The 275,424-nt window shown below is 36.8% G+C and overlaps 1 protein-coding gene, 2 long non-coding RNA genes, 1 other non-coding gene and 1 pseudogene across 9 annotated transcripts; 3 read left to right on the forward strand and 2 right to left on the reverse strand.

Moving 5' to 3' along the window:
• Positions 1-84,702: 84,702 nt before the first annotated feature.
• On the reverse strand, positions 84,703-107,836 carry LOC123641789. Its single transcript, XR_006736347.1, has 3 exons — positions 107,749-107,836; positions 92,048-92,221; positions 84,703-84,777 (listed from the first exon to the last, which is right to left on the reverse strand). It is a non-coding gene; the product is annotated as an uncharacterized LOC123641789 (long non-coding RNA).
• Positions 107,837-107,841: 5 nt separating this feature from the next.
• LOC123641797 lies at positions 107,842-131,920 on the reverse strand. 2 transcript variants are annotated; one of them, XR_006736348.1, is made up of 3 exons: positions 131,589-131,601; positions 117,959-118,020; positions 107,842-107,889 (listed from the first exon to the last, which is right to left on the reverse strand). It is a non-coding gene; the product is annotated as an uncharacterized LOC123641797 (long non-coding RNA). The 2 variants fall into 2 exon arrangements; XR_006736349.1 differs by lacking the exon at positions 117,959-118,020 and adding an exon at positions 131,881-131,920 and having other exon boundaries at positions 107,853-107,889; positions 131,589-131,713.
• A 288-nt stretch (positions 131,921-132,208) lies between these two features.
• Positions 132,209-243,034, forward strand: ATP11B (ATPase phospholipid transporting 11B (putative)). 5 transcript variants are annotated; one of them, XM_045539755.1, is made up of 30 exons: positions 132,209-132,500; positions 151,720-151,836; positions 155,173-155,262; positions 156,877-156,957; positions 161,545-161,652; positions 161,850-161,978; positions 162,590-162,693; positions 164,192-164,239; positions 167,574-167,638; positions 170,534-170,615; positions 181,804-181,954; positions 183,076-183,273; positions 187,596-187,835; positions 188,384-188,559; positions 189,040-189,108; positions 190,690-190,763; positions 190,838-190,941; positions 193,644-193,825; positions 195,541-195,744; positions 200,885-201,038; positions 202,263-202,365; positions 205,035-205,180; positions 206,388-206,447; positions 208,045-208,172; positions 209,224-209,362; positions 217,340-217,405; positions 217,916-218,019; positions 219,598-219,763; positions 232,557-232,687; positions 242,714-243,034. In XM_045539755.1, the coding sequence occupies exons 1-30, from the start codon at positions 132,474-132,476 to the stop codon at positions 242,739-242,741; spliced, it is 3,474 nt and encodes a 1,157-aa protein (XP_045395711.1). In that variant the 5' UTR covers positions 132,209-132,473; the 3' UTR covers positions 242,742-243,034. The 5 variants fall into 5 exon arrangements, with proteins under 5 accessions (XP_045395711.1, XP_045395710.1, XP_045395712.1 ...); XM_045539754.1 differs by lacking the exon at positions 242,714-243,034 and adding an exon at positions 236,805-237,826; XM_045539757.1 differs by lacking the exons at positions 132,209-132,500; positions 242,714-243,034 and adding exons at positions 132,805-132,866; positions 236,805-237,826.
• LOC123631092 lies at positions 178,459-178,565 on the forward strand. Its single transcript, XR_006732968.1, has one exon. It is a non-coding gene; the product is annotated as a U6 spliceosomal RNA (small nuclear RNA).
• Positions 243,035-252,367: 9,333 nt separating the features above from the next.
• Positions 252,368-252,748, forward strand: LOC123641808 (annotated as a pseudogene).
• Positions 252,749-275,424: the final 22,676 nt, after the last annotated feature.

The raw sequence follows: 275,424 nt of genomic DNA on the forward strand, positions 1-275,424 counted from the left end.
GGGCTTCAATTAGATGACAAAAGAGTTGCATTCATGACAATTCTGTGAAATACTGGAGGACAGATAGTGCTTTTTTGATGACCAGGTGACAAGGGGCAGTATTTGGAGAAAGAGGAGCTTTCTCCTAATTCTACGAGGCAGTGTGGTTCTAGTGGAATGGAAACTAAATGTGATGCCATTTTGTTGTCTCACAGCAAAGGTTTGCAAGCTTGGAATGTACTAGAAAAGAGTTCACATTCTCATGGAGATTGGCAGAGAATGAGGAGCCACTCTGATGTGGTGTCACAATTTGGCTTTGATGTATGGGATCCAAAGGGGACTCTAGAACTGAATTAAACTGGTATGAGCTCATGGGAGCCCCCATCAAGTAACTGAGAAGCAACCGAGTGATACCAGAGGGGACGGAGCGAGGCTTTGAACAGAGGGTCTGAAGACTTGTGTTACACAGGGAAATATAAAATTAGTCACTGAAATGTGAGTTATGGTTCTTAATGTCAACGTAATTTTTGAAAGGTTATTGGTGCAGTGACAGCCTTACTGTCAGTGTCAGTGTTCTTTAGACAAGAGCCCCCACTAAAGCAACAAAGAAAAAATATTGCCAGAAAAAGGGTAAGCCAGGACCATCCCTTTGTGATACTGAGATTCCTTCCTGAGCCTGAGAGAGTGACTGGTTAGCAACAGCGCCTGGGAACGGTGAGAGTGACTCGCAGCAGCGAGGCAGCAATGTTGCAGAAGAGAGCGCTGCGCTGCCTGGGAGCATCCAGACTTCTGGGAAAGGGCAAGGCCTTAGGAGCCTCACAGGGATTTTTGACACCCCAGAGAAGATGAGAAAGGACCTTAACCTTATAAGAAGTGGTCAGCTCCCCACAAAAAGTGATTTAACACCCTCCACAATCTCTAGAACAGGAATAACTTGAGATTTCCAAAGTGATGCTCAAACTGTTCAAACTGTGGGTAGGTCTGAGTCACCTTCTCCCCATAACCCTCAGTGCAGACAGGACCAAAGGGCTCACTTGCTTCTTCTACTAGTTTGTCACAGCGTCTGACAAAATCGTGAGGGCTCCTGACTGCCCAGACAGTCACCTCAGGGACACACCCCTACTGGGTCTCAGAAGACTCAGGGTTGCTTCGTAGTTGCTATTAATTTGTATATGTTTATTGTGCCAGTTGTGGCGATCATCTTAAATTCAACGGTTTTGCTTGAAAGGAAAGTTGCCATTAAGAAGAACACGGTCACTCTAAATTTAATTTTTAATTCTTTTTTTAAAGCCTGTTGTTGTAAAATTAGCTATCACTCAAGGGAAGGGGGAATGGGAAAAGGAATGCAGGGGGAGGGAGAACTAGGAAAGAATTAGTGGGAAAAGCATGTATAATTGTATCTGGAAACTACAGTGAACTTTATCCCAAAGTGTCACAGACTCTGCAAGTTTTGACATTTTGCACACGAGTATGACTACGCTGCCAAAGCAATATTCTTACATTCAAAACATTCTTACATTTTACATGGACTTTTGTCAAACTGAAACTGTTTAATATTTCAAAAATACCTCTGTTCAATTTAGTTAAAAGATTCAGTTGACCATTTCAAACTTCCTCAAAAGGAATTCAATATGCAAAACAGAATATTTGATTCTTAGTATTAACACTGGCTCTAACTGTGTGTACAACTAGGATGAGGAAATGGGAGGAAGCAGGTTTTCCACAGTTGGCTCTTTGCAAGGTTCTGGTGAACCAGCCCAGATTACACACGCAATAGCCTTTGATCACTCTCACCCTAACATTTCCCACATCCAAACAGAACCTTCGGCTAACCAAAGAAATCTTCATATTGTTTGTGCTTTTATAGAATGCAAACACATATATAACCAATCCTTTATTAGTGATTCTCAAAAACCTTTTAGGTCATATCTAGGAATCTAAACAACTAGAGTTATTAGTATTTTAATAATTAATGTGAATAAGTCCACTACATCCTGGTAACTGTCATAATCCAGGAGTACCATACTACATTTATTATCTAGTCTGACCTATTGAATGGTTATTTTGACCATTTTTCCCTTCAGTTATTCAATAACCATTTATCGAGAACCTACTATGTACTCAGCCTTAGGCTCAATGCTTAAGATACAGATACAAGTAACATAAACCTGGTTCCCATTCCTTTTGTGCTTTGAGGCTGGTTGAGAAAAGATGCTAATAGCTAATCTTTATGGAGCGCTTACTCTATGGCAACAACCTTATTATACATTTATGTATTTTATCTCAGTTCATTCTCACAATAACTCCAAGAAGTAAGAACCATTATTTGAGCTGGAGCTTGAAGCATAAGAAGAATTTCCATAGGCAAAGAATAAGGAAAACCAACCTGGAAGTTGAAGAAATAGTATGAGCAAGGACAAGAAGGTGAAGATGGCTAGCAGATTTGGTGTGAGTGTAGCATAAGGTTCATGGAGGGAGAATGAACTAAAAAGTTAATTTGGAGCCTCAAATCCCAGGCTATAGGGGTTCAGAAATTGATTGCAATAAAATAAGCACAGGTAGTATTTGATACTTCTGCTTTTATTTGGGCTACTTGAGATTGTGGACCAAAACCTTACTGTAAGAACATGGCAGAAGTCACAGAGTAGAATTCATCTTGAGAAAAACAACACTGGCTTTCCCAGATGTCTTGATGATGGACACAAGCTACAATTACAGCTCCATCCAACAAGCACCTACTAAGTGCTGAGCAAAAGCTCTGGAGATGAAAAATAAGTGGAACACATCTCCTGTACATGAAAGCTTATGGTCTAGCAGGAAAGATAGACTATTAAATGAGCAGTTACAATTTACTTAAGTCAGTATTTTGGTCTGGAAAGCATGGATTTCTGTGGGCACAATGAGTTAGCATGTTGAAGTCCAGGCCCAAGCCCCTCGGAAGAAATGACTCAGACCTAAAAAACAATCAGAATTTAGCCAAGTAAAGTAGGGAAAAGTAAAGAAAGAAAAGTATGCGCAAAGACACAGAGGCTTGGAGAACTGGGAGAAACCCAGTGTGGTTTGAATGTGAAAGAGAAAGAGCAGGTTTTATTTCTTTTCTATTTCTTTCTGTTTCTTTGTGTTTCTTTCTTTTAACCACATGTCTCTCCCTCAATAGTCTTAGGAAATAAATGCAGGAGGTATAAGAAGGTATGGGATTAGAAAAAGGCAAAAAAAAAAAGGTGGAACTAGAAGGAGGAAGAGGAGGAGAAGATGGCAAGAGGAAGCAGGAAATGAGGAGAGAAGAATGGAGAGGAAAGAAAAGGAACAGGGGGTGAGGGTGGGGTGCGGCAGGACTCGGGGCCGGGAAAGGGGTGTTATAACTGCAGACATTCCTAAACCACAGGGCTCTGGTAGAGATTAAAGTGCTCTGAGAACAGCAAAACCCAAAAACGTTTTTGAGAGAATCCTTGAAATAGGAATCAGAAGAAAGAAAACAATTATTGAGCATCTCCAGGATATACTAGGCATTTTCACATGTGTTATCTTATTTAATCTTCATAAAAGCCCTTCTTGATGAGTATTATTGTTACTTAGGAAAAAACTAAGACCAGTTTACATGGTTGGTAACTGATGAAATTGACGTTCATTCCTGGGTCTACTTGGAAATCTCCACCACTGCAAGACAACGAGAGAGCACAGGCACTGAATGGGTAAAACACCGAAGAACTTTCATCTTTCTCACCATTTTGTTTAAGGCCTCCTTTGACCCTGAGGAAGGAGTCATGTGCCTTGTAACATGAATAAAACCCTTGGAAATTATATATTACTCCCATTTATAAATATCGTTAATCTACTGATCAGTGATTACAAGGAAACAAACAAGCAAAAAAAAACAAATTATTCAGTCCTTTGCATATTAAATATAAAAACATGTCCTGATTTCTTGGATTCTCTTTACTTGGTGAATAATATTCTATGGTTTGGATACATCATAATTTATCTATTTCCCTGTTAATGAACTTATAATGACTTCTGTTTTTTTATAATCACAAATAATGTGGCATTAAGCATCTTTATAATTATGCCCTTGCACACTTATATATTCCTGTAAGTTAAACTTTTAGGACTGAAATTACCAAATCAAAGTTTTACACTTTATTTTTGTAGATACTGACAAGTTGCCTCCGAAACATCTAAACTTTTTACTTCCATAGCCAGGACTTATGAAACCGAAAATTTTGGTAAAACCACCACATGCGTGGAATCTCATGTTGTTACAAAAATCATGTTTCACAAACAATTTTCTAAAAGGATATGTATTTTTTCAGAACAATTTGCAGTTTTATTATAACTAAATGGAAAGCTTAGATATTTTAAAACAGGCTACCTGGCACTGATGCCATCAGAATCTCAGAATAGGCAGCAGAAACAGAAGGCCAGGGCTAGGGGCCAATGCAGGCCACCAAAGGCAGGCAAAATGCTGGGAGTCTACAAGTAGCGACAGGTTCAGAGGTGGAAATTTCAGTGGCAGCCCTCAGGCATGGGCAGCACCTTGAACCTGAAAGCTTGATGCCCAGAGGAAGGGGCTGGTGAAGTTAGTAAAAGGCCACACCAGTTTATTATTATTCTATCAACAAGTATTTGCTGAACAACTACTATATGCCAGGTACGGCACTAACCCTGAGGAACATAAAAAAGAAATAAATGTTCTTCCCTAACGTTAGAGTTGCTCACAATCTGGTGAGAAGCCCTCTGCCTTGTTTTCTGGATCTTCTAAATTCTCTCTGGCTCCAGCACTTGTTCCGAGGCCCCATTCTACCCCAGCTTCCTTTCTTGTCTCCACGATGCACAACACCTTACAGTCTGGTGCAACACCAGTGTGAGGAGGCCTGGTCAGGGTGGGAGGAAATGTGTGGTGAAACAGAGGACGCATTTTAGCCCATCCAAGGGTGCCTAGGCAGGCCGGTGGAAAGTTATCCGCCTCTGCCTCTTCTCCAGCCATGAGTCAGTCTCACTCACCTATTTTTGGTTCATTTAACATGTTGAACATTTAAATGCTTCCTGCTGCTCTGAGTGGATTAGGACAGCCAATTTGGAATGGCCATTCACACTCAGGTTTAGAAAGCTGAAGAGAGTGAGTTCTGTGTTTGTCTCCATGGAGATAGCGCTGCAGCTGAAGGGACGGGCTCACCCATTGTGCGTAACAGGTAACCTAAAGCAGTCTCTCAGGCAGACCTCACAAGGTGACACCTCTAACCTGTCAGAACACTTCCCTGTACCATCACATGGCCAATTTACAGAAGAGGTTCAATAATATTTTTTTTAGATTATTACACTGACCTTGCGGGATGACTAATCCATTCTTTCAAAGCCATCTCTTGCATTCCAAGGGTAACTTCAATCTATGCTCAAGATTAGAGTTCAAGGTAAGCTAGGATCTCAGCCCAGAGTCAAAGTGCTTGATGTACCCCTCCTACAGCCCTCCCTGAAGTGCTTTCTCAGAAAGAGTGTAGAGGTAGGAATTAGAAAGTCTAGATTCTCTTCTTTGCTCTGATGCCAGATGAGTGGTTTCAGAGACTCCTCATCTAAAATGGTGAAATGATCCATACTCTCCTGGACCTTACAGGACTGCCATAGTAACCAAACAAATCAATCCATGAGCAAGTGTTTATAACTGCAAAGTGCAATAGATCTACGAAAGATGGTAATGATGATGATGAAGGAGCACATCCAGGTCCCCCAACTGGATAATGTTGGTCAGCAAATTATTCAATTTTGTCAGTGTAAGTGCATTATCTGTCAATTCAAAAGATTATTTCATTAACTGTCCTAAGGATAACCCAAACACAATGTATTCCTTTCTTGGGTTCAGGGAGCAACATTCTCAGGTGCTAACAGTTACCAATTCGGTCATTGGGCCCAGTATATGTGCCCATAGACACACAAAAATAAAATTATGAAAGCTTCAAGTGGGAGAATCTCAAGGCCACACAGGTTGCTTAATCTTTCTGCTAAATAGCTTCAATCCCCAGGGAGTGGCAAGACGAAAAACAACTGCACACTCTTGCTAGGTACCCAGCTGTCTGGGTGTGTTTCGGTTCATGTGAATGCTTGCTCTATTAGGAAGGGGAATGAGTTGACCTGACAAGACGATAAAAAAAAAATGGCCCTCCTTCATGGAGCTCTCCTTATAGACATCCGCAGTCTTTTTTTTTTAATTGAAAAAGCTAAACTCTTTCTGCCTCAATCCTATGACTTCCACTGTAGGCCCTAAAAAAACTACAGATAAAACCCTGAGGCCTCCTTAAGCTAAGATTTTTAGAATTGGCTTGCTTTTCCAAAACCAGTGGGGGAATAGCAGGGGCATGAGTGAGACCGGGTTGTGAGTAGATGGACCAACAGATACAACCCCTTTGAATAAAATTATTACAGAATTACAATTTCTGCAAGACCAGAGATTGTATAAAACATAAAAGACACAGCTCCAAGTCAAAGCACTTTATTTGTCAAAGTAACTAAAATAGTTGTTTAAAACACACACACACACACACACACACACACACACAGTTTCCTAAAGCGTGGTATTTTCTGCCTGAGCCTTTCTTCTCACTTGGCAGCCCTGTTGTGTACACAATCTCTACAGGAATGCAGAAAAACCACCTGAGGGAGAAAATTACTAATCACTAAAAATTACTAATCACTCTCTCACACTAAACAAATCCCACCGGGAGGTTTTTAGTTACACACCAGGATATGGGTTTTGTTTTTTTTTTCCTTTCCCCTCTCAGGTTTATGATACAAAGGCACACAAAATTGTAAAAAGGAAGCATGTCACATCTTAATATGCATTAGCAAGGATATTTTTACATGATAGCATCTAGGTCTCAGTCCAAAATAAAGGCGAAGTAGACTGAAAGTCTCTAATGCCCACCACTGGGTCTCAGAAAGAAAAGACGTTGGAGGGAATCTGGCTTCCCACAGCACTGGATCCAACACCTCTCCTCCCCTGCCGTCAGCCCTGTCGCTTACTCTCAACTTCAACGACCTCATTTTCACATGATGTTCAATTCACAAAGCCCATCAAGTGCCTGTCATATATTATTCCATCAGATAGATTAGTTTGTTATTTTCGGCGGGCCTCACCAATTTATATCATACCCTCATACCTTTTATCTCATACTTGTTTATCTTTTACTGTTTCTTTAGTCCCCTGTAAATAGCCTAGGCCCGTGTCCCTACTTAGCTGGTCAGAAGTTAAGTGATCCAATTCAATGGTCATATTACAAATGAGAGAAATCAGTAGAAGCAGCAGAATTAAGAGTTTCATTTGAATGCCCCTTGGGTCCTTTTTTCTTCTTCATTATTATTGTTTTGACTGATTATAAAACATAACACCATGCACCATAAAAAAATGTTCACACAAGTCAAAAATGTGTCAAGTACAAAGTGAATTTCCTTCACCAATAACCCCCCTCTTCCAGAGACCATTATATACAAATATATTTTTATGTATATAAATATAAATGTAGATTTAAATATGAACACATCCATGTAAGTGCAATAATACTAAACATCCAGTTCTGTAATTTTCTTTTCACTGAAAAATATATTACAGATGTCATTTCATGTCAATAAACAGAACTTCATCCTCCATTGAACAGCCACTGAGTATTTATTCCATGTGGGGGTATATCATAATAATTTAAATAATTTCTTATTAGTGGAATGTATCTCATTTGCCATTTTTCACTCTTATTAATGAAGCTTAGATGAATAAACTTACAAATACATCTTTGAATATCTTTCTGATTTCATCCTAACAACAAATTTCTGCAAAAGAGATCACTTCATCAAAAGACATGAACATTTTTAATTTTGAAATGTATTAACAATGTGCCTTGTAGTAAAGTTGATCCAACATTCTCATAAACACTACATATGATCAATATTTTTTATCTTTGACAAACTGATAGATAATTATCAGATGTAATACTATTCTTTCAGGGGCATTTCTTTGTTAGTAAAATATTTTCAGATGACTATTTCATTAATATTGTAATGAAATCTAATTTTTAAGGTAAAAATTCTTCACACTATTTTATAGATTGCAACTATCCCTCATTTTATTGGCTTCTATCCACATTTATGACATTTGTCATGACATTAAGAAATAATTCCCATTTTAGAATGGGAAGCTGAGTCCCCAAAAAAGTTAAATAGATAGCTGAAAGAGAGTGAATAGTTGACAAGTATCCTAATGCTGCTTCTTAAAAAAAAATGAATGGAACATACTCTATACTCCAGACAGGATGTAGAAAGCAGAAAAAAAGCTCACATTTATCCCCATTCTAATCCAAGCTAGATAGAGTCCAACTGCAATTGCCGGCACAACAAAAAACTAATAAAGTATTTGAGTTTGTGCTCCAAAACCCCAAAATTAGGCCCCTTTTTTTGCCCGTAGCAATAACATCTAAAATGCCAGTAGTAACTGTAGTCTATGTTCACTTCCTCCTTAAGATGTGCTGTGTAAAAATTGGGACAGGTTGCTTTCCATGTTGAGGAAAAAAAGAATGGGTTAAACCTCACTGAAAAATTACCTACATCTAGTCGCAATTCACCTCTGACCCATGGCTCTATCAGTGCATGGGGTTAACTAAAAGGAGTCTTTCAATCTTCAGTTTTCTATTATGATGTCAAGAAAGAGGAACTACCTGGGAAAGAACATGTAGGAAAGGGTGCACCTCAGAAAGAAAACGTGTGTGTGTGTGTGTGTGTGTGTGTGTCCCTGTGACATTTGGCCTTGTAATTACATTTTGGCATTCAGAGTAATTAAGCAACACCTACTAACAACGCTGTCAAAAGTGTCTTTTTCCCTCATTCTGCCGCTACATCCCCATATACTGACTTTGTCCCCTGCCCCCTTTATTTGGTTGGTTGGGAGCCTGTGTCGCCACCTGTGTGGCAAAACCAGCCTTCCTCAGAATCAGCTGTTCTGCAACAGTGCACAGGTGTGTCCTGGAGAAATCCTGGCATTCTTGTTTTCCACTTAGGCAGAAAGAAAACAAAAAGGCAGAAGATTAAGTTATACACAGGTACAAACAGATGAGAGAGAGAACCCAGGAGAAGCTGTGTAAGCTATAACCATGTTTAGATAAACGCTACTGGAGGGTTCGTGTGATGCAGTTAGGATCAAAATTAACTTTAAAAAAAGAACTACAGAGACCCAGAAATATTTTATGTGACAGCATCAATTAATTTTAGTTGTTATGGCAATAAAAATCTATGGTAAATATGACTGTATTATTAGAGGAGAAGAAGAATAGAACTGACATGTATTGAGTATACCTATTATATGCCATGTAGTATTTATGCCAAGACTTTAGGTGTTTTTCTTGAAAGGTTGCACTTTGTTTCCAAGACACAAAGTACATGAATCTACGAAGTATGGCTCTCTGGTGTTTTCTCTTGCCCCTAACCAGTTTGCTGGCAATTCCTGATGTCTCATATCTGTTATCTTTCAGTGTGAAAATATCTCCCTAATCCTGGTTCTCTCTCTCTCCCTCTCTCTCAATCTCTCTCTCTCTCTCTCTCTCTCACACACACACACACATTGTGATTATAAATAGGAATATGCTGCACTCTTAGAAAGGCACTACACAAACCCAAGGATCACAGTGTCCTGTTGATATTGCACGTAAATCCAAGGGGAGAATAATTACAGTATTGTACCTGTTGTGCTGAAGGAAAGCAAATCAAAATCCTTAAAGAGAGATGGACATTTTTCAGGAGCAGACAGGAGGCTGCTTTATTTATTTATTTTTTCATTCATTCGTTCGTTCGTTCGTTCATTCATTTGTAATGGGCTGACTCCCATGTTGCAATAAGATTTCTATAACCTTGGGCAATCGAAATACCAGTCCTTAGCTACAGAACATTACTCATTCTGTGGGTTAGGTTTTCTCAGGAATTGGCATGCCAGGACATCAGAGAAAAAGCCAGAGCAATTAATTTTTCTTACGTCTACAAGAAGAAAAAGTATTTTAAATAAACAACCTCAGTCAACATGAAAAATTAATAAAAATGTTTTAGAGAGCCATCCCAGTCAAGGGAAACTTATACTTGGCTTTGTTTTTGGGCTTTCATCTCCTGAGTATAGTGATGGTGATACTAAAACTGATATAAACCTATTTCTGGTAGAAATTTTCTCTTGCTACCTGACAGTTTGTAGGCAGCTTCAAACAAGATAGCAGTGTAGGTGGCCTTGGCTCAGAGGTGGAAAAATGAGGAGCATAAACACGCAGGTCTCCAGAATGCTGCCGCCAAGCTAATGGCAAATGGCCTAAATGTGATCCTCCGCAGACCGTAGAGCTACTGTTGACTTATGTCCAGACACAGAACTGAACAGAACTGGGGGCAGGAGGTGCATGGCTTTGTGTTCTAGAGCACAGGTGCTCAGACTACTTGGGTTCAAATCCCACCCAGCTCAGCTACTTACTAACACTGTGATCTCGGGCAAGTTATTTAATCTCTCTAAGTTACTATCTTTTCATCTATCAAATGAGCATATTAATAGGACCTTCCTCGTGAGTTTGCTGCTGTGATAGAATGGGATGATGCCTGTGACACACTTAGCTGCAGAGTGTCAGCACTTGAAAGACAGCAGAAGTTGGCACTACTATTCAGTGCCATCCTTTTGGAGAGGACACATGACTTGCCCAGGTTCTCCCAGCTAGTTAGCCATGACTAGGACTCAATTAAGCCCACTTCCTCTATTGTTCTACCATCATCAAGGTAAACTGATTTAGGGAAACCAGCTGATTTCCCCTACAGCCTGGCCCCACCCGGCTCTACTCACCCCAGTGTTGCCTGGGCCCTGCCCTGCCCTGCCCTGCCCTGCCCTCCCCAGCCACCCTGGGTAAGTTGCAGTAGGAGGTTCTAGACCAGCCAGGCCTGAGCACCAGACTAACAGGATAGTGAGGCTAAGGTCCAAAACCAAAACCTTGACCCACAAACCCAGATTGAAAAGTGCCACCATCACAAGCAAAATGTAGGCAGTAAGTAGTGTCCTGGCCAGCCCTCGCCTAGCAGCTAAATAAGAGGTTTATCACGGTTCTGTTGACAATCATAAGCCCAAAAAACAAACAAAAAAAGACAAACAAACAAACCTCCACTCAAGGGTGGGAAATGAAATACAGGGCCCAGGCCACCAACTCTAGGGTTCCTGAGAAACTGGGGCAGCAGTTCAGAAAGTGAAAAGCAGCAAAGGAAGACTGTGGGGGCACCAGTCTGGGCAGAGGGGAGGGATGTGAGCATGTCATACTTGCACCAGTTCTGCCACACAGAGCCCTGTGCTCAGTGCTGGGCACAGACAAGAGAGGAGAGAGGCAAACACTGGGATGTATCCAGGGAACAGCAAACAGGCCAGTGGTGAGTCTCAACACAATGTGGGAGGAGGAATAGTGAAAAGATTTCTTGGTGTTTTTCCTGGAACAGAGACATGTTGGGTGTAATATGGCAGCTTCCTCTGAATAGCTGAAGTTTTCCCAGGTAGACCCACTTGGTAAAGGTGGCTCCAAAATGGCAGTGCTAGGCTTGGTGTATGGAGCTTATGGGCAGGCAAATTTCAGCATAATATCAAAAAGCTATGCCAGCTGACATCCCAAGTAATGGACTCCAGTGGGAAAGTTGAGCTTTCCTGGTGGTTGTCAAGGGGATGGTGGAAATAGTACTGGCAGGATTCCTGCCTTGGGTAAGGGGTTGAAAGAGACGACCTCTGACTGCTGAGATCCCTTTCGATTCTGACATGGCAGGATGGAGCAAATCAGTGAGCACACATACAGCTACTTTTATTCAGAGTGAATACCAATTTATGTGTCTTCCTCTCCTTCCACCACTTTCCTTTTTTCTAAATAAGTAAACAGGAAATAATTGTTTTCTAACCCTCAAATTCAATAACATTTAGAACCTGATTAACTCCCTGAAAATGCCAGATTACAAAAGTCTCCCTCTCTCTCTCTCTCTCTCACTCTCTCTCTCTCTCTCTCTCTCTCTCTCTCCTTCTCATATTCTAGTGTGTTGGAAACAGGGAAAATAAGTGATAAATATATTTTTCAAGGCTCAAGATTGAAAAATTCTACCACATATATTTTTAATTTTGTGTATGCCAAATAAAGGCACTTGTAAAAGGCAAATACACTGGAAAATTATCATGTTTGAAACAAATGAGACTAAAGAATAGTGTCTTAATACATGAGTAGTTCATATAAATCAATATGATGACAATCACAGCAACATAAAAAATGCAAAGGGCATGAGTAGAAAATATTCAAAGATATATATAAATGTGGCCAATAAATATATGAAAAATGTTCAAAGTAATCAAAGAAATGCCAGTTAAAACAATAACAAGATGTTATATTGTACCTACAATACTGGTCTCTACTTTTTTATCAAATACTTAAGCAGATCTGGATCCCCAGTTTTTTGCAGGACAGACATAAAGGGTTTATGCACAGGAGTGTTTGTGTCAAAGGTGGGGGGCATGGCAACCCCTTTTATGACCTCTCCTCAGACAGAAATGATTGGCAGTGGAGAATTTCAATCACAGCACTATTACTCATGTGAGGTGGGTTCAGTGGGCAGATTCTCTTCTGGTTTTCAGCTGTAGCATTAGAAAAGAAGCTGGCACAATTTTTGCAGAGACTTCTTGCAAGGACCTCATAAGCATTACATGTTTTATCTGCTGAAATATAAAATTTATATTTCTGAGAATAGTGCGGGCAGATCTTGGTGAGATGTACTAGAAACAGTGGATAAGAGTCACAGTTTGCTACTTGCAGCTCTTTGCAAGAGAGAAGTAAATATCATTAAACATATGGTAAGTGTCAGGGCCCTTAAGGCTCATAACAAGAAATGCGACCAAGTGTCTCTGAAACACAATTTTAAATGGCTAATTTCTCTTCTACATTGCTTGAAATATAGTTAGAATTTAAAAAAAAAAAAAAAAAACCACTGAAATTCCATTTTGATGCCTGCAAAAACTTATGTGAAAAGCGTGGTTTAGGAGAAACACTAACTAAAAAGGGATCTCCAGATATCTTAAAATGCCAGTGTTATCTGTTTTCCCTGCCTTCCACTAGGGAGAAAAAGTCAGGGGTGACTGAGTGGAAGATAAGGAAGAAACATTGTGACAAGGATGGTATATGGAAAGGAGGAGGTGGAAAATCTTCCATGAAGGAGAACGTCTAAACTAGGGAGCCTGGGCTTGTGATCAGGAGGGCAGAATGGCCGGTTAGAAAAAGAAGGAAAGAAACAAAAAGTGTGTAAAAAAAAAAAAAAAAAAAAAAAGTAGAAGTAGGGGATAAGACAGCTGGAAGAAAAAGGAAAATTTAAAAAAAGTTCAGTTCAGCCAGCTGAGGGACCATCGTCCTGGAGGCTCTTGCGAGCAGTTAGTCCTCTGGATGTTCATCTCAGAGGCAGGGAACAGTCTACTTCTTTTGAATGTTCCTCCTTTTCAACTTCTTTGGGTAAGGAAGCTTGTTGATTGGAACTAAATTTAGAGAATATTGAAGTTCTCCTTGTTTTCTTTTTAAAATTTTAATAACCTTTTATAATTGTATGTTAATTGTAGAAAATTTAAAGACTGCAGAAGAAGCAGAAAGAGTAAAATAAAATTCATTTTTACCTTCCTTTCACAGATAACACTATTAAGCCGAGGTATAAATATTCGTATTATTTTACCATTGTTTTTATTTTAAAAATGAGGGCTGAAACCAATGAGCAATATCTGAATGTTATGCAATACTATTTCAGATAAATTTTTTAAAAAGAGCAGAAGCCATTTTATGTTTTCTAGATTTCTCAATGGCATAAAACTTTTAACTCATTCTTTCTTTAAAAAAAAAATGGAAGTAGTCAAGACCTGGCACCACGGGGTAGGTAGCCAAAGAAAGAAAGACAAGAAAATAGAAAATCTGTATCATTCAGAAACTGAGTCAACTACTTTGAGTAAGCAAAGAATATAATGTATAAATTACTTTCAGTTGATGTGAAAAAAAGCCTGAAACAAACGTATATATTGGAAAGCAAATGCCATTACACTACTGTTTTCAGAGTAACAACTTTCATTTTGGTCATTATTAGATTCTGTACTGCATCCCAACACTTTTTTTCAAACCATTTGAAGGTCGTCAGGACAAACCTCCGCAAAAAATGACATCTAAACTGAAACCCGAGACAGATGTGAGTGAGCTGACGGGTGGGCCCGGGTCTATGGTAGCAAAGAGCATTCCAAGTAGAAGGGATAGTGTGTGCAAGAGGGAAGAGCACATGTCCCTTTCTCGGACCTAAAAGGGTTCAGCGTGACAGATGTGGAGTTCCAGGATGACATGGCATGAGATGCGGCTAGAGATGCGGCCAAATAGGATGGGGTCTTGCCTGGCCCCTCACCGGGCCTAGCACCAGCACTTGTTCAAGACAGGAAATATTGGTTATCGAAATCACTCCTTTGTGAACCGTAAACAATGCTCTTTGTAGGGCAAGGTGCTGACCTGGAGCATTCTACTCTGTGGCACTCTACCGTGGCGCTTACCATTGCCACCAACATGTGTCTCCTGCAGGTTCTATCAAGGCTGGTCAGAATCAGCTAGCAGGTGTGATCACCGGCACTTCTATAGCACTTACTATGTTCCAGGCATGGTGCTAAGATCTGTGCATGAATTGACTCATTTAATTTTCACCATAATCTTACAAGATAGATACTATTTGTATCCCCGTTTTACTGATTAGAAAACTGAGGCACAGAGAGGTTATGTGCCAGTCACAAAGTTGGCCAGTGGCAGAGGCAGGCAATTAGGCTCCAGCAGCCTTGCTCTTAAGGGTTACCCCACACACCTTCTTTGTGGGCATTAAGTGCCTACCATATGGCCTGCACTTTGCATCAGTGTGGAACAAAAACCAGCGTGGAGAGTATGCCCTGGTGACAAGAGGCCTCACTCAGTGTTCTGCTACAGGAGACAAAACCGCGTGGCAAGTCCTTAGCTAGATATTTCAGTAATTCATCAACAGGTGTGCCTCCTTCAGTGGCAGCAGAAGAATAATGATTCCCTCTGTTATTTGTATAATGCATTGTCGTTTACGAAACACTTCCTCATGTTGTCTCACGGTCATGGTTGTCGCAACAACCCTGTGAAGCCAGAAAGACAGGATTATCCTGAGAGTCAGACTCCGAGGAGGGAACTGATTGCCAAGGACACTAGCAGGAAAGCCCAGCCTGTAACCCTGGGGTCCTGACTCATGATCAGGATCCAAAGGAGGCTCACAGCACCTGACCTGGCCTTGGGATGGCATCCTGGCTTGGCCAATTAAAAGCTAATTAACTTGTTAGTGTTGTGACCTCTCTGCCTCAATTTTCTCACCTCAAAATTTAGAATAATAATATCTACAATATATGGTGGTTATGAGGATTTGATGAGGTGACAGGGGACAAAGGTCACTCAACAAATTCTGTGTTTCCTTTCTCCTATCAACTATATGTATCTGCCCACGGAGAAGGTATATGTCACATTGGATCTTTAAAATAAACCATAGCTTGGATGTTCTATAGAGGAACAGATATAGTATGGTAGCATGAATATTCAACATCCCCTCCTCTCTCTCCCCACTGTCATTTTCACAAATTCCAGTTTTCCCTTTGGAGTTTCTTAGCCTCCAGAAAATGTGCATGTGAGAGGGTGGAGAGCACAGATTCCCCATCACATTTCTGAAGGCGACAAAGTGGTTGTGGCTGGCTCAGATTCAGACGCTCAAGGCCAGAAACAGCCAGAGACAGGAAGGGACTTGCTCCAGGACCCCTCCTCAGAGGCAGCCCCAAACCCTGGCCTTCCTGAAGCCCAGCCCAGCAGGCAGGCGGTTGGATGGCTTCTGTTTTTCCCCAGGCACCAGGGACTCCATTGTCCCCAGAAGCATAAAAGCCTGCACATCGGGTAAGATATTCCACCAGAGCATTTAAACCCCAAGGACAAGCATCACGATCCATCTGCCACTGGCCCTCCAGGCTTCATTCTGGCAGCCATGGCTGCTAAGAGTGTGTTCTGTATTCCCTGCAGAAGTAAACAGCAGAAAATACTGGGAATTTGGGAAATTCACTGTCACCTTAAAAAAGATATAAGAAAAAAAATACGTCACTTTTTTTACGTGAAATAAATTCAAAAGCTGAAATGTCTAAGAGAGAAAATTAGTCTGAAAAGAGAAGTCTGCAGCAGGGAGAAAATGGAGGGAAAAGGCCAAATTTTGAAAATAACTACATTTCTTTTCTTTTTTTTTAAACACTGCTTGTTCAGGGGAGAATAAGCAGTTTCCAACAAGTGTCCTCCCCTCAGCTGTCCCTGGGGCCTCTAAACCCAGGGAGGAGGAAACGGTGTAGTTTGCTTTGCATCTTTCTGCTGTATGTCTGTGGCATTTGATTGCCCTGGTGATGTTTTCCCCACAAATGCTGCCTAGTTCAGGCCAGAGGGGAGGCAAAGCCAATGAGAAGAACTCCATGGGCTAGAAGGTGAGCAGGCTACACATCAGCAGTGGAAGCCTTTTCAGAAGCGATCAATAAGAGGTAGTAGCAGCTTTGGCTGCAGGGGCTTCGGTGCCTGTTTGGAGGATGGTTAGACAGCCAGCCTTTGGTTACAGACAAGGGCTCCATTATCTTAGAGGGTGGACCCAGGAAGAGATGGCCACCCCTTGTCCCCGCCTCAACCAGAGCTCAGCTCGCTGCTTTGAGGCAGTAGGAGGAGAACACTACTTACAAAAGGGAGGTTTGTAATGGGTTAGCACACTCCCTCCTCCACCACCCATATCCCACAGCCAGTGGGATAGCTCTGTACTGCAAATCCCATCCCCCCTGAAGCCTTTGTGGATCCCCCAGGGCAGAGTTAGGGGCCTCTTCTGGGTCTCTCATAGTAAGCTGTTTCACTCTGTTAGGGGCACTTCCCTGTGCTGAATTTAAAGTCTCTTTTCACTTGCCTCTTTCCTTTCCCAACTTCCTTAAGGACAAGAACTGGCTTGTTCACGATGTATCCCTGCACCACATTATAGGTGCTCAATCATTATTAGTTGAAGGCTGAAATTTAGAAAAAGAGAGGGAGATGTTAGACATCTTCTACAAGCTGGGAGAAGCAAAGAGAACAAATTATTAATAGATGCTGGTTTGGAGGCCGAGCTCCTGCCCCCTGAGGCCAAGTCCCAGTAAGGAGAGTCAGTGCCGGAGGAGAAAGATGATAGAACAATTGTAGGTTTGAGGCCCCCTGAAGAGAGGGGACTTGCATCCCACTTGCTCTGAGAGGTCTGCTGGCAGACTTGTAAGGACTATTAGACAGAATTAGGGGGCACTGTGGGAAGGACATAGCATGTGCCATCCCTTGGGGAGCTAATAAGAATACAGTTATTTCTCAGGAGAGTACCAGCGTGAAGGACAGGCCCAAAGCCCAAACCAACCAGCTACATCTCATGGGAAATTGAACGAGAGGTCAACAAATCAAACTCAAGAAGCATATGCCGTCCTCTCCTCCAGACCCTCAGCAGCACATTTACGAATCTCTGCAGTTTTGAGGAGTTATCAGGAAGGGGGAGAGGAAGAAGGAAAGTCCAAATCTGAGAGGGTTTAAACATGAAGTAACTTATGTAATCATCAAAGGGACTGAGCCAACAGATACAACTGTACTAAGTGTTTTACATCGGAAAAAATGAGGGTTTAAGATTAAATTTAAGTCCACTTATAGAAATATTTAAAAAGCTATATTGCTTGTTGTGGGTCTTGAAACTCAAAACAAATACAAATATAACAAATATTTACTCACAACAAATATAAAGCACCTAAAACAGAGCCTAATAAATAGAAAGTTCTGAAGAAATTAGTTCCCTAGGCTAGATTACCTTAATTTTTTATGCTACTAATACTTATCTCTAAAGTCTGAGACATTTCCATCTTAGCTCAAGGAACCAGTTAGGTTTACTTTGAGCATGTAAACAAATCAGTCAACAATCTTCATAACATTCAACAACTCTAGAAGGAGAGTACTGTCCTTCCAGGAAGTGATGTTGTCATTGGTAAAACAAGAGAATGTCCACCATTACCGGTGGTCATTGCCCTCATGACAGTGAAGGCAGAAAGGCAATATAAAACCTGCAGGTTCGATCTCCTAAGCATACACAAATCCCAACCACTTCCCATTGTTTCCACGACTCTCCCCTGAGTCCAAGCTGCCACCTCTCACCGGATGCTGCCCAGTCTCTCAGCTTCTGCTCTTGCCCCTACAATCTGCTCTCTGCATAGAGTGACCCTTGTAAAAACATAAATAGGATTATGTCACTCTTCTGCTAAAAACACCCCAAAAAGCTTAATTCCCACCCCCCTTCCCCTCAGGATGAGCTAGGTTCCAAAGAATAGAGTAAGGAGTCAACAGTAACTTTATGATAGAGAAATCTGGCAAGCCCACCTTAACCAAGCGGTGAAGGTTAACATCATGTGTATATCGGGTACCCACTGATACGATGTGATGGGAGGGCACTCACCTCTGTGGTACTCTTTCCAGGGATTCATTGTGCTAGTCCAATCATGAGAAAGACAAAAGAGAGACCCAGACTGGGAACATTTTATGGGATACCTGACTAATCCTCCTCAACACAGTCAAAGTCATGAAAAACATGAAAAGACTCACAGACCAGAGAAGACTGGGGACATGCGACAACTAAACACAATGTGGTAGCATAGAGTGGATCCTGGAGCAGAAAGAGGGCATGGATGGAAAAACCAGTAAAATCCAAATAAAATCTGGAGTTTAGTTAATAGTAATACAGTATTTCTACTTTTGACAAGCGAACCGTGGTAATGTAAGATGTTAACAATAGGGGAAACTGGCTAAGGGATATGCAGCAACTGTCTGGAATATCTTTGCAACTTTTCTATAAATATAAATTATTCCAAAATAAAAATGTTGTGTTAAAAACTCATGCAGAAATGTAATTGTCTTTGAATTTCTGTAATCAACTTTAGTTTTTGAAACCTCATTTCCACAAATGATGAAAAACTCAGTTTTGTCATTTCAAGACAACTGAGATACTTCCAGAATAATATCTATTTACTCTTGGTTTCAGAAAAAAAGACCCCAAAAGACTCCACACATTTTCCACAATTTCAATTCCAAAGTCCTCTCCATGGGCTAAAACATCCTATATAACCCTGGTGACCTGACTCCCTATTCCTTCTCCGGCACCCTTGCCTCTTCCTCGCCTTGCTGTTCTTGGAAAAGTTGAAGCACATTCTCACCTTGGGCCTTTGTATTTGCTATTCCCAGACACCTACATAGTCCCGTTTTTCTCAGACCTCCACTCAAACGCCAATTTTTCCAAGACACTTTTCGTTACCACACTACAGTAACCCTGTGACTCTCACCCCCAGCCCTGCCTAGTCCTTACCTTGCTTTATTGTTCTTCATACTTCAGATTACCTGATATCATATTATGGACTCATTTAGGCTTGGTTTTTGTTTGTTTTGTTTTCTGCATGAGGAGAGGGATTTAGTCTGTTTTGATCACTGCTGTAACCTCAGTACTTAGCAGTTCCTGGCACACAATAAGAGTTTAATCCATTGAATGAATGAATGAACATAAAATCCATGCAGTTCTTGCTGCAATCCATGTCTCTTCAGGTGGCACTGGTCCATTTCAACAGGAAAACTGAGATTGGCTTCTGGGCCCTAAAGATACCTGATGATGGACATGTTTGATGTAAATGAAACAAAACCTCCTGCCTTGGGCTAATTATAAGAAGTTATTTATAATTATCTCATTGTTAAATTAATCAGCAAGATTTTGCTGCCTCAGGAGTAAATTTCAATTTCCCAAATGATTTTGGCATTGCTGATAAGCCCATGGGCAATGGACACTTTTTAAACTGCCAGCAAATGTTAAAGAAAATGACTTGTTTGGTTAAGGTGCTGGTGAAATGTATTAATGAAACCTATCTTTTTAACTTATTGACATGAATAAGCCATATTTCTGACTATAATTATTTTTATGAGCAGATATAATCTACATGTTTTGAATTATGCCCCCTACACAGGAGAACTTTCTGAATGATGGAAATATTCTATATGTTGATTAGGGTAGTAGTTACACAGGTACATTTGTCAAAATTTATTGAATATTATTCTTAAGACTGGTGCATTTAATTGCATGTATATTTTTACCGCAATATTGGTAATAATCTCATTGTATACAACCCATCTTAAGAAAATCCATTCAGTAGGAAAAATGCATATGTTTATAGATAACTCTATAAGTTATGGAGGGGATGTGTATATCACAGGGACCTTTGAACTGTATTTTTTGTTTGGAAGTTTCTAAGTAGAAACAATATTTTTTAGTTAGAAACCAATATTTCTCATTATCATCATCACCATATTTTTAGTTTAAACATAAATCATCTTGAAAATATGTTTGCTCTCCTCGTGCAAAAAAAATGCAAAACAATAGTAGCAAAATATGGAAACAACCCAAGTGCCCATCAATCCACTAATGGATTAGTAAACTGTGGTATATGTATACCATGGAGTATTACTCAGCTATAAGAAATAACGATGATACGACATTTCTTTGGTTCTCCTGGAGAGAGTTGGAACCCATTATATTAAGTGAAGTATCTAAAGAATGGAAAAACAAGCATCACATGTACTCACCAGAAAATTGGTTTCCCTGATCATCACCTAAATGCACATCGGGGAAGGATACCGACTGGATATCAGACTGAGACGGGGGGTGGGGGGAGGGGATGGATATATGCCTACATGATGAGTGCGTTGCGCACCGTCTGGGGAATGGTCATGCTTGAAGGTGCTGACTCAGGGAGGTGGAGGGGGGAGGGGATGGAGGTATGACTACATGCTGAATGCCAGGCGCACTGTCTGGAGAATGGACACGCTTGAGGCTCTGACTCAGGGGGATGGGCGGGACACGGACAATGTATATAACCTGAGCTTTTGTACCCCCATGAAGAGCTGAAATAAAAAAAAAAAGTAAGAAAGAAAGAAAAAGTTCAAATAAAAAAGTGAAATAGAGCTTTTAACTAAAAAAAAAAAAAAAAAAAAAAAAAAAAACCACAATAGTAGCAAAATATAGCCCCAAACTCTAAATATTAGCAGCAGCATCTCAAATGGAGGCAAAACTTTACTTGAATATTTCCAGTTGCAGGGAGAATTTGCATAGGAAGAAAGGTAAATATCTTAATTGGAATTAAGCCAGGTGAAAACCCTATTCCTTAAAGTGAGAGAAATAAAGACACCTGCAGGTAATTAGCATGATCATTAACACAAAGGGGAACACAGGTAATAAGCTATGACTACAAGCACTCAGCTTGACTCTGGGAGCAATGCTGTGAACTCGGAATTCCAACTGTAAATTAGCTTTTAAAATTATTCCAGAACAATAACTTTACAATATATATTTCTGTGCCTAAATTGCTAGGAACTGACATCAAATTTTCCCAAGAGGTATACTTAAATAAAAGTAGAATAAACATTCACAACACTTCTACCTTCAATTTCACAAAGATGACCTAATCTACTACCAATTGCAATATAAAAATGGTTTTTTTGCTATATTTTTATTAAAGAAAGACTCTCCTTTGAAGCTTAGGAATTTCAAGGCAATTAAAAAAAGGAAAAATTGTAAAAATGCCTCTCCAGGTGAAGATTGGATGTGTGAGGCTGACATCCCTCTCCTCATGAGTATTTGCTTTGACCACCGACCTTCCTAACTTTACCCACGTATTTCACAGCACTTATCACCGCCTGAAATTACATTGTTTACGTTAGTTTACTGACTTGTTTATGGGCAACCTCCTCCATTGCCATGTTAGCTCTGTGAGGACTCGACTTGGATTTTCCTGTCTTTGTTGTGTCCCAGCACCTAGAACGGTGGCCAGCCACATGGTAAGCACTGAACTAATCTGAATCACCTATGCTGATGGCGTATGCATGCCTGGGGGGAAAGGTGGTGCGGGTAGCACTGAATGCGTTGTACTACCTCGGCCCCACACAACTGTGTCTGGCGCCACTGCAAAGAGACTCACCCAGGGAGCGCTGCAATGGCCAGATGAGCCGTGGACCAGAGCAGAAGTGTGGTGGCAAGAAGGGATGGGGAAGCCAGTGGGGAATAGGGCGGTACCCATGGCTACATGCAGGGAGGACAGTGCCACAAGGAGCAGAGTACCTGGGTTAGCAGAGGCCTAAGACTATGGTGCACAGCAGTCCTGGGGTGGGTGGCCTGGGCAAAGCACACAGAAACATGGCTTGTAGGCCAATGAGGTAAGCAGCACAGAGGAGTCATGAGGTGGGAGCCCTAGTAGAGCAGTGACAATGACACAAGAGGCAGTGTGAGACATAGTGGCTAATTCACAGGTGCAGCCAAAGGACATTCAGGTTACATAGGAAAAACTAAAGAAAAGAAAAGATTACCTATAATCCATCTGTACTGTGCAATCACCATTACTGTGTGAGTATTTTCATTCCCAGATCTTTTTTCTAGTCCACAGATGGCACAAATACATTACATTCTAGGGAGACTGCACAGTTACTTCCTCAGGGGTCATGCACTGCTCACACACATGGTCCCCAGACACATTCTTCTATGTCTTGCCTTGTGTCTGTCCTCACTGTTCCTTCTCCTGAAATGTCCTTTCCTTTTCCCATTTCCTAATGACTGTATTCCACCTACTTGTAAAAGGCCAGCTCAAATATTGCATCATTGTGAGTTAAATCACTTCTTATGTCTTAGGAGATGGGTCTCTTTGAAGGTAGACATCTGCTGTACCCCTGGAAAGAGACAATGAAGTATGACAGAGAGTTCTAGGCTTTGCAGTCAGCAACATCTGAGTTAAAACCAGTTAAAAAAATCACACTGAATGCAGTATCATGTGTAATTTATCCATTCAGTTTCCCTTCTGTCCTTAACCATGGATCCAAGGGCTAATCAGATTTGATTGGTGATAAGTTTAAGTTCTTTAAAGGTGGAAGATGAGTTTCAGAGATGGTTCCTTTGGCTTTCCATCTTCCAGTGGACTAGATACAGGAGGCAACTCTGGTATCCTAAGGCCAAGATTTTTATACAATATTCCTCATACCCTGTGCAAGATTACTGGGACAAGTCACCAGGGCACAGGTTGAAATATGGTCTTGCTGGGTCAAATACTGCTCCATTTGAAAGTAATGAAATATGTGGATAACTTCTGGAGGCATTATCTACCTGAAAAGCCCCTAGAAGTCACCTTCCAACATCTTGGTGTGTAAATCCTAGGATGAGGCATTCTTTTGTTCTTGGATGTTTCCAAAGGTCCCAGAGCTAGAGTGCATGCTCCGTGTTTTGGCTTTGGCAGGCCAAAGGTCCATAAAATATATCAAATATGGTCAATTGCCAGAGCTTTGATGACACTGCAGGAATGGTGTAAAGGTGCCCTGAGGTAGCAGAGGTAAATGTCATAATTGCTCCAAATTCAGATGTTCTAATAGAAGTTCAGTTCCTATTTTGTGAAAATTTCCTTGTATGTGACTTGCCCTGTGGTGAGGTAGGTATAAACAGATATATCACAGCAGGTCCTCTTTTAATTCCTCTTGGCAGTTTACTTGACTATCAGTGTAGATTACAGTGGACAGATTTTGAAGGTCCATACCAGTGAGTCATGTCACACATTAGGATTCTGGGTGATCCATGAAGGCAAACTGTTGTGATGGTGATTATGATAATAGCAGCTAATTTTTTTAGGCTCTCCACGTGGCAAGCATTGTTCTATCCCATGTAGTACCTATTATTATTATTGCCATTTAACACCTATAGAAACTGAGGCTCAAGGGTAAAGCGACTTGCATAAGGCCACACAATGAGTAAATAGTGGAAGTGGAACTTAAATCCATGCGTCTGAATCCAGAACCTGTCCTCTGACCTAAGCTGGATGCAGATGGAAACCACGCTTGGGCAGTGCAAGGTGATGAGTAGAGTCTTGGTGAAAACATCCTCCACTCACAGCATCACTCAGTGTGAGAGAGGTTGGCTGGAGATTAGATTAAAAGAAGAAAGGGAGAGACTCATTGTAGTTCATACAAAATCATGCCCCTTAGTCCTCCCTGAAACTAAATCTTAAGGCTTGATCATCCCATTCTAAAACAACATGCTGCAGCTGGCCTCTTTCCCACCTCTAGGCAAACCATCACAACGTTGAGTCCAATTCACACAAAAAACACAGCCCCAGATTTGTGCCTTAATGATATTACAAGTTTCAGGCAGTCCTCTGATGGAGGCTTTCCAATTTGAGAGGTTCTACTTAACTCTGCTTCTTTCACCAAATGCAAGATAAACCACATTACCCTCTGACACCTGAAGTTCCACATGTCCTGATATAATTGCACCTGCAGGACAAAGCACAGCAATGTCTTTGAGTTGCAGATGAATTGCTCCGAGTACAGCTGTCACAGGATTGGGGCGGCAGGAATGCCAGCAGGGCCAGGTGTCCTGCGATATGTACTAGAATATAAACTACCAGCATGGTCTATCCCTCTTTGGCTTTTGAAGGGTTCTGAGGCCTAGAGCTGAAGCACTCGGTCCTGAGAACCTGGGCACTGAGGCCCAGGTTCACCTTCTGAAGCCACCTAAGAAGGGTTCTGTGCCCCCCAAAAAATCTTCTGCAGCTAGAGGACTGAGTGGGCCCATGGGTCAGAGGGCCCAGACCAGAGACCAGAAAGAACCCTCTGGAAACCCCAGGGTCTCTGGAAATACCTGTCTGACCTCATCTTCCTGTGACTTCAGGGCATTGGGATCAGTACCTCAGAGGAATATACATCTGGGATCTAGGCAGATACAAAGAGTCAGGTCCAGACAAGCGGGTAGAGAACAGGACAGAATCCACGTTGCAACATTAGCAACAAATAACAGCAGGTACCAGGGAAAGTTCCAAAGGTGCAGCCCAGATTAATCCGAAGAGTTGATACAGAGGACCAAAGTTGTTGACAGGGTGACTGTGGCCCAGTTAAGGAAACCAAGTCTATCCACACAAACAGTTATAAACGCCAATTCATTTTCACATTCTTTCTGGCAAAACTAGCATTGTCTTTGCACATAAAAGGTAGATAAAGTGATTTATGTGTGCCCATTCAATGACAGATTGAATTGAGTTTCCTTTTTACTTGGGGATTCTAAGTATTTAGGGTAAATATAAGTACAAGATTTGTACACACATCCTACATGTGTTATATACATCAGATAAGCAACCACATCTATAGGTAATGTGCCCACAAAACCTAAGAGATATATACCTAGCACATCTGTAGGCATGAGATGTTGATGGAGAAATAAGGAAAAATGTAGAAACAGAGAGGCAGGGAGTTAGAGATTGAGAGAAAGAGAAAATCAGGGAGACTTACAGAGATAGAGTTCTCTACACAGGAAGAAGCCCCTCTTACTTGTTTTTTGAGGGGGATGGTGCACTTTGGATTCGGAACGCACGTCATGAAAACAACATCCACATCTCTGGATTATGTTTGGGTTATCTGCACCCTCCGATCTTAGTGCAACAGGATTTGCCAGTGGACCATATCCACTTGAACAAAGCCGTAAAAAGGATTCGCATTCCTTCACACACAGCATCACACTGTGACCTCCAGAGTCCAAAGGCCACTTCTGTCTGTGGCATGTCCATCTCCTGTCATTAGGGCTCCACGCCTTCAACCATGAAGAGTTTACTAACAGGGAGAAGTAAAAGGAGCTTGACACATTTAGCAATTTAGTAAAAGCCCCTTTACAGGCATGTTTTCTTTAGTATTGCTGTTTTCCATCTTTATTACCCAAGGCTGCACTGGACTACAGGTGAGGTAAGGGCTACCTCACGGTTGTGGTCATTAGGCTTCAGGATGTCATTGTTTGTTGATGTGTATGAAGTACTGGTCACCCTCTTCCTTTGCTAGATACAATGCATTTTAGTAAAGGGTCCTAACTGCTAGCTGATACCCTCACTGAGTGTCAGAGTGCTGAGGTATGCGTGCTACTCTTCAGTGTGGGTCACTTCAAATGATAAATGCTGGAGGATGTTAGATTAGATTTTCCTGAAATTCTAGCTTTCATTTGTGTAAATAGATGTCATCTAATGCTTAGCAATAGCATTCAGCTGAAAAGAATAAGAATCTTGGGTTTCAGTGGATAAATGTTGCCAGAACTCTTCCATTTTGCTTCTATTAAGAAGTCTAAGCCTTGTCTACATGCCAGTGTAAAAAGGATTAGTGGAAGAAGGGTCAATGCACTATAAGAAAACTGAATTTTCATTTTAATAATGGTAGGAACATTAATTCATAGGGAAGTGAGTTTAAAACACAAATGAGTTGATTTCCACAAGCTGTCCAAAATCATAACCCATCACCTTATAATTCATAAGGCTCTCCAAAAGTGAGCTGATGAAAGTATCTACACTTCATCCAGCCATTCCTTTCCTTACTTGCTCCTCCCTTTAATGTTTTCCAACTCACCAAAGTATATAATTATTCATACAAGGAATTTGTGACACTGACTGTCTTCTGGGAAATCCTATAAGAATGCAGAGTGGCATTGAACATCTTTATTTATTAAGTCTATTTCTGTAACCCAGAGTGAATCTATTCATTCCTTTACTCATTAGGAAATTATTTATTAACTAACTACTATGTGCCAAGCATTGTCTGTGCTGAGAATGCAATGGGGAATAATACAAAGAGCTTCCCTGCCTTCATGAAGCTTGCAGTCTGCTAGAAGAGAAGCCACTAATCATCAAAAAAATCACATAAATAAGTGTAGAGTTGCAATTGTGGTAAGTGCTATGAGTGAGAATTACATGGTCCTATGAGAGTTTATAGTCAATGGATTTGATATAGAGATACTAGAGAGCACTTCCTTAAGGAAATCGTGGTTATGATCTATATAAAGAGAGCAGAAGGAAGAATCAAGTTATAGGGGAAGGGATTGGGGAAAGAAGAACTGCACATGCAAAGACCCTGTGGCAAGAGGAAATATGATGTATTTCAGAAATTAAAAGTAAGCCAGAGACTGCATTACTCACCAGGAACATGCAAATCAAAACCACAATGAGATACTATTCATAACTGTTAATATGCCTATAACCAAAAAGGTAGACAATTACAAGTATTGCCAAAGATGTGGAGACATTGAAGCCCTCACACATTGCTGGTGGAAATGTAAACTGGTGCAGCCACTTTGGAAAAGTTTGGCAGATCCTTTAAAAAGTTAAACTAAAATTACTATATGACCAAGTAATTCTACCCCTAGGTATACACTCAAGAGAATATGTTCACATAATAACTTGTACATGAATGTTCATTGCAGCATTATTCATAATGGCCAAAAAGTAGAAACAAACATCCATTTACTGATGAATGGATAAGCAAAATGTGATGTATCCACACAATGGAATATTATTTGGCAATAAAAAGGAATGAAGTGCATATATGTGCTACATGAATGAACCTTGAAAACAATATGTAAAGTAAAAGCAGCCAGACAAAAAAGGCCGCATATTTTATGCTTCCATTTACCTGAAATTTCCAGAATAGGCAAATCTATAGAGGTAGAAAGTAGATTAGTAGTTGTCAACGGCTATAGGAGAGGGAAATGGAGAGTGACTACTAATGGGTTTATTTAGGGAGATGAAAATGTTCTGTAATTGGATAGTGGTGACGGTTGCACAACCTTGAAAACATACTGAAAACAACTGAACTGTATACTTCAAAAGAATGAATTTTATGATATGTGAATGATGTCTCAATTTTTTTAATAAGTAAAAAAAAAATTAATTTTTACTCTCAGGACGAGATCAGTAAAGAGGGTTATGGACAGTGAAATATAAAATGAGCTGAAACCTAAGAGATAGAAGCCTGATCACACAGGGCCTTTGAGACTTAAGAATTTGGTCTTTGTTCTAAGAGTAATGAATTCTTTTAAGGGGAAGGGAGATATAACTAGATTTGTGATAAGAACCATCACTTGGGCTACATTATGGATAATGGATTAAAGAGGGCAAGAATGGATGCTAAAAGGCCAGATGAGTCTTTGTAGGAGCCCAAGTGTGAAAAGTCAGTAACATGGACCAAGTAAGGAGAGGCAGAGATGGAGAGAAATGGATTTAAGATTATTAGGAAGGAAAATCTCTATTATTTGATGATTGTGATGGGGGGTGGTGTCAGGGATAACACCCATGCTTCTTATTTGCACAACAGAATAAAGTGTAGTGCCACTCGCTGAGAAAAGGAACATTGCAAGAAGACTGGACAAACGCAAGAAGATAATGATCTTGACTTGACATTGAGCTGGAAGTGCCTTTGGGACATCCAAGTAGAATGTCAAGTAAGCTGGCATATATACAAGGCTGAGGATCATAGAAGATGTCCAAACTGAAGCTAGACATCAGTGTGACATCTGCATGAGGCAGTCATGGGAGCCACAGGCATGGATGAAAAGAGGACAATAATGACTGGAAACAGGAGAGGGCCTAGGGCCAAGCCTTGAGGATATCTAACATCCAGTGACAAAGGAGAAGACAATGGGCCTGCAAAGGGGGCAGAAGGAGCTCCTGGAGAGGTAAGAGGAAAACTGGGAGTATGACATCATAAAAGTAGAGAAAGACATTTTAAGAAAGAAGATGTGATACTGTTCTCCATATGTCAATTTTCTTTCATGAAAAACATGTCCTATGAATAAAAAGAGGCTATGGTCAAAACCATTGGGAAATATTGAATTAAGCAAAGTTAAATAGTTCTCTTTACTGATGTATTCCTCAGATATTTTAGCCTGTTAATGAGTATTGTTACTCTGTCATGGAATGTGGTATATCCCAAACTTATTTGGCCATAGAGCCCTTTCTTGGGATAGAACACTTATTAATATGGTTAGAGACATTGTTTGGGGAGCACTGTAGGCCACATGAAGCTGAAGCTCAGTTGTCAGCCCACCCTCCACAGTCCTCTATAACTAATAGATTTGGTGGGGGCGAGGGCATAACATGTCCTTTTGCTTTACCTTTGTTTGACACCAGCACACAAGGCTGTTCAGATACATCAGCCTTGAATAAATGGCTGGGGTAACTAGAAATAATAAAGCATAGGAGATGCAGTGAGCAGAGAATGTGTTGATGGACACAAAATTACATGTGACTTTTCTCACATCCAATGGTAGAGCACTGTCTTAGTCTATTTGGGCTGCTATAACAAAATACCTAAGAGTGGGTGGCTTATACATATAAGAAATTCATTACTCACAGTTCTGGAGGCTGGGCAGTCTAAGATCAAGGTGCCAGCAGATTTGGTGTCTGGTGAGGGCTCTCTGCTTTATAGATGGCACCTTGTTACCGTGTCTTCATGTGGTGGAAGGGATAGATTCCCTCAAGCCTCTTTTATAAGGACACTAATCCCATTCATGAGGGTAGAGCCCTCATGACCTAATAACCTCCTAAAGGCCCCACCTCTTAATACGTCTTAATACAACCACAATGGTGATTAGATTCCAACATGAATTTTGGAGGGATGCAAACATTCAGACCACATCAAGCATCCAAGAAAATACTTAATGGTGGGAGGAGGATCCTTCTAGTAACATGCATTCTAGCCCCTAACTTTGCTTCTCTGTACTTATAACCATGCCTCTACAATGGGGCATCTCTGCAAGGCACATCTCCTCCTGCCCTCAACAAATCTTACTTCTTACCTTCTAAGAAGTAGAAGTATCTTACCTCTTTCCCCAGTAATATCTTTTCCTGAGCCCAAGGTATTCAGTTTAGAGAAGAACATTCCCAGGGAATTCCTGAAACAGACTGGATAGCATTTAACACATCAGATTTGGGGAATGGAGATGGGTGGAAATGGGATGGGGGTGCTGATAATAGCTTTAAGTCTCTAAGACCACAAAGCAGTCCAGTATTGGCCTAAGAATTCCAAGTGTGTCTCCTTTGGTATTACATGTCCACTATGCAATGTATTCAGTAGATAGCCATTGGAACACACACACACACACACACACACACACACACTTCCCAAGAACCAACATTAATTCTCAAAAACAGTATAACTAATTAGGAGAAAAAAATACTTTCCTAACTTTCTCCACTTGCAAGATCAACCATCTCACAATGGAATTGATACTTTACACTTTTATGAAGAATACTTCTTTTTATCTGGTTTCTTTTGTTCTTTGCACCCCAGCCTGTTTTAAATTGTGCCCCTTCAGGTCTACCAAAAACAAGAAACAGTCCCACTGTTGAGCCATACATCTTTTGATAATTACCAAAAGACTCAGCTTATAAGGTGCCCCATCTAATTTTTCTTACAATGGGAAAGAGAGTTTGTTTGATTCTGCCAGGAAAATATGGCTTGGTTCTTCATATTCTTAGAAAAGCATTTGAAACAAGTAGTTGCAATAAAAGCTTCTTCAACTCTTAAATGCATCAAACACAGCTAAATTCACATGTATAATTTTATGCATCATCGAGTTTCCTTGTAAGAAATCCCTGAAGCTCAAAACTTCCTAAAGGTAGCAACGAGTTTCATGTGCCATTTTCAAAATTTTTGTCTAAAGAAAATCATATACTTGATCACCATAAGGAAGTCTATGATACCCACAAGTTTCTTTGGTCTAGAGGGGAATTATAGCAATTCAGTGTTGAATATTTTTGTTGTACTTTCATCACAGTGGTTAACTGGTAGCTATAATTCTTTGCTTATTAAAATGGAAAAACTCATAATTATCTAATAAATATAATTTGATGGGGAAAACTCTTTCAAAATTTACAGATCATGGAGCAAGTGGACTTTCGGTATTAACAATGTTAGAAACCACTACTTCCATGTCCCCTGAAAAAATACATTAAATAAAGCAGCTGCTTTCTGGCTTAGTAGTCATATAAGCAGGCGGTCTATGCTGACAAATTTTTGCTTTGTTTTCTGTGTTTGTGTTTACAGTTGAAAACATTTATTCCCTTGCATCTACAAGGTTATAATTATTAGGTGTTCCAATTAAAGCCATGTAAGGCTCATCTATTGTTGCATGATTCTGAAAACATGCTATCTCTTTTGATGACTATGATATTATTAATCAGTTAATTATCATCATTGGAAAAATATGCATCCAAGTAATTTTAAAAACACCTTCTCAAAACGAAGTAATTTAAACTCTTAAAATGTGTATGCTATTTGCAGATAAGATGTATTTTTTCGTGTAATTATACAGCTCTAAGCAATGGCAAAAAATAAGTATAGGACCCCACAGGAATTGTGTGTCACCTTGTGACTTCTGATGTTTTTGTGACTCCCTCCAAGCTCAGCATAAGGTATTTGTCTGTCAGCAATGGTCAGCTAAATGATCGGCTGACACAGCTCTTCACTCTATGGGTCACTGGCAGAACAGACAGGTTCAAATATACAAGATGTTGGCTCTCGCTCTTCCTGAATGCCTTTCCTACTTCATTAAGCTTTAAACATAGCTGTTTGTGTAGGAAAATAACACACGTTGGCACTCAAAAATGTAAACCCACTGCTAAAATGCAATATAGCAATCTATGTAGGAAAAATCTACCGATTCCCAAGGAAGGTTTTTTATAAGGCTACGATGAGGAGAGATTTCAACTATCTTTTATTTTGAGGACAGTTTATCCATACAATCATATAATTATGATACAGCAGTAAGACCCAAATATGGTCAATTATCTGTTTTCCCTTCCTAGATCTCAGCTGTGAATGCAGGAGCTATCAACTACAATTCATCAAAACAGATATTGACCAATAAAATATATTCAGCCTTTTCTCAATGCATCTTATAAGACAAGTATTTGACTTAGTGCCATGGCATTGTATTTCTCTGGGAACAGTTGAGGAAGGCCAGTAAGTAGGGAAAGGAAAAGAAGCATGACTTGGATAAGACAGGGACAATCCAAAGGCTAATATCAAACTACAATTTTTATTAAATGTAATTGGCGATCTTTCTTCCATAGAGAGATTGTTAAATATGATACTACACCCTGAGTTGTGGGACACAGGAGATCCCATCTCCCTGGTTTATCACCTCATACCAAGTGCCTGGTACTTAGTAGGTGTTCATGAATATTTGTTGATGAATGAGTGGAGTTTGAAAGAACCTTAGATAGTCTGTCAACAGAATACTTCTTTTCACAGAGTGGAGAAATGAAACAAAGGAGTGAAATGATTTTCCAAAGCCACAGGTATCTGGCAACCTAACCATGGTGCTTTCATTACATCTTGCCGTCATTTCTTGGAGGAGGGCTTCATCCTCTACTCTCAAAGAAAGGTCCATATCCTTTTACTATTTCCTATGGAAGTAGGTATACTATTTCCTATGGAAGTGACAGAGTTAAAAGCGGCCACCCCTAATCTGAGCTGTGTTTTCATCTTATTCCACATCCTGTGGCACCAGAATGGTTTCTCAGAGACTCCTTTGCATTCAGATTGTTCCAACTATGTTTCTTGTGAAATGATAATAATTGCTGATGAAGGCTGAGGGATGAGCCCAAGGTGACCCTGCCAGCCAAAAATAAAGGGAAACGTTGTGAAGTTGGAGGAATTTTAAAAGCCATTTTAGTGAAATAGAAAGTATAATTGAAAGCTAAGGATATATTTAGACAGAAAGATCCTATCCCAGTGCCTAGTTTCCATGGTGTTGAAATGTAAGCTAAAATCCTTCTTATATAAAGGGAGGCATTTCCTTTCTCATTTTGAATATGCTTGAGGGCAATGGTATTAGAAGATTCTGTCATCGGACAAAACAGAATATTATCCTTTGTACATGGTTTTGTGGTGGAAGGATACTACTCTACATACCCAAATTTGAAGGTTAAAGACATAAACTAATGTATAAATTCTATAGATTGAAGGAAAGAGTTTAACAACCTGCTTTGTGTTAAAGCCAAAATATACATGTCCACAAATCTAAGGGGCTGCACTTCAGCCTTTCAGGACAATGTAAGTCAGACCCAAAAGTAGAATTTTTGCCTTCTCATTGTTATGAAGCACCCAGCTAGCTACACGTGGCCTTAGATGATCACCATTCAAACATGGTGGAACACACATCCTGAACTCCAGACCCTTACAATCAAAGACAGCTCTAGCACAACTACATCAAGTGGCATAAGGATAATTTGACACACATAAACCAAAGAAATTAATACATATGTCCCCACTAATTCTAATTACACACAGCATAAGTCTGTTTTTCACAAGGAAGAGGTGGAAGGAGGGAGAAAAGTCATGGGTTTTATTTATGCAGACAGCTTTGAGCCTGAAAGAACTTGTGCCATGTTGCAAATACATTTGGCATGATACCATGACGGTATTGAGCATTTCAGAAGATCCTGACTGCAGGTAGATTTGATGACTGAGTGAGGTGATGGTATTGTAAACAGGAAACAACAGCCCGGGAGAATGTTCAAGGGTGAGAATGAGATGATTTGACAGGTTAGTGGGTAGATTTGCTTGAGAGGCCTGACAGCCTGAGGCTATAGGAAAGCAGGGGAAGATGAGAGAGAAACAGAGCAGGCTACACACAGACAGGACTGACGCCTCTGATGTGAAGAGGCTGGTCCCGACTCTACAGGGAACATCTACTGGTCTCCTAGTTTTCTCTGCATAAGCATTTGAAAACACAGGAGTATTTTTCACTTAGATATGCTTAGTTATAAGCACTTTGAAGGTAAAAACAATAATCTCCTGGTTTGATTGCACTTATACAATATGGGAAAAAAAGGAAAACAGGTTACTCAGACACATGTCCAGGGCCCCTGGAATCAAGAAAAATCAAACCACCAGGCTCAAGGGAGTTACGAGGTCTGAACTGGAAAGACACTCCACATCCAAGGAAGCTCCAGAGGAGAGGTTATTTGTCCCCCACAGAAATCCCTAGTCCCTTAATCTGGTGTTTAGTTACAGAGTTGTAATCAAATATATCTCTAAAGAAAATTTTACTTTTCCCAATAACGTTTACAAAACACTACCCACAAAACACTTACTGTCCCAGAAATGGCCAGTGTGGTTGTTTAGATGGTTCTCTCAATGCCTGCTCTGCTTGGAGGACCCTGTGATCTCAGTGTGTGCTCGGACGTGCCATTGCACTGGCGGATGCCATTTGTGTCTCCTCCCCATCTCCCTCCTCCCACCACTGTGACTCTAGACCCCACGATGCCTCCTGCACATGGCCTTCAGTCCCACTGCCAACAACCTCCGTGGTCTTATTAGGGCTCATCAGTCTATAAATATACAATTTCAGTTATTTTTCCTTAAGTGTAATAATATGCTATTGTATATATAAAACTAGATTTTGGTGAAAAAAAATTGAGTGGCTGAATTATCTTCTTTTTCCTAGGATTACAGCTAATGGAAAATTACATTTCCATTAAAAGCTATCTGGAGAGCTAAAGGGTACTCTACTTTAAGCAAAGGAAAATGAGTTCAGAAGCTATTATAGTAAACATGACACAAGTGAACTTTTTTAAAATCAATTCAGAGCTAAAACAAGTGTATGATGTTTAAGACTCTAGATATCAAACTTAATTTTTTCCAGCCCCAAATTTACTTTTTTCTGGAAAGAGAACCAAATTTTACAAAGGGATGTCTTTGTTGTACACATTCACTTCACTGGGGCCTAGTTATGTCCCAGCACTCTGTGTACTGTCATATACTAAGTGTGTGCCTAATGAGCATAATCTAAGGAGAACCAACAGAGTTTTGTTATTCCTGTTTTGAAAATCACAGTTGGTAGAGGCATAAACAAAAGAATTTGACTCCATATTACATTTTAGAAAGTCACAATAATTGTTTTTGTGCAGGAGGGTTGGATGTGAATACTTTGCAACAAATCCATGTTCCACTTAGATGATTTGCTCACAATGCTTGCCTTGACCTCCCACTTGACTTCACTTATGAACTAACATTCAGTTTCAAGAGAAGTAGACTAAAAGGAAGATTAGTTTGAGTACTGGAGTAAATTAAAATTTAAATATCAACTTACAAAATACAGTACTCCATACCAAATAGTTGATTACACCACTCTTCATTTCATCAACTAGCCAGTTGCCACTGCAAAGAGAATTTTCCGATCTTCTTTATTAAATTGAACATCAAAAACCTTTTGGATTAGAGCAGTGGGTCTGAAACTTGACTGAGCATCAGCTGGAAGATCTGTTAAAACACAGATCACTGAGCCCTACTTCCCAATATTTCTGATTTAATAAGTTTCAGGAAGCACCCTAGAATTTGCATTTCTGACAAGTTCTTGGCTAATACTGGTGTTACTGGTTCAGGGATGACATTTTGAGAACTACCAGATTAGAGGACATTATTGTTGACTATTAGCTTTAACAGATACAAGAAACCCTACCTCCCAAAGCTACCAAGATCTATATTTTTCCAATGAATATTTCAATAATGTTCTTATTGGCATCTTCAGTGACAAATTAGTAGACCAGAGCCAGGCAAATGGTGAACCTGCTGAGCGATTAGAGGATGTTTCAGTGGAGTAGAAAAAGAATCTAATATTAGCCCACAGGATCAAGTCAAAGCTCTAACTTGACCTTTCCCCAGTTCTGAACCCTATTAAAAGATCTGATAGGCAAAAGACCTCTGACCTATACTTGATTCTGAGTACCTGAAATACCTGACTTTGTTAAGGTACCGGCTGAATGTGGAGGTCCAGGGAGCCGTGAGGCAGCAGGAGATGGGAATCAGTCAGGGCGACATCTCCTAGAGAACATGGTGCAAATGGTGCGGATACCAATTCCAGGCCAGATTGTTCCAAGGATTTTACTAGAATGAATAAAGAAAGGCAGCTTATCTAGGTATTATAGATGGCTATGGTGTGACATTGGAAAGAGATGGAAAAGTACCCATAATGTATCACCTGGGTAACTTTTCAAAAATAATAATGTCCAGGCCCCAGTTCAGACCTTAAATAGAATCCCTAGTGTTAAAGTCTAGATAGTAATAGTTTTTAAAATCTCCCAGGTGATTCTGATTGATAGCAGATTAAAAAACGCTGGGAGAGAATAATAATCTTGATATCCTTGGCATGTTTATGGTAGTATTATGGGCCAAAGTGGGAAAGTAGAAGCAAAAGCAAGCCAAAATATATCAATACTTTTTAAAGAAAACTTAAGTGGACTACACTTATCAGTTTAAGGACAGGTGTTGATATATTGGACAAATATACAAAGATTCAGATGTGTTTACAAGAGCCATACTAAAAAACAAAACGATTAAAAACATTAAAAATAAGTAGATGGAAAAATATATTCCTGCAAAATACTAACCAAAAGAAAGTTGCAGTTGCTGTGTTGTCAGCCAAAATGGAATTTAAGACAAGCATAATTAGAGATCAGAGGTTAATATACAATGATAAAATGTTCAATTGTTCTGAATGATAAATCAGTTTTAAATTTGTATGTACCCAATAAAATGCCCTCAAAATATATAAAGCAAATATTAATAGAACTGCATGGAGAAATTGACAAATTCTTGTTATATTCAGAGGTAACTGCCAATTTAAGAGACTTTTGTAATTTTTCTAAATGCCCTAATTCTTTCACAGTTATGCAAATAGTCAATATAATTAGTTGTTCTCAGAATGGTTAAACTTATACTGGCTCACAATATAGAGAAGTGGCATACATTTTCCCAAGAGAAATACAGAGTGCCAAAATATATCCAAAATTGGGGTGAAATTAAAATATAAATAATCCACTCCATTTTGTACACAAATATCTTGGATGACAGGTAATTTTCAATAGCAGTTTGGATTACTAACCTGTAATGTTGCCATAGCATTCTAATTGACTTTCCTATGTGCTCCACTCTTGATCTGGCTATCTTTTAAGGATTCAGATAGCATCCTGTTTTACTTTCATTACACTTTTTATAATTGTGTTCATAATTTATAACTGTGTTCATGACACTATCATAGTATGTTGACATCTATGCTCATTTTTTTACTTTCTTATAAACTATAAAGCTCCATAAGGATCAAGACCAAGTCTATTTCTTTTCAGTGCCACATACCCAGCACTGAACAGAGTGTCTGGCACGTGGAAGTCATCCAGTGTTTCTGAATGAATACATTCATAGCATTTAGAGCAAGTAAGAGATAAAGAAGTTCAGCCCCTGTTGTCTAACTAAAAGTATACATTATAGCAGAAAACAATCATCAACTCAGACAAGTTTTATTTCCAAACCATGAAGCAAAATGACCACACACTAATATAATAGTGGACAAAGGGAAAAGCATTTCTCACTTTTTTATTCTCTGCCAGATTAAAATATACCTTTGAAGCACATTAGAATGAAAACACTGAGCCACCTTCAACTGCCACAGCAGGAGAAAGCACTGGAGAAGATAGTAGCCTTGTATTTTAGCAAAGCTATAAATTAACTCTGACTCAAACTTTAGTCCTTCAAAAAGGAACAGGTCTTAGTGAGTAGGCAAACTCTGTTGTGGCAACCAAACCACCATAGTGACAACACAACTATGATTTGATAAGGTGACTCTGTATTCTCCAAGATACTACTGAGAAATTTTAAAATTTTTACTCTTCCTCTCTTCTGGAGGAACTATTTACTTTTTATAAAAACTATGGGGAGGGGGGAAGAGAAAGGGAAGAAAAGTCAAGATAGCCTTGAACAAGATGACCCATCTGAGTTACATGAAGACAGAGTAAACTGAATTTTGTACCAGCTCACTTGAGAAACTTTGGAACAGATAGATCAGTTTCATATAACGTTTTCGGTTGGGCAGTCTTCCTCACTGGACACTTTATATAGAAAAAACTAGTTCTTCCATTCACCAACAAAAAGGATCACAATGATGTATGCTAATGTTCCTATTAAGTAATGATTATATAAAAGATGGGCTGAAGGATAAGAGGAGCAGAAAATTTATTTATTTTTTGTTTGTTTGTTTTGGGGACAGAGTCTCACTCTGTTGCCTGGGCTAGAGTGCCATGGCATCAGCCTAACTCACAGCAACCTCAAACTCCTGGGCTCAAGTGATCCTCTTGCCTCAGCCCTCGGAGTAGCTGGGACTACAGGAACATGCCACCATGCCCAGCTAATTTTTTTCTATTTTTTAGTGGAGACAGGGTCTCACTCTTGCTCAGGCTTGTCTCAAACTCCTGTGTTCAAGCAATCCTCCTGCCTCAGCCTCCCAGAGTGCTAGGATTATAGGCATGAGCCACCGTGCCCAGCTGAGCATAAAATTTAAAGGAGGATGAAATCTTAAGTATTTTTCTTTAATTTTTCTGCTGGGAGCTATTTACAGAAATAATATGTTTCAGTGTGGGACATATAAAATAGTGCCCTAGATCTTTTCATATGGTTTTTATAATTTTGATTGGTATCCTATAATATGATACAAAACATCAATAATGGAAGTACAATTTACTGGCTATATGAACTCTACTGTTTGAAATAACTTCTATCCTCATTTTTACTTTCACCTATGTTTATCTGTTCAGTTTATGATCAAAACTGAACTCATCAATGTTTCTCCAAAATCAATTCTTACTTGGAATTTCTATGTTGTGGTTCAGTCTTCAAGTTTAGAAATATAGAGACCATTTTTTATTTGTCCTAGTTGTAGCGTGTGTGTGTGTATGTGTGGTGTATGAGATGAATCCTGTTACTGATTCTTTGAAAATACTTCTTAAACCCAAAATCAATCTATTATAGTTATTCAGTCATTCTTTTCTGCTATAGGAAAAATCAGAAATAAAGATGATATGGATACAAAAATATTTATAGCAGCATTATATATAATAGTAAAAAAATCATAGCAAATCTCTGTTTCATATATCCATTAATAGGAAATGGATAGTCTCATTCCATGAAATGAAATGCTTTCATTTTTGTAGTGAATATTTAATGTGAAAATGCTTATAAAATATATTGACTGATACATTGAAAAACATTGAAAAGATAGATAATAAAATGTTAAATTTTTACATTTCTATATTTTACAAATTTTCTGCAATGATATGTATTTTTTTAATAAAGGGGAAAAGCAAGTTATTAGAAGGAACGTAAAGAGTAAGAGAAGGAAGGAAAGAGAAAGACTGGAAAGGAGGGAGAATTTCTCAGACATATTCCTTCCTCTTTATTTGTAATTGGACCACTGAAGTTCAGTACCTGGTCATGGACCTCTGTCTGGATCACTTCCTGGCTCCAGCATCTCTTCCTCACATCCCTCCTCTGATCAAGAATTCCACTAGTCCAAATTCCTCTGCCAGGAGTGGAATGAAATGCATATACTCATATTCTGCTAGTGGAATATAAATTGGCACATTTCAGTAAAGCAATTTGACACAATATATCAATAACCTTTAAAATATTCATATATTTCAGACCAAGACATGTCATTCTAGTAATTCCTCCTGTGGGGAAAAAAACAATCAGATTATTTTTAAAATCATTCCCATGGTAATGTTATATGTTAGCAGGGGAAAAAATAGAGCAACCTAAAAGTCCAACATCAATAGACTGTCTAACTTACAACAAAGCTACAAAATGTGATATTATGTGGCCATCACAAATCATGCTTCCAAAGATATATAGTGGCATGAAAAATACTGACAGGGTAGTGACAAATGTTAAAAGCAACCTACAGGTCAGGCACGGTGGCTCATGCCTGTAATCCTAGCACTCTGGGAGGCCGAGGCAGGTGGATCTTCTGAGCTCAGGAGTTCGAGATCAGCCTGAGCAAGACCGAGACCCCATCTCTACTAAAAAATAGAAAGAAATTATCTGGCCAACTAAAATATATATAGAAAAAATTAGCCAGGCATGGTGGCGCATGCCTATAGTCCCAGCTACTGGGGAGGCTGAGGCAGAAGGATCGCTTAAGCCCAGGAGTTTGAGGTTGCTGTGAGCTAGGCTGACGCCACGGCACTCACTCTAGCCCAGGCAACAAAGCGAGACTCTGTCTCAAAAAAAAAAAAAAAAAAAAAGCAACCTACAAAAATGTAAATGTATTATTATCCCAAATTATGTTTTAATTGTAAGTGTAAATATTTGCTTAGGGAAAGAACAGCTAGAAGGAAACATACCAAAGCAGTTATCTCTGGGTGGTACAATCATGGGATATTGTTCTTTTCTCTCCTTTGTTCATATTTTCTACTGTGAAGAAATATATCTACCTTGTCAACCTTGTCTTCTATGACCCACCCCTTCAGTCAGATGGTCTCCTCATTGTCCCTCCAAAATACCATGCCTTTTCCTACCTTCACCCCTTTGGTTATACTGTTCCTGCTACCCAGAATTCTCATTTTCTTTTTCTCCAAGAGCAAGCTTCAATCTCTCCATCTCTATAAAGGCTTCCCTTATATGTTGATTCTCAGCTGCCATTTCTCTCTCTGAACCTCTGTTGTGCCTCAGTTAGTGTCATCATCTACCATTTATTAAGGGCATAAATTATCTCCTTTAATCCACAAACCTCCCTGGGAGATTTATCATATCCATTTCATTGGTAAGGATACTGTGTGAATCAGAGCGATTAGGTAACTTGTACAGGACACTGTTTCATTACTCTTTAATTATTTCATGTTTTTACACGTTTTGTCTCTCCATCAAGACATTGTTTCCAAGGATCTTATTTTACGCAATAGTACATTACTTATCTGGTATCCAAGAATTAATTTTTGCCATAATTGTATTTTCCAAACAATTGTTTGCTTTAATTATCAAACATTATTTTATGTTAGCCACTTTTGATCATTTTAACAATTCCCTGTCTTCTCCCTTCTTAACTGAGTATTGTGAACTTAACTTTTTCTCCAATATGTTTAATCAACATAAATATCAGTTATGGTACCATGCTGTAATATAGTGACACTCTCACAGAATATAGGGGAATAGGGTAATTTACCCTTGTACCAAATGTCAGCCACAGAATCCTAGTGTGTCTTACATGAGTATTACCAGTGAGACTCGTGTATCTAATTCCTTTCCTCTCCTCCCCCCTATTAAAATGAACAGATGAGCTCATTTTAACAAGTACAGTATCATGTCTATGCATTTCCAGCTGCATCTGTCTGTTGATAAAAGGAACTTAGTACTGAAACACAACTGGACTAACTGTAATTGAAACTGTAATGAAAAATGAGCAATTTAAAGAATAGGTCAGATAACAAAAATTTGTTCTATTTCAAGAATCTTTATATGGGATTTATCTTGCACATTTCTGTTAAACTCTCTCTTGATTGATGGATGGATAGATTAACATATTATACATTATATATACTCAGACACATACACACACTGCAATCAATGATACTGAAAGTCTGTTCAGATTAATTTGTTGTAAGATTAGACTCACAAAGTTTCCATGCTTGCCTTGTGATAGGAATTACAAGGGACCTTTGGAAATATTCAATTTAATAATTTGAAATATTCAGATTCCAGGATTTTCTCCCTGGAAATTCTGATTCCATTGATCTGGGATGGAATCTGAGAATCTATTCTTTTTTTTTTTTTTAACAAGCATTCTAGGTAATTCCAAGGTGTTCTCAAGAATTTAACTGGTGTTTGTGGGCAATCTACTCTCTCAATCCCTCCATATCAACACATGTCTTTTTTTTATCCTTCATGACAGGAGAATATCTTAACTGGGTATAGGACCCTGTCCCTTCATTTGACGAACAATGAGAGCTTCCTAAGGGACTGTTCTAGGTGGTTAACAGTGATCATACTAATCCTCTGTCCTCATGGCGCACATGGTGGGAGAAAAGACACAATAAACAAACACAGTAAAGGAGACAATAATAAATGCTATGTAGGAAATAAAGCAGAGTAAGGCAAAAAGAAAATGACCAGGGAGGGCGGTTGCTATTTCATTAAAATGCAAGAGGTTACAGAAATTCTCTTTGATAAGGTAATAACCAAACAAAGATCTGAGGGATGGAGGGAGACATGTTGAGTTGGGTGAAGTGCCTTCTAGGCTGACAGTAAGGTGGCCATTGTGACCTGCAAGGGGTGAGCAAGGGGAGAAGGGTCGGAGACTAAGTTAGAAACAAAAGAGGAGATGGGAACCACTAAGGGTCCTGAGCACAGAAGTGATGCCATCTCATCATTGTTTTCAAAAGCACCATTCTGGCTGTCGTATGGAGAACAGACCCCAGTTAGTAGCTATTGCAGTCATCCAGGTGAGAGATCACTGTGGCTTAAATCAGTTGTTTGAGGCAACGATTAATGGGTTTGTTGCTTTTTTTCTCCTGGATGAATTAGATTACAATAATTTCATCTCAGTCTTCTGTAGATGCTATATATCATTGTCTCCTGGCTTCCAGGTTTCAAAGGAAAAGAACAGGGCCACTCTAATTCTTTTTACTTTTTTATGTAACTTGTTCTATTTGGAAACTTGTAGGACTTCCCTGCTTATCCTTGAACTAAGATTTCCAATGAAAGGTAGTATTAAGTGGCATTATAGAGGACAGAGTTAGGTTGTCAAATCAAAATCAGAAAAACACAAAATTGGGGATAGGAAAACAATTGGAAGCCCTGGGCCTGAGAATATAGGCCAAAATGGGTTAAGGTCAGAAAGTCAGCCTTCAAAGAATGTTCCCAAAGCATTTATCTGGCTTCAGCACAACTGCCTTTCCCCTGTCAGCCTCAGCTCAAACCAGAACCTTAGATCCCAGCCCGCAAGCTATACAAACAACATCCTCTGTCCTGTGCTTTTACTATCACTTCTCCTTTGTTAAAAAAAAAAAAAAAGAAAGAAAAGAAAACGTGGTCATAGTTATACTTGGGGATAATTTCAGTGGCCACATATGTTGACAACATTTAAATTCTATATGTCTACTTTCATCTCTATTCATAAGCATCTGTTCTAGAAACTTACTTAGTACTTAGCTAGATCTAAGTATCTATTCACACATATCTGTGGCCCTGAAAGAACTTGGATATATTTATTCAAATGTATAAGTAGAAATCCTGCTTTATTTAGATGCATTTCTTGATTTTTTTATTTCATATTTGGCTAAAAGCTGAGTTCATTCATGTCTATAAAAAGTTGATCTCATTTTGGATGTAGGCAGGGAAGAGCCTTAGAGAAAGTATTTATGCCTTGTGCTGTGCGGTGGGGGACGGGGGTGAGCAGGGAAGCCTGGCTGAATAAGGGTAAGTGAGACCAGGCTCCTCCATCTACCGTGGAGGGTGAGTTGGCGCACAGACTTAGGAAGCAATGTCAAGAAATGAGCAATTATTTAATGGGAGATCAGCTCAGGAAAACAAATGACTGTAATATTTGATAACGATCCACAGAAAGATAAAAATGGGATAAAGACAAATCACTTCTTATTTTATTCTGTGTGTCCTCCCCTCCTCTGTCTCTTCAGCTATTAAGATCTGTCTTGCTCCCACTCTCTCCCTGTCACCCACAATCACTGCATTTTCTCTCTCATCCATTCTATGAATATCTTCATCTGCTATTTCTGTGTTTTCAGATGAAGAGACACTTCAGTGCTTGCAATGTGCAGCTTAGAAGATACACATACAATTGTGGATGAAGCAAACTGACCAAGAGACACCAGGAGGAACACGAGGACCTAGAGAACTAAGTGGGCAGGATGCCCAGGCAGTGGACAGAAGACCAGGAGACAGAGATGAACAAAATCCAAAGAACCACCTGGAGAACAGATGGGGACCGGGGACTAGGATGCTCTTCCCAAATCAAATGGAAAACAGGAAGGTGTCTAAAGATTTGGGGGCAGGGAAAGTGAGCCATGCAGAAGGGATCATGACCAATGAGCTCGTTTCCTAGAGAATGTGCCTAAACTGGGTCCAGACAGAATGGGGGGTAGGGAAGGGGATTCACATTGAATGTTTATAACATGCCCGACTGGTTCCAGTGGGAAATCTCAAAAGGCGTCACCATTTGCAACTTTAAAATACTCCTTCATCTTCAATGGCTGTATTTGTTTTTAAGAATCTAAGTACAACAAAATGTTCATCATGGAGAGTTTTTGATGGTAAAAGGGTATTCCAGGGAATATCTTCTGGTGTTGTGTTGTCACTTTATGTGGAATTTTCCCCCTCTCATTTCATTCTTTATTAGGTTGGGATTGGGATAAAAGAGCAGAATGGGTCATAAGGTCCTGTTCCAAGTAATTAGAGAGTTTCTTCTTTTATCTAAATGTGCCTTGTTAAAGTATATCAGTGTCAGCCAGGTTAATTGGAACTTTAATACATAATTGATGTTAATTTATGGCCCTTTTTGTTCCAGGATGCTACTGCAGACCTTAAAGTCAGGATACAGTTTTCTTGTTATTAATTATATACAGAAAGCCAATATCCCCTTTGAGAAGAGACCCATGTCATCTGTACCTTATTAAGGATACAGTGTGTCAGCCATAGGTCACTCTTACTGTGTAAGTCCTCCCTAAATTCCATATTACTCCATAACAGCACAATACACTAATCACAGTATGTGAAAATTGGAATTTTGAGCTAAGTCCCATGTATACTGTATATGATAATGCTTAACATGCAATGTTTAAAAATGTTTTATATTTTTATGGATTCATTGTATTCCACAGGGCCATAGAATCCTAGAATCATTTTGGAAATCAGTACACCTTCTTGAAACCAAAAATATCTCCGCAAATCTAAAGGCAATAATGCTGCCATCACTGAGGCTGCCATGAATATAGAATGCCAGATGAAGGCTGTAGAACTTAGGTTTTGTTAAAGAGTCTCCATTGTAATTTTAATTCTTGGTTTATCTCTTTTTGGGAGACAGAGGGGAAAAAATGGTGTGTCCTAAATCCAATTAAAGGTTCTGTGTTCTGGTTTTCATCCATTGTGAGAACTAACCCAATTTAAGAATTCAGTAGACAAAAGTACAGGACAGTGCAAGACTTGTAAACCACATAAGCCCACACGTTATCAAAAGTGCCTTAACCAAAACCTCAAACTAGAAATTAAGGGAAGGGCTAAATCCAGTAGCATGAACCTATTTGATGAATTTGCTGTCTTAAATTTGCTGATGGCCAAAAGATGCTGAATTTGTCAGCTTTGCCTAGTGATTTTCCCATTTTGAAAGAGTGAAGAATAGAGGACTTTATATAAATCTAATGTCCTGGATTTTTTTCTAACATATCACTGTGTTTTGTTCAATTTAACATTGCCATAATCTGATTAGATATGACATAATGTGATAAATAGCAGGGGTGTCTCACAATGGAACATGACACAACATGATGTGTCGAGTTTCTTTTGAACCTTTCTTGGGATCCAATATCAGCCAAAAGGAGGTCATTTTAATTATCAGATGATTAATTAATTAGATAGTTAATTGTCAGACGTAGATGAATCCAAAGACAATGTGGTTCTGTACATGCATGTTTGCACACAGCAGGAAATGTGACTTTTTAAAACATACCTAACTAAATTAAAAGAAACTAAAGTTTAAGAACTCAAATTATTTTTTACTCAAGTAACATTCATGAGCAGCTACTATGCATTATGCCAAATGTTGTGTATGAACCATGTTCAGAGGTAGAGACTTTTTTCTGCCCTCAAAGGGTTGATATTCAAGTTGAAAACACAAAGCTGTCCTAAAAACAATCTGGACATTTATAGAGTGCTTAATAAATATTTTTAAATTAACCACTAAGGAATAGTTCTAAGGCAATGAATAAGAAAATATGAACTATTTCTGGTACTTTGCCACTGTTTGCTTAAGCTTCTTAGGGAAGCTGTCATATTCCAAGAACAAGGGTGACTGGCATAGCAAACATTTTTTTGGAAGCATAATAATGAAACCCCAGTATCAAACATTCTTATGAGTTCGATATCAACAAAAAAATTAAGATCCTATCTAAAACTTTAGTATATCATTGCTTTAAATATAACATGTATTAGTGGGGTTTTTTTCCCTTTAGAGACAGGGTCTCACTCTGTTATCCAGGCTGAAGTGCAGTGGTGCAGTCATAGTTCACTGCAACCTTGAACTCCTGGGCACAAGCAATACTCCTGCCTCAGTCTCCCTAGCAACTGGGACTACAGGTGTGCACTATCACACCCAACCAATTTTTTTAATTTTTTGTAGAGATGGGGTCTCGTTTTGTTGCCCAGGCTGGTCTCCAACTCTTGGCCTGAAGTGATCCTCCCATTCCCACCTCCCAGAGTGCTGAGTTTACAGGCGTTGAACCATGTACCCCGCCTATCTGTGTTTTAAAGTTATTGTCTACTATTTATTTTTCTGCTAAATGCAGAAACATGAAGAATATTCATTCAGTTTTCCAGAAAGAGCTGGAATCTCATAACCCACATGTAAGAGGCTGCCAATATTGTAAGTTCCTTTATGCATATTTAGAAGGCTTTTTTTGACAATCAATGGCAATTAATGCATCACGCAGAAGCATTGTCAAATGCATTTCTTAAGTATCCATTTGCATGAGAGTCTGTCCGAGGCATTATAAAACAAAATAAGCATGTGGTTAATGTTCTGCAATCTAAGATGTAAAGTATTTTTCATTATTCTAAATTAATGAAGCAGTTTTTGTTTAATTCCCCCTCCCCAACATTTGTAATTACCTCTATTGACCTTTCTGGGACTCGGTCTCTTCATCTGCAAAATGAGGATATACCAGCCACTCACAGAGCCCAGCGATTGCCAACAACTTCTCTAAATCATTTGTGCTGTTTTTTAACCACAGTATGTCAAAATCAAAGACCATCAGAATGTTAGGAGGGATTTTAATATAAGAAAAGAGCCACAGTGAACTTTAGTTGTATGAGTCAAAATAGTAAAAACTCCCAGGCCTTCATTTCAATATAGCTGGAGCAATCATAATGTATTGCCTTTTAAGATGGTTTTTACAATACTGTTCTTGATCTCTCCCTTTTCTTCACCTCCACTGCTAACCATTAGCAAGTTCTACATGTCTTATCTCCAAAACATACCCAGAATCCATGCATTCCCTCCATGTCTATCACCATGGTCCAGGTCCTCAGCATCTCTCTCCAGAACGCCTGCAATGATCTCTTCAGGGTGCTGTTGCCCCACTCAGCCCACCCTCCTCAATGCCACAAGAGTGAATGAAGTGCTTTTAATGCACCTCAGTGGGTCTCTCCAAGCACCCTCATCCTCAATTGATAATCTTCCTACTTATTTCACTAATAAACTAGAAGCAAGTTAAAGAGAACGTCCACAAGGTTCTGTGACTACATCCAGACACATATTTGTGTCCACATTCATCCATTCTGCCTTCCTTCCTGTTACTCTGGATGAACTGTTTGCATTCCCATCTGAAGGCAACCCTTTCACTTGTCTTCTAGGTCCCATTCCTTCTTACCGACTTGATGACTTTGCTCCAATGATTCTCCCCTCTCCAGCATCACCAGTTTTCCCTTATCTATGGGAGCATTCTCATCAAAAAACAAACGCACTATAATCTATTGCACCGTAAAAAAGAAAATTCTCCCTAAACCTCACTCACCTACCTCCCTAAACCACTACTCCCTCCAGAATGAACCTCTCCCCTGAACTTTAGGTTCATATATCCAAATCTCCAGGTAACACCTCCACATGGATGCCTAAAAGGCCTCGCAAAAGTAAATATATCCAAGCCTAGCTCCCAGCATTCCCCAAAGCCTGCTCTTCATGCAGTCTTCCTCATCTCAGTGAATGGTGACACGATCCTTCCAGCTGCTGAGGTCAAAAACTTTGACTCTTCTCTTTTTCTGTCATTTCACTGCGCCTACTTTTGGATGACTTTTCATCATCAACTGTGCTGCTACCACCCTAATCTAAGCCACCATCCCTCATCTTCTAAATTACTGCAATCAATAGCTTTCTAACCAGCCTCCCTACTATTTCTGCCTTTGTCTTTCTTCAGTCTATTCTCAACACAGCAGCTAGAGTAATCCTTTTAAATATAAGTTAGATGTTGCCTCTCCTCTGCTCTAGACCCTTCAATAACTCCCCATCTCACACACAGTGAAAGTCAGAGTCCTTACAGTGGTGTAAACTTCCCTACATGATCCAGTTACCTCTCTAACCCCATCGTCTTCTGTGCTCCTGCTTATGCCTCTCACCCCAGCTGTACTGATCTCCTAGCTATTTCTTGAACATACCAGGCATGCTTTGGCTTCCAGATCTTTGTCCTTACTCTTCCCTCTGCCTGGAAAGCTTGTGCCCCAGAGATCCTCAAAGCCTGCTTTCTCACCACCTGCAGGCCTTTGCACAAATTCACCATCTTAGTGAGGCCTTCCCTGATGTCCTAAATGAAATTGCACCCCTTCTCACCCCACAAAGCAGACATTCCATCTTCCTGCTCTGCTTTATTTTTCTCCACACCAACTACATCATCTAGGCCGGGCAAGGTGGCTCATGGCTGTAATCCTAGCACTCTGGGAGGCCAAGGCAGGAGGATCACTTGAGCTCAGGAGTTCAAGACCAGCCTGAGCAAGAGTGAGACCCTGTCTCTACTAAAAATAGAAAAAATTAGCCAGGCATGGTGGCATGCACCTCTAGTCCCAGCTACTCAGGAGGCTGAGGCAGGAGGATCACTTGAGCCCAGGAGTTTGAGGTTGCTGTGAGCTAGACTGATGCCATGGCACTCTAGCCCAGGTGACAGAGTGAAACTCTGTCTCAAGAAAAAAAAAAAACCAACTACATCATCTAACACATTCTATGTTAGCTTTGTGAGAGCAGGGAGATTTTTGTTCACTGCTATATGCTCATGCCTGGAATAGTGCCTGGTCTATAGGAAGCACTCAGAAAATATTAGGTGAACTTATGAAAATTTGTTTCAAAAGCTAATGCCTTATGTTGGTGAGGGTGCAGGGCAACAGGTACTCTCATATTCTGCTGATTAAAATATAAATCTTAGGGAGGGAGATAGTGGGAGTTTAAAAATAAATAAACAAATAAAAAAGTAAATATAGATTTTAGCAACTTTCTGGTGGCTACCTGGGCAATAAGGATCTAAAATCTTAAAATATATATATTATTCAGCCCAGTAACTCCACTTCTATAATTGAATCTAAGGAATTATCATGGATATATGCAAAAAAAGCTTGTATGAGGAGGTTATTGCAGCACTCTGCAATAGTGAAAAATTAGAAACAATCCTAAATGTCAAACAAAAGGGATTCGAAAGGATAAACTACAGTGCAGTACACCTATACAATGGAATTCTATTCAGCTAGTCATGATATTATAGAAGATTATATAATGATATACAATGTTAATAATAGATACTACATAATAAAATCAAATTTTGTGAGATAACAATGTATGCAGAGAAAATAACTGGGAGTAGATTATCTTTGTTTATCTCTGGATGACAGGATTATGCACAATTTTATTTCCTTTTGCTTGTCTGTATTTTCTTAACTGCCTGTAATAAAACAGTATCACTACTATAATAAGAAAATGTCACTAATAACAATAGTTAATATTAATATTTACTGAGCACTTACAATATACCAAATATTTTATATGTGCCATCTCATTTAATTCTCAAAGGGGCACTATGAGGTAGATATTATGATTATCCTCATGTTGTAGCTTTGGAATTTGAGGCTTAATGAGCCTAAGTATTTGTCCAAGGTCACACAGTAAAGAGCCCAGACTTTGGTCTGCACTCTTAGCTGCTATGGGGTAGGATAGACAAGAGATGAACGGGTTCTCTTTTTCTTTTACAATCCAAAGCAGACACAACCTCAAAACCAACCAGAATAGAGATCCCTAATTCCTGATTCTGAATTTCCGTGTAACTGTTCCACTTCAACTCTGTTAGCAGCTACCCCAAACCCCTGATCTACCCCTTGCCTCCTGTTCCCAAGCATTGGCTCCTTCCCTCACCCCCAGCCTTCACCTACAGTAAGCTGCAGCAGAACGTCACTCATAATTACTGGGAAGCACCCCTACAGTTACTGTTAATGAATTAGGATACTCCAGAATTACAATTATATAAAGAGAATATGCAAAAATGAAGGATATTTATAGTGTGTCAACTAAAGAAAGACTATTTTTTTTATTGAGTTCTCTGACCTCACCAAGTAGAAACATAGCAAAAAAAAAAGAAAAAAATGGATAATCGGTTTGAGGCCAAGGGTTGATCATTCCTACTGAAGAATGAAGGAAAATATACAAGGGAAAATTAATAATCTGTTTCCACATAACTACAAAAGGCCTCCAACTTCTCAATTACTATATTAAATATGTAACAATGACTAGTTTCAAGAAGGAGAAAATAGTCATTGTAGTAAATGCACTTTAAGAAAACACCACCTCTTCATTATGCTGTTAACTTCTTCCAGGGAGTTGAAATCACTGAAAGAATTTGATTCCACACATTCAAGGCAAGTGGCAAATACTCAGGGACAAGTCTACACTCAAAAAGTTGAGGCAATAATTTGCGGAGGGCCGTCCAACTTGAGAGTTTTGCTTGAGCCCATCATGTTGCTAACCTTGTGAAAGCCTCTAGGAGTGACAAAACAAAAAAGAAAGAAGGAAGATAAAGAGGAGGAGGAAGGACAGAAGACAGCATGTTTCTATCCTAAAGGTGCTTGTGACCTATTACCGGAGACCCCTCAGAGGATGAGTTTAGAAATGACCAGATGCCAAAATCTAAGTTGGTCCCTCTGCCTCCACACCCCACTACCGCTGTCCCTTCTCCACACAGCAATCTGAATAATCACTTCAAAGACATGAACCACAGCTTGCCGCTGTGTCACTGTGGGGTTTAAAATCTTCTCGTGCCTCACCATTTTACTCACGAGGGGAGGAAGAGGAGGATGCACTCTTTGCCCACGTACCAGAAAGGCTTGGATGTCCAAGGCCCTGCCCACATCTGAAGCTCCATCTCCCCATGCATCATTGTCACTAGCGCCCAGACGCACCGGCCTGTCTATTCCTCCACCAGCCAAGCTCTCTCCTGCCTGAGGGCCTCTGTGCTGGCCAGTCTCTCCCCTGGTGCAGCTTGCTGTTTTCAGTAAGATTTCAGCTCCTGTGTCCCCCACTGAGAAAGGTCTTCCCTACCCACCCAGCATCAAGCAGTCACTGGGCCCAGACTAACACTCTCTAGCATCACCCAGTGTTTGTCCTCATAGCACTTTTCACCATCTGAAGTGGTCAGGTTTTTGTGTGTCCTTTCTGTTGTCCATCTCCTCCTACTAGAAAGTCAACTCCGTGAAACCACAAACTATGCCTGTCTTGTCTACTACATGCACTTGGCTTCATTGAAAATTTATGGAATGAGAAAATGAACGAAAAGCAAGCAGAAAGAAGTATGTCAATTTTGACTAGAGTTATCCAAGAAGACTCCAGGAACTCACCAGGCCTTGAAGGATAGCTAGTCGGCAACCAATCTGAACCTGATTGTGCTAACTCTCTTTCCCTTTTTTCTCACTGGGGCACCCTACCTCCTTCAGCATCTTCAAAAGTCATACAAATAACTCCAAAAGCAATGGCTAAATGCTTATTGAATTGAATAATCTAATTTTTAAACAAGTTTAAGTGACATGTATCACTTCTGAGTAGAAGCTAGAAGAGCCAGTTTGAAGTTCACTGAGGTTGTTTTGGCTGAGTCACAAGACCAGCAGTACCCCAGCTAGCGACTCCTCTAGGTCAGAGTAAAGACAAAAATGATGCAGAACTGCACATGTAACTGGAGCAGGTCTTGACATAAGAAAAAAAAATAATAAAACCTACTTCAAGCAAGCTCCTTTCCCATTGCTAGGCCTTAAGCCCAACCTAACAAAAGTAACCTAGCAAAAAAGATGTGAAATCTCGTCTGCCTTTGTGATTTAAATGCTGTAGCATTGCCTTACACAGTTTTCAGCTTCTATACCATGCTTTTATTCCCATTAATATTTATGCAAATAAAAGAAATTTAAAACTTAATCTCTATGTTAGTTATCTGTTATGGGCTGAATTGTGTTTCTCCCAAAGTTCATATGTTAAAGCTGGAACCCTCAGTACCTCAAAATCTCACTGTATTTGGAGATTAGGTCTTTAAAGGGGTAATTAGGTTAAAATAAGGTTTAATATTATCCAAAATGACTCAGGTGCTTGTAAGAAGAGGAAATTTCAATACAAACATGTGCATGAACAGAGAAAAGACCATGGCAAGAAGGAGGTAGGCCATCTGCAAGCCAAGAAGAGAAGCCTTAGAAGAAACCAACCTGTTGACACCTTGACTTTGGACTTCTAGCCCCCAGAACTGTAAGAAAATAAATTTCTGAAACTTAAACCACCTAGTCCGTGGTGTTCTGTTATGGCAGGCCTGGCAAACTACTACAATTTCCATACTTGTGAGGATTCAGATTGTTACTGTATCAAATAGTTGTTCCCATTTCCATCTCATGATGCAGTCTCATGACCTGCACTTGTCACTCAACCACAGCCAAGGTAGGAAACCAGAGGGGGGTATGTGTCCAGTTGGAATGAAATACACACAGAAAACCCCTTAAGAAGCAAAGATCTTTTTTTCTATACATATTTCCATAATAATGTACAAGAAAAAAAGGCAAATAAGGAATTGACAGATCTTTCCCTAGTATGACATAAGGCTCAAGATCCAGTGCTTGTCAGACTAAGACTAAAATCACAATTCCTTTTCATGGCATGCATTAATTCCTGAAAACAATTCCAAGTTCAAGGAAGAACCTGGTAATTAGAAGAACAAAGATATGCTGTCCAAAATATGTACAAATGTCTCTAATATTTGATTACAGAGTACTGGCTGTAGCAAATTAATTTGTATTTGTGATAAACAGTGTCATGCAAATACATCATTATAAAAAAAATTTTTTTAACTTCTGGAAGTCAAAAAGTACCCAAACACACACATACCATACACGCACACTTACACTTTGTAGAGGAGAGGGAGACTTGCTACCTATGTGACAAACAAAAAGTTAGATCCTTATTATGGGAGACACAGTTTACAAATTCATAAGAAAAAGACAACTGTCACAATAATAAATAAATGAATAATATGAAAAAGCAATTCACAAAACAAGAAATTCAAATGTTCTACTAGCAGGGTTTTTTTTTCATTCTTTTATTCATTCAATCAATATTTATTGGGCATCTGGTATGTGCTTGGCATAACACAAGACACCAAGTACACAATGATGAGCAAACGCTTGCCCTGCTCTGAAAGAGTTTGCAGTATATTAAACCAAATTTACAATCAAAGAAATTCAAATTAAAATGGTTTATGGGAATAATCAGAGAGATGAAACAGATTTGTGCTATTTATAATAGTAGAAGCCAGAAACCACCTTAATGTTCAACAATTGGTGATAAGTTAAATAAATTGATACAGACATTAAATTTTTTTCTAAAAATAGTTAACATCACTGGAAAATGCTCACAACAAAATACAGTGGGGAAACAAGCATGATACAAAACCTGAGATAGCTATAGCATGATGCTGATGTGTGGATACAGGTAAATTCAACATTTTCTACAGTGAAAGTATTAGTCTACTCTAATAATTAAGAGGATAGCATTTAAAATAACCAACACCCTGTAAGTTAACTGCCAAACAGTCTAAATACAATCCTTTTTTTTTACTATTATTATTTAACTGAAATAAAAATTGTATATATTTACGGTGTGCGACATAATATTTTGAAATATGTATAAATATGCTTTTGTGAATGCTCGCACTTGGGTACATTTTGGAGCATACTGGGGCTAAGGAAATCCTCCTAATGTTGGAGGCAACACAGATCAGTCCTTTAAACTGAGCAATAAAATACTACTTTATTGTTCAAATTATGAAGAGTCAGTTTAGTTTGGCAGTCACCTCTGCCTTTGCAAGAGGAGCGCGGCGACAGCGCAGCTTCGCCCCCGGAGCCCGCGCCGCCGCCACCCACGCCCGCCCGGGCCGCTCCGGGCCGCGCCGGGGCTCCGGAAACCTGCTCGCGCCGTTCCTTTGTGGCTGAACGTCCTTATTGGGTAAATATTTATTTCGCCCTCTGAGGACGCGGAACTAGTCACTGCCACTTCTCTTTAATAATGAATGGTGAACTTCAAACGCGGCGGAACTCCGCCACTCATCACGCCCGCCGGGAGGCGCGAAGCGGCCTGAAACCCACGGCGGACGTGAAAGGCCGAGCATCCCCTGTTCCAGCTCCCGGTGGCCCAGAATAAACGTGACCCGAGCGGGAGGATGGCGAGGCGGCCGCCCCCGGCGTGCGGGCCGCGGGAGCCCGGGATCCATCTGCCGGCGCCGGGCGTCGCCCCTTCCCCGTCGCCCCGGGACCCCCGGCGCTCGCGGCTCTGCCCGCCGCACCGTCCCGGGCGCCGCCCTCGCTCCCCGAACGTCAGCCCTTCCCGCCTGCCCGGCGAGCGGGGACCGCGGCCCGCGTCCCCCGCAAACGGGCCCGGCGGCGGGGGAAGCCCGCGGGGCGGCGTTTGCGAGGCCCTCCGGCCCCGGGTCTCCAGAGGCTTTCTGTGTTCCCTGGCAGGGGCGAAGGTCGCCCCGGGCCGTTGCGTTCTGCAATGTGAGAACAAAGCACCGGGACCGCCCCAGGCACTGGGTTCGCGTCCCACGGCAGCGCGGGCCCAGCGCCACCCACTGCGGACTGGACGTGCGGTCGGGCCTTTGGACTCGTTGAAGGATTTTCGCCCCAGACACAAGGATAAAGCTGTTGAAAATGTGTTCAGACATAACTCGTATTTGTCTAACATTCTGTTTACTCAAGATGTAACTTGAATTCTATATCGCCTTGTCTGATGAAAGCATGAGTGTTTGAGGGGTGACTATAGTTTTCTGATAAACCCCATTTCAGCTTTAAATGAGAACTATATTGCTCCCAGATTATTTCACCTTTCGTATAACAGAGACCCAAACAGGTCCTAAGTGAAATTTGTTTTCAAATTTAACACACTTCTGTTACGTTTTTAAAAGTGAGTTAATTTAGAATAGGTTGCTAGCACCATAGGGAAGGATATCAAAATGGCTTTGCCTCATTCACACAGAGCCCCGCAAATTTACTCTGAATTCTACCCGTTTAATATAATCCCTAGGTATGGAAAAAAGATTGGAAACTCCCTACAACTGGTCACTGAAAAAAAGCATTGCATATTTTCAACTATGAGCTTGGAGTGCCGCTTTGTGGAGAAAGGTGGGTACTGCACTTTCATTCTTACAGTTGACTTGGTTGTGGCGGCGGCTGCAATCTTAGGAACCTCTCAGTTCCTTACCTCTGCCCCACCTCGACCCCCAACGTGGAGTCTGATGTTACTTTTCCTTTAACATCTGTGAGTTGAATCTCACTTCTTTTCTTCTATGTAAACTTAAATATTTGTTGAAAACAATTAGTGAATCTTTTTGTCTCCTCTTCTCCCAAAGCTTTCCAACTTATGGTAAAAGGTGAAAAAATTTTCTTGCAAAGCTCATAGCTGTGTTAGTCCCCCTTATGGCATTTGGAAGCAGAGGAAATGAAGTGGCAAGGAGAAAAAAAATAGATGTCATCTCACGTGCCAGCTCTCAACAATTAGCAGTGGCTGCTACCGAGGCCACGTTTGGGCTCAGAAGGAAACGAGTGATGCAACGCAGAACGTGAGTTAATTACTCTGCCTCCAAGGAGCTGAAACCTGTATTATTGCTCTGGAACAGTGCTGGCCATTGGCTTATTGTCACCGAGTTTATTTCATTTATTTCAGCCTTTGTTTTAATCTCAAAAGTCAAAATGGTGCATTCATATCTCCTTAACCCTGCCAAACAATAAACCCATTTTATTTATGTGATACAAAGCTCTCCTTCCATAATTATTGCTGTAGTCTCTTTCCTGGATTTCCAGATTCTCATCTGCTCCATCCTTCATCTGCTGTTCCATTCCTCAAACTTACTTTGATCTGTGCCCCTCTTTGTGCTGGTGCAGCTTATCGGTAGGAACTGGCAGTGGGGGTTATTGACAATTATGACAACATAAACTGGGACCATCCTGGGCAAATTCATAAACCTAAAGTTTATGAACTCATAAATCCTAAAGTTCGAGGACCAGGGTCACTGTGCCCTCCTAGAATGTGATGAGCAGCTAGGCAACCACACATGCTACAGCTCACATCTCCATGAATTTCCCCCAATAAACATTCTTCGGAAACAGTGTATGTGCTGCCTGGTCATTGAGCTTTGTGTGCTCAAAAGCTGGTTTGTCTATCTACAAATCCCAGACTCTTTGAAGCTTCAAACTAACCCCTGCAGGAACCCTAAATATCTGCCATAGAAGGCTGCCTGCTACTGAGCCCTGAGAAGTTGAGTACAGAGATGACATTTAAGTACCCCAGAAGCCCAGAACAGGCTTGCCTGGCACTTTACATGACTGAGAGGTCTCTGAAAAAGCATATTTCAGATGAGTTATATTTTTGATCTGCTGGAGAAACTAGCTAAATAATGAAACCCTGTAGTGAACTTCCTTTAAAAAAATTTTAAACTCTTTTTGAAATGCAAATAATTTACTGATTTATAAATCTGGATTTTTATAGACTTGGTTTTCTTAAAGCAGAGAAAGCATGTCTTAGAACTTTGGTTTCCCTCAGAAGTGATGAACATTTATCTGAGTCATATGTTTAAGTTATACTCTAGTAAGAGATATTTTCATTAGGATGCTTTTAACTGCAAGTGGCCAAAACCCAAATCTGTCTTATACAATGAAGGCAGTATTGTCTCATATAACTGAAAATTAATTCAGCCCAAGCTTTGAGCCAGGATTGATACAGAGGTTCCCATAGTGTCACCAAAGTGTTAGTTTCTTTCCATTTTTCTGCTTTATCATCCCAGGTATTGGCTTCCTCCTAAAGGCAGATTAATGGAGCCACCAACACTATCATGGCTGCTGAAGGAGGTAAGTGTTCTCAGAGAAGGAACAACAGACGAAAATGGCGAAGTCATTTGAAAAGAGACAATTTTTTTTTCAAAAAAAAAATAATCTATAGATTAGACAGTATTTAAGTAGCAAAACTTTCTTTGTTATGAGCCTATTTAGACCCATGAGGGAGGAACTTGTCCTCCCTTTTGTTACAGTACAAATGTTTAATATATGCCAGTAAGGGAGGCTGTGCTGAACACTAACACATACCCCAGGCTCCCATATCACACCGAACTGTTAGTGCTAACAGAAACCTTAGAGAACATGTACTCTTGACTGTTCAGTGTCTAGGGAGGTAACCGAGGCCCAGGGAGGGGAATGGAACATAAACTTCATTTTATGAGAACTGAAGAAACACTTTAAAATTTGAGTGGTATCAAGCCTTTGCATGCCAAATTCGTTTATCGGTCAAGAAACAACAATTGGAAATCAGAGTCTTACCCAGAACTTCAACCACTCGAGACCATCCAGGTGCACCAGTGAAGTAGACTCTGTGGTCCAATTTCACAAAGCAAGCTCACTTCCTACGGATACCCACAGCTTCAACTGGGCTTAATATGGTGTTTTCTCAACATGGCAAAGGATGCATTGCACATTGTAGAAAATATAACTGGTATATCAAGCTCATGATCTCACCAAGATTATTGTTTGGTATGAGACTATAGTTTACGTTATCAGTGGTATTCCACCTTTTACATTCTGTTTTTAGCTTTAAGTACAGGATTCAGAAATAGCTATGAACCTTACACAGAGTCAGCCTTTCACATTGAACGCAAATTTTATATGCTGATGTATTCACAGAAAAGCTTTGGACACTCTGGATATTTATGAAGGTTTAAGAGAAAAATTTTATAAAGCTTTAAAAACTGTCAGTCTCATTAATGTTAGGCCATTGATTTCTTTACCATTTTTTTTAACTTTTTAAAGAGATGGAGCTCATTGGCTTTCACTCAGTAATGTTCTCACTCCTCTATTTGTTTTGCAAGGAACTTCAACTCTCTTCTGTATGTAATCTTCAATCTGCCAAATTGTATGCATGACTTGTGTTGGTGTTAAAAGATAATTGCTCATTTGAACATTCTAAATCTAGCCTTCCATGGCAAGTTTACATTCCTCATGCGAGATAAAGTGAACGGGGAGATCATAAAACGGGAGCTGTGAGGAACAATGCTTGATCATGGTGAGTAAGATCAGTTTTGTTGTCTTAATTGCCTTGTTTAAATTCATGTGAAGAATTAGTTGTAAATATTTTAAACCTTATTAAAGAGACACTTGAAACAAAAAAGCCCTCAGATTTCTGTTTCTGGCAGTAAGAGAGATTAAACATCCTGAAAGGTCCTTACCCCAATAAAAACAAGTAGATCCTGGATAATCCATCCTTTATTGCATTTCTAGATTGTAAGGAAAGATGAAATCTTCAGATATTCCTCCAAGAAATAAAAATTTAAAAATGCAAGATGGTGATCAGTATTAAAAAGGGGAAAGTGGACTCCCTAAAGACAAAAGCCAAAGTCAGAGCTTTAATGGCTGAACTAACTTTTGAGCTAGAAGCAAGTACAGTAGTTGAAACTGAAAGTCCCACTTTAAGTTGAGATTCTGAAAAAACACTAAAGTATTCCAAGTCAGTAGTTTCCCTATTTCCTACCAAAAGAAAAATAAACGTTTTCTGGAAAAAACTATCCACAATGTATTCCCATTGGATTCTAACAGATTAGAAGCAAAGAAATACGAGCTGAAAACCAAAATCAGCAAATACACATGAAAAAAAGTCACCATTATTGTAAGTCATCAGTAGTTACAACAGTTTTAAGCCTACAAGAATTCATATTTTGGAGTTGTTAGATACAGAATATAAAATTGTTATCTATAAACTGTTTAATTAAAAATGTATTCATGAAATTATTAATTGTTAAGAGACTGCCAAATATATCATGAAGATTTAAAAATAAAAACCAAAAGAACTTTTGGAAATAAAAATTATAATTGTTAAAAAAGAAAACTTAACAGTTTAAATTGCAGATTCAATGTGGATGAAGAAAGAATTAGTGAACTGGATAATATATATGAAAGAAATACCCAGGATCCAGTATACAGAAAAAAGGAGGTGGATATTAAGATAGAGAGATTAAAAGATATGGAGGATAGATCAAAAGGCTTTAATATGCATCTAGTTAGAGTCCTAGAGAAGAGAATAGACAGAATGGAGGAGCTGCAATATTTGAGGAGAAAATGACAAAGAATTTTCCAGAATTGATGAAATACATAAATTCATAAGTAAAGGAAATCTGTATATAATTAGCAAGGTAAGTAAAAAGAAATCCACAAAAATACACATTGTAGTGAAATTGTAGACCATAAAAGACTAAAAGAAGATATTAAAAAGTAGCCTGAAACAAAGAATGATGATTAGCCTCTCAACAGTAACAACAGAAAGCAAAAGAAATGAGAATAATATATTCAGCAAAACTATCCTTTCCGAAATAGTAAGAAAATAAAGACATTTTAAGTTGAACAAAAACCTAGAGAGTTTTCTACCAGCAGATCTTCACCACAGGAACTTTATAAAAATGTGCTTCAGTTAGAAAGAAAATTATTGCAAAAGGAAAGTTTGAAATGTAAAAAGAATAAATTGGTACAGATATGGATAATTCTAAGATGATATCATGTGTATGAAAAAGAGAAAGACAAGGACAAGGAGGAGGAAGTGGAGAAAGAAAAAAGGGGAGGAAGAGAAGGAGATCTAATTTATAGTGTTTAAAAATAAAATATAGAACTAGAGTTTTTGTTTCCAATGGCATTTGAATCAGAAGTGGGTAGCTGATTGGAAAGTGTTCTAAGATCCTTGTACATTTTTAGGAGAGCACTGAAATTACTTACTAACTGTGTTCATTTTGCATTGCTATAAAAGAATACCTGAGACTGGGTAATTTATAAAGAAAAGAGGTTTATTAGGCTCACTGTGCTGCAGACTGTACAAGAACCGTGGTGCCAGCATCTGCTTCTGGAGAGGTCCTCAGGGAGCATCTAATCAAGGCAAAGGGGGAGTAGGCATGTCACATGGCAAGAGCAGGAACAAGAGAAAGAGGAGGAGGTGCAGTGTCTTTTAAACAACCAGCTTTTGTGTGAACTAATAGGAAGAACTCACTCATCACCATCGGGGAAGGTCCCAAGCCATTCATGAGACACCTGCCTCCATGACCCAAACACTTCCCCCCAGGCCCTACCTCCAACACTAGGGGTCAAATTTCAGCATGTGATTTGGAAGGGCGAAACATCCCAACCATATCGCTTACTTTAAGCTTATTTAAACTTAATATGTATGATACAATTTCAACATAAATTATTAAAAGAAAATAATAAATTATTTTTAACTAGTACAGGGAGGGAAAACATTTGGTTATGAAAAACATGCAACCAAAAAAAACTGAATTAATTTTTAAAAGGCAAGGGAAGAAAGAAGCAAGAGTAAAACAAGAGGAAACTTTGCATTGATAGAAACAAGTCCAAATATAATGATAATCACAATAAATGTAAATGGATTCAACACCAGTTTTTAAAATCAGGTTTTTTTTTTTAATCTAGCTATACTGTTTATAATAATCACACCTTAAAATGTGGAAAGGTTAAAAAAAGAAATACCAGACAAATACAAAAATAATGCAGATGCCACTACATTAATATTAGATAAAGTAGAATGTAGGACAAGGAGAATAGAGAAGGGTACTATATAATGATTAAAGTTTTTAATTCATTATGTGATTATAACAATTTTAAACTAGGATGTACATAATAAAATTGCCTCAAAATAATTATAGGATATTTTAGCACACCTCTAATAATTATTGATTTAGAAGATAGCAAATTAATATAGATAAAGAATATTTAAGCAATTTACATGACAAGATTTCTATAACTAACATATTTAGAATTGTGCACCTAACAACTAGACACAATCTCACAAGCAATGTCTCTAAAAATTAACCACTTAGCCACAGAGCAAGTCTCAACACATCTCAAAGAATCAGTATCACAAAGACCATATTCTCTGGCAATCATACAGTCAAAAAATAAAGAAACAATAATACAAATTTGATGAAAGACTTCCAACTACACATTCAAGAAGTCCTATGAATCCTAATCTGAAATAACTACAAAGAAAATTTAGCACATCAGAGTAAAACAGCTGAAAACCAAAGACAAAAAGCAAATTTTAAAAGCAGCTGGAAAGAAAAGAGATATCCTCTTCAAAGAGGCAACAGTAAGATAAATAACCGTCATCTCAACAGAAACCATGAAACTCAGAAAACAATGTGCTAAAAGAAAATAACAATAACGTAGCATTTTGTATTCACCAAAAATGTCCTTCAAATATATTAATAAGAGCAAAATAAACATTGTTTCAGACCTACAAAGTTTGGGTGAATTTGTCACAAGCAGACCTACATTAAAGGAAATGCTAAAGGGTGTTCTTCAGACGGAAGGCAAATGGTCAGTGGTCTCGGATGGAAGCTCAAAGGTACAAGAAGAAATGAAGAATAACAGAGAGGATAACATGTGGGTAAAGGTAAATAAATATTTACTATGTAAAACAATAAGAATATTGCCTTATAGCAGTGGTCCCCAACCTTTTTGGCCCCACGGACCAGGTACTTGGAAGACAATTTTTCCATGGACTGGGGGCAGAGGAGATGGTGAGCTTTGGGGAGTGGCTATAAATACAGATGAAGTTTCGATCACTCACCCACTGCTCACCTCCTGCTGTGCTGCCTGGTTCCTAACAGGCCACAGACTACTAACGGTCCTTGGCCCAGAGTTTGGGGACTGCAGCCTTGTGGAATCTAGATGTACAAGTACATATAACAGCAATAGCACAGAAGTCAAGCAAAAGGTAAGTAGTCAAGTGTTCTAAAGTCTTTTTACCTAGTACAATTGTTCTCAAAGTGTAGTCTCCAGGTTAGCATGACCAGTGTTACTTAGGAAATTATTGGAAACGCAAGTTCTCAGGCCTCACCCTAGACCTACTGAATCAGAAACCCCTGTGGTTGGACACAGCAATCTGCGCTATAGCAAATCCTAAGACATCTCTGGTGCATGGTCAAGTTTGAGAACCATGGGCTTGGGAAATAGGAAATAGGAAACATACTAATTTACGTAGACATTCAATAAATTGAGTAACATGCTGGCATCTCTAGGGTAACCACTAAAAAAACAATAAAAGAATACATAATTAGTAAACTAATAAAGAGGGGAATCAAATAATAAAAAATAATCAAAATAAAAGGCAATATCTTTGACAAATGAGCAAAAGCAATACAATGGAGAAAGGACAGTCTTTTCAAAAAATTGTACTGGAACAATTGGATTTATGCAAAAAAGCAAAAAATCTAGACACAGACTTTACATCTTTCACAAAATTTGATTCAAAGTAGATCATAGACTTAAATGTGAAAACACAAAACTGTAAAATTTCTTGAAGATGGCATGGAAGAAAATATAGGTGACTTTGGGTTTGTTAATGTGTTTTCAGATACAACACTAACAGCACAAATCATGGGGGGCAGGAAAACTAGTGAGTTAGACTTTATTAAAATTAAAAACTTCTTTAAAAGACACTTTGCTTTGAAATTAATGGCATCTGTAAAACTCAAGGCAAAAGGAACTATACATAAGTACTCTAGTCGACAAAGTTTTTTCCCATGAAAGTGTGGGTTAACAGTTCTTATACCTCCTGAAACTACTATACATGTACAGGAATTGAACAATTAAGTAAATGGGTAATAGATGGTAAGCAGCAGTTTTCTCACTTTGGAAGTGGGAATTTATAGATAAGGAAATGGAGAAAGCTAGGATGATATATGTGGTAATGGATTAGAGTTAGAGACATCAGTAAGAACTCACATAATAATTAACAATATAGATACAGATGGCTGCATATAGAAATATTTATAAATATGTGTACATACACAAGTCAGTATATTCACATATGTCTTTGCTCTATCAGGTGAGAGGCTTAAAACAAAAACAACATCCCAACAGCAATGAACACACCTAGCACCTGGTTTTTAATATCATTCTCCACATAAAAGAACCATGCTTCTTGGAGAAATAACTGACTAGGACTAGGGCAGGAAATACACAAGATAAGCCTGGAGCATCTTGTAGTGTCAGAAAGTAAGGAAGTAATCACACACACACACACACAAATTGATGGGAAATCTCAAAGGGGCTCAGAAACCAAATGAAAGGGCTCCCAATGGTCAAAGCTAGAAAAATTTAAGCAACAAAATAAAGTAGTATTGGATTATAGCTCAAAGTATAAAATATATATCTATGAGCCCATACTTGATATAAATAAATGACTGAATAAGTTAATAAGTACTGGAAAAGATACAAATAGCCAGTGCAAGAGAATTTCAAATAAATTATGTGGATACTTTACCCTAAAGGAGGGGGGACATAACTTCCCACTCTTTAAGATCTATATATTAATATAAGGAACTTCCTTCCAAAGAGTACAGTATAGGAAGGAGGGGAGGGGGGAGAAGAGTGCTTTTTTTTTTTTTTTTTTTTTTTTTGAGACAGAGTCTCGCTTTTGTTGCCTGGGCTAGAGTGAGTGCCGTGGCATCGGCCTAGCTCACAGCAACCTCAAACTCCTGGGCTTAAGCGATCCTTCTGCCTCAGCCTCCCAGGTAGCAGGGACTACAGGCACGCGCCACCATGCCTGGCTAATTTTTTCTATATATATTTTAATTGGCCAGATCATTTCTTTCTATTTTTTTAGTAGAGACGGGGTCTCGCTCTTGCTCAGGCTGTTCTCGAACTCCTGACCTCGAGCGATCCACCCGCCTCGGCCTCCCAGAGTGCTAGGATTACAGGCGTGAGCCACCACGCCCAGCCGAGAAGAGTGTTTTTACAGTGGAGAAAAACTTGACAAACGCTACCTCAACCAGGTGACCAATGTCAACATCAACAGTCATAAATCACATTGATAGTCTTGACATTATATGATGAAAATGGCACTTTTCCTCCATGATCTTCTCCCAAAAAACCCATAACCCCTCTAGTCATGAGAAAAACATCTGTCAACCTAAATAACAGAGAGGGAGACTCTCTAAAAGAAGATGATGTTTATTCAGAAGTAAGCATTGCAATAGGAATAGGCATGCCATAGTAAACTACATGCATATTCAGAGAGGTAAAAGAAGACAAAGGGTTTTAAAGGAAAAAAAGGGAGAATTATATAATTGTTTTGAGATAATTACCTTTGGCTATAAAAATCAATAAAAAGGATGGCACCAGTCTGAGTTTGGACAGGCAGTTGCTGGGCAGATGTTCCCATAGAAGTACCTTTTTTGTGTAAGGTTGCAATGGCCTTTGTGTCAGGTTGTGGTTTTTACATCTTTTGTGACAGTTCTTGTTAGCTGGCATTTGTACATGAGAGCCCTCCCTTCATGGCCTTGCCTGGCTCCATTTCTCAGGGTTTTTAAACACATTTTGATTCTGACAACTTTCACACATCTACTAGATGTATGAAATTCATTCCAATTCTATTGGAATACAAATTCCAAAAGAGGGACATCCTGCAATGTACCTGACCAGTATGCCTCAAAACTGTTAAGGTCATTAAAAGCAAGGAAAATCAAGAGGAATAGGAGGCATGACTACTAAATGTAATGTGTCATCCTGGATGAGATCCTGGAACAAAGAAATGAAATTCTGGTAAAAACTAAGGATATTTCAATAAACTATGGACTTCAGTAATAATATGCCAATATTTATTTATCTATTGTAACAAACATAACAATTAATATAAGATGTTAATAATAGGGAAAACTGGGGGGTACACAGGAACTCTGTACCATCTGCTCAATTTTTCTGGAAATCTAAAACTGTTCTAAAAATAAAGTTTAATTTTTTCAAAAGCAAAATAAGTGAGAAAAATAGCATTGGAAAGATGAGAAAAGTGAAATATAGTACGGTGGTAGACACAAATTTAATTATATGCATAATTGCATTAAATGTAAAGAGATTAAATATTTCCAATTCAAAAACAAAGATTGTCAGCCTGAATTTTCAAAAACAATCATATACTGCTTATAAAAGACAGCTTTAATAAAAGATACATAAAGATTGACAAAAGAATGGGAAAAGGTATGTCATGCTAATACTAACCAAAAAAAGCCGGCATATCTTTTTCCATCCTTTTACTTTCAATATTTCTTTACACATAAGGTTGATATATTTGGGATATACTATATCAGATAAAGTAGAATTTAAGACAAGAAACGTTACTGAAAATAAAATGCATATTTCACAGTAAGGAAAAAGTCAATTTACCAGGAAGATATGATAATTTGAAATTTTTAACTATCTAATAATATAGCCTCAATATGTATATGGCAAAAATTGACAGGATTAAGAGGAGAAATAAGCAAATATGCAATCAGTGGGAGTTTTTAAAAATACCTATCTCATTATCAATAGAACAGGCAGGCAAAAAAATGTAAGGATATAGATTATCTTAAATATATGATTAACAACCTGAATGTAGTAAATACAGATAGAAAACTGCCCTCACAAATGCAGAATACAAATTGTACACAGACAATGATACAAAAATTGGCTACCTGTTCTACCATAAAGCAAGTCTTAACAAATTTTAAATATTAAATCAGAATATGTTCTCTGACTACAGAGGGATAAATCTAGAAATAAGTAACAAAAATGATTAATAGGAAATATCTGTATGCTTAGAAAGTAAACAGTACAGTTCTAAATAATCCATGGATCAAAGAAAAAAATCACAATGGAAATTAGAAAATATTTTCAGCCAGGTGCAGTGTGGCTAATGCCTATAATCCCACACTTTGGGAGGCTGGGGTGGGAGGATCACTTGAGGCCAGGAGTTTAAGACCAGCCTGAGCAACATAACAAGACCCTGTCTCAAAAAAGAATTTTAAAATTAGCCAGGTGTGGTGGCACATGCCTATACTAAGGAGGCTGAGGCCAGAGGATCCTTTTAGCCCAGGAGTTGGAGGTTGCAGTGAGCTATGATCACACCACTGCACTCAAGCCTGGGCAACAGAGTGAGACTCCATCTTGAAAGAAAACGGAAGGAAAGGAAAGAGAAGAGGAGGGGAGGGAAGGAGAGGTGAGGAGAGGGAAGGGAATTTTCAACTGAACAATAAATAAACTACAACATTTCAGTACACGAAAACATGTAGTTTGATGTAGGTTGCATATAAAACCAGGTTTGCAAGAGAAATTTATAGCTTTAAATTCTTATGTCAGAAAAAAGATTGAAAATTCAATTATCTAATCATTTATTCTCTAGGAGCTAGAAAAAGAACAGCAAAATAATCCCAAATAAAATTGAAAGAAGAAAATAATAAACATAAAAACAGGAATCAAAGTAGTAGAAAACAGACATATAATATAGAAAAAGAGAGAACACATGAATTATAAATATCCAGCAATATAAGAGGAGATTATCACTATAAATATTATAGACATTTAAAAATTAATTTAAAAGATACAATAAATAACTTATGCCAAGAAATTTGACAATTTGGATGCCATGGACAAATATCTTAGAAAATATAACTTACCAAAAGTGACACAAGAATAAATACAAAAAGTTTCCTTTGTGTGAAGTTTTTTAATAACATATTCAATTTCTTTAATAGATGCAGGATTATTTGAGCTATTTGCATCTTCTTTCATAAGCTTTGAACTTTTGTGCTCTTGAGGAATTTGCCTGTTTCACTTAAGTTGTCAAATTTCTGAGCTTAAATTTGCATGCAATATTCCATTTATTATCCTTTTAATGTCTGTAGGGTTGGTAGTAATGTTCCTTTTTCATAGCTGACATTAGTCATTTGTGTCTTCTCTCTTTTTTTTTTTCCTCAGTCTGGCAAGATGTTTATCAGTTTTACTGATCTCCTCAAATAACCAGCTTTTGATTTCCTTGATTTTCTCTGTTGTTTTTCTGTTTCTTATTTCACAGATTTTTGTTCTTATCTTCATTGTTTTCCCTTATTCTGCTTACTTTGGGCTGAATTTGTTCATCTTTTTCTAGTTTTTTAAGGTAAGTGTTAATAAAGGACACCTACATAAACTTACAATTAACATCATACTTAATGATAAAAGACTGAGTGCTTTTCCTCTAAGGTCAGTAACAGTACAAAGATGTCCACTCTCACTGTTGCTATTTCATATCATAATGAAGATCCAGTGGAATAAAGCAAGAAAAAAAGAAATAAAAGGCACACAAATTGGAAGTGAGGAAATAAACCTGTCTTTATTTGCAGAAGCTATGATTTTCTATGTAGAAAATTATAAAGAATACACCAAAAAAAAAAAAAAAAGACTAGAAACTATGAGTTTAGCATGGTTTCAGGATACCAGGTCAACATAAAACATATCAATTGTAATTCTATATACTAGCAGTGAAGAATTGGAAGTTGAAATTTAAAACCAGAACTACTTAACATCAAAAAACATGAAATACTTAGGGATAAATCTAACAAAATAGTACAAAAACTATACACAGAAAAGTATAAAACATTGGTAATAAAAATTTAAGAACTAAATAAATGTGCTGAATCCACAAACCAGAATATTCTATATTGTTCAGGTATCAATCCTTGCCAAATACATCTATAGAATCAATGCATTCCCAGTAAATATCCCAATAGGCATTTTGTGGAAATAGACAAGTTAATTTCAAAATTTATATGGAAAGAAAAAAAACCAGAATAACCTATTTTCCCATCAGGCACCAACTGAGTCCCTATATTCAAGTTTCATACTATCTTTAGGATTCAGAATTTTCTCCTAACTAAATCTATTCACCCTGTATTCATTGCTTAATCTATTGTACATTGAATGATTATATGTTCTTTAAACTACGTACAATCACATTTTATTAAGAGCAATGGTTGACATAAATGCATTCAACTAGAATAACTTTCTGTTCTTGATTGGCTTGTTGGGAAAAATCAAGAAATTCAAATATCAAGGTATGAATTTACTATATAACCCTTTTTCTAGAACATAAAAGTGTGAATCTGTATTTCCTTACTTGCAAGCAGCAGAAGTAATAAGCATATTCTTTTCCATACTTTTCAAAGCAGCTTCTGTCACTAACATCTGCTGCTCTTTATATGATGTTTAAGTGAAGATATATGCCAGTTATCTTAAGCTTTATAAAAAAAAAAAAAAGATAGGTAGAGCATGTGTGAACCAAAATCTTACAATATGAATATCAAAGCCGGGCATGGTGGCTCACGCCGGTAATCCTAGCACTCTGGGAGGCTGAGGTGGGTGGATCATTTGAGCTCAGGAGTTCGAGACCAGCCTGAGCAAGAGCGAGATCCCTGTCTCTACTAAAAATAGAAAGAAATTATATGGACAACTAAAAATATATATAGAAAAAATTAGCCTGGCATGGTAGCACATGCTTGTTGTCCCAGTTACTTGGGAGGCTGAGGCAGAAGGATCGCTTGAGCCCAGGAGTTTGAGGTTACTGTGAGCTAGGCTGACGCCACAGCACTCTAGCCTGGGCAACAGAGTGAGAGTCTGTCTTAAAAAAATGAATTTCAAGACCTTATTTTTAAGGCACTACCTATCCCATATTTTATCAAGCATTTGCCTCTAGTTTTGGCTTTACCTATTTCTGTGTATGTTTCTGTAAAATAATTAACCAAAATCCATGTCCATTGGCCTTCTCATCCTTTACATTCTGCCACCACTTGCTTGACGCGATCATCTCCCACATCCTGTGTGTGGCACGTCTCCAAAGCATCTTAGAAATTCAGGGTTGATTTCTGCTGCACCTATTTCATTAGCTCATTTTCCAAGTTTCTGGGTCGATGCAGATGATCACAAAGCCCACTTAGCCAAGGGATGGAAATCACTGAGGAGGGAGACAGCAGGAACAACAGGGGTCGGGTTCAGAAACCTTGCCACACAGTGTGCTGGCTTTGTTGAGCTTCATGGCACAGGCCCATGTTCTGTAAACTTTTCATCTGCACTCAAATTGCATTTCACAGCGATACTAAAAGGGTGGGTTGCTGATGCCGCATGAGGGAGGTATGTACACAAATCCTGTTATCAGATAATGGGATTACCATGCATGCCTCCTGAGCATGCTTTGAAAGTTTACTCCTAAATCTACATATACAGCCACAGGCCAACCATTTTATAGCACAACAAATCAAATCGCTGCCAAATCATTTTTGGAGTCACTATTATTGTCATCATTTCTCTCATCACTTCTGAGTTGAGCAGCAGCAACATCCATATCAAGGTGAGCACTATTTTCTTTCCTCCCATATCCACATCATCACACCCCACCCACACCAAGTAACACCAAAATGTTTCTTAGTATTTGCTCTGAAGTCCACAGAAAATTATAGCCCCTTGAGTAAATTAAGAAGAAAAATCAATGAAGAGAAAAGAAAATACCAGGTGTTTTAGCAACACGAATGAGATGTCTTCTACAAAACTTACAACCAAAAAGCTTCTCTAAATGGTCATTTGCCATCTATGTTGTCATTGGCTTTCATTTAACCTTTCATTTAGTCTTAGGTTATGGATAGCACAGGTGCACAGTTTTCAAAAATTTCACGTCCATGACTTTTACCCTCTTGTGGCTAGGAAGACCTCATTCTGTGCTCCAACTTCACCTCTCCAGCTGGGGAAGACCAGGCCGCGATCCTCAGGACTGTGGTGATTATTGATCAGAGTCCCTGATCAGCAATCAGAATGCCCCAATTTATAAAGAGTTTCCCTCAAATGTGGATTTATTTATTTGGAAATTATTCAAGGTATTCAAATAAATCCTTTTTGTATATACAGTTAATGAATCATTTTTATTACAAATTATATGAAAAGAAACACAATATAGGTATAGATAAAATAAATATATAATTCAGTAAGTGAAATATCTCCTGGGTATGTAGTCGTATCTCACTGTAGTTTTTATTTGCATGATCTGTATTACTAATGAGTGTAAATGCCTTTTCATATATTTATTGACCATTTGGATTTCTTCTCTCACGGACTGTCTATTCAAGTCTTTTCCATTTTTCTACTGGGCTCTCTTCCTCCCACCCCTACCCTTACTGAATTGTAGAAGTTCTTTTTATATTTGGAATATGAGCCCTTTGTCTGTTAGATGTGTTGCAAGTGTTTTCTTCCTCTCTGTGACTTTCCTTTTCCTTCTCTTAATGTGTTTTCTGACATGTAATAAAATTTAACAATCTCTTTTTTCCTGTGCCTTATTGAAATGTATCTTTCCCTGGCCTATGGGCATAAAGGTATACTTTTAGATTACCTACAAAGACCGTTATTGTTTTGCATTTGACATTGAGATCTGCTTTCCACCTAAAATTGACTTTTGTCAAGTGTAGATTATGGATCCAGCTTATTTCTTTTTTTCCCCTTTGTTTTTCTTTCTTTCTTTCTTTTAATTTTTGACTCATCTGTCATAGCATCTTTTATTAAAAAGATGAAAAGATAGTCCTTTCCCTATACATTTGCATTGCCTCCCTTGTAATCAATATGATCAATTTATAAGTATGAGTCTTAAACTCTCTTATCATGTTCACTTATCTGTTTATTCTTGAACAAATATGATGCTTCATGATTACTAATGCTTTTAAGGTTTGGTATCAAGTCTTTCCACATTGGTCTTCTTCCTCAAGAGTATTTTGGTTATCCTTGGCCTTGTGCATTTTCGTATAAATTTTGGAATTAGCTTGTCAAGTTTTACACACACACACACACAGAAAAAAACATTGCTGTTTTTGACTGGCATTACATCAAATCTATAGATTTATTTGAAAAGACTTTAACATTTTTTAAAATGTTGAGTCATCAAATCCATAAACATGGCACATTTATTTAAGTTGCATTTATTTTCTCTTATAAAGTTTTATAGTTTTCTTCATGAAAGTTCTGTACTTTTTTTAGATTTATACCTACATATATGATTTTTATGTTATTTTACATGATATCTTTTATTTCATTTTCTAAATATTGGTACTGATATACAGAAATGCAATTAATTTTTATACTGATTTTGTACCCACTGACGAATTTGATTATAAATTCAAATAATGTATTTATAGGTGCTTCTGGATTTTCTTCTTTTTTCTTTTCTCTTTTTATTTCAAAATATTAGGGGGTACAAATGTTTTTGGTTACATGGATCACTTTTGTAGTGCTTGAGTCATGGCTAAAGGCATGCCCATCCCCCATATAGTGTTCATTGTACCCGTTAGGTGGGGAAAGCCACCAGGGAGGGACGGAAGTGGCCCCACCCAGCCAAAAACTCTGCTTGTGCGGGTGGGGTCAGCTGAAATTCACAATCTGCCGTCAGGTGTGGGTTTCACTGTTCTCCCCCTTCCCCTGCTCTGTATTCTCCCTCTGGCATCTGCCAGCAGGCAGGAGCTCAAACTAGCTGAGCTTCCCCATGATGGCACCTCAGGCTGGGACCTTCCCTGTCCAGGATCCCACCCTGGGCTGACAGCACAGCCTTCCTGTGGGGGGAGAGGTGCTCCACGAGTGCGCTGGGGCTCAGATCCACACTGCATTCTCCTCTCAGTTCTGCCCAGGCAGGCTTCCGTGCCTCCTGAGATTAGTTCACAAATCTCCCCTTCGTACCCCCAAGCAACATGATTGAGTCCTGGGGGCACAAGATCTGGCCCATGGGACTATCCCTGGGTCCCAGATGATCAATCCCTGACCATGCCAGTGAGAAGCGTGCTAGTTCTCAGCTGCGTGTGGTGTGCTCAAGCAGGTTTGATGTCCCTCGCTTTGGGGTGTGCCCTGCTCTGATGGAGCAGCCAGGCAGCACCAGAACAAGAGCTGATGAGTAGGGAGCTCACAGTGCGAGCACCCCTTAGTCTGCTGCAGGTCTTTAAGAGGAAAGGTTTGAGCCCCTCTCTGTGGAAGCCCCGTGTGGTGCATGCACCAACAGGAGGAAAGCAGAAGCCCCTGAGAGCCCCGGCTCAATTGTCTTTCTCAGCAGCTGCAGGCTGGGGAGAAGGGGAGGAGAAGAGTCTTACTGGAGGAAAGCTGGCACTCTGGTTGTCTCTTTCCCCATCTCCGGATGGCAGGCTGCCCAGAATGTCCAGGCTCTGGGGTCATGCAGACCACCTGGGACCCACTGGCCCCTGGGGCTCCCACATTCTGGGCTGGAGTTGGGAAACATTTCTGTGGGAAGGAGTGAGACAATTGAGGGGCTGAAGCCCGCTGGGCAGGACAAAGGCTCATGGTGGCCGGAGAAGCAATATCTGTCATCTCAGCTTGGGTCTGTGGTGACAGGAAGCGACCTCAAGGGGGGCTGGCAGCCTGGTGCTTTGTCCTTAAGAAGCTCCCGGTTCACTGGTGGCAGCACTTTTTGGGCTCGTGAGGGTAAAAAGGCTCTCCAGCAGCTCGGTAGCCTGCTGACTGCCAGAGATGTGGGGGAAGGAGAAACCAACCGCTCCACCTGCCCCTTACGCTGGACTCTAAGCCTCTCGGGGGTTGACCTCGGCCTTTACCTTGCTCCTTCTTGTTCTGCTCTGCAACTTCTTCCCGTGGAATCTCTGGTAGGTTCTGGGACTTTTCCCTCAGAATTACACCCAATCTATGTTTGTTTGTTTGTTTTTCTTTTTCATCTAAAACTTTTCCTTCTTTCTGAGATGATCTGGCGGCTGGTGTCTCTGGTCAGCCATCTTTACAGTACCAACTATAATATTCTGGATTTTCTATATCACTAGCATATCATCTTTAAATAATGACAGTTTTGTTTCTTTCTTTCCAATCCTTATTCTTTTTCTTATCTTACAGCTCTGAGACTCAGCTAAAATTCTGAATGGAAATAGTAATAATGGGCATCCTTGTATGTTTTCTGATTCTCTCATTCGTACCCAGGGGACTTTTTTTTTTTTTTCTTTTTTTAAGGCCCTCACCTTATCCTTGCATGGGATTTTAATTTATAGAGGTGACTGAGTGACAACATGGAGAGGTTAATTCCATTGAAAGAGAAGACATTTCCCAATAGGAAGGAACAGCCACCCCACACAGGGCCACATGGGGAGCCCAGGGTTTTGTCAGCAGGCAGCAGCAGAAGCAATGGGAATGCCTAGGCCAGCCAGTGCCTTTACTGGGGTTTCCCAGGAAAGGCAAGGTAAGGCAGAGTAAACAATTCAGGATTGGCAAATTTGAACAATAAAAGGCAGGCTTTGGGCAGTAGGGGGCTCTCTAGCTGCCTGGTGCCCGGCCCTGGGATGATTTAGGGCTGGGGAAGTGTTAGCTTAGTGTAAGGGAGAGGTTGGCTTGCATACCAGAGGCATGCTCCCACGTGGTTTACTGTTTTTAGAAAGTAGCAAGCCCTGGGAGGGCAGTTTCACACCAGCCAGCAAGATTTTAAAGATGTCAATACATCATAAGATACAGAAAATAAAAACATGATCAACATGCTGATCTAAAAGAGAAACCTTCCAATATTCCATTAGTTTTTTGTTTTATTTTGTTTTAGGTATCCTTTACCTTAAAAAAGCTCCTTTCTCTTCCTCATTTTCAAGCAGTATTTTTCCTAATTATGAACAGATGTCTACTTTTATTGAGTATTTTTCCTGAATCAATTGATATGATTTTCCTCATATAACCTGTTGATATGAATACTCACATTTATTAAGCTTTTTTTTTTTTTTTTTTGAGACAGAGTCTCGCTCTGTTGCCCAGCTAAAGTGAGTGCTGTGGCATCAGCCTAGCTCACAGCAACCTCAAACTCCTGGGCTTAAGTGATCCTACTGCCTCAGCCTCCCTAGTAGGGGACTACAGGCCTGCACCACCATGCCTGGCTAATTTTTTCCATATATATTTTTAGTTGTCCAGCTAATTTCTTTCTATTTTTTAGTAGAGACGGGGTCTCGCTCTTGCTCAGGCTGGTCTCGAACTCCTGACCTCAAATGATCCACCGGCCTCGGCCTCCCAAAGTGCTAGGATTACAGGCGTGAGCCAACACGCCCGGCCTTTGGTTGGTTTTTATTGTGCTATTTTCTCTTAATTTGAAAGGTACACACTCTTTTTAGATTTTTTTTCTTTAGTGATTACCCTAGAACTTATAAAATGGATCCTGAACTTATAAAGTCCAATGTAAATTGAAAAGTTATTTGTAAAAATAATTTAATGGCAAGAATAGCATTATAATCTTCCAGTTGTCATTTTTATTTGCTTCATTCAGGCACCTGGAGGCATTAGCAGTCAGGATCACCTTGCTTGGGATTTTCCAGGCCACCCATATGATCAGAAGGGTATAAACCCTGCATGGTCTGATCTACTTCCAGTTCATTTTTATTGCTATGCTCCTGGTCCAAAAAGTAGAAGCAGAGTGTTATTTATCAGGACACATATACTTTGCATGCCCTGGACTCAAATCTGGCACCCCTAGGTCAATGGGACCTCAGCTCAGCCTCATAGCTGCCTCTTCTGAAGCAGCAGCAAAAGTGATCAAGTGGTGTATCCACATCCTGAGTTCCCACTCTCTGCTATATCTCAGTCCAATAATTGTTCACTACATTGTTTGCTCTCTGGTGCAATTTAGAAAAAAAATTTAATACGTTTTATTCAGCTCTTTAGTTACAATTCCTTAGAGAGATTACCCTCTCAGTTCTTGCCACTAAATTTCCTGGAGCTACTATAACCTAGTTCCCCATTTAATCAGTACTTATTGAGAGCCAACTGCTTGCCTGACCCTGTTCTAGGATCTGGAGATTCTGCAGTAAAGGCCTGCCCTCAAGGAGCTGACATTCTAGCTGAAGAAAGAGATGATACACAAGCAAGCATATCTGAATAGATTGAGGGAGTAAACTACACAAAATCCTGGCAAAGAGCTTCTTAGGCAGGTGAAACAAGTTCAGAGGCCCTGAGATAGGGGAGTGCTTGGTACTTAAAACCACAGCATGGGGCCAGGGTGCCTGGAGCAGACTGAGTGAGGGGAGAGTAGCAAAGATGAGGTCAGGATGGCCAAGGCCAGATTGTGCAGAACCTGGTAGGGTTTTATTCTAGGTGTGATGAAAAGTTCTCAGTGTGGAGAGACTTGAAATAACTTATATTTTTATTAAATTGCTCTGGTAGCTTTGTGAAAAAAGCTTGTAGATCTTTTCTGATTCTAATTTAACACACTCCAAAACATTCCTTTTCCCTCCTAAATTAGCTACAGTTATATAACGAAAAGAAAAAAAATCCTAACTAATATGCCTAGAGAGGAGACTGCAGAGAAATGTGAGATATTTCATGAGATTTGGTGGAAGACAGTGAGGACCTCTATTGATATTCCAGGCTGGGAAACTAGCAGCCTTGGGTATATAGGACTCAAACCCTGCTTTCCCAGGTCTGGCCTCCCAAGACTCTGGCTCCTTATTTGATACAGCTACATCTACAGCAGAAGATTTGGGAAAAGTGCTGCTGCCCAGCCCCAGGCTATTCTAGGAACCAGCCACACCCCTCAAACAATCAAGGTCCTATTTTCAACCTAGATCACCAGTTCTGATTTCTCCCTCCTTCATCCCCAGTGGCCACTTTTGTGTCCTTGGCCACCCAATGCTTCAGTTAAGGCCACTTCTGTCACCTGAGATGTTCTCAGAGTGGAAAAAGATCAGGCCATGGTGCCAGGGCTAAAAAGTTACAGATAGCACAAAATAGGTAACCACTGAGCAGTAGTTGAACACACAGTCTTACCACTGCAGAGACGGAACGGAACACATTCATAGACCAGTGCAAAACTTCAGAGAACAGTTTTTGACCACTCTTGAAAAATGAAGAAGTAAAGCAATTATGGCATAGAAAGGCAAGCATTAAAAACTTTAAGGAAAATGGTTTCCCATTCCTAGATTATGTGTGAACACATGTTAAATATTACATATCCCAAGATGGGCCATGAAGTCAAAACAGCCATTTTATTCCCATGTATGATAACACTTCATCTCTTCAGGATCCAGCTCTCTAGCTATTTCAGCTATGCAGAATACGTATATAAGAAAGACAATAAATAAAAAATGATCCAAAGATTCAAATAGATTTAACAAGGCTTAAATTTTAAAGTGTCCTTTTTCTCTTAGGTTATTCACGTTTCTCTTAGTTCTCTTTTATCTCAGTTCTTTTTCTTTGAGTTATACACAACATATTAATATTAGAGGTTAGAGATGGGCTACCATAGGAAATATTCTAAGGCATCAGAAGCAACCAGAAATAACCGTCTGACCTCTAGAGGCCAGAGTAAAAATTTGAAAATATAGATGCAACATTTCAAAAAATATGGCAGTTTGGGCCCATTTTGTCTATGAGCAAATGGCACCACAATTTTTAGTCAGGATATCGCAGCATTGTATAATAACTGGAATACAGAATGATTGGCCTTAAAGATGTCAACCTAAAATAATCAGAAGGGTTAGAATCTTGTTAAAAGAGAACTTATTCAAGCACAATGTTTGAGGGCAGACACCCAGGAAGCACAGATTCCAAAGAATGGAAGTCAGTGTAGGCATTTGAGATTATTCATATGGACAAAATTTAGGGAAGCTGAACAGAATTTCAGCATCTTTCTATATAAGGCTTAATGCATAGTTACAATGATCTGATTAGTCGAGGTGGTCTTTTTCTTTCAGGAAAGGTACATTTAACATTCCATACTGAAGATGTAATAGTCATGGGGTCTTTTACACCATTGGGCCTGAGTTAAGCACGGGAATATAAAGTAAACAATTGATCTATAGCAAAGATCAGTGATTGGAAGGGCGGGAGTTCTGGTCTCTGGTCTCTCCTACTCATTTACAGAACAAGAACAATGAGGAAGAGAGTTAATCTATAATCTAAGAAGCAGAAGTTGTATGATACCTAACTTAGATAACAGTCACATCTCTCTCCAAGGCTCAAAGTGTTTTGGGGGTTCCAACATCTTTTTTAAATTTTATTTATTTTCACAAAGATAAAGATCAAGAAAAAGTTAAATTGTGAAAATGGCAAGAAATGTGTATTGCATTATAGAAGGAGTATCACTACAACATGATCAAGAGTCATTTTGAGAAGTAAGGGAATGTGGAAGTATAACTCACTTATGCAGACCACTGTTTTTACTACAGTAATTTTTTTCTTCTCTTCACATGGTGATTAGATAAGCTCTAAGAGACTATATGATTGTGTGGTTAAGGGTTGTGAAATCAGACAGATCTAGATTCAGCTATTTAGCAGCTGTGTAATCTTGGGCAAGTTACTTAACTTCCCCAAGCTTAGGTTCCTGATCCCTAAAGTGAGGTGATCGGTACCTCCCTCAAAAGGTTAGTGTGAGGATTAAATAAGAGGAGGCTTGTGAGGCACTTACTCCACACAGTAATTGCTCAATACATGGAAACTATTCTATTAAATATCTCAATGCTAGAGGTAATAATGCTTAATGACTCTGGACTCATACATAGGTTCAAAGTTCAAATCTTGGCTTAGCTACTTACCTAACTGTGTGACCTTGAGCAAGTTACTAAATCATTCTGGGCCTCCATTTCCTGGTCTATAAAATGGAACATGTAACTGTACCTACCTCATAGAGTTGTGGGGGTAAAGTGAGTTAACGAACAAAAAGTGCTTATAGCAGGGTTCGGCACTTAGTAAGCACCAAGTATGTGTTGACTATCATTGTTATTAATGACTGACCAGACCATTATTATGAACTACTTTTCCTCCTTTAATTTAGTCATGACTTCCTTGCTCTGTCCTCCCTTGGCAATCATGTCACATACAAAGTGCTTTTATGTGCATTATCCCAAACGAGTCTTAGGACATCCTATGTATAAACTATAAACATAAGGAGAACCTGATACAAACATATATAAAGTCACACAAATATTTGCCCAAACAAGTATTTTAACTGGATCATGAATCCTAATATTAAACAATACAAGTATCACATCACATAACAGTAAATTTGAAAAAGGAAAGAAATTAATGTGTATAGTCAGAAAAACAGGTTCCTTATCTCTCTCATTCCTGGAGGGGAGAGCTACTGAGTCTAGCCCAGTGAAATCAGTTTAAATAGATGCAATTCCTCCAATTAAGCATAGGGTGGTGCCCAAGGATGTTTTAATCTGTGGTTCTATACATTGGATAAGATGTTCCAGCTAGCCAGAAAGTCTGAGAATCCAAGCAGGACCTTCTGTGTTAACTGGATATCCCGGAGGAGCCTCTGTTGTTAGCAGCTTCTTAGAACCTTCTCCACCCAAACTGATGAAATTGTTTCATCTTGGGCAAGACCAGAAAAGTTACTTTGCAAAACCGTGCCTTAAAATAACCTTCTGTAGTACTGATATTACTCGGGGCATACTGTTTTGACACCTGTCAGGAAACTGCTATTTTCCACTTCTTTTGTTTCATTTCTGGTGAACAAAGGTAACACATATAGAATGTAGGGAAGCCATCAAATTTAAAATACTATGAAAAAGTAATTATGCATAATACTACCACCCAGAGATAAACATTAACTTCTCCCCAAAATTTCAGCCTCCTAAATTCCCTATGCTAGCTTTCTACACTCTCTGTTTCTTAATTTCAGTGTACCAAATCGTCTGCCAGTATTTTCCAGTGGGCTAAATTCACAACACTTGAGGCATTTTATTCTTTCCTAACAAAAACAATATGACACCTACCTAGAATCATATTCTGTGAAAATGTTTAATCATTGGAGATCTGTGGAGCAGAAATGTGAATATATTTAACACTATTGAACCGTACATTTAAAAATGGTTAACATGGTAAATTTTATGTTACTTCTTTTTTACCATGATTAATATTTTTAAAATTTTTTTTCAAAAAGGAAAAGAAAACAAACCCCAAAAAAGGGTTTAACCATTAACCTTTTATACATTTAGTTCAGATTAATTTAAGCAGTCCTGTCCACAGTACAGAGAAGCACTGGAAAACAAGCCAGTAAGCAAACTTAGGCTAAGGAAAGAAATGAAATAACCTTGTGACTTTGGGACTCACTGGGCATGCGTTCCAAGGAACACACCATTCCTGGTGCTGTGGGTAACAACAGGGCAAGATAAATGTGAAGATTTAAGAGTAGACCTTCAACTTCATCTGCAGTTTCTCCAATGAGTTGACCACAAGGTCCAAGTGGCCCTGTGCACTTCTTTAGGAGGCCAGATGGTGAGAAAAAATTGGAAAAGTCCTAGTCTTTGGGAACAATAAGAATTATTGGATGTTTAAGATGTGGGGAAGGAATGAGAGAAAAAGTGAACTAGATACAGTTGGATGGAGTCTGAGATTCCATCTGGATTTCAGAATAGGGTGGAGGTGAGAGGTTTATGTATGATGGGCTTTAACAGCTAGAAATCATGCCAAAGTGCGATTACAGAGTCTGCAAATCTCTAGAGGCAAGCCGTATGGGTTCCAACCCTGCCACTCACTGGCTGCATGGCTAGCTTTGCAAAAAACTTCATCTTTATGTGCCCACTATCCTCTTCTGTAAAGCGGGAATGATAATGGTAATAGTAGTACTTATCCCCTAGGATTGCTAAGTAACTGAAAAGAATGACATTCAGAAAACACCCAATAACTGTTAGCAGTTAATAGTGATTTTGGAGGGCCTTGAGAATCAGTCTGAAAAGTTTGGGTGGTGGGCAGCAAGGAGACACACTCAGGAAGGCAGGATGAAGACAAAAGCCCAGTAGAAGATCAGTATGTTGACACAGAGAAGACCCAAGGACACAAGGGAAAATGGAGACTCTCAGTAAATTGGGTTTGAGGCTTTGAGGGTTTGGCCTGAGAGAGTGGCAGTAGGGAGCAATGCATGTGAGAAATTGATTGGTTATTGTGAGGAACAAATGTCGAGGGCTTAGAAGTGGCAAGAACAACCTACTAGGAGCTGGGCGGCTTGGGCCTGGCTGTGGCTCCACTAGGTTTGGAGTCTTAGGGGAATCATGAAACCCTTTCCAGCCTCCAGTCATTCCTCTGTCAATTTGGAGAATCTCTTCACCGCCTCCCTTGCAGTTTCTTGGGAGAATAAAATCAATGGTTTGCATAAAAACACTTTTAAGGCCGGGCACGGTGGCTCACGCCTGTAATCCTAGCACTCTGGGAGGCTGAAGCGGGTGGATCGCTCGAGGTCAGGAGTTCGAGAACAGCCTGAGCAAGAGCGAGACCCCGTCTCTACTAAAAATAGAAACAAATTATCTGGCCAACTAAAAATATATATACAAAAAATTAGCTGGGCATGGTGGCTCATGCCTGTAGTCCCAGCTACTGGGGAGGCTGAGGTAGGAGGACTGCTTAAAGCCCAAGAGTTTGAGGTTGCTGTGAGCTAGGCTGACGCCATGGCACTCACTCTAGCCTGGGCAACAAAGCAAGACTCTGTCTCAAAAAAAAAAAAAAAAAAAAACTTTTAAAACAATAACATTCTAGATGGATATTATTATTGTTTTGTTAGGAATGAATAAAGTACCTGAAAGGTGAATTTAGCCAACTGGAAAATATTGATAAAAATTTCTAATAAAACAGAGAATACGAAAGGCTAAAATTCCAGGAAGGGCTTAAAGATAGTTAAGTCAAATTTGGAGCCATGAAATAGAAGTATTATTTAGAAGACTAAAACGAAAAAACTGGGTTTAAAACATTTGATAATCATCTACATTGATATTAAATGAAGACTTTAAACTTTGCTTTAAAAGTATTTAATTATATAACCAAAAGAATTCATTAGAGAACAGCAATATGGAGGGTCAAAAACTATGTATTAATAAAAGGACCAATTGAAACATTAAAAGAACTAAACTTCCCTTTTAAAATTAAAAGGGTCATGGAAAGTAAAGGTGGAAGAACAGGTCCTGAAATATGCCCCTTTCGTATAAGGATGATTTTGAGCTAAAGGCACTTGAAAAACAGCAGATGCGAGAAGACATTCTAATCTCCCCTTCTTGTCCTGAAAACAGGAGAGTAAAACTCCCACATTAAAGGTACACTTCTTGAACCAGGAGAAAAGAAACATTCTTTGATGGGAATTCATAGCCTAGAGAATTCTGTACAAACAGATCTTGTCAAAATAATTCTTACCTTCCTTTAGCCTTCCCACATAATTTAGTTACTTTCCACAATTGCCTGTCTTTATTCAACCTAATACAAAAGCATTTGAGTTTTGCCACTTCTTTGGTCTTCATTTCCTTATGAGGGCTCCTGTGTCGAGCAAAACTTAAATTTGTGTGCTTTTCTCCTGTTAATCTATCTTATGTCAATTTAATTCTCAGGCCCACCTGGGGACCTTAAGAGGGCATTGGTAAAGTTTTGCCTTCCCTACAAAAGGATTTTTTTTTAATTCTATCATGTGTTGCCCTGAGGAGACATAATTGAAAGCAAATTGAGCCACTAAAAGTAAAGACTGATTTCTGGTTAAACAAATAGATTGATCACGTACCTCTATTTCGTATCCTATTCAAGTCCTCCTAAAATGTCACTAAGTGAAGAAAAACATATAAATCCAAGATGACAAAGAGAATAAGAGGGGAGATATCTGTTGATGTAACAAATTTTTATAAGACAAAAAGCAGATTGTCTTAGCAAAGGGGAAAGAGCAACCACAACTGTCTGTAGAAGGGAATCCCAAGAAGTAAGACAATTTGCTTTGCATAACCCTTGAGAAATTTAAGGATTTGGAGGCACCAGGAACCACAGAAGGTGGGACATTCTGTGAGGGCCAAAAAGCAGAGAATTAGGTGAAAATGCACACATAGAGCATTGGACCCCCATCCCCAATATGGCTGTGATTCAGAGTCTGTAGTTGTGAGGGGGAGACAGGCTGGAGCAGACTGCCTGGGCAGGAAGCCTCTGCGTCCAAAGTCATGCTTTTATATTGTTCATTAAAAACTCAGCAGGACCTGGGCATTGAGGGAGGGGGCTCAGTGTTGAATCTCAACACTACCGATCATGTCTCCCCAAAGGGAGGTGAGGACGGGGGATGAGCTCCTTTCCCTGAAGCAGTACCTTGGCTGCTGCCCAACCCTGTGAGTACAATCCTCTCCCCACCCAGACCTAAAAATTGAGGAATGACACTTCCTAGAAATTTGGGCCGGGGGCGGGGGGCGCGCAAAGCAGGAGGAGGAAGAGAAAGAGGTCCTCACAGCAGAGGGGGGCTGGAAAGAGCAAAATATCATACAGTTGTTAACATTGATTTAAATGGACCCAAAAGTGGCAGTCAAATAACCTTGACTGATTTAATTTCTCTGTGTACTGAAGTTTCTACCTCGTTGCTCACAAAGTAGGAGCAGCCCAGTGAAGGGAGTCACCCCTGATTTTGCTTTGTGACCCAAACACAAAATCTGAAACTTGGAGACAGAAAAAGAGAGGTAGGAAACCACCACCCTTACAGCAACCCAATCAGGCACATCTAAAAGACTGAGCGGCTCTTTTTAGAAAATGAAGCAGTCTCAGAAAAAAGAAAGGTAATCACTGCTTTCCACGTTCTTCATATCCTGATAAAGGACACTAGAAAATAGTCAGTGGCGTTAGCTTCTCCTGCAGCCCGACTCCTTGCTTATGTCATCAGGCAAGTGCTGATGACAAATGCTTCTTTGTGACTCATTTATCAACAGTAAAATGCATATAATGATATGCAAAAGTGCATAGTCATTAACAGGACAAGCTCTCTAAAATCACGTAGAGCTGGATTCAAATTCCATTGTCCCTCTACTTATTAGCTGGATGATCTTAGACCATTCATTACTTAACCTCTCTGAACCTCAATTTTTTCATTTATAAAATGGTTATAATAATGTATATGCCATGGAGTGGCACAATATATATTATTGTGGGGATCCAATGAGATTATGTATATATAACAGCTTGGGAAAAAACTAAATTTCATTAGGTATGAGGATCTGCATTCATTTCCGATAGCTGCTGTAACAAATTACCACAAGCTTTGGGACTGAAACAATACACACTTATTCTCTTACAGTTTCGAAGGTCAGAAGTCTCAAATCAATTTCAAATTGTGGGCAGGGCAGGGCGATACACCTCTGGAGGCTCTAGGGCCCAATCCATTTCCTTGCCTTTTCCAGCCCCTAGAACCTCATTCCTTGCCTTCCTTCCTCCACCCAAAAGCTAGCAGTGTAGCATTTTGCTTCAGTGGTCACCTTGCTCTCTTCTACATCAAATCTCCCTGTCTCTCTCTTAAAAGGACACTTGTGACTGCATTTAGAGCTCCCCTGCTTAATCCAGGATGATCTCATCTTGAGATCTTTTAACTTAATCACTTCTGCAAAATCTTTTTTGCCATGTGCTATAGTTTGGACGTTTGTCCTCTGCAAATCTCATGTTGAAATGTGATCTCCAGTGTTGGAGGTGGGGCCTAATAGGAGGTGTTTGGGTCATGGGGGCTCCCGTGAATGGCTTGGTGCTGTTCCCATGGTAATGAATGAATTCTCATTCTTTTAGTTCCCAGGACAGCTGGTTGTTAAAAAGAACCTGACACTTCCCTCCTCTTTCTCTTGCTTCCTCCACTGCCGTGTGATCTCTGCATGCCGGCTCCCCTTCACCATCCACCATGAGTAGAAGCAGCCTGCAGATCTCACCAGGAGCAGATGCTGGTGCTATCCTTCTTGTACAACCTGCAGAACCATGAGCCAAATAAACCTCTTTTCTTTATAAATTACCCAGCCTCAGGCATTCCTTTACAGCAACACAGATGAACTAAGGCGCCATGCAAAATAACATTCCCAGGTTAGGACCTGGATATCTTTGGGGCCATTATACAGCCTACCACAGGTTTTATCTTCAAGATATGCTTTAGGGAAGGAGGGAAGATCCAGTGACATTTTACAAAACTCACCAAGTATATGGAACATAAAATGCCTCTGCCACCCTGCCTCCCCCTTATCCCACTTCATTCTGGGTTAAAACCAACTGAATAGGAAAATATCCCTATCCTGGCTTCAGCAAACCAGGAAGGAAGTTGCACAAGTCACCCAGTCCTAGCTTGGTCTTCATGAAGCCTGGGAGGGGGCCCCTGCTGGCTCTGCAGAGTCACTGCTGCTGCTGTTCTGCCACCTGTGCCTCACCTGCCCAGCTGGGGCTATTGGCAAATGCCAGAGTGCGCAGGCAGCTGGCAGAACTACAACAGAAAGAGGCACTGGTAGGTTTCTTCCCTCTGCAGCACCCACCGAGAGCCCCGCCAGGGCCAGCACCAGAGATTGGAAGCACATAACTGTGCTCTCCTCTTCTTTGGGTGAGGGTGGGAGTATCAGGCCCTCTGTGTTGATAAAGAGCTCCTTTTTAGACAATACCGTCTGGCATGGTTCCCTTTCATTATTAATTGCAGTGTTTTTGTTTTTGTTTTTACTTTGGCAAGGCTTATGGCCATGTAGTTCCCAAGCCATGTCTTTCTCAAGTATTTCATTTGGCCATATCTTATAGACTTGGCAATGCTCTCAGCATATGTAAGGAGGTCTACAAGTGAGAGATGAGGGAAGCAAATGGAACAACATTTGTTGAGTGCCTGCTATGCACCAGGCACTATATTGGGTGTTTTACTTATTTCATTTTGTTCTTACAAAAAACACATCATACAAGTGAGGGAATTGGGGCTCAGCTAAGTTAAAGTTTAAGTTACTTTCTCAAAATCATGAAGTTGGTAATAGGCAGAGTTTGGAGTCATACTGAAGTGTGTCTGACTCCCACACCATTGTGCCACTGCACCCTTCCACCTGCAGTAATGGGAGAGGAGAGGGCATCTTACCATGGCCGTGACTCGGTAGTTTGGTTTCCTTTGTTATCAGCAGCAGATTGTTCCCTCATTACAGGTTCATTCTCCTGGTCACCAAACCAATGGCTAAATGACAAGTAAATAGCACACAAGTGAGAAATTGCTTAGCAAACTAAGATCTAATATATTCTGCTTTGTATGCCTAACTGATTGCCTTATGAGGTAATGGTTTCCAGTATTTTTGTGGTTATACATTCTAGTCAGTAAAAAATTATTGACCACATACCATCAATAAATTTGTATTCATTTTTTATTAATTATATGCAGGCACCCTTAATAGGAAAAACACAAAAATAAACATTTATAATATGATATTTTAGCAGTTAGAAGTTAACATTTTCTTTCCACATATGAATGAGAAGACTTGCACTCCTTGCTGTATGAACAGTCCACCTGGAAGACACTGTCATACTCAGTTATTGCTGGGACACAAACTCACTGCTATATATACCAAGACTCATCTATCAACATCTAAGAAAATCCCAGCAATGGGTATAAATATGTATTATGAAAGATTACTATTTCCATAGCAAACAACTCAGGTGATACTGAATTCTACTAAGCATTTAAAGAAGACCTAATACTAATCCTACTTAAATTGTTCCAAAAAATCAAGGAGAAGGAGATACTCCCAAACTCATTCTACGAGGCCTGTATTACCTTGATACCAAAACCAGACAAAGACACAACAAAAAAAGAAAATTATAGGCCAATATCTCTGATGAACATAGATACAAAAATTCTCAACAAAATACTAGCAAACTGAATTCAATAGCACATTAAAAAGATTATTCATTATGATCAAGTGGGATTCATCCCAGGGATGAAAGAATTGTTCAACATATGTAAATCAATCAGTGTGGTACATCATATCAACAGAATGAAGGACAAAAACCATATGATCATTTCACTTGATGATGAAAAAGCATTTGATAAAATTCAACATCCCTTCATGATAAAAACTATCAAAAAACTGGGTATAGATGGAACTTACCTCAACATGATAAAAGCCATGTATGACAGACCCACAGCTAGCATCGCACTGAACGGGGAAAAAACTGAAAGCCTTTCCTCTAAGATATAGAACAAGACAAAGATGCCCACTTTCACCAATGGTATTCAACATAGTACTGGAAGTTCTAACTAGAGCAATCAGACACAAGAAAAAAATAAAGGGAATTCAAGTTGGAAAGGAAGAAGTCAAATTATCCTTGTTTGCAGATGATATGATCTTATATCTAGAGAAACTTAAAGACTCCACTCAAAAACTATTAGAACTGATAAACAAATTCAGTAAAGTTATAGGATACAAAATCAACATCAAAAAATCAGTAGCATTTCTATATGCCAACAGCAAACAATCTGAAAAAGAAGCCAAGAAAGTAATCCCATTTATAATAGCTACAAATAAAATAAAATACTTAGCAATAAACTTAATCAAAGAAGTGAAAGATCTCTACAATGAAAACTATAAAATACTGATAAAAGAAATTGAAAAGGACACCAAAAAATGGAAGGCTATTTCATGCTCATGGGTTGGAAGAATCAATATTGTTAGAATGTCCATACTACCCAAAGCAATCTACAGATTCATTGTCATCCCCATCAAAATACCAATGACATTCTTCACAGAAATAGAAAAAATATTATAGAATGTCTTTTTTTCATTTGGGTAAATAACCAGTAGTGGGATTGCTGGATCAAATGGTAGTTCTACTTTTATTAATAGTTCTTTAAGATATCTCCATATTACTTTCCATAGAGGTTGTACTAATTTCCAGTCCCACCAGCAGTGTATAAATATTCCTATCTCTCTGCATCCACACCAACATTTGTTGTTTTGGGACTTTTTGATAAAAGCCAATCTCACTGGAGTTATGTGATGTCTCATTGTGGTTTTGATTTAAATTTCCCTGATGATTAGAGATATTGAGCAATTTTTCGTATGTTGGTTGGCTATTTATCTTCTTTTGAAAAATTTGCACTCAACTGTTTGTAGCAGCACAATTCACAATTGCAAAGATATGGAAACAACCCAAGTGCCCATCAATACGAGTGAATTAATAAACGTGGAATATGTATACCATGAAGTACTACTCAGCCATTAAAAAAAATGGTTATCTACCTCCTGTATTATCCTGGATGGAACTGGAGCCCATTCCTCTAAGTGAAGTATCACAAGAATGGAAAAACAAGCACCACATGTACTCACCATTAAATTGGTACTAATTGATCAACACTTATGTGCACACATGGAAGTAACATTCATCGGGTATTGGGCAGGTGGGAGGGGAGAGGAAGGGATGGCTAAATTCACACCTAACAGGTGTGGTGCGCATTGTCTGGGGGATAGGCACACTTTTAGCTCTGACTCGGGTGATGCAAAGGCAATATATGTAACCAAAGCATTTGTTTCCCCATATTATTCTGAAATTTAAATGACAAAAGAAATAGAAAAAATAATCTTAAAATTTATATGGAACCACAAAAGAAACCAGAAGAGCCAAAGCCATTCTGAGCAAAAAGAACAAAGCTGGAGGAGTCACATTACCTGACTTCAAATTATACTACAGAGCTGTGGTAACCCAAACATCATGGTATTGGCATAAAAACAGACACATAGACCAATGGGACAGAATAGAAAACCCAGAAAAAGATCCATACGTCTATAGTGAACTTATCTTCGACAAAGTTGCCAAGAACATACGGTGGGGAAAGGGCAGTCTCTTCAATAAATAAAAGGTGCTGGGGAAACTGGATATCCACATGTGGAAGAATAAAACTAGGTCCTTATCTCTTGCCATATACAAAAATTAAGTCAAAATTGCTTAACACCTTAAATATAAGACCTGAAACTGTGAAACTGCTAAAAGAAAACATTGGTGTAACATTTCAGGACATTGGTCTAGGCAAGGACTTCTTGAATAATACCCCAAAGCACAGACAACTAAAGCAAAATTGGACAAATGGGATCACATCGAGCTAAAAAGCTTCTGCACAAGGAAGAGACGACCCACAGAAATGGAGAAAATATTTGCAAACTACCCAAACTACTAAAGGATTAATAACTAGAATACACAAGAAGCTCCAACGACTTGATTAGGAAAAAGTTAAATAATCCAATTTAAAATGGGCAAATAATCTGAATAGACATTCTCAATACAAATGGCCAACAGGTACATGAAAAAATGTTTAACATCATTAGTCATCAGAGAAATGCAAATCAAAACTATAATTAGATATCATCTCACCCCAGTTAAATGGCTTTTATCAAAAAGGCAATAACAAATGCTGGCAAAGACATGGAGAAAGGGGAACCCTCGTACACTGTTGGTGGGAATGGAAATTAGGGCAACCACTATGGAAAACAGTATGGAGGTTCCTCAAAAAACTAAAAATTGAGCTACGATATGACCCAGCAATCTCCATTGCTACATATACATCCAAAAGAAAGGAAATCAGTATGTCCAAAAGATATCTGCACTTGCCACGTTCATTGCAGCACTATTCACAATAGCCAAGAATTGGAATCAACCTATTTGTCCATCAACAAATGAATGCATATAGTAATGGAATATTACACAGCCACGAAAAAGAATGAAATCCTGCCATTTGCAACAACATGCATGGAACTAGAGAACATTATATTAAGTGAAATAAGCCAAGCACAGAAAGACAAATCTCACATGTTCTCACTCATATGTGGGAGGTAAATATTAAAAATAATCAATCTCATGGAGACAGAGAGTAGAATGACAGTTACCAGAGGCTAGGAAGGACAGCAGGGAGGTGGGATAAAGTGGGGATGGTTAATGGGTGCAAAAATGTAGTTAGTCAGATAGAATGAACAATATTTAATAGCACAACAAAGTGACTATAATCAACAATAAATTAGGGTATACTTTAAAATAACTAAAACAGTAGAATTGGAATGTTCCTAACATAAAGAAATGTTAAATGCCTGAGGTGATGGATACCCCAATTACCCTGACTTGATTAATTCACATTGTATGCCTCTATCAAAACATCACATGTACCCTATAAAGATATACAACTATTATGTACCCATAATAATTAAAAATTAAAAAAAACAATTTTGTCATAGGTCACAAAGTTGATCCGTATACAGTTTATAATCTCCCTCTCTCTCTCTTGCATAATTCATGGTTCAAAAGCAATACCAGCATTTCTCTAACATTAGAGTCAGTTTAGCATTTCAAGACTTTGAGAGAAAAGACCATAGTACAATTGCCAAGTAGTAGTCAGATCTTGCAACAACCAAGAAAATTACAAAGACTTGAAAACAATAAAAGCAGCATTGAGTTGATAATAAACGTCCTATTGTAAAGCAAAAGATAGTGGTGAGATCAGTCTTAAAAATGCAGATTCATTGTTTTTGAGGAATATGGGCTTCATTTCTAGTGCAGACACCCAGTGATGAATAGACCCATCGGATTCAGTGGTAGAAAGGGTTTGGGCTTGACATTTAGATGGTGTTAAGGGAAAGGATTTCCTAGGTTCTGAGGATAAAGAGTAAAACCTGTATGGGGCCTTTTTCCCCATGTTTCTGCTCATTGTTATGGAGATATGGTATTAATTGCAATACTGTTACTGCTGGAATTCAGTTTGTTTCCTTGTTTCTTTCTGCGTACTAATACTGTGTGAACTATTTGATTTAAATGCCTGCATGACTATGATATTGGCATTCCTCCAAATGCAATAATTTGCTTCTGTACTTTGTGCTAGCTTTTACTGAAATATTTGTTTGGCTACATTATGCTGTCAGTACCTGTACAGAAATGCATTCAAATTTATTTTATGTTGCTGCTTGTTTTGTGCCCATCTTTATTGATATATCTACTCTGTATAGACTGTACAGAAATTTATTCTAATGTATTTTGTATTATAACTCTTTTTTTCCCTTTAGAGAAAGTTGTTTTATTTATTTATTTATTTATAATTTTTTTTTTTTTGAGACAGAGTCTTGCTCTGCTGTCCCGGCTAGAGTGCAGTGGCATCAGCATAGCTCACAGCAACCTCAAACTCCTAGGCTCAAGCGATCCTTCTGCCTCAGCCTCCCGAGTAGCTGAGACTACAGGCACATGCTACCATGCCCAGCTAATTTTTTTTTTCTATTTTTAGTTGCCCAGCTAATTTTTTTTCTATTTTTTAGTAGAGATGGGGTCTTGCTTTTGCTTAGGCTGGTCACCAACTCCTGACCTCAATCCATCGTCCTCCCTCTGCCTCCCAGAGTGCTAGGACTACAGGCATGAGCCACCGCACCTGGCCAAAGTACAAACTATTAATAAGTATTTTTACTGGGTGATCACTGAGGGCTTGTCAGTTCTAAATGCTAGAAATTCACTTTCATTTCATGAAAGGAACTGGTGGAGGAAAGTACTGTTGGAAAACTCAACTTCTCTTAGGCCCATTCAGCCCTGTTCTCATAACATTCGGACACTAAACCCATAATTCAGCACTTATGCCACACCAAACATTAGACACAGTCTCTCATTTAATCTACCAAAGAACTTCAAAAAGTCAGTGGTGTCATTCCCATTTTATGAGAAAGGGAATTGAGTCTCAGAAAAAATAACTAATTTATGTAGACACACACACCCAGTCAGTCATAGAATTAGGAGTAGACTGCAGGTTTGTCTCCCTCCAAAGCCCACACTATGAACCACCATGCTATCCCACCTCCTCCAGCTGTGCCATGCATGGGTTCAGTGTAGAGATGGGAAAGATGGAACATAGTAGCAGGAAACCCTCCCTCTTTTCTATCTGTGGCTACAATTTCATGAATGAGAATGTGTATAGAGTGTGACTTGTAACCTTCTCTCCAAGTGCCCTCTCCCTCTTCCATCCTCTGCACTGCATTATTAAACACAGTGCAGTGTAGGGGACTGAGAAGACCTATGTTCTGCTTTGGCTCCACCACTTACATGACTTGGGTCATTTCAGAATCTCTGTAAAACATGTCTAAAAGGTTGGGCATGGTAGCTCATGCCTATAATTCCAGCACTTTGGGAGGCCAAGGAGGGAGGATCTCTTGAGGCCTAGAGTTTGACACCAGCCTGAGCAATATAGCTCAAGACCCCATCTCTATAAAAAAATAGAAAAATTAGCCAGGTGTGGTGGGGCCCACCTGTAGTCCTAGGTACTTGGGAGGCTGAGGCAGGAAGATCACTGGAGCCCCAGTTTGAGGTTGCAGTGGGCTATGATGACACCACTGCACTCTAGCTCACACAACAGGGCAAGACACTGTCTAAAAGAGTAAATAAATAAATAAATTATACTTATGCGTATATATCTGTAAAATAGGACTGAGAATATTTTTCTGCCTGTCTCACAGGACTGTTATAAAAAAATTAAATTGATTCATTTATTCATCCATTGAAAAATATTTATTGGATGTCTAATATGTGAAAGATACTGTTTTAGATCCTGGTAATAAAATGGTGAACAAAAGAGGGAAGACCCTGCCCTCATGCAGCTTATATTTTAATGGAGGAGAGCAAACAATACAAATGTAAACAAATAAACAGGGTAATTCCAGATTGAAGTAAGTACTGAGATGCAGTAAACAGGGTCACCAGGTGGAGGGAGGCTACTTTAAATGAGGATGGTGAGGGGGACCTGGAGGGAGTCTGGGAAGGGTGACATCCAAGCAGAGACCTGAAGTATGAGAAGCAGCCAGCCAATCAAAGAGCAGGAGCATTCCAGGCAGAGGGACGAGCTGGACCATGTGCGAGGAAGAAAAGGAAGATTCACGTGGCTGGAGCACAGGGGGCTGGGGCAGGAGGTGGAAATGGGGAAAGAAAAAGCCTGTGAGGAGGTTGTTTTTATTTTAAGTGCAAAGTAGAGTATCGAAGGGTTTGAAGCTGAGGTGTGACATGATCTGAATGACTTTTAAAAAGAGATTTTTATGGCCAGTGTGTGGAGAATAGATTGGGGGTGGAGGGAAGAAGCAGAGGAGAACCAGGAAGAACAGGTTGAAGGCTACTGCTGGAGTCCAGGAGAGAGACAGCAGTGGCTTAGACCTGGATGTCGGCTGGGACAGTGGAGCAAAGCGTAGATAAACCAACAGGATCTGTTGATAGACTGCAGAAGGAAGGCGGTGCATAAGGGAAAGGGAGGAACCAAGGATGATCAATGAGACAACCTATGTGAAAAGGATTGCTAAACTGTAAAGCACTGTACCAAGTAAAGGGATCGTGATTAGATTATGGCTTTCCGGGAGGATAGCAGAGATTCCTGCTGGGAAAAAGGTTGAGGTGCCAAACGGTTGATGCTCAGGCTCTAAATACTAACTTCTGCTCCACGGTTCACCTACCTCTGCCCCTGCTATGTGGAATTTCTCTTTCAAAGGTTTGAAATGAAGGTCTGACCAACTCCCAGGCTATTTATATCTTGTTTTGAAGGCAGATCCAAGCAACTTTATTCATTCTTCACAGACTCAGGGTTCGTTCCTTGGTACTTATATTGTCCTTCGTATTTGAAAATGGCACTGAAATTAATCAAGACATAAAATATTCAACTTATTTAACTTGTATTTTCAAATAACTCGATTTGCCAAATTAAAAGGCCATGAAATCTAGTCTTGTAAGGGACAATCCTCTGTTATCTATGACTCTATTTTCAACAGGTTGATATTAACATGCTCAGTGGGAACATTCTACCTGGTCCAGCACTTTCTGTACAGTCAGTGTAGGACATTTAGCATCGCTGCCCTCACCCATGCTAAATGCCAGTAGCACCCCGATCATTGTAACCACCAAAAGCACCCCACACATTTCCAAACGCCTCTTGGGTGTGCTGACCCTTCCCAGCAGAGAGCCACAAGTTGTGTATTTATTAGGTCCACTTCACTATGGATAATCTTGTCAGTCGTAGTTATATGGTCTAACTCAATTGTGTTATCACTAGTCCATGATACTGAGATGGCTCCAGTTATTTATTTTGCAAAAAATAATTATGTTTTCCCACATTCTTTTTCCCCTACAAGCATCAGTGTGGACTTTTTGACTAGTTCCCTTGGGCTCACACTTCTTTGAAGTAATTGTCTTTAAGTAAGTTGGTCTTAGTAAGAGAGTTCCGCCCTGTTTCACACCCCTGCCCTCCCAGTCCTGCCACCATCTGTGCTTTTTATTTCTTTATAAAGACCCATGGAAGGCTCTATCCAGGAGCACAGAGGGTTCCCAGAAGGGACACAGAGGGGTTTGCATGCCAAATGACTGGTCAAACAGGGAGAACCTGGGTGGGGGCCATTACTGCCATCACACCATTGGCACTGGCTGCCTTTCCAGGACAAAAGGTACTGCCTTGAAGAGCAGTTTAACTTTTGTCAGAGAGAGAGAGTGAGAGAATGCAGCAACTTTGATCAGACAAGGCACAATGACTTGCTCCTTCCCAGCAGGTTTCACCAGTTTTGCCTTTGGGTAGTTTGATCTGATAGTAAGAACTAAGGGTGGACTACCTCCTGGCTCTGCCTCTGACTCACAGCAAGTTTTTCTTCTTGTTGGAAAGAATTTATTACTCACCAAAGTAAGTCACAGCCACCAAACTTGATAATTGGCTTCTCCGAGATCCTCCCACAGAAAGTATATATTTCACAGTACAGAGTTATGAAATTTGTGTCAGAGTCAATTAAGGCTGTACTTTTACTCTATAAAAATGACAAGTTGTATCATATGTATTAAGTTGTGATGGGATTGCATTATTTACTTCTTGTCATGACAACATGGACAATTGTCCCATTTTCATTGAAAGTTATGAAGCTAAGGTGTACAGCAGACTGTGTGTCCTTTTACCTTTTTTTTCTCCAGCTCAAACAACAGTTTACAGTAACATAATCTTCTGTGAAGTCTCATGGGGGTGAAGCAATTTGGACATCCCCACTGTAACCTGATTCACAGACTCTGTTGAATGCAGCAGACACCTCAGGTTACTGTCTTATCTATGCTGGAAACATAGTAGAGATGCCTCATCTCCTCTCCATTATGCCTCCAGGCATCTCTCTTTACACCCTTTCTTTCATCCTCTCCCCCAGCCTCAGACAGGGGATGAGCTGCCTTTCCCATCTGCTCTCTCCACTACTGTGGGTCTTACCGTCCTCCTTATTCTGTTGAATCCTTTCTCTCTCTCTAGCACCTTCACTCTCTTCTGGGTCACTGACCTTCTCTTCTGTCTACCCTCTGAAAAAGCCCCCTCTGCCCTAGAAATAAACAAAATGAACAAAAATTCTTGGTTAAATGGCTGCATTAGTACACTACCCTGCTCCTCGCCTTCCTTTCTCTGCCAGACTCCTTCTCTCCACCCACTGCTTCCATTTTCATATAATTCATCCACTTTAATCTAGTTTCACTTCCAAGTTCCAATGAATCTACATTCTCCAGTGATGTTGACCTTGTCTCTCTGCTGCTTCCCTATTGGAAAGGTTCTCTTTCTTTGAATTACAAGAGGGTTTTCTAATCAATCCTCCCATCTCTGTTTTGTTTTGTTTTGTTTTGTTTTTCACTCTTCACTCTTTTCTTCTCTACAACTGCTTCCCCAGAAATCTCACCCACACTCAGTTCTTCCAACTGCCTAATTTGAGCTTTGCAGGGCACATTCAAGCAGCTGTGCCTACCTTAGCAGCATGTCCCCGTTTCATAGCCATTGCCTCCCGAACTGCCCCAGGTGGAGACTAGATGTCTGGCAGGGAAAAAAGGCCTGACTCATCCCTGGCCCTGTTCCCCTTGACATTCCTGCCCATCAGCTCCTTGCTCATCTGCTGTGACAGACTCACCTCTCCCCTCAGGTCACCGCATTGTCCCACCTTGGCAGCACGTTTACTGCTTATGTCTTGGATCCTGAGTTTTCATTCTACATTTTAACTACTTCCTAAATATTTCCAGTTGGTTTTCCTATCATCACCTCAAACTCAAAGTGTAAGAATAAATGTATTTACCCCTAGAGGAGTGGGGGAAACATGGTACCCTTTCTGACCCACCAATTTCTGTCAACAGCATTATCATCCACTTAATCTCAAAATTCCAGTCATTTTTGCTTCCTTTTTCTGTTCTAGTTACCAAGCCCTCTTAATTCTTCCTCTGTACTTCACCTAAATGAAACAGGCCAAGGGTATCTACGTTCAAGCATGGTTGGATCTAGGTACTAAAGCAATGTTGTTAGGAATCTCTCTCCCTCCGTCTCTTGGCTATGAGTTGCCTTCACTGCCAGCCACATTCTTCCTAAGTGTGATAAAATAGCAGCCACCTCCTGCAGACTTGTGTTGTAGAAGTGTAGCATCATTAGCAGAAAGAAAGAGAGTTCTCTTTCTCAACCATCTACCACAAGTCCTAACACTGACTTCAATTTGAAAGACCTGGGTCATGGGCCCAACTCTAGAGCCAGGAGGGTGATGTCAACTCATCCAAAGTACATGGATTGAGAGTAGGAAAAGCATGTTTCCCATAGAATATAAGGGTACCATTACCGGAGCAAAGCATGGGTTCTGGGTCGGCAAAAGCAACAGATGTCCAATATACTCTCTCATGACTATATGATGAAGTTAAATGCTCTTAGTCTGACATTCAAGATCCTTGGACCTTAATGTGGCCTAAAACTTCTGTTCCTATTTTCTCACCTCTTATTCAACACACACCTTTTGCCAATCTTAACTATTTGTTATCCTCTGCTATTTCCATGGTCTTTCCCATCTATGAACCTTTGCTTACGCTACTACCCCTACCACTGCTTCAAGTTCTACCCATCCTCCAAACACAAGATCAGGACACCCTCTTTTTGGTCCACCTAACCATCGGAAGCAAGAGACAGTATAGTGTCTCTTGTCACATTGTGAACACCTAACCAAAAGATTGGTAAAGACATAAAAAGTTAGTATAAAGTGAATATTTATTTAGAATGAGAAAATAAATTACAGCTAATTATAAATTTTGAAAAGCTGATACATATCACAAACATCACAAGATACAAAAAAGAAAAATATTTTTATTAATTAACTGCCTAGTACTTCTCTATAATACTTGTTTGCTATGTTTTTGGCTGTCTATTCTTTAATCAGCTCTTCATTTGACAATTATTTTCTGTACAGAAAATAGAAAGATAATTCAACATTCCTATAGCTTAGTTGAGGCTTTTTGTTTTTTACTGATATATTTCAAAACTTATTTCAGGTTCACAAGTCATATTTGGTAATGTCATGTAAATATTTAGGATGCTGTCAAATTTGGGGAAAGGGCTACCATCAAAATTTTTAAAATTTATAATCTATAAGATTTGGAAAATTTTTCAACAAACTAGTTTCTGGCTCCTAATACTCCTAGTATTTTAAACCTTGTTGCTTCTTTATGACCCACTGCCTCTGATACTGGGTGCCATGGAACATATATATTAATATGATGATAAGAATTATAGTCTTGCTCTTTTGGGTATAGAGTAATAAGTAGGTCAGCACAGAGGTTGGAAAGAGTATTCTCAGACGCCATGCCATTTCCTTCACTGGGATGGTTAGCAATAACTTCACCCGAGGTAGTGGTAGTGAACTGTAAGTATATCTTACTAAAATCTTCACTAAATATATTTCCAACTCAACTGTCCCTTAGCTGGATCCCAAAAATGTTCATGGCCACCCCAAGGCCATAAGGGAAAGTAGCATAAAGGGGAAGTTGGAGTGGAAAGTTATACCAAATTAATCAATTGTGGGCAAAATATTTGTTGAAATTTTACAAAAAAATATGACCATACTGCTAGGAAAAGACATGAATGACTTTGAAATGGACCAAAAAAAAAAAAATTATGAGTGTCTTACCTAGAATACCCTACTTGGTTTTCTCATTCTACAGGGGCTTGTGCTTTTTCATTGTCTTTAAGCTATTTTCAAACTCTGCAAATTGTTAAAAATTTATAGAAATATAAATGATTGCTGTCTATAGAAATGCAAATGTACATTATCTTGTGGGATAAAATTGATTATTGCTGTGTGGACATTGACTGCTTTGGGGTCTATATATAAATGCATCTCCGCAATCCTGATTGCACATATATACATACACACACACACACACACATACACACACACACACACACACAATGTATTTATATATGTATATATGGTTTGAATTCTCCTTCAAACTAGTTGTAACCTCTTATTGGTTCCTTCATTAATTAATGAACTAAATAAAATCTTTGCTACATGTTCATTTTATTTCTATGAGAGTTATGATTTTACCTTTTAAAAAATGTACTTTATCCTTTAACAATATAAACACATTGATAGGGCCCCTACCAGAATTTGGGAAGGGGCCCATGCAAGATGAAGTTCTAACGCTTAAGTTTCCTTAGCTTCGTGGAAAGCCAGTCTCTACTTCTGGCCCTGACATTTTGTGACACAGCTGATAACTAGGGGTGACTTTGTAGGCTTTGGAGGGCATCTTAACTCTATGTCAATTTGCAGTTTTAAGGAAGGAGCCAAAAAGAAAAGCAGAAAAGGAGTTGTAGAACTGACACAATCATATTCAGAGCAAGAACAGCTCCCAATACCACTTGAGATTGGGTGTAGCACCCAGGAATCAAATCCTAGGTCTCTTTCTAGCAGGCTTCTTCCCATATTTCCCTAAATCTGACTGAGAACTCCTTATTCTAGAGCACCTTCCTTCCTGAAGGAGAACATCCCAGACCACAGCCACCAATGACCAACCGCTGAGGTTTGTCTAACCACCTGGACCAGTTCCATGAGTCCTCAGTTCAAAGAAGTCTGAGCCCAAGGGATTGGCCCAAAAGTCCAAACTAATGCTTGTAGGGGCAAAAGAGTGAGAGTGATGCTGAGTTAAAATATAGTATCCTAAATGACCAATTATAAAATTTGAATGCCTTTTACTAAATGATGTTTCCCAAATCATAAATGCCTATATATACCAGTTCTCAGGCTGGAGTAGAAGTTGCCAGCAGGAGGCCCGCCTCTGATCAAACAAGGGCATTAATTCTTTCCCCTTTAACTGAGCTGAGAAAAGTGGTAGTTTTTTCAGGATGAATTTTAATATGTGAAACTCAAACTAGAGCTGTCTCCCATTGGAGCTAAAACTCAACTTTCAGGGACCATTCTTCCTGTGCAGGATAGTGCTTCTTTCATGAAAGAAACAGACCACAAAGAAACATGCAAAGGTCTGGCCCAGAATAACCTGACTCTTTTGGAAAATGCAGGCCTCCTTGATTATTCTTTGATCCTTGATTATTCTCTTGAATGGCTTTAAGTACCAAAATATGTGGTTAATATAAAGCTGGGAGAAATAGTTCATCAGGAGCCAGAAGCTTCCCTCAGGTTCATTCTATGTACAGCACTGTAGCTGAATCAAAAACTCCCTAAATTCTCACAGGAGTACAAAAAGATAACGGGTAACATTTATTGAATGTTACTATGTGTCAAGCACTACTGTAAGTCCCTTGCTTGTGCATACCATATCCTAGATGAGTTGATTGTAAAGGCTGTGTAAGTATTAGCTATCATTAACTCACCTGGCAAGGTCATAATGATTAGAAATGGCATACAGATAGTGCCTGGCACAGAGCAGGCACTCAATAAATGTTAGCTAATATTGGTTTAGGAAGAATGCTTGAAGAAACCTATAGCCTTTAATACAGAGTGATTCACTCATATGTGGAAGCTAAATATTACAACAATTGATCTCATGAAGACAGAGTAGAATGACAGTTACCAAAGGCTGGGAAGGGTAGCAAGGAGGAGGGTATAAAGTGTGGATGGTTAATGGGTGCAAAAATACAGTTAGATAGTTAGATAGAATCAGCAATATTTGATAACACAACAAAGTGACTATAATCAATAATAAGTTAGGGCATACTTTAAAATAACTAAAAGAGTAGAATTGGAATTTTCCTAACATGAAGTAATAAATGCCTGAGGTAATGGGTAGTATGGGTACCCCAATTACCCTGATTTGATTAATTTACATTGTATGCCTGTATCAAAACATCACATGTACCCTATAAAGATATAAAACAACTATGTACCCATAATAATTAAAAATAAAAAAATCTTTAAATTTAGAGTGATTCATTTATCTTAGATGGAGGGATGTGGATAATAAAGATAATATTAATAGTAACTCTCTCCAGGTAGTTGTAAGAGGAACTGGATTTGTTTTGTATGGCCCTGAAAGAAGGATAAAAAAAAAGTGGGTAGATGTTATAAGGAAAGAAAGAAAGAAGGAAAGAGAGAGAAGGGAAGGAAGGGAGAGATAGGAAAGGGGAGAAAAGGAATAACTGAGGAAGGAAGGCAGTTAGGGACTACTTTGAGAAGTGGCGAGCTCCCAGGTATTTGTGGGCTGTTTTAGAAGGGACAAGCAGACCTTTGACAAGCCTGATTATAAGAGGAATTCAAGCACCAAATAAGCTTGCAGATAGGGTAAGATTTTACCACTAGCCTAATACCCAGTCCCATCTCAAATCCACCTCGCTGGCTAGAGATATGAAAGTGAACACCATGGAGACTTTTCCTGGGCCTCCAGCTTCACAGGGCAAATGGTTTTACAACAAATGGAGTTCTGGCCAATGAAGCAAAGGATAAGGGTGATTCCTCTGTAAAACAATAGGTAACTTCTGTACCATTATTTTTAAAAGCTCCTTGGAATTAACAAGAGAGTAAACTTTCCCCTATCAGCCCAGCATTCCTGAGGCCAGTAACTCAGTTACGTATTTTTTTTCCTTTCTGTTGCCAGAGGACAGTGGATAATATTTGTAAAGCCTTAGAGACTTCATTAGTTAAATGAATGTGATAATGAAATTCTTAGGAAATTCTGGATCATTTTTGCAAAGTGAAGAGTTTCCCCTCCTATAATAGAGAATTCAACACCTATAAACATTTAAAAAATAAAACACTAGACAGATATAAAATGATACTTTTATTATTTTTACATTCTCCTTCAACATAGTCCTTGACACAGTGAGCTTCATTATAGAACTGTTTGAAAAAAAAACAGAGCTCAAAAGACAAAATCTATGTTAACTGGATAAGATATATTTCTATATAAAATATTTTACAAAAATATGATAAGAGTTCATTGTAACATAGCCACATTTCTGATTTTCATTTGATTTAAACTCAACCCCATGGTAAATGTAAACCCTAGTCAGGTATTTTGTGAAACATTATATATTTAACTCACTAATATTATACACTACCATACATTTAGTAGTGTAGTAGCAGTATAATAGCAGTGTAACTCACTGTAGTACCACTACTATACTTAGTGTATAGTATGGTACAGTGGTTAAGCAAGTTGGTGCTAGAGCCAGGCTGTCTGACTCAAATCCTGGCCCCACCGCTTAGACAAGTTATTCAACTTTTGTGCCTCTCCTCCCAAATGGAAATAATGGATATCCATCTCACAGGGCTGTTGCAAGTTAATACAAGGAAAGCATAGCCATGAAATAATTGGCCAATGAGTGTTAAATATCATCATTACTAGGACTAACATTAAAGAAAGAAGAAAATACATCACATTTCAGAAAGGTCAACTGATGCAAAGTTAAAATTAACAGTACCACAAATAAACAATTATAAAATTCTAATGCCTGTGTACTAAATGATGTTCCCCAAATAAAGATACCTATGTTGGCATAAAAAGTCAACATTATATTTTCAAAGACATAGATTTTCTTTCTCTAGCCTGCAAACATTGAGATAAACAGTACCTCTTGCTATATAAGTGTGCATGTGTGGGCATTGTTTAGGGGGTGGATATGTGTTGGAGAGTTTCATGGGGGTGTTCCATATGCTTCTATAGTAAGATTTTTCCACTCTGGTGATTGAGATCATACTTGATAGCTCTTAAAGACAATCAGATTTGATAACACATGGTGGATTTTCTGAAGCTTCATTGTTATTATAAGAAGCAAATATGTCAAATATATCACACACAATAATTTTTAACAAAAGAACATGTAACAGTTATTCATAAATAATTGGTGAGATGGATTGCATACTGTGATCACTTCCAGTGGTGCCTCATTCTACAAAAAATATTAATAACAGCTAACATTTACTGAGTATGTAATATGTGTCAGGAATAGTTCTAAGTGTTTTACATGTATTTTCTCCTTCTATGCCCACAACAACCCTGTGAGGTAGGTATTATTATTATCCTCATTTTATGGAGGCTCTGAGAGGTTAAGTAGTTTGTTCAACATCACAGAGAAGTTGTAAAGATGTTTCAAAACCATGTAGTTTGATTTCTGAGCCCACATTATTAAACATCTCATCATATTGCAAAGAGATACATTATCAGGCAACTCTTCACTTTCCAAAAAAAGTTTACTAAAAGTTTTATCAGCATACCCTAATACTTTAAAAATATGATACAATTTATAAAATCCTGTATCACACACATCTCAGGAGCACATAATTTGCATAACATTGTTTTTTATCAATTTGCTCTAAAAAAACGGCATATTGCTGTCCTTTCAAAATGATTTTTACCTTCAAGTCATCTGCCTAAATACTTTTAAATCAATCTATACATGGTTACTCATTTAACATACTTGAAATATAAACCTAAAAGACACAAAACTAAAAACACTATTTTCTATTTGGAGATGCATGTATATGTAGCATAGTTTTCTGTGCTAGAAGTACTGCAGGGTATAAATAAATTTCAAGAAAACTACAAATAGTATCTTTAAGAAAAAGATAAAACACTGAATCCATGAAACGAAACCAGGATGACATTTTTAAAAAGAACAGTTGGAAAACAAGAAATGTGCAGTAAATGTCTTCCAAGATGGTCCCCAGTGGTTGATTCCTGCCTCCTCGAATTCAAAGCCTTATGTTGTCCCTTCCCAAACTGTATCAGAGTTGGTCTGCTTGACCAATAGAATACAGTAGAAATGATGTTATTTGACTTCTGAGACTAGGATATAAATAAAAGACATAAAAGACACTGTGGTTTCACAACATCTCAACCTCCTCAACCTCCTGGGTTCAAGCAATCCTCCCACCTCAGCCTCCAAAGTAGCTGGGACTGCAAGTATGCACCGCCATGCCTGGCTAATTTTAAAAAATTTTCGTAGAGATGGGGTCTCACTATATTGCCCAGGTTGCTCTCAAACATCTGGCCTTACGTAATCCTCCCAAAGCACTAGATTACAGGCATGAGCCACCACACCTGGCCTGGCCTTTTTTGACACAGATCGCTTAATCTGTGGGAAGCTAGCTGCCATGCTTTGAGGATACTCAAGTAGCTTTATAGAGAAGCCCACGTGAGAAAGAACTGAGGCCTTCTGCCAACAGCCATGCAAATTACCATCTTGGAAGCCAATCCTCCAGTACCAGTCAAGCCTTCAGCTGACTGCAGCCCTGGCCAATGTCTTGACTTCAACTTCATGAGAGATCCTGAGCCAAACCACCCAACTAAGCTGTTCCTGAGTTCCTGGCCCACAGAAACTAAGATAATACATATGTGAAGGCTTAAGCTGCTAGATTTTGGGGTGCTCTGTTATCCAGCAATAGAAAACTAATATAGAAGATTTCTTGGAAATAAAAATTATGACAGCAGGAGTTAAAAATATGACAGGTGTTTAAAGATAAAGTTGAGGAAATGTATATTAGAATAAATGGAAAAGAGGTGTAGAATAGGAGAAAAGATTAGAAACTTAGAAGACATCTAGCATATCCTATCAGAAAGAGTTCCAGAAAGAGAGAACAATGAGAAGGGGACAAGGGGAAGAAAAGGATATTATGTTATTTTTTCTTTTTACTTATTTTATTCTTTTTTATCATTAGAGACAGGGTCTTTCTATGTTGCTCAGGCTGGTCTCAACCTCCTGGCCTCAAGTGATCCTCCCGCCTCTCATCCTGAATAGCTGGGATTTACAAGCCACTATGCATGGCTCCAAGAAGGATATCATGAGATAAACAATACAAAAAAAATTTTCAGAAGACCATGACTTTCTAGATTGAAAGAGTCCACTGAATGCCAAGCGAAATGAATGAGAAAAGATTCATATCAAAGCAGGTCACTGTGAAATCCCAGAATCTCTGAGGATGCAGGAAGATCCTGAAAGTCTCCAGGAAGAAAAAACATGTCACAGAAAATCAAGGGTGAGACTGGCACTTGACTTCTCACTATAACATTAGAAGATAGAAGAAAATAAAGGAAAGCTTTCAAAATTCCAAGGACAGATGATTTCCAACCTATGTTTCTATATCCAGTCAAGATATCAATCAAGTATGAGATTACATAGTCATTTCATAGTTACTCAAAAACTTTATCTCCATGAATTCTTTCACAAGAATCTACTGGAAGATCTACAGTAATGAGGGATTAAATCAAGAAAGAGAACCCACAGTCTTATTTTTTTTTTCCCCCTGAGGTAAGGTCTTGCTCTATTGCCTGGACTGGAGTGCAGTGGTGTCATTGTGGCTCACTACAGCCTCAAGCCATCCTCCTGCCTCAGCCTCCCAAATAACTGGGACTACAGGTGTGCACCACCATGCCCGGTTAATTTTTTATTTTTCTGTAGAGACAGAGTCTTGCTATTGCCCAGACTGGTCTCAAACTCCTGGGCTCAAACAATTCTCCCGCCTTTGCCTCCCAAAGTGCTAGGATTACAGGCATGAGCCACTACACCCAGCCATGAACCTACAGTCTTAATTCATAATTTAGAATTCCAGATTTATATTAACACATCAATTCATCAATCTCCTTTTAAAGGGAGAACTCCTGCCTGGTCTCCCCCCAGCCAAGGCCATCTGCAAGTGGGCTGCCTGTCTTTGGGTAAAAAAGTGTGGCCTGTGTCTTCTATTTTCCTTAGTCACTTCCATCCCCACTCTCTAGCTGCTGTTTCAATTGCCCTGAGGTTGGAGTGGAGAAAAGGAAGGACAGGAAAGAAGGGCAGGTCCTGAACCACTGCTTTCAGGGTGTTTTTTCTCAGAGGTGCTTTCATTGGTTCATTGGAGACTCCCGCATCTGAAGGTTTATACAAAGCTCCCTTGACTTAAGTGATAAATCTCTAGTCTGGCTGGTCACTTTGCTCTTTCCACAGCCCCAAGAACTTGGTGGTTCATCTCCAGTCTCTGCCTCCTTAATTCCTATTGCCTCTACAGATGGCTCAGTTGACAGAATCTAAAACGATCCCCAGGACATTTCACTCTGTCTTGCACAGTGCTCATTAACAAACTCTGGGTAGCCAGGACATTCACAACTCAGCAACAATGTTCCTTCACTCCCACAACCAGAGAAACTAGTCTGCCACAGGTATGAGTCACGCATGAGTCTTTGTGCCTTGTGGCTGAAGGACACATACCAAGCTCTCCAAATGGTCCCACTGAAGCATCCTCATTAGGCTTGAGGCGAGGGGTGAGGGGTCCCATAGCTTCCTCCTCCATGAATAGTTAGGAATCAGCACAGCTTCTCCAAAGAAATTTTAAAATGTGGAAACAAATGCCAGAAAACACTGTTAAGAGTTGAAAGCAGTGGTCTCTGGAGAGCGGAACTGGGGAACCACTAGCTTATGAAGTCAAACAGTCATAAATGGTTTATAGCAAAAAACAGTGTTTGACTTCATAAACTATACTCATGTATTACTTTGATAAGGAATTTAAATTAGGAAAAGGGAAACACATAGCCATTTTCTTTCAAAACGTAATTAAAGGCAAATAGCACTGACATAAAACATATAATACAATTTATATATTTTAAAAATTAGGGGGAGCATTTCCTGTGAGTGCAACTATAATCTTTATCATAGCAAGGATGATACACAGCAGTGTCCCTGGGATATGTAGCAGGCGGAATGTTTAATGATATTACAGAGCAAATGCTTTGGAATGTTTTCCCCTCAGACACCAAGTAAACAATGTCTCTACCTAACATGAAGTTTAAAATGCTCCCATGAGCTGCAGTAAGAGAGGAAATGCCACAAAGAAAGTAGGGAACAAAGAATACTCGGATTTGAGCAGGACAAAGGTCAGCACATCGGTGACCCTCCCCAAGTTACCAGGTTCAGCAGATAACTGGGATTCTCCAGCCTATTAGATAGAACAACCCTCCTTGGTTAATGCAGAGATAAAGCCTCTGCGCAGAATTTAAAGATAACTTTGAGGCCAGGTGCGGTGGCTCACACCTGTAATCCTAGCACTCTGGGAGGACGAGGCAGGTGGATCGCTCGAGGTCAGGAGTTCGAGACCAGCCTGAGCAAGAGAGAGACCCTGCCTCTACTAAAAATAGAAACAAATTAGCTGGCCAACTAAAATATATATAGAAAAAATTAGCCGGGCATGGTGGCGCATGCCTGTAGTCCCAGCTACTTGGGAGGGTGAGGCAGTAGGATCGCTTAAGCCCAGGAGTTTGAGGTCACTGTGAGCTAGGCTGATGCCACGGCACTCACTCTAGCCAGGGCAACAAAGTGACACTCTGTCTCAAAAAAAAAAAAAAAAAAGATAACTTTGAAAGTGTACATTGGCAAAGGCTAAGAACTTAATGTAAATGGAGCCTGTTATAACAAACTGACATCCTAGCTTGAGACAAGGTCAGCATGGAACTCACATGGACAATCTGAGCAGAACCTGGGTGAAGAAACGAAAGCAGATCAGACTGAACCCAGGCTACAAGTTCTTCCCAGTTCTGGGAGGCGCTGGCAACTTATATCAGAGCCATGTATTTATCTTTAATGTAGTGTACAGCAAAGTATTTCAAGTTTTCATTCTAGAGTAGATTTAATCCACCACAGACACTTTTATTGTCTTTATAAAACCCCAAGTTAGGCCGGGCGCAGTGGCTCACGCCTGTAATCCTAGCACTCTGGGAGGCCGAGGCGGGTGGATCGCTCGAGGTCAGGAGTTCGAGACCAGCCTGAGCAAGAGCGAGACCCAGTCTCTACTAAAAATAGAAAGAAATTAGCGGGCCAACTAAAAATATAGAAAAAATTAGCCGGGCATGGTGGCGCATGCCTGTAGTCCCAGCTACTTGGGAGGCTGAGGCAGGAGGATCGCTTGAGCCCAGGAGTTTGAGGTTGCTGTGAGCTAGGCTGATGCCACAGCACTCACTCTAGCCCGGGCAACAGACTGAGACTCTGTCTCAAAAAAAAAACAAAAAACCCCAAGTTAAAAAATCTCTTTGAGGGATTGGCATATACCTGTGTCAGGATAATTTTTAAAATCCTAATTTATTCACTTCTCCTGTTTTTCTCTTCCTCCAGTCTCAAGAAAGAAGGAAAGTCCTTTGTAACTTCCTCTCTCAGGAATTTTTACAGAGCTGAAAACATGTACATATGAAGTCAGAGGCTCTTCTAGTCCGTAAAACTGAAGTCCGTTGAAGACATAACCCTGGGTGTCTTGGAGTGGAAGTAGAGAGAGGAAAGCATTTTTAAAAGCAGAAAAGAGAGAAGGCAGAGATTCTGGGAGATTGGATAGGGGACAGAAGTCAGTGGGTTCCAAGGAGTGTCGGGTACCTGTGCAAGGCTTGATGGCAGTGCCGGAAGAGGAGGCGAGGCTTATAGTGCTCCTAAGGAGAACAGACCCCAGGCCCAGGGGCTCCCAGGCTCCCCCAAGATTCTCCTGCCCTGGGAACCGTCCAGAAGCAGCTAAGCCATCAGAGCACACTCATGAGACACAATGTCAGCAGAAACCATTGTGGGCCATCACTCTCTAACCAGAATGGTCAGGGTTTCCCCAGACTCTTAGCACGGTCCTGTGGCAAGAGACAATCATGGCAGAGAGTGAACACACTCTGCCTGTCATTCGGGATAAGGGCTCAGAGTCAGATTTCAGTAGATTTGAAGAAAACAAAGAAATGTGGTATTTCCTGCACAGGTGAGTTTGTGAACTGAAATTCATTCCCACAGCAGACGGATACCTGGAATGGATGGATACCACCTGACTTTCACAGGCACGGTTTTGGTGTCCAGTGGGGACAAAATTGGATCATCAACCCCTCCAACAGAAAGATGTCTTAACAACCTTCAATAAGTAAGTGAAGTAGAGAAGTTTTAAAAAATAATTACTTATTGAGAGCAGTTATCATCCCATTTCTAACTAGTTAGGGAATGTTGTCTGGTGGATTATGCTTAAAAGTGTGGAAAAATTGGTAAATCAGTCCAGTTTATTAACTCTGATAGTTCAAATATAGAATACATCTGTATTTACAGTATATATTATGAGCACTTCAAGAGATTTATTTAAGAATGTTATAAAGGTAAAATATTTGCCTCCAAGATCTCCCCCTAAGAATAAAAAATCAGTTCATACCACTTATTGCTTAATAACATTATAGAGAAATATAAAGTATATTCTACATGGGTCAAGTACTAGATTTTATTTATTTTAATCCATATGGAATAACTAGTGTAATTATTAAAATTCACATTGGAAACAAATATTTCAGTTAATTTTTAAAGACACCATCAAATTCTTTCTTTTTTTCTTTCTTTCTTTCTTTTTTTTTTTTTTTTTTTTTTTTGAGACAGAGTCTCACTCTGTTCCCCCAGGGCTGTGGCGTCAGCCTAGCTCACAGCAACCTCAACCTCCTGGGCTCAAGTGATCCTCCTGCCTCAGCCTCCCGAGTAGCTGGGACTACAGGCATGTGCCACCATGCCCGGCTAAAAATACTTTCAACTCATAATTTTAGTGGAGTTCCCAAACCTAATGTTTTCATTCCTTTCCAATTTCAAAAGTCATAGTTAGGGAGTTTATTCTCAACACAGCAAGAAAATTAAGACATTAGGATGAGTGCAAAAGACAAAATATCAGATACTGTCTCTTGATCTAAAAGAAAATTGATCAGCATAGATTCCTTGCCCAAACCAGGGGAAGCATTAATAAAATATAATCTGTTAATTGCAAATGAACTAAAATTATTAAATAACCTAAAGTTAAATTTTATTTCCCATTCCAGAAATATAAATATTAGTGGAGTTTTTTCCCCTTGCTATTACAAAATTATGTAGAGGGAAATAAAGAAGGGAAGGAATCATTCATCAAGGAAGTAGCTCTCTAATGATTTCATTAAAACTCAATGTTACCTGTAATGTTTCATGTCTCCATCTTGGGGGGGGGGCTTTTTCTTCATCCTCTTCCTCTTGCTCCTCCTCCTCCTCTTCTTCTTCTTCCTTCTTCTCCTCTCCCTCCTCCTTCTCCTCCTCGTCCTCCAATTCTGTCTTCTTCTGCAACAAAAGCCAGTAGTGCAAAGTGTTCAGGGCAAAAAGACCTGAGTTTGAGTCTCACCTGGACCATTCCCACTAATCTTGGGCTAACGAATTAACTTCCCTTAGTCTCCACTGCTTTATGAGAAAGTAAAGGGGCGATCACAGTGCCAAGCTCACAGAGTGAAAATGAGGGAAATGGCAGTCAAGAAGGCAGCAGCTGGCATAGAGCAGGCCTGCAGTCAGTGGTGGCTGTTATTCTTTTCCCTTCGGAAAAGTGGTTAAAAAGCGAAGTCTGTTTCAGAGCAGTGCTTCTCAAGCCTTAATGCGTACATGATGTTGCTGTTAAAATGGAATGTTGTTAAAATGCAGATTCTGATTCAGTAGGTCTGAGGTAGGGCCTGAGATTTGGCATTTTCAATGTTGCTGTTTCAGGCACCACCTTCAGGTAGTACATTTTTAGAGGTAAAACAAACATGGAAATGGTCAGAGGAGAAAGATTAATATGGAGGGAAATAAATCAACATATATAGAATGCCTACTGTATGCCTAGAAATGTATACATAAATACATCTTTTTTTTCCATTGGATCCTCAAAATAACTTTGACAAGTAGGTTTTATTTCCATTAAACACAACAGGAAATTGAGAATCAGGTGCCCTTGCACATAAGAGACTGTTGTAACTCCACAGTTCACATTCACCGCACACCTTGAGAGAGGACACTGAGGGAATGAGAACAACAGAAGTGGACGGGACAAACGAGTCCAAGTGGGAGAGCATGACTAAGTAGCTGTAGGCATCAGGAACCTGTGGAGGGAAAAGTGGAGGGGCTCAGAGGATTTACGAGTGCCGAGATAAGAGCGCAGGAGTAGTAATCCCGCTTTTTCCCAACCTCTTTCAAACACCAGAATAGTTGCTGTTCTAAGTTCAACCTTTCACCTTCTGTGTCAAATCATCACTGACAAAGCACTGATGCAGCTGTTGCCTTCCATGCAATGAAGGATCTGGTCCAATCTCACCTCTCCAAGTTGTTTCTATGGTTACCAAGATAAGAAAGAAAATGCAAAGAGGTCAAAAGGAGAAGAATCAAGTACTTAAGTTCTAAAGGGACTTTTTCAACCATTGAGCTTGGCAAAGAATTCATATCTAAACTCAGCATTGCCCTAGCAAACAAGAGCTGCAGCCAAAGGTATAAGTCTGTGATTACAGTGAAGTCTAACAGGTGACAGTCATATGGCAAGAGAAAAATGCTGCCATAAATATCTTACTGTGAGGCAGCAAATATTGCAGTGTTTAGGTTCTATAACCTGTGAATTTCATTTAAGACAGACACAAAGATCATAACTATTTTTAATAAGCTATAACTTTAAGTTTGTTTTCAGCATGACATACTTAACTATTTTTACGGCACCATATTCTGAAATATACCAATTTGGACACAAATTATAATATTAATAGTAAGTTTCTTCAAAAGTTGTCATGAAACCTGTAACTGTTAAATAAAATGAATTTATATAATCTGTTTTATTACACTACCAACTCCCTTCCTTGAGGATGTAGGACTTGGAATGAATTGAAATGCATGGTAATCTTTACCAGCATGGGTAAGACCTGGCTAGTATGATTCCCCCAAGGTAATCTTGATCAAGGAATCAAAATTATACCAGGAAAATCGTAAACAGAAATGGTCAAGAGAAAAATAGAACAAGGTCTATGACAAGAGAAGCCAAGATGTATTTAGCATTGCCTACATACATTAATTTTATTTAATCTTCACAAACCTGTGCACTAGATAGTGATATGCCCATTTTACAGATGCTAGGACTGAGGTTCAGATATGTTAATTAACTTACTCCTGGTCATACTACTAGTAAATGGCAGTCAGAATTAAAAAAAAAAAAGGCAATGCTCTTACAGACGCCATAGAGATTGTGGGAGAAAGTGTTAATTACCCCCCATACCAACTCTCCTCCTCTTCCTTAACAGCACCCCAATTTTTATCTGAGCAAACTGTCACTTTGAATAAAAGACTGTATTTCTCAGCCTTTCTTGCAGCTAGTTGTGGCCATATACCTATATTCTGGACAATGAGACACAAGTTGAAATGTTACATGGGACGATGGAAAGTATTAACAGCAATCTCTCCTGTGTGTGGTCAGCCTGCATTACTGGCTTCCCTTCTGAGTCCCTGGTTCTTAGTTCCTAGGCCATCCCACCTAGAACTGGACTCCAACTGTGAACTCCATCACACTTCCCCAGCCCCAGCCCAATTCTTGTGTGCTTGTCCCCAGGCGGTGATACTATTCTCCCCTGAGCTCCCCATGATGAACAGCAAGCCCTGGATGCCCAGGTGAGCACCAAGAATCCACTATTTCCATCTAGATTCACTAAGAGTGATCAGGTTCATAGCTGGTCCTTGGTACCTGGTTGTACATCCTTCTTGAATCTCTGGGAGATTTGAGCCCAGCTCTGAACACTGTCTCCTGGCTACTGCTGGCCCCATATCCAGAGCTGGACTGCGGTACGTCTCACCTCATCATGAACACACCTCTCTGGGTTACCATCTAGTCCCCACAACATCCACAACTAGTGCTGCCTGCTCTGCCCCTTCAAATCAGATCCCTGTTGGCCACTGAGCCCTGCATAAAACAAACTGAGTATTGTTGCATGCCATCACTCCAAACCCCAAAACATATTATCAAGCTGCTATGCTTTCCAGACAACAAGATGCCACATGTACACCCTAGTCAGAGTATCACTGGCCAGTAAGTCACAAATCCATCTCAGCTCAAAATCTCTCCTCCGTTCCTAGTGTTGTCATACAGAATGCCATTCTGTGAGGGAAGGATGGAGAGCAAGGCACAGAAACCTTTTTTTTGAGACAGAGTCTCACTCTGTTGCCCAGGCTAGAGTGCCATGGCATCAGCCTAGCTCACAGCAACCTCAAACTCCTGGGCTCAAGTGATCCTTCTGCCTCAGTCTCCCGAGTAGCTGGGACTACAGGCATGTGCCACCATGCCCAGCTAATTTTTTCTATATTTTTATTTGGCCCCCTAATTTCTTTCTATTTTTTAGTAGAGACAGGGTCTCGCTCTTGCTCAGGCAGGTCTCAAATTTCTGAGCTCAAATGATCCACCTGCCTCGGCCTCCCAAAATGCTAGGATTACAGGTGTGAGCCACTGCGCCCGGCCTGAAACCCTTTTATGATAATGAGATTATACCTAACCTAACCATTCTTGGCTATATATATATATATATATATATACATATATATATATAGTATATATAAATTACGTAAATACATACACACATGCACGCACAAAATTAGGTCAGTTTTAAATGGCAGAACTTTGCCTAAAATCTGATCATTATTTTCTACTCTCTCTCTTTCTTAAAAAATCTTTTTTAGAGTTGAGGTCTTGCTATGTTGCCCATGCTAGAGGGCAATGGTTATTCACAGGTATGGTCATAGTATACTGTAGCCTCGAACTCCTGGACTCAAGCGATCCTCCTTCCTCAGCCTCCCAAGTGGCTGGGACTACAGGCGCATGCCACCATGCCCAGCTTATTTTCTACTCTCTTGTCAATAGATGTATTAGAAAATGTATTCTAATATAAATATTCTAATTGGATCAAGAAAGTTTCTAGGAGACACCATGGGCAAAAAGTCCAATTTGAGAGCACTGTCTAATTTCAGCACGTGTTGAAGTGATTAAATTTATTTATTTATTTTTATTTTATTTTATTTATTTATTTTTTTTGAGACAGAGTCTTACTCTGTTGCCCAGGCTAGAGTGCTATGGCATCAGCCTTGCTCACAGCAACCTCAGACTTCTGGGCTCAGGCAATCCTCCTGCCTTAGCCTCCAGAGTAGCTGGAACTACAGGTATGCGCCATCATGCCCAGCTAATTTTTCTATATATATTTTTAGCTGTCCGTATAATTTTCTTTCTATGTTTAGTAGAGACGGGGTCTCGCTCTTGCTCAGGCTGGTCTCAAATTCCTGAACTCAAACGATCCGCCCGCCTTGGCCTCCCAGAGTGCTAGGATTACAGGCGTGAGCCACCGCGCCTGGCCTAAATTTATTTTTGTTTGAACAAGCAGAGTCAAAAAGGGGCTAAGGGCTTGTAAGGTAACAATAGTTTTATTAATGTCAGTGGAGATCAAGTTCTTAAATATGACTTTTCAGGGATGGTTCATAAGGAAAACTAATTCAAGGAAGGGAGAAAAATAGGAGAGTTTGTTGTTAACTATTTTAAATAACTTCAGAATCCTTAATTTCAGATAAGTGTGAAAAACCAGTGGAGAAATGAACCATTTTTTTATCTGTAGATCTACTGCTGGAGTCAAAGGCTAACATCATTGCTCCGGAGTTTACTAGAGAGAAAGGGTTGCAACTCCACTTTGGACACGTATACTTTCATTCAGCATATTGTTGCTCTGAAACCCACCTTTTCAGGACTCTGTAAAGGACAGAAAGATAAAAAAATAAAATCGCTTAGGAAAACATGAGTTTTCTCATGAGTATTAAAGTAGAACCCTTATGAACTCAACAACAAGGTAGAGAAAACCAAGCAGCAAGAAAAGAGTAGAATCAGGATTCTTTTTGTGTTGATACAATGTGGAGCTTGCTGTAAGTGAAGGTCTGAAAGAAAAACCAGTCTGTGATGATCTACCAAAATACATTTCATATTAAAACTATTATTTCTGGATGTCTTCTTGACTCTTCTATTGATTTACACAGCATTTCTCTACCCACTGCATTTGGGACATGCCTTAAATACAGGAGGTATCATATTAAACTGTAATGGTTTTAGCTCGTCTGGCTCCCAGCTAAGCTACTTGGGGTCAGGGACTATTTGCAGTGCCTGGTGTGGGGCCTGTCAATTGTATTGAATCAATAAATAATTTGACTTCACAAAGTAATAGTACAAGGCCAATAGAAGGTCTGTATCTCTACCAATGGAATGATATGGAAGAAAAATGGTGATGACAAAATTAAAACTTGTTTCCTTTAGTCTTTTCTCTAAAACAAAATCAAATATAGCAGGTAGGATCATCTGTTCATGACTTTTAGAAGCACATTATTTCAGGAATTGATTCAGGGGAAGTCTATTTTCATATAAAATTATTATATCAGTATTGCAAAATTTAGTGGTAATATATATTATCTTTTCTCTATTTGGGTTTCTTGAAATACATTTGCACTAGTCAGAGTTCTCCAGAGAAACAGACCAATAGGATGTATCTATCTATGTAGAAAGAGATTTATTATAAGGAACTGACTCATGTGATTATGGAGACTGGCAAATCTAAACTGTGAGCCAGCAGGCAGACAGCCAGGAGGAGAACTGCATCCAAAGGCAGTCTGCTGGAGAATTCCCGCTTACTCGGGGGAGGGTCAGTCTTTTTGTACTATTCTGGCCTTCAACTGGTGGCCAAGCCCCCTGCCCCCCTCCAAATTATGGAGGGCAACCTGCTTTATGCTATCAATTAAAACGCTAATCTCATCGAAAAACAACCTCAAAGAAACACCCAGAATAATGTTTGAGCAGTTCACACATAAAGTTAACCATCACAACATTCATGTGGCAATATCTATAGAGGCCCAATTTGTTGTATATTACTCTGCACACTGAAGGTTCAGAGAAAATCTCGACTGAATAGAATACTGCCAGTTTCGTGCAATTGTACCTAGCATGGGCTTTTGCTTCAGAGAGACCTGAGTTCCAGGCCCTACTATGCCAATCTACTATCCAGGTGACACTGAGCAAGTTATCTAAAGTTTGGACACTTCAGTTTCCTCTTTTGTATTTTAGGAATAATAATAGTATGTAGTACCTATTCATAGAGTTCTGAGGAATAACTGCAAGTAAAGGACTTAGCAGCTAAGATTGAGCCCATAATAAGAAGTCAATAAATATTAATTGTTGTTATAGTTATTTCCACATGATTTTGTCACCTGAGTAGATGGTCAATTCCTCAAGACAGAGAATTATTTTTAACGTCTCTCAACCACACTTCATGCTTAATCTATTGTGTGCATTTGATAAGGATCTACAGGTTTAATTGCTTTCAGATTCTATGACTCTTCTTTTATAATGAGAATGCCACGATTAGGAGTACACTTTAACAGCAGAATTTGTGCTCTTTTTTTTTTTTTTAAGGAAACAAATGTGAGAAATAGTTCATGTGCTATTGAAGTGGTGGTGGGGGAAGCTAGACAAAAATCCATGAAGCAGAAATAAACTCTAAGTAGACTCTGATGAAGAAAGATAAGGTCCTTCAAAGGAACAAATAAACTTATGAATAGAAAAGTCTGGAGCACATGAGCGACATTCCACAGACTTTAGTCACATATGAGTTCTATTTGAAGAACCTCCAGATTATTCTGGAGCAAATCCAAGGTATATCATTTCTTCTATGTATATTTCAATATGCATCTTCAAAAAAAGGTACTTCCCTTTTTAAAAAGCCACGATACCTTCACTCCCCCCAAAATGAAGAAAAATTTAATATTATCAATTATCTGGTACTTACGTTTTCCTTCTTATAATTATAAAACCTTTATTAAAAACAGTTTATTCATATCTAGAGAAAAACAATATCTGTACATTGTTATTCGTTGATATGTATCTTGAATTTGGGGTTTTTTAAAAAACATCTATAAGTTTTCCCCTAGATCTTTCTTTTTTTTCTTCCTTGTAATTTTATCATTGAAGAAAAAGGGTCATAGTCTTGCAAAAGTCCCCACTCTTTGGATTTTGCTGACTAAATATCCATGGAGTCATCAAACATATTCCTCTAGCCTGTGTATTTTCTATAAATTCAAATCTGAAACTTGATCATTTTTAGATTTATTTATTTATTTATTTATTTTTTGGTGGAAGACAAGACTACTTCATAGGTGTTAGATACTTCCATCAGAAAGCCACATAATGTCTGGTCGTCTTCCTGACATGCCAGCAGCCATTATTGAGTAATGACTATACAGTGATACCTTAATTCTATCATTCCTTTGTTGGCTGTCACACTATTAAAGAGAAACTTTCCCTCATCATGTATTAGGCTACTCCAAGGCACTAGTAGCAACAGCTATTGAAACTATACTTTTATTAAAATTTTAGTAATTAAATTTTATAAATTTGACATTACACTGTAACATCAATCATTATTCATCACAATTAGCTGCTGGATTGTGTCTGTAGTCTTTGTATTATACACATGTATTGTGAAATAGATGTTCATTTTCAACTAAGATTGATGAAGGAGTGTGGTACCTAGTTTCCAAAGATAATCAACCAAAATTTCAATCTATAATTTAATATTGATTAGTTTATACCAATGTCTTATTATTGTGAATAAACAGGTGACAAATATATTCATGTATCTATCTTTTTATTTCTTTTGAATTTGGGGGGTGATAAATTTCTCAAAGTAGAATTAATAGAACAAAGTGTTTGACTATATTTATAACTATTGTTCCTTATTGCCATATTCCTTTTCAAAAGGATTGTATTACAGTGCCATCAAGAATAAGTACATAATTTCACTTCAGTGTCGACAATTGTCATAATAAAAAGCTATACTTTTTGCTCTTTTAGTAGATATAAAATGCCATTTTAAAGTTGTTTTCTCTTTCATTCCTTTGATTACTATCAAGTATGAACATTTTTTCATGTATTTGTTTACTAATGATATTTCCTCTTAGGTAGAAGAGATATTCTTCTTGAACTACGCAAGTCTGAACAAGATAACTATACAATGGCATCAGGACATTTCAGAATCTGTTAAATTCCCAATTTCCATGAATTGGCTTATTAGGAGTGAGTATAAATACATCTAGTTTTAATTTCCTTTTTCGTAAAGTTGGGCTAAATATATTTTAACCACAACAGAAGGCTATACAGAAAATTCCATGAGTTTACATACCTTAAAGTCTTATGAAAAAGAGTGTATTTAACAATTATTTGAAGTATTTTTAAAAGTATACTTTTAAAATTATGAATTTAGCATTACCAAAAAAAACGTTAATCCAAGATTAGCCCTGAATCTTCTTACATTCAATTATATCCCTTAATTTGGTGTCTTAGTCTGCTAGGGCTGCCATAACAAAATACATTAAACTGGGTGGCTTATAAACCTCTTACAGTTCTAGAGGCTAGGAAGTCCAAGATCAAGGTGCCAGCAGATTTTTATGTGTGGTGAGGGTTCACTCTCTGCTTCATAGACAGTACCTTCTTGCTGTGTCCTCACGTGGTGGAAGGGGTAAACAAGCTCTCTCAGGTTTCTTTTATAAGGGCATTAATCCAATTCAATTGGTTTTGACTTAATCACCTCCCCAAAGACCCTACTTTTTTTTTTTTTTTTGTAGACAGAGTCTCGCTCTGTTGCCCGGGCTAGAGTGCCATGGCATCAGCCTAGCTCATAGCAACCTCAAACTCCTGGGCTCAAGCGATCCTCCTGCCTCAGCCTCCCAAGTAGCTGGGACTACAGGCATGTGCCACCATGCCTGGCTAACTTTTTCTATATATTTTTGGTTGTCCAGCTAATTTCTTTCTATTTTTAGTATAGATGGGGTCTCACTCTTGCTGAGGCTGGTCTCAAACTCCTGACCTCGAGCGATCTTCCCACTTCGGCTTCCCCGAGTGCTAGAATTACAGGCGTGAGCCACCGCACCCGGCCCCTACCTCTTAATACTATCGCCTTGGGGGTTAAGTTTCAACATATGAATTTTGGGGGGACACAAACATTCAGACCATTCAGACCATAGCACTTGAGATTGGGAATTTATTCCAAATAATAAAACGATTAGCCTCTACACATTCCTATTGAGGGAAAAAATGGAGTAGATAGAAATCAAAAGTTTTTAAGTTCTTCTGAAAAATCAAATTTAGCAAATATTAATTAAATCACTGAATTTCTTGAGGATGGGAATAGGTAGTAATGTTTTGGGGAGGAAGTTTCCCTAGGGGTCAGAATATCTGATGACATTCCCTCCTGTTTTGTTTTTCCATCAGAATACCCAGTAGATTTAATAGCCAATCCTGTGGTCATCCAGATATAGGTCAATGTACTACCTGCTCCTCTGGGAAGGTGATTTTCCAAGGGTAACCAGGGCTCTGGCAGATAGAAAGGGGCAAGTAAGTGGAGGTGGAGGCTCTGCAGAAAACATTCACATAGGAGCTATCCAGACCTGGTCCCAGTCTAGACCTTGTATACTAGTCAGGGTTATCATTGGCAAGCAACCAAATTGATTTAGCTGATTTAAAATTGACAGGGATCTATGCTTGTCTAGTTTGAGCAATTTCTTGGCCTTACCAATTTTCTTGATCCATAGACACACACAATCACAGTAAAAGAAAGCCCAGGTGACAGTGATCTTACAGAACATTTTTTATCTCCCATGGATTTTACTTCTAGGAAATTTAATCAATTGTTTTCCCTCATATATAATTGTCTTTTCTTCTTTTAATTGGTACCTTAGTGCCTAATTAAATAAGCAGGCTAATTAAAATAGCAATAATAATAATAATATATAATTAACTTTTGAAAAGTAGTGAATTTATCAAAGGGATAGGCATTAGGAAACCCTAATTTTAAACGTAGCCTATTATTGATGTATTCTATTTCCATGCTCCTTTATTTCTTCTATTTTTGAAACTAATGTAAAATTGGAAATGATATCAAAATAATTAATAGCTAAAGGTTTAGTGATTGCTCTTATAAATAGTATATTAGGGAAAAAGGATAAGGAGAGCCCCTTGAAGAATGGGAAATAAGATTGCCCTCTGGGTGTTAAACCAAAGAATCAACACTGAGATGTACAAAATTACCTTAAAGAAACAAAATGGCCTGCCACCTTAACATACTGATGGTAAAGAGATTGATCAGCCACAAAAATACAGGAAAAGGAGAGTCACAACAGTGAACATTGGCAAAGCCGAGTTAATTTGCCTTGAGAAAAATGAGCCCATCTGGCTTCTACCAAGTATCTGGTCTGCTTTGTAAGTATATCCTCAGAGCAGAAATACACGTGCTTAGCTCTCTTAACATGATAACATTAAAAATAAGATTCTTATAAATACCTCTTATTCTAAGCCTATGCTTCTCAAGGTATCTTCTGAAAGTTTGGCTTCTTATAGGGTTTCTGTTCAGAGAGAATGAGAGGAAGAGAAATTAAACAATGTGCTTCTGGCCCCCAAAGGTTCTTTTTCTCACTGTAAATTAATAAAATATATTTCTGTTTTCATATGTCATTCTATTGGGAGGTTTGCTAAGTTGAACATTACAAGTCTGACCAATTTCAAAATATTGATGAGGCAGATTTTCTAATCCTGTGAGGTTTGGACCAGACTCAATTAAACAGTGATTTCTCCAGGTCTTCCTTGGCTAATCCCCTCTTCATCAATGAATGTTAAACAACACTTTTTCATTCCAAAATGTCCGTACTCTTACTAGTGAGGAGCATTAGCTCCAGGCCACACTTCAGCTGCAAAATGTAAACATAATGAGGGATGCACAGGAATGACATCCAGAAGTTAACTGTGTTCTTCAGGTGATGTAGACCTTATTTGCCTCATCTCCCTTGAACTATGTAGTAGCAAATACAGCTCTTAGCACATAGTAGATGCTCAATAAATATGTGTTGAAATGATGGCTGTACTTGCACAAATATGATGGTCTCTCAAGAGAGAGAGGGAGGCAGCTCGCCATCTTGGGAATATCTTTTTGACTACTAATAAATGACTGGACCATTTAGTCTCAGAGTGTGGCCCTAAAGAGAACAGAACTTCCCACAACTTGGGTGACTTTTTTTCTTAACAGACACATCTCAGATTCCCAGGAAAAAAACAATGCAAAGAAATGAAATGACAATAATAACACAGTGACACTGGCTCAAGCTTCTCCAGGGTACATAGAGATTCAGCCCTCTCCTTCCAGGTCCCTTCTGTCTCCCATCAGGGCCCCAGAGGATTCCTACACCCTGCTTGCTCCCATGCTCAGCAACCAAATAGCTCCTGCCTTGGCTTCTCCCCACAAATTCTCATTCTCTTGGGTGGAATGATGAGGGAAAACTCCAGCTCAGTTGTGTTTCTCCAACTGTGAGCTCAGATCCTTCCCGCAGCCACCTTGAATCTGTTGGAAAGGTGATGCTGAGGCAGGCTGCATCCCTTCCTAAAGGCTACTTAAAGTCCCGGGACTAAACATCACCAGAGGGCTGTGTGGCCACAACCTTAGGGCCTCAGGTGTTGCTCAGGGCCCAGGAGAGATAGCAGGTGAGTATCTTATCCCTGGTGCTGCTGTGGGCTGACTCCTCTGCTGGTCCCAGGAGCCTCAGACAGAGCCAATAAGCCCACTGCAAACCTGAATGGGTTAGCAAATGTAAGGATATGAGAAAAAACAAACTCAGTTTCTCCCATTATGTTCTCACAATGCAGAACACTTCTGTAACCCCAGATGTGTGGGTTTTTCCCCCACATACCAAGCAATTTTGCAGCAGATTCTCCAGTGGACCCCAACTGAGTGTCCTCTAATTCAATTTAATTCTGACATTATCTACCTGGAGACAGCATCAGATTCACAGGTTAAGGGCTCAATCCCACAAGACCACCCCCCCCATAACTCCCCCCTTACTTCAGACTCCAGTTGTAAGCACAGATTGTGACCTGCGTTTCTGACTGACTCACTATAAATGGGGTTCCCATGAGCCTCTCTTTGGGTCCCATTAATTTGCTAAAGCAGCTCACAGAACTCAGGGAAACACATTTACAAGTTTATTATCACAAAGGATACAGATGAACAGCCAGATGGAAGAGATGCATAGGGTGAGATATGGGAGGAGTGTGGAGCTTTCATACCTTCTCCAGGCACGCCACCCTCCAGGAACCTCCGCATGTCCAGCTATCAGGAAGCCCTCACAACTCAGGGTGTTTGTTTTTGTTTTTATTTTTTTTTTTAATGGAAGTTTCATTAAGTAGGCACAATTGATTAAATAATAGGCCATTGGTTTAGCAACTCGACCTTCAACCTCTCTCTTCTCTCCTGAAGGTTGAGGTAGTGAGCCTGAAAGTTCCACGGTTGGTTCCCCTGGCAAACACCCCTCATCCTGAGGCTATCTAGGGGACTCCAGCCACCAGTCGTCTCATTAGCATGTAGAAGACACTTTTATCACTCTGGAGATTTCAGGGGTTTTAGGAGCTGTATGTCCGGAAATGGGGGACAAGACCAAATATATATTTTACAATATCACAGCAAGAGATAGGCACATGCTGTCCCAGACACAGAGCTGGACTTCCTTTGGTTGTAATGCCGGATTCTCCACTAAGAAACCTTGGCCTTTCTCCTGATACTAGACATACCTTCAAGAGATCTTACTGCCTCCTCTCTCTCCAAACACCACCTACAGATAAAGGGTACTGTTTCTTTCACCATGTCAAGAGTATTTCTGCTTTCTTCCCTCGTCAAATTTTCCTGTGTTCACACATGAATGCAGTATATCCAACTCTGGGAACTTGACTGCATTTTGTTAAATAAAAGTGTGCTTTGTAGTCGCAGACTTATTTATTCATGTGTTGGCCTAAGTAATTGCTTTTAAAAGATACACAGTACTGTAATAACAGCATTAAAATCTCTTTAATATTAAGGATGGGGTTGTATAAGTGACTTGGACATTATGTACACTAAATTAGAGGCTAGCTTTTTATCAGAAATGGAAAGAAAGACATGGTACATGGAGACCTGTACAGAAGTAGAGAAGAAAAACATAATGGCAAAGGTTTTCAGCTTTTGGTATTTGGATTTTGGACGTTAAAATTATATAAAAGCAAATATAGTTTAAAAGTATATAAAAATGTCATTTTTATAAATTACAATTCTTAATGCACTTAATGCATATCAAAGTTGCTGATTTGGGGACACAGTCATAAAATGAATAAGGTAATTTCTACCTATAGAGAGATTATTGCAAAATACAACATGGCTAAATTAGTGAATACAGGATGTTGGCAGAATAATGTAAAGCAACACCCAGCATCAACCTAGTATTTGCATGCTCATTTTAGTGGTTGAGAACTGGTTAGGAGAACAGTACTCTGACAGCTTTAAGATAAGTATAAAAACATCATGAAATTGTAAATTTACTGTACAAAGTAGTCAGTCATAGAGTTTGGAGTTCCAAAGTATTCACATTGGATTTGGGAAGTCAACATCAATGGCTGAATGGCTTTCTCCAGTTTTTAATACACTGTACTAGTTAAGAGCAAAAATTTTAACCTGAGAGACCTAAGTTTGAATCTGGCTCTAATGCTTCCTAGGTGGGAGATCCTGGGCAAGGTGCTTAAATTTTTTGTATGTATGTGAGTTACCCCACTTGCAAAATGGGAATGATAATACCTACATCCCTGCTAATAGCCAAAATATTTAACAACCTGTACATCTGGGGCACCAACCAATCAGAACGGACTCTGGCCTTTTCCCTGGAGCAAGGGTCCTAGAGGGCCTCTGCTGTGGCCAGTGCTAACCCTTTAGTTTCTGAATTTGAGGAGGACAAGGTTTAAGGCTCCCCAGGAGAAGAGCTGGTCAACTAGAGAAAGAGAGTATGATGTGGAAGGCACTTGGGGAACTCAGGGCAGCAGCTCTTCACTGACCACTGTGGAAGTATTTCAGTATTGTAAGAACCACTTTGGCTGTATGGCTGACATGACCATGCCTAAACTATAGCTGTGGGCATTAAATGATACATAAACACTTCATTCATGTTAAGCTCAATAAATGGTAGCTACTATAATAATAGTAATAATGTCATGATAGGAATAAAATAATGACATCCTCAGGATTATAGAGAGGATTAAATAACATAGTTGGGCACAGTGGTGAGTAACTATGGTCCTAGCTCCTCAGAAGGCTGAGGTGGGAGGATTGCTTGAGCCTAGGAGTTCAAGGCCAGCTTGAGCCACATAGAGAGACCTCATCTCAAAAAAAAAAAAAAAGATAATGTGTTAAGCATTTAGTTTGGGGCTTAGCTTTTCATAAGCACTCAACAAACTGTAGGCATTATTGTTGATTCTCTACTGTTGTTGTGTTGTTATTTATAGCCTGGTGTATGAATTAAATCGGATGCACTAGATTAAAAGACCACTCAGGGCCAAGCAAATATGTGCATATGTCATAGTTTTTCTAGCTACTAAATGATAACTACATTTATGTTGTGAGATTAAATGAGATCATGGGAAATATTAATAGTATGAAAAACTAGTGAATAATTTTTAGTAAAATGAAGAGTAATTCCGAGAAAACACCTTATAATCTGGGAATACACCTAGTTTGTCATATAGTGAAAAAGAAAATTAAATTCATAAACATAATTGCATCTGACTAATTATTGGCTGTAAACCCACAGAAGGCACAACATAAAGGAATTGACAAAATAATAAAATCAATTCTAGCATCCATGAAATAACTTGAATCTTGATTAATTGTTATTGATAATTTAAAATTCAGTGGGACATTTTCTGGGAGTTGTATTAGAGATAAATAATATTTTTGCTAAATTAACAAGCAGGTAATGATTTTTCCTTAATAAAATGTATCAGCTCAAATCTTAAGAGTCTTCTGAAAGCTTTCTTTTTTTTTTTTTTTTTTTTGAGACAGAGTCTCACTCTTTTGCCCTGGCTAGAGTGCCCTGGTGTCAGGCTAGCTCACAGCAACCTCAAACTCCTGGGCTCAAGCAATCCTTCTGCCTCAGCCTTCCGAGTACCTGGGACTACAGGCATGTGCCACCATGCCCAGCTAATTTTTTCTATATATTTTTAGTTGTCCAGATAATTTCTCTCTATTTTTTTTGGTAGAGACTAGGGTCTCGCTCTTGCTCAAGCTGATCTGGAACTCCTGAGCTCAAATGATCCACCTGCCTCAGCCTCCCAGAGTGCTAGGATTACAGGTGTGAGCCACCACACCTGGCCCTGAAAGCTTTCTTACACTACACAATTTAATAGTTCCTCAGACTATGGGTACACAACACAAAATTAAATGGCTATTTTAAAATAATCTACTTATTTTTTAAAAAGTAAACATTCAAAACAGGATAATTTAATGGATTTTGTGTTTGTGGGTTTTAAGCCTCAATTGTTTCTTGGCACTCAATATTAAATCAATTAATTACCAAATTGCTATCGCATTTTACCATGACCTTAAAGTCTCCAGTGAACATTTAGTGGTCTATGGGTCTAGAAAATGTGGTTGAGATGATTACCTACAACTAATATTAACAGTATTTTATTCCTAGGGTCTTAGTTATCAGATTTTTTTTTTAATCCTAAAGTAACAATCTATACCATCATTATGAGGGAGGTGTGTCTGAAGGTACCAACTACATAAAGAAGCACAAAGCCAGAACTGTCTTACTTTTTTATTCAAATATATTTTCCCACATTTTTACGGTAAACTCAAAGCTAATTTTCATTACTGATTAATCAATATTGTACTACAAGTCCTGTTATAGCCTCTAAGGGAACATTTCCATTCAAGTAAGCCTGAGAGAACAGAGGTTATTTTTCATATAAACTGTTCAAACAGACATTTTTTTTAAAAAATTGTACTTCCAGTTATCAGATTGTACAGTATTATTAAACATGCTGTGTGCATATATAATTTTCTGGCTTCTGTTTATTCATCAGCTTTCAAAAGGCTCCATCTATCTGAATGATGAAATAAAGACAATTGCTTGCAGAGGAGGGAAGTTGAAATCAACTGGGGATACAGATAGGAAAGACAGGTAAGGGCAAGATATTGAAGATCTATCATCCACAGAGATAATATTTTGTTGTTAGAGAGAAATGTAAAGTAACAGACTTTGAGACCTCCCACACTGTATATTCGCAAAAGATTTCTTTTATTCCACAATTATTTGCTCTGAATACCACGCTGAGATCTTCCCATTTATGAATAACTAAATTTGTTATGAAGAAAACTTCTGTATTAATTATAAGAATGTATTGTGTTTAATAGTGTGATTATTGCATCACAGTTAAACTGTAGGTTACTTATGTAGCCAAATATAATCAAATTAAGCATACTTTTATTCAGACTAACATTTAATCTATAGAAATTTGAGCCAGATGAGGAAAAAGGAGCTAAAGGGCAGGCTGTACTATATTTGCTCACCTCTAATATAGACGACTACCTCAATACTTAATTAATATTAAATAAAATACTATTAATATAAAAATTAATAATACTTTCTCAAAATTTGTTAAAATGGGTGATCAAAAGCACCAAATGCCCATCTTTGAAGAATGCAAGTGCTTTCTGTCATTTTCCCAGGTTGGATTCAGTGGTGCATCTCCCTGGGCTCTAACCCAAGGGACAGGGAGAGGCTAGGAACAGGGATGCTGGCAAAGAGCAGAGGGAGAAGAAGAGGAAGGGAAATACAGGTAGAAGAGACTTATGGTTACCAACTGGAGAAAAATTCCATCTATATGTTCTATAAAAAGCCCCAGTGAGAACTGACTCATTGTTAACATAAGAATCTGAGACTCTGATGTGTCCACGAATTGGCCTCAAATAAGAATAAATTCTTTCTGGTATGGACTAATACACCCACCCAGATGCTGAGGAGCCTAAGCGCATGTTTAGGGGGTGGGAATGGAGGATTCATTTTAGAGAAGCCAGTGGGAACAATATCAAAGTTACAAACTAAGTATTTTATCAGAGTTTAAACAGCAACTTGATAAAACACAACAGATGGCGTTAAAAACAAAAAAGATGGCTACAACCTAACAACTGGCATCTCTCCCAATATACTATTCAATTAATTAACACATACACTGGCAACATCATCATTCTCGCTTTGGGCAGATAAGGTGCAACCCTCCTTTTCTGCAGACAGGATATTTCTTCATGCGAGGTCACCGGGTCTGCGTATGCTGATTACCAAGAAGCATTGCCACATCCAAACAAGTTACTATGTCTCAGCTGAATACCTAAAGGCCTGGTTAGCAAACAAGTAGGTCTTAAGTTAGAGGCGACAGAACTAAGAATTTCTAAACTTTATTTTCTTATAGAGCTTTCTCACTCTACATACCTGTAATTTCCTATATAGGTACAGTCAGTACCTTTCTGAATACGTTCATCTATAATATTTTTATTATACTCAAAATGACAGACAAAAAATTGTGTTACTGTTAAAAACCTAATTCTGAGGCAGTGCCCTTGGTCTTAAACTATGAACTCCTTGAGGGCAAGTCCTATGGGACTATTTGCCCTGGCATCTAGCACAATGGCTAGTATTTGCTAAATACTCAGCAAATATTTGTTGAACAATTAAATGGTGGCAGAATAGATGATGGTGGAGAAAAACAGCCAGAGTTCTTGGTATATTATCTGGACACTAGAATAGGAACGTGCTTAGTATGATTTTATGAATGGGTCTTATAAAATTGTCAACAATAGATTGATTGTGATGACAGATTTATGTTGTATTTGACTAGGAATTAACTAGAGGAAAGCAGTTCGCCTCTCCAGAATAGCAACATTATATAGGCTATAAAGTCTTTGATAAAATCGGTATTGTGTAGGAAAACACCTCTTATTTCATTTGATCTTTTCACCTACTAAGTCATCTTATTTTAGCATCATTTTATGCATGAAAGTCCAATTTACCAGTCTAGAAGATTCCCTGATTTCTCCACTAATCACTTAAAAGTTGTTTACTCTTTGCAGAATAGCTGGTCAAGCAAGCAAATATCTTAGGTCTTGATGAACTTCACAAACCGAGTCCCTGCCGTCCAGAAGAACAGTCTTGTGGGGAAGACAGACATTAAAGAAACTATGGCACACGATTACCTGATCACCAGTGTGCGAATACTTGGAGAGGTGTGGGACACAGTGAGAATGCTTAACGGGGTAATGCACAGAACCGCCTGGCTGGCAGATTCAGCACATGCTTGGGGCACCAGCAGAGAAAGTTTAAAAAAAAAAAAAAAGGGGGAGAAAAAGCAAAAGCATAGGGCAGCATGAGGCATATATAAGAGAGAGACAGAGGAAGAGAATTTGCATCAGAGAAAATGTAGAAAAGATTTATTTAGGATATGTATATGCTTTGTTGTATGTTGTTTCAAAAGATAAAGAAATGTTTGTTTTACACCTCTTTTATTTTTTATTTAGGTCAGGGTGGGTTGTGGGGGTGTGTGCAGGGAGAAGCCACAGAATCTTTAAGTGCTTAGGGTTTACAACCCAGCTCTACAAAAGGACCTAACCTTCTCTGAAAGGGTAAATTTTAAGCTGAGACTTAACTGGTAAAGAAGAATTAGCTGAATAAGAAGGCAGAGGACAGCAGAAGAGATTTCCAGACAGAGGGTACATGCAGCATGAGAAACCACCCAAAGGTGGCTGAGACCACAGTCACGGTCCCATTCTTGTCTTTCCTCTCCTCTATAGGGAGTCATTTCCAAAGGCAGACTCATCCAGGTCATGCCATATATGCTGCTCAAGGAAAGGCCATCCTGCTGTGAAAGCCAAGTCAAGATATAAACCACAGGCAGCAGGCAATCACAATCGCATAGATACAGAGCTCAATTTGGTCCAGCTTTATTTATATGACAAAAAAATGTTTTGAACACATACTATGCGCCAGGCCCCAGGTTAAGGTCTGGGCATACTCAGGGATTTCCTCTGCTCTGGGTTCTCTCAGGCCCATTGCCAGATCTCAGCTCTCTCCTGACATATCTTTCTCTCACCTGACTTCTTGAGAAATGTGGCTTCTCCTGCAGCTTGCATTCTCTTTCTGCCCGAGGATCCTGTCTTCCCTAATCCCAAACCAACCCAGCTACTGTCTTCAGTCCTCCACAAATCCCTCCCTCACCCTCCCTGAGCACTAAGGAAGCAATATGCTTTCAGCTTATCCTCCAGGATCACTCAGGATTCTGCCCCACTACACCCTATCGGCTCTGTGTAGTTATTACCCTTTGTAGTTTTTACTATGACTCTCCCAGTGTCTTCCTTAGTGGTGAGCTATTACCAAAATCAGAAATTTAGGCTAATCCCTTGAACAAATAGTTGCATTCTTCCTGCTTCCCACACAGAAGTCTCTTTGAACTAGAATTTCTCAGTGTTCAACAACTTCCAACCCATTCTACTTCTTGTAACCTTAAGGAATCATAGATTCTGGGCACTTGCTATAGGTAAGCCTCTGAACTTTTAAACAATCAACACAACAATGAAAGGAAGCGCATTCAGTTACATAATCCAAAATGCCTACATGATTATAGAACAAACTAGTTGCTCAAGAAAAGCACAGTTATTTGTAGTACTGAATTTCTGCAGGTTCTTATTAAGAGAATATAGTGTGATGAGTGAGCAGCATTCTCAGATGCATCTCCACAGTAAAAAATGGTTGGTCTCGGGGTTCCTGAGGCTGCTTCTCCTACCATCCCTAGACTTAGGCTGTTTGTATGATCCTCAACTGCAGTTCAGTAAAAGTGATCATATGAGGAGCCAAAAGAAGACTACATAATGCAGTCATTTTTTTCCTTAATATAATGTAAATGTTATATAATCATGCAGTCATTTTAATCAGCGAAAAACTCATAAAATCTCTAATGTCAAGCAATGAAACTTACTTCTGACATCTACAAGAGAAAGTATTACAAAACTAATGCCCCTAGATGGCTAAATAATTTGATCTATTGTGTAGCACAGGTAACCAAAAGTTGGTTGGACTGTCTTAACAATAACAGTTTTAACAATTTCAGTTTTATTGCAGCTGATCTGAGGCCATCAATACTTCTGTCAGTAATTAAATCACAGGCCATTTGTCTATTTAATCTACTTCTCCCTCTCTCTCTCTCTCTCTCTTTTTAAGACAGTAAATATCTTGCTCTATCATCCAGGCTAGAGTGCAGTGGCATGGTTATAGCTCACTGCAGCCCCGAACTCCTGGGTTCAAGCCATCCTCCTGTCTCAGCCTACCAAGTAGCTGGGACTATAGGCGTGTGCCACCATGCCTGGCTAATTTTATATTTTGTAGAGACAAGGTCTCACTATGTTGCCCAGGCTGGTTTGAACTCTTGGCCTCAACCTCCCACAGTGCTGGGATTATAGGCTTGAGCCACCATGCATGGCCTTAATCTGCTTCTATCTCTAAGTTAAAAACATATTCAACAAAGTTCACTCATTTTCCATTCTGTTTTTTACAAGAGAGGTAATAGAATATCATATCCAGTTTATACTAAGGTAGTATCAAGTTATTAAAAGTCAACTTAAAAATAAGGAAGAAGGGAGATAAAGGATGCACTTACATTTTACATACTTTCTTACCTTTCAAGAAGGAGGTTTTTTTAATGAATTCTAATTCTTACACTGGTTTTCAGTTTCAGTTCTGTATAAGCATAAATAGCTAAAAAATAAAACTGAGTTCATATAACTTAGCTCACAACTGATATATGTTTAAAGACTTTTCAAGAAAAGATGCAAATATGTAATGAGATGTTCATAATGAAATTCTTCACAAGATGATAAAATATATATATTGCTGTTCAGTACTAGAAAAGCATGCCTAAAGTCTGTTTTTTTCTCTGCCTAAAATCTGCTCTGGAAATCCTGAAACTATAATTTAATCAGAAGGAAACTGCTTTTTAAGTGGAATAATTTATAATCTACTAGATTTATGATTTTGAGGAAATGGAAAGTTGCCCTTTAAAAAAATGAGATAGAACAAATTCTGGGGCCCATCTCATAAGAACTAATTTAAGGCAACAGATTGGCAAAGCTCAGTGTCCTCCAAGCAGACTGACCTTTGAAGAGTTCTGGGAGGCACAATGGAGAGTGCCTTGGACCTAAGGATGGTGACCACTGGTCTTACTGTACTAAAGTCATTTATTATGCTTTGCTCTATAGCTCTTTAATATTCCTGAACTGGATATTTTTTTCTAACTATTCAGTCATTGGCCTTATCTTATTAATTCATTTCACAAATATTTATTGAGTATTCTTTAAACACTATAGGTACCAAAATGAATGAGCCACAAATCTCAACCTTAACAAGCTTACAGTCTGTGCTTTCTATTGATGGTAAAAAATGTTCTGCTCAAGAAAAATATCCCTCTTTGTTTCTTCTGTGTTATGCCTGTGAATCTCTATTACACAAAACTAGGAGGTGTTTTTTTTTTTATTACCCCTGGGAATTAACATGTCTGACAAGTATAACTAGCACAGAATTATATTAACAAGTTTACTCAATGAAAAGAACCATATTCACCATTTATTCAGTGGCTGTTATGTGATGCTGGTAAACGTATTCTCTTGGAGGGTCTGTAACCTCACTCAGAATGGCTTACATTTCAGGTTTCCTTGTACCTCGGCAAAACTTCCTATAACATGCCACTTCTGGCTCTTGGTCAGTCCAGCATTTTTTAACTTAATGCTTTACTTTAGTAATAATTTCCTATATGCTCTTTCGTCTCTCTCCAATCTATTACATAAAGTATCCATGGATTAACACCCTGATTTCATCCTGCCATTAAGTTGTTCAGAAAATTCAAGGGATTGCCGATTTCCTGTAAACTCTTGTGACCAGACAGAAACTCTCCCTATACTATGCCTCCCCTTACCTATCCAACCCCACCTTTTATCATTCCAAATTAATTGTACCTCAACATTTTGAGTATTTGCTCCTGCAGTTCTTCCTGTTGGAAAACCTTTCCCTTCATCCTCACATTTCATGTTCCGTTTAAATTCAGCTCCTTTTGAAGCCCTCCGCAATTGCTTTTGCCCATATCAATTTTCAGAAATTAGTGCTTATTGTCAGCATAGTTCTTTAGGACTTAATCCTATATTGACTTGGACTGTTATTTAACTGATTCCCCTCTGCAACTTCTCTTTCCAACTAGATTGTAAAATCTACCCAAAGAAAGGGGTTCACCTTCGAAGTTACTCTTGTCTCCTCCTAGTTTTAGGGAGTTGCTATGCATATATTTGATGCTCAGATACATTTAAGAAATAGTTGTGGAATGAATTAGCTACTCCTGACTCCAATCATGTTTTTTTTTTCCTCCTTTACAGTTGTTGCCTGCCTTCTTAAGTCATGTATTTTCCCATCTCAATGTTTTTCCAACCTTTCCAACCACAACCAACAGAAAGAAATTGCTTTTATATTGTTACCTGATGTGTGTGTGTGCGTGTGTGTGTGTGTGTGTGTGTGTATGGACAACTGAAACCAAAATTTCACAAAACAATACATATGAGTACTTACCCTGTGCAATGTATTCTGATGTTTTCCATTCTATTTTTTAAAATACTGATCATGATAAATTGATTTCACCACCACTAAAGGGTTATAACTATAGTATAAAAATACACTATCTTATGCTCCTTGTATTAATATGAGGTATACAATATTGCTCTTGAAAAATGCTTAAAACAAAATACTGCTTGGATTGCTCATTCTGTTCCGGACACTTTGAGCTTCAATTTGGCCTTTTCATAGTTATCTTGAGATCACTTCTTACCATATTCCACCATAGCACTTGGAATCAACTCCTCCCTACAACTTTTTCCTTTTGCAATTTGGGACACAGTTAAATAATGATGCACAAAGTATCCTCTAGATTGCTATTTCTTATGTTATTTTGACAAATTTTAGTGGCAGATAAGTAAAAATTTCCAGGCCTAATTAGTAATCAAATGATTTGCAGATGAATAAAAATAGGGATGGTCATATTTTTGTTTCTTGACATAGCTTAAGAGCATGACCTTTGTTGTCTGACAATCCAGAATCTGAATTGTAGCTTTGCCAAATTACTTAACTTGAGCCTCCATTTCTGCATCCATACAATGGGAATAATAATACCTACTTGGGGAGGGGTTAAATTAAAGCATGCTAAGTAAAGAGCTTGATACAGGGCCTGGATGCTCCATGAACAGACACAGTGCTCCATGAATGGACATAGTGCTCCATGAATGGTAGTAACATTTCATCACTATACAAATAAGTAAATGTACCTCAAACTTCCTTTTTGGGTCATCAAGTAAGGTTATATTTAATATAATAAGGAATGTCTACTGAAATGAAAAGACTTGAGTATACATATGCAACGACTTGCCTAGTCATGCTAATCTCATTTAGATTTGTTTTTGCTTAATTTTGTTTAACACCACAAACGTTCTGTCTGTTGGTGAAGTGTGCTTTAATTCCGTTAAAATACTGCACTCAATACATATACAAAACACAAGATATCCTGTGTTAGGGCTGATTTTAAACAAAGCCAGCCTTTTTTTCTTCTTCTTTTTTTTGAGACAGGGTCTCACTCTGTCCATAAGGCTAGAGTGCAGCTGCCTCATCATAGCTCACTGCAACCTGGAACTCATGGGCTCAAAGCAATCTTCCCAATCCGCCTGCCTCTGCCTCGGGAGGAGCTGGGACCACAGGTGGGAGCCACAACGCCAGGCTGTTTTTAAAATTTTTTTTTTGGTAGAGACGGGATCTCGCTGTTGCTCAGGCTGGTCTCCAACTCCTGGCCTACAGCCTCCCGAAGTGCTAGGATTATAGGCCTCAGCCACCATGCCTGGCCCTACTTGCTTTTATATTCCTTCTTACTTCGTCATTCACACACTTACCTTACCTACGTCAAGCTACTTCTAGGGTGTTTTTGATTGCAGGAGTTTGGCAGTTAACAGTAAACAACTACTTTCCGTAAAACGTATTAGTATTTTCCCCCTCACCTGTCCAATTCAGCACAGCAAGACAGACGGAATATAGCGTCCGTTGTCCATGAAACACTTGTCCAGCAGGCTCAGGAATTACTTAAGGGGAATGATCCGGATTACCCTAGCCCCATCTCAGTCGTCTGCTAAAGAAAAGGGCTGTGTTATGTGTTGAGACAAAAGCTTTGACAATTTAACTGAACCCAAACTGGGACCTCTGGGGATTAACCTTCAGTCACATACACTCCAGAATGTGTGTGTGCGTGTTGGGGGGCGCGTGTGCAGAGAAGGCGGAGAGCCAGAAACAGACCTGCAACAGGAGGTACAGACAGAAGAGTCGGCCACAAGCTGCAGTCTCCGGAGGCCGGCAGACTCAGACACAGCTTACGGCCACCCCAAGAAAGGAGGGTGGGAGCAGAGGACAGAAGCCGCGTTGGAGAACCCGGCTCCTTTCCACGGTCGCCCCTGCCCCGGCCGCACCGCCAACCCCGACTCTGACCGGCAGCCGGGCACGGCGAAACCCCCTCGGTCCCCCACCCGTTTTCGTCACGTCCGGGGGCGGGCCGGGGTGCCGGGGGCGGGCCCGGGTGGGGCGAGGGGCCGGGCAGGGCGAGGGTGGGGTTGTAGGGGTGCTTCGGGTGACAACGGTCAATAATGAAGGTGGCTGCGGCGCCGCGGCAAGCTCAGCTGCGCCTGGCGGGGGCGGCGCCAAGGCCGCGCCTGTAAGACCTCGGGCCGGCGCGGCGGGATGGGGACACGGCGCGGGGAGTAAGGTGGCGACAGCGGCGACAAGAGGAACTTCAGCCTGAGGGGTTCGCTCGCTCCCCCCTCTGGCTTGTCCGCCTCCATCTGCAGCCCCTCGGCCCCCGCGCCCCGCGGGGCCGGGCCGGCGACGACAGGGGCATGTGGCGTTGGGTCCGGCAGCAGCTGGTAGGTGCTTCCTCCCCTTCACCTGCGCGCGGCCGCCCCTGCGCGGCCTCTCGGCCCCGGGTGGCGGGGAAGGGCCGGCGGCGCAGGCCGGGGCGCGGGGGCCGGGCTAGGCCGCAGCAGGGGCGGGCGCAGGCGCGGGGCCCGGAGTCCGGAGCCGGAGAAGCCCGCGCGGCCCCGGCGCCAGTCTCGCCTTCCAGCCTGGGCGGCCGCGGCTGGCGCCGGGCGGCGGGAGGCGGCCGCTTCCTGCCGGCGTTTCTCTCTTACTTCCTCCCGCTTGCTGCTCCCGGGCGGCTGCGGCCAGAATGGGAGGTTCCGAGCGCGGTGGCTGTGCACCCCGAGGAACCAGGTGGAGGGAGCTGAAGGAGAGTAGGTCTTGGGGAGATTAAAGAGGCTTGTGTTTCCTGCCTCTAATAATTTGGGACACGTTTGGTTGAAGGGGAGGAGAACTAGTCTACAGCCCCCAGTCGTCTAGAAGAGTGTCACGATTCAGTGTTGTGTTGGTTAGCAAGGAAGAGGGCACCTTATCTAGTCTAATTCCTGTCACCGAAAGGAATTTTAACCCAAGACCTGAAGGAGAGAAAGAACATTCCAACTCTCCGTCTGGTTTCGGAAAAGATAAGTATGATAGTTGGGAAAGACTAGTTTTCCTTCCTTCCTTGTCCTCAACCCCAGGTAAAACTTTTGGAATGTGATCCTTACTTTTTTCTGGTTCTCCTCAAGGCAGCTTGAACCGGATAGATTTGGAACCAGTGGTTAATTTTCCAGTATTACTGGAATATCTGGAGGAAAAAAAAATCTTAGAAAAGGGTGATTTAAGGCCTATAAAAAGCGCCATCTTTCGCAGAATTAATTCAGAGAGAAAAATATTTCCTGCCTCCTCGCAACTACAGCCCAGAAAGTACACAACTAAGTACAGAACTGTGACAATGAGGACCGAAATTGGCAATTTCCGTTTGCTGTTTAATTTCTAAATCGAATTAACTAAATGCTTCTACAATTCAGTGTTTTCCTTTACTAATTCTAGTCAGTGGTAAATCTTAGTGAGGCAGAAACTGTCTTTGTGGGACTAAAACATTGATATTTGCCTTTTTTTTTTTTTTCTGCTGTAGAAAAGCATTTTACTGTTAAGACTAAGAACTTAGTATGGTGTTTCAGAGCCAAGCTTCTGTTACTTCATTTTGCAGTGGGCATCATTCTCAAAAAAAAAAAATCTTATAAATAAAATAGAACTGCCTACCACTCCCTCCTACAAATGTTGGCTCTCTATTTTTAGCTAATTGTAAATTCACATATCCCAGATAAATGCTTTATTAGGAAACCAAGATAATGATGTCACTTTAATTTCATAATTGTTGTAATACTTTGGCTTTGTTGCAATAAGCCCTATCACAGTCATTTGACTCAGAAAGTTAATTATTACAGATCTGATCTCATGCTTTCTATATGCCAAATCTTCATATATAGAGAGGGCTTATTTGCCTGATGTTGTTTCTGTGTGGTAGGAAGATAATTCTAAAGTGGTTTCTTAAAGCTTTTCTTAATAGATTAAGACACCATTTCTCAGTGTTAGGTATTTTTGTTAGGCTGAATAAAATCCTGGTTGTATAACCACTTTAATCTTCAAGACAGAAAATCTGGTAATGTTTTTAAAAATGGCTTCAAGTGAACATAGCTGAAAGGAAGGACAGGAAGTTGTGCGGTTAATTTACAAGGCAGCTGCCTTACTGGAAGGGTTAACGAGTTGAACAAGTTGCTGTGCATAAAAAATGCTATCTTTGACATACAGTTGCTCACCTCACTGGTTTTAAGTTATCAGATCTTCTAAGTATGTAATCAGACTTGTGCCAATGTAGGACTTTGTAGTTCTGATTAAGTTTGTGTGATCATTTAAATTAAACATTAAGGACAGTGGATACACAGTAATGAAAGTTTATTTTACTATCCCAATCATAAACAGCTATTCTAGTTACAACACCAGGAATTATTCAGCTCAAAAAAAGTCTAGTTTAGATTATACTAACATTTGCCCAATGAATTGAATCACCATGTCTTTTAGCAATAGGTTTAAAATTCAGATAAATGGGACAAATTTGGGGAAATTGATAAGCAAATTGCAAAGACAAGTTGGGAGTTATAAGCGTCTTTATTCATTATTTGAATCCTGATTTTCAATTACTTATGTTGTCTCACCAAAAAAAAGTTTGTCATTTTATTACAGAAACAACCCCTGTGCTCTAGTAATTTCTTGCTATTAATAATTTTTTTTTTTTTTGCTGGAATAAGAAACAGTCACTGACGGGGTGGCTCCTTTGGCCTGCCCACTGCCAGTGCCTGCCCCTCTAGCCTCGAGCATACAACTATTAATAATGTTTTTAAAAGTTTGACTCCTTATCTCCACAAAATATTTTCACTGCTTGACAAAAATGGGAAAAATCAGAAAGTTGACAGAAGGTTGTTTTCCATTGGGGAAATAGGGTGAAAAAGAAAAAATTGAAATTTCCTTTTCTTTTTCTTTTCTCTTTTTCTTTCCCTCTTGTTGTTTATTTTTTGGCTCACAATGTTGAAGTTATTTTATGCTAAAAAAATTGTCTTATGGTGTCTTTCTGGTACAGTTAGTATTTTAATTTATGTATTAACTCATTAGAGATGACAGCACCTTATAATAGTGGAAATGCCATTAGCTACTCTGTGTATTCTAATATTTAGACCTGTTATAGTAGCCATTAACCACATGTGACCATTAAAATTTAAATTTATGTGGCTGTTGGCTACCATATTGGCCAGTTCAGAATAGGACATTTTCATTATCACAGAAAATTCTGCTGGATAGCAGTGATTTAGACTGTAAGTGAAAGTTTTTGGCGATGCATATTTTAATTGACATATAATATTTCTTTTTAAAAAATTTTTTAGAGATGAGGCCTCATTGTGTTGTCCAGGCTAGTCACCAACTCCTGGCCTCAAACAATCCTCCTGCCTTGGCCTCCCAAGTAGCTGAGATAACAGATGTGAACCGCTGTACCCTGCTCCTGTCATGTACTATTTCTTTACAGAGCAATGTGATACTACATTTTTAAAGCACTTACTGTGTGCTGGTATTAAAATAAGCTAAATACTGGGTATACAAGTGGAGGCCAGTGTCACCTTTATTTGACAGAGTGGACATTGGGTACATGTTTGCTGAATAAATGACGAATAGGTAAGGAAAGAAAATCAAGCTATAGTACTGTTTCTGTGTTAGAGATCAAGTGACAAAATTCAAGATTGACCAGCCCAGACAAAAAGCTAGAAAATGACTGTAACTATACGAAAACACAATCTGTCATGCTAAGATAACTTTCTTAAATTATTCCATAAAATATAGTGCCTTCAGATTTGTATTGCTGATGGTGGAAGGAGGTTGCTAAGATTGTATTCTGAGTGACTGAGAAAAATGAAAAGGTTTAACCTGAGCTCCCTCAGCTTTCTACTCTCTCTTCCACTCAACTCAACAGACTTGCTTATATCTATACTTAATTCTTCTCTTCTTTCCACCTTTTACAAGGAAGGTGCACGCCTCCTCTTTTCCAGGCTAACCAGTCCACTTGTGTTTTTGAGCCTATTCTTTCATCCTGCTCTCCACACGCCCCATCAATTATCATCCATATGTTTGTTCTCTTTCTCTTTTCCTTTAAGCTGTGAACATGTTCAAGCCTCTTGTTGATATCTTACTTTGCCTCATACCAGCAACTGCCAAATTTTCAATTTTCTAAAAAATAGGCCTGTGTTACATAACTGTTAGCTGATACACTTGAAATGTGCCGAGTTAAGATATTCTGAAGTATAAATGCACACATTGGATTTCAAAAGCAGTATGAAATCATGTAAATCATTTCAATTTTTTATTGGTTACATGAAATAATATTTTGAATATATTAGGTAAAGTATATTATTGCAATTTTATGTGTTTCTTTTACTTTTTTTAAAAATGTGTTTGCTAGAAATTTAAAAATTTATGTATGTGGCTTACATCTGTGGTTCATGTTCTGTTTCTATTAGTGCTGCTATATAACATTAAAAGTGAGCTCCTGTTTCTATATGGCACATTATCCAAGTCTATATATCTCACTTACTAGACTAGACTGTAAATTGGGGCAAGGACAGTATCTTATTTGTCTTAGTATTGCACTCAAGACAGCAGCTGGCCCATTGTAGATACTCACCAAATGTTGGTTGAACAAATGAATATTACATTTAATTCAACATCAGTTTGGAAGTACCTGCATTCTTTGCCTCTCTCCCAAGGAATGAATGGAGGAGTAGAAAAAGGCAGCATTGGCCTATGATGGTATTATTTGGGGGGGGGGGGCAAAGTAAGTTTTAACCTCAAAAATTAATGTTTAAGAACCTAAACTTGTGAATATGTGCTTCCCTATCTCTGTAGTCAGACATATATTCTCAAATATCAATTTTCCTTTCTTTTTTTCTTTCTTTCGTTTTTTTTTTGTGTGTGTGTTAGAGATATGTTGCCCAGGCTGATCTTGAACTCAAACAATCCTCCCTCCTCAGCCTTCCAAGTATTAATAGCTGGGATTACAGGCACAAGCCACTGAGCCAGCTCGTTTTCATTTGGTTGAGGGGGGTAAAGTATTAGAGGAATCCCAGGTATTCCCAGTAGCAGTGAAGGAAGGGACCTTGTTCTAGATTCTCCAGAGAACCTTATGATTACCATTATTGTCATTAAATATTTTCTAGACCTATGATGTTCAATATGGTATCCACATGTGGCTACTGAAAACTTAAAAGATGCCTACTCTGAATTGAGATGTGCTGGAAGCGTAAAACACATACTGGATTTTGAAGACTTGGGAGGAAAAAGGATGTAAAATATCTCCTTAATAATCTTCTAATTGATCACATGTTGAAATTATGTTGGGTTCTATAAATATGTAAATATGTTGGGTTAAGTAAGATATATTATTAAATTAATATTTATTTTTACCTTTAATGTGGAAACTAAGAAAATTACATATGTGGCTTAGATAATATTTCTGTTGGATAGCACTGATTTAGATTGTTGTAACAATATATAATTTCTGGCATAGGCAGATTCAAGAGAGTTTCCAATTCTAAGGACTTCCTGATTTTACCCAGGCTATTTTTCTGTGAGTTTCCTATTTTCGGAGGTTTGGTCCACATTAGATATAAGATACTAGAGGCTGCCTGATAAGCTGACTGTATATCTGTTCCATTAGGAAGAATTTGTCAAATCAACAGTGGCTGCTGTGGGGTTCTAGACAGCATATAACCATGTTGTTTATTCTTCTGTTTGTTTCTGCACTTGTCTGAGTGCTAATCATTCTAAACAAGATAATATTCATGATTAGCCTGGTTTGGTTTTGTTTTTAATAGAAGTGCATATTTCTTTCAAAATATCAAAATTAAACCCTTCTAAGATTCGAATTTGCATAGTATTAATAGAAGATTTTATTCTCAGGTATTCTTTATTTTGCTTTTTTCCTGGAGTTTCTTTATTATAAAATTCAGCATCTTTTTTTTTTTTTTTTAAGACTTGGGGTCTGACGCGGTCACCCAGGCTAGAGTGCAGTGGTGGCACCATCATAGTTCACCACTGCTTTGAACTCCTGGGCTCAAGTGACACCCCCCCCCCCCCCCCCCGCCTCAGCCTCCAGAGTAGCTAGGACTAAGGTGTGTGCCACTATGCCTAGCTAACTTTAAATTTTTTTTTCTATAGAGGGGGTCTTGCTATGCTGCCCAGGCTGCTTTTGACCTCCTGACCTCAAGTGATCCTCCCACCTTGGCCTTGTGAAGTGGTGTAAGCCAGTATACCTGGCAAAATTCAGTACATTCTTGGTTGGATGTTTATGTGGGAAATACTAGGAGACTTATTTTTAAGCCAATATTTCAGGTTAGAAATAGATACGTGTATTGAATTCTTCTCTATATTTGGTTATAATGGATTCAGTAAGCTTTCCCCAATGTTGTGAATGAGACATGCATTGAATTTCTGTTACATTTTAGCACTTGGAAATGGCCCTGAGGGAATTGTTTTGACTCTTGGGTGTGTTTAGGAGAAATCTAGAGTGCTAAATTTTTTATGCCGACTGGTTCACTTAAAATGGTCTCAATAGTTTAATTTTTTATTTTTTTCTTTCCTTATCCTATACATGGTATTGGCAAATTCTTTCCAAATTTCTGACATGTAATCTACCCTAGTTAACATTGAGTTAGCTTATGCAAATAATCATACTTGTTTCTCTTTAAAACTATTAGATTATCCAAAATTTAGATCAAATGACAAATTAAGACTATTAATAAATTAAGCTCTGTTTGTCTCCACATTTTAATTAGAAGGGGAATACCCTCAGGAAAGGAGGAAAATAAGATAATATGCATTGGTGTCATCCATTCAGTCATTCTCTTACATTTAGCAAAAATTAGGAACAAAAATAGATGTTGTGTATACACAGGTTATTCTTATTATGTGAAGCCAATATACCTGGTATAGGTTATTTTTATTCTTCCTTTAAGCCTTATATTAAAATTTCAAGCATATACAAAAGTAGAGAAAATAGTATGATGAATCTCCATTTATCCTTTACCCAACTTTAGCAATTATCAGGACATGACCAATTTTGTTTTATCTATTCCCCCCACCCACTTTCCTCATTCCCTTCAGTTATTTTGAAACAAATCCCAGACATTATATAACTCCACCCATAAATATTTCTATATTTATTTCCAAAAGAGAAGAACTCCTTTTGTTTGATGTGTATAACTATAATTTCTGGTACAGTTTATGCATTCTCTTCTTTTTTTCTTTACATTCTCAAATTTTAAGCAGTGAAGTTCTTTAAAAGTCAATTTCTTTTTTCCTATGGATACATCTGTGGGGAGATGAAATCATGAAAGGTCATGTGAATAAAAAAAAATGCTTTGCTTCAAAATATGGTGTTGTATACCATAAATATATACAATTTTTCTGTGTCGATTAAAAAAATAATACATTTTTAAAAGAAGCTTTGCTTATAACCCGAGTGCAGTTTTAAGTGTTTGGGGAGCAAATCATGTCTCCCTCTTTGTTGTTGCTTAAAATGATATATCCAGAACCATTTCTTTACCCTTCCTCTGCCACCACCCTAGACGAAATCACCTGTCTCTTACCTAGATTTTTGCAAAAGCTTCCTAGTTCGTCTCAGTGTTTCTCCCCTTCTGTCCCTACAGTCTGTTTTCAATATAGCAGCCAGAGGGGTCTTATTAAAGTGGTTAAATCATGTCATCCTCTGCCTAAAAACCTTCCAAGCGCTTGCTTTCTTGTTTAAAGTAAAAGCCACAGTTGCTTCTTGATCTGTATTCCCCAACCCCCAGCTTCCCCCAATCCATTTCTTACCGCCTACAACTCTTCACTCTGCTTTATTCACACTGACCTCCTTGCAATTTAGAAGTCCCAGGCATACTTCAATCTTAGGGTCCTTGTCCTGAGGCTGTTACCTCTACCTGAATGTTCTTACCCCAGATACCTGCTGGCTCCTTTACTACCTCCAAGTCTTTATTCAAATACTGCCTTATTAGTGCAGGAGGCCTTTTCTGGCCATTCAATATAACATTCTAACTCTCCCCAATACTTCCCTATCCCCCCTTCCCTGCTTTATTTCTCTAACACTTGTCACTGTTTAACATACTCTGTAATCTACATATTTGTCTCTATCTCATGAAGGCAGGGATTTTGTTCTGTTTTAGTTCTCCATTTAACAAAAGCTATTTCTCCACTGCATCCCCTTTTAAGTAATACTATTTCTTTCTCATTTATTGATTTATTCATTCAAACATTTTCTGAACATCTTCACTGTGATAGCATGTTGCTAGGCTTTGGAACTACCAAAATGAAGCAATCCCTGCCTCAGCCAGTCTTCTAGGGGACTTTTCTTCTCTAGTGGATATTTGGTTTGTTGCCAATTTTTTCGTGTTACCAAAAGTGTTACAGTGACCATTCTTGTTTAGGTTTATGGTTTTTTGTTTTTTTTTTTTAAGTGGAATAAATGGAAGTGAAATTGCTGGGTCATGCGGTATGTATATTATAAGTATTACTAGATATTGCCAAGTTATTTTCCAGAGCATCAGAATTGCTGTTTCCCTACATCTTGGTCAACACTTTGTACTGTTAAACTTGAAAAAATTTATCAGTCTGATGGGTGTGAAACAGTACCTCATTTTGGTCTAATTTGCATTGTGTTGATTGCTAGTAAGATTCAGGTATCTTCTATTTCATTCCTATGCATAACTTGCCCATTTTTCTGTTGAGTAGTTTATCTTTTCCTTATTCCTGCTATAGACTGGATGCTAATTCTTTGTTGTATATGTTGTAAATATTTTCTTCCAGTCTGAGTCCCTTGTATTTAATTTTGTTTAGTCTTTTTTCATACAGAAATTTTAAATTTATTTATAGGTTAATTTATTAGGCAAATGATTTTTGCTTTTTATTACGTGTTTAGGAATTCCTTTCCTAAACTAAGATCATAAAGCTTCTTTCTTTTTTCTTTTCTTTTCTTTTTTTTCCGAGAGATAGAGTCTTGCTCTCTCATTCTGTCAACCAGGCTGGAGTGCAGGGGCACAATCACAGCTCACTGAAGCTAGAAGTACAAGCATGCACTACCATGCCTGGTTAATTTTTAAATTTTTTATGGAGACAGGGTCTTGCTGTGTTGCCCAGGCTGGTCTCACATTCCTGGCCTCCAGTGATCCTCCTGTTTCACCCTCCTAAAGCACTAGAATTAGAGGCGTGGGCCACGGCCCCCCACCCGTACCAGCATAAAGCTGTTTTTCTGGAGTGTTTTCTTCAAATTGCTTTAAAATTTAGTTTTTCAACATTTAGACCTTTAATATACCTGGAATTGATTTTTGTATATGGAATAATGTGGGGAATTTGTTTTTTCCCATGTGGAAAGTTATTTGTCCCAATGGTGTTTATTGAATGAGCCATCCTTTCCCCTACTAATCTGTGTTGTTCGCCTTCTCTGTTTAAATGACAGTGTTCTGTGTCACATACCAGCATTCACTTTCATATATCTTGGACTCTTTCCAGGTTCTCTGGCCTCTAACTTAGATATGCAGGAGACCCTCAGACTTTGTGGATCCAACTAGAGTTAAAGGGAATTGATGCAGTGCCTACCTGCCAATGTTGATCAACTTTTTTCCCAGCATATATTTGCAGAATTAAAAAAAGGGTCATGAGGAGGTCAGGGGGAAGTTAAAGCATCTTAGGAATTATTATGAGAAAGAGAAAGTCAAAATTCTTAAGTAATAAGGTATGCTTTTAACAGTCTTTTTAATTTATAGTCTCCTGGACCATGGGTTCCCTAATGGTGACATTTCCTATAGATTGAGATAAAGCTTTCAGTGGTCTATGACAAAATGAAGGAAAAAAGTGTGTCAGTGTCATGTGTGATTGCATAAATTTATAGATGTCCTTATTTTTGAGGAGTGTCTTTTTTTAACTTCTTAAATATAAACTTTATTTTAGAATAGTTTTAGATTAACCAAAAAGTTACAAATACAGAGAAGTCCTGCACACTCCTTGTCCACCCAGTTTCTCATAATTGTTAACATCTTACATTACTGTGCTACATTCGTTACACTAATACTGATACATTCTTATTAATTAAACTCCATACTTTACTTGAATTTATTAGTTTTTCCCTAATGTCCTTTTCCTGGTTCAGAATCCCATCTGGGATACCGCATTACATTTAGTCAACATGTGTTCTTAGCCTACTTTGATCTATAACAGTTTCCCAGGCTGTTGAGGACTGTCTTAAGTCTTAGATCGTTTTCCTGCTTTCTTTTCTCTCAGTATTCTTGCTTGGAAAAATAAAGAGTTGATAACACTTTGTCAATTTCTCAATTTTTTTTTATTTCAAAATATTAAGGGATACAAGTGGTTTTGTTACATGGATGAACAATATAATGAAGTCAGGGGTTTTAGTGTTCCTGTCACCAGAGTAGTGTGTATTGTACCCGATGTATCCCACCCAATTTCCCAATTTAAAAAAGTTTTACCGATTTGGGAAATCCATAACTCCAAGAACCAATGCCTTTGGTTGTAAGAAGTCAGTGTGATGACCATTAACAATTAGAGAGTCTCCAAATTTCTTAATTATGTTTTATTTTTATTGTGCAAGAAATATCAGTGGGAAAAAAGAATGTGAATTTTAGAGTTAATTAGGGAGGATTAATTAAGGCAATCTGATTTGTGACTGCAGTTTGAGTCTCCATTAGAGATACAAGTGTATGCAGAAAGCCATAGGAAGATACAAAGTTTGTAAACACACACTAAGTAACTGAACACATACTGTATCAACTTACCACAAAGGTATTTCTTAGAATTATTGCCAAAATAGAAAATGTGATAGGATATGGTTTCAGCTTTCATTTTTCATGTTTAAGTAAAAAAACAGTCTCTTTTCTTCAGATGAGGAGAGATCCTATCCATTCCCAGAGTTAATGCTTTAACCTTTGGCTCCTTTTTTCTTCCTCTTTCTAGATCCTTCAGTAATTTTTTCTTTCCCGAAACTTTAATATTCTCCTTCGTCACATCCTTCATTTCTTACCTAAAAATATGCTTATGATTCACTTACACTAAAAATCCTTCAGTTTATCTAGTAGTTAGCACTATCCCTATTTCCCCACCCTCCTTTCCACCCATTCACCAATCCATTGTAGTCTGACTTCAGCCCATTAACTTTACTCGTACTGTGCTGGCAAAAGCCACCAATGATTTCCTAATTATTAAATTCAGTAGTTTTTTTTTTTTTTTTTCCGGTTCTCATTTTTCTTTGCAGCATATGAAATAATTCCTTTTTGGAATTTCTTTCTGGGTTTCTGCCACCCTACCTTTTTTGTTCTTCTACTCTGATAATTTTTCTACTTTTCTCTCATATGCATCCTAAATGATGGTCCTGAGAATTTCATCTCTTACCCTATCCTTCTCTTGCTCTCTACACTCGTAATAGGCAACCACATATGTATCCTTGGCTTTAACCATCACCATTATGCTTGCTGGGTTCCAATCTCAAGTCCAGTTCTCTTGTTTAAGCTCTAAACAAATATATCCAGTGGCTTACTGGATAGTAGATATCCATACTGGTTCTTCCACATTTAAACCAGAAAATAATTCTGGCTTGATCTTAAATATATGAGAGGAAATAGGATATTAGATTATATCTAAGGTAAATAAGGCCTAAATCACTAAGATTTCATCAACTCCAAGTGGCAGGTACTAAGTCATATATTTCTTTTATCATCAGTGATCCTTAGCACAGTACCAAGCACATGGTAAATATTAAGTAAATATTCTTTGATTTGTTGCTAGAGTAAATTTTTTTATTTGTATACAGGATGATATCAGAAGGCAAGAATTGCAGATCAGCAGTACAATTTTAATAGTCATTATATGGGGTTAATGAGCTGCTTTCTGAAAGAACTGAAAATACACTAAAAAATTCTTTTTGTGTTTTTTAAAATACATTTTCAGAATTATGCTGCTTTGACCCAGTGTTGCTAAATAATCATTTGTCTGCATGTTTCTCAGGTTCTTGAAAACAGATTTCTTTCTACCCTGCTTTTTTCCACCTTTTGTATTATTTCATGTCTAAATGACTAAGTAGCATTCACCCAGCATCTCTACTCTTTAACCTTAATACATTATTTATATTGTTATTGTTGAAAATTTTTTTACCTAATACATTATCCCGTTTAAATCTGTACTTGGAAATATTTGTTATATAGTGGTTTCCTAAATTAAATACTGGTTATGCTGCTCATACAGTATAAGCAGCACCTTCTTAACTTGAGAGATGGTGAATACTTATATATTTTGGCATCCAAGTACATAGTTGATTCTCAACCCTGTCAGACACAGTGACTCCTATTTCTATCAAATATTTTATAAATACTTAGTCCTTTTTTATCCTGAAAGAAAATTTAAATAACTTTCCTATATAAATAATTTTTTAAAAATGAACATTAATTTTTCCTTCATATGACAATTAGGGTATTAATTGTCATATGAAGGAAAAATAAAGAAATGCATTTATATTAAATAATACCTATTTCAGTATATAAATGCTCGATCATGGCTGGGTGCAGTGGCTCACAGCTGTAATCCTAGCACTCTGGGAGGCCAAGGCGGGCGGATCGTTTGAGCTCAGGAGTTCGAGACCAGCCTAAGCAAGAGTGAGACCCCGTCTCTACTAAAAAAAATATAGAAAGAAATTAGCTGGACAACTAAAATATATATAGAAAAAATTAGCCAGTCATGGTGGCACATGCCTGTAGTCCCAGCTACCCGGGAGGCTGAGGCAGGAGGATCGCTCGAACCCAGATGTTTGAAGTTGCTGTGAGCTAGGCTGACGCCATGGCACGCTAGCCCCGGCAACAGAGTGAGACTGTGTCTCAAAAACAATAAAAAAAAAAATAAATAAATTCTTAATCATGAGTACGCTAGACATAATAAATAATCAGATACTAAAATCATTGTGAATACCAGCGCTATTAATATAGACTGCTAAAATTGTATTGGTGACTCAAATAACATTTCCATTGGTGATGCAATTTTCTAACACAGTAAACAACTCTTCATAAAAGTTCTGACAAAACAGAGTATAATCTTTCTTCAGTTTACATGGTAGTTTCATTCCTGAAAATTCATAAATCCATATAAGATTTTTTTGTGTTTATATTTAAATAGAGGGTTCAAATTATTTCAAAGAGATTTTTACCAACATTAATTTCAGGCAGGGCATTTGAAAGTTATGTGGCTCACAGGACTGTTCTTTGTTGGCAGAACTCTACAGTCCATTGCAGAATGTCTAATATCTCTGTCCCACCCACCCAATAAGTAAATGCTAGTAGTATCCTCCAATTATTGTGAAAATCAATACCAACTTTATTTCTGAAATGCTCCCTAGAAGTCTGCCTTCCTTCCTTTGGCTCATTCCTCAAAAAGGAGTTTTGACTTTGAGGCATACAATCTCTTAGCTGTAACAGAACTATTACATATAGTTTCCTATCTGAGAATAAGGAAACATACTTAAGCAACAAATCAGAAAATGATAGGTTAAAAGAAAAGGCCTGTAGAGCAAACTGTGTATGTGTTCATTCAGAAATATCATTTCAGTAATAGTATTATTTTGGTTGATTCGCGCAATTTAAATGCTTGATATTACATTGTACCTGTCTGACAACAGGAACAGCATACATATACTTTCATTCTGTATAAGAGCAAGAGTATTATGTATTTTGAGAAACATTAAAAATGTTTATAATTATGCAAGGTAAAAGGTAAGATATCTAGATTGTGTAAAGTGGAACTGGTAAGAAGTACGAGGTTATTGGTTTTTGTTGGTGGTGCTGCTGTGAGTTACTTATCTAGTAGTGGTGTCTTGGTTCAGGCATTCCTGAAAACAGATTTCCAACATATAAAATTAGTAGGACAATTGCATCTCTTCCTTCTACCTTTTGTCTACCTTTTGTGTCAATTCTTATCTAAATAATCAAATAGAATTCACCCAGCATTTTTTTTTTACTTCAATACACCTTTTAATCTTGTTATTGGTTAGAATTTTGTGATGTGCCTTTGTGGTTGACATATTTTTAAAGTATTAAACTTTGAAGATACTGTGAAAAAGTTGTGTTTTTGATTGACTACTTAGCATAATGTCTGTCCTCAAGGTTCATCCATATTGTAGCATGTGTCAAAATTTTCTTCCTTTTTTAGACTGATTAATACTCCTTTGTATTTTGTTTATTCATTCATCAGTTGATGGGCATTTGGGTTGCTTCCTTTTTACTATTGTGAATAATGTTGCTCTGAACATGGGTGTACAAATACCTGTCTCTTCGAGTCCTGGCTTTCACTTCTTTGGGGTATATACCCAGAAGTAGAATTGATGGATCATAGGATAATTCTGTGTTTAATTATTTTAGGAACTGCTCTACTGTTTTCCATAGCTGCTGCACCATTTTACATTCCCACCAGCAATACACAAGGGTCCCAATTTCTCCACATCTTTGCCAATACTTCTTGTTTTCTGTTTTGTGGGGGTGTTTTGTTTTGTTTTGTTTTGTTTGTGATAGCTATCTTAATGGGTATGAAGTGGTGTTTCATTGTAGTTTTGATTGGCATGTCCCTAATGAAGTTGATTTCTTTGACGTCCAGAAATGAGCCTCTCCAACTGGGAAGCCAGAATAAATGGCTTTGATGAGAATAAGGTAAAGCTAGTAATACCAGAATAAAATGGTCCCTGCAAGCCCCTCCTACCCTGGTTATGGTAGATTTCACTCTACAGAATCACTTTAATTTTTTTTTCCCATTTAAATATCTTAGAAGTTAAATTCAATTTGGTAGAAATTTATCGTTAAAGATATTTTTAAAATCAAACTCAGAATGTGAAAACTAGAAAATTTAATCAATTGAGTAAATAGTCATTAAAGAATTAATTTATGCCAGATATCTGAGCACATGCTTCCCTTAAGATCTTACAGTTTGAAGAGGGAGATGGATATAAAGGTAAGAAATTACAATTTGGTGTGATAAAGTCTTTCATGAGAGTGTATAATAGGTTTAGTGAGAGGAGTAGACAACACATGCTTTCTTTTATTTCTGAGACAGAAGAGACATCAGGTAAAGTTCCACTGAGAAGGAAATTCTTAAGCTGAAACTGAAGGCTTTTGCTGGAGGTGTATGTTGGAGTAGGAAATCAACTTTGGGAAGTAACATCATAACCTATAAGAAATGAGCTTCTTGTAGGAAAACATTGGCAGATGATTTGAGAATTTTTGAGTTATCTTTCTGTGAGATCACTCTACAGCTTGAAAGCCAGTCCCAACCTGTCCCTGCACTAAGCCAGAATTCTTGGAAGCCCACACTGGTCTGATATATGGCAAACTAACTCAAATCCTAAATGAAAGTCACATAATTTAAAACAAAAAGTTAAAATGAAATTATTGTGTTTATTTACATTGGGGTGTTTTAAGTTTTTCTATCACCTTACTTTGGTCTGTTAACAGTGTCACATTATCTTGCCCTTATGGTACCTTCATAAAGGTATATTTTATTGGAAGTCTATGTCCAGGAAACAGCAATTCAGAATTAATTTTGTAGATCTTGGTAAAATACATTAAATCACTCTTCCCCAGAAGCCTTGGTATTTTTGCTAGGCTATTTTCATGTGCCTGTGTATATTGAAACATATAGCCAACAAAAATCACTTTCTGTCATATAAAATGTGTGATCTTAATAAAGTGCTATTCATTTTTTTAATAACTTAATACTGTTGTCGTTTTGACTCAATGCTGTTTTTGTTGTTTGGGGGTTTGTTTTGATGTTTTTTTCTTTCATAAAGCAAATATATAACATATAATAATGATAGAAGGCATCTATTTACTTCAGTTACTGTGAACTCTAAAGATGATGTTTTCTTAGTTATATTTAAAGAAGTATGACAATATTTAATTACATTATTCATGAATATAATTTTAGTCTCTTCTTAGTTCTTTTATTTGTAATATTTACATTTTTTAATAAAATATTTGAAATTTTAAGATAATGCAGAGGCTTATATATTTGGCCTGAGAATGTTGTGATTCATTTGCAAGTATTTCTTTATGCCAGAGACCAACTTCTATAAATTATATAGCTATTTGCTGTTTTGGTTTCCCCAGGTCTCATCAGGTTGTGGTTACAAAAGGAGTCTCTCAAATCAATCCCATGTATTGCACTTCTTCCCCTATCTGCCACCATGAGATTTTTTTGCCCCTTAAATACTCACCTACTTTTTTTGAGTACCTATGGCTTTAACAGATGCTCACAAATCCAGTCAGGAGAGGAAAACAAACAGGTTTTGAATTTCATACTTTTTAAGACTATGATAGTTTTAAAATAGTTTAAATTTGTGTGCCTCTAATACTTGTACTCTACTTTTTAGCAGACATTATCATAAAATCAGGGTGGCTAGAAAAGCATTAGTCTTTCTGAGTTCCTTTGTGTAGGACAAGATGAAATCAGAGGAGAAAGGAGCAGGCAAGCATTCAAGGAGTTGAGGATGTGAATGGATAGTCTGAGACGACAACAAAAAATGTAATATGTACCAAAGTTTTCTGAACCCTGCCATGTAGCCTTGACCTACTGATTAGAGAGTTCAGATTGTATTTCCTCCTCAGTGCTATAGAATTGCTGATAAAGCTTGCTAGAAATAGTGTGAAATTATACTTGAACTTCATACTAATAGTATAGTTATACATTTAACTTTGACAATAGTTGTTTGTTTTGACTCATTAAGGAAGGTGGAAGTGTTATTGAAATATAAAGATTCTCTTTAGGCAGTTTAAATAGAGAGTATAGGGATGGGGAACTAATTACAAAGCAAGATTTTAGGTTAAGTGGTTTTAAGCTTCTTTGGATCATGAAAATATCATGAAACCTATGCACATTCTTACCAGAAAAATGCACATAATGCAAATTTGCATACAATTTCAGAGATTTACAGACTTAAAGCTCACTTATAGTCCCCGCTTTAAGTCAGCTTCTTCATTTTTGGACGGTTTTGTTCTTTTAATTTTATTTAGTTTGCAGCTTGTTAAATTTGTTGCAGAAGAGATGATGCTAATGATCTGAAATTACAGGTTTCATTTCCATAAGGGACATTTGGCCGTACTACCAACACGAATATCAAATTTAACTATTTTGTATATGAAACAAAATGCACATATACATCCATACACATATATATAACATTGACTATAATATGATTGGATAAGATTATGTAAATTCGTTGCAACTGAAAAAGATCTCGAAATGCATAAATGGATGTTATATCCCTCATTTGGGAATGAGGAAAAGCTTGTCATCATTTTCCTTTTGGAATTGTCATCTTATTTTAAATTGTGATATCTTTGAATATAGAGCTGCTGTATAGAATTTTTAAAATCCAATTTAATTTAAAATTGATTTTGGGGAGAACATTTCAATATATCCCCTTGAAATAATTGTAGAAATCTCAGGAATTCCAAAATTTTAGTATATGATCACTGATTCATATCCAGTATAGATGAATGGAAAATGATGAACATTTGCTTCATGAAAAATACATGCATTTATGTATATTTTCTAGTCATAGCTGAGATGTTGCTATAGTTCTTTTTCTGTTACTTGGGTTTTTTTTTTTCCTTAACTTGAGATGTACATAATAATAAATTCCAATCTTAGTAGGAATTTAGCAAAAAATTAAAAATCTGTATTAGTGCTTCTCAGTCTTAGTTGTTTTGACATCTTCTTAAAGATTACATGTTCTTTCAGACATTGAAATTTCCTTTCCTTTTTTTTTTTACTTTATCCCAGAAGCTTACATGCATGATGTGTAACTTAGTGTTAAAGAAAACATTAATTATATTTTATCAATTTTAAATATGCTCTGACAGGTTTCCATCTGAATCTGTTGAGTTGAGCTAAACGCAGAGTGATGCTGGAAAGATGGTAGAAAGTGTATTGAGAGACAGGAACTAGTGTATGGGGTGATATGTTAATATGATTACAAAGTAAATGCTGAATAAATATTCCTCATGCAGTCTAATGCTTCATTATCTGTTTATAGGTAAACTTCCTGTGAACCCCCTTTGAGAAATACAGCCATAGACTAAAGCAGTAGCATTCAAGCTATTTGTTCACTTATTCATTTATTTACAAAATTATAAAAGGTTTAAAAGAGAATTTATGAGGAAAATAAATGTGTGTGCCACTGTATTTTTTTTCCTTGACGAGACTGATTTTGAAATCAGACACATAGTGACATATTCACATCTATAACGTGTAGGCATCACTATTACAAAATGTTGCAAAAGCAGGGTAGACAATCATAGGACTTTAATAATATAAACAAATAAACATGTTCTTTGTGATGCATATAATGCATTTGTACAGTCTTGCAGTAGCTGTTTCTAAGATCACAAAATAAAATTTTAAAACCAAGAATAATAGTTAAATACCATACATAATACTGTTGTATTCTGATGTACTAAACAAAATATCCCCCGAGGCAATACAGGATTTCTCACTATATGTCTGTGCCCAGTAGAAATTTTACAAGGTTGTTAAGCATTGAATGGCAGCCAGATTACTTAGTAGTTTACTAAATTAGAGTCTTCAGTAATATCTAAAAATGAATCATTGTAGTTTATTAATGCCAAGTTTAATTTACCTTTTAATAACTTAGTAGTACTAGTAAATAGCCCTTGACCACTATAAAAAAAAAAAAAAAGAAAATGTAAGGAATTGCGAATCATTTGCCTGTTAAAAAAGTCATACATTTGGGGATTGCTTTCAGCCTGTGGGGGTTCCCAAGATCTGTCAAAGGAATCTTAAAGATTCACTTGCAATCCTGGAAGAAAGTAAAGTACTGTAGGAATAAAATATCAGTATTCTTGTCACCAAGGAAAACTTTTCCACTAGAGATTACTAATTACTGTTACTAATGTACCTTGAGAGAGAGTCTTCTATTAATAAATTTGAGGCCATATGAGTTCCTCAAGGCCAGGAATTATAGCATATTCACATCACTGTTTCGAGAAGTCAATTGATACTGTAACTGGCACAAATAAATGATTGTGTGGAATGAATCTGGGCAAGACCCTACCTAATGCATTATTAAGTCCTCTGGGAACAAAGCTTTTTGAAACCAAGTTGATCTGGATGTAGAAGAAGTAAAAATAAATGTAAACCTTTTCCATCGGATGTGGTGTAGGTGCTTACTAGTTTGTAGCTACCCAGGACTTTCATATCACTGATTGGAAATCCATTCTAAGAGAAAGCAGGGAACCCAGAGGAATGAAAGGAAAGGAATGCAGTGGAGAAAGAAACCTTGTCCTCAAATGCATAGGTCTCCTATATGATTTTTTTTCTTATAATAGTATTTCTGCCAGATTTATGAACTGTTTTTCATTACTAGAAGTATTGCCTAGTTAGTTTATATCTGGCGATAAGGTACCTGTTTACCTGTGAAAGAAAAAAATAAATGGCATAACTCTTCTAGTAATTAGATTGAGTCTATAGGCAGTTTAAGGCCAATAATAGTATCTTTGACATGGTCAGTTAAGTAAAACCAACAGTAACATATCGTAACAACTAACCTGGTTGACCAATATCACTTTTTCTCTTGCTTGGTCTTAGGGTTTTGACCCACCACATCAAAGTGATACAAGAACCGTTTACATAGCCAACAGGTTTCCTCAGAATGGCCTTTACACACCTCAGAAATTTATAGATAACCGGATCATTTCATCTAAGGTAAGGGTTAACAATTTTATTATTAAAGCTGAGATATGTGCTATTTTATTGAAAAGTGATTTATTGTGTATATTTGAGTATATATTTATATCCTTACAAATTCAAGAAAATCGTGGTTGAGAGATTTATCTTAACTAAAATGGTGAACTGTAAAATAAAAGGAGTTAGTTGCTAGGTGCTGATATCAAGTAGCCAGCATGCCAGTTATCTTTAGTTACAGTTAAAATAAGGAACTATCAATAACTAATAATAACTATTAATACTGGGTGCCAGGTCCTATATTAAGTACCTTATCATTTAATCCTTACAACAACCTTATAAAATAGCTCTTATAAAATCTATTTTAAAAAGTATTGGTATACTCATTTCAGTTTCTTTAATTGGAGTATTGGGAAATTTAATAATTTTCCCAAGATTGCACACTAGTAAGTGACTAAGTTGAAATTTGAACTCAGTTCTGTTTCCTCCAATTTTGTCACTCATCTGTAAACATTTTATGGTACCAAAGTACTGCTTCACTTTCATATATTGTTGTTTCATTTTTTCCTCTGGCATTTTTAAAATGTCAGGTTATTTTGAAGCTGAAAATTAAAGAGATAGTGCTGTCCAGGGGACTTTTCTCTCATGATAGAATTGTCCAATATGATGGCCAATAGCCATGCAGGGCTATTGAGGCCTTGAGATATGGCTAGTGCAACTCAGGAACTGAATTTTAAAATTTAATTTATTTTAATTTAAATGTCGATAGCCACATGTGACTAGTGGCTACCTTATTGGACAATACAGTTATAGAGGATGTGAGTCAAAGAGACTGAGGGTAAAGTTCTCCTTAGATCATAACTATTAAGAAGTATCTTTGTATTGCTCCTGTCTTCCTTTCCAGAGCAGCTAATAGTTTTTCTCTAAAACTGATCTTTCCCAAGGATGTTGGCTTAGGTCAGCAGTTCCTTTGCCCTGTCCCTTTTTTTCTGCCTTCACGTTATTTATGTATGTAATGTACCCATTAGTGACATCTCTCATTTTGGATGATGGTTCTAAAGCAGAAGATAGGAAGAGGAAATATCAGAATCTAGGATGATGGAGGAGCTCCACCGTTGTTAGTACATTATGCAGGAAATAAAAGTTCTGTTGAAAACTTTGTTTTTTTTTTTAACTGGGGGTGTGATTTGCATTCAATAAAATTCACCTATTTTAAGTGTACAATTGGTGAGTTTTGACAAATGTGTAGTGTCATGGATATAGTAAAAGTCTTTTGTGTCTGATTTCACCTAACGTAATATGCTTTTGAGAGTCATTTTTGTTGTTGTAAGTATCAATATCAGTAGATCATTCCTTTCTAGTGTACAGTTTAGCTGTCAGCCTGGGTTTGGATAGTTTTATGTTCTGAATTTGGGTCATTTTCTTGTGTGGTTCTCTCAATACCAGTATTTTCCCTTTACATTTCCAGCTGCTTTTCCAGCCCTGAACTCTTTTGTTAGTAAGGTTGTAGTTTCCCCCTCTGTGGGAGTTGGATACTGTCTCCAAGCTAAGAAGCCAAAAATTCACAATTCATACTTCTTCTATTTGCAATTTTTTGAAATTAAGCTCTCTTCCTGCTTCTATCTATATTTTGGACACTTTCCAGGATTTTAAATTGTTTTTTAAATCTAGTCTTTGCTGGGATTTCATAGGACCACGTAACTTCTCTGCCAATAGTGGAAACTGAATGTCCTTTTGGAAAACTTTTGGGATTAAATAAATATATTTATATGACTATTTTCATATGTAGCAGTATTAGGCTTAATGTTCTTGACCATAGTTTCAAAAATGTAGCTGTTTAAATAAACATTGCCCTTTTTTGTTTTTAGCATGAAGGAGGACTATCTCTCTCATTACTGCCTTATTGCTACTTTATTACGCTACTATGGCTTTCTTAAACTCCTTCCAAACCAGATTACCTGCTGTTCCACAAACTCGTGTTGAACTTTCCTATCATTCTGCCTTTGCTTTTATTTTATGTTGTTAACTACAATTTTTAAAATGTAGATTTTATGTTTTTGTGGATTTTGAAGATTTTGTTTTTGTAGAAATGTAGAATTCATGTTTTTGACCACAACTTCTAGAATGTAAATATTTATACAGATACTGTCGCTTTTTTCATGAGCAAAATGAGTCCTGCTTCTCATTACTCTCTTTTTCCTATCTTTTATTCCCTGTTATTCCCTTACAGACTGCATTATTTTCTATCTTACAAAGCCATGGTGAATTTTCCTCCTCTGTTCTTTGCCCGTGCTGTCCAATCTTTCTGAAATGTTCTCCCTTATTTGCCTTTGATTTTCAGCCTGTTGAATGTTCCTCTTTTAGAGGCCATGTCAAATATAATCTTTTTTAAGTTTCCCTTTCATTTCCAGCATCTTTGAATACAGCTATTGATATTTTGTTCTTGATCTCCTGTGTTTAATATTAAGCATCTTATCTTTGTTTCTTTCATAGTGCAAGGGTCTTACACCTTGTAGATACATGATATGCCTTTGTCTAATTTATTTGACCATAGTAACTACGTTAGCTTAAATTTAAACTTTCTAATAAAATCTTTAATTTTATAGCCATGTTTTGGTTTTCTTACTAAGGAACAACATAGGGTTAATTATACGGTAGTATATAACCAAAGGGAAGTTACACTTCTAATTCTTTTATTTTAACCATTATTACATAATAATTAAGAGAAATATAATAAATTGTTACTTTTCTTGACAATATTTTCATATTGTTCAATATTATACTACTGGAGTTCCTCCTCTTATACGTTGGACAAACACAGAATTTAGACTCATTCAATCTATCAATATGTTTATATTTCATAAAACCTGGAAACAACAGTTCCTACCATTTGTATGCTAGTTTTCGTAAGAAATTTTTATTTGTTCTGAGTTTTTTCTTATATTATTGAGTTAGCCAAAAAAACACCATGAAACCAATTACTTTACTGCAAATTTATATAACTGCTGTCCTCAAGATGTGGCAAGACAAAATATATTGTCACTGTTTAAAGAGATTGGTGTAAACTTAGGACATTACCAACTTAATTCAGAAGTCAAAATAAATTATTAAAACGTTTTAGATCTGCCTTCTCTAACTTCTAAAAAATTATATTAAAATTGCCAATAAATAGAAAAAGAACAAAGGAAAGTAGAATAAAAGTCTTGAACTCTAGAACCCAGATAAATAGTTTTTGTATCATGAAGAGTTATAGATTTAACAGCTTAGTAAATTTGATTTTACTTTTCTCATTACATCTATACAGTGTATATATTATTTTTCAATATTAATTCATTGATCTCTCTTTTTTCTTTTTAGTATACTGTGTGGAATTTTATTCCAAAAAATTTATTTGAACAATTCAGACGAGTGGCAAATTTTTATTTTCTTATTATATTTTTGGTTCAGGTAAGCTTTATCACTCAATAGACTGTTAAATTTGTAAACATGTTTCTAAAAATATATCTTAGAACAGGGAAAAATTACATTGTGTTTGTAATTGATCGTGTGACCATTTTTTTCTGCAAAGCTTCACCATTTTATTCAGTGAATATACAATGATCAAAATCACATCTAGATTTCTAAAATATAGCCTATGAATTTTAAGGTTAATTATGTTTTGTTTCATCAATCATGCGTTGTAGTATTTAGATTAACCATAATCTAAGCCAAGAATATAAACCTATCATCTTTCAGATGCTCTGCCTCAAAACATAAATATTTTGGCTTTTAAAATACAGTGCATGTTTTTGGCATATTTCTGCCTATGGAATCATCTTTGTTGAAAGTAAACTTTTCTTTGGCTTTTAATTTTTTTAATTTTAGTTTTTTATTGATTTTAATTTTTTAAAAGAATTTTAATTTTTAAGCATCCCTGTGAGTAAAGATTATTTATTCAAGAGACCATTTTCTTAGCTTAGATTTGTGTTCATTATAGACTGCTTGACAGTTTCTTAATTTTCACATTGTGCTTTGATATCTATATCAAAATACCAAGGGAACAGCCCATGAAACTTAAGTATAAGTCAAGTCAAAAAACAGTGATTGTCACGTTTCCTTTAAAGAAGTTATTATTTTGATAAAACTTTAGCAACTTCTTTCAGTGTGGCACTGAACTTTTGCATAAACTCTGAAGTTTTCTCCCAGAAGAACCTGCAATTTCAAAAGAAAAATTAAAACTTGTCAAGTGATCATTTTAAAGCTTTAGGAAACGTTTACTTTTTTAAAAAATTGTTTTCCTTCATGAACAGATAAGAAACTTCTAATTTTCTGTCAATAGAGCATCACCTTGATTTTCTTGGAAAGCAAAAAATTTATACTAACCATATCCACATAATATCCATGCATTTGTGAAGACACTAGCTAAGATCAGGAATTCAGCCTGTCTATGGAAAAGAAGAAATTTAATTGGCCTATCCACAATAAGTAACATTAGTAAGTCATTAGATCCATGTTCTTCTAATAAATCATATGTAATTACTGCAAATATTTCTTTATTTCTCCAGCAATTTATTGAAACTTCAATTGTATGATTTAAATCATAATTGCAGCATCATTTTCCTAGCTCTCCCCCTCTGGTTCTGGTAGATGTAACAAAAAAGGTTTCACTTGTAGAAAAAACCCTTTCCATGGTCCCATTCCTAGTTCTCTGTCCCTAGTGTTGAGGTGAGTTTATTCTGAATATCAAGGTAAAAATTGCTGACAGACTTTTCAGCATTTATTAGTATGTGCAAAGAAATGTGGAATGAGATCTCAGCAGCTATAGCTCCACTCCTTGGTATATATTGAGAAGAAACTTAAGGACCCTATGTGTTAAGAAAACAGAGTGACTGAGTTCACTCTAGCAGTGTATGTGGATAGGCAATAGATGTAATTATTCTTCCAACCCCATACAACAGCCAACAAAGTGAAATTGTGAACTAAACTATACCCACTGCATAATAGTATGAGATGTCAGATGTTAATAGCGTGACATGTGCAATATAAAAATATAATACTCTGCATTCTTTTTTTTAAATCTAGCTTATGATTGATACACCTACCAGTCCAATTACCAGTGGACTTCCATTATTCTTTGTGATAACAGTAACCGCCATAAAGCAGGTATGAAATACTTTCTGTTATTGTTGTTTTCCCCCAAGTCATTCAGAAGTTGTTACATATTTCTACTCCAAAGTAACATTTATTGTTGTGAAAATAGTTTCCATAAGAAAGCAGCAAATTTGTTTGATATATGGTAAAATTAAACCAAGACGGCCACTATGTTATATTAATATTTCAGGTACCTGGTGAGTCATGAAATGATTGCCATTGTTAAAATATGTTGTTCCCTTGACACACCTAGGAAGCATCCCAAAATAAGTATTGTGTATACAAACAAATTTATATATGAAACTGAGTTTTTATTATAATCATCTTTGTAGAGTTTGGTGATATTTAAAGGAAATACACAGTTCAAAAGGGATATATCTATAGGGAGTAGAAAATGTACTTCTGGCATGAACATTTGTGAATAAAAATTGTATAGTGCTTTTCTACTTTTTCATAGCTTTCTCTGGTAGGGTTATTTTTTATGTAGAGTAATACCCTAGAGGAAATAGCTTCAACCAAATCATGAGTTGACATTAACATCTAGATATAGAGAAACAGGATTATTGGATAAACATAACAAATAAGAAATAAAGAATTTCATAGAAATGTGATGTCATTATAACTACCCCTCCTCAAAAAATCCTGGCAGAGACTCAGTTATATAGGGATGATTTTGTCTACCTGCAAGAGAGTTAATGAATTTTCTTGTGTAAATGTGATAAATTTTCATTTTATAAGATATAAGGATAAGGTATAAATTGACATGGAAATAAAAAAACATTTTACAATTCTAGGATGAATTCTGTTCTTTATTACTTACATAAGAAGGATAAGAGGAGCCTATAGATTAACAATTGCATTATGCATTCAATGTGTCAGAGAAAATTGAGCCACAGCTCTAAGTTTGATTTCCCTTTCTTCACTCTTCTCTTAGAGACTAGACTTGTGTGTATGAGTCAATAAGCATCCAGATCACTCCATACAATTACATATTTACTTGGTTTTGCAGATGTCATTTATTTCATCAAAGTAACACATATTTGTCCCTTGGACCTCTTTTCTGTATGTATTTTCCTCTTAGGTGATTTCATCCAGTTTACTGGCTTAAAGTACCAGCTATATGTTGATGTTTCCCAAATTTATATCTATCTTGAAACTATTCTTTCAACTCTAAACACACATATACAACTGTTTGCACATTTCCGTTTGGTCATCTCACAGGAATCCTAAATAGAACTCTTGATTTTTTTTTTTCTTCTAAAACTGTACTAATCTTACTTTTCCCAGTTTATCGAATGGCACTACCCATCCACCCACCATGAAAGTTGGCATCATCATCCTTTGACTGTTGCCATATTTCAGCCTTCCCTTCTTCTCTTCTCCTCTTTTGTCTGCCTTTGCCCTGTGTAGTGTATCAAAATAAGAAAAGGCTCTATTATCAGTTACTTACACTTCAGTATGAATGAGGTTGTCAGTTCTTTGTTTTTAACTTCTCTCAATCATAGTTACATATGCAGTCTTCTCTGCAATTGTGTAATGCAAATATAGTACTCTGGTAAATAGTCTTTGCCCTCCATGAGCCTAAAACCTATGAAGTAGGAAAGTAAGACAAAATATAAAAATAATTATAGTTTAATAGAATAGTAGTTAGATCCAATTAGGGGTAGAACGCGTGATCAGGAAAGATCTCGTAGAGGAAATATTATTAAGATGAGTCTTGGAATATGGATAAAATGACAATTGATGAAGAAGGTAAGGTAGAAACAAACAACTTGGGCAAAGGCCCAAATGAAAAAAAAGCAAGACCTCTTTTGGGGAATTATATGTCTAATGTTTGGCCCTGTTTAGGAAAGTACTAAGAGATCATACTAGAAGTGCAGATCGGTTCTAAATTAAGGAAACTGGAAGATACTTTGCAGTAAGCATTGAGAGTCATCGAAGGGGAGTTTTGTGCAAGATAGTGAATTAAAGCAGTGTTTTGGGAAGATAGAATTTGTGAACTTGTGTATAAAAAGGAAAGTGAATTATTGTTCTACTATTAGTGTCATCTGACTATAAAAGAAAGTGTGCTTTCTGACAATTTCAGAAACGATGTTTTGACTCTCAATTAAATTTCTCTGAAATGACATATTACAGCTTAAATGGGGCCAGCATAATTTAGGTATCTTAAGAGTGCTTTCCAAAAAGGTTTCCCCCTGAAAAAAATAGACCTTTCAAAGAATCTTTAATATATTGCTTTTTATTTTATGTTATTTTAATATTTTTAAAGTAATAGATATTTTTAAAATTGGAAACATTATAAAATAGCATAGCGTAAAAGTCTGTCTTACACATCTAACCCCAGTCTCCTAGTTCTTCTGAGGGAGCGATTATTTGTAAATTGATCCAGATATCTATACAAAGTGTTCACATAGGCAAGCATATTTTTTCCCAAATGGTAGCATAGAACACAACCTATTCTGTACTTTACTTTTTATCACTTGATACTATCTCTTAGATATCATTACATTATCTGTACTTATGCTGTACCTCTGAGTCCTTGAATTTTCATAAAATAGCACAGGATGTCTTTTTCACTTAAAAGAATCACCACTCATTAACATTTAATCACAGGATTCTTGTGAAATGATTACATTTATTTCCCTTTTTAATGATGACCCATAAAGTACAGTTGACCCTTGAACAACATGGGGTTGGGGGAAATGACACTCCAGCATTGAAAATTCATGTATAGCTTTAGACTCCCCCAAAACTTTACTAATAGTGTACTGTTTTATTTATTTTATTTATTTGTATTTTTTTAGAGACAGAGTCTTGTTCCGTCACCCAGGATGGAATGCAGTGGCATGACCCCACCTTACTGCAACCTCTAACTTCCAGGCTCAAGCCATCCTGCCACATTAGCCTCCCAAGTAGCTAGGACTAGAGGTGTGCGCCACCTTGTCTGGCTACTTTTTAAAATTTTTTTTTTAGAGATGAGGTCTCTCTATGTTGCCCAGGCTGGTCTCAAACTCCTGGCCTAAAGTGATTGTCCTGTCTCACCCTCCCAAAGCACTGGGATTACAGGAATAAGCAACTGCACCTGGCCTACTATTGACCAGAATTCTTACTGATATGGTAAATAGTCAATGAACACATATTTTGTATGTTATATATATTATACAGGATACTGTATTCTTTTTTTTTTTTTTTTTTTTGAGACAGAGTGTCACTTTGTTGCCCGGGCTAGAGTGAGTGCCATGGCGTCAGCCCAGCTCACAGCAACCTCAAACTCCTGGGCTTAAGCGATCCTACTGCCTCAGCCTCCCAAGTAGCTGGGACTACAGGCATGTGCCACCATGCCCAGCTAATTTTTTGTATATATATTTTTAGTTATCCAGATAATTTATTTCTATTTTTAGTAGAGACGGGGTCTCACTCAGGCTGGTCTCGAACTCCCGACCTCGAGTGATCCACCCGCCTCAGCCTCCCAGAGGGCTAGGATTACAGGCGTGAGCCACCGCGCCCGGCCCAGGATACTGTATTCTTAATAAAGTAAGCTAGAGAAAAGAAAACATTATTAAGAAACTCATAAGGAAGAAAAAATGTTTACTATTCATTAAGTGGAAGTATATCATCATAAAGATCTTCATCCTTATCTTTATCCTCTTCATGTTGAGTAGACTGAGGAGGTGGAAGAAGAGGGGTTGGTCTTGCTGTCTCAGGAGAGAAAGAGGTAGAGAAGGTGGAAGGGGAGGCAAAAGAGGCAGGCACACCCAGTGTAACTTTAATTGAAAAAAATCTGCATATAAGTGGACCTGCACATGCACGTTCAAACTCATGCTATTCAAGGGTCGACTTTACTAGTTATAAATAATTCTATTGGTCTATTGTTTAAGAAAGTAAAAGAACTCAATCTCAGTTTCAAAATCTTTTCATTTTTTTCTACTTATTGTCTGTAATGATGCTCTGTAAATTTACACTTTATGATTAAAATATCATTTGTACATAGAATTAAGTGATTGAACAAGTGTTAGAGAAAGGTAAGAGTCAAGAATGACTCCCCAGATTTCTGGCAAAAGCAAATTTCTGGGAGACATTGGAAATGCAACGGACTTTGGGGATAACATCAATTTGGTTTTGAATATGTTTAAGATATTTATGAGACTTCAAAATGGACATATTAACAAGGCAGTTAGATATTCAAGTTTGGAGTCCAGAAGAGAGATATGGTCTGGAGATATAAATTCAGAATTACCAGCATATTTATACTATTTGAACATACAGGGAGAGAAGAAATCTAGTGAGAAAGTGAAGTATGAGAAAAGGGCCCACAAAGGTGACATAGAAGGAGCCTCCCATAAAGAAATTGAGAAGAAGTAACTGGAGGTCCTTTGAAAGCCAGGAATATGTGTATAATGAAAACCAAGAAAAGAGAGTGTCTCTAATAGGAAGGAATATCAAATACCTATAAGCATATGCATCAAAATAGCCTAATATAATTCTGGTAAGTGAAATGTTTTGGGCAAGTTTTTAGGTTTTTGTTTTTTCTTTTCTCATGTGGTAAAAGTTTGTTCAAATTATACTAAAAAGATATTATTTATTCTTTGGATTTTAAAGGGATATGAAGATTGGTTACGACATAACTCAGATAACGAAGTAAATGGAGCTCCTGTTTATGTTGTTCGAAGTGGTGGCCTTGTAAAAACTAGATCAAAAAATATTCGGGTATGCATCTGGTAAATAATAGAAATCAGTTATATTTTGGTACCATAGCACATAATTCTAATATTGATTGTGGTTTAGCTAAAAACCTGCTTTCCTACACTGAAATACTATGATAGACCACTTATTTAGTACCCAATAAAAATAAGTCCTTGCCTTTTAAAATCGGTATATTCACTTTTCCCCAAAATTCTTCCTAGGTGGGTGATATTGTTCGGATAGCCAAAGATGAAATTTTTCCTGCAGATTTGGTTCTTCTGTCCTCAGATCGACTTGATGGTTCATGTCATGTTACAACTGCTAGTTTGGATGGAGAAACTAACCTGAAGGTTTGTTCATGCATGTTTGAGTGTTGCTCTGGATAAACAAAATATCTTTGGGTTATAGTAATATTTTCCTTTGGTTAATGTAATAAAGTTTGACCTGATTAAGGAGAAATTATTTTAAATTACTGAAACTTTTTTAAAAATTAAAGTTTTAAAAAAGAATTTATATTATTATATATTTATTTTAAGGGTATCATATGGTTTAGTCAGTTCAAGTTAAAAATGGAAAGTAATTTTAGGAAAAATATAACCTTTTAATATTTTGGTGCCTTTTAAAATAAGGGACAAATTTCAATTCTCTCAGTTTACACAGTATAATCAAGGGTGAATATTCACATTTTTTCCTGTTAAATTGCTTATGGTAAACTTTGAGCAATAATGTCTGTACACACAGACTTAATTTCCTTATATGCAAATGGCCTTTGTAGATGAGTAGTTATAGTAGCTCCCTTTGCCCCTTGTTTATTTTGCATGTTTCTTTCTCTGTTTTGTTGTCTAGCTAAATGAGCTTAAGTACAGTTTGCCATGGTTTTATCTATAAAAGAGATTTGAAGTAGTTGATATCTAAGGTCACATTTGGATGTTGAAACTGCAATTTAATTCATTTTTTTCAGACACATGTGGCAGTTCCAGAAACAGCATTATTACAAACAGTTGCCAATTTGGACACTCTCACAGCTGTGATAGAATGCCAGCAACCAGAAGCAGACTTGTACAGGTATGGTGTGATGGTCAATATACTCATTTTAAGTCCTGTTTACAGACCTCATTTTTTATAACTCATAAACATATAATGAAATCTTTAATTGGAGACTTTATTTGTGGAGCAGGTTGAAGGGAGATACAATTAAGGGCAAAAAAACTAAAAGCAGAATTTGCCAGAGGTCTAAGCAAAATAAATTAATTCAAAAGCTGTGTTTTTGTTCACAAATTCCTTAATATTACCTTCTATTTTGGTATGAACTAGCATGCTCGCTTTGTAGCTATAACAGTAGTTGCAGTAGAAGTAATATTATTTCCTTAGAAGAAAATAATCTAATGATTTTTTTTGGTAAGCTCCATGAAGGCAGGGGCTATGTTTTTGTGTTCACTACTGTATTATTTAGAGGATACTACTTTTAAATTAGAACCTTATAATTTATATAGCTTTCAATATTTCACTTATATATAGCACTTAATAAAGTAAAAAAATATAATTTTATATAAATATTATTCTTAACAGCTATGAGTTCCTCAGGAATAGAAACTGTTCTTATTCATTTATCACCTATCACAATGAGCACAAAATTAAAAATTTTTTTTTAGTTTATTAGAGTTTTAAAGATCTTGTTTCTGAAAGGAGGGAAAGGAGCAGAGGAATGAACTTCTTTTAACATTACAGTTTACTAAATACAATATTAGTCATCTTTCAGTAATCTTGCCAATTATTACAGGCTATGTAACGGAAACAGCTTTTTATTATTAAAGACTTATATGAGAGACTAAGTTCATTTCTACTCAGTAACTGGTGATAGACTATAAATTGCAAGCACATTATAAAAATCACCCTCAGCTTCTTATCATATTGTGTATCTCCCCCGCTTGTCTTCCTGGATACTTCCCTCTCTTGGTTTTCTTCCTTCACTCTAGATTTAAGGCAACCCAAAGTTTAAATATGACTATCAGGTTAAAGAAGTTCTGCAGTTCACTGACAGGTTTTTGCTTACTACTCTATCTAAGTGGTAGGCCACTTATACATGGCAGTCGCTCAATGAATATTTGTTGAATACATGAATGAATGAATACATGAATAAGTAGATGAATTACTTGATTCCAATGATCTATAGGTCACATAGTAAACAGTAAAGAAATATATGAACATTCATTGTTGGCTAAATAATGTATACATCTTTGTTTAGCAGTTATAAATTCTCATGATAACCAAACTAATAATCATAGTAATAATGCATAACATCTACATTGCCATTTTGAAAACATTTTTTATTTATTACCTTTTTCATAGCTGGAGTAGAGATGGCAATAATTTTAGATTTTTTAAAGCTTAAGGACTAAGTATTTATTTTTATGATTTCTGCCATGAATATTGGACCATTTGTGTATATAAAAGGTTGGTTTTGTTTCATGTATGAGAATAGTGCTAACACTATCTAAAATGTTCCTCCCATTGATGTCATAAGTAATATAATATATTTATAATATGGTGAATTCTTTAATAGATTCATGGGACGAATGATAATAACTCATCACATGGAAGAAATTGTAAGGTAAGAATAACTTCATGTTATGTAATTACTTTTAAGTGAGAACTGTTTGGGGGAAGGACTAGAGGTTAAAGGGAGATTAGGTGAATAAACAGTATATCATGGAAATGGGTTAACTTAAAAGCATTTGGCATTTCATCTGCTAGTAGTTTGTAGCACCAGCAAGTAAGGATGAAACAAATCCTATGAAATGATATAAGAATAATTTAGTAAGATTGTTTGAATTTTTATATTTCATTTTCTAATAATATTCGGTAGTAACATTGAAATAAAACATAGCTGCTTTTAATTCAGATCCTTATTCGTTTAAACCCACAACAGGCTAGGATATGAAAAATGGTTCATATAATATTTAACAAGTATAAATGCTATGGTCTTCTTTACTTCAGAATCATTCAGCGCAAGCTAAAGTATTTATGGCTGATCCAAAACTGCTTACTTACTCTTCTGATTAGTTCATTGCTTAGTTGGTTGTTTCATTTTATTTTCCCTCAATATTCAGGTTAATTTTCAATGCCTTAATTTGGATGAGTGCAAAGATTTGCTGATAGGATGAGATTACACTGTTATTCATGACTGTAAACCTAATTTGTAATCAATCTTGGAATCAGTCCTTGAATTTCTAATCAAATTTGACTTTCTATCTCTCTTCTTGGGACATGGTCTATTTATACTGGCTGTATGAAATAAGTCACTAACGAAGAGTTGAGCATTTTTCCATAAAATCCTTAAGACAAGCCAACAAAAATATGCATTAGCACTGATTCACATCTTTAATAAGCATTAACATAGGAGTACATTCAATAAACTCTGTAACAAGATCTTTTATGTGTAGGACCCCTGCTGAATAACTGTGACTAAATTTATTTTGATTTCTGTAGTGAAATAGTGGGAAACGTGTGAATACATAGACTGAATTGCATTAAAATGTTGTGGCTAGTCAAGGAAAATAGCAATTATGTTACTTCAGCCCCTAGGGTGGTTAAAAATGAACCATATTCTTCACTGAAGCAACCTGAATGAATTGATGAATTATCTTTCATTTATTTATTTATTTATTTTTGTTGTTGTTCTTGTTTTTTTGCAGGGTTGCCAACTATTTATTTTGCCAAGTTAGGAAGTAACTAAATAACCACAGCCACAACAACTATCATCTATCCTAATCAATTTTATAAAAGAAAGGACATTTAAGAACAAAATTTTAAAATGTAAAAAAAATTATATCAGTTTAAAGGTTACTTGACATATGACATATTTTCAATAAGATATAAAGTATATGTGTATATATACACACATATATGTATATGTAATTTCTGCACATGCATATCTATATTTGTGTGTATTCTCATTTCACTGAACACCATTGAAAACTTTGACCTGCACCTAAACTGGAGCCCACTGATTGGAGGATGGCAGGGCAGAAAGGGAAGAGGTTCTGTGTGGAGCCTATGGAGGGGCCCTGGAACTCTGTCAATATAGAAAATGGCTTATTAGGCTCAGTACTGACAAGGATCCCTAGGTTGATGATGGTGGCATTAGGGGGTCTTTGTCCTTAGATACGTGGATGAGGATATGTCAGCATGAAAGTCCTTAAGTAGCCAGCATTTTAAACTCTATGTGTTCTGTCTGGGTACCTAATATACTAGTAGAAACCTTTCAAAACAGCTGGGGTTGAAGATTAACTTTGTAATATGAAGCTCCCTTATTTAGATATTACATTTTGCCAGATGTGATTGGACACGTGATATGATATTTTTAATTTTCACAATGATAAGCTTATTATGAGTCAATACCCAGGCATTTATACATGCATGCATAAATTGTCTAGATCATAAAAAAAGCTAATTAACGTATTTTTTTGAGCAAAACTAACTGAACTCCTGAACCCACAGAGAGCATCCATTTTGGATTCTCCAAAGACCCTTTGCTCATTTGATGAATTATCTTTTAATCTGAAGCTGTCATTATATACCAATTTTATATGTCAATGTGAGCACAAAGTATTTCTATTTATTGTTAGAGGCAGCATCAAGTGAAAAAGAGCTAACTCGTGAATGGTTTACGTATTGATTTTGAAATATCCATGGAGTGCACTCCAAATATGACTGCCTACTAGAATCGAACTTTTTTTTTTTTGAGACAGAGTGTCACTTTGTTGCCCTGGCTAGAGTGAGTGCCGTGGAGTCAGCCTAGCTCACAGCAACCTCAAACTCCTGGGCTTAAGCAATCCTACTGCCTCAGCCTCCCAAGTAGCTGGGACTACAGGCATGCACCACCATGCCTGGCTAAGTTTTTCTATATATATTTTAGTTGGCCAGCTAATTTCTTTCTATTTTTGGTAGAGACGGGGGTCTCGCTCTTGCTGAGGCTGGTCTCGAACTCCTGACCTCGAGCAATGCACCCGTCTCGGTCTCCCAGAGTGCTAGGATTACAGGCGTGAACCACCGCGCCCAGCCTAGAATCATACTTTTTAACTATGTCCCAAACATCTGGTCCTCCTTGGTTCATTGCTTTTTTTTTTTTTTTTTTTTTTAAGCAGTATTTGGGTTTGCCGATATCTTCATAAATGGTTCAGATTCTGTTTGGTTTGGATAACTGTATGTATATTGCAGAGAAGCATAAAGAATATTAAAAAAAAAAGCTTTTAACTTATCCATAGCAGACTCTTATCATTTTGCTATCACTAAGAAGATACAATTTCCTTTCTAGTTATTCCTTGTCGTTTTATATCTCCTTTATGGAGAGAAATTCAAACAGCAAGAAGACCTGTGCTCCAAGAAGTGTACAATGCAAGTAGTCAAGTTATACTGTGCAATCTTGCCTAGAAAAAGTACTAACATACTTTCTACGTTATATTTTATAATCCAGTATAATTTTAATTGTGCAGAACTCATGCATTTACACAAATCATACTATAATTTATGTTTACATTGCATTTTAATTCTGTATTTTCACTTTCAAACTATTAATTGTGCTAAAAATTTTTCAAATTTCATCTTCTGCTTAAACATTTTAAAATCAGTACTTAATCTGTGATTTTACTGAATTTTATGTGTAAAATTTTTTGATACTAGTGGCTTTGTGAGTTTATTTACATGCATATCCTTTTTTCTGAGCCACTAATCTTAAAGTGACTGAAATACTAAAGCAGGTGTTTGTTGTTACAGTAACTAACATCATGATTGGTATAGGCAGCTTTATACTGCTGGGATTTTGGTTTTCTATAAAGCAATGTTGTAGCTGTAGCTTAAGTACCTCCTGCTGAAGATGCCATTTTAGAATTGAATTGAATGTTTAATATATTCAATGCTTTTGGGTTATTTTCTTTTTTTCGTAGACCTCTGGGGCCAGAGAGTCTCTTGCTTCGTGGAGCCAGATTAAAAAACACAAAAGAAATTTTTGGTTTGTACATGTTTAAACATTTTAAATTATTGATTTGTAGTGGTGCTTTATATGAAGTATTTTAAAAAGCATAATTTTTGTGGTCTTTTGATTATATAATTTATTAACTACATGTTTTTATAATTTTTATATAAAGATTATATTAATATAGTTTTGTGTTGTTTTTTGTTGTTGTTGTTGTTGATCCCTGTTTTTGAGTTATAGACCAGAACCTTGTTCTTATATTGTCTTTGTGTGAATACTTGTGAAACTGAGTGCTAATAAGATAATTCTGACATTTCTAGTAATGGTGGAGGTGGGTGAGAACCAATATAACCTGGCATCATGGTGCAGTAGACCACTTCTATAATTCCATTATGATTATTCTTAGATTCATAACTGCTGACTTATTCATTCATACATGCACTCATTCAACAAATTCTTACTGACTGCTGTTGTGTATCAAGTATATTGGAACATATACTGACTGGATCAAAAAGATGAATAAATACTGCCCTTGCCTTGGAGATCTAAATTAATTTAATATACTCTGAATCAACTCTAGGCAAATTGTGAAGTTGACAATAACCTTTAGCTGTCAACTAGCTCCTCTCATTTTAGGAATGGCCCTTAGTATCCTGGCCTTCCCTGTTACCCAGTGGCTATGTACAGCTTTCAAGGTCCTCTTTTTCATTCTCTTTTTTTCCTATTACCTCTCTCAGTTTTAGACTCTCTAATAAAGAAATCCATATATATGTAAAAATAAAGAAAAAGAAAGAAAATAACAAGTGTTGGTGAGGATATGGAAAAATTTAAACCCTTGTACATTGCTGATGGGAGTGTAAAATGTTACAGATGCTGGGAAAAATAGTTTGGCAGTTCTTTAATAAGTTAAACATATAATTACCATATGACTCAAATCCTACTCTAGATACATACCCAAAAGAACAGAAAATGGGTGTTCAAACAAAAACTTGTACAAGAATGTTAATAGAAACACTATTTACAATAGCCAAAGGTTGGAAACAGCCCAAATGTTCATCAACTAATGAATGGATAAACAAAATGTGATATATTCATACAATGGAATATTATTCACCAAAAAAGGAATGAAGTACTAATGCATGCTACAACATGGATGAACCTTGAAAATATTATATTGAGTAAAACAAGCCAGGCACAAATGGTCATATGTTATATGATTCCATTTATTTGAATATCCAGGCAAATTCATAGAGACAGAAAGCAGATTAGTAGTTCCCAGAAGCTAAGGAGTAGAGGAGAATGGGGAATGATTGCTTAATGGATACACGGTTTTCTTTGGGTGTAATGAAAATGTTGTCTACTTAGTAGGATGGCTACACAAAATTTTGAATGTACTACGTGTCACTGGTTAAACTGGTAAATTACATGTTATGTGTATCTTACCACAACTAAAAAAACAAATCCATAATCACGTTTTTTAATGGTAGAAGCCAGAGTAAACTTTCAGTGCTGTTAGACCTTCTCATGGAACGCTACATTTTAACACATCTTCCTAGCATTAATACCTTCACTCTTGTTTACCTTAAAGCAGATATTCAAATTTTGTACACTCTCAAAAGAAAATATGTAATTGAATGCCTTTAGATGGGTCTGTCTTCTGTTGTTTTCCTCAGCACCACCTCTCCCTGTTGTATTATTCTGGATGTTTTCTCACATTCCTGTAATTTCAATGCCCTTTGTCATTTGAGTTATAACACCTGCCTTTCAGGAATAATTCTAATGATAAGAATTACAGGGCAAATCTTCAGGAAGAGGGCATGATGGGCTCTACACTGGTTTTTAAATCTTAGTATTCAGGGATGGGAATGAACATTTATTGATCATCTGTTTCAAGGCATTTTGCTAATTTTTCATATAGATCTCACAACTCTGAAATATTTTTTCCCATTTAAAGATGGGAAAATTGAGACTCAGACAAATTACTTACCCAGGGATATAGAATCAGTAAGTGGCAGAGCTAATATTGAAACCAAATCTACAAACTTTTTTATTAATATAAGGCTAATCTTTCCTAATTTCATTCATTCCTCAGTGTTAGTCCATTACTCCTGTCTTTTTGCTCATCTCAGAGTTGTTCACCTGGGAACAAATTTTTTTTTTTCTTTTGTTTTTTTTTTTGAGACAAGAGTGCCGCTTTGTTGCCCAGCCTAGAGTGAGTGCCGTGGAGTCAGCCTAGCTCACAGCAACCTCAAACTCCTGGGCTTAAGCGATCCTCCTGCCTCAGCCTCCCAGGTAGCTGGGACTACAGGCATGCACCACCATGCCTGGCTAATTTTTTCTATATATATTTTAGTTGGCCAGCTAATTTGTTTCTATTTTTAGTAGAGACGGGGTCTCGCTCTTGCTGAGGCTGGTCTCGAACTCCTGACCTAGAGCAATCCACCCCTCTCGGTCTCCCAGAGTGCTAGGATTACAGGCGTGAGCCACCGCGCCCGGTCTGGGAACAAATTTTTTAAACAGCACTTCCCCTGTGTTTACTCGATTTACTCAGACAGACTTCCATATTATCTCTCCAGTGTTCATGGAATGGTGTTTAAACTCCAGATCCTGGCATTCAGGGCCTTTCACATTCTGGCCCCAGTCCTTCGTTCCACCCTAACGAAAAGTACTTTTCCATTTCTGTCTATTAACACTGTTTACTGTATCTATAATGGCCTTCCTTGCCATGTTTATCCCATTCAGCAGGTTGAGTGACTGGGGTTCCCCAAAATTGGACTTAGAAAGCCTTTAAAACTCTGAAAAGACTTAAAGCAAGGCAAAATTATAACTATGATACAATATACTTTCTTAGAAGCTTTCATGCTAGTGAGTGTATTTATTTCTTGTGAAACATGCTAGAGGATTATTTTAAATGATAGTTTTGTTTTGCAGGTGTTGCTGTTTATACTGGAATGGAAACTAAGATGGCATTAAATTACAAAAGCAAATCACAGAAACGATCTGCAGTAGAAAAGTAAGAACTGTCTATTTTCATTTATTTACATATAACTATGTATATATTATCCATATATGTATAAAATATGTGTATAAAAATATGTATATCAGGTCAAGTAAGCAAGATGATATCCTTGGAATGGAAATAGTTTTTTATATTTTTATTTATAGGCAGCATTTTGCATAGTATTTGGCATATAGTAGGTTCTAAAGTATAACTTTAAAAATTAATACTTGCGTAAATGGTGGAATCACTTGATCAGACTAACCCTCTGCAGATAACAATTTAAAAAATTGAAAGAAAAATTTTAAAAATAAACAACAATTTGAAAGCACTGGAGAGTAAGCAAAAGCATATGGAAACTGGCAAGAAGTCTAATCCCAAAAGGTGACAGCAATAAGAAGAAAGGTTTAAGAGTGCAGCTTTTTGACTGAAGTCACTCCCTAAATTTTGTGCTGCTTAGGGCATCAAAAAATCTGAGTTTTATTGGATTGAAATATCAGGGGATAAAGTTTAAAGCTCAAAGAGCAGCTAGAAAGTTGGGGGAAAATATGCAAGGGAGGGAGCCATAGAAGGGAATTAACTCCAAAACCTGCACATATTTTCTGCCCAAATCCTTGGCTGACTACTAGAACTATGTATGTACAAGGGAGTCCCCAGTTGGCTTGGCAAAAACACAACAGAAGGCTGAAAGAACTCAGCAGAGAATTTTGGTGCTGCCCATTGCATTGGAGGTAGAGTTTGGTATTTGGGCCCAGCCAAGTTAACTGCCTACTGAAATAAAATTCAGCACTCTTCTGAGGAACATAATAGAATGCAGACTGTCTGCAATGTATTACTTATAAAGTCCAATATGCAATCAAAACTAAGCAGACATGTGAAAAAAATATAACTCATACTGAAGAGAAAAAGCACTCAATAGAAACTGTGCCCAAAATGACCTAGATCTTGCAATTAGCAGACAAGAACTTTAAAGTATTATAAATATGTTCAAGGGCCCAAAGGAAAATTTGGATGAACATATGGGAAAACTCAGCAGAGAAGTGGAAACTATAAAAAAGAATACAATGGAAATTCTTGAGTTGAAAAATATAATTACTAAAATGTAAACGTCATTAGATGGGCTCAGCACCAGATTGAGGAAAACAGAAGACATTATCAGTGAATTTGAAGAGAAAACAATAGAAATTATTCAATCTGAAGAACAGAGAGAAAAGATTGAGAAAAAATAAGCAGAGCAGCAGAGTCTTGTAGGACAATATGAAGCTATCTAGCATGAGTGTAATTGATCCCTAAAAAAGAAGATAGAAAAAAAGGTCAGAATAAAGATATTTGAAAAAATAACAACTAAAAATTTCTAAAATTTGAGAAAAAATTTTAGCCTACCTTACCAAGGTCAACAAACTCTAAGCAGGAAAAATGCAAATAAAACCACACCAAAACACGTAATTGTCAAACTATAAAATCTGAAGAAAAAGAGAAAATATTGTAAGTAGCCAAAGAAAAACCCATCACATCCAAGTGAATAACAGCATGAATGATACCTGACTCTCTCAGAAACAGCAGAGGACAGAAGACTTCTGAGAAGTGCTGAAAGAAAAAGAAATGTCATCCCCAAATACTATATCCAGCAAAACTAACCTTCAAAAAAAATGTAAAATGAAGACATCGTCATAGAACATTCACTTTCAGAAGACCTACATGACAAGAAATGCTAAATTAAGTTATTCAGAAGAAATAAAGATAATCAGAGATGACAAATATGTTCCTAGATATAAAAGACTGTGTATATAAAACATTCTTTTCCCCCTTTAATTGCTTTAAAAGTTATGGGCATTTCAAAGTAAATTGTATAACATTGTATTGTGGCATTTATTTTGTGTGTGTGTTTGTGTTTGTGTGTGTGTGTAGTAGCACAAAAGATAAGGGTGGGTATAAACGAACTATACTATTGGAAAGGTCCTACCTTTTACATGAAGTAGTACAACATCATCTCTAAGTAAATTGCAATAAGGTAAAGATGTATACTTTAATCCCTAGAGCTACCATGAAAAAAATAAGGCAAAGATTTATAGCTAATAAGTCATAAAACAATTGAATACTAAAAATATTTCATAAACACAAAAGAAGGCAAGAAAAGAAGAACAAAGAAACAAAAAACAAATGAGACGAATAGAAGATAAATAGCAAAATGGTAATCCTAATTCTGGCCAAAAATTACATTAAATGTAAATGTACCAGAGATTGTCAGATTGGATAAAAGAGCAAGACCTAACTATATGCTATCTAGAAGAGATGCTATTTGTTTATTTACTTGTTTGTTTGTTTGTTTGTTTATTTAGTAGAGATGGGGTTTCATTATGTTGCTCAGGCTGGTCTCGAACTCCTGGCTTCAAGCAATCCTCCCACTTTGGTTTCCCAAAGTGCTATGAGGCGTGAGCCACAATGCCTGGCCAGAGATGCAGTCTAAATACAAAGATACAAATAGGTTGACATCAAAAGATATACCATGCAAATATTAATGATAAGCATGTGAAAGCTAGAATGGTTACATAATTGCACAAGGCAAGTCCATCTAGACAGAATCATATGAGGTGGCATAAAACAAATACCAAAAGATTGAAATAATATAGAACATGTTCTTTGATAATGAGGGAATTAAATTAGAAATCAATAACATCAAAATTTGCAGACTTGAGGCACAGCCTATCTTAGAAGGAAATTTATAGCTATAAATATTTATATAAGAAAAGAAGAAAAGCTTAAAATTAATCATCTGAGTTTCTGTCTTAAGCTAGGTAAAGAAGAACAATTAGACACAAACTGAGAAGAAAGGGAAGAAGAAATTAATTGAAGATGTGAGCTGAAACCAGTGGAATAGAAGACAGATAAACAATAGGTAAAATGAACAAAGAAAAAAGTTGGTTCTTTTAAAATATTAATAAAATTAATAAATTCCTACTCAGGTTGACTGGGAAACAAGAGAAACGGCAGAAGAGAAAAAAAATTACCACTATCAGGGATGAAAGAGAAGATATCTTTATAGATCCTACAAATATCAAAGAATAATAAGGAAATATTTTGAATAACTTTATGTCACTTAATTTTACAACTTTGATGAAATGGACAAATTCTTTGAAAAGACAACTAACTTATCAAAATTGATACAGGATGAAACAGAATGTCTAAATAGCTATATATCTATCAAAGAGATTTAATTTGTTATTAAAAATATATTCACACAAAAGGATAGTCTTTCAACACATGGCACTGAAACATTTGTACATCTGTATGTCAAAAGCTGAACCTTCACCCTTACTCCACCCCCAATATACAAAAACTAACTCAGAATATAAGACCTAAACATAAGAAAGAAATCTATAAAACATGGGAGAATATTTTTGTGACCCTGGGTTAAGTAAAGATTTCTTATAGGAAACATACAAAAAAAGGAAGAAAAAAGTTGGCAAATTGAACTTCATTAAAATTTAAAATGTCTGTACTTCAAAAGATACTCTCACAAAAATAAAAAAGACAAGCCAGAGACTAGAAGAAAATGTTTACAAAGCACTTATCTTATAAAGAACTTGTACCCAGAGTATTCAATCTTACCACTTCTTTTGAACATCATACTAGAAGCCTTATGCATACTAGAATGCAACGAAATAAAAGGCATAAATATTAGAAAGCAAGAAGTAAAATTGATCTACTGGAAGACACATAATTTTTCACATAAAGTTATAAACATTCAACAAAAAATGTAAAGTAATAAGTGAGTTTAGTAAGGTTTCAGGTTACAAAGTAAATAAAGAAAAATTATTTTTATATGTATATAATAGCAGGAAACAGTAGGAAAGTGAAAATTTTTAAAAAACAGTTATATTCACAGTAGTGTCAAAGTGTAAAATATTTAGGAATAAGTTTTTGAAAACTTGTGTAAGATTTCTATAATGAAAACTATAAAACATGGTGAGCAAAATTAAAGAAGACCTAAATAAATGGAGAAATCACATTAATAGATTGGCAGGCTCAGTATTGTTCAACACTGTCAACTGATGTGTAGTTTCTTTCAGTCTCAATTAAAATCCAATCAAGCTTTTCTGTAGTAATTGACAAGGTGATTCCAAAATGTATATTAAAATGCAGTAGCTAAAATTCATATCCAAAATGTATAACAAAAGCAACCTTTTAAGAAAAGAAAGCTAGAAGATTTATATTACCTGACTTCAAGACAATATAAAGCTGCAATAATTACAGTGTGGTATTAACAAAAATGATAGTTTAATGGAATAAAATAGAAAGTTGAGAAATAGACCAATTCATATATGGCTAGTTGATTTTCAACCAAAACGTCAAGTCACTTTCAATGAAAAAATGATAGTCTTTTCAACAAATGATGCGACAACAATTAGATATCCATACAGGGAAAAATATCCTACCTCACACCATACTCCAAAATGTTTTTCAAGATGAGGCATAGAACTAAACATAAAAGCTAAAATTATAAAACTTATAGAAGAAAACTTAGGAAAGGATCTTCATGACCTTGGAGTAGATAAAGATTTTTAAGGATACAACAAACAACCATAAAAGAAAACATGGATAAATTAGACTGCCACAAAATTGAAAACTTCTGCTTATCAGGCTACACATTAAAGGAAATGAGCACACAAGCCAAAAACTGGGAAATAATATTTATAAAATATATACCTGACAAAGGACTTTTATACAGAATATATAATAATCCATATATTTTTAACAAATTCCTACAAATTAATAATAAAAAGAGAAACAAGCTAATGAAAAAACGGGCAAAAGACAGGAGCAGACACTTTACAAAGGGTCCATAAGCACATAAAAAGAGCATACAACATCATTAGTCATGAGAGAGATGCAAATTAAAACTACAAGGAGATCTGGTGTAACAACAGTGAGTAACAAAAAACAAAAGAATAAATAAAACTACAAGGAGATACAAATACTTACTAGAATGGCAAAAATTTGAAAGGCTAAAAGTTCCAAGTATTGATAAGAATATGGACAACCGGAACTCTTCTAAATAATGCATGGGTCAAAGAAGAAATCCTAAAAAAATTTTTTTTAAATATCTAAAAGCTAATGAAAATACAGTGTATCAAAATTTGTGGGATGCAGCTAGAACAGTGTGGAGATGGAAATTTATAGCACTAAATATTTGCTTTAGAACAGAAACAGCAATGGCAGAAACCAAAATTTAAAACACAATACCATTTATAGTTGCTTCCCCCAAAAGAACAACCTAGGTACACATCGAACAAAATATTTGTAAATTTCTGAAAATTACAAAATGCTGCGGAAAGAAAGTAAAGATCTGGGTAAATGGAACAATATATCATGTTCATGGATTGAAAAACTCCATATAGTAAATACGTCAATTTTCCACAGATCAATTAATAAGTTTAATGAAGTTCCTGTCAAAATCCTGGCAAGATTTTTTGTGTGGAAATAGACAATCTTATTCTGAAATTTATATAGAAAGGCAAGGGAACTAGCATAGCTAACAATTTTGAAAATGGAAAGTAGGAAGAATCACTAATGTTAAGTCTTACTATATAGCTACAGTAATCAAGGCAATTTGGTGTTGGTGGAGTAGTAGACATATAGATCAATGTAATAGAGAACCCCATAATAGGCCAACAGAAATACACCAAATTAATTTTTGGCAATAGTGCAAAAGCAGTACAATGGAGAAAGCATCATCTTTTCAACAAATGGTGCTAGAACAATTGGACGGCATTCATAACAAAGAAAAAAAGAACCTAAAGTCATGCCATGTATAAAAATTAATTCAATTGGAGCATAGATTTCAATGTAAAATGTAAAACTATAAAACTTATTAGAAGAAATATAGAAAAACTTCAGGACCTAGAGTTAGGCAAAGAATTACTAGATATGACACTAGAAGTACAATTCATAAATGAAAAAATAAGTTAGACTTCATCAAAATTAAAAACTTTTGTGTTGTGAAAGACCTTGTTAAAAGGATGAAAAGACAAGTGACAGACTCGGGGAAAATATTTGCAAACCACAAATCTCCCAGAGGCCTTATATTTAGAAATGTAAAGAACTCTCAAACTCAGCAATAACACAACGATCCAATTAGAAAATAAGCAAAAAAGGCCGGGCACACTCGCTCATGCCTGCTGCAGTCATAGCACTTCGGAAGGCCAAGGCGAGAGGATGGCTTGAAGCTAGGAGTTTGAGACCATGCTGGGCAACATAGCAAGATCCCATCTCTATAAAAACATTTTTAAAAATTAGCCAGATGTGGTGGCACATATCTATAGACCCAGCTACTTGGAAGGCTGAGCCAAGATGATTGCTTGAACCCAGGAATTCGAGGTTACAGTAAGTTATGATCATGCCACTGTCTTCCAGCCTGGGTGACAGAGTAAGATGCTATCTTGAAAGAGAGAGAGGCTGGGGGAGAGAAGAGGGAAGAGGGGAGTGAGGAAGGAAGGAGGGAGGGAGGAAGGAAGGAAGGGAGGGAGGGAGGAAGGAAGGAAGGAAGGAAGGAAGGAAGGAAGGAAGGAAGGAAGGAAGGAAGGAAGGAAGGAAGGAAGGAAGGAAATAGTCAAAAGATGTGAATACTTATTTCACCAAAGAGGAGTTGCAGTTGTCAAATGATCACATTGAAAAGATGTTCAACATCATTACCTATTGGAGAAAAGCAAAGTAGAACCACATTGATATATCACCATACCTATTAGAACAGCTAAAATTAAAAATAGTGATAATACCAGCTGTTGGTTATGAGGTAGAGAAACTGGATCTCTCATACCTTGTTGGTGGGAATGAAAAATATTACACCTGGAGGATAATTTGGCAGTTTCTTAGAAAACTAAACATGCCTTTCCCATATGACCCAGCAATTACACTCTTGGGCATTTATCTCAGAGAAATGAATTTTATGCTGACACGAAAACTCATACAGGAATGTTCATACCAGCTTTATTTGTAGTTAATAACAGCAAAAAAACTGGAAACACCTCAGTGTCCTTCAATGGGTGAGCAATTGAAGAAACTCTGGTACCTCTATACAATGGAACACTACTACACAATAAAAAGGAATGAATTATTAACACATGCAACGGCCTGCAACGGCCCAAATGGACCTCAGATGCATTCTCTTTACTGAAAAAAGTCAAGCTCAAAAGATTACACACTGCATGATTCCTGTTGCATACCATTCTCAAAATGACAAAACTATAGAGATGGGGAGCAGATTAGTGGTTGTCAGGGAACAGGGATGTGGTAGGGGATGGGTGAAAATACAAAGAGATAGCATAAAGAAATTCTTTTGAGGTAATAGAACAGATCAGTTTCTTGATAGTGATGGTTATAGTAATCTATATGTAGGACAAAATTGCATGTAACTGTACACACACATACAGATGAATACGGACTTTCTGAATGGTGAAAGCTAATCTGTAGTCTAATTCACTGTGATATGCCAGCATCACTTTCCTGGTTTTGATGTTGTACAACTATGTAAGATGTCACTGTTAGAAGAATCTGAGCTAAGGATACATTGGGACTCTTTGTACTATTTTTGCAACTTTCTGTGAGTTTATAATTATTCCAAAAAAAAAAAACTTTTTAAAAAGCAATAAAATAATAAAAGAACCCCACACAGAAAAACCAATTAAATGGGTAATTGGGATTAAGGGAAAGTATAGATGAAATTAAGAAAGGTAGAATGTTGATAGTTGGGCACATGGGAGTTCATTATAGTGTTCTGTTTGTGTCTGTTCGAATTTTTTTACGATAAAGTTTCTTTGTGATGAAATTTGTGTGTTTGTATTTAAAATCAAAGATTTGTGTGCTTGCTTTGGCAGCACATATACTAAAATTGGAATAATACAGAGAAAATTAACATGGTCCCTGCACAAGGATGACATACAAATTCATGAAGTATTTCATATTTTTAAATATATCATGAAAAACAAAATAAAATAAAATTGAAGACTTGTGTTAAGATTATTAAGTATGGAATGTCCAATTTTCTTAAGTACTAAGTTTAACAGTTGATATCTCTCACATTTCACTTTGACACTTCTTTTTTTTTTTTCAATTGTGAAGGTATATTCTCATTCTTTCAAACACACATTTTGGCTAGTGATTATCTCAGGGTTTTTTTAGAGCAATTTTTGTGAAACCATGGATAAGTCAAAAATTCGTGTTATTTTTTAATATGGTCTCTGTCATGGAACCGATGTAGTGCAGACAGCTTGAAATATCAACGAAATGTTTGGGAAGGATGTGGATAATGAACGCACAGTACGTCAAGGGTTTGAGCAGTTCCATTCTGGTGATTTTAATCTTGCAAATGAGCCATGTGGGTGACCTGAGACCAACATGGATAATGATGAGCTGAAAGCTGTAGTGGAAGTCAGTCCATCGAATCCATCTCAACCTACACATGAATTAGCAGCAAGGTTTGACATTACTATTCCGACAATATTGGACCATTTGAAACAAATCAGAAAAGTAAAGAAGCTGGATCGATGGGTACCACATGAATTAACAAGCATCAGAAGAGAAATTGTCTTGAAGCTTGCCTTTCTTTGCTGTCACAACATAAAGGCAAACCATTTCTACACCATATTGTTATATCTGATGAAAAATGGATGCTTTTTGACAATTGAAAGCATTTGGTACAGTGGTCAGATAAAGGTGAAGTGCCAAAACACATTCCAAAACCGAATATTCATCAAAAAAAGCTAATGGTGTCTGGAGGTCCAGTGCTGATATTATCTACTACAGGTTCATGAAACCTGGCCAGTCAATTACAGTGGATGTCTGATTGCATGAAATGACGAGGATGCTTGTGATTAAGCATCCAGGATTGGTCAATAGAGACAGACCAGTCCTCTTGCATGACCACATGTTGCAAAAAACAATGCTGCTCAAACTACAGAAGCTGCACGTGGACACTCTCTGTCATCTACCATATTCCCCAAACCTTGCACCAGCTGACTACCCCTTCTTCCAGGCTTTGGACCACTTCTTTTTTCTTTTTTTTTGAGACAGAGTCTCGCTCTGTTGCCCGGGTTGGAGTGAGTGCCGTGGCGTCAGCCTAGCTCACAGCAACCTCAAACTCCTGGGCTTAAGTGATCCTACTGTCTCAGCCTCCTAAGTAGCTGGTACTACAGGCATGCGCCACCATGCCCGGCTAATTTTTTCTATATATATTTTTAGTTGGCCAGATCATTTCTTTCTATTTTTAGTAGAGACGGGGGTCTCACAGTCTTGCTCAGGCTGGTCTTGAACTCCTGACCTTGAGCTATCCACCTGCCTCGGCCTCCCAGAGTGCTAAGATTACAGGCGTGAGCCACCATGCCTGGCCTTTGGACCACTTCTTGCAAGGAAAAATATTCAGTTTTCAGCAAGCTGTGGAAAATGCCTTTCACGATTTCATCGCCACTCACTCTCCAGGCTTCTTCACTGTTGGAATAAGCAAGTTACCGTTAAGAGGGCAAAACTGGGTTGATAGTTTAGGTACATGCTTTGATTAATTGTACTGCTTCTTTGAGATATAATAAACTACACTTTTGATTCGAAAGCAGACATTCCATATTTAATGACCTATAATATTAAGTTGAAATTCAGGAGGGGACATCAGTGAGAGGTGATACATTAATAAACATAAAACATATGCCACGGTATTATTATTCTTATCATCTCAATGCTGAAGTATTATCTGTGAACTATAAGAGACTTTCAAACTGTTTACTGAATTCTTCATGAGAAAACTCAATGTAGAAATATGAATATTTTTGTGTGATCTGTTGTGGTAGGTTTTCTGAAATATAATTCCTTCTTTTCTGTCAAGTAGGAAATTAAAACTAATACACAATGAAAAATTAGATAATGTGATACTAGTTTGAAAATTAAATTAGGGAAAGTTGAATATAAACCAAAGTAATTAGGACAAACTCTAGGAAGGAGATGGTTTTTTTGAGTTAAACTGCAAAAAATAGGCTAAAATAGGGAAAAAAGGAGAGTGTGTCTGATGAGGGAAGTAATGAGCAAAGACAGAAAGATGGAAATAAACGAAGCATTACAGTTATGTTATTACAAGGAGGCATGAAAAAAGGTCAGAATGTGGAGTCAGATGTAGATTTAAACTTCATATCCCTTACTTACTGGCTGTGTTTCCTTGGACTAGTTGTTTCCTTCCCTTGATCCAAGTGTCTTCATCTGTAAAAATGTGAGCTGTACTATATGTGAAGTGCGGAACACTGTGCCTAACACACAGTAACCAAACAAAAACTGTCCACCTACTCATGACAGTATGGAGTTTTTTTATGTTGGAAGATAGAGGAATATCAACTTATTGCATAGTTAAGATAAGGCTAAGGAGAAAAATCAGAATTCAGGCATTTTTCTATCTTTTATGAGGTTTTACAAAGCCCGTGACCTGCATTTTTCCTTAATACTTGCTGGATGCATGGGGATTCCTTATACTATTCTGTTTGTTTTATATAGATTTGAATTTTTTAATGATAAAACATTTCTTTAATTCTATTAATAATTTATGTTTTTAAACTTGAAATCAAAGACATGTGACATTAAACTTGCCTAGTAGGCAACCGGGGTGGTAAAAAAAAAAAACTTGCCTAGTGAAGAGGGATTCTGAAGATAATTCCTGTCATGTGATTTTGGGAAATTTATACAATGATTTTTTTGGCTTTGGTCTTCAGTGAAAAAGATGTAATATCTCTTCTCCACAAGGTTTTTATAAAGATCAAGTAAAAGATAGTGGATGTGACAAAAGTTTTATGACATTTTAATGGTGTATGAATGTCAGTTAGTATGCTTATAATTGGATGGGTCCTGAAAATGTCAAAAATAGTAGAATAATTACTTAAGGTAAAAATAACTGGCCAAAACTGTCATTTACTATAAGCATTTTGAACAGTAACATAGCTATAGTAAATAGGCTTATAATCTCTGTATATTGGATATTTTATTGCTAGTAAATAAATTTTATTGAATGGTAAATTCTTGAAAAACTGTGTCCTATTTTAAAGGACACGGTAATTGCTACAGCAGTAATTCCTTCTATATTTTAATATCTTCTTAATATAAGTATTAATTTCCAAGCAAACAAATATAGTAACACATAATTGACATGTTTTATGTTCTCTTTTTCTTGCTGCAGGTCAATGAATACATTTTTGATAATTTATCTAATAATTCTGATTTCTGAAGCCATCATCAGTACTATCTTGAAATATACATGGCAAGCCGAAGAAAAATGGGATGAACCTTGGTATAACCAAAAAACAGAACATCAAAGAAATAGTAGTAAGGTATTTTATGGTGTTCTTGACTCTGTTGTAAAGGAAACTTTATTCTTCAGCATAGTTGAGGCTTTGGTAGTGACTTCTGATAGGAAGGACCACTGTGATCTCCTAAAACCATTAGTATTGAATGATGACAAAATGATATTGCAAATAGAAACTCGTATGTTTGTACTGGTATATTTTTTGCAGTTTAGGGCATAAGCAGTTGTATTCCCTGTGGCATGACTTGAATAGTTCAAAGAGGTCACAAAATATTGAATCTGTCTATAATTGCATTCCATGTCAATACTACAAATTCAGTTTTCTATTCCATTTACTATATCTTATCATAAATGAATTAAAGAGTAAGTTAACTTATTTATAATTTTGTCTATTTCAAGGAGTCTTATTGTCAGTCTTGATGATAGGAAGTAATACACAAATTATGTCATGTAGAGTTTTAAACGGATTAAACATGGACTACCAAGAGAACTTAACCTACAATTTTGGTAAATAATTGTTCTCCAAATTTCACTTTTAATTAAAATATACATAATGGAAGACAAATTTTCATCTCAAGAAACCACAAAGCAGATAATCACAGGGTCATATTTTTAATATTATTCACAATTAAGTACTTTACCTTTCACAGAATGCATGTTGAAATGTGGTACTGCTAAGCCATTGAAGTAGGCTATTTCTATATATTCTGTACTTAAAAAGTTTTAATTTCTAGCAATTACAGCCTAGCAATTATTTGATTATTTTTTATTGCACTCAATTTTTAGTTATTTGTGATTTTGAAGGGTAGAAGTAGAATGGATAAGTACACTCCAGAGATTATAGTTATAATTTTGCTAAAGGTAGTTACAGTCACACCAGGCTTTTTGTTAGCTTCTGAAAAGTAACAAATTAACTAATTTGAATTTAACCTTTTCTTCTTTTACTTTGATCAAAATTCTAATGAGCAATAAAATAACCAGAGGAAATGTAGTGTTAAAAAGATGATTCAGTGAATGAATTTCAATTCATGAATTCGTCCTACCTCAGAATATAGTTGATGGTCTATTTAGGCATGAAACTTTCTGATAATTTTTTTCAGTGATACTGTATTTTCTTTTATCAAACAATTATTTCTTTTTTTCTAGATTCTGAGGTTTATTTCAGACTTCCTTGCTTTTTTAGTACTCTACAATTTCATCATTCCAATTTCATTATATGTGACAGTTGAAATGCAGAAATTTCTTGGATCATTCTTTATTGGCTGGGATCTTGATTTATATCATGAAGAATCAGATCAGAAAGCTCAAGTCAATACTTCCGATCTGAATGAAGAGCTTGGACAGGTGAAAATGATCCTAATATTTTGTTTTTCTAATTTGTTATTTTTTTCAAAACAATACAGAACGGAGAATATTATAGAGCTTATACAAAAAACAACCCTACTTTGCTCCACTCCTAATTCTTGTTTTTGATTCTCAAATCTTGTTTCTTCTGTTATTTACAACTATATTTCTGCATGGTATTCTTTCTTGATTCTTCAATTTAGACATTATCCACTAGGAAATATAAACATATGACTCTTACACTGCTCCTCCTACCCACATACGCAGACAACACATGCCCACTTTTTGCTTCTTCATAGCCCCCTAATACTGTTATATCACAATTTGGGATTTAATAAATATTTATGTATTGACATTACTATGACTTTTTAAATATTGTCCACTAATTCCCAGTTCTATATGTGTGCCATGTAATACTATAATTACATTTCCTTATATATTTTATTTTCCCTAGAGTTAATTGCTGTTTTTTTATTTGCTTAATTTCCACATACCACAAACAAGTCCCTGACAAATGTACGCAACATCTCTACATACTCAAACACATCAGGTAATCTAAGATTTCCTTTTTTCTTCCCCTCCCGCTGCCATTTATTTTTTGGTGCCAGCTTTTTTGGAACCTTTTATCTTTCTGCTCCAATTAGACTTACTCTCTCTGGGCCTGTTGTCAGATGTCAATGTGGACTTCTATTTATCATCACCCTGGGAATTCCTTTTCCTCTCCTGTTTTAGATCTCCTGTTTCCTGCATCCCAAGTCTTTCTACCTGTGGCTTATTTTCTCATTTTAGTGTACCATATCTTCTAATAACTTCCTAAAAAAGGATGGATGAGAGGAAAGTATTTTGCAATTTTGCATATCCAAAAATACCTTGAGTCTCTTGTCCTTGATTAATAATTTATCTGGGTATTGCATTCCAGATTGGAAATCATTTCTCTTCAAAATTTTGAAGGCATTTCTTTATTGCTTTTTAGCTTTCAATGTTGTTGAGAAATCCAATACCAGTCTGATTCCCAGTTCTTTATGTGTGTTCTGTTGTTTTTTCTCAGAAGCTTGTAGGAGCTCCTCTTTATGCAATCATTCTGAAATTTCATGATTATGTACCTTGGTGTGAATTTTCCTTTTTTCATTGGGCATTTAATTCTGAGCCCTTTCAGTCTGGAAACACATGTCCTTCAGTTCTACAAAATTTTCTTGTATTATTTCTTGGATAGCATGTCTTTCTATGTTTTCTTTTTGAAACTTACTATGTAGATGTCAGACTACTTATATTGATTCTTTAATTCTCTTACTTCAACTTTCAGTTTTCATTTGTTTGTTTTTATATTCTACTTTCTGGGAGAATTTGTCAATTTTTAATTTCTTTTATTTCTGCTGTAATATTTTTAATTTCTAATATTTCAGTATTCTCTGAATAGTCTTTTTTTTAATTGCCTCTTATTCCTGTTTCTTGAACATAATCTATTCTTTTATGTCTCTAAGGATATTAATGATAATTTATTTAAAGTCTTTTTCTGTTCCCTGCATTATCTTTGTCTGCTCCTAGTTCCTGTTCCAGAACAGTCAGTTCTGCTATAATGTCACATATGCATTCCTAAAAATCACTGTGCTGTGCAAAATTGCTTAGTGAAAACCACAGGAATTATGGGAGATAGGATTACAGGTACAACACAGAAACTTCTTCAATAACACTTTAAAAACTTATGAACCTAATAAAAACAGCACTTACTAAATTGTTAAGAAATATATAAATACTACAATAAATATGGCACTTATCTTGAAAAGACCTGAAGTTTGCTTGTGGAAGGTAGGCATCAGAGGGTTTCCATGTATGTGTTATTGTGAAGTGTTGGGAAAGTTATCCGAAATCACAAGGAAAATTGTAATACCGGATGTGGATGAGTATGGCTCACAACACATGATGATCTTAGGTAGCTAGGAGCTGTTTGAGGTTTGTGCATTTCATGTATTTTTGCATAGCTTATGTGCAGTTCACTTAGCATTTCTTGCAGACAAAATTGTGCATAACGAAATGCAAAGTTTGCATTATGCTGAAATTGTTCCCTTCTTTATATATTAATAGCAGTTACATTAGAATAAATTTGTGTTTTCAAGACAGTGTTGTAGCAGAACTGATTGTAATTGGTTTTAGACTCTGTCTTTCATGTAAGGAGCAAGCCTTAAATGAATGCCAATCTTTGGCTATCCTTTCAGGTTTAAAAGTGAGATGCTAAAATGCTTATTAGGCGCTGTTGATTCAATGGGCCCCACCTTAAGGTAATGGGCTGACAGGCTCAGCTTTTTTGGGGGGGTATTACGTAAACATCATTATCTATTGGTCTTTCCTCAGTTTCCCCAGAGAGAAATACCGTAGGTAATATTTCTGCTGCTTTTGATTGCTAGAGCTGGCCAGTGGAAATCTCTGTTTTTAGTGTACTGCCTCACTTCTGTTTTCAGCTGTTTGCACAGTCCATATTCTCTCTGGTTCAGCTTCCTCGAGAATAAACTTTCTAGCTGTTACTCCAGTGGATGAGGGGCATTCTCAACTTTGTGAGTTACAAAGGGGTTTCAAGATTTAAACTGCTCCTGATACCTCCTATTTTCAGCCCAATCCTATACTCCTACATTAAGGGGTAGCTGGTGTGTCTGCTTCCTGAGAGTTTCCCGTGGTGGGCTTCCCCATTGCTAGATTTCAGATTCTAAGCTCTGGTGAATCAGTTACCACTCATTTATTTTTCCATCTTCCAAACTTGTGTCAAATCTCCCTTCTCATGTTGTCTTTTTTACGATTATTTTTGTTCTTTTTTTATTTCTTTATTCTCATTATGATGAAGTTTCAAGAGGAGCAGAGATAATTACATGAGCTCAGCCTGCCATGTTTAACTAGAAGTTGATCTATGTATTTTTAGTAGCATTTAGGAGGCTTTAAAAATTTATGCTAAATATAAATTTATGTCATATTTCATTATGTGTCACATATTCAAGACCTAAAAGCATAACTCATTTTTACTTCTCTGAACAAATTTTTTTCAGTGTGCCTTTGGAAATTTGTCAAATGCTTTCTCTGCATTTATCAAGATGATTACTTTATTAATAAAATAAAGGAAAAGTCCCATTTTATTAATACGATAGATTGCATTGATTTTTATTTATTTTATTTTATTTATTTATTTATTTATTTTTGAGACAGAGTCTCACTCTGTTGCCCTGGCTAGAGTGCTGTGGCGTCAGCCTAGCTCACAGCAACCTCAAACTCCTGAGCTTAAGCAATCCTTCTGTCTCAGCCTCCCGAGTAGCTGGGACTATGGGCATGCGCCACCATGTCCAGCTAATTTTTTTATATATTTTTTTTAGCTGTCCAAATCATTTCTTTCTATTTTTTTAGTAGAGATGGGGTCTCGCTCTTGCTCAGGCTGGCCTCGAACTCCTGACCTCAAGTGATCCACCCGCCTCAGCCTCCCAGAGTGCTAGGATTACAGGCGTGAGCCACCGCGCCCAGCCTGCATTGACTTTTTTAATGTTGAATTAATCTTGCATTCCTGGAATAAATCCCATATACTCATGGTATATAATCCTTTTTATATGTTTTTGGTTTGCATCTATATTTATAAGGGATAGTGGTCTGTAGTTTGTTTCTTTGTGATATCTACCTCCCTTTTTAAAGGACTTCTTTCTCAAGTCAGAATTGCAGTAATCACATCTTCTCTATAATCTTGGTTGGCTCAAGACTTGGCTATTACATCCTTCTCTTCATGGGCTTACTTTTTAAAGTAAATTTTCTATAATTAGTCCCCAAAAGTAATAAAATAATTTGTTTTATCTACTTTTTAAAAATGTATTTTGTTTATAACATTCATTCTTTTCACTAAATTTGTTTCCTGCCCTCAGTTTCAACTTCCTATGTTTATTTTAGACAACTTCTCATGTTGCTATCATTTTGTGTTCCTATTCCCAGCTGTTTCATTTCTCCTGGCCCAGATACCCTTTGACATTCTAGGTTATGCATCCCTTCTTTCATCCCTTTGTTTCAAAGATAATCCTTGAGTACTACCACTTAAAAACACCTTAGCCAAGAGATTGATAAAAAGTACTAATACCACACTCTCAGTCACCTCTACAGATGAACATGTATTATTCATCTTTATTATCTAATTGTGGTTGGAGTACAAGAATGTCAGCATTGGTATATCAATGTTAATAGGTACACTTGACATTAGGTGACAGAGGACAAGGGTTTCTTTTTTCTTTTTTTTTTTGTTTTGGTTAACATAGGACCATGAATGAACACAAAAGTTTATTTTCTTTTGTTTTCTCTCTCTCTAGGTGGAGTATGTGTTTACAGATAAAACTGGTACACTCACAGAAAATGAGATGCAGTTTCGGGAATGCTCAATTAATGGCATGAAATACCAAGAAATCAACGGTAGACTTGTACCTGAAGGACCAACACCAGACTCTTCAGAAGGAGACTTAACTTATCTTAGTGGTTTATCCCATCTTAACAACTTATCCCATCTTACAAGTTCCTCTTTTAGAACCAGCCCTGAAAATGAAACTGAACTAGTAAGCAATTTTTAAATTAATAAATAAGGGTTTCATATGAAATAATTCTCTTCCATAGTTGATGGGTTGTATGAAAAAAAAGTTTAAGTGGGAACAGAGCAAGGAATATGTATTTCAAATGTATATCTTTGATTCAAGGCTATAAAATATAATCCTAAGAATTTATCGTTACAGCCCAATTTAACTTGTTATTTAATGAGTGTCTGCCTTCGCTCTCTGAGCATTTATATGGAACTGACTTAAGAAAAGCCCTTACTGCCTTGAAGTGAAGAAGACTTTATTGAAAAATAGAGCTTAAAAATACTTAATATTTTTTGAGACCTCACTACTTTCACAAAAGCATATTCCCCTTTATTTGCAATTTGGTTATGCCTCCTAAAAGATGCTCATATGTTGAATGGTCCTAAGCAAATGTGACATTTTACTTTTTGAACTCAGAAACAACCAGCTATTATTCAGGGAATCAAGATTGTAGCACTCTTAACTGATTTCCTAAGTGAGATTTCAAAATGATATTTTTATCATGAATATTAATTATGTTCCTACAGGTTAAAGAACATGATCTCTTCTTTAAAGCAGTCAGTCTCTGTCACACTGTACAGATTAGCAATGTTCAGAGTGAATGCATTGGTGATGGTCCCTGGCAATCCAACCTGGCACCCTCCCAGTTGGAGTACTATGCATCTTCACCAGATGAAAAAGCTCTAGTAGAAGCTGCTGCAAGGTAATTTAACCTAATTTCCAAATCTTCAGAAAAATGCCTTTTAAATGAATGTTAGAATATTAGAGAATCATCATTTAAAATTTTCAAATGTAACTTCATTATCTTAAGTTGTCAAAATTCATATAAACACATAAAAATAGAAGTACATTTTAAATTAAATTTTAAATGAAAATTTGAAGTATATCATTAATTTTGTTACGAAACTTGCATTGAGTCATATTTTTTAAGATCTCTTTACAAATCTGATTACTATGAAATCTGTGTAATATAATTTGTGAGAAATACTTGTGTTTATATTATACTGAACCTATTCTGATCTTTCAAGTTCCTAAAAGTAATGATTATTATTCAAAGTCAATACTTTAAATGCATTTTTAACTTTTATTTTAAATTTTTTTCTCAAGCTAAACTATAATGACATTGTGAAGCAGGAAATATCATTTCTTAAGTCTTACCTTTCTTTGTCCTTTTAATCCCTAGGATTGGCATTGTATTTATTGGCAATTCTGAAGAAACTATGGAAATTAAAACACTTGGAAAACTGGAACGGTAATTTTTTTTTCATATATTGTAAAGTTCTCTATACCACAATAAGTGTATAGTATAGAATAGGGGTCAGTAAACTATGGTTCATGAGCCAAGCTCTGTCACCCAAGCTGAATTGCAGTGACATTGATTATAGCTCACTACAACCTCCAACTCCTGGCTCAAGTGATCCTCTTTCCTCAGCCTCCTGTAGCTAGGACTACAGGTGTGCACCACTACACCTGGCTAATTTTTAAATTTTTTGTAAAGATGGGGTCTCACTATGTTGCCCACGCTGGTCTCAAAGTCCTTGGCTCAAGCGGTCTTCCTGCCTCTGCCTCCCAACATGCTGGGATTACAGGTGTGAGTCACTGTGCCTAACCATATTGTATTTTTAAAGGATTATTTTTTTAAAAAATGAAAGAATATGCAACAGAGACCATATATGGCCTGCAAAGCCTGAAATACTAATATCCGGCTCTTCACAGAAAAAATTTACTGATCTCTGTTCTAGAATGATCCTAACATTACATTTTATCTTATCATAGTTATACCAGATTCTGCTCTGAATCTTTTATTTGTATTTTAGCCTACTGGTTCTTGAATTTACTTATATGTTTATTTTTAGACATTCCTAGGGTAATGGGTTTCATAGGTTTCTACTCACTGAATAAAAAAAACTTTCCTTGTATTTCCTATGATTTTATTTTTTAAACATTAAGGAACAGCTATTTTTAATATATTTCCATTATTTGATAAATGAATTTGTCTACATTATTATGCTTAAACCATTCAGTTATTATCAATTCTGATTATATCTCAGCCCAAACTGTGCTTTTCCAAGCTGTGCTTTGCCATACTAAATAGGGTCCATTCTTTGACTACTTTTATGTGGGAGCCTGTGGTAGCTCATTTTACTTATAAACCATCATTCAACTCATTATTTTCCTTTGAGATGTGCAAAGCATTTCATGTGTACATCATTGTGTAAGATTCATCTGGAAGACTTTTTAAGCCACACCTTGCCTGTCCACACAAATTCTTTCACAGCTCCCCAGAAAGGCTTTTCTCACTCCCCTCTCCTGCATACACACACCCCCAGGTTCAGAATCACTACTGTAATGACCCTCGGATACTAATGTGAATATGTTATATTTGTCAGGTTTATTAGGACCAAAAAAAAGGGTTGAAAATCAATCACCCTTTTTAGTCAGAAAAACATAAAGCTGGGAAGAAGATCTGGATTCTAGTCCTTGCTCTACCATTTACAAACTTACTTGACTTTAGGCAAATTACTTAATCTTTCTGAGTTTAATAGTCCTCATCTATAAAAATGAGTTAAGACCTACTTACTTGAATTCTCCTGAGTATTAAATGACATAAGGTATGTAAAGCACATAGCATTTGGTAAGTATTCAATTAATGTCAATTCTTTCTATCTCTATCCTGTTTTGTTATTAATAATTCACAACCCATCTTCATGAAAATGTAGTCGAGATTAATTTCTTGTTCTAAGTTAGCCATTTTATCTTTTATAGGGATTCTTTCCATATATTTGCTTAATATTCAAAAAAGTAAAGTTTTTGTCTTTCTTATTTTCTTTAGATACAAACTGCTTCATATTCTGGAATTTGATTCAGATCGTAGGAGAATGAGTGTAATTGTTCAGGCACCTTCAGGTAACCAATCTAAACTTTCATGAATTTTTATTTATCTAATATTAAGAGCCTAATAACTCATTTTTTCTTTTTAGGTGAGAAGTTTTTATTTGCTAAAGGAGCTGAATCATCAATTCTTCCTAAATGTATAGGTGGAGAAATAGAAAAAACCAGAATTCATGTAGATGAATTTGCTTTGGTGAGTGCAAATGTCTATGATTTAAAAAACTATAAAAATATATTTATCAAAGATTTGGCAATTTATTTTTTAATAATTTACCAAAGATTATGGAAATTCTGCAGTTCTGTTACATTATTTGTTGGCTCTACATTCTTTCTGTAAAACTGACTTTTAACTTCCTAAAGTATAAGTCTTCTCTTCAAACCTATTATAGTCACGGCACTTCTGGTTGCAAGTACCACTCAAACTACACTACTAAAAAAGGGTGTTTATTAAAAAAAATATAGGGGAATTCCAATGATATGGAAAAACTGGAACCCTCATACACACCTTTCTGGTGGGATTATAAATGGCACAGCCACTTTGAAAAACAGTTTGGCAGTTCCTGAAAAGGTAAACATAGAGTTACTGTATGATCCAGCAATTCCACTCCTAGGTATACACGAAGAGAATTGAACACCTATGTCCACACAAAAACTTATACATGAATGTTCATAAGCACCATTATTTCTAATAGCCAGAAAATGGGAAAACTCTAATGGCAACTGATGAATGGATAGACAAAATATGGTTTATCCATATAATGGGATATTATTTGGCTATTAAAAGTACTGGCCGGGCACGGTGCCTCACGCCTGTAATCTTAGCACTCTGGGAGGCCGAGGCAAGTGGATCACTTGAGGTCAGGGTTCGAGACCACCCTGAGCAAGAGCGAGACACTGTCTCTACTAAAAATAGAAAGAAATTATATGGACAGCTAAAAACATATATAGAAAAAATTAGCTGGGCATGGTGGCACATGCCTGTAATCCTAGCTACTCGGGAGGCTGAGGCAGTAGGATTGCTTAAGCCCAGGAGTTTGAGGTTGCTGTGAGCTAGGCTGACACCATGACACTCTAGCTCGGGCAACAGAGTGAGACTCTGTCTCAAAAAAAAAAAAAAAAAAGTAATAAAGTACTGATAAATGCTACAACATGGATAAATCTTGAAAAGATTATGCTGAGTGAAAGAAGCCAGTCACAAAGGGCCACATATTACATTTATATGAAATATCCAGAATAGGCAGATTCATAGAGAAAGCAGATTAGTGGTTGCCAGCGGCTGGAGGAAGTGGGGAAAGGGGCTGTTTGCTAATGGTTATGGAATTCCTTTTGGGGATAATTAAATATTCTAGAATTATATAGTGATAATGATTGCACAGTTCTGTGAATACACCAAAAACCACTGATTTGTAGTCTCTAAAGGGGTGAATGGTAGGATATGTGAATTATATCTCCTATTGAAAATATGAAAAAATATAGGAGAACCTTACAAAAATAAAGAACCACAATTCATGTGGTGGCAGAATTATTAAACAGCTCTTTCTCAGTCTTAGGACTTCATAATCTCTCCTTTTTACATTTCTATAAATGTATGTTCCATACTCATCTCTGCTCACCTGTCTCCTTTACTAGTTTATGATTTCATTTTTCCCATTATGTGTTTCCTAATTGTTTATGATCTAGTTCCTCTACCACACTGTAACATCCATAAAAACAAAGACATTATTCTACCTTACCACTATTTGAACATCCAGAATAATGCTGGCACATAGCTGGTGCTCAATAATTATTTGTTGTAGGATGAATTAATTCATTCATATATAAGTAATTTATGGTCCCTTAGCTGTTATTTAAGAGAAAAATTTATAGGTATGAGTCCTTTATAAACCAAGGAATGCCAGTATTTAGAAATATGGGCCGGACATGGTGGCGCATGCCTGTAGTCCCAGCTACTCGGGAGGCTGAGGCAGGAGGATTGCTTAAGCCCAGGAGTTTGAGGTTGCTGTGAGCTAGGCTGACGCCACGGCACTCTAGCCCGGGCAACAGAGTGAGACTCTGTCTCAAAAAAAAAATAGAAATAGGCCAAGTGGTATCATATAGTATTTTAAAATCTACCCTTTCCAAGTTCTGTTATTAGAGCATTTATTATAAGTTTTTCTGAGGAAAATGTATAGCAAGAAAAGGAACTTTTATAAATCTTAGAATTTAGATATAAACTTTCAGAAATTAATGCCATAAGAAAACTTTGAGCCCAGTGGAATCAGATAATCAATTCTGATTACAATTCGCTATTGAAGATATAATGATATTTAAAATCATTCCTTTGTTAAATCTAGAAAGTATTGTTTGTTTGATAATGCTCATTTTGTAGACGTCTTTATTTGAATGGCAGATTTTGTCATACAATGAATTCTCAGGAAATTATGTTTTCCTTTGCTTAAAAAAAAAAAAACCTTACAAAATAGGTAAAGGTGGATTTGCAAATTAAAACAGGAGAACAGAACCTGGAGAATAGAGAATAGTCTCTCTCTTAACAATCCTAAAGGTACCCTTATAGGACTTTCTGGCTTTCCATGTAACACAGTTTTAAAACCACAAATAAGATAGTCTTTATGATCCTTTCTAGGCTCTAATATGCTATAATTTAGTGACCTTAATTATTTATAAGAACTCATCAGAAATTGAAAAAGCTATGATAATGTGTCCTCTAACTCAGATCACTAGGGCTTTGTGACATTTCATTTATTTCCTATCACTAGATGATAGTACTTTTTAAATGATTTGTAATTTTTGGTAATGGGTCCTCAAGTTTATTTCAATGAGTTCTTGATTTTCCATTAGTCATTTGTGTTCAATTTTTTTCTTTTTTTCTTTCTTTTTTTTTTTTTTCTGTCTTAGAAAGGGCTAAGAACTCTGTGTATAGCCTATAGACAGTTTACATCTAAAGAATATGAGGCAATAGATAGACGCCTATTTGAAGCCAGGACTGCCTTGCAGCAACGGGAAGAGAAATTGGCAGACACCTTCCAGTTCATAGAGAAAGACCTGATATTACTTGGAGCTACAGCAGTGGAAGACAGGTAAGCATCAGATAAGTAAGCGGTATCATTTTTCTCTCTCAAGAATTTTTCTAACCAACTGTTTCTAATATATGACATAAATTCTATTTATTAACATCCTATAACTTAATATGTTTAAAATAGAAATAGAGAATTAAAACCTTAATTTTTCCCAGTCAGCCTATATAAATTTTGTTCTAGCTAGATAAATAGATAGAAAAAAGACAGCTATCTGTAGTTTTCCCTATAAGTTTGAATTTTTAGAATACTCCTCAGTAGCCATGCAAAGACTTTAAACACCTGCTTAATTCTCCAGCCTAACCTCCCACCACTGTCCCCTTCTACTTTATGTTTCAATAATACTAAACTGTAGTTTTCCTTTGCACACCAACTGTAGTTAAAACTATTCTATTTTGTGCCCTTGTTCCTTGGGAAGGCTGTGGCTTCTGCCTGGATGATTCTTCCCTTCCATATCAATCTGTGAATACCTGTTCATCAAGTATAGCTCAAATATTAGCCCCACTCCAGTAAGACTTTTCCTGACACCTAACAGGATTAAAAATTCTCTTTGTGAAGTCTCATTGTAGGTAGTTCTATTGTAGTTCTTGTGGCGCTATAGTATAATCATATGTTTAAAAACTTTTTCCTCTGTTAGCCTGTGAATTCCTTGAAGTCCTTTTATTCTTCATGTTTGCTCCCCAGTACCTCTACACCATAGAGGTAAGGGTGTATGCATGTTTGTTTAATTTAGGCTTTCATTTACTTTTCAGTTGTCCTCATGAGATTTCTGAGGCTCACCTAAAGTTATGTAGTCCTTTATTTTCCATGATCTGATTTTTTAAATTATATGAGTGATTTGAGAGATTTTCTTAACAAAGCAAAAAGAGAAAACTCTTCTTATTCCTTTTTCTTTTTCTGAGGCAAAGTCTTGCTCTGTCACCCAGGCTGGCATACAGTGGCACGGTCATAGCTCACTGCACCCTTGAACCCCTGGCCTCAAGCAATCCTCCTGCCTCAGTCTCCTGAGTAGCTGGGACCACAGGCACATACCACCAGGCCCAGTTAATTTTTTTATTTTTTGTAGAGACAAGAGTCTCACGGTGTTGCCTAGGCTCATCTCTAACCTCTGGCCTCAAGTAGTCCTCCCGCCTTGGCCTCTCAAAGTTCTGGGATTATAGGGGTGAGCTGCTGCTCCAGGCTGAAAAATCACCTTCTGATTTGAAATTTAAGACTTCCTAATAAAGTAAGAGTTTATGAAGACCACATAGTTTGGTCCTATAAAAATCAACTTTGAAGACATACTCTTAAAATATGAAGCTGTAGATTTTAGTTGGTTGATTTTGTTAACCAGATGATCACTAATCTCTTTATTTTTGTTTATTTCCTAATGGGAGAAAATTTCAGTTATATTTCTATATACACATTCCTAAGTCAAGGATTTTAGAATTTACCTTATATATGCTATGTGGTTTATACTTAACATACAGTCAGAAAAGTATTCTCTTTTTTTAAATTTTATTTATTTATTTATCAATGAATGAATGAGAGAGACAGGGTCTTGCTCTGTCGCCCAGGCTGGAGTGCAGTGGTATGATCATAACTCACTGTAACATCAATCTGCTAGACTCAGGCAATCCTCCTATCTCACCCTTCCAAGTAGCTAGGACTACAGGCACACACCACCATGCACAGCAGAAAAGTATTCTCTACTACCAATTTGTTTCTTTTATTTGCAGACTACAAGATAAAGTTCGAGAAACTATTGAAGCATTGAGAATGGCTGGGATTAAAGTATGGGTACTTACTGGAGATAAACATGAAACAGCTGTTAGTGTGAGTTTATCATGTGGACACTTTCATAGAACCATGAACATCCTTGAACTTACAAATCAGAAATCAGACAACGAATGTGCTGAACAGCTGAGGCAGCTTTCCAGAAGGTAAGGATATAGATATCTGTATTATGCAGTCATAGGGTCAACAAACTATGGCCCACTGCCTGTTTTTTTACAGCCCATAAGCTAAAAGTAGTTTTTATATTTTTTGGTGGATGAAAAGGAATCCAAAGAAGAATATTTCAAGAAGTAAAAATTATATGATATTTAAGTTTCAGTGTCTATAAAGTTTGGTTGGAACACAACCACATTTGTTTACATATTGTCAACGACTGCTTTTATATATCAGCACCAGAATTGAGTAGTTGCGACAGAAACCTTATGACGTAGTCTCTCATCACTTCACACTGCTGCTTGATACACTGGTGACACAGTTATAACTTGATAGTGTTTTAAGGGCCATGCGTAGTACTGTCTCATGATATCTTACTCTTTTTTTTGTCAGTATATGGCTATCATGTCAAACAAGAAAAGATAAATGGACTTTCAATATCATACTTTTTTGGGGGGGCGGGGAGGGAGGAGACAGTCTCACTCTTTTGCCCTAGCTGGAGTGCTGTGACGTCAGCCTAGCTCACAGCAACCTCAAACTCCTGGGCTTAAGCAATCCTCCTGCCTCAGCCTCCCGAGTAGCTGGGACTACAGGCATGTACCACCATGCCTGGCTAATTTTTTCTATATATTTTTAGTTGTCCAGATAATTTCTTTCTATTTTTTAATAGAGACGGGGTCTTGCACTTGCACAGGCTGGTCTTGTGCTCCTGACCTCGAGCAATCCTCACTTTTAAGGCACAATGAAGTGGGGATTGTTTTATTATTGAATTACATGGCAAAGCATTATGTTTATTATGAGTGATGTTTTAGCTGTGCTACCTGTTTGAAAAGGCATTTTCAAAGATGAATTATAAATCTCATTACATATAGTTCTACTGTATTGAAATGTAAAATCTCATTACAGATAGGCATTACCAGATAGACATTTATAATTAATTTTGATGACAGGGAATATTAACTTTGAACTCCAATTAAACAAAATATTATCTCCCCCCCAAGAAAATATTCACATTTTTCTCATATTATATTACTCTCTATTAAAAAATTCTCAACTATTACTACATTTTTAACTTAATAAAAATTTTGTTGAAATTTCTTTTCTCTCTCACTATATAAGCACCTGTATAACATCCTCAATTTTGTCTCTTGGCCCACAAAGTTTAAAATTGAAATGTTTACTCTCTGGCCGTTTACAAAAAGTATTTGCCAACCTCTGAGCTAGTTTGCATGACCAAACTGTGATATTAATCTGCATTTTACTGTTCAAAGATTATTTCATAAGAATTCATACTCTAAATTCTTTTTTGTAAATTGTTTTTGATAGGCAGATCAAATTTGTGCCCCATATGGAGGCAAATGGTGCCTCCATTTAACACAGTCTAATTTTTCACAATAAATTAAGAAGGGCTTCATTGTGAGAATGAGGGCCGCTTGCATATAGGCATATTAGGTCTCCTACAGGTTCCTGTCATTTGCAGTCTTGTGATACTAGCCCAGAAAAACAAACACAAAAAGATAACACCATGGTTGTTAATATACATTTAAGGCTTTATTTATATTTGCTGTGCAGGCATTGATGTGTTACTAACCTCTGGATTTCATCTAAGAAAAGCTTATTTAAGAGATGTTTTAAAAAGACAGTACAACTGTCAGAAGGGTGTTTGCTTGAATGCAAAAAAAGTGATCAGGTGACCTAGGTATTAATAATTATAGCTTGGGAGCAGTGCCAACACCATTGTGGATGCTTAAACATTTAAATAACATAATGTCAAGGAAAACTTCCTAAACTTAGAAATTAACTGCTTAGAACCATTTACCTTATATATGCCTTTATATATTTTTTCTGATTATAAAAATAATGTCTACTTGAAAAATACCGAAAATTATAACAATATAGTGGTTAATGACATAATACAATCATCTAAAGATAATTATTTATATTTTAGCATATTTTCTTTAAGTCTTCTATATATGTGGTTTCAATGAATATGTTATGATCATTAGTATTGTTCGTCACTTTCTGTACAAAAGCTGTATTATAAATTGAAGACTATACCCTTAAAGTGAATTTTAGACTTGCTGTCTTAGTCCATTTGTGCTGCTATAACAAAATACCTGAGACTGGGTAATTTATAAAGAACAGAACGGCCGGGCGCGGTGGCTCACGCCTGTAATCCTAGCACTCTGGGAGGCCGAGGCGGGTGGATTGCTCAAGGTCATGAGTTCGAGACCAGCCTGAGCAAGAGCGAGACCCCGTCTCTATTAAAAATAGAAAGAAATTATGTGGCCAACTAAAAATCTATATAGAAAAAATTAGCCGGGCATGGTGGCGCATTCCTGTAGTCTCAGCCACTCGGGAGGCTGAGGCAGTAGGATCGCTTAAGCCCAGGAGTCTGAGGTTGCTGTGAGCTAGGCTGACACCACGGCACTCATTCTAGCCTGGGCAACAAAGCGAGACTCTGTCTCAAAAAAAAAAAAGAACAGAAATTTATTACTCACAGTTCTAGAGGCTGGAAAGGCCAAGATCAAGGCCCCAGAAGGTTGTATAGTGGGGGCTGCTCCCTGCTTCTGAGACGATGCCTTGTTGCTGCATCCTCCTAAGAGGAGGGTTGCTATGTCCTACTAGGGGTAAGGGACTAAGGTCAAGAGGGGCGAACGCTCTCTGAAGCCTTTTATTGAGGGTGTTAATCCATTCATGAAGGCAGATCTCATATTATGACCTAATCACTTCCCAAAAGGCCCCCCACCTTTTAATACCACACCACAGTGGAGGTTGTTTCAGCATGAATTTTGGAGGGGACGGCACATTCAAACCGTAGCACTTGCTATGTGAAATTTATATTATATTTTAGGGATATATCTTTTTGATGGAAAAAATCTAAAATAACTGTGTAAGTCAATAGGATTTTGATTTACAAACTGGCAAGTGCTATTCTAAAAATCTTGATAAAAATCTTGTGTAGAGCAAAGAATTTTGTATCTCTGAAAGCTTTAGTTTATATAGCCATTCCTTCACAAACATATATCATCTCCTATCTAGGCATTTGGAACACAAAGTCATATAAGGTGTGTTGTTTATGCCCCAAATGCTTATAGTGTGTAGGAAAAACAGGGAAGTAAATATTTTGTCATAGACCTGTCACAACTGGATGGTAACTGAGGCAAGAACAGAAGCTGTAGTATAGAAGAGAGAAGCTTAGCCCAGACCAGGTATATTAAGGAGAGAGCTCTGGAAGACAAGTGACTGTGTTGCCTCCTGAGAGAAGAAACGTTAACTGGACAGAGAGTGACACCAAGAAGAAATGGGAACAATGTGTGCAAATTCCCAGAGCTGGGAGAGAGGCTTAATCGAGGAATTGACAGTAAAGTGTGGCCAGAGAATGGGACAGGTCAGAGAGACTATGGGAGGAGATTATGAGACAGGAGGCTACAGAGTTGAGCAGATGCTACCTACTGTATGCAAGATATGTAGGTGCTTTTCCATACTTCTTAAATATTCCACAGGCTGGTATAGTGGCTCACACCTATAATCCTTGCACTTCGAGAGGCTGAGGTGGGAGGATCACTTGAGCCCAGGAGTTTGAAAACAGCCTGGGCAATACAGTGAGACTCCATCTCTACAAAAATAAAAAAATTAGGCAGACATGTGGCACATGCCTGTAGTCCCAGCTACCCAGGAGGCTGAGGCAGGAAGATTGCCTCAGCCCAGGAGTTGGAGGTTGCAGTAAGCTATCATCATGTCGCTGTCCTCCAGCCTGGGCAACAGAATGAGATCCTGTCTTAATAGATATATAATCTCATGGATTGTGAGATCATAATATGATGATTTATGAAGCCTGTCCAGAGGAAAACCTAATTTAATGTGCCTTAGGAAGATTCCCTAAGAAAACTGACCTGTCCCACTTTTGGCTGCTATCGCTTCTGAGGCACGTTGCCCAGGCAATGCTTAGGACAGCCTGAAGACATCAAAGGTACCATAGGTTGCTAAAGTTGGGCAATGGGGAAGAAAAACAGTCAATGTGGGTATTGGTTTCAGATACTGGAGGTTTAATAAAGGACAGAAAAATAAATTTTTTTAAATTTTATGATGTAAAGTGAATTGCTTGCCACTTATTAGTTACAGTGCCACACAATAGTGATTAGGCATACTATGAAAGACATCATTTTAACTTGTGAAAAATTTTTTCTATTATAAGACTAAAATCAATGTATGTTTAGCTTTTATAGCTTGTTGCTCATTTAATAGTCTTCTCACTTCTTATTTGAAAATGGAGGGATATTTCTCAGTAGCAGTGTGCTACACTGTGAACCTGTAGTACTTTCCTGTGGTGTATATAGCACCGTGCTACTCTGAGTGCTGATTTTCAATAACATAAAGGAGCTTGCCCCAAAATATAAATCTGTGTACTACTTTCTTCATTGAGAAAGTCTTATTACCAGTGGGGGGTTGAGGGAAAAAACAGTTGAATAAAATAGTGTGTTTGACGATATACTTGATTTATATACTAGTGCAAGCTCCTTGTCTCTTCCTGGCAACAAATAGTTTGCCCAGCTGCCAGTAGTCACACTGCACTTTGCATATGCCCACAAGTAAGATGTTATCCGTGTTCCGTAATAGTAATATCTGGTGTTACAATCCATCATAGAGGTTAATATCAAAAGACAGTACTGCTTCCTTCATCTTTTTCCTTCCTATTTACACATGTGGTAAATCTAGTTCATGGATTTTCCTGAACATTCTTGATTTCATTTAATTTTTTAGATTAGTAGAATTTGCTAAATGTTTAATAATGTTGCAGTTTTTGTAAGACTTTTCATGCTCACAGTTTGGGAGAATATCCTCAGATTATGTATTATAATTCACATTTTAGAAAATATAGTTATTATATCTATGTATCAGATCATTGTAAAATTGAATATCATTTGTTCAGTCTGTATCAGTGACTCTCAGTTCTGCTTAATCGTAACCTTCGGGTAATACAATTGAGTTTTTTCCTAACTTATCCATCGTGTAACAGTAAAGTCTGTGGATGAACAATCCATCTTTCTGTAAGAATCTTTTGTTCAATATTGGTATAAATAATATGGCTTCAAAGTATCTTACAGAGGGTATAACTATTTTCTCTTTTAGAATTACAGAGGATCATGTGATTCAGCATGGGCTGGTAGTGGATGGGACCAGCCTATCTCTTGCACTCAGGGAGCATGAAAAACTATTTATGGAAGTTTGTAGAAATTGTTCAGCTGTATTATGCTGTCGTATGGCACCATTGCAGAAAGCAAAAGTATGTATATGTTATAAAAAGCCTGATAAAGATATTTAGATCTAAAAATGTTCTTTAAGGTTACACAGTTCCATTTTACTAGGAGTCAGTCACTTCTCATATTATGCATTTTAACCATACATTAGACTTTTGAAATTCTCACAGTGAACATTAAAGTTTCAACTATTTATAATGACATAGAAAGTCTGTGATGGGTAGCAGATTTGTGTTCTTGTTGAAATACAAATTTAAACTGTGATAACTTAATGTTACACAAGTTAGTTACTTAGCTAGTGAAAGAGCCTAGGAAACTTCAATTCATCTATACTTTCAGATGGTTCTGTTGATCTCTGCTTATTCTTGCATGCTTATGAAGTGGTAATTCTTTGTTAAAGTGGCTATAAAGTGACAAATAGAGCTTTAGTAAAAAGTTGAAAAGCTACTTAACTTGTAATGTGAAGCTATTGTATATACAGGAAATATTTACATTTCAGCTACCTATGATTCAATTGAAAACCTATACAAACATTTTTATAATTCCAAATTGGGAATTTGAGGTCTTAGATTGTATTTTTGACAAATACCCTTTGCAATGCGTCTCTGTATATTGATTGTTTCATATATAGGTCTAATAAATTAGACTTCCAATTTTTTTGACTACATGGAATTTTGCTATAATACCTATATAATAACTAATGTACTGCAGTCTTTGGAGACTAAAACTGCCAAACAGAGCTAATGCCTGGGTTCTTTATAAAAGAACATTCAAGAATTCCAAAGAAACCTTTCTTTTGATTTCATTGAATTTAATCTTGATTGCTTATTTAAAATTTTTTAAATTTTATCACAGGAGAAAACAATTTTCTTTCCTCTTAAGTGAAAAAAATGATTTTTTGAGAAAGAAAAAACTTTGCCTAACAGTTCAATTAAGTGCAGTTACTTTTTTACATAATTAAGTTATTAAGGTTTTTAAATATTTAAGCTATATTTAAAGACTCTTGCTTCTCATCACAAAATCCAAAGATAATTCTCTGTTATGACATTTCTGAAAGACATTCCTAAAATCTTAATGGAGATACCCCTCAAAAAAATGAACACCGGTGCATATTGTCTAATACAAAATTCAATCTTTTTTTCATTACTCTACTGTTCTTACTACAGAGTCATCTCAGATAAATGACTTTATGTAAATATAAGAAAGTTAAAATTTTATCATAAAGAACTAATTCATTGTATGTCTTTCAGGTAATAAGACTGATAAAAATCTCACCTGAGAAACCTATAACATTGGCTGTTGGTGATGGTGCTAATGATGTAAGCATGATACAGGAAGCACATGTTGGCATAGGTAATTGATTTTTTCCTAAACTTTTAAAGTTAGTATAATTATTTGGTGGTTTTGAATTTTCCTTTTGTAGATTAAGGTATAACATCAAATATGTGAATGAAAACTAAATGCAACATGGTAATGTATCACAGTGTATCCCCATCAGAAACCTATTGTGATTAAGTATACTATATTTTATAGTATTTTTTATTTTTATTATATTTTATGGTATATTATATAGTATATTTTAGCTCTAAAATTTAAAAGTAACTTTATTTTTACATGTCATTTTTTACCTTTTAAAGTATTTTCACACATTTTAAAGATAATTTAGAGACAAGAAATTGCACCAAACTGTAATAAAATATAATATTTCAAATAGTTTTCTGATTTTAATAACTTTATTCTAATTTTTCTTTTTACTTAAAACTTGTATTGGATTCAGACTACTATTATTATTTAATTATATTTAATTTATTAATTCTTTTCTAGTTTAACAATATTCTGACCTGTCTTCCTCTATAATTTTATTTTACAAATACCTAGCAAAAGAGAAAAAGTATGGGCATGGGTTTTTTTAATTGAAGAATAAAACTTGAGAGTTAAAAGAGATTTAGGCTATTCTCTGTTCTGGAACAGTCTCTATAGTGTACTGCATGGGTAGTTATCAGGTCAGTGACTGGAATGGATTCAAGAATCTGGAAGGTTTAGTATATAACAAAGAGGTGTTTCACATAAATACAAACTATTCAGTAAAAAATATTGATAAAATTGGTTAGTTATTAATATTTGGAAAAAAGAAGTTGGATCCCTTTCCATTACTTATAGTAAAACAAATTCCAGATGGATTAGGATGTAAATAATTTTTAAAGACCATAGAAAGTAATAGAAGAAATTTTAATGAATAATCTTATTATTTGAGATGTGGAAGGGTCTTTTAAGCACAATACCAAAGGAAGGAACTATAGTTAACTATAGGGAAAAGATCATACACTGGTAAAACTCTCCCAAAACAAATTTTAAAGATGAAAGATAAACTAGTAAAGAATATTTGTAAAATAGATGACAGAGTCATAATATTCCTAATATATGAAGTCTTAACAAATTAATAAGAATAAGAAAAACACTAAAGTAGAAATATGCACAAGGATGTGAGCCATCAGTTGTCATAAAAGGAGAAATTTAAAATGAATACTAAATGTATGAAAAAATGTTCAGTCTCTAACAACCAGTGAAATACAACTTAAAGTTGTTTTCAGATTGGCAGAAACTACAAAGATTGATAAATCTGTAATTTGCAGAGGTATAGATTAACAATGCTCTTATACAATGTTAGTGAGAGAGTAAATTGGTACACCCTGCATTATTATGCATAACAAAATTTTTAAATGTATGCCTATTGGCTTTGCAATTATGGATCCAGGAATTTCTTCTAAGAAAATAATTGAACATGTTGATAAATTATATATATTATAAACAATGTCCATCATCTGTTAGGTAACAAAAGCACATTACCAAACAATCCCATTTTTATACACGTTTTTATATAATTAAACCCACACAGGAAATAAGCAGAAAGAAAAATTCTGAAAGGACATAGACTAAAAACAGTGGTTTTCTCTAGGTGTTATGAATATAGATGATTTTCATTGCCTATACATTTTGGAGCATTTTGATACTTTTATGATAAAAATTTTAATTTTAAAAGTTGCTTTCAAATTAAAAACAAACTTGGCAATAACTCTTGCTTTTTTGAAACCTAAAGGATTATTGTAACCTAAAAAAAGTACTCATATCCATCAGATAAAACAATGCACTGATTTCAGATGATATTGTACATTTTTCTTTTATTTTTTTTAGTTTATTTATTCTAAATTTATATTTGTCTTTTAAAAAACACACTTTGTTTGACTTATGCATGAAAGGTTGTTTGTTCATTTGTTTTTTAGAGACAGGGTCTCGCTCTGCTGCCCAGCCTGGATTGCAGTGGCTCAATCATAGCTCACTGTAACCTCAAATTACCGGGCTCAAGTGATCCTTGTCCTCCTTCCTCAGCCTCCTTAATAGCTTGCGACCACAAGCTTATGCCACCAGGCCCAGCTGATTTTTTTATTTTTTGTAGAGATGGATTCTCACTGCATTTCCCAGACTGGTCTCGAATTCTTAGCTTCAAGCAGCCCTCTCGCCTTGACCTCCCAAAATGCTGGGATTACAGGCATGAACCACTGTGCCCAGCACCATGAAAGTTTTAAATCAGTTAAATATGCTCATTACTTTTGCTAGGTTCAAATTATTCAATTTGAATATTTTTCATATTCATTGGAAATAGTGAAGTTTTATAGCCTTCTGTCCATTAGAATTCTGTTACCCAATATTGTGCTTATTAGTATAATAATTGATGTTCCTGCTAGATCCTGAACTTTCAGTATTATTTTTATATTAATTGTATTTTATCTTATTGTGTTCTAATTGTTTGAAAATTGGTATTATATGTCTGGCATATATTATAGCTTTATATTAATTACATATTTAGGTAGAACAACCTTTTAGACATCTGCTGACTTATTAGGATTCAGTGTTCCAAAGTCCATGTTTAACTACTATAAATAATTAAGATATTTGCAGATATATCATGAAAATTAAACTAATCAGTTATAAGTGAACATGCCTTTCTATCCCCTTTGTTACAGGAATCATGGGTAAAGAAGGAAGACAGGCTGCAAGAAACAGTGACTATGCAATAGCTAGATTTAAATTCCTCTCCAAATTGCTTTTTGTTCATGGTCATTTTTATTATATTAGAATAGCTACCCTTGTACAGTATTTTTTTTACAAGGTGAGTTTCATGTAGATATTTAGAATCAATTATTTCAATTATTGATATAGTAATTTGAAGTTTCAATTTGAAGAATGTTATAACTATATACATTTTTCTTAAAAATAGTTTCTATAAGTAAAAATAGCAGTAGTTTGTCATAAATCTAATCTATACCAACAGAAAGCAAATCAGTGGTTGGTTGGGGCCAAGTGTTCAGGTGGTAGAATTGACTGGAAAGGGATGTAAGAGAGCTTTTTGGGGTGACAGAAAAGTTCTCCAGTTTTATTATGATGGTAGTATATAAAAAAGTTTTCAAAACACATCAAAATTTAAAATTAAAATTAGTATGTTTTATTCCTTGCAAATTAGAACACAGTAAATCTGATTTCTTTGAAGTTATTTTATCCTGAACCAGTAATAAGTTTTAATTTAACTACAATATGATGGTTTCAAACAGAGGTTCTTAACCTTTTTTGTGCCATGAATGACCCTTTGGTAGTCTAGTGAAATGTCTGAGCTCCTCAATATGGGGTTTTTATATACATAAAATAAAATACATACGATTACAAGGAAACTAATTATATTGAAACACTATTCTATCTCTGGATCCTTTTGAGGAGAGTGAGAGTCTGTGTAACCCACATTAAGAGCTCCTGTTACCAATACATTTAATATAGCAATGTTCAATATTGCATATATTCCTATAACTAATAGCTGCAAGGAAAGAACACAAGTAGTAGACTACACATTGCTATAAGATGATGATGGCAGTTTTCTTCTGATTATTCTAGCTTTTACTTGGAATATGAGTATATTGAGATGGAAAGATGTTTTGACAGTTCTATGTATTGTGTGTTTGAAGTATTTTTGCATTTTAAAGTTGTCATAGCCCTAAAGTTTAAGTAAATCTTACTTATTGTACTATATTTGAAAAGAATTGAATAATAGTTGGAAGGTTATAAATTCAAAATTGTAGTATTGCTTGGCAAAGATAGGAATCAAGGGTATTTTCATTCTGATATCTGTACTGGTGCATAAAATACTTTTAGACTTTTGTTAACAAAATGGAAATCCTACTTTCCTGTTTTATATGGACAAGTCCTTATCCTTTACTTACCATATTAACTGAGATTGTGTTCATGGACATCTTAGTAGCCATTTTTAAAAATGTTTCTCTTTTAGATCTAAATATTTTAATTATTTCCTATTTAATCTTATTTTTCAGAATGTGTGTTTTATAACACCCCAATTTTTATATCAGTTCTACTGTTTATTTTCTCAACAAGTAAGTAAACAGAAGCTTATGTTTTGTCCTTTTAGAATAAGATATTTATGTTTGGATTTCGGTAGATATTTGGAGGGACTTTTCTCATTTTTCTTCTATAGGTAACTAGACAAAACTTTTTTGCTTAGTGTATTTAATCAGCATCACATTCATAATATTTATTCTGCTTTTCATTTTGAGGTAAATGTTAATACCAAATATATTGTAATTCTGGATGATTTTTTAAAAATAGATATTAACTCTTAACAGCTTATCAGAGAATTTTGATAACTTTTTTCAACTTTTTTGCAATATTTCTATAGAATCCATATCAAGCCAGACCAGTTAATATTGGAGATTTACCTCATTTTTATATTTGGCTCAGAATTTTTTAGGTTTGGAAGGAACCTTAGTGATTTAGTCTAGGGATGACAATATAGGTTTTAACCTCAGAAGCTAGCTTGAAAGATAATAATTGATAGAGATACCTGGAGTGCTATATTGAAAAGGTTTCTGGAGCTGTAGGCTCAGAGGGAAAATGCTGTAATTTGTTAGCAGTGGCTGTAATGGGCACAGAGTGGGTCTTTTTTTGTACACATGTTACATATTTGCAATTCCTGATCTGTCTGTTTTATTTTATAGAAAAGGAAAGTGACATCCACAGAGATTAAGTAATTTGCCTTAGCTAAATTAATGACTAAACCATGACTTGGAGCTACTGCTTCTGACTAATTGAGCACCCTTTTCACATACAACACTCTACAGCTCAAATTGATCAAGACATTGGTCCAGATTTATTGATAAAACAAGAGCTTAAGTATCTTAGATTTTTAACAAGTCGTTCCTATCCTTAATTGCTTTTTTCTCCTCTTTTTACAACCTATAACTCTAAATTCCAAATATCTGCTTAGACATTGATTGCCAGTAACAGTTTATTTACTTACCTAAATGAACTAAAGTATGTGATAAGACCATATGACAAGGGAACCGGACCCATTTTAATTAGGTTTTCAGGGATTTTATAGTGCAATTTGGTAGGCAGTATTAATAAAAATGAAAACAGTATATGAAGCTTAGGCAAAATGCTAAGCAATTAATACCAGCAGTAGGACCTATGACAGTTTAGAGGAAAAAGCTATAATCAAGAACTTGGGAAATTGTGCAGAGTTTCATGGAAGAAGAGTCTTGTTCAGTCCCTTAAAGGAAGAGTAGGACATAGATGGGCCAACAAAGGCATGAAAGAAACCTATGTGTTTTAAGGAATTCTTCTAAAGGAATAGCAAGAAAGAAGCCTGGGGTACTTGTAGGAGAATTGTGTAAAATTACTTTACAGTGACCAAATTATGGAGAATCTTGAAATGTCGATTCAATTCACTAGAATTTTAGAATCATCTGACACAGTAAAATATTCCAATTCCCACAAAGAATATAAATCTAGGAACATTATATGTTTATGTCTATTCTAAAATCAAATTGGAATTATTAAATTGATTTTAATATAAATTGATAAACTATAATTTTATGCTTATTTTAATATGCGTCTTTGTGATTATATGCATAAGTATAATACTAATTCATAATTTAGAATCTCAGCATTCCCACCAATTTCTCTTTCTAGACATTGTATGACAGCGTGTACCTGACTTTATACAATATTTGTTTTACTTCTCTACCTATTCTGATATATAGTCTTTTGGAACAACATATAGACCCTCATGTATTACAGAACAAGCCCACCCTCTATCGGTAAGTGTATTCCAGTATTAAAGGTCCATAATATTTGTGATTGCAAGTAATGTATTAAAGAGTTATCATTTTTTAAAAGTACCTAAAAAGAAGCAAATTAGTGCTTTGATGATTAAAACTTTACTAGTAATTGTCATATGGTTTAAAGTTATTGAATATCAAGGAGAAAATTTTCAATAATCTTTTTCAAAGAGAAAATTTGAATAATTTTTCTAGTATCTGTAAGAATAAATACTTTCATCCTAGGAATGCATTGAGTAATTGTGTAATTTGCATTTAATGTTGCAAACCAATAATACTCCATTTTGTGTGCAAAAAAGAAATTAGGAATTGGTGGTCTCTAGGATTCCTAAAAAATTAGTTTATGTTCTACTATTATCAAATTTATAAGTAGTAATCAATACGAAATGCAGGGTTGAGGATATTAATTCCCATCCCAGATCCCCTGCTTTCCCAGAACCAAGTAATCACAGAGATGTGCTTGAGACCTATTCCTCAGGACCACCTTATGGTTTCCACTATAAGCTCCTATAGAGATACGACTTACAGAGGTATCTATTCAGTTATGGAATAACTTAACTTCGATTTCCCAGGATATCTAGGACAGGGCTTGACCCAAGATTGGCACAGATTGTTCTTCCCGTTATAGATATTATTGGAAGTGAACTTAATTAGGACCCTCAGTGCTGACCCTAACTCAAATGACCTCACTAAAAAGAGACCATAATGGCAGAGTGATTAAATGTTAACAGAAAAATATAATAACAGATAAATTACCTTTTCACAATTAAACTGACACATTATGCCTATATCATATTTCTTCATCAAATGAGAAAATGTATTTGAATATATTATATAAACTATAAACTGTTACACAGATGTATATTACAAGCAGTGGTTTGTAAGTTTGGGTTTCTGCTAATATTTTCAAGCATTTAAATTAAAAAATCCATCTTGTTTTTAAATTATCAAATTATAATAATTGTATAGCAGGTAAATAATAAATGATTCCTAATATGTTCCTTTTTCTCTTCTTTTTTTTAATTTACAGAGATATTAGTAAAAACCATCTCTTAAGCATTAATAAATTTCTTTATTGGACCATCTTGGGTTTCAGTCATGCCTTTATTTTCTTTTTTGGATCCTATTTTCTGATGGGGGACGATGTATCTCTGCTTGGAAATGGCGAGGTAAAATATATAATTTTTTAAAGAATGCTTGGTAATATTTTGATTTGGTTTGCTTTTTGATAACTGTCATAGAAAATAAAACAAATTCAATTTAAATGATAAAATTTAAGATATGAAATTAAAATACCAAATATAAAAATATTTTTAAAAATTTTTACTTAATAAAGTTTCATACAAATGAAAATTCAAACAGAAAAACAATGTAATCTTAAAAGGAAACTCAAGTTACTAGACAACTTTGCTATTCAAAAATTAGCTCACACAAGGGGATATGTTATACCCCTGTATGCTGTTCACCTCAGGATTATATTTTAATGACAGCAACTGTTTACTTTTTGCTATTTTCATTAACCTCATAATTTATATCTCCTTATTTCTTAACTTTATACCCTAAGTGATTTTTCATGTTATTAAAAATACTTCAAAAACATTTTTCCTGGTTACATAATACGCTACTACACATCATAGTTTATTTCCTTAATTAGAGAATTTAAGTTTGTTTCTAGTTTTTAGTGACTTTTTAAAAAATTAAAACTTGAGCATTTGTTATACAAGATAAAACCTGCCAGGTACACCTCTAATCCCAGCACTTTGGGAAACCGAGGCAGGAAGATCGCTTGAAGCCAGGAATTTGAGACCAGTCTGAGCAACAAAAGATGGGATCTTTTGTAATGACATTCCATCTCTACAAAAAATTTAAAAAATAAGCCAGGCATGGTAGCACATACCTGTAATCCCAGCTACTTGGGAGGCTGAGGCAGGAGGATCCCTTGAGCCCAGGAGTTGGAAATTGCAGTGAGCTATGATCATACCTGGCCAGGCGTGGTGGCTCACACTTGTAATCTCAGCACTTTGGGAGGCAGAGGCAGAAGGGTCACTTGAGACCAGGATTTTGAGATCGGCCTGAGGAACATAGCAAGACCCCATCTCTACAAGAAATAGAAAAAATCAGCTGGGCCTAAAGGCACATACCTATAGTCCCAGCTGCTTGGGAAGCTGAGGCAGATGGATCACTTAAGCCCAGGAGTTGGAGGTTGCAGTGAGCTATGACACCAGTGCATTCTAACCCACTCCAGTCTGAGTGACAGAGCAAGATCCTGCCTCAAAAATAAATAAATAAATAAATAATAAAACCTTAATGAAGGATAAATTACTGTTGACCTTCATTATAAGTGGTTTTTCTCTTTATGGCTTATTTAATATTGATTTTTTAACTCAAATTATAAATCATTAACTTCTTTTTCCCTTTAGCCTACTAATTCTGCCACTCAGATATATATTACTAGAAATTAATCTGCCACTCCCTACCACCAGTACTAGGTATAGTGGAAAGAGGCACACATTGGAATCAGTCAAAATTGGGTTCGTATCCTCGCACCTGTAGTTATCACTTGAGTGATTCAAGATGGGTTATGTAAGACTCACTTTTCTCAGTTGCAAAATGAGGAGCATTAATCCCCACCTTATAGGTTTCCTATGAGGATTAAATGACATGTAGAGAATTAAGCATACTGGCTAGCATGCAGAAGTACTCAGTAAGTCTTAGCACTATTTGTTATTTTATTAGTAAATCATTATATTGGAAGACCCTGTCCTACCCAATCCCACCTGATCTACTTCTCCCAGAAAGTCTCCTAACTGAAAATCACCTAGCTGGCTCTCTCAAAACATGCCATGGTCATTTCTAGTTCTAAGCCATTGCTTATGTTTTCTCTCTAGAATGCTCCTACCTCTGTGCTTCAGTTAAGCCCACAGATGCCCTTCCTTTTGCTCTAGCTCCTTCTTATGTCTCTCCGTGCTAAAAGCTCTTTTACACTTCTATCTAGTCCATGTTCCACACCAGACACATTAAATGTTTCCTGTTTTCTGAATATGATTCTTGTGTGCCCAAGAAATATACAAATAATTGAGGGCTAGAGTAGAAGTTATTACAGGGAAGTACTGAGAGGAGAAGTGGCTTGAGGTAAAGATGAAGTCAATGCACCAAGTGATATTGAGAGAGGAGCAGGAAAAAGAGTTGCAATAGTTTGGGGTAAAGGCCAGAACAATTCAGGGAATTGAAGAGTTTATCCCAATTTCTGTATAAGGCTCTAGCAATATTATGAATGTTGTATATTGATTAATTTTCAACAAATACTTTTGAAGTATTCACTTAATTTTCATTTCCGTTTAGCTTAGGAAAGAACAATTCATCCTTCATATATTCCTCTCGAATCTTTTTAATAGGCCTTCTTTCCCTTAGTAATAAAGTATAAGTCTTGATCAATTTTCTGTGTTGTTTGGGAAGATTGGTAGACTGTGTATGACATACCTAAGTTCCTATCTGTATCTCTAAACCAGATTTTTTGTGGGTAAATCCTTACCTTCAGAGCACCATAAAAGATTTCCTGGCCAGGTGTGGTGGCTCACGCCTGTAATCTCAGCACTTTGGGAGGCAGAGGCAGAAGGGTCACTTGAGACCAGGATTTTGAGATCAGCCTGAGGAACATAGCAAGACCCGATCTCTACAAAAAACAGAAAAAATCAGCTGGGCCTGGAGGCACATGCCTGTAGTCCCAGCTGCTTGGGAGGTTGAGGCAGATGGATCACTTAAGCCCAGGAGTTGGAGGTTGCAGTGAGCTATGACACCAGTGCATTCTAACCCAGGCAGCAGAGTGAGACCTTGTCTCAAAAAAAAAAAAAAAATCCTTTACTGTTACTCCTTAACAAGTTGCCAGAAAACAGATATATTCATAAGAAGACTGAACTAGTGACTAATTTTTAACTCTTGTTTTTCTTATAAATAATAGAAGAGTTAAACTCACATAAAATGTCTCTAGCTATATGCAGGTTTAAAGTAGTTACAGTCTTACAGTCTTTGAATATAAGTTAAGAACTGGGACTTGTTTTAAAATACAGTAGTATTGTCTTGCCACAAACATTTGTCAAGAAGTTACAGATTAGTAATTTGGTAGATACGTTGTTTGGGGAATCTTTTCATTTTATTTTTGAAAGTTAAAAATGAGCTTAGGAATTTCAGTTGTTTCTGTTATCTGACAGGATCAACTTTTTTGGAATTGAGTTGTTTTTCAACAGGGCTTCATAGAATACTACAGATTTATTTTTGATAGTTAGAGATTATTACTCTCATCCTACTTTAAATTTGTAAGCAGATTTATCATTAAAGAAAAGTATAATCATCATTTCTTTTTTATCAATAGAATTTTGACAAAGTTATATTATAAAATATTTGTGAGAGATTTTGATGTAACTTTAAAAATTTAAGTTCCCCCAAAGTAAATACCATCTAGACAAATTCACTTCCATGAAATATTTTTAAAACAGCTTTATTGAGATATAATTGACATATAATAAATTATACATATTTAAAATATACAATTTGATACTTTTTTAAAACCATTTTTAAATGTACAGTTTAGTAATGTTAAGTATATTCACATTGTTCTGCAGTAGATCTCCAAAACTTTTTCATCCTGCAAAACTGAAACTCCATCCACATTGAACAACTATTCCTATTTTCCCCTCCCCTCAGACCCTGGCGACCACCATTCTACTTTTTGTTTCTGTGAATTTACTACCTATGAAATCTTTTTTAAAAAATCTAAATAAGTGTCACAGCTTTTTCAGAATTTGTGTACGCTAAAAAAAGCCTAAATAAGTGGGAGGCAAATACCAGTGAAGAATGTTTATTAAGTATACTATAAATTAGAGAGGTAACTAAAAACTAATGATTTTATTTTTTAAAAAAGAACTTATCTTCTCCTTTCTTTACCCATACAGAATAAGTCATCTTAGCACATGCTTGTCCTAACGATGTTGCTGTTGTACAAAATATTTTTGGAAATAGCTTGTGTTGTCTTACTGTGATCTCAGTAAGGAAACTTTCTCAGGGAAGCAGCTGTTTAAAATTATAAATAAATAAAGATGCTACTTAAGATTATAGATAAGGAAAGAAAGTGATAGGAAAATGTAAGAGAAACAATTCAAAATTGGAAGAATTCACCCCCAGTTAAACAGACATCCACAGAATGTAATGGAAAAGTCATTGTGGCTGTCATTAAGAGTATGTAGATGAGTAAGAATATTACATTAAAGGAAATAGGAAAGAGAGACTTGTCATGCGGTGAGAGTGGAAAACTAAGATGATATAGGGAGGAAAATATCAGGAGAACGGTTTCAGAGGTAGCTGAGTTCCCCATGCCAGTATTTTATGAAATTCTTTTTCCCTGGTGGTTTCAACCAAAGGCTTCAGAAGACAAAGAGGATAAATGTAAAAAGAATTCTTTGTTAACTCAGGGACCCAAATACTAATATCTATTCTACTTATTCTCAGTGGTCTGATATGAAAATTATAAACTTGCTAACTACTCTTTAAAATGAGATCCTGCCAAAATAAGGGGTTTGTTTGTTTTACTGAAGTGTATAGGAACTGAAGGAAAAATGACTTTCATTAATTTTTTTTTCTTTCATGGAAGTGTACCGGTTTGAAAAATTAAAATAATTAAAATTTTTTAAATATGGGATTGGGAGAAAAAGTAAAATGCTATTAGAGTAAATTCCATTTAGACTTCTCCAATAGAGATATTGGAATTGTCAAACCCTCAGCACCATTCTAAAAAATATATACTATACCATCACATTAAAAATTAAATGAGAAAAAAGATAAAGGAGAAAAAGTAATTATTCACCCCTACGTTAAATGTTCTAGGTATGAACTATTTCCCAGATTATTTAAGAATATTAACAATACAAGGCAGTATAATTATAATAATATATAATATTACTAATATATAATTATTAAAATAATATAATAATATATAATATCAAAATTAACAATACAAGGTAGACTGAGAAGGTAAAATTTCAGGCTGTAATCTGGAATAAAGAAAAATAAACCTTTTTTGTAGTATTTACTATTTTTTCTTGAATTTTAACAACTTCCCCCTTATTTCCTCTCCTTAATTAATTTCTCTTTCATGCTATACATGTCATCAGGTGTTGATACCTAACCATCAGATGGTAAGAGCTCTGTGCTCTGTTAAGACTAGTAGGACCCTATATGGTATCTGTAGTCCACAGATGATGCCACTTCCTTTATTTCAATTCAAATGATTTAACTACTATAATTGCCAATCGGGTCATTCAAGAACACATCCAATTTAATTCCTATAAGCAGATATAGATTTTTTAATGAGAGGTTATATGGTAAAAAATACCTTTGTCTAGTTCATTATAGAATTTCCCTGTATGCCCATTTATTAATAAAACAAATATTTAAAGCACTAACAGTATCCCAGGTACTTAATAGAAAATTAGATACAGGTATACCTTAAAGGAGAACAGAAGAGTATGCCTTGCTTCTTATGGTACTATCCAATGATCAGTCATATGTTATAATCAGTCAATAGTAAAGAGATAGTTTGTACTGGAGAACTGAACAACTCATTAACTCTAGGGAAGGTAATTCTTGTATAGATAGATGTGTAGTTAAGCCTGATAAAGAAAAAGTTTTCACTTTTTGTTTATTCTTAAAAACCTTCTTACTTGACATAAGACTTTGCTCCTGCAATTGTCCTCTCCTTCCCTCACCATCAGTCTTTCATCTGTTGGATCAAACCCATCACCATACAAACACAAACATGCTTTAAGATCTCCCATGTTCTCATAAAAAACACACTGCTTTGGCTCACAACCTCCTGCTCTGGCTACATTTTTCTTTGTGTCTTTAGAGCAAAACTTGAAGAAGTTATGTTTTCTCATTATTTCTACTTGCTGGACTCCCGTTCCCCCTTGAACGTATTCCACTGGGGCTTTCACCCCCAGCACTCCTCTCAAAACCATCTTCTTTATGGTCATCACCACTTCTGTGTTCCTAAATCCAAAAGCACATCTCAGATCTTACGAACTTGACCATTGGGTACAATTTATAAAGCCTTCCGTCCTGCCACATGATCTTCTCTCAGCGTCTATAGCTTGTTTTGGTATCCTACTATTTTTTATTATTCCTTTTCAGTCTTCTCCTCTTCCTGGCCTCAGAATCAGGGTTTCTCAAACTCTATATTATTGACATTTTGAGCAGGATAATTTTTTGTGGTGGGGGCTCATCCTATGAATTGTAAGATGTTTAGCAGCATCTCTAGCCTCTACCCACTAGATACCAGTAGCACACACACATACACTCTCCTAGTGGTGACAACAAATTGTCTCCACACCCAGCCAAGTGTCCTCAGGGAGGCACAATCACCCCCAACTTGAGACCCACTGCTCTAAATGGAACAGTGGCTCAGTCCTAGGCCATCGATTCTTCTTTATGTGTACACTGGGTACTCTCATCCTTTCCATCTAAGAAATGATAGAGAAAGCAGACAGGTTGGGTTAGATCCAGCTTTAACAGAGTCTAAACATTATAGCAGGCCCTCTTTAAGAAAAAAAAGCATATAATTACAAATACAAACTTAAGTAAGTGTACATGAAGTGATTATGTGTGACATAAATATGTCATACTTAATCCAAACCAAATGTAAGCTCAATTCACTTTTCTTTAGCCAGATCTTCAAAATGCCCTCTGCCAATCACTTCATTACCAACCAGCTCAAGGAAAGGTCAGAATGGAAAGAAATGGCAGTCTTAACTGACTGATTACAGTTGAAATATATTATTTTTTATAATTTCACTCCAAAAAATCCATTTGAATATTTTTGTACAGCCCCTTCTAGAGCCTTGAATGAGCCTATGTAAAAGGAAGTCCTAAATTCTCCTCTGCTTTTAAGGAAAATAATCATGTACCATGCCCCAGTCTAAATCCAGTAAAATCAGATACTGAAGGATAAAGACATGTGCCGTTGTTACCACTTCCAGGCCGAGGTCCCCTGACTGCATCAAAGTATCTGTCCTTATGTCCCTGAAAGAGGAGATTGGCACTTCTCCAAGAGCTAAGACCCACTGATTTTCAGTATTCTGGATCATTTCTAGAATTGATAAAAGCAGAAAAATAAGCCCAAGTTCAGTATGGCTTTTCCGTTTTCCTCTTGACAAATAAACTCCCAAAATACCCTCAAATTAAGGAATGTTAACTAATGTTTATTGGTTGATAATCATGACTGTTATTTACTGATTGCTTGTTATTACTCTGTCCTTTTTGTATATCTTAATTCTTATAGGAACCTATGAGGTTTATCCTCATTTTTACAAATGAAGAAAGTGAGATACAGAGAACTTAATTTGTCAAAAATGCTAATTGTTAGAAATCTGTGATTTAAAAAAACAGCCTTGTAAATAATTTTTTAAACCAGTGTTAAGATTATGGCTACTTTGTAAACTAAATTAGCATAAACTTCTGGTTATGTTTATATTTGTGGAAATAAAATCCTGACATTCTTTTGAGATTCTGCTTATTTAATAAACCTTAATAAGTTTTGGCTATAAAGCCCAAGGGAACACTTTCTGACTGGCATTAACTGCATTTTTATATGGAATCTTTTGAGGAGTAATTGCATTCTCCATTATCTTTCCTTTCACTTTTAAGTTTCATTTTTCCTACTCTACTAATGCTGTGTCCAAAAATACTGTGCCACGTGATCTGCTGTAACTTCTGGTTGGGAGGGTTTCAGAAAAATAATTGTGGTTGAACAGTTTTGTTATCATTTTTACCATGACAGGAATAAAGCAGTCCACTAACAACTATTCTATTCTAACTAAAAACAGTCTGTGCCACACAATTCGAACCCATCTTTGGGTTTCCAGTCTGATAATGTTAAGAACCACTGAGCATAAAAATAATAAGCATAATGGTGTTTCTTCTTATATTCTTTTTAACTTTATTAATATAGTTACCAATTTCAAATGTAACTAACTGGCACTTCTCCAAGAGCTAAGTACTTCAAGTGATTTTTAGGAGAGAATGAAATTACTTTTTCCCTTACATTTGATTTAGCATCATGTTAACACATAATGTAATAGTTTATTCTTTCTGTTTAGATGTTTGGAAACTGGACGTTTGGCACTTTGGTCTTCACAGTCATGGTTATTACAGTCACGGTAAAGGTATGTTACTGAAATTAGAAACATGGACACATTTTATGTCTATATACATAGTTAATTTTCTTCATTTCTCTAGTCATAGATATTTGTCCATTTTCAATAATAAATAATTTTACTGATTGCTATTTTAATAATTCATTTAAATTTTTGTCAAAAAATTCTTAAGTTCATTATTTTGGGAAGCTTCAGCTGATTTCTGTGATCAAATAAAAGTCTCTGAGATTTTGCTTCTCTGTATATAGTACAAGAACGTAATTTGTTTTAGGCTGTGGAGTTGAAATACAGTAATCACATGAAATTTCGATGCCGCTTCCTCACAAAAGAAAAATGTTATAAGCTAGAAATTATTCAATTTTATACTAGAACTCTTATTAATATGTCTTCTAAGAGATTCTATCATGGTACTTTTAGATACTTATAATTAATACATTGTATTCTTGAGTTTTATCTTAGAGGTTAAAAAGTAACGCTTATATTTTATATTTCTAAGAATTTTTTAAAAAATTGTTTTAGATGGCTTTGGAAACTCGTTTTTGGACTTGGATCAACCATCTCGTTACCTGGGGATCTATTATATTTTATTTTGTATTTTCTTTGTTTTATGGAGGGATTCTCTGGTGAGTAATTATATTGTATTTTAATTATATTGATTCAACTACATTGATTCAACTATATTGATTCAACTATAATAAATATCTATTATTGTGATAGGTTATATTATGAACAGATTTTTCTCAGAATAGTTTTGAGACTCTATCCTGATAATAAGTTTACTTTTTTTAATTGATCTTACTGATACAGAGAAAAAAAGAAAATAACATTTATTGAATATCTACTACATTCTAAATGTTTTGTTTTTATGTAAGATATTACATAGGTTCATCACAATACTTATCCCCATTTTTCTCTATATGGAAACTGAGCCTCTAGATCACAAAGGTCAAAACATAGCAAGGCCAAGATTTAAACCCCAAGTATTATTTCACAATTAATTTTCTCTACACTAACCATATTGCCTCCAAATTATTTATTAATGTGTACAATACAGTAAGCCACATAGAACCATTAAATTTTATTGTTGAGTTAACTTCTGTCTCAAAGGTAAATAGTATGTGTCATCTTCATTGGTAGAATCAGATACTCAGCTGGCTACTTTAATAGATTAAAAATTAATGCTTCTCCTAAGATTCTTTGGTAAGTGATGGACAACTAAGGTCTCTCTTTTGGAGAATTTATATTACATTTGCCTGCTGTGCCTTTGATCCATTTATCAGGCAAAAAACTTTCGATTTAAGGCCAGGCGCAGTGGCTCACGCCTGTAATCCTAACACTGTGGGAGGCCGAGGCAGGTGGATTGAGCTCAGGAGTTTGAGACCAACCTGAGCAAGAGCGAGACCCCGTCTTTACTAAAAATTGAAAGAAACTATGTGGACAGCTAAAAATATATATATAGAAAAAATTAGCCGGGCATGGTGACGCATGCCTGTAGTCCCAACTACTCGGGAGGCTGAGGCAGAAGGATTGCTTGAGACCAGGAGTTTGAGGTTGCTGAGAGCTAGGCTGACGCCACAGCACTCTAGCCTGGGCCACAGAGTGAGACTCTGTCTCAAAAAAAAAAAAAAACTTTCGATTTAGTTTCATAGAGGATACTGATATGGATATTGTTTGTTTATAATCCTCTTTATTTCTCTGCTTTTTTCTCTATTTCTCCATATGCTTTTGAACTGATACATACCAAAACCCAAAAAGAATATCTTGCAATACCTATTACTATGTAAAACTAGTATTTGTGAGTGCATTTATTTTAAAATGTTTTTGAAGAAGAGCCTCTGAATAAAGCTTTTATCCTAAGATTTGGGTAATCAGTCTTTTAACTGCTCAGTAGAAAATATTTTGTTATATACTTTTCCTTACTTTTCTTGGTCTCTTAAGTCTATATTACTACATTATTCTTATGATACCCTACCACCAAGATAGTCAACTGCTTGCTACTTTCCTACTAATAAAAACTTTATTTTGCCTTTAACAATTAAAGTCTATCTTGTTTTATTATCTAATTGAATTATACTGATTTTGATTTTGAACATTTTCCTGAAGTACTTAATTGTTACTTTCAAACACAATGTGTTTATATGATGTCCTGATTTAAATCTTTCAGTTTCTACTTTTATTAAGCCCACTGTCTTTCTTTGCAGGCCATTTATGAGCTCCCAGAATATGTACTTTGTATTTATTCAGCTTCTATCAAGTGGTTCTGCTTGGTTTGCCATAATCCTCATGGTTGTTACATGTCTATTTCTTGATATCATAAAGAAGGTATTTGACCGACACCTCTATCCCACAAGTACTGAAAAGGCACAGGTAACCACTTTCTGTATTCGGTATTTTTTTAGTTACAGGTCTTTAATGATGAATAGCTATCATTATAATGTGCTTATGTCAGAAAATAGGAAATTACCTATTTCTGTATCAAGTATTTTATAACATAAACATTGTTAAATGTGATATTTTAAGGATGTTTCATTTTTATTAATTGTATGACTTGATAAAGTATGAGTTTTTTAATTACATTGTGTTATTATCAAAACTCCACCTTTTTAAATATAAAACTGTCATTATGTCTAGTTAATAATAATAAATATGTTTTAAATAATATCACAGCATTCTATTCTCTATATATAAATGAAATATATAGTCATATCTTTAGAAACATTTGAATTTGAGTAATACTTTTTCAGGTTATATTGTTTTCGACAAAAGAGTATGAAATAAGTTTTTTAACCTAAATAATTTTTACAGAAGAATTTCATGAAATATATCCTCACTAACCATTTATTAATAAATATTAAACTATAGCAGATATTAGCAATATGCTACATAGTGCTTGAGAATATGCTCTTTGGGGCCTGATCTCAGTTCACATCCCAGCTTTGCCACTTGGTATCTCTGTGACTTTGAGTCTCACATTCCTCATTGGTAAAATTATGGTAGAAATGTCCCTTTCATTACCAATGAAACAATTTTCAAATATAGTAGACCCTCATGAATTGGTAGCTATTTAGTTAAATGAGCCTTTCCTGTATATTTGACTAGTACATGAGCTAGAAATCTATCTCAATTTGTCCTTTTAACTGTACCATAGTATTGGGTTCTCTCAAGAATATATTCTAATCAACTCTTATACCCTGATAAACACTGAGTTTATTAATCATTTAATTCTGCCAAGGTTGAGATTTTTTCAACATGTTTGCAACATGCCAAGCAAAGTTTGTTTAAATTTTGGAAATTTAGTTGTATATTAATCCTACAAATAGAAAAAGTGTTCCCTAAGTATTTAGTGATTTGAGTTAGGCTTCCTGAAGAGTGTATTGGTTTTAATTTCAATTGGTCATATCAACAACATTTCTTTAGCATTTATTTTCTTTGGTGACTTAATCCTAGCCTGTATACATTTTAACACCATTGAGACAGCATAGTCTTGTAAAGCCTGACAAACTTGAATTCAAATACAGGTTTAACTATTTATATGATGTATGTACTTGATCAAGTCACTTGGCTAAGCCTCAGTTTCTTCCTATAAAATCAGAATAATAATAACTACTTTACAGGATTGTTAGAGATAATGATTATGAAGCACCTGAAATTGGGCCTACATGTAGTTGGTTCTCAGTAAAAAAAGTTATCATTTTAAGTACAATAAGGATGAGAATGTTGCTCTGTGATACTGATCACTAGCTAAATGGGGCTAAAAAACTTTCATAATCTGATTACTCTGTCTGCCTACGCATATGTTTATATCAGTATGTACAGACTTTTCCACTCCACAATATATTTCTTAAATATATATCAGAAAGTTTTACCTATCTTACTATTTCTAATCTTCAGAGATAAATGTTTATAATAAAATTATTATTTTTAGTGCATTGTCTATTCTGTTTATGGAGAATAGTTTGTCTCCCCCTCTGGACCTATATGAAATACAGTTGTATTTCACCAAAATATATGAATGGCATCATTTTAAAAACTTAATTCTTTCTAACAGTAAATATAGGTTGAGTATCCCTTATCCAAAATGATTGTTTCAGATTTCAGATTTTTTTGGATTTTGGAATATTTGTATTATACTTGTTCAGCATCCGTATTGCAAAATCTGAAATGCTTTAGTGAGCATTTCCTTTGAGCATATCATGTCTGTACTTAAAAAGTTTTGGATTTGTGAGCATTTTGGTTTTTCAGATTAGAAATATTAAACCTGTAATTAAATTTCTTTACATTTATCCTTAGAAATTCTACTTTAGGCAGAGCATCGGCAAATTTGTGATGTATTTTCATAGAGATTTCTTCATGCTATAATGCTATATGATATTAGTTCTTGTTATCTTTTTACATAGGAAATATTTAATACCTTCAGGTAGGCACTTACACAAGTTAAAAGTGTCTATATATATTTTGGTTCTTTTACCATAAGTTAAAACTGAGTAAAAATGGAATGTACAGTAAATCAATCATTTTATCTACATGTGAAAGCCATTATAAGCTTCCTTTTTGGCTCACTATATTTATTTCCAAATGACAACCAGATGTTCTAGGTGGTCTAATCCAAAAAGGAAATCTCTACTTCTACTCAGGGGATCTTTAGCCTGCTGAGGTGTTTTTTTTTTCCTTTTTTATTGAAATAGGATTAAGATATGGTCATTCAAATCCCATATGTGACATTATTCCTTTGCTACAGACAGCGATCATTATTATTTCAGCTTTATACCATCATTTCTGATATCAAATTGTCAGCTACTTCATTTACCAAAAGTAGCATGAAAAATCATATCGAAACAAGAGCTGTCAGCATTTATTCTGAGCTTTATTTTTCTCCAGAATAAGAATGTGGTGTTAAGAGTGAAGAATAAATTCTTTTAATGGCATAGCCAACAACCCTGCAAATGTCAATCATGTATGTGTATCGTGTACAATATTTCTTACTCATGTAGGAACAGATGTATTTACAAAGCTTGTCCTGTGTCTGTCTCTTAGGTGATGAATACAGTTCACTGACTTGTTGTGTGTCCCATCCCTTTTCTGTCCACTTATAGATGTACTCCAACACAGTCGCTTTAAGTGACGAGTTCATCGCACTGCAGCCATTGTCGAGGGCAAGGAATCAGCTGAGCAAACTTAGGTAGAGTAGGAGGAGTAGAACCTCATTAACTCTTCTGCATGCTAAAGGTCAATTAAACAACATCTGAAAGATGGGCAGAGGCATGAATAAAGAGTGGGACATTTTTATTAGCATAGCTCTGTCTCTGGTTAATTTGACCTTTATTAATATGTTTATTAAAATCTAAAAAATATATCCATTTCTTCTTTGAGAAAAAAAAAATTCAGATGAAAATTCAGCATGATAACAGGACAGAGATCTATACCTTGTTATATATTTTTACACCTTAATTACCTTTTCTAGCACAATTCTAATGCTTCTGCTTGTCATATTATTCATATTTAAGAATGCTCTTGCATGTTGAGTAAAGCTACAAATATTCATCATAAAATTTAAGTTTTAAGTTGTAGTTACTTGGAAGTGAGAGTTACCCATTTATTTATCTTGCCTTTATCTGTGTTGTAAATATATGTGCCTATTTGTGTTTGTACACTGTAATGGCTGCTAAAACATTTCATATCTTTGCTACTATTTAGTGCATCTATAAATTGAACAATGTGTCTGTATGTCTTCTATATATACCTTTATCTCCACAGACATTCATTTAGTCAGTTTCTGCAAAAAGATTAGTGGTAGTCTAGGCATCTCTTTTGATGGAAGGGAATGAAAGCTTAAATTCTAGAATTTTTTATATCAAGATCCCACAATTGTGTATTAAGTTGAACTCCAAGTATGGTTTGAAGGGAAAAAGTAATATAACTAAAACTTTTTTTTAGTTTTGATACTTTTCAATTTCTTACCCTGTTGGTATCTAATGTATTCTTAATAATGTATTTTTAAATTTTTTTTTTATTCTCAAGGTTTCTTATCTATGTTCATTTAATCAGATGAATGGCTTTGACAAAGCACCATTTAAATAACCTTTTATGTAGCTGTGAGTTTGTAATATTGACCCATTTTAAAGTTTTACCACACCTTTCAGCATTTTTATTATTAGTTTTAACTTTTCTTAGATATTCTACTTTGAATTACAAAAGTGTGATAATTATAGATGAATATACAAATGGGTGTTTAAGTGGTAGTCAACTAAATTTCATGTTTAAAACAAGAGCTAAAATCAAAACAAATTTGAAGATTTGCCTTTACTGTTGGTTGAGCCAAATATCTATATCACAGTTTTATTGGTAGGTGACTTTCTAAAAAACAGTGAGTTTCTATCACATTTTTGAACGTCTAATTATTTAACTCTAAGGCAATAAGAGAGCTCATTATTTAAAAGAACACTGTGGCCAACTCTTTTGTCAGGTGAAGATAACTTTTGCATTGTGAATAATCATATTTTTATGAAATCATATTTTCACATATCATGTTGGCTTTAAATCAAGCCACATTTTTTGAGTAGTAGTAGACTTTAAAAGAATGGGGAAAGGAGATCATAAATCAAAGAGATCCCAGGCTCCAGATTACTATAATAAAGAAGTAAGCTTAACATTCATTTATGAAGATCACAGTGAGAGCAGGATATTGATCAGAATATTGCCTTTCTGCAAGCCACTTTCCAGTCAGGTGGTGTAACAAAGGGAAAAGAGGACTGTTCAGGGATCAGGGGACCTGAGCACCAATGCCACACTTGGTGCTACTCCCAGAGGGTTCTAACCAAGTCAGTTCATCTTTCTGGGCCTCCAGGTTTTCACCTATCCCACAATCATTTTACTTACTGTGGTCTATTTACTTACTTACTATTAGCATGTAAAAAAACAAAAAGAAGAAATACTATGCTCGACCAAAAGCCAGGTAGAAATAAGTTACTCAAATGAGCAGTGAGTGACCACTAAGTAATGCATCTGCTGATGCAGCCTGTGAATTTTGAATACATCTTGTTTTTAAACTACATTGAACAATATTCCATAAGTGTGATCCATGATAGCTTAACTGTTTATTCTTATGACAGGGAGGAGCATTATAAGGCTATCAGATATCTTTAAGAGCTTTCAAATCTTTAAGCAAGTTAGTACGTCGTAGGAACCATTTACACAAAACTATTAACAATTTTCTTTTGAATAAAAGAAAGCGTATTTTGAGTAATTTCCCTTCTCCTCTATTATAGGCAAATCTATTAAGCTATCTTTACATAAACTTATTGTACTCTTGAAACCAAGAAATTCTGCTTATTTTTATTTATGTGAGAGATTCACTGTAGCATTTTTTATAGAAATAATTATTGATCAGTCCTAAGATTAGGAAAACACATTGAGATGAGACAAAATTTGTTTTTTATTTATTAAGGATATTTTCTTATAATTTAAGGAAAGTTAAAATAAGGATGGCTATAGGCATGGTTTTTAACTCCCTTAGAAGATCTTTAATACAAATGTAGAAAAAGCAAAGAACTAAAATTTATGTAAATTACTTGACCCTCATTAAAAATGTATTTCAAACTAAGGATTAAATTTATTTTGTTAACAAATAAGTCAAGCCCCTTACACATGTCTAACATTTGTAAGGCCACATGACCCTTCTATTGTGCTGAAGTCCAGTTAGAGTAGTCTTCTGAGAAGGGAACGTGAGAGGTGAGAAATTGGAAACATCTTTGCAATAAGAACCCTAAATCTTGGTGATAATGAATTTAATAGAAGGAATTGAATTTTACTGAAGGAAACCTGGTTTTAACTTAGCTGTATTATATGTTTAGTAAGAGCTTTGTGTACTGGAAAATCATGGCTTTATTTTGTATGCTTTGTGTTTCCCTTTAGAAGCTCCTGTTAGCCCTCTTTTGTGACAGTAAATGTGCTGTTGTGTGAACATTGCTTTGTGCCTAACAGACTGTGGACCCCTTGTTGCTTTGACTTTAAATCTATATATGGTGAGAGTATCTTTCTGTAATACGAGACTTGTTGCTTTTCTGTCCTTCCAGATGGAAGAAGATAAGGGTTCAGTCAGCTCAGCATATGAATTTGCTGAAAGCCAGCACAGAGGGGAGGACAGTAGGCACCTGCTAGCTGAGGCTTGCAGCCAGCAGGACAGTTGTTGCGTGCACTAGGTAGTACTGCGCTGGACCTTCCTGGGGACTCATCCGCTAAGTTCTCATGCTTGGGGCGTGTCATGGGAGCACTGACCTGACGTTTCCATTTTTACTTTACTAATTCCTTCACTGTTTCTCATGTGTTGTTTTAGTTTAGTTGTTTTTCTTCTTTATGGTCTTTACATTTTTCATATGTCCATCCCTGAAAATTGTATTAATCTTTCTTCAGAGTTACAGTGGTAAACCAAACTTTACCTTAAATTCTAACCTAGAAAGGTATTCTCACAACCTATTGTCTTGCCTTTAAGAAATTACTCCTTTTTCACTTTTCCTTTTAAAAATTTCATGCTATGTCTATTATTTCTGAAATCATTTTCCCCTATGAAGTTGTAGTTGTACATCATTTTACACATCTTAATGTAGTTAGATACTGAATTACTTATCCAGGCGTACCTCTTGAGTGATCAAATGAATGAGTGCTTACTGAGTAATTTTCTGTTGACTGATAATCAGCAAACTGTCAGTTCCTTTCATAAATTTTCATAGTTGTATCTTTTTAATAAAATAATATGACTTGCTGAGGGCTTGACTTATTCCCCCCTTTAGGAATAAACCCTGTCCCCTTCTTGGGGATATACAAAATATTTTCATTAGTAGTAATTATGGAGAATAAAAGTTCCTACCACTAATAATTGTATTTTACTTGGACCAATTACCATTTTGTTTATTATAATTACTGGTCAAGAAAATGCTGTTGTCTCATCTGAGATAAGCAAATGATGAAGCTTTAAAACAAAGCCACTTGAAGATTATAAATCTTTTAACTACACTGTAAATCAGACCATGTATTATTTGAAGAATCTGAATTATTCTATAAGACATATTTTTTAAATTAGATTCCTTTAGTGTATTACCCTAAATGGAAAATTAACTCTCATTTATTTATTATCAATTGAAAAGAATTCTGAATTTTTATTTTGTTTTGGTATGTTTCACATGATTATTTTTATAATATATTTATCTTGTGCTTTGCTGTAGAAAGATATTTAGTTTTTTCATATGCCCTTCTTAAGCTGCAGGGAAAGCTCATCTGAAGAGCTTGCTGGTTAAAGAGCAGAAACTGGCCAGATTTATATTATGCACTGGGTAGTCTACAAAGCAGATAATCTACTCGGGACTTAATGATGCTAAAACTATAAATTATGTCTTCTGTGATAAAAGTTCCCTAAAGGTTCAACTTCATGTGGATATTTCATAAGACATGAATCTGGTGCTGCTTTGCTTTAATATGTCCATTAAAATGTACAATACAGTTGAGAATTGGGTTCTTAGAATGCTCTTATTAAATAACAAAGGCCTCGTCATGGTTACTTTTGGAAAGGACTGATAAGTGAATTTTCTTCCTTTATATCTTGTGACATTAATGTACCCTCTGCATTAAATTAGGGGATTTTATCATTTTTCACAGATATTCTTCCTCATCTGAACTACAAACTCCTAGTCATATATTGTTATTTTTGTAACCAGTTGAATAAGTATATTACTAAAACAAAGGGGACTTAGTCCCCTTTGAAACTAAGAATAAGCCAAATTATCTAAATAAGCTTACCTAATAAATATAATTCTTACCGTATTCTTATTTTTATAGTTAATTTAAGCAACACATTCAGAAATCTCCTCTCGGGAAATCTCTAAAAGACAGTACAGAGTATTTTATTTATCTTTGTAACTATCTTTCAAAGTTATTATTTGTTTTACTTAAGAGGAAAGAAAGAGGGCAGGGAGTTTAGATCAGGGAATGTGAGCTTGAAGCATATTTTAGAGAAACAGGCCTTGAGTAAGATATGCCAGTTATCAAAATGACATCACTAAAGGTCTGTCTCCATTGCAGTTCTGAATAATGAGATGGAGCTATTACTTGTTTTAGGGATTTCATGATTCTTACCCAAATTTGGAAATCAGTAAAATATTTGATGATTTTTTATTTCATATTAAAAAGAAAAACATTTTCTAAAACACAAACCTCTTTTCTTTTTTTTCATAATTACAGCTGAAGGCTTCTTTTCAGATACCTTCTTTAAGGTTTTACAAAGTGTTGACTTTGATTATCCAGTATATAAAATGATTTTGAGGCCAGGCGCAGTGGCTCATGCCTGTAACCCCAGCACTTTGGGATGCTAAAGTGAGAGGATCGCTTGATCCCAGGAGTTTGAGACCATCCTGGCAACATATTATGACCCTGTCTCTACAAAAAATTTAAAAAATTAGCTGGCATGGTGGTATAGTCCTCTCTGCTAAGGAGGCTGAGGTATGAGCACCGCTTGAGCTCCACACTTTGGGGTTGCAGTGAGCTATGATAGCACCACTGCACTTCAGCCTGAGCAACAGAACAAGACCCTATGTCTAAAAAATAAATTAAATAATTAATTAATTAAAGCAATTTTAAGGGCAAAAGGCCTAATATGGTTAATAGTTTGACAATTCTTACTACACATTAAAAAAACTTCAGTTGATTAGAAAGAATGTCATAGGCACAGCTAAAAAAATGTTAGAAATTTAAGATAATTTTCTAACATTTATAAGATTTAAGGAAGATTTTAAGTTTTAAGGAAGATATTTTGTTAAGCAATAAGAGAAACTTCTAAGTGTTTACCGTTATTGATATGAAAATAATGGAAATAATAGCAGTGAGCTAGAATTTAGTTCAAAACACGAGTTCTGTAAAGATGAACATTTTTATTAGCCATGCACAGTCGTGTTGAATATACACAGTTGTTTTTCTCAGCACCCTTTCTAGCACTCACTAAATTATGTGATCATTCCTGAAAAGCAAATGTGGCAGAAAGCAAAGCTTACCAATAAATCAAAACTTCTAGTAAGTTAAAATTTACTTCTTGGTGCCACCAGGTAGGGCCTCACTACCATTACTATCCTTTATTTCTTTTTTAGTATTTATATGTAGTCTCCCCAAAAAATGTAAGGATTCTCTCTCCTGACTTTAAATGAAATGAGATCTAAATGCTCCACTCCATTCCCACCCCCTAGTTACACTGGCAGCTGTGGCCAGGAGTCGTCTGGCTAAGCTCCCAGTTCCTGAGTATTGAGATCAAAGATGTTTAGATGGGAAAGTAGTACAGCTTGGAGGTTTGCTAGAGAACAGTGTAGCATTTTCTATACATTCCTCCACAGAAACAGTTAACCAGCATTCAGTGTTTTCAAAGTAGCTGGGTTTTTTTCCTCTTTAGAAAAAAAAGGAAATATGTTTTGTTTAGTTTGAATGGTGATATGTAGAGGTCATTTCTTTATAATATTTTTTATAGTTCAAGGTGTTTCTTTTCTCTCTTGGGTTGTCTACATTTTAATCACTGTCCTTAGGTTTTAAAGTAAGAGGTGATGAATGCAAAGCAAGATAATTACTTAAGGTCAGATCCAGACCTAACCTCTACATATCCTGTGCATACATGGACACTCAAATGCTGGTGGCCTTCTGGATGTCATCTTCAGTGAATCACTGTCAGTTGCTTGAGCAACAGCTTTGAGCAAAGCACATATCGTTAAACTAAGAAGTATGAGAAAAGATTCATACTCTTGAGTTTCTGGTTTAGTTCAGTGTTCCCCAAATAAATGTGGCTAAGGACCAGTTTGTTTTCTTGTTTTTAATTTCCAGTCCATCATGGACCAATACTTTTGGAAATAGGATAAAATGAATTACTAGGGAAATGAAATTTAAGAGATATATAAAGTAAGTCCCAATTTTTTAATTATTATTAGATTTACCATTTGTAAAAGTATTCTGTCAAATTGCTGTAGAATTTTTTAAACTCTTACTCTCACAGACCAGAAATGCACATTTCTTCCTGGGCCAGAAACAGAGTGTTTGTGGATTAACATTGATCCATGGATCATACTTACAGTCACACTGGTCTTCTTGCATGGGGGCAGTAGTAACAACTACCCCTCGCACTTAGGTTAAGTTTGGGCTGAATACACACCACACTTCTGCCCACACACAATTACTCATTCCTTTCCCTCAGCCTGGAATGCCCTTTCTCCCCCATCACCAGCTGTTGAAATACCTCCGTCCTTTCAAGATGTATTTTAAATGCCATCTTTTTCATCAAATCTTTCGTGCCCTCACCATTACCACCAACAGCTGGGTCTGAGCCTTCTGTCTTTTCTGCATAGACTGCCTCATACCATAGTTAGAAGATGGCAGGGTAGTGGCATGGTAAAAGGGTTTGGGCTCTGGAATCAGAGAAACAAATGATTCAAGCCCAGCTTGAGTGGGTGACCTTGTACAAATTCTTAACCTCTTTGTTCCCTCATCTGTAAAATCGGGATGATTATAGAGCCTATTCTAAAGAGTTGTTGAAAGTTAAATGAGACAATCCATGAAAAACATTTTACATAGTAACTGGCACATACATAGTAAGCACTCCATTAATATAGCAGCTGTTAGTATGTGTTCCTCACTTGTCTTCTCTCCCGCCTTCTTCTTTACCTTTAACTCCCAAGATTGAGGGCAGGGTTGCTATCCCCTGTGGAAACTGGCCCAGTACCTTGCTCAATAAATATAAGTTGAATTTAAGTGCTTGTGCCATTTAAGTGATATAAACGAGCAGTAGTATAGAATCCAGAGAGAGAGATTACTCATTGTTGGAGAAGTGAGGGAAGTTTCATGGAGATCATGAGGTGTAAACTGAACCTTGGTTTAGGGGTCAACATTCTGACCCTAATTGGTGGCAGGCCCTGACATGTGCCCACCGGCAGGGAACACTGGTTGGCTAGAGTGGGGACTGCACAGGAGCACCGGGAAGTACGGTAGAAAAGGGAGCCTGGAGTCAGGTTATAGTGGGCCCTCAAAGCTTCTTGGGGTATTAGACTTTATCCTCTGAGTAGGGAGGAGTGCTAGAGTCCTGGTTGCTGCAAAGGGGGAACTCTAGATTGGGGAAACTGGAGCCCAGGGACCCAAAAAGGAAATGGGGAAACCGATGAAATCCTGTTACCTAAACCTGCGTTTCTCAAACTATTTCTCTGAGTATTAATGTTCCCCCTGTGTTGATTAATGTTTCCTGGTTGAGAGGTAGGGCAGTGGGAAGTGGGGTTCACTGAGAAACCAAGTGGGAGAATTATGATATCTCAAGCATCCACCATGAAGACTAACCATTTGTCCTGACTTATTGACAGTCCTTAACTTAAGAAGTCTGTTTAGGGCCAGGTGTGGTGGCTTATGCCTGTAATCATAGCACTCTGGGAGGCCAAGGCAGGAGGATAGATTGAGGTCAGGAGTTCAAGACCAGCCTGAGCAACAGTGAGACCAAATCTCTAGTAAAAATAGAAAAAATTAGCTGGGCGTGGTAACACGTGCCTGTAGTCCCAGCTACTCGGGAGGCTGAGGCAGGAGGATTGCTTGACCCCAGGAGTTAGAGGTTGCAGTGAGCTATGATGATGCCACTGCACTCCCGCCTAGGTGACAGAGCAAGACTCTGTCTCCAAAAAAAAAAAAAAGTCTGTTTAGAACTTCATTGAATTAGTGTTTCCCAGACTTCATTGGCCACAGAAATTTTTTTTTCATGAAATATCTGTAAACATCTTATAAAACACAGTTTAAGAAACAGTACCCTAAACAGTCCTAAACCAAGAGTATTGTAATGAGAGAACAGGTAAAGTGTGGCTCGCTCTTAGTGTTTAGCAGATCCTAGGACACTGGAGCAAGCAGGCAGTTGCTAGATAGGAACCATGTTCTGTCTCGCACTGCACAGTGTTGGACAGAATCACTCTGAGCATGCATCTTGCAGTACATCACAAGTTGCTGATGTTCAGAATGCCAGATTATTTCTGTTCCGCCACATCCATCTCTTCTGTCCATTGTGAGCGTCTCCACACATGTCCTCTGTTGCCATGCCTACACTCAACACATGGTGATTCCCAACCTTTGTGAAAGTGCAACTTCTGTTGAATTTATTTTTATTGTTCTCCTTCTATATCTTCAAAAGATTTGTTATACAGGATGTCACATATGTAAAGGAAAGTGAATTAAACTAAGATTTTTTTAAAACAACAGCCCTTAAGAAATTTAGGCGTACCCTTGACTAGCAAAACCAGGGTTGGGATTCATTGAGCTATGCAGTCATACCATTTCCCCCCCGCATTTTAACACAATTAAAATTGTCAGTAGTATGGAATTAAGTTATCTTGCTGGGCCAATTATGCCTGAATTAATATAAATCTTGCATACTTTCAGAAAGTAATTAAATTTCAAATCATAATAGTACTATTCACTTGTTTAATGAATTTTAATCCATGTGCCATCAGTTAGTTAACTGTTAAAAAGCAGGATGACCTGATTATGGGCATGGTTGGCACTTAATACTTGTTTAGCAATTTAAGGTAAATGATGCTTTTTTTCAGTGGATGTATGTAGAGTGCTTAGAACCTGGGACATAGTAAACACTACATGAAGTGTTTGCTACTGTTGTTGTTATTGTTGTGTTATTGAAGGTTGGGATTAGGTCTTGCCTGGTTGTTACTTCCCAGCCTTCAAGATAGCCCATACTCCCCTTGTCTCAATTGCTAGACATTTTTAAGTGAAATTGTAGGAGCATTTCACCTAAGCAAAAACTATGTGAAGAATTAGAATTCATTAAATTTCTGAGTGGTTGACATAAATTGTTTTGACCAAAATAAGTTATTAAAATAAAATATTAAAAGCCTAAATCTTTGCAGATTTAGATAATATCCAGCTACTTATTTCTATATAATTATTTTACTAGACCTCTAATTTAAGACACAGGCTTTTAAATGATTTTGTATGATTTTACTCTAGTAAATTAAAGCCTTTCATACATTCCCATATTATAGAAAAATGTGTATTTATATACATTACTTTTAGTTTTAAAGTGTTTGTTGTGATTTTTTAATGCTTTTTTGAAGGCCAAATCTATAAATAACTAATTTTTTTTCTGCTTCAACTCCTCCAGCTTACTGAAACAAATGCAGGTATCAAGTGCTTGGACTCCATGTGCTGTTTCCCAGGAGAAACAGCGTGCACATCTGTTGGAAGAATGCTGGAACGAGTTATAGGAAGATGTAGTCCAACCCACATCAGCAGGTGTGAAATTTCTCTAAGTAGCCTTTGCTGCAAATGAGTATCCTATAAACCGGAACAGGATGAACCTGCAGCTGTAGATGCCTAATAAATCGGCAGCTGGTTTTACCAACTGAAGCAGGAAGTCTGCTATTTATTAGCACTCTTTGGTGGTAGATTTCACTTTGTGGCTCTGGGGTAAGAGGTTCTTTCACTCACAAAGGAACAGAAAGCATCTTTGAAGAGACTTTTCATCTAATGAACAAAAATTTTATTTTATAATCTTTCTAAAATGTGAATAGGAGTATGTATATAGTACTCTTTCTTGGTTTGTATAACTTTCTTTTTTAAATTATACCTATATTAATAGTTTCTTCCTTGCCTTTTCGTTGTTTTTTGTCTTTACAAAATAATCTCCACATAACAGCGAAGTCAAAAGACTTTGCTTTTCTTACTCTTCATGTGTATTTTCTGGTCAGTCACTTGAGACTTTCAGGTATTTATAAATACAAAAGGCTGTATTTCTACTCCCGTACCCCTTCTTATGTCTGTAATGGAGCTTTGAAGTGAGTTGTGATTTTTAAGTTTCTTTTGCTTGGTATTTGTTATCTAATTAAAAGTTTATAAGTTAGAACAAGCTCTTTAAATTATGGATTAGAAGAGTCAGCATTTTTGTCCACTCCCAAATCCATTTCTTGAATTAGATTTATTGCAGTGCTTGTTTTTGTGGATCATAATAAAAAAATACCATTTTTTGATAAATGCCATTTAAAATTTATTTAAAAATGAAATGGATTTATTTCTTCATATATTTCCTCAAGAAGCATACCATTATTTAGGGGCTTTTAGGGAGTAGAAATAGCTTTTTCTACACGTGGTGTTCCTTAGGTGAATGGTATCATATTCTCAAAATCAGAGCAGCAGTGCACCACTGGTGTGCATGGAAGGCTGCAGGCGGGCAGGAAGAGATGGGGATTCCCATTGTCCCCAGTGTGCCACATGTATCGTGGCTTGGGAGACATTGGAGAGTACCTGAGGAGCAGGTTACAAGGGGTGGAGGAGGCACTAATCTTATCTGCTAACAAAAGAATTTTTGATATTTGGTTAGCTTTATGTTTTAAAAAATGATAAGTATGATATCATTCATCTATCATAAAATTCAGGTAACTTACTGATGAACTTGCTAGTTCTCACATTAGCTATAGCCATGTCTTTATGGTACAGCATTCTTATGTTAAGATAGTGTCTGTGGTTTCAATCTCCATTTATTCCAACTTGATTATAACATGTGATCTAAAATATTTCTATAATGCTGTGATGTCATTTTGTGGTAATTGCATTTTATGTGAAAGGATTACTATGAGCAATTTAATTTATTGGGACTTTGTTATGACTTCCACAATTGTATTATAAAGTGTAGCTCTGTGTCATGCACCTAGGCCAGCAAGTTTTCCAAAGGGAAGTTCCAAAAGGACCTCATTAATAATATTACTTTACCCAATAACACAGCTTAACTGCACAGAACCAAGATGGGAGTTAGACTAATATACAACAGGAATTTTTAAAATTTCAAGTTCAACAGAAATTTCTCTTTAATGGCAGTATACATTTTTGTTATTGATTTTAAAAAACTAGAATTAAAATGGGCTCCCCCAAAATTTCTGCTTTACACATATATCCATTGTCTTGTTATCAATTATATAGGTGATATATACCCCCATTATTCTTTACATAGCCATATTTATTATGAATTACCCCTTTCGAACCTGCCCAGGGGTTATTGAATTTATTTTGGCATGTTCTTTTGAAGGTGACTATTATCATATGTACTTCTTTTCATTTAAAATTATATTGTATTATTTTCTCAGATTTTTTTAATTTTCCTAATAAAATGTTTAACTGAGAAATTAACATCATATTTGACAGACTATAAATGCCTTTTCCATTTTATCCAACATCTAAGGTTATATTATTCATTGCCATTATTTTCTCCCTTTTTTCCTCAGATGAATAATCTAAATGCCTTTTCAGATCTCTTAACTTTTTTCTAGGGGACACAAATCATACAATACGCAGAGAGCTACTTGGTGCTTTTCAAAGGGCTATATGAAAATTGCCATAGATTCATTAACATGATATTTAATATGTAATATTAAAAGTCATTTTGATAGGTAGAGTTTTATTTTTATTGTTTACATATATTTGTAAAATACATTTGGCGTTTCCATTTTAATTTTGGAGCAGCCTATATTCTACATTTCTATTTTATGTCTATTTTAAAAGATAGGGCAAGACTGAGATTGCCATTACATGATGTAGAAGCCCACAGATATTTGTTCCATTGACATATTAAACATGAGAGTAATAGGCATCACTTTAGAAATATAACTAATACTTTTCATATGACCGATTTCTTTGCTTATTAAATTTTTGCTATCCAGGCACAAAATTTTACCTGCGTTTTATTAATTGATGTTGTTAATTGAGTATCCCTGTTGCAAGCTCAGTGTCAAAGGGAGCATCATGGTGCTATTATATATAAAGGATATGCCATGTTGTACCCTAAAGAGCTGTATTTCAGCAGTAAATGATTTTCTATGTGTGTATGTTACTAACAGTTACTTTATCCTAATCAAAACTATCTTTTAAATAGAGAGGAATCAATGGTATGATGTTCAGGTGTTGAATGTTCTGTCAAAAATTATATTTAACATGAATGCACATGTGTGCTTTGAAAAGATAAAAAATAAAGGAAATTAGATTCTTTGTAAGCAGTGGTTGGAAAGAAGAAAAACTAATATAAAATATTGGCAGTTTGGAATTAGACATTTGACTCCAGGTAATTGAGGTGTTGATAATTATGTCATAGTTAAAAGTTATAGTTAAAAGCATACTTTTTCCCTCATAAATACTTTTAGAAATTTGCAAATTCTCATTTTAATGATTTTTCTAGAAATACCAGGTGCCTAATATGTTCCAGACACAGTGCTAGATGCAAGAGTAACAATAGTGAACAACCCCATCCTTAAACTAAATAGATATTGTTCAAACTTTTTTGGAAACTAGCAAAATTAGAAAACTGGTATAGTTGCTGCTCCTTATTCTGTTTGCCAATTTTGCAAAGTTTCAAGATTACAAACTTCATTATGGCTGTGCTCACTTAATAATTGATTTAAACTTGAACTACATACAAACTTAAGAGTCTCTGGGAAACAGAAGATATTTTATAAAGGTGAATTGGGGCCATTTGAAATGCTATCTCTTCCTCTAACATCTCTGTTTATCAAAGGTGGGAACCCTGGCAAAAGTTACATAAAATGTCTTTATTGTTAAGTGCTTTTAGTCTCGTAAGAAAAGCCACCTTTCACTTGGTAATCCTAATGTTGTCCTTGAACTAGGTTAGTCTATTTTAAGCATGGCAGGCTACTTTTGGTCTTGAGTTATTTTAGCTTAAATTAACTCAAGCTAATTTAAGTTTACAGCTGCAAATAAAGTGTTATGTAATGAATTGCTTAAGGGTTTTATCATTCAGACCACAGTTAACTTTCCCAGCCCAGTAGAGGATCTTAGTTCTTCGTTAAGTGAAAACTTTGCTAGTGTCTTACAGGTGTCTTTGATACCTTTTGAATAAACTATTTGCTACATTGAAGCTAATTATGCTAAAGTCTTTAGAATAGAATTCATAGCTGAAAAGAAATGAACAATAATATGAACATACTACTATTCCATTCCAAAGCTTTTGGTGAGTTGGATTTTTGTTTCTGTAAACTTAACTTTTCAGTAAAACAGGATGTATGTAACTCTTAATAACATACTATTTCTTATTAAATTATTAAGATTTTTAAAGCAGCTTATGCTTTACTACATATAAAAATGATTTTAATGCTAATGAAATGTCTGAATTTTGGCTATTTTTATATGATGACTAGAGCATTATTTTCCCCACGTTTTTGTATAATGTATAAATAGAATGGGCACTCAATACTAGTATAAAGAACTTCTCTTTAGCATTTAAAAATGAATCAATCAGTGATGATTTTAAAACTCAATCTGTATTTTGGTCCTAAGTTTTAGAGGTAATTTTTTCTCAATTGAAACATAGGTTCTGGTGAGCCAAACTTTTCTCTTATTGTTACTTTAGATCATGGAGTGCATCGGATCCTTTCTATACCAACGACAGGAGCATCTTGACTCTCTCCACAATGGACTCATCTACTTGTTAAAGGGGCAGTAGTACTTTGTGGGAGCCATTTCACCTTTCCTAAAATTCAGTGTGATCATCCTATTAATGGCCACACTAGCTCTGAAATTACTTTCTGAAATCTCTGGAGTAGTTCATACCCACTCAGAGTCAGATGGCAAACAAACAGAAAGCATTAACACAAGCCCCTTAATTTGAATCTGAACGTGTTAAAATTTGTGAATGAAGAGACATTTTCCATCTCTTTGTCTGGTTTGTCCCTTGTGCTTATGGGACTCCTAATGGCATTTCAGCCTGTTGCTGAGGCCACTATATTTTAATGTCAAGGTAGAAAAGAGATAAATCCTAGTTATGTGTATTTTTTAATATTAGCTTGGTTATCGACTCTTCTATTTAAATCTGCTGCTGTAAATTATGCTGAAAGTTTGCCTTGAGAATTCTATTTTTTTATTAGAGTTATATTTGAAGCTTTTCATGGGAAAAGTTAATGTGAATAGTAAGGAATTTTGGTCCCTCAGTGACCTGTATTGTTAATTCATTAGTGTTTTCTAAGTTCACAGAGTGAATTAGAAGAATAATTTCCAACCATTATTTACTGCAGTATGGGTAGTAAATTTATACCAATACCAAATTTCTTTAACTGTACTGTAATGCAAAGCTAGCCATATAAATACAAAGGCTATATCACATCTTATCTATAAATCAGGAATCAGATCCATTCACCAAATTTCAAATTGATGTTTACTGATATTTTTGTGACAAAATATGAAGAATCTATTGTGAGTAAATTAGATACCCTAGCATATTATTAATGTCTTTATCATTGGATCTTTTGCATGCTTTAATCCAGTTAATATATTTAAGTTTGCTTTTTTTCTCTTTATCTGAAGGCTTTGTTTATAGTATTTTATGACAGTGTTGTAAAGTTCAACTATATCAATAAAAACCAAGTTTGGACAGTATTTAAATATTGCAAATACTTTTAATTATACAAATCAAAATATTATGGGTAACTAAATTAATAAAAAGAGAATAACCTCTTTCTGTGGCCAACTTAGAATTACTCTTGCCTTTCTATAAGCTAGAATAAAGGATTTTATTTAAGAATCTTGTTATTTTTAGGCTAGCATATGTTGTCTAAGTTACCACAGTAAAGTGAATTCTGCCTAGTGTCCCATTATAAGGTATAATGTCAGGCATGGCTGTGGAATGTAAATGAAACAAAGTCTAAAATGCTAAGTTTTTATCAGATAATGGCAGCAATAAATTAAAATGAATGCTAAGAATGATTATTCATTCAGGTATATGTTACCTTAATGAACTCATTGCACTTCAAAACTTAATTTCCATCCCAAATTTATCATCTAGGTTCAGTGTTGTCATTTGTTTTGTTAAAAAGTGATGTTATTTTAAGATTTAGAAATGATTAATTTAAGAACTATTACCCAGCTATAGGCAAATAATGATTGTATACAAATGTATTTAAAATTGTAAGAAAAATGGTCAAATGAGATTTCGCCAAATTTTTCCTTGAAAATATAATTCCGTTTTAGAGATTTATTGTGCAGCTCTTCACTCCTTTCCCATTTCATGAATATAAAACTTCTGGAATTGGGCTGGTAGGGAAAGAATAGCAGAGACAAGAATTAAGGCTTTACCTTTGCTTGCTAGTAAACTATTTTCTTAACATTTGTCTGTTTCAATATGCAAGGATATTAAGTTATTAATTTCAGGCTAAATATTAATTTTCCAAATAGCCCTTCTGTAACTTAGAAATTCCAGAAGATCTGTTTTTCTGGAAATACATTAAAGAGGTAATACAAGGTACAGTGTATACACTCACCAACTCATGTTCCAGAAAAGGAAATATTGCAGAAATATTCAATAGAGTAGTTTAGTGGAGAATAATATGGAATTTGCTTTCTCATAGAATATCTTACAAAATGTACACATAACAAAGTGACATTCAGTAGGCTTGCATTACATCTACCTTATGGTGTTTATTTGCCATCACATAAACTTGCTAACACTAGATGACTACAAAGTCATCAATAGTCTGTGACCAACTGCAGCAAGACAGGAGATCAGTTATCCTACATGGTGCTTAAAGGGTGATTGATGTAATTTTCTGCGCTCATCATTTGAAGTTAGTTAAAAACTTTATTTCAAAAAAAAAAGTAGGCTGAGTGTGTGGCTACTCCTGAATCCTAGCACTCTGGGAGGCTGAGGCAGGAAGATGGCTCAAGGTCAGGAGTTCAAGACCAGCCTGAGCAAGAGTGAGACCCCGTCTCTACTAAAAATAGAAAGAAATTAGCTGGACAACTAAAAATATATACATAGAAAAAATTAGCCGGGCATGGTGGCACATGCCTGTAGTCCCAGCTACACGGGAGGCTGAGGCAGGAGGATCGCTTGAGCCCAGGAGTTTGAGGTTGCTGTGAGCTAGGCTGACGCCACGGCACTCTAGCCAGGGCAACAGAGTGAGACTCTGTCTCAAAAAAAAAAAAAAAAAAAAGTAAATGGCATCCACTGATGGGCTCATCCTATTCTGTTGTTCAAAACCTACTTCATTTTTAAAGGAAGATTATCTTGTAATTTTATGAAGAGTTTTATTCTATTTATTTAAGAAAGTAACAATGTAGTCTACAAGCTTTCAGTACTGTTCTAATGCTAGTATTCATATTAGAAAACTATTACTACATAACCAATAATCACAAGAAGTTTCCCCTTTGCATATTTCTTTAAAATTCTTTGGAAAGTATGATGTTGATAGTTACTCTTATCTTGCCCAAACCAGAGCAAGATGCTAAATGTGTTATTGCTAGTTAATGTTCTCAAATCTATTTGCCTCACTGGCCTGCCTTTGCCTAGTCTGAGGCTGTAGCCTGAAGATAGTGGCAAGCACCAAGTCAGTTTTCAAAATTGCCCATCAGCTGCTTTAGGTGACTCAGCTCCAGCACCCCGCCTCAGCTTCAGCAAGCATCGGCTCACCCTTGGAGGAGTAGAGTGTGGGCCAGGGAGAACTACCAAGCTTTGCTGTGAGTTGAGAAAAGGAGAGAATTTACATCTGAATTTTCTAACTGCCCTCCTCCTTGGGTCTGAAGCTTTAAGATGTGCAAAGGCTTCCAGACCTGCCCCAAACCCAGGCACTATCCTAGGTAGGAGATTAAACAGAGGCAAATCACCCTATTAAAAAATACCTGCATTCAGCCTGTTATTAGTATCAGGACTTAGGTCATTTCTACTGCAGAAGATTGTGAAATTGAACTTGTCTGATAGCTTGAGACTCCTGGTAGGCAGGAGTCAAGGCCACTAAAAATTTGGCAATTCAGAGTTCAAAGTGTTTTAAAATATGCTACTCTGAAAATCTCTTGGAGGCTGGGAGAAAAAAAATCTTCCATTGTTTGTGTTGTTCCTGTAAAGATCAGTTTGGGGTATGGTATAAGCAGGTATTAATAAAACTAACACACCAAAGAGTTATATAAAATATGTTTTATTAATTTTGGTCCCCATTTATAGACATTTTTATTTCTTTCTTGAAATGAGTTATATATTTTCATAAAAGTAAAACATTATTAAAGTGCTGTTTTACGTGAAATGAGTGATATTCCTAAAAAAAGATCATAATTAATGATATGTTTGTAATCATGGTTATTGTTTGATTTTTATGAGATACGAGTATCTGGAAATATTGTAGCAATATTTAGTTTAAAATTTTGGACCTCAGACACTGTGGCTGTCTAATGTAATCCTTTAAAAATTCTCTGCATTGTAAGTGTAGTATACTTATTGTACAGCTCTCAGTAATTTTTTAATGTTTATGAAGTTATATTTATCAAATAAAAATTTTCATATATAATTGTCTCTCCATTATTTAAGCATTTTAAGCCTCTCTCTGCTCACCACAGGCAGTACTACTAAACTTGTTTCACATTAAATTTTACTATATTTACTCTCCATTATAGTACAGAATTATCATTTATGCCTTTCCCTGCCTGCGGTTTTTAAAAGTGTAGTTCTTTGATTACCCAGGTTTTATAGATCATTAGTACAACTCCTGAAAAAGGATCTGATAGAAATGCACCAACTGTAAAGACCAACACACTTCAACTAGAAATTGAATCGTTCATGAAAGGTCAGCCTAGAGCACTTGTAAATTTGGAAATGTCCTGGGTCACATAAAATAAATGCTGTTTAAAAATATATAACTGATTCAGTGTATACTTATATATGAAATATTCCAATTTCCCAATGACAGTCATTCCTAAAGCTTCCTCAGTTGCCAGTTAAAACATACATAATTGTTTAATCTACATTTGTTTTAAAAGTTAAGCTCTTGTCTTTGCCCAGATGTTAGTATTTGTAGAGGTTTGTAATGTGTGATTTATATACTGTATTTCTGAAACAAAATAAGAATATGATCCAGGACAAATCAATTTATCTAGGCATCTCTTAGTGTATTTAAAAAGGAGTTCTATGTTTAGACTGTCTTTAGGATGATTTCTGTCTTTAACATCTACTGCACAATAAGTAGAACGTGATGAATAAAGAGTAAGAAATTTAGGACCAAAAAACCTTTCATTAGGAGCATTTCACTAGGAAATTAGTGAATTTAAAAACAATTCAAGTTTTACATTGAAGACCTAACTGAATCAAAGGAAAAGGCTGTTTGTTGTAAATGGAGGTAAGTCACACATCTCTCTGTGAACAATTCTTTTCATAATTTTTAAGGTAAAATCATTTGTATTCAGATATAATTTGTAGGCAGTACAATGCATAGTTCTTAGCATTATAGTTCAGTCGCTTTTGATAAATCTATACACCTGTGTAACCCTTACCCCAATCCAGGTAAAGAACCCTTCCATCATCCCAGTAAGTTCCCTTTGCAGTGAATTCATTCCCCTCTTCCTGTCCCAACAACCATTTTTCTGACTTCTATTGTCATACATTAGACATTAGCCTGTTCTTGAATTTTACATAAATGGAATTACGCAATGTGTTCACTTTTCTATCAGGCTCTGATACTCTACCTGTCCACGTGTCTGACCTGTCCGTGCATCCATGAGATTTGTCCATGTTGTAGTGTGTATCCATAGTTTGTTTCTTTTTGCTACTCAGCAGTGTTCCATTGCATGAATATACCATGATTTGTTTATCCTTTCTCCTCTTTATGGAAATTTGGATTTTTTACAATTTGGGGCTATTTTAAAGTTATGAACATTCTTTGTGGACTTATTTTTTCATTTTTGAAATAACTAGGAGTAGAATTACTGGGTCATAGGGTAGACATATGTTTAACTTTGTGAGAAACTGCCAAAAAGTTTTCCAAAGTGTTTGTACGTACCGTTTTACACTCCCGCCAGCAATTATAAGAGTTCCAGTTCCATATCCTTGCCAACATTTGGTGTTGTCAGTCTTTTTAATTTTAGCCATTCTAATAATAGATGTGAAATATCTCACTATGATTTTAATTTGCCTGATGACTGGTGATGTTTAACTCCTTTTCATATATTTATTGGTGGTTTATCATTTTTCTAAAATACCCGCTCAAATCTCTGGCCATTTTTTTTTCATTAGGCTACTTATTACTGAATCGTAGGAATCCTACAAGTCTTCATCAGATGTATGTATTGCTAGCATTTTTCCCCCAGTCTGTGGTTTGCCTTATATTTTCTTAATTGTGACTCTGGGGAACAGAATGTTTTATTTTGATGAAGTGTAATTTTTTTTTCCTTTTATGGTTAAGTTCTTTTTGTGTCTTCTTAAAAACTCCTTGGCGACCCCAAGGTCATGAGGATATTTTCCTGTGTTTCTTCTGAAAGCATTTTACTCTTAACTTTTATGTTTAGGTCATCTCAAATTCATCTGTGTGTATGATGTGAGGCAAAGAATAAGGATCTTCCTTCCCCCCAACCCTCCGGAAGGTTATATGTTTGGTTTATCTCCATTTGTTGAAAATAACCTCTTTCTCCTTTGAATTGGTATGAGACTGCTGTTTAAAATTAATTGACGATGTAAGTATGGGTCTATTTCTGGATATTGTTCTGTTCTATTCATTTATCTTTGCACTAATAGCATACTGCCTTAATTACTGTGGCTTTATAGTTTGCTTTGAGTTCAGGTTGACAAGATTGTTTGGCTATCCTAGGTCCTTTGTATTTCCATATAAATTTTGAAATCAGCTGATCAATTTCTAAAATAAAACCCAAAAACCTGGTGTGGTTTTGATTTGTATTGCTCTGAATCTATAGATGAATCTGGAAAGAATGGACATCTTAACAATATTGAGTCCTCCAATCCGTGAACATGGTATATCTCTCCATTTATTTTGTCTCAGTGTTGTTTTGTAGACTTCAGTGTAGAAATCTGGCAAATCCTTTGATAAAGTCCTAAATTTTTTATGGTTTTTGATGCTATTGTAAGTGGAATTTAGAATTCATTTTTCAGTTACTCAACTAGAAGACAGAAATACAATTAATTTTTGTATATATTTCTGAAATGAAACAGTATGAGCCTAGACAAATCAAGTTTGACTTTGTGACCTACAACCTTGCTAAATTTACTCACTTGTGCTAGTAGGGTTTTCTCCCTTTTTAGTAAAGAATCTTTTGGATTTTTATATACACAGTCATGTCATCTGAGAACAAAAAGTTCTCATGAGAGAACCATGAATAGATGTTGAATTTTGAAAAATGCTTTTTCTTCATTTACTGAGATGATCACGTTTTAATTTTTTTAATTTGATAATAGAGTTAATTATCTTGGTTGATTTTTCAAATATTAAACTAACTTTGCATTCCTGAAATAAATCTCACTTGCTTATGATGTGTTATCCTTTTGTATTTTGCTGTTTGATTTGTTAATACTGTATTAGGTACTGTTGTATCTATGCTTATGGAGGATATCATTCTGTAATTTCCTTTTCTTATGATGTTCTTGGCAGGTTTTAGTATTAGAGTTATTCTTGCCTCGTAAAATGATTTGGGAAGGGTTCCCTCCTTCCTTATTTTCTGGAAGACTTTATGATAAGGTTGGTATTTCTTTTAATATTTTGAAGAATCCATCATTGAAGTCATCTAGGCCTAGAGCTTTTTTATTTGTGGGAAAGTTTTAGATTTCAAATTCAATTTCTGAAACAGATATAGGGGTAATCAGATTTCCTTTTTATTTATTTAAATAGATTTAGGGAATGCAAGTGTTTTTTTGTTACTTGGATGAATTGGATAGTGGGGATTTCTAGGCTTTTAACATACCCATCACCCAAATAATGTACAGTGTATCCAATACATAATTTTCCATTCTGTACTCCCTCCCACCGTCCCCCTTCTGAGTCTCCAATGTTCATTAAGTTGCTCTGGATGACTAAGCATACCCATTGCTTAGCTCACACTTATAAGTAAGAACATGTGGTATTTGGTTTTTTGTTCGTGGGTTACTTCACTTAGAATAATGGCCTCTAGTTCCATCCAAGTTACTGAAAAAGCCATCCTTTTTGATGGCTGGGTGTATTCCAAGGTGTGTGTGTGTGTGTTTCTGTGTGTGTATATACACATACACCACGTTTTCTTTATCCACTCATCAGTTGATGAACACTTAGGTTGATTCTACATCTTTGCAATCATGAACTGTGCTGTGATAAACACAGACACACACACACACACACACACACACCACATTTTCTTTATCCACTCATCAGTTGATGAGCACTTAGGTTGATTCCACATCTTTGCAATCGTGAACTATGCTGTGATAGACATATAGGTGCAGGTGTCTTTCTTATAAAATGACTTCTTTTCCTTTGGGTGGACCCCCAGTAGTGGGATTACTGGATCGAATCTTAGATCTACTTTTAGTTCTTTGAAAAATCTCCATACTGTTTTCCATAGAGGTTGTACAAATTTGCATTCCCTCGATAGTGGATAAGCACTCCCTTTTCACAACATCCACACCAGCATCTGTTGTTTTTTGACTTCTTAATAATGGCCATTCTGACAGAGGTAACTCATTGTGGTTTTAATTTGCATTTCCCCAGTGATTAGTGATGTTGAGCATTTTTTCATATGTCTGTTGGCCATTTGTTTCTCTTTTGGAAAATGTTCATATCTTTTGTTTAATTTTTAATGGGGTTATTTTTTTTCTTGCTGATTTCTTTGAGTTCCATATAGATTCTGGATATTAGGCCTTTGTCAGATATATAGCTTGCAAATATTTTCTCCCATTCTGTAAGTTATCTGTTTACTATGTTGATTGTTTCTTATGCTATGTAGAAGCCTTTTAGTTTAATTAAGTCCCACTTACTTACTTTTGTTTTTGTTGAATTTGCTTTTGGGGTCTTAGTCATGAATTCTTACCTAGGCCAATGTCAAGGATAGTTTTTCCTAGGTTTTCTTCTAACATTTTTATGGTTTCAGGTCTTACATTTAAGTCTTTAATCCATCTTGAGTTAATTTTTGTCTGTGGTGAGAGACAGGGATCCAGTTTCATTCTTTTGCATGAAGCTATCCAATTTTCCCAGCACAATTTATTTAATAGGGTATCTTTTGCTCAGTGTATGCCTTTGTATATGGCTTTATTTCTGGGTCCTGTTCCTTTGGTCTCTGTGTCTACTTTTATACCAGTACCATGCTATTTTGGTTACTATTGCCTTGTAGTATAATTTGAAGTTGGGTAATGTGATGCCTCCACATTTGTTCTTTTTGCTTAGGATGGGTTTGGCTATTTGGGCTCTTTTTGGTTCCATATGAATTTTAGGGTTGTCTTTTCTAATTCTGTGGAAAATGAAGTTAGTATTTCTTAGGGGATTGCTTTCATCTTTTCCCCATTCAGGATGATGTTGGCTGTGGGTTTTTTATATATATGGATTTTATTATTTGGGGGACTGTTCCTTCAATGCTTAGTTTGTTAAGGGCTGTTGTATTTTGTCAAATTCTTTTTCTGCATCTATTGAGATAATCATATGGTTTTTGTTTCGAATTCTCTTTATTGACTTGCATATGTTGAACCATCCTTGCATCCCAAGGATGAAACCCACTTGATCATGGTGAATTGTCTTTTTAATGTGCTGTTGGATTCAGTTTGCTAGTATTTTGTTGAGGATTTTTGCATCTATGTTCATCAAGGATATTGTCCTGTAGTTTTCTTTTTTTGTCGTGTCCTTTCCTGGCTTTGGTATCCAGGTGATTCTGGCTTCATAGTTGAGTTAGGGAGGATTCTCTCCTTTTTGATGTTATGGAACAGCTTCAGTAGCATAGGTACCAGTTCCCAGTTCTTTGTATGTCTGGTAGAATTCAGCTGTGAATCTGTCTAATCTTGGGCTTTTTGTTGTTGTTGTTATTGGGAGATTTGTTATTACTGATTCAGTCTTGCTATTTTATTGGTTTGTTCAGGATTTCTTTTTCTTCCTGATTCAAGCTTGGTATGTTGCATATTTCTAAAAATTTATCCATTTCCTCTAGATTTTCTAGTTTATGTGCATAGAGGTCTTCATAGTAGCCTCATGATTTTTGGTGTTTCTGTTGTATCAGTTGTAATGTCTCCTTTTTTATTTCTGATTGAGCTTATTTGAATCCTCTCTCTTCTTTTCTTGGTTGATCTAGCTAGTTGTTTATCGGTTTTGTTTATGTTTTCAAAGAACCAACTTTTGATTTCATTGATCATTTATAATTTTTTGTTCTGATCATTGTTATTTCTTATATTCTGCTAGCTGTGGGATTGGTTTGTTCTTATTTTGCTAGGTTCTTATTCCACTTAGCTTTCCCTAGTACCTTGGGGTGGGACATTAGGTTGTTAATTTGTGATCTATCTGTCTTTCTGATGTAGGCATTTAGTGCTATAAATGTCCCTCTTAGCATTGCTTTTTCTCTACCCCAGAGATTTGATAGCTTGTGGTGGTTCACACTGCCATTTAATTCAATAAATTTTTTATTTCCACCTTGATTTCATCATTGACCCAAAGATCACTGAGCAGCAGGTTGTTTAATTTCCAGGTAATTTTATAGTTTAGAGCATTGGAATCGATTTCTAGTTTTATCGCATGTGGTATGATAATATACATGCTATGTTTTTAATTTTTTTTGATTCGGTGAGACATGTTTTGTGGCCTAACATATGGACTATCTTGGAGAATATTTCATGAGCTGAAGAGAAGAATGTATATTCTGCAATTTGGGAGATAGAATATTCTATGTCTTGTTAGGTTCATTTGTTCTAGAGTCCTGTAAGAGTCCAGTGTTTCTTTGTTGATTTTCTGCCTAGATGATATGTCTAACTCTGTCAAAAGAGTTTTGAAGGGCCCCACTATTATTATGTTGCTGTTTATTTCTTTTCTTAGGTCTAATAGTATTTGCTTTATGAATCTAGGGGCTCTGGTGTTAAGTACATGTATATTTAGGATTGTTATATCTTGTTGAAGTGATCCCTTTATCATCATATGATGACCATCTTTGTGGTTTTTTTTTTTCCTTACTATTGTTAAAGTTTGTTTTATCTGATACAAGAATAGCTACTCCTGCTTGCTTTTGGCTTCCAGTTGTGTGGAATATTTTTCCCCCTTTTTATCTTGAATCTATGAGAATCTTTATGTGTTAAATGGGTTTCTTGGAGAAAGCAGATACTTGAATTGTGGTTTTTTTAATCCATTCTGCCAATCTACTGTATTTCTTTTAAGTGGGGCATTTAGACCAATAACATTTAATGTTAATGTTGATAAATAAGATACTGTTACAGTCATCATGTTGATTATCACCAGTTGCTTTGTATTCTCCCTTGTGTTACTGTTTTATAAGAGCTATGAGTTTTTACTTTTGTGTGTTCATACTGGTGAGTATCAACCATTCTTTTCGATTTTTGGAGCACTTTTGAGCATTTCTTGTAGGGCAGGTCTAGTGGTGACAAATTCCCTTGGTGTTTGCTTGTTTGGAAGAGACTACTTCTCCTTCATTTTTGAAACTTAGTTTTGCAGGTTACAAAATTCTTGGCTGACAGTTATCCTGTTTAAGAAGACTAAAGATAGGACCCAAATCCCTTCTGGTTTGTAAGGCTTGTGTTGAGAAGTCTGTTGTTAGTCTGATGGGTTTTCCTTTGCAAGCTACTTAATGTTTTTGCCTCAGGGATTGCAGGAGTTCCTCTTTGACATTGTTAACTTTAGCCAGTCTGATGACTATTTGCCTTGGTGATGTCCCTCTTGCAATGAATCTCCCAGGTGTTTGTCGAGCTGCTTGTATCTGGATGACCATATCTCTAGAAAGAGCAAGGAAGTTTTCCTTCATTATTCCCTCAAATAAGTTTTCCAGGCATTTTGCTTTTTCGTCTCCCTCAGGGGTACCTGAATGACATGTTTGGTCCCAAGTCCCCACTCCCCATGGTGTGCTGCACTCTCCTCTTACCTGAAGGCAGCCTGCCAAGAATATCCAAGCTCTGGGGCCACATAGTTTCTCTGGGACCCACCACCCTCCTGTGGCTACTGCAATCCAAACAGGTGTCAGGGAATATTTGTGTGGGGCCCAGTGACAAGACAACTGAATATTTCTGTGGGCAGGACAAAGGTACACAATGGGTGAAAAAGCAGTATGGCACCTGCTACCTCAGCTCAGGTCTGGGGTGAGGAGGAGCAACTATGGGGGTGCTGGCAGCCTGCTGCTCTATTCCCAGGAAGCTCCCAGTTCACTGACAGCAGCAGCACTTGGGCTCTTGAGGGTAGAAGGACTCTCTAACAGTTTGGGAGCTTGCAGACTGCCAGAGCTGTGAAAGGAGGAAAAATTAAACACCCCACCCTTTCCCTGGGGCTCCAAATTCCTTGGGGGTCGATCTCTGCCGATATCCTGCTCCTTGTTCTGCTCCATAGCTTCTTCCTGTAGGATCTCCAATAGGTTCTGATACTCTTCCCTCAGAATTACACCTGGACTATGCTTTTTCATCTGAAACTTTCTCTTCTCAGATGCTCTGGCAACCAATGTCTCTAGTCAGCCATCTTGCCTTGATCACCCCAGATTTTCTATTTCTTCTTGTGTCAAATTTAGCAAGTTGTGTCTTTTATGGGGTTTGTTCATTTCATGTAATTGCCAATATTTTAGGCAAAATTGTTCAGCATATTCTCTGATTATCCTCATAAAGGCTGTAAGATCTGTAGTAAGGTTCTTGCTCTCCTTTTTGAAATTTGTAGATATTTTGTTTTTGTTTGTTGGGGGTTTTTTGCTTTTTGTCCTGACTAATCCGCTAGGATTGTAATCATTTTTAAAAATCTTTTCAAAGAACCAACTGTTGCCTTTGCAAATTTGTTTATTGCTTTCTATTTTATTGCCTTATTCTCTCATTTTTAATATTCCTTCTATTTTAGTTTTGGTTTGCTTTTTTAAGGTTTTTTTGAAGCTTGACTTTAAACTTTATTTTTAATAAAAGCATTTAAAACTATACATTTCTCTCTATGCACTGCTTCAGGTGCATTTCACAAATTTTGATATTTTTTTCATTGTCAGATTACAATATTTTATTTCCTTTGTGATTTCTTTTTTGATCCCTGCATGATTTAGAGGTGTTTTGTTTGATTTCTAAATATTTGAGGAATAGACTTTTTAACTAATTTCTAATTCTGTTATAGTTGGACAATGTCCTCTGTATGATTTCAAGCCTTGGGACTGTATTCAGCCTCAGCATTTTATCTATCTTAATAAATGTTCCACGTGTACTGTAGTATGTAGCATATACCAGTTGTAAAATATGTATTCTACAATTGCTGATTGTAATGTTTTTTAAATGTTGATTACATTGATTCATAGTGATCAAATCTACATCCTTACTAGTTTGGCTTTTTGTTTTGTTGTTGTGGTTTGATTTTGGTCAGTTATATCAATTACTGGATGGTAAAATCTCCAACTATAATGTGTAGTTTTGCCTGTTTCTCTTTTTCTGACAATTTTTGCTTTGTATATTTTGAAACTCTGTTATTAAGTGCATACACATTTAGGACTGTTGTATTTTGACAAATTGATTCTTTTATCAATGAGAAATGCCCCTCTCTTTTATCTGATGTTAATATAACCATACGCACTTTCTTATGCTTATTGTTTGCACAGTACATCTTTTTCTAACTTTTCATTTTTAACCTGTTTGTATTTCTATATTTAAAGCATTACTCTTATAAACAGCAAATCTAGTTGGGTCTTGCTTTTTATCTACCCTGACAAGATCTGTTTTAATTGGAGTGTTTACTCTATTGATGTTCAATGTAATTGTTAATATGTTTAGATTTAAACCTCCCATCGTGCCCTTTATTTTCTGTTTTTTCCATCTCCTCTTTGTTCCTCTCTTATTTTCCTGCTTTCATTTGGATTTATAGAGTTTCTTTTTGTTAACATTCAATCTCCTCTTTTGGCTTTTTAACTATGTCTCTGTTTTGAGTGGTTACTCCTAGGATTTAATACATCATCCTTTCTTTGAATCTATCTTTTTTATTTATTGTTATACCACTGCATCTATAATGCAAGAATCTTACAACAGTCTAATTCCATTTACCCCTCCAGGCCTTTGTACTTTCGTCATGTACAGTTGGCCCTCCATATCTGCAGGTTCTAAATACATGGATTTAACCAACTGTGGATCAAAAATATTCAGAAAAAAAATAAAAATGAAAATACAACAATAAAAATGCAAATAAACAATACAGTATGAAAACTATTTACATTGTATAAGTAATCTAGAGATGGTTTAAAGTACATAAGCTGTTGCGCATAGGTTATATGCATATACTATGCCATTTTTATAAGGGACTTGAGCATTCATGGATTTTCGTATCTATGAGGGGTTCTGGAACCAATCTGCTGAAGATACCAAGGGATAACTGTACTTTACTTTTACATATTATAAACCACATAAAACATTTTTTGCATTAAATAATTATTTTGAAAAATATTTTAAAAAGTCTTTTGTTTACCTACATTTATTATTTTCAACAGGCTTCATTCTGTCCAAATTTGTACTTTTTCAAAGACTAACAAATGCCACAAGATTGTGATTTTTATATGATACTTTTTCTAATATTTTACATTTCTTGTCAGTAAAACCAGACAATTATGGACTCAGTGGTGGCATAAGAGGGATAATTAAGAATAATAGAATGAATTGGCCTGGACAAAGTGACAGCACATAATGTAAAATCCTTTATAAGAACTTTTATTAACAGGCAGGGCATGGTGGCTAACACCTATAATCCTAGCACTCTGGGAGGCTGAGGTGGGAGGATCGATTGAGGTCAGGAGTTTGAGACCAGCCTCAGCAAGAGCGAGACCCCCGTCTCTACTAGAAATAGAAAAAATTGGCTGGGCATGGTGACTCACGCCTGTAGTCCCAGCTACTCGGGAGGCTGAGGTAGGAGGATTGCTTGAGCCCAGGAGTTTGAGGTTGCTGTGAGCTAGGCTGATGCCATGGCACTCTAGCCCAGGCAACAGAGCAAGACTCTGTCTCAAAAAGAAAAAGGAAAAAAAAAAAAAGAACTTTTATTAATATTAAAAAAAAATTTACAGAACTAATTAAGTTGTACTTTTAGTATCCATTGGTTGAACACACACACACACACACACACACACACACACACACACGGATGTATCGTCTGCTTTGAGATGTAAAGTTGCAACCGGTTTTCTCCAAAACTCAGTGAGGTTGTCAACCATTTGAGACAGGTAAACTTTAATCTTTTCCATTTATAAAAGTACAATTTAATCCAACTGTCCTTTTAAACTAGTGAGTTTTACCAGCCTTATGGCTAAAAATTTTTAAATTAAAGCTATAAAGTCTATCTCTTTATGTGTACATGTATATATGTCTGTGTACTGTCTACATGGGTACCAAATTCACTTATAAATAATAAGAACTAGTAAATTAAGTAAATAAGCCCAAATACTTTTCAAGTTCACACAACTTTAGTAATCTTTGGTAAATAAAGCTACTTTTAAAATTGTAGGTAAGGCCGGGCGTGGTGGCTCACGCCTGTAATCCTAGCACTCTGGGAGGCCAAGGCGGGCAGATCGTTTGAGCTCAGGAGTTCGAAACCAGCCTGAGCAAGAGCGAGACCCCATCTCTACTAAAAAATAGAAAGAAATTAGCTGGACAACTAAAAATATGCAGAAAAAATTAGCCGGGCTTGGTGGCGCATACCTGTAGTCCCAGCTACTCGGAGGCTGAGGCAGAAGGATCACTTAATTAAGCCCAGGAGTTTGAGGTTGCTGTGAGCTAGGCTGATGCCATGGCACTCTAGCCAGGGTGACAGAGTGGGACTCTGCCTAAAAAAAAAAAAAAAAAAAAAAATTGTACGTAGACAACTCCAGTTAGCCAGACACAAGGTTCTCCCAAGGTTTGCTTCCTCAATACCAAAGCTGTTGCGAGATGAGACAACCTCTCCCCATCACCTAGATAATCAAGAGTTTTGTCCAAACCTTTCAGCACAAACAGAGATAGTGAGGAGCCAGATGAAAAGCACAGACTATGGTGTTGAAATGGATTAATAAGGAGCAATGTCCTATAGGTCCAGTTGGGGATGATGTGTTTCATTGGCAAGCCACAATTATGACACCTAATGACAGCCCATATCAAGGAGATATATTCTTTTTGACAATTCATTTTCCTATAGACCACCCTTTCAAACCACCTAAGGTTGCATTTACAACAAGCATTTATTATCCAAATATTAACAGTAATGGTAGCATGTGTCTTGATATTCAAAGATCACAGTGTCCTCCTGCTTTAACTGTTTCTAAAGTTCTTTTGTCTATTTGTTCACTGCTATGTGATCCAAGCCCAGATGACCCCCCAGTGCCAGAGATTGCATGGATCTATAAAAGAGAGATAAGTACAACAGAATATCTCGGGAATGGACTCAGAAGTGTGCAATGTGATGACACCTTAAAGTCAAAATAATCTGCACTATAGCTGGAATACACTTTAAATTACTGTTCCTTTTTTGATTTTCTTATCTGGCCACTCCCCTTTCAGACCTTATATTTTTTAATTGTATTTTTTGTTTACCTCCCTCCATTCATTCACATAATCATCTGAGAAGACTTAAGTTCTTCCAGCTTTAGGCAATAACTGCTTTTAGAAACTGTAAAGTAATTACAAAAGAATAGTTGCCTGAGACTCAGAATTTTCTTAAAAATGGAGCATGTGTATTTTGTGGCCAATGTCTTCACTCTAGCTTGCTTAGGAGACTACAACCACTCCTCACCGCTCTAACGTGCTAAAGAAATCATCTGATGGGGAGGGAGATGGAGGCTCAGTTGTCACATCAAAGGCAGTGCATTATTCTAGGAGAACCCATTCTTGTTTACTCTTTCCACTGTTAGAGATTTGAGGTTACATGATATACTCATCACTGATGTGGCTGGAGAATTTGTATTGAATTTATAGCATCAGCAGAACAGAAAATGTGATGTATTTTATGCATGTCAATAAAGGAAGGACCTGTTCTTGTTCTACAGAGAAGGGAAATTGAAAGTCAAACACCCCTTGAATTCCAAAATAGGGTCTCAAACACTTTGTAATTTTCATTTAAATTGTTAGAAGGCTTGGAGCTATCAGTAAATCTATCTTCCAATATACTGTTTAATATAGCACTGAATAAATAATGCAAGTTGTCAATGGATGACTGATCAACTCTCCAAAAACAAAAACAAAAATTGTTGGGTAAAGTAAAATAGAAAAAAAAAAAAAGGATGTAAAGACTATTTATACTAGCAAAGCTATACCTGGGGTACAATAACCCAGCAAAGGCATTTAAAAATATTTGGGCATTTTCGATGGTCATGCTAGGGAGGCAGGAATCTACCAGATTCAATGCCAAATTTTCCTTCCCAAAATGCTCAGAGCACCCATATGAGAGATACCCAGATGAAAGTATCTGGCCATACTTTACAGCATTAATCTTGGCTTTTTTGTTTTCAGAGAGTAAGAAACACTCATGTCTAACCTTAACAGAATTCTTAATTTCTTTCTTCTCAAACCTATTTTCTAACCCAATTGTCCCCCATCACAGTAAATGACACCATGATCCACACAACTGTTCCAGTTAAAATGTTATGTCTTCCCTCCCCTCTGACATCCCATCCATCATTAAATTCTTTAACTCTGCCTTAAAAAATGTACCTCAAATCTTCCCACCTCTCTTCTCCTATCATTGTCACTATAGTTCAAACCAGCATCAACCTCCTAACTGCCTGGGAATATATCTCCACCCAGCAGCCAGTGACCTTTCAAATGAAAAGCTCAAGTCATTTTATTTCCTTGCTTTAAAATGTGCAAAAGTGTCTCATTGCACTTAGAATAAAATTCAGACTCTATGCTGGCTCACAAAGTCAGGTGTGATGTGGTTCCTGCCTATCTGATCTCATCCCACGCCACACTCTCATTCATCCACTGTGATGCCACCTCACTGCCTTTCCTTCTGTTCCTCAAACTTGCCAAGTTCGTTTATAACTCAGGGATTTTGCACTACTGTTCTCTCCACTGCAAATGTTCTTCTCCGCTAGACCTTCATGAGGCTGGCTTCTTTTCTTTTGGAGATCCAACCCAGCTGAACCAATTCAGAGTCCCTTAGAGTAAGACTAAGTGGTTACATGAAAAATAAGGTTTTTTGTTTATTTGTTTGTTTTGTTTGAGACAGAGTCTTGCTCTGTTGCCCAGGCTAGAGTGCTGTGGCTTCAGCCTAGCTCACAGCAACCCTCCTGCCTCGGCCTCCTGAGTAGCTGGGACTACAGGCATGCGCCACCATGCCCGGCTAATTTTTTCTATTTTTAGTTGTGTGGCTAATTTCTTTTTATTTTTACTAGAGACGGGGTCTCACTCTTGCTCAGGCTGGTCTCGAACTCCTGACTTCAAGCAATCCTCCTGCCTCGGCCTCCCAGAGTGCTACGTTTAGAGGCGTGAGCTATCACAGCCAGCCAAAAATAAGTTTTAAAAAAACTGAAATACACTAAAGTTTGAGAACCAATGAGCTAAACTTTTTTTCCTTATCTCCGTAAGTTACAGGTTTGTTAATAAACCTGGAAAAGAAAAGCATCTGAGTATGCAATTCAATTATTTTTCTTATTTCCCTTAGAAAAATTTATTTCACATCCGGTGCATGTGTTGGTTAGAGTAAGGCCATATTGACAGAGACATCCAACAACAAGAAGAGGCTTAAAGAGAAAAGATATCATGTTCTATGATGAGAGTTTCAGCCAGCAGCCAGCCATGTTCCATGAAGTCATCCAGGGACCCACTTTTTCTCATCCTAATGCTCTGCCATCTTAGGACATTATCACCACCAGGTTTAAGTTGGGTTGCCACGGGTTCTAGTTGACAGCAAGGGGAAGGATAATGTGGAAAAGGCATGCTATTTAAGGCACTGGTCCAGAAGTGAAGCACATCAAATCTGCCCACATTCTACTGGCAAGAACTTAGTCACATGGTCACACCTACCTACAGGCAGGAACCAAGCAAAGTCCCCAGACAGGTAACTACGTACCAGCTACAATTAACTATGGAAAAAGGAAAGAACAGGTTTTGATAGACTCGGCCACAGCATATGTAAAGCTAGTGCCATATAATATGTCTGTTCACCAGAGAGTGGTCCAAAAGCTTGGGGATAGTTTGTGAACTCGTTGCACAGGTCTCATGTGACGGCATTATGGAATCAGAGATCACTGATACAGAAGGAAACCGAGTTTTACAGATGTGAAAACAGACTCAGGGTTGAAATAGCCTTGCTCTCAAAGTCACAATGATCAGTGGTGGAATCAAGGTCATATCCATTTTTCTGATACTTGCCAGAACGTAACCACTGAAAGACAACCACATTCTCAATTCCAACAGTTGCCAACTCTACTAAGCTGTTATTAAGGTAGATGTACATGTTAAGAAACTGGCCTTTCAACCACCTCTGAGCTGCTTGTAGGACACAGTTGAAATCATTCCATGTTTTTTTCTTTTCCATATGTTGAAAACAGCAGTATGCCCTTGTTATGTTGAATTCATAAAAATCTTAATAACAAAAAGTAAAACACATTTATTCCTTTCTTAGTCTATTTTGTGTTGCTCCAACAGAATACCACAGAATGGGTCATTTATAAAGAAAAGAAATGTATTTCTCACAGTTCTGGAGGCTGGAGAGTCCAAGACCAAGATGCCGGCATCTAGTGCGGACTGTCTTGCTGCAGCTGTGGGTCCCGTGGTTGAAGGCAAGATGGGGCAAGAGGGCAAGAGGGGCTGAACTCACCTTACATTTTTTTGCTTTTAAATTTTTTTCATTCTCTTTTTTCTTTCTTTTTTTTTTTTTAGGGAGGAAGGGAGAGAAGGAGGGAGACAGAAAAGGAAAGAAGGAATAAGGGAAAGAGGGAAGGTCAGACTCACTTTAATATTAATAACTAAGCTATTCCCATGATAATGACATTAATTCGTTCCTGAGAGCAGAGTGCTCATGACCTAATCATCTCTTATTAAGCCCCACCTCCCAACACTGTTGCATTGGGGATTAAGTTTCCAGCACATGAACTTTGGGGAACATATTCAAACCATAGCATCTTCCAATAATCTTGCTTTAAAAAAAATACTGTGTGAGGCCTTAATAATTAAAAAATTGAAAATGATACCAAACTGCAATGTGAAATAGCTATTCTGCAGTAAATAGAGCTCTAGTTCTAGTATTTTTTAAAGACCTCTTATTCATGATAATTGTAGATTGTAGATTTTAAAGGTTCTACAAACTGGAAGATGGAAATTTTAAACCCAGTTCAAATCATGGCTCTGCCATTTTTATTAGCTAATTATGAATTACTCTCTGAGCCTTGCTTCTCTATTGTAAAATGGGGGAAATAATGCCTGCACCTCATAGTGTTTTCAATATTAAACAATATAGTGTCTATGAAGTGCTTGGCACAATATAGAACATAGCAAGTGCTCAATAAATAGAAGCAAAACACAAAAGAGGAAGGACACTTTACAAAATAGTTATATTTTTAATGCTTGGATTGCTTTTCAAAATCAACAGTAATACCAATTCTCTTTTTATGAGAATTTAATTACCAAAATCATTCACTTATCAAGCATTTAATGACTCTAGAATTCTGGAATCTGGAAAGTCAAAGATAAATACAATCTCCAGGAAATTTGCAGTCTTGGAAACACTCTAGTTTTTTTAAGAGATGAGCTTTTGCTCTGTTGTCCAGCGTGGAGTGCAATGGTGCTATTATAGCTCACTGCAGCCTCGAACTCTTGGGCTCAAGCAATTCTCCTGCCTAAGCCTCCCAAGTAGCTGGGACTGCAGGCATGTACCACTGTACCTACCTAATTTTTCCTATTTTTTTGTAGAGATGGGATCTCATTATGTTGCCCTGGCTGGCATGGAACTCCTGACCTCAAGTGATCCTCTTGCCTTGGCCTTCCAAAGTGCTGGGATTACAGGCATAAGTCTCTGTGCCCAGCCCATTGGAAACACTCTAGGAACTAATGTTTGACATACTTGTAGGAGCACTTCATGGCTACTCTACCTATCTTTGAGATATTAGATCTCCTCAGATATATATCTCAGATATATATGATATATATATACACACACATATAGCTCTGATCTCTTCATATTTATATCCCTGAGATATTATATCTCCTCAGACTTACTGTACTATTTTTCCCCTCAAATTAAGTGGGGTAGCTCCAGACCAGATTTTTTAGAATACAGAGTTATATAGTCAGAAATCCATTTTGACTACAGCTACTTTACAAGGAACAATCTAAATCCACCTGCTTCTCATCTATAGGGAGAAGTGAGAATAATCTGACCAGCAACTTTAGAATGAGTCCAAACTATAGTTGATTCTCATTATTTGTAGTAGTTATGTTCTATAAAGTTGCCCCAAGTACTGATTAATAAATATTGAACCATTGTACCTAGAGAAGAAACAGGGGTAGGTTCCTACTGGCCTCGGGTCACATTTTCATTAATGGATCAATACATAACCTTGGGTATGGTGCTTCACGCCTATAATCCCAACACCTTGGGAGGCTGAGGCAAGAGAATCACTTGAGACCAGGAGTTCAAGACCAGCCTGGGCAACATAGTGAGACCCCATTTCTATAAAAAGTGAAAAAATTAGCCAGGTGTCCTGGCATGTGCCTATAGTCCCAGCTACTCAGGAGAATGAGGCAAGAGAATCTCTTGAGCCCAGAAGTTCAAGGCTGCGGTGAGCTATGATCATATCACTGCACTCCAGCCTAGGCAACAGAGTGAGACCTTGTCTCTTAAGAAAAAAAAAGCGTAAACTTGTTTTATGTGTGTTTCTGTTTAAAGACTCTTTAACTAAATATATATTGTTGATTTGTTAACATTGAACTCATGCCTGAGCAAAACTTACCTAACACACATATTTTCTCTGTAAGGCACATCACAGCCTTCTTTATGCATGGATGGCCATTTTAGACAGTTAAATCACCAATGAAAAGCACAAAAATGTGAAAAATGTGGCACTACATATAATGCAAAAGGGATACTTGCTGAAACATGAAGGCAGAGCATCATGTTGTTCAACCTCAGCAAGGAACGCATAGCATTGAGCAACTCAGTTTTTCTTGCCACTTTGCACATGGCTGTGAATGACTCAAGACACTGCAAGTATTGATTTGCGGGCTACACATAAATTTTAGAGAGTAGCAAATTCACAAGTATGCAATCAGCAAATAATGAGGATCAACTGCACATGTTCTCCTTAATTGATTAATCAACACCATTTTCAAATCTAAAGTCTACTATCTTTCATTGCCAGAACTTCTGTCATGAGAACTGAGTAAATCTACTTAGAAAGTCCTTTGATTTCTTCTGTTAAAGAGTTAGTGGATACTCACTATGTAAGAAGCACTGTGACATGCACTGGGGACTCAGAATCAATAAAGGCATGGTCTTTGCTGTCAATATTGCCCTGATGGTCTGTTGGGAGACACACAAGTATGGAATCAGGGTGTATTATGGTAAGCGCTATAAGAAAGGATAGAGAGAGGATACAGGAGTACAAAGGAAGACCATTGAAATCGGGCACCAGAGAAAGTTTCCCAGGGTGGTGGCACTCAAACTGAGGTTTTGTTGCTGCTGTTTTTAAAAAATTAATATGGCCGGGCATGGTGGCTCACGCCTGTAATCCTAGCACTCTGGGAGACCGAGTGGGTGGATCGCTCGAGGTCAGGAGTTCGAGACCAGCCTGAGCAAGAGCGAGACCCCGTCTCTACTAAAAAAAAATAGAAATAAATTATCTGGACAACTAAAAATATATATAGAAAAAATTAGCCGGTGGTGCATGCCTGTAGTCCCAGCTACTCGGGAGGCTGAGGCAGGAGGATCACTTAAGCCCAGGAGTTTGAGGTTGCTGTGAGCTAGGCTGACGCCACGGCACTCACTCTAGCCCGAGCAACAAAGCAAGACTCTGTCTCAAAAAAAAAAAAAAATTAATATGGATCACTTAGATGAAGATGTATTGAAAATTGAAACTCCAGACTGAGAAAGGAGAATGTGCAAGATCTCCGCAGTGCCAAAACCCAAGTACACAAACGATGCACGCACACTGGGAGGCAGGCAGAAACAGGGTTACACAGAGGGTGCTGAGTGCTAAGTTAGACAGTAAGAACTTCAGCTTGCTTATTCCAGGACAACTCGCCAATGATTCTCCTCTGTTATTGCATCACTTTTTCTGTCTACTAAAACTTTTTCATCAGCATACAAACATAAGTAGTTTCTTCCATCTTTAAAAAAACCTTTCCTTGACTACTCTTCCTCTTCTAGTTACCATGCTGTTTTTTTGCTCCTCTTTGCAGGAAAACTCCTTCAATTTTCTCCCATCCAAGTAATAACCAGGCCCGACCCTGCTTAGCTTCTGAGATCAGATGAGATCCAGTGCATTCAGGGTGGTATGGCTGTAGACTCCTTAAATTTTATGTACTCACCATCATCCCAGTTCCTCTTCAATTCTCTCTTGAATCTGCTTCAATCTGGATGTCCCCTTCCATTACTCCACTGGAACTATTCATCAAGGTCAACAATGATTTCCATGTTGCTAAATCCTACTTTCAATTCTTATTTTTCTTGAGCTAACTGCAGCCTTTGACATAGTTCATCACTTCACTCCCTCCTCCTTGGAACAATCTCTTCACTTGGCTCCTATTCTTCAGACTTTCTCCCATCTCACTGGTTGCTTCTTCTCAGTTTTCTTTGCTAGCTCCTGCACACCAACCTGATCTCATAATACCGGAGTGCTTCGGAGATCAGTCCTTGAATCTCTTCTCTCTTGTGTTCATATTCACTCTATTGGTGCTCTCATCCTATCTCATAGCTTTAAAACACCATGAATAATGACGACTTCCAAATGTATATCTCTCAGCAATTACCTCTTCCTTTATCACCTGATTCATACATTTAAATACCTGTTCAAAATTTCATTGGATCATATAGGCATCATAAATTTATATTCCAAACTAAACTCCTGTTCTTTTCCTCCAAAACTGGTTTTCCCCTAATTTCTAAATCTTGGTTAGTAACAATTCCATCCCTCCAGTTGCTCAGGCCATAAACCTTATAATCAGCTTTGAATCATTTCTTGCTACACCATGACGACCACCACCACCCACTCCCCATTTATATCTAGTTCCTCAGAAAATCTAGTTATATCTACCTATAAAATATATCCAGAGTTCAACTACTTTTGTCAACTCCACTGTTACCACCCTGGTCTGAGGACTGTTATCACCCTGGTCTAAGTCACAATCGTCTCTCAGGATAATTGCATCAACTTCTTAACTGACATATTAGTTATCTATTGCTGCATAACAAGTTATCCCAAAATTTGGCATCTTAAGACAATAGGCTTTATCCCAGTTTCTGTGGATCCAAAATATGGGTGCAGATTTTCTGGGTACCAAAGACTCAAGATCTCTCACAAGGCTACAGCCAAGCTTTCAGTCAGAACCTCAGTCTCATCTGAAGGCTCAACTGAGAAAGAATCTGCTGCCAAGTTCATTAATGTGATTGTTGGTATGACTTAGTTCCTCATGAATTGTTGGACTGAGGGCCTGTTTCCTACTGGCTGTTGGCCCAGACTGCCCTCAGTTGCTTGCCTGATGGGCCTTTCCAAATGGCAGCTGGCTTCCAACAGAGTTAGCAAGAGAGGGCATGCAAGATGGAAGCTACTGTCTCTAGAACCTAATCTCAGAAGTGATGTCCCATCACTTTTGCCATACTCTAGTCATTAGAAGCAAGTCACTAGGTCCAGACCATACTCAAAGGCAAGGGATTACACAAGGGTGTGATTCCCAGGATGCAGGGACCACTGGGGGCATTTTAGAGGCTGCCTACCACAACAGGTCCCCACTTGCATTTTATCTCCACTCTACCCCAGACACACAGTCTCTTCTCAACGTATCAGCTAAAGGAATTTTGTTAAAACTTGAGTTAGGACCTGTTACTCCTCTGCTCAAAATCCTTCAATGACTTTCCTCCTCACTATAAGTAAAAGCCACAGCACTAATAATAGCCTACAAGGCTGTACACAATTTGCTACCTGTTATCTCTGACCTCATACCCCTCTTCTCCAGCCCGGCAGCCTCCTCAATATTCCTCAAACATGCCAGGCAAGGTTGTCAATTCAGAAGCTTTACAGTTTCTATTTGCTTGGCCTACAAAACCTTCCTTAGATACATGCATGGCTTACTACCTCATTTCTTCAGGTATTTATTCAGATATCTCAGTGAGGCCCTACCTGATCATCCTATTTAAAATCGCATTTTCCCTCCCCTATTTCCTGCGTTGTTTCCCCTCCATAGCACTTCTCACTACGTATCACACTCTGTAGCTTACTGGTTTTGTTTATTACATCCCCCACACTACAATGTAAGCTCCATGAGGGCAACTATTTTTGTCTACTTTGTTTGCTGCCATATTCCCAGAATAATGCCTGACACATTAAGGACTTAGAGACATTTATTTGAATGAATGAGCAAATGAGTGAATAAATTCTGAAAGCTACAGGGAGTTACCCAAAGGATTGTAAACCTTTTAGATAAATCATCCTGACAACAGTGAGAACAGGTGATTGAAAGAGAAGCAGACTAAAGGCATAGAGAACATATAGGAAGCCACTGCACACATCTAGACAATAGATGATGAGAATTTAAATGAAGGCAGTGATACTAGGAATCGAGAACATCATATGGACACATGAAATAGTGAGGTAAAATTTATGAGTGGTCCGACAAGTGATAGACAAATTCAGCACAATCCCTGTCAAAATCCCAGCTGGCTTTTTTTTGCAGAAATTGACAAACTGATCTTAGTATTCATATGTAAATGCAAGACTCCGAATAGCCAAAACAATCTAAAAAGGACAAAGTTGGAAAACTCACACTTCCTGATTTCCAAATTTTACTACAAATTCACAACAATCAAGACTGTGTGGTTCTGGCATAAGAAAGGACACACAGATCACCAGAATATACTTGAGGATCCAGAAATAAACCCATCTATTTATGGGGCAATTGATTTTCAGCAAGGGTGCCAAGACGGTTCAATGAGGAGAGAACAGTCTTTTCAATAAATAGTGTAGGGACAAATGGATATCCACATGTAAAACAATTAATTTGGACCCCTACCTCACACAGTATACAAAAATTAATCAAAACAGATCAAAGACATAAAGGTAAGAGCTAAAAATATAAACTCTTAGAAGGAAACATAGCACCTATAGTCTAAGCTACCCAGGATGGTGAGGCAGGAGGATCACTGGAGACCAGGAGTTTGAGGCTGCAGTGAGCTATGATCCTGCCACTGCACTCCCTCCAGCCTGGGTGGCAGAGAAAGACTTTGTCTCTAAAAAAATAAAGAAGAATAACAAAGAAGAAGAAGAAAAAGAAGGATGAAGGAAGAAGAAGAAAACAAAAGTAAATCTTCTGACATTGGATTAGGCAATGGTTTCTTAGATTTGACACCTGAAGTGTAAGCAACGAAAGGAAAAAGAATACATAAATTGGACTTCATCAAAATTAAACTTTTGTGCCATAATAGACACTATTAAGAAAGTGAAAAAACAATTCACAATGTACAGAACAGGAGAAAATATTTTCAAGTCATATATTTGATTACAGTCTAGTATCTAGAAGATACAAAGAACTTTTACAACTCAACAAAAACAACCCTTTTAGAAATGGGCATACAAAGCCTACCAAAACTGAATCAGGAAGAAATAGAAAATTTGAACAGACCAATAACTAGTAAGAAAATTGAATTGGTAATCAAAAACCTCCAAAGAAAGAAAAGCCCAGGACCAGACAGCTTCACTGGAGAATTCTACCAAACACTTAAACAAGAGTTAAAACTATTGCAAAATATTGAGGAGGTGGAACACTTCCCAGCCTCATTTTATGAAGCCCACATTACCTTGATACCAAAGCTAAAGAAGCTGCAAGAAAACTACAGACCAATATCCTTGATGAATATTGATTCAAAAATCCTCAATAAAATATTAGGAAACTGAATTTGAACAGCACATTAAAAGGGTTATATACCACACCCAAGTGGAAGTTATTCCTGGAATGACAGGATGGTTCAACATAAAAAGCTCAGTCATTATAATACACTGTGTTAACAGAATGAAGGACAAAAACCTCATGATCACCTCAATTGATGGAGAAAAAACATCTGACAAGATTCAACACCCTTTCATAACAAAAATACTCAAAAAACTAGGACTGAAAGGAAAGTACCTCAATATAACAAAGGCTATATATGAAAAACCCTTAGCTAACATTAACTCAATGGTGAAAGGCAGAAAGTTTTACTTCCATGATCAGGAGCAAGATAAGAATGCCCACTTTTACCACTCCTATTCAACACAGTACTGAAGTCCTAGCCAGAGCAATTAGGCAAGAATAAAAGACAAAAGAATCCAAGTTATAAAGGAAGAAGTAAAATTATCTCTTTTCACAGATGATAGGATCTTATATATGTAGAAAACCCTAAATACATACACACACACACAAAAAAAACTGTGAGAAATAATAAATAAATTCAGCAAAGTTACAGGATACAAAATCCACACACACAAATTGGTTGCATTTCTATTCACTAAAAAAGAAACAATCCAAAAAGAAAATTAAACAAAACAGTTCCATTTGCAGGCCAGACATGGTGGCAGCACTTTGGGAGGCCTAGGCAGCAAGATCACTTGAGGTCAGGGGTTGAAGAACAGCCTGAGCAACATAGTAAGACCACCATCTCCACAAAAAATAAAAATAAATTTTAAAAAATCTTAAAAAAAAATTTACAATAGGATAAAAAAATACCTAGAAATAAACCTAACCAAGGAGAAAAAGAAATTGCTGAAAGAAATTAAAGAAGACATAAATAGGCCGGGTGCGGTGGCTCACGCCTGTAATTCTAGCACTCTGGGAGGCCAAGGCGGGTGGATCACTCGACGTCAGGAGTTCGAGACCAGCCTCAGCAAGAGCGAGACCCCATCTCTACTAAAAATAGAAAGAAATTATCTGGCCAACTAAAATATATATAGAAAAAATTAGCCGGGTATGGTGGCGCATGCCTGTAGTCCCAGCTACTCGGGAGGCTGAGGCAGTAGGATCGCTTAAGCCCAGGAGTCTGAGGTTGCTGTGAGCTAGGCTGACGCCACGGCACTCACTCTAGCCTGGGAAACAAAGCAAGACTCTGTCTCAAAAAAAAAAAAAAAGACATAAATAAAGGGAAAGACATCCTGTATTCATGGACTGAAAGACTTAATATTGTTAAGATGTCAATATTACCTAAAGCAAGCTACAGATTCAATGCAATTCCTATGAAAATCCCAACAGTGTTTACTGCATGCATAGAAAAATCCATCTTACAATTCAGATGGAATCTCAAGGGATCCTGAATAGCCAAAATATTTTTTTAAAAGAAGAACAAAGTTGGAGGACTCACACTTCCTGATTTTAAAACACATTACAACGTCAGAGTAATCAAAACAGTATGATACTGGCATGAAGACCATACAGACCAATGGAATAGAAAAAGCCCTGAGATAAACCCTTGTATATATGTTCAAATGGTCTTTAACAAGGCTGCCAAGACCATTGAATGGGGAAAGGACAGTTTTTTCAACAAATAGTGTCGGGAAAACTGGTTACCCACATGAAAAAAATGACATTATACCCTTACTTTACACCATATATAAATATTAACTTAAAATTGATCAAAGACCTAAACATAAGACCTGAAACTATAAAACTCCTAGAAGAAAATATAGGAGAAAATCTTCATGACATTGGATCTGGCAATGATTTCTTGGATATGAAACCAAAAGCCCCAGCAACAAAAGCAAAAATAGGTAAATGGTACTACATCAAACTTAAAAACTCTTGTGCATCAATAAACATAATCAACAGAGTGAAAAGGTAACCTGTGGAACGGGATAAAATATTTGTAAATCATATATCTGATGAGGGGTTAACATCCAGAATATATAAAGAATGCCTATAATTCAACAATAACAAATCAAATAACCTGATTTTTTAAATGGGCAAAGGACTTGAATACACATTTTTCCAAAGATGATAAACAAAGCATATGAAAAACAAGCATATGAAAAAACACTTGACACATCACTAGTCATCAGAGAAATGCAAATCAAAAACACAATGAGATATCACCTCAACCCCATTAGAATGGCTACTGTGAAAAACAACAATAGCAGAAAATAACAAGTATTTGAAAGGATGCAGTGAAACTGAAACCCTTGTCCACTGTTAATAGGACTGTAAAATGGTGAAGCCACTATGGAAAACAGTATGGCAGTTCCATAAAAAATTAAAAATAAAACCACCATATGATCCAGCAATCCCACTTCTGTGTACATATCCAAAAGAATTAAAAGCAAGATCTCAGAGATATTTGCATAATCAGTTCATAGAAACACTATTCACAACAATCAAGAAGTAGAAGCAGCCCAAATGTCCATCAACAGATGAGTAAACAAAATGTGGTATATACATGCAATAGAATATTATTCAGCCTTAAAAATGAAGGAAGTCCTGTCACATGCTTCAACGTCAATGAACCTTGAAGACATTATGCTAAGTGAAATAAGTCAATCAGAAAAAGACAAATGCTTTATGATACTACTTATATGAGGTATCTAAAGTAGTCAAATTCATAGAAAAAGAAAGTAGATTGGTGATTACTTAGGTCTGGGGAGAGGGAGCTATATGGGGAGTTGTTTAATGGGGATACAGTTTCAGTTTTGCAGAATGGAAAAGTTCTGGAGATCTGTTGTACAACAATGTGAATGTACTTAATACTACTGAACTGTATATTTAAAAAAAGTTAAGATGGTAAATTTTATGTTAAGATGGTAAATTTTATGTTTCTTACCACAATAAAAAAAATTAATGGGCAAAGATTTGAAGACATTTCTCCAAAGAAGATATATAAATGGTCAACAAGCACATGAAAAGATGCTCAGCATCATTAGGGAAATGTAAATCAAAACCACAATGAGATATCACTTCACACCCACTAGGATTGCTTTAATCAAAAAGATGGACAATAACAAGTATTGGTGAAGATGTGGAGAGAAACTGGAATCCTTGTACACTGCTGGTAGGAATGTAAACTGGTGCAGCTGCTTTGGAAAATAGTTTGGCAGTTTCTCATTTAAAAGTTAAACATAGAATTACCATATGACTCAGCAATTCCAATCCTAGGCATATACCTAAAAAAAGTGAAAACAGGTACTCAAACAAATACTTGTACATGAATGTTGATAGCACCATTATTCAATATAATAGTCAAAAATAGAAATTCAAACGTCCATCAACTGATGAATATATTAACAAAAATATATGGCCACACAATTAAATATTATGCAGTCTTAAAAAGGATTTAAGTACTGATATGTGCTACAACACTGATAAACCTTGAGAACATTATGCTAAGTGAAAGAAGCCAGTCACAAGTGGTCACATATTATATGATTCCATTTATGTGAAATGTCCAGCGTAGGCAAATCTATAAAGATAGAAATTATATTAGTGGTTGTCAGGGACTAGGGGATAGGGGTAATGAAGAGTGACAGCTATTAATAGAATTTCTTTTTGGGGTGATAAATATTCTAGAATTAAATAGTAGTGAGTATTGTACAGCCTTGTGAAAATACTAAATAGCATTGAATTATACATTTTAAAGGGATGAATTTTATGTTATATGAATTATATCTCAATAAAAAATTGGCAAACCACATCCAGCAACATATAAAAAAGGTTATATGCCATGACCAAATGCAGTTTGCCCAGGAATGCAGGGTTGGTTTAACATCCCCAAATCAATTAATGTGATATACTATATTAATAAAGAACAAAACCCACAAGATTATCTCAATAGACACATAAATAGCATATGGCTAAAAAAAAAACAGTGTGTGATAAAAATCCAGCACCTACTCATGACAAAAATCCTCAACAAACTAGGAATAAAAGGGAATCTACAGTTAATACCATGCTTAAAAATGAAAAATGTTGACATTTTTCCTTTAAGATTAGAAAAATGGCAAAGATGACACCTTCACTACTTCTATTCAATATTGTACTAGCCAGTGCAATAAGACAATAAAAATTTAGGCATATAGATTGAAAAGGAAAAATTAAACTGTCTTTATTCACAGAGACATAATCTCATATGTAGTGAACCTTAAGAAATCTATTAAACAACTATTAGAACTAATAAAGTGTTCTTAGCAAAGTCACAGGATTCAAGATTAATACACAGAACTCTATTTTAGTTCTATATACTAGCAACAAAAAGCAAACATGAAATTAAGAAAACAAATTCACAATAGCATCAAAAGAATATTTTAAAAATAAGCAAAAATACAATACCTGAAAACTGATAATCATAAAACACTGCTTAGGGAAATTAAAGAAGACCTAAATAAATGACATATGCTTGTTTCTGGATTGGATCACTCAATATTCTTAAAATGGCAATTCTCCCCAAAATTAACCTGTAGAAATTAATGCAAGGTTTCTAAACTTTGGCATTATTGACACTTGGGACTGAACAATTCTTTGTTGTATGTGCATCGTAGGATGTTTAGCAACATCCTAGGTCCCACTAGATGCCAGTAGCAGGACCCAACTCCAATTGTAAATAAAAACTGTCTCCAGACATGCCCCTGTTGAAAACCACTGATTTAATACAATCTCCATCAAAATCCCAGCAGGACTTTTAGGAAAAGCTGTTTTTTGTTTTGTTTTGTTTTTTGTTTGTAAGGAAAAGCTGATCCTAAATTTCATATGCAAATCCCAACAACTTAATGTAGTCAAAAAATTTTATAAAAGCACAAAATTAGAAAACTTAAAGCACTGATATCAAAACATAAAGCTGCAGTAGCCAAGGCAGGGTGGTACAGGTGTAAGACTTGACATATAAATCAATGGAACAGAAGAGAGTTCAGAAATAAACGCACACATACATGCGCAACAATTTTGACAAAAAACCATTTGTAAAAAAATAAAAAGAACCTAGACCCTTACTTCTACACATGATATATATAAATTAACTCAAATTGAATGATAAACCTAAACTGAAGACCTAAAACTATAAAACTTATAGGAAAAAACAGGAGAAAATCTTAGTGACCCTGGGCTAGGCAAACATGTTTTAGACACAACACTAAAAGCATAATCTGTAGATGAAAAAATAGGATAAATTGGACTTTATCCAAGTTAAATTTTTTTGTTCTTCAAAAGGACAACATTAAGAAAATGAAAAGACAAGCCACCAACTAGGAGAAAGTAAATATAAAATATATATTTAATAAAAGATTTTGTCCAGAATATATTTTTTAAAAAACATCCTATAACTCAATAAGACAAATTATATTCTAAGATAGCCCTTGAATTAACATCTCCAAGGCTCTCTAAATATTCAGATGGGTGTTTTTCACTAACAGAACTGAAGCAAACATTATCAGGTCCTCTGCTATCTCAAAATACTTTCAATAAAGTTATCTATTAATATAAAGCACTGGTATGTCCTACCTCCCAGTCATGAGGCAGGAGCAAGTTTGGCAGATAATAAAAACATGAGATTCTGCTAACCACATATAAGAGGCATAGAAGTCAACCTGTTCTAGTCACAGGATAACATTTTCAAAAGGGATTCATTCAAAGATGGATCGTCATTTTATGGATGACTTCTTCAAACTGAACACAGTCAAAGTACTCATCAAAACAGAGATATTAGGCTGAACCAATAAGTACTTAAATATGCCATTAGCAATAGGGAAATGGTAGGTTGTGATCCTGATGTGATAAGGCTTTACTTGAAAGGAAAGAAATAGTCATCAGAGAAGATCCTGCGTATAAGAGTTTAAGAAGCTAAACTGATTATTTGAATTTAGAACTTGTATTCCTCCCCATGTAACTTTGGGAACTTGCCCTCAAAGCCACATCCTGGCACTGACAGAATGACATTCTAGTACTGGCATCTTTAGACTAATGGATGGACTCCTCCTTGGCCTGGTTAAAGAGGAAGACACTTTCCAAAGCAGTTAAGTTATATAAACTTTCTGAGATCTCTCACTCTGAAGTAAACCTACAAGTAAAACAGGCTATCTGAAAGGCTATGGTATAATGCATAAGGTAACCTTTAGAAAACATTTTAAAGTAACCACTTCTTTAATCCCTCTTCCTCTAGAGTGAAATATAAGATATTTTTTGAAATGAATGTAAAAGTTACTCTTCCCTTCTAGAATGTAACACACCTCAAGTTCTGTTTTGTTAAATAAAATTTATAGGAGGCCACTGATTTGGACTAAGCTCCTGCACTAGGCCCCAACAGACCAGACCAAAATGGAGTCACTCATGCTAAAGTCCCAGATCACCAAAGTGAAACTAAGCTGTTTATCTGACCTTCTGAGAAATCAGGAGAGAAAGATAACAGCCAAATCCCCAAATAGGCCAGTTTTAGCCTGCACAGTAAGGAAGTCCCCTTGTTTCACCCTTACAAGGAAACTAACCTGAAGTAACCTGATGTTAACCAATCTACTTTTTGAATTATGCTGTTTCCTTGTTCCCGCTCAAGCTACCTTATCAAAACCAACTGTTCTGCCATACTCAGCGTAGCTCCTATTTTTAGATGAGATGATACCCTATTCATGAATCATAGATAAAAGCCAATTAGATCATCTAATATTTAATTTGTTGAAATTTTACTTTTCAACAGTTATAAATATCGAGGGTTATCTCTTCCTAGAAGAACCCACAGCTCATCAGCTCAAGTGAGTTAGCTGACAAGGAACTGGCTAGAGACAGAAACCTGATCCAGCTACCTAGACTCAAAGGAAAAGGGAATTCATCCCAGCTGTTAATATAATAGGGTGGGCCTAAAGAATATATCTTCCCTTGTATAAAGTCACAGTGCTATTAAAAGTTAAGAGGAGAAAGTTAGTAGTGTTTGAAGTGAAATCAAAGTGAACAACTCTATTCCATCTGAATACAGACTTCCTAAATGCTTTTGGAAACTAGGTAGGCTATTAATATTTTATGTCATTATTTTCCCCTGATAATAGGACACAGAAACTACCAACCTCCTCTCCCCTGCTACTTAGTAGAGGTACAATAGGGAGACCCCAAAACTACCTGTCTCCAGCTGAACTGGGCTGGGCAGTAATTCTCTCAGACCCCTTCACCTCCTGCTAGGAATAAAACATAGCAAAGCTATGGTCTGCTAGGCTTAAAGCTTACAAAAACCACTGGAGGCCGGGCACGGTGGCTCACGCCTGTAATCCTAACACTCTGGGAGGATCGTTCCAGGTCAGGAGTTGAGACCAGCCTGAGCAAGAGTGAGACCCGGTCTCTACTAAAAATAGAAAGAAATTATATGGACAACTAAAAATATATAGAGAAAAAATTAGCCGGGCATGGCACATGCCTGTAGTCCCAGCTACTCGGGAGGCTGAGGCAGGAGGATTGCTTGAGCCCAGGAACTTGAGGTTGCTGTGAGCTAGGCTGACGCCATGGCACTCTAGCCTGGGCAACAGAGTGAGGCTCTGTCTCAAAAAAAAAAAAAAAAAAAAACCATTGGAAACACATTCCCCCATATTCCTTCAAAAAGGAAGTATACTTTTTGATAAAAGTATACTTTTACCTAAAATTCTCTTAGCTGGATTTCCTATTTCAACTATTTACCAAGTTCCTTTCATTGAAAATTACTGGGAGCAGTGCGTCCTGTTTTTAAATGGGACATTTTGAAAAGGAAAAATTTAGCACTACATATGGATGAAATAGGAATGCAACAATCCTACGTGTAATCAGAAGTTGTGTCTGTCCAAAATCAGATGAAATGGAGAACTATGTATTTTCCTGATGCCTTCAAAGAATGCCAGTATTATGGAGTTCCATTGTATTGTGGCTTTAGATTTATGCCTGTATTTATTTTTTTGATAACTATGGATATAAAATTCATATGCCATAAGACTGTCTTAAAACATAAAATTCAGTTTTTAGTATATTCACAAAGGTGTACAAATGTTCTAATTCAAGAACATTTTCATCATCCACAAAAGAAATCTGCATCCGTTAGCTGTCACTCCCCATTCTCCACCTCCCACCCCAGCCCCTGGCAATCACTTTCTTTCTCTATAGATTTGCCTATTTTAACATAAATAATGCAATTATGTACCCTTTTGTGACTGGCTTCTTTTACTGAGCATAATATTTTCAAGTTTCATGCATGTTGCAGCAAGCACCAATACTTCATTCCTTTGTATTATTGCCAAATACTCCATTGTATGGCTATACATCATGTTTATCCAATCATCAGTTAATGGACATTTGGGTTTTTATACTTTTTAGCTATTATGAATAATGCTATGAATATTTATGCACAAATTTTTATATAAACATGTTTCCAATTCTCTTGAGTATAAACCTATGAGTAGAATTGCTGGGTCATATGCTGACCCTATGTTTATTTAACTTTTTCAGAACAGCCAAACTGTTCTCCAAAGCAGCTGTACCAGTTTACAGTCCCACCATCAACTTACAAGGGTTCCAATTTCTCCACATCCTCATCAACATTTGTTATTGTCTTTTTGATTAAAACAATCCTATTGGGTGTGAAGTGGTATCTCATTGTGGTTTTGATTTGCATTTCCCTAATGGCTAATGATGTTGAACATCTTTTCATGTGCTTACTGTCCATTTGTGTATCTTCCTTGGAGAAATGTCTAGCAAAACCCTTTGCTCATTTGTAAACTGGGTTGTCTTTTTATTACGTTGTAAGTTACTTACATATTGTGGATAAAAGTCACATAGTATTTTTAAATTAAAGGAAAGTCTATTGATACAATAGCTGCTTCTTCATTAACTTTCAAAATATTTTCAAGTTAGAATATATTAAGTACATAAAATTTTCACTTTAAATTTGAAATTGCATAGAAATTAAAAATTTAAATCAATGACTGCTTTTTCAAATAAATGAATTTGAAGCCAAGGACTTTGGAGTATGGGACCCAACAGCTTAAGGGATTTAAGGAGATATATGCAATGTAGGGAACTTATTTGAATCCTGACTTGAACTGGAAGACAAAAAAATGAAGCAATCTGAATACTGACTGCATAGTTACTAACATTAACCAACTGTTAACATTTAAGTGTAATAATAGAATTGTGATTATGTTTAAGGGTCCTTATCTTTCAGACACACATATTGAAATATTTATAAATGAAATTATTTGCTATCTAGGAGCTTCAAAATAAACCAGGGTTCAAAATATAAGTGGTATATAGATAAATCAAGATTGGCCATAAATTGATCATGTTGAAATGAGTTCACTATACTATTCTCCTTTTATATATGTCTGATATTTTCCATTAAAAATAAAAAAGCACTCACTCCAAAGTGCACAATGTATACGAACACAGGTAATAACTAAATGATATGAACGAAATCATTCATTCTTAAAGTCATCTCAAGGCCGGGCGCGGTGGCTCACACCTGTAATCCTAGCACTCTGGGAGGCCGAGGCAGGTGGATCGCTCGAGGTCAGGAGTTCAAGACCAGCCTGAGTGAGACCCCCGTCTCTACTAAAAATAGAAATAAATTATCTGGACAACTGAAAGTATATATAGAAAAAATTAGCCGGGCATGGTGGCACATGCCTGTAGTCCCAGCTACTGGGGAGGCTGAGGCAGAAGGATCGCTTAAGCCCAGGAATTTGAGGTTGCTGTGAGCTAGGCTGATGCCACGGCACTCACTCTAGCCCGGGCAACAAAGTGAGACTCTGTCTCAAAAAAAAAAAAAAAAAAGTCATCTCAAAAGTAAAAGCTCTGGGACACTTAATAACGAGATGGTGACTATCTGTGCACAGCAATTTGTCCAAAGTTTTAATTACCACCACCAGTCACAGGCTAACGGAGTAGCTCCATCAACCATGGTACACACAATAACAGCCATTGCATCAGCCATTAGCACCACTCTTCACCTTCGCATTTCATCTTCTAAACAGACATCACTGACGGACTGGAACACCTGTTGGAAGTGTAATAACTATCTCCACTGGCTACAGAAAATACTCTCCCTAATAAAGTACTGTACATGTCTATAGTAACTAATTTTATAGCAATCCCTCAGGCCATTTGAAACTCACCCAAATTGCCCATCATGAGTTAGGACAGCAAGGTATAACTTGCACACTTAAAATATATACCCACCAGAATGACTATAATAAAAAAGACAACAAATATTGGCAAGGATGTGGATAAACTGGCAACCCTCATGCAGTGTGATACAGCTATTTATAAATGGTACAACCACTTTGAGAAAGTTTAGCAGTTTTTTAAAAAGTTCAATTTACCACATAACCTGACAATCCCACTGTTAGGAAATCTACAAGAGAGATGAAAACATGTCCAAAGACATATATGTGAACATACAGAGCACTATTATTCATAATTTAAAAATGTAGGCAAGCCAAGTGTCTATCAACTGGTGAACAGATAAACAAAGTGTGGTATATCCAAACAATGGAACACTAAATCAGCAACTAAAGGAACTAAGTACAGGATAAACCTCAAAAACATTATGCTAAATGAAAAGTGCCAGAAGCAAAAGCCTACAAATTGTATGATTCTTCTAATGTGAAATTTCTAGAAAGGGACAATGTATACAGAAATCATACCAGTGTGGCTACCTAGGGCTGGGAGTTGAAGCAAGGATGAACTGCAAAGCAGCATGAAATTTTAGGGGCTGCTGGAAATGTTCTAAAACTGGATTGTAATGATGGTTGTACAACTCTATAAATTTACTAAAACTATTGAATCATACATGGACAATGAATTTTATGGTGTGTAAATTATACAGCAATAAAGCTATTTTTTTAAAAGTACCATTACAACGAAGTGACTATTTTAAGGCTCTGGGGCTCATAGCCCATTCATTTCATATAATTTCAGTACACTGAATTCTAATATACTAAGAATATTAGCATTTGCTTGAAAACCAAAGGATTCCAAGTATACCTATCTTTAAACCTTCCTGATTAAATACTGCTGTTTCAGCTATGAGCCATGTAATTATGTCACAAAATCACTGCTAACTGCTTACATTAGCACTGCCTCTTAGTTGTATTATTAATTTGTTTTCCCCTAACCTTATGCCCTATAGTACTCCTTTTTGTAAAAATCTCTTACTTGGTATTGCTCAAGTTTTCCATTAGATACAAACTTCTCAATATTTCATAACCTGAAATAAAATCATAATATTTATATGAACATGCATTTAAATACATACTTTCTAAATGTATTTTCATATTTTTGTTTGCTGATTAAGCCATTCACATGCTGCCCCTGGTGAGTATCAAACATCATATTGTTTCAAATCAAGCTTTGTTTTCACTATTTTGGTTCAAAATTCTTTTCAAAGCAGTGCTGCCTTCCATACTTAGGCTGGTGTTAATTTCAGCCAGTTTGGTCAGATTCCATTTCTTTTTGTGTCACACTAACAGATTCACCCAAAAGGTAATGTTCCCTCTAAAGCCAGCCATTTAAAAAAAGTTTTTTTAACTGAGAAATTTTCCCCAGGCCGAATCTCATATGAAACACTAATGGCATGTAACAGATAAAAGTAGAAATCTATAAAGGAAGTGGAAGAGGCATCCTGACTGCTATGACCCAACCTCATGAAAGACAGCAGCCCCAACTTACAGTTTGAAAACCAGTGCTCTAAATTAGAAGCTACATTATGATTTCTGCACAGCACAACTATAAAAAATTAAACTGAAAGTACTTAAACAACATTTGTAAGAAAGAGAAACTTGGATGTACTTAAATAAAAAATACTTTTAAAATCTCAATTTAAAAAACAGATAACTATAAAATGATTCCCTTTAAATAATTTCCCTTTAAAAATCTATAAAGACATTACTTTTTAGGAATTCCATTTACTACAAAGGCTGTGCACTTTTTATCGGTCATAACCTCCTTATTTATAACAGATTTAAAGAAAAAAATCAACCAAAGA

This window comes from Lemur catta, chromosome 1, assembly GCF_020740605.2.
Source record: "Lemur catta isolate mLemCat1 chromosome 1, mLemCat1.pri, whole genome shotgun sequence".
Classification (NCBI taxonomy): Eukaryota; Metazoa; Chordata; class Mammalia; order Primates; family Lemuridae; genus Lemur; species Lemur catta.

What these genes read in the sequence shown, in the direction of transcription:
- ATP11B (XM_045539754.1), top strand. Translation starts at nt 132,474, where the DNA reads ATGTGGCGTTGGGTCCGGCAGCAGCTG. An exon ending in AACAAGCCCACCCTCTATCG is followed by an intron (nt 208,173 to 209,223) that starts GTAAGTGTATTC and finishes TTTAATTTACAG; the next exon opens with AGATATTAGTAAAAACCATC. An exon ending in CAAGTACTGAAAAGGCACAG is followed by an intron (nt 219,764 to 232,556) that starts GTAACCACTTTC and finishes CAACTCCTCCAG; the next exon opens with CTTACTGAAACAAATGCAGG.